This window comes from Rhinolophus hipposideros, assembly GCF_964194185.1.
Source record: "Rhinolophus hipposideros genome assembly, chromosome: 8".
Classification (NCBI taxonomy): domain Eukaryota; kingdom Metazoa; phylum Chordata; class Mammalia; order Chiroptera; family Rhinolophidae; genus Rhinolophus; species Rhinolophus hipposideros.
The window spans coordinates 67,389,608-67,610,704 of NC_138054.1; the positions used below are offsets into that span (position 1 = coordinate 67,389,608).

General features: G+C 42.6%; 5 protein-coding genes and 1 pseudogene across 21 annotated transcripts; 1 reads left to right on the plus strand and 5 right to left on the minus strand.

Moving 5' to 3' along the window:
- The first annotated feature begins 14,981 nt into the window (after positions 1–14,981).
- On the plus strand, positions 14,982–52,807 carry RIMS3 (regulating synaptic membrane exocytosis 3). Its single transcript, XM_081056260.1, has 8 exons — positions 14,982–15,279; positions 30,505–30,681; positions 34,773–35,020; positions 40,432–40,573; positions 42,879–42,991; positions 44,943–45,044; positions 45,404–45,543; positions 47,064–52,807. Exons 3-8 carry the CDS (start codon positions 34,804–34,806, stop codon positions 47,274–47,276), a joined length of 927 nt encoding a protein of 308 aa, XP_080912386.1. The 5' UTR covers positions 14,982–15,279; positions 30,505–30,681; positions 34,773–34,803; the 3' UTR covers positions 47,277–52,807.
- LOC308500821 (exonuclease V-like) lies at positions 52,400–117,202 on the minus strand. 10 transcript variants are annotated; one of them, XM_081056258.1, is made up of 5 exons: positions 107,134–107,477; positions 104,883–104,920; positions 100,352–100,478; positions 100,037–100,132; positions 94,132–95,832 (listed from the first exon to the last, which is right to left on the minus strand). In XM_081056258.1, the coding sequence occupies exons 2-5, from the start codon at positions 104,895–104,897 to the stop codon at positions 94,931–94,933; spliced, it is 1,140 nt and encodes a 379-aa protein (XP_080912384.1). In that variant the 5' UTR covers positions 104,898–104,920; positions 107,134–107,477; the 3' UTR covers positions 94,132–94,930. The 10 variants fall into 10 exon arrangements, 4 of the variants coding, with proteins under 4 accessions (XP_080912384.1, XP_080912385.1, XP_080912383.1 ...); XR_013993788.1 differs by lacking the exons at positions 94,132–95,832; positions 100,037–100,132; positions 100,352–100,478; positions 107,134–107,477 and adding exons at positions 52,400–52,533; positions 58,287–58,376; positions 116,245–117,194; XR_013993789.1 differs by lacking the exons at positions 94,132–95,832; positions 100,037–100,132; positions 100,352–100,478; positions 107,134–107,477 and adding exons at positions 52,714–52,842; positions 58,287–58,376; positions 116,245–117,194.
- A 2,998-nt stretch (positions 117,203–120,200) lies between these two features.
- ZFP69 (ZFP69 zinc finger protein) lies at positions 120,201–132,708 on the minus strand. Of its 2 annotated transcripts, XM_081055457.1 has the most exons (6): positions 132,568–132,708; positions 131,938–132,225; positions 130,279–130,364; positions 126,024–126,150; positions 125,595–125,690; positions 120,201–121,542 (listed from the first exon to the last, which is right to left on the minus strand). In XM_081055457.1, the coding sequence occupies exons 2-6, from the start codon at positions 132,062–132,064 to the stop codon at positions 120,407–120,409; spliced, it is 1,572 nt and encodes a 523-aa protein (XP_080911583.1). In that variant the 5' UTR covers positions 132,065–132,225; positions 132,568–132,708; the 3' UTR covers positions 120,201–120,406. The 2 variants fall into 2 exon arrangements, with proteins under 2 accessions (XP_080911583.1, XP_080911582.1); XM_081055456.1 differs by having other exon boundaries at positions 120,207–121,542; positions 125,595–125,693; positions 131,938–132,671.
- Positions 132,580–152,957, minus strand: ZFP69B (ZFP69 zinc finger protein B). Of its 5 annotated transcripts, XM_081055462.1 has the most exons (8): positions 152,828–152,928; positions 151,933–152,340; positions 149,433–149,518; positions 148,469–148,595; positions 147,672–147,767; positions 135,551–135,613; positions 133,574–133,702; positions 132,580–132,729 (listed from the first exon to the last, which is right to left on the minus strand). In XM_081055462.1, the coding sequence occupies exons 2-8, from the start codon at positions 151,946–151,948 to the stop codon at positions 132,704–132,706; spliced, it is 543 nt and encodes a 180-aa protein (XP_080911588.1). In that variant the 5' UTR covers positions 151,949–152,340; positions 152,828–152,928; the 3' UTR covers positions 132,580–132,703. The 5 variants fall into 5 exon arrangements, with proteins under 5 accessions (XP_080911588.1, XP_080911584.1, XP_080911587.1 ...); XM_081055458.1 differs by lacking the exons at positions 132,580–132,729; positions 133,574–133,702; positions 135,551–135,613 and adding an exon at positions 139,345–143,969 and having other exon boundaries at positions 152,828–152,955; XM_081055461.1 differs by lacking the exons at positions 132,580–132,729; positions 133,574–133,702; positions 135,551–135,613 and adding an exon at positions 139,351–143,969 and having other exon boundaries at positions 151,933–152,362; positions 152,835–152,957.
- Positions 152,958–157,979: 5,022 nt separating this feature from the next.
- SMAP2 (small ArfGAP2) lies at positions 157,980–204,469 on the minus strand. 2 transcript variants are annotated; one of them, XM_081055292.1, is made up of 11 exons: positions 203,930–204,443; positions 197,564–197,668; positions 176,534–176,667; positions 175,225–175,310; positions 174,154–174,232; positions 170,480–170,566; positions 169,370–169,451; positions 168,239–168,348; positions 167,261–167,426; positions 166,511–166,827; positions 157,980–159,351 (listed from the first exon to the last, which is right to left on the minus strand). In XM_081055292.1, exons 4-11 carry the CDS (start codon positions 175,305–175,307, stop codon positions 159,226–159,228), a joined length of 1,050 nt encoding a protein of 349 aa, XP_080911418.1. In that variant the 5' UTR covers positions 175,308–175,310; positions 176,534–176,667; positions 197,564–197,668; positions 203,930–204,443; the 3' UTR covers positions 157,980–159,225. The 2 variants fall into 2 exon arrangements, with proteins under 2 accessions (XP_080911418.1, XP_080911417.1); XM_081055291.1 differs by lacking the exon at positions 197,564–197,668 and having other exon boundaries at positions 203,930–204,469.
- LOC308500438 (small ribosomal subunit protein mS35-like) lies at positions 160,143–161,442 on the minus strand (annotated as a pseudogene). Its single transcript has one exon. The product of its transcript is annotated as a small ribosomal subunit protein mS35-like (transcript).
- Positions 204,470–221,097: the final 16,628 nt, after the last annotated feature.

Consider the following 221,097-nt stretch of genomic DNA (forward strand, 5'->3'; position numbering starts at 1 on the left):
AAAAGCGGGGATTTCGCACCAAAACGGTGAAATGATACACTCCAGACTAAAGAACAGCACTTCCCAAGAATGGTCAGCCGGTAACCTGACGTCCACGTAGACGTTGTTTTCCTCATTTCAGTGCAGAGTTTAACACTTCATGATAGACACTTGGAAACCACAGCTGCAGTGAGCATTACGTCTTTTTCTTACTTTATCTCTTAAATCTCCAGAGCTACTTTGTTCTAGGACATTCGTATTGTTTGTATTTTACAGATGATAAAACAAGCTCAGAAGGGCTAAGTAATTATTAATTCATTAATTACTTTTTTTTTTTCTTAAAGGAGGGCACAGCTCACTCTGGCCCACGCGGGGATGGAGCTGGCAGCCTTGGTGCTACCAGCACCGCGCTCTAACCAACCGAGCTGACCCGCCACCCCCGGGCCTAAGTCACTTGATCGAGGTTTCACAGCTAGTCATGTCCAAGTTCAGTTTGAATAACTCCAAAACCTGTAGGTAAATTCATCAAAAATGTATCGAATGGACCTGTCTACAGTGAGACCGTTAGTGCGTTAGGTGGCAAGCACAGAGAAAAATAAGATTGCTCCTGCTGGTGGTTACCTTAAGTTTTACAAATGACCTTGGAGCCTTTCTGAGACTAGTGTCGCAGGGGTCCTCAACAATAGAATCAACAGACTGTCATTATTTCCTTCCTTTGAGTTCATGACCCTGGTGATAATGTAGTTGAGAATCGTGGAATAAGCCCTTGACTTGATTTCAGGAAAACTGTTTTCAAGTCCAACCTTAATAAATCTTTAGGCATTCAGTAAATATTTGATGAATGAATGAACAAAACCTAACTAGCTATAAGACACCTAACTAGCTATAAGACACCTGAGTCTCAATTTTATCATGTGTAAAATGATCTAATCCCTACCTCCTGGGAATGTTGAGGAGATTGAATGAAATAGTTTAAGGGAAGAGTGCTTTGTAAATTGCAAACGTTATAAAGAAATTAGTGATAATGATGACATTTTCAGACATGAGAAATGACATAAAAAATTAAAAATGGAGACTCAATAAGAGTATGTTGAGATAGAGAAGCTTAGTTAATGGGAAAAAGCTAAAGTCTTTCTACAAATATTTACTGAGCATTTATTGCATATACTGTTTGCAAAAGATGTCAAAATGTGTGGAAAGCACAAATTATTACCATCATTGTTACAATTATGTGAACAGCACATAGGGGCTGCATTCAGTTTCCCTCCAAGAGCCTGGAAATCAGATTGCTCTCAGAATTAAACTAATAAAAATATGCATAGAGGAAATTAGGCAAGGGTGGTTCTAAACATTTATCAGTAACAAGTAGTGCTCAAGCATTGATCTAGCAGATGTGACGTCCTGGAGCTATCCTTACGTGCTAGGTGTTAACCTCTCAGTTGCTAGTTTGTGAATAGTAGGTCCCAGGGGATGAGAAGTTGTCAGGAAGCTTTGAACAGCAGCTATTTACTAGCTAGTATGAAATTTCAATATTTTAATAGTCAACATATATAACTGGTAGTAGTCATATTGATGCACACAGAGACTATTAGTCCTGGCTGTAGACTGTTGATTCTCTCTACCCCTCCCTTTCTTAAGCTCTCCCTATCTGGCCTTTCCCTAGGGAGTTATACTTCTAACCCTAATATCATCAAGCTTGGCCTTGTTATAATCAATGAAAAATGAGTAGAAATAGCATGAGCCACTTCTGAGCAGAAGTATGTGAGCCATCTCATGATTCTACCATACTATTTTTCCTCTGCTCTGAGAGCAGCGTGTCCCAAGAAGAGGCGCTTTGGTCCTAGAATGCAGATGTGCATAGCCACAGCTGACACGTGACACGTAACATGAGTAAGAAAACTTTGCTGTAAGCCACTGAGATTTAGTTGTTTGTTACTGCAGCATAACCTAGCTGGCCTAAACTGACTAACACAGCCCTGAAATTAGCTATCTATGGGGATAAGAAAAGAGCTTCTCTACAAACATCATCAAAAACAAACCAAACGGATCCAGGTCATATGGGAGGAATCTCAAGATGGCAGATGTGATTGTAATTTAACAAAAGGAAACGGAATTGATCTTGTCAACCAATCATTCTGTATCCTGTTTGGAGGGACAGTCTGAACCAAAAGGCCTAGTTAGCCATGACAGCCCAAAACAAGGCAGTCACAGAGACAAACATTGCCACTCAAAGCTTTGTCTCAGTCAAGCTGGACTGAGCATTCAGATTTCCTTGTCCATGTCATCCCTGTAGTGGGTGAGAATATTTCAGGCTGCCTCAACTAAGAAATGCTTCAGTGTGCTTTCCTGGTGTGATTCTATGCTTGCTCAGCAAATGTCTTGCCTGTAGGGACAGAATTTAGTGATCTGCCACCTAGGGGGTTCCAGTTCTTTTGATAACTGCATTTTTCATTTAAATTAGTCTCTTGGATTCTGGTTTATATAACTATCAGTTTCTGTGAACTTAGTGAATACAGTAGCCTTTCTAAGAGATGGTCCTACTTTTTGCTATTAAAATCGGGCTTCTGATTTTGCAAGGCTGAAGACCAGTTTGGGGATGATGGTAAATTCCTTAAAGTGATAGCACTGTAGAGGGACCTGTCTAGAGCGCCTACTGGATGACCTTAAGCTGCACTCCTCACCTCATTGTGATCTAGAAAAAAAGCAGTGAGTGCTACAGAGAGCTGATTCATGTGCTGTGGGAGCCCAAAAAGGGAGAGATGCCTTCCACTTAGTGTGAAATGGGTTTCAGGACAGATTTGCAAGAATGTGACATTTGAACTGGGTCTTGAACAAAGTAGAGTTAGGGGAAGAGCGTCCCTTCTCCCAGCTCTTGGTAACCAGTGTTCTATTTTCTGTCTCTTTGAATTTGACTGTTCTAAGTATCTCACAGAATCAGACAATATTTGTCTTTTTGTATCTGGCTTATTTCACTTAGCATAATGTGTTCAAGGTTCACCCATGTCATAGCATGTATCAAAATTTCAGTTCTTTTAGTGGCTGAATATAGTATTCCATTGTGTGTACGTAGCACATTTTGTTTATTCATCTGATAGCACATTTTGTTTATTCATCCATTGATGGACATTTTAATTATTTCCATCTTTTCACAACTATGCATAATACTGCTGTGAACATTGGTGTACAAATATCTGTTTAACTCCCTGCTTTCAATTCTTTGGGGTGCTGAAATTAGGCCTAGAAGTGAAATTGTGAGATCATATGATAATTCTATGTTTAATTTTTTGAGGAATCACCATACTGTTTCCACAGCAGCTACACCACTTTACATTCCCAGTGATAGTTTTTACAATGGGGGGTGACGTTGTCAAAACTGTGTTTAAAGACAATCTGGCAGACAGGGTAGGATGGAATAGGGTTGCAGAATGACCAGTTGGAGACTTCCACAATAGTTCAGGCAAGATGGAATGAAGGCCTGAACATATCAGTAGCAATGAGAATGGAGGGAAGAGGACACAAAAGCAGAAGTGACATCGCCAAGGACAGGCCGAAAGGACTAGACTATTTTTTGGCTATTGTGGAGTGGGGATGAAGAGGGGTTTAATATGACTCACAGGTTTCACACCTGGGATGATGGTAATGCAGATGAAGACTTCTAGACTTCTCCAGGGCATGGAGACGTCACAAGTTTGGGTTTGGACATGTAGAGCTTGAATTACAAGTGAGACATTGTAAGCTATGGCATGGACATTTGGTGTCTTGTCTGCTCAACAGCCTTGCTTTTCCAACTGATAATAGCACTCTATTTTTCTTTTTTTCTTTTTTAGATTGTAGAATCATCCTTCTTCATCTGTATGTAGTTCTGGGCCAGGAACGTATGTGGCCATGAGAATCGTCTCTCACGTCTCTTACTGGGGGAAGTGTAATTCACCGACAGCCCAGCTGCTAAGTTCTGAAATGCAGCACCCTTCACTCCCAGGCCTCACCTTCCACAGGCTTCTCCTGGCCAATGAGTGAGCACAGCAGGGGTTTTAGGACAGGCTTTTTCCTGGGATAAGTGATGCTCTTCTGATGGATGACGGACTCCTCAAAGGCTTTGCCTGATTGGCTCACGGACTCCTCAAAGGCTTTGCCACACTTTCCTTAGAGCTGCATGGCAGTCTAAGACACTTCCTCCTCGAGTTCCTTCCTTTTCTCTCTCCTTCACTTAGGGTCAGAGCTGCATCTTCCTCTGATGGTTCTCTCTGAGTCTTCCCGACCTCCTGCCCATTTTCTCTCATAGGTGTTTTCCATAATAAATGTCTTACATTTAATGCTGTCTTGGTGTCTAATTTTCTGAGGATCTGAACTGACATGAAGGGAGGAAGGATGGGATACCTCCTATCATAGTATCTCTTTTATAGCACCTCCGCCATAGGGGTAGGCATATGACCCAGTCTGACCAATCATAATGAGCCCCACATTTTGGCCCTGTACCTCCTTGGAGTCTCTCAGTGTCATTTGGCTCCTAGACCTTAAGCTACTTGGCCCACCTCAACCTCACACATGGCTGACCAACTCTGAGTATGGCCTCACAGTCCTGCTGCCTGAGGCCGACTAGTTGCAGATATGGATTCTATGGCTTCTCCTCCAACTTCCAGACCCTGATGACACACCACCTCACAGCGCATGAAATCCAGCTTCCTGAACAGCTGCTGAGGGGCCGATGAAGCAACCTAGAAGTACAGGAGAGTTAACTACCACAGGGCAAACTGACCAATGGGAGACAAGAGACAGGAAGTAGCAGAATAGAAAAACCCTCTCCCTTCCTCTGAGGACTGATTCAAGTTATTTCTCTACACCACCTGTCTAGAGACATGGCCAAGCGTGTACCTGTCAGAAGACTAGCTATGTCTCGTCACAGCTCATTATAAAGAAGTAACCAGCAAACATTTACCTGCATTGCTTCCCATCTTTTCCTTCTTCCTCTTCCCCCTCATTCTCAGTGCCCTAGGATTGTGCATCCCACATAAAGCTTTAGCACGTAATCCCTTCTACAGGTCACAGTTTCTAAACAGTAGGGCACATGACCCAAACTAAGAGCCTTTCTAAAGATGTGAAATATCTTTAGAGAGAGATGACTTTTCTTCTGGCGGTCTTGACTAATAAGATCGGTGGGTGGCCATCATTTCTGCTTCATGGAGAGAGCCTCCCGGAGCATGAAGACGTCACAGAGGAAGGCACAGCTCACAGAAAGAGAGGGCCACAGAGCCATGAAATCCTTTGAGCTCCTAGATCCAACTCTCTCCAATATGTGTAACTCTTTTGTCATTTTTTTATCCTTCTGAAGACCAGTTTTTCCCAATCCAAATCAAAGAAAACTATCACCCATTGATCCCAAAGTCACCTCCATTCAAGAGATCAACCAAGTGACTAGACTTTTAGGCTCAATTTCAAATTCCTTGGAGAAAGAGCTGCTGCATAGGTTTGATTTAGCCAGGTATCCACCCCTGAACCAATCAACATTGTTGTAGAGGGGGCACAGGGTCATGTATGAACATCACTGTATCCGTTGTAATACTGTGAATAAAAGTATGTGGAAGCAAGGTGCACTATAGAGTAACAGTTCCCAGAAAAGTGGGACTAGGAGGCTGCCCCGGTGGCTCAGGCGGTTAGAGTGCCATGCTCCTAATTCCGAAGGCTGCCGGTTCGATTCCCACATGGGCCAGTGGGCTCTCAACCACAAGGTGGCCAGTTCAATTCCTCGAGTCCCGCAAGGGATGGTGGGCAGTGCCCCCTGCAACTAGTAACAGCAACTGGACCTGGAGTTGAGCTGCGCCCTCCACAACTAAGACTGAAAGGACAACAACTTGAAGCTGAATGGCACCCTCCACAACTAAGACTGAAAGGACAACTTGACTTGGAAAACAGTCCTGGAAGTACACACTGTTCCCCAATAAAGTCCTGTCCCCCTTCCCCAATAAAATCTTTGGAGAAAAAAAAAAAGTGGGACTAGGGAGTTGGGCAGACCAAACAATGGCTGCCCACTCCCTGAGAATAAACAAGGGGAGAGAGGGTAAAAAGAAGAGGTCAGAAGACAGAACACTGTCTAACCCAATGCTATCCTATACTTTGATTAAACCAACGCCATTCAACAGAACTTCCTTCAGTGATGGAAAGGTTTTCTATCTGTGCTGTTCAATATAGCGGCCACCAGCCACATGTGGCTATTTAGCACTTGAACAGTGCAACTGAGAAACTGAATTTAACCTGGTTGGTGCGACTGGGAAACTGAATTTTTTATTTCTCTTAATCCTGGTGGCCACATGGGGCCTTTCCATGCTCTGCTTGGAACTGAAGAAGGTTGGGCTCTGAAAAGTCCATTTCCCAGACTCCCCTTGCCAGCTGTCTTCCTGTCAGATTCAGTCAATAGGAAGTACAGGTGGGAAATTATATGGCTGGAGATAGGGTGGCTGGAGGAGAGGCGTAGCCGTTGTTCTCTCTGCATCCACCTGAGACTCTGGCAGCAGCCGGTGGTTACAGGCTCAGAGGCCTTCAGCATTTCCAGCAGTGCTGGGCTACTGCCAAAGGCTCAGTCGTACTGGAGGGGTAGCAATGGGTAGCTGTAGGCTCCAGTGATCTCTGGCAATTCTGCTAGCAGCATCATTTCAAAAACAATGCTCCAGGAGTGTCAGCAGCAAGTGCACTTCTGGGTCTAATGACACACATCCATTGGATCCTCTAGGCCTACGGGTGATAGAAGCTTCCTACAGCTACAATTCTCTAGTTTGCCCACCTTGCCCTTTTGCTCCTTCAAGCCAACATGTTTCTAACCACTTCTCTGAAATAAACTCCCTCTGTCTGAAATTGCAAACACATTTCCTGTTTTCTTGTCTTCACCCTGACTGACACAGTATTGTCCTGGCTATTGGATAGGCTGACTGCCATGGCTAATTTCCCAGTTGTGCTGTCTGCAGATGTTGGACTGGGTGATGCCACAAGAGAAGCATACTAAGCTCTCCGCTGGGGCACTGGGAAAGGAGCAAGAGAGGACCAGGAGAAAGCTCCTTTTCCTTCCTCACCTACCCCTATTAGAACCTAATGATAGAGAACTTACTGCTTGCCTCCCGAGACAATGTGACTCCTTGTGGTGACCGGGAGGGATGGGCTCCAGAATGACTGGGTGGGTGTGCAGCAGTAGGTACAGTTGGCAAGGGGGCCCAAAACGGAGACGCCAGGAAAGGGTATGCAGAGTAAAGTTTAGGAAGGGAGGAGGGGCAGCAACTATTACCTCTGCTTCCTCTTTTTCAGAAGTGCTGATGGAAGGGAAGACTGATGTTTTCCAGCCTTTCCTGTCTTATCTTCTACGAAGAGCCCTGTAATCAAAACAAGAAAACTGACTCTTCCAATGGCATTTATCCTTGCCAATACCTCAGAAAGTCTTACTAAATCCTTCGGTCTAACCTGGCTTACTTCTGTGGGCTCCTGGTGCTACCGAAGCCTTTAGGGGGTAGCCAGGTCTCTGTAGGGACTGAAGGGGTAAGGTTGTGAATGACTCCTGGAGGCCTCAAGGGGGCAGCAGGGCCAGGAATATTAGTGTTTTGCAAGGTGGTCTTAGGCAAGTCCTGCATTAGTGTGATTCATGACTAGATTCCATCTGGATCCAACTTAACCATTAACTTGCTCTGTGGTCTTGAGCAAGTCATTTAATCAAGCTCAGTCTCATTTCTATCTGTTTTTTTAAAAAAAAGCAGAGGGATGGTTCTCTAAATTCATTTAAAATAGTTTTCCCCCTTTTTTCTGCCTACTCCCCCCCCACACTCTGGTTCAAGCCATTGTTTCTCAGTCTAGTTGTGTAGGACACAGCTCCCTGGCCCATGTTGGTATTATGAGCCTTGCGCTCCCCCAGCTGAAACAATTGGTCCCCGGCTGTTGGTCAGCAGCTCACAGCTGCTCTCGCCAGCTGCTGGCCACTCACACTGGCCACCGGCCGCTCATGATAGCCCACGGTAGCCCCCGGCAGCACCCAGCACCCCAGCCGGACATGCCAGGGAGAGCTGTTGTTCATGATCTTAGCTGTAGAGGGCGCAGCTCACTGGCCCATGTGGGAATCAAACCGGTGATCTCAGCGTTAGGAGCAGGGAGCTCCAACCACCTGAGCCACGGGCTGGCCCTAAAACAGTTTTAAGAAGGTGGATGGGATAGAAGAAATCATAAGTATTTTTCTCTATTCCTCTTTCTTGCCCATTTTTCCTCGGTTTCTGTGAGTATCAAGATAATAAGCATTAAAATGCTCTGAAAAGTACAAAGCATTGTACAAAAATGAGGAAGTATTATTATCAACATAGTTGTTAGCTTAGAAGGATGAAGGTAGGGCATAGGCCAAGAGCCAAACGGCTGGAAGGCAGGAGACCTTATCACCAAAGAAGGAAACTTTCTTTGTTCAAATTCTTCCTAGAGTGGCACTTTCTTTGGAGTAGACCTGGCACTGGAATCCTCTGAAATGCTGAAGTGGGTCCAGAAAAGTATTAAGGGGGTAGGTAGGGCATTCAGCAGCGAAAAACCACCGGAGAAACACCAGCCCTGGTTCCTCAGTTCTTTTGTGGTCTGACAAAGGATGCAATAGAAGGGGAAGGCAGGTTGTATCCACAGGACTCAGGTTCAAAGCCAGGTGTATGCTGGATCCTCCCACAGGCTCTTTAACCAGCTACCAAGCTTTTTTGGGAGCCAGGATGTCATGGCATTCTGTAACTTATACTGAATTCAGTTGCCAACAACCTAAAAATCATTCTCTCTACATGGTGTTCAAAGAGAACATTGATCTGGAGAAGACCTTAGAGACAGTCTAGTCAATCTGAGGCCCAGAGAGGGACAGAGACTTGCCAAGTTAACAAGTAGAGTCAGGCTCATCAGGCTGTAAGGAACAGAAACCTACTCAACCTAGCTCAAATATAAAGGAATTTCCTGTAAGGACTGGAATTGAAATGCCAGCAGCAATGAGGCAGGTCTAGGACTCGCTGTTCTCTTCATTCTCCCTCTCCTCACACCCGCCCCATCTCTGTACAGGGTTGCTCCTTTCTCCTCTAGCCACAAATGGGCTTTTTAAAAACTCTTGGTCTCTGCTCCTTCTTATCTCAGCTTGCACATGGCTTTACTGGCCAAGGCTCTGTTGTCTCTGACCTCCCTACTTTAATTCCCTCTGCCATCTTATAATTTTTCTGTTCCTTGGGTCAAGAGAGCCTCTAATTGTCCTGTCTCAGATTGTTGTGCTTAGCCATTAGTTAAAGGTTACCAGCTAACATATGAAATGATAACCTTTGGCTCTGGTGCTGGATCCATCTGCTCAAGTCTAGAGTCTAGAAGGCTCAAGTGGCCCCCGATGGGGTTTGTGGTCTGGGCAGCTTTTCTTCAACGTGGATGTGAATTGGGCAGCCACTGTGCCATCACTGGGACCATGTGACTGGAGTCCAAGACTCCAGATTTCCTGCCCAGAGCTTTCCCCATGGAATTTGTCATTTCTTTCCTTTATTTATGCAGCAGGCATATCTTAATGCCCGTTAAATGTAGTTCACTTCTTCCGTCTCTCCTCTTCCTCCTCCTCCCTGCCCTGAGGAACTTATGGTATGGTGAAGACAAAGGCAGGAAAATAATTAGACTATATGAGTGCTTTAGAAGAAGTATAAACAAAGTAATAATAGCTCCCACTTACTGAGTACCCTTTGCCAATGACTGCTAATCACTTTACATATCTTTCCTCATTTCATCTTTACAGCTCCCCTGTGAAGTCCACGCCACGCTTTACACATATGGAAACAGGCACAGAGAGGGACACACAGATAATAAACAGCACAGCAGGACTCTGATGCCAAAGCCTGCTCTGTTAACCACTGTGCTATGCAGCCTCTCTCGTGAGATTCCAGTATGGAGGACCACCTCGGCCTAAGGAGGAAGCAGGGATAACTAGGGAGAGCAGTAGACTTCCAGAAGGAGGTGGTATCTGAGCTGAATCTTGGAGCAGTGCGAGCTTTCATCAGGCAAATGAGGGTAGTGACGGAACAGCAAGGTATGAGCACAGAGGAGCCCCTGAAAGGCTCGAGTCAGGGAGAGAGCTGGGAGGAGGGCCGGGAGCATATCGCATGCCCCTGAGAGTAAGTGCCTCCCTAAATTTGTGCCCTAGGTATCTCATTTACCCCACCCTTGTCCAAGCCCTGGTGGGTAGTGAGGAGTTGAGGCCAAGAGGAGAAACGAGAACAAGGACATGGAAGAATACACATGCAACAGACCGGAAGAAATTTAACTACTCTCGTCTAGGCCTTTGTTCCTGAAATGGACTCGAGGTGCATACGTGGAGTCCTGAGTGAAAACCTCAAAGGAGATGAAAGTCTTTAAAATACCCAAACGAACAAGAATCACATTAACAACTCCCCCAGGCCCAGATTTTCCACAGCTTTCTTCTACCTGACTTTCAGGTCTCGACTTGGATGTTACTTCCTCTACAAAGCATTCCTTGGTCTCCCGAGCTTGCCTTAGGGCACTTGGTTTTGACAGGCGTGGTTCAGGGGGATTTTTTTTAACACTTATGGAAATTTTATTACATCCCAGGACCTTTATACATATTAACTCATTTAATCCTCACAACTCTAATTATCCCCATTGTATAGATGAGGAAACTGAGATTCAGAAAAGCACCTTCAGAGCTTTTGCATTAGCTCTTACCCATCCTTGACTCTTTGATCTGGTTGACTGCTGAACAAACTTTGGATGGTGGGCTACCTTGGGGAGCACTCTGGGACCTCCCTGACGAGGTCAGGCCTCCTATGGCATGTATCCCAATTTGTAACTAGATATTGTTTTGGTGGGGGGAGTAGTTTAATTGGTGTCTGCCACCCCAATAGATTTTACATTCTATACTTTGCTCATCATGTATCCTCAGTACTCGACATATAACAAATGCTTGCACAATATTTGTTGAATGGGTCAATGAAAAAAGCATTTTTAATAGGAGAGTCGTGCTCAGATTTGCTTTAGAAGGATTTCTCTTGCCGTGAAAGTTTGGGGGTAGCAGCTGGATTCAGGAGTGAGAGGAAGGCAGTCTGCATGAGGGCAGTGGCCATGGTGACAGAGAGCAGTAAATGAACCTGCGGAATACGTAGGAGGTAGATTGGGCAGGCCCTGATAATTAACTAGGATGAGGGTGAGGATGAAGGGGGAGTCCAGGATGACTCCCAGGTTTCTGGCTTAGGCAACTGGTACCTTGAACCCAGGTGGGGAGCATCTGTGAGGAAAGAGGCAGGTTGGGTAGGTAGAGCAGGTGGCCACTAGACCAAGTCAACAAAAACACAGAAAAGTTCTCAGAATCTTTGTACCCAAAGTCCTCTGTGGCCAAACTCTAACTTGGTCCTGGTGGACTTGTCCAGCCTCACCTGCAGCTTAGCCCGGATGGAGGACATGCAGACCACCATTCCTCCCCTAAGACCCGCTCTTCCTCTTCCCAGGCTTGTGAGTGCTATCCTGCTCTTCCACCCCTCCCTCAAACTCCACAAAACTCAGCTTGAAGGACACTGCTGGGGTCCCTTCCCACTGCCCTCACCCCTTCCTGGGGTTAACATATCCTCTGCTGTTTCCAGAATTCACCTTATCAGAAATGTTTCTCTCTGCCTGTCTCCTCTACTGGTTGTTTCTCTAAATTCTGAATCCCCAGAACCTGGGACAAGGCCTGGATCAAGTGAACCTCAAAAAAACCTTGTTTTATTGACTTCCCCCACATGAAGAATGGGGCCAGGAGTCAGACACTGAATTCAGATGCCACCACTTAGAGTTTGGAGAGTTGCTTGTCTCTCAAATCCTGTTTCCTTGTCTGTCAAATGGAGACGATACTACCGACAGTGGAACCACCTAGAAGAGTTGTTTTGAAGATCAAACGAAATACTCTGTTAAGTGTTTATCGCAATGCCTGGAACGTTGTTAGCTCCCTCAGAATTGTTGCTGTTATTTATCCTAAGGAAAAAAAATTCCCGCCTTATCGTCCGGAAAATGCGTGAGCTGGAAACCGAGGATTGCAGTTCCCAGGATGGCCACACGAGAGAAGTGGCGAGCAGCCTCGGGGCGAACTCTGGCTCCGCTGGTGCTAAGGCACCTGCTGTGGACCCAGATGGCCTGGCGGGGATTTCCGGGGCTTCCCGCCCCTGAACAGGTGGGTGAAGGCCAGGGCGCCGTGGGAGGAGCCTCGGCGAGGTGCTCAGCATCAACTCTCACAGCCACCGCCGTCCCTCCTGCTCATCCCCTTCTCAGCTACAGGGAGGGGCTGGCAGGCCAGAAAGTGCAAGAGAAGAGAGCAACTGGGATTTAACCCCTCCCGCTTGTCATTTGTCTTTCAAACTTAAGTATGATCACTTCCTCTCTATAGCAGTTTTTATAGTCAAATTTATTGATGTTTTCCCTTTGGCTTCTAGGTTTCATCGTGCTTAGAATGTCTTCCATCTCCAAGATTACTAAAACATTGCATGTGTTTTCTTCTGGTATGTTATAGCATTATTATTTAAATATGCACTCCACCTGGAATTTATTTTTATGTAGGGAAAGGACACAGCTTTCTTTTATTTTCCCAATGAATTGCTAGTTATTCCACCCATTTGTTGAAAGACCTATACTTCCCCCTATTTACTGGAAGTGCTGTCTTTCTCACACATCGAACTCCCTTGAGTAGTTGTCCATTTCTTTTTCTTTATGTGTTTTGATCCCCCTTACCCTCCTCTCCCTCCTCCCACCCCCCTAATTGTCCATTTCTATACTCCACTTTGTTCCACTGATTCCTCTAAGACTACTTTAATACCTATGCTTTAAATATATTGACTTCATGTTTTAATATCAGGTAAAGTGAATCCCTGTCCATTACTTTTCTTTCTAGATTTTTAATTCCTGCATGTTTATTCTTCTATATGCCCTTAAAAATCAATCCCTACCCCTAGCACCACCTGCATCCATCCAACCATTCTGGAAGCCAAGATGGAGCTTTGAAGTCCCTGAAATTATATAGGAAGTGTACATCTGTGCGTTTCTCCAGAGGGAAAGTCTAAGTTTTCATCAGATGTGCAAAGAGACCATGAGTCCAAACGGAGCCCCTGGTTTCCATGTCTCTGTGACGGGATGCCTCGCATCTTGATTCCTCCCCTGTCCCCTGAATTCACAAGCTCTGTTCACCGCATCCTTCACCTCCACCACTGTCCCAGCTACTTCCCAGGCCTCCATCTTGTTCCCCCAATCTAATCCCTTTTGTTGCTCCAGAGCAATCGTTCTACAATACATACAGGCCTTAGTTCTAGGCCTGATGGAGATTAGATAATAATAAAAGTTTAGTTAATACATTCATAAAATTGTGTGTCCCAGCTCCACCACTGACCAGCCGTAGGACCCAAATTTGGGCTTTCCACACTGTTGGGTCTCAGTATATCCTTCTCATAGACCTGTTGAGAAGGGATGAGATAGGGTGAGGGGTATGTAGTAGATACAGCTAGCTATCCCAAGAGTGTCATTTAATCCCAACCATTTTTCTTTTCCCCACACCTTTTCACTCCCCATTCACATTTTAATCCACGCCCTCACCAGGGAATGCTATTTGTTTTGCCTGCCTCCAGCAAACAATTGGGAAGGCAAATAAATACTAATAATATTGTCTCCTCTGTAAATGAGTGGATTTAAGAACACTGGAGTCCCAGAGCGGAACTGACCACCTAAGCAAGGTTAAACACAGCAAGATGGGGGCAGACATGACCCTCGTAGACACGATACAGCATCCTCCTCAGGTCCCAGGCTGCCAAGGAACCCAGGACTCAGGAACTCACTTGGAATTTCGTTTAGGCTGATGCTAAGTCCTAGAGCCGGGTTTCTCAACCTTGGCACTATTGACATTTGGGGTCTAATAATACTTAGGTGTGGCAATTTTCTGGGCATTGCAGGATGTTTAGCAGCATCTCTCATCTCTTTTCACTAGATGCAAGTAGCAACCCCCAATTATGAAAACCAAAGATGTCTCCAGACATCACCAAATGTCCCCAGGATGTGACTGCAGGGAGACGGGGGCAAAATCACCTCAAGTTGAAAACCACTGTTATAGGGCTGGCCCAGTGACTCAGGTGGTTAGAGCTCCGTGCTCCTAACGCCAAAGGCTGCTGGTTCAATTCCCACATGGGCCAGTACCAGATGGCTCAGTTGGTTGGAGCGCGGGCTCTTCACCACAAGGTTGCCAGTTCAATTCCCACAAGGAATGGTGAGCTGTGCTCCCTGCAACTAACAATGGCAACTGGACCTGGAGCTGAGCTGCACCCTCCACAACTAAGATTGAAAGGACAACAACTTGACTTGGAAAAAACGTCCTGGAAGTACACACTGTTCCCCAATAAAGTCCTGTTCCCCTCCCCCAAATAAAAACAAAAACAAAACAACAACAAAAAAACTGTTACAGCAGAAGAAGAGACGGCAGGGGAGGGAAGTCAACTTGGGTCTCAGGACAGGACACTCTCTACAACCTTATTATATAAAAGGGACATCATAAAGTCTTTTTCTTCATAGCAGACACTTGGTCAAGTCTTTTCTCCTCTCTGGGCTTCAGTTTTTCTACCTGTAAATTTGATTTGGTGTTTGTAAGTCGATTCCCCCTTCTCTCACCATCTAACTAACGTCCTGGTTCTGGTTCAGGGTGGGACAGGGGTACTGCGGTGCCAGTTAGGCGCCCCAAAGAAAAGGAAGAATGAGTATAGAGGATGTGGTGGAGAGAGGGGCCAGGTATGAAGTAGTAGGGTCCTAAGATTGTGGAGAGGCTCAAGGCATCTTCTAGACCCTGCCCCCTTCGAGCCTTATTAGCGTAGGTCGCAACCAACCAGGCAAACCCAGACTCTCCCTATCCCTAGGCCCCGCCCACCACTAAAGGTCCCGCCCAGCTGACCCCGCCCATTCATTGGCCCCTCCCACTAGACATTGGCCCCGCCCCGGCAGGCCCCGCCTCCCTCTTCTCCTCCCGCCAGCCGGGGCTTGGGCTTTGCACCCGGCGGCGGCTGAGAACCGTGGAGGTTGCACAGCCCGTAGCGCAGACGGGCGGAGCGGAGCTGCCCAGCCCGGTGACGGGCGATGCCCCCGTGAGCCTCTCTCGCCGCCCCTCCCCGCCCCGCGCCCCTATCTCCTCGGAGTCCGTCGCCCGCCTGGGACCGGGCCGCGCCTACTGCCGGGTCCGCGGGGCGGGGTCCTGGGGCAACACCTGCCCCGCCTTGCAGAGCCGCCGCGGCCAACCGAGACCCCTGCCTGTCTGGACCCCAGGCCCACCTACGGGTAAGTCCGTAGGCCTTGTTCACCTGGGAGTGGACGTGGGGAGGGGCTGCAGAGGTCTGGGGGAATCACCGGAGGAGGGAATGGGGGCTCCGGCCGGCAGGCGCCACGTAGAGAACTGTGCGTGCAGGGAGGGTCTGGGGGGCGGGGGCCCGGGGGATGAGCGCCTTGTGTGTGATGACTCCGGGGTGGGGGCTCAGGTATGATAGGGGAACATGGGGTTGTTTGGGGAAGCCTGGAAAATGAGTCTTGAGTTGTTTGCTGATGCTCAAAGCATCTGGGGCCCGGTCTTCAACAGCATTGCCTCGCATGGCATTTTTGGAAAGTGCTTAAAATCCCTCCTGGAAAGGGAGCTGGAAGGCAGCCTGCCTTCCTCCCTCCTGCCCGTGCCCTGCTTGAGAAGTGGTCACTGTCCTCCCAATGAGACACCACTGTGGTGCCTAGAGGACCCCTACTCCATGAAGGAAAAGGAGGGGTGCTCACTCCAGCCCTCCGATGGGAAGAGGAGGCTTCGGGGAAGCTGGGAAAGGCAGCGGGCCAATCCACCGTGGAGAGTCCAGGGTTCAAGGAGACTTGGCAAGAAAGACCCTTGGTGAGCAACTTGCACACCCTCTCATTCAGGGGTGTATCTTCACTGGGTGGCTCCAGGCTGCCTGGACCCAGGCCCACATCACCTTCTCTGGACAGCTCAGCCTTGAGGAGTGGGTTTCTTCCCAGTATCCTGAGCCTGGAAACCCAGGGAAGGCCCACAGCTCCTGTGGTCCTAGATGGGGGGAACAATGCCATACCCCAGGCCAGAGAACAGGGGTGCTGGCTGGCACTGCCACCTGGGGGCAGTTTGGATGTGGCCCTATAGGGCTGGGGAGCCTGGATGAATGTGTGTCCAAGCCCAGCTCCAGGGGTGTTGTCTGGGTGTGGAGAGGAAGGCTGCTGCCTCTTTGGTCCTATCCTCTGCCCATGATGACTTCTTAAGTTTAGGGTCCTTGGGTTTGGGGCCTGAAGTTGTGGGGAAAGGGCTCTTCTGGGCTAGGCTTGGTCACCAGGGGGTTAACTAGCCAGCCCCACAGTTGCTGCCAGCCACCAATTAGTCTGCAATCAGGCAGCTGCCAACTGTCCCTGGGGGCATGTGGGCAACCTAATGGGGCATTCTCTTGGGGGGGGGGGTTGGGGCAGGGGCCTGTGAAACCTCTGCTTAAACCAAGCACCCTGCCCTTCAGAGCCTGTTTAGGACCCGCAGACCCTTTCCCTGCCCTCTATGCCAGGCTATCTGGCTTAGGGATTTGTAGCCCTGGGGTTCGACACCTATCTGACCCTCTGTGGGATGTGAATCCCAGAGTTGGGCAAACTTGGCTTCAAACCCAGGTTGTGCCACTTTCTGGCTGTTGCCAGAAATCACTTCCCCTCTCCAAGCCTCCTTCAGTAAAGCAGAACCACCTTTTAGGTCTGCTGCGGGGGAGAGTGAATAAAATGGTGGACTTGAGCTACTTAGCACAGTACGTGGCACTCGGGGAAACGCAGTAAGATAACTCACAGCAACTTCTGTGCCAAGGACTGGACAGAACAGGCAGGCAGGAGTCAGGTGCCGAGGACCCAGCAGGGACCAAGGTCCCTCCCTCTGGGCGTGTGGTCTTGTGGGCCGGGCACTGTCTCTGTCTTATTATCGTTCCCTCCCGTCTTGCTCACAGATACTTCTGGTCTCTGGACGTTAATTGGATTTTCCTCTGTAGAACTCAGGGCTGAGCTGCTCCTTTCTGAGCTCCTGCAACCTCTAACTAGGTGCTAAGCTCTGTGGGGTCTGTCAGGGGTCTGGGGGATGTCTGCAGCTGCAACAGCAGCTGGCCCTTTAAGGAGGGATAAAAACAATTATCCTGCCTGGGCATTGCATCAGCTGGAGCCTGGAGGGTCCCTGGGGATGGAAGGGGCAGGCTGGTGGTTGATTTCATTAATGCCATGTGAGAACTCTCACCCAAGTCTGCCCTACTCCCCAGCCGCAGCCTTCTCCCCTAGGCAGCAGCAGAGCCCCAGATACATTGCCTCCCCCGCCGGAGCACCACCTTGGAGCACTCTGTCTGTGCACCCCCAGACCATGGCATGGGCCCTGGCAGAGGGGGAGATATAGGGAAGTGTCTCTCACACTGGCCTTTGGCCGATTGGGGGTGCAAGGTATGCCTCCTGTACTGGCACTTTGCTGACCATTGGGGTACCTCCCTTATTAGTGTTTGGCTCACCTGGGGGTATTTCTCCCATTGTGGCATTTTGTTGACCCAGAGGAGTGACTTCTACACTGGCCTCTACACTGGTGTTTTGCTGACCCCACAGAGCAGTTGTGCCGCCGGGGGAGTTTGGCAGCTGAGGGCATGGGTGAGAAACAGTTGCTCTCTGGTTGGAGGTGAGCTGGCTGGGAACAGTGAGTCACAGGGGCAGAAAGGACACCAGGTACTTGGTAGCAGACAGACAGACATGGGTTCAAATGCCGCATTCACCACTTCCAGACTCTGTTATCATTCCAGGCAGGTGGTCTCAGACTCCTCTGGAAAACAGGAAGAATGTATACCCGTACTGCCTCACCCCCATTTGGAAGGTGCTCGGGGGATTAAATGTCCTAACAGGATGTACAGCACCCACCCAGGGCTGGCAGGGGGAGGGTGCATACCATGTGATGATTCTCTTCCTTTTGTAAGTTTCAGCTCCTCACACATTATGTTCAAAATGCCTGGGTAAGAAAAGGAGGGCTCGGGAGGAGTAGAGAAAAGGGGAGAAAGAGTGCAGGGCCCCCCTGCCTCTGTTGAGGTGGATGCATTCAGATACCTGATGTGCTCACACGCACAAACTCTGGGAGCCAGGCAGCCCCTGCCTCTGGGAGCCTACATTCTAGCCAGGAGACAGTCCAGAGCAGGTGACGTATGTTGAAAGGAGGGAGTCAGGGAGCCTAGGGTGACAAGGACTTGAGGAGGCAAAGAAGAAGGGATGAGGAGAGGGAACAGTTTGTGCTAAAATAAAGCTTTGATGATGGTGAGAACAGGCCTGGGGTGGTAGGGGGAGGACAGCAGTAGTGGAGGGAGGAGAGAGAGTGGGCAGGCATCAGAACTCCCTGGTCTAGCAGGATACTAAAGATTTGGGAATGATGCTGAGGCCACGGGCAGCCCCTCAAGGGTTTTAAGCAGAGGAGGCAGGGTCTGACTTCCAGAGAGTGCGGGCTGGGGTCTCTGGCCCTCAGGCAGAACCTTCTCAGCAGTGACCTTTTGCCCTGTGTTACCCACTCCCCTATGCAGCAGTCGTGATCCTCTGGGAGCTGGTTGTTTACGCGGCTCATCCCAGGAGGGAGGGTGCCCGTCCCAGTCCCTCCAGTTCCCTCTCTCTGGGTTTTATTGATGAAGTTCATCCCTTGGGGTCAGGTTCTCCCTGCAGAGCCAGAGGGCACGAGGCAGGCCTTTGGCATCAGCTGGCCTATGGTCACATCCCAGGTCTGCAGTTCATGAGGTAGGTGATTTCTGGCAAAGCACACTCGACCTCTGAGCCTCAGTGTCCTTGGCTATAAAATGGGTTGATGTTTTATCTTTCTATGGGAAGGATAAAATGAAATTCCAAATGGAAATCACAAAACCCTATCTCAATGTCAGTTAGCATTTTTACTCTATTGCAAGAGGGCTGACAACTACTCTGGCCAGGCCCAGGGCTGGCTGGGGGTGGGGTCAGGACTGGTTTCATGAATGTGTTTGCACAGGGCCCTGTGCTTAGAAGGACGTCACACTGGGTTTAATGCGCTGCTGTCACCATCTTGAAATTCTTAATAATTTTGAATAAGGGGTCCTGCATTTTCATTTAGCACCGGACCCTGCATGTTATATAGCCCCACAAATTGGGTGGGGGTAGGAAGAGGCAGTGAGGGACACAGACCTGCAAATAGTTCCCAAGTGGAGGAGGTATAAGGTAGAGGATGTGACTAACTGTCCCAAGGTGGGTGGGATGTTAATAATAGTAACATTTATTTAGTGCTTACTGTGTGCTAAGTTCTCTGCTAAGCACTTTACATACTCATCTTCAAACAGCCCTATGAGGTCAGTACTATTGTTATTTCCTTTGTACAGATGAGGAAAGTGAGGTTTCGTTTCTTGACCAAAGGCATACAGCCATCAAGTGGCAGAGCTGGGATTCAAAGCCAGGTTATCTTACTGGAGAACATGTGCCTAGACCAGAGACATGAGGAGGGCGGCCCCCTGAGCTAGGTCAGAAGGATAACCTGGAGTTTTCGAAGGAGGAGGGTGTTGTGGGGAAGGAAGGGTTGTCTCAGCTGGGAAGTGCCTGTGCCAAGGCGTCATACTTGGCCAGGAAAGGTGGAACCAAAGCCAGATGCCTCCCAGGGCTAAGGGAAGTACCCTTTGGATTTCATGGTTCTGATTTTCCAAGCTCAGAGCTCCTGGTCATCTGTTCCCAGGCCCTGCTGCTACCATGATTCCTCAGAGCTGCCCCAGCCCCTTTTTCTTACTCTATTGCACACTCCTCCCCCACTACCAGGTAAACCTCTTGACTTTAAATATCTCTTCTGGGCTCAAGACCTGCAGGTATAACTGCCTCTGGGCTGCATTTAGATGTCTCACGGTCAGCGTCAGGTCCAAACCCAGGTCCCCAGCTCTGCTTGCTGGCACCTGCTCTGCCTCCAATGTCCCCAGCTCATCCTGCCAACACCATCCACCCACTTGTTCAAGCTGGAAAGCTGGAAGTTATCCTGGACACCTCCCTCTTCCTCACCCCCACATCCCACAGCCAGTCCTATTAGTTCTCCTGAATCTCTCTCTTGAATCTGTCATCTCTCTCCCTGCCCACCGCCCCATTCCAGACCACCATTAGCTCTCACCTGGACTGCTGCGACAGCCTCCTAAACTGGTCTCCTATGTTTCTGTTCTTGCCCCACTTCATTTCATTTTTCACAGTGTAGCCAGAATGATCTTCTAAACATAAATGTATCATTTCCCTGCTTAAGACCCTTGCAAAACTTCTTGGAATAAAAGCCAGACTCTGATGTAATCTGCGAGGCCCTGTGTAATCTGGTCCTTGCCCACCGTTTTGTGTCATCTTACACCATTCTCCCGCTCCCTCAGCTGCAGGACTTTCACACATGTGCCCTCGTCCTGGAATGCACTCCTCCTCTTGCTGCCCTGTCTATCTGCCCTCCTTTTCCTGCAGATAGATACCAGCTTGAACCTCATTTCCACAGCAGAGCCTAAAAACTGGAACCTGAATACCGCCCTCCTCTGTAGGACCTTGTACTTCTTCATGGCACTCATCACACTCGAATTGCTTTCTCTTCGTCTCTCTTTCTTGCTAAACTGTGAACTCCGTGGGGTCAGGAATCCCATTTAGCTCTGGCACATAGTAGGTCTGCAGTGAGTTGTTCAGTGAATGAAGGAATAGATGGCTCACTGCTGCCGCATCCTCACTGGCCTCCCTGCCTCCCTCCCGACCTGCCTTCTCTCGTCCTTTCTCATTACCGCCTCAGAGCCATCTTTCTAAAACACAGAACTGACCCTGTCACCCCCTGCTACTTAAAATACTTCAGTAGCTCCCCATTGCTGACAGGAAAGGCCTCAACTTCTTAGCATGGTATTCAAAGCCCTTTGTGATCTGCACCCCGACTGCCTCATCTTCTCTGCTCCCCCACCACACTTTGAACTCCCGGCAGTTCCTCTCACACATCAGCTGTTTTGTGCCTCGGTGCCTCTGCACTTGCTGTTCCCTCTGCCTGCAATGCCTCCCCACCCCTGCTTTGTCTCCCTGGAAAATGTCCTTTGTTCTTCAAAACCAGCTCAGCTGCCACCTTTGCTATGAAGCCTCTGTGGAGCCCTTCTGGCCCCCTCCCCCGGGCAGAGTTAGCCCACCTCCCCTAGCCACATCTGTACAGAGTCTACGTCACTTCCTCCCTGTCTGCCGTTAAACTGAGCTCCTCCAGTGCGGACACAGTGATTATTTTTCTTGAGGATTGTTCATCTTTGTATCCAGCTCCCAGCTTCTCCACTGTCTTAATTAGCTCTTTGCTTGTATACAGAAACCCACTCAAGGCAGCCTCAGCAATACAGAAGGGTTTATTATGAGGACACAAGGGATTCCTAGGAACGGCGGGACAGAAAAGTTGTGAGCTTCTGGGAAAAGGGGCGTGTAGGCCAGGAAAAATTGAAGCAGCTGTTCTCTGCAATTTGCTGCCCTCCTTCACCTTTCTGTCTCCCCAGACTAGGTTTTCTCTGCTTTTCCTGATGCTGGGCCCCCTGTAGTTCCTGTATTGTGTCCCTCCGTTCCAGCTACATTCAGAGGTAGAACCCAGGGCTTGACAGATCCAAGTCCAGATTTCCAGGAGAAGGTCTGATTGGCTCTGAGAGGGTCAGGTGCCCACCCTGGTCCAATCAACTACAGCCTGCTGGGAAGGATCACAAAGTCAGATATGTAAACATGGCTCTTGATCCCCTCAGAGAAAGTGGAGGTCTTTGTTACCAGGCCAAGCACTTCAAAAGACATCTGCTAGAATCCTTAGAGTACCAGGGTGGGCCTGACCCCCAACCTTCCTTCTGGACAGCACGTGGAGGAAATGGACTGGGCGTTGTGTCTTAAAGGGTAGTCTTTTCCTGGGGTGGTATTGCCCAGAGCAAGCTCTGAAGAACCTGTCAGGTGTCATTCAGAGGCCTGAGCAGAGAGATTGGGAACTGAGACCCTGAGTTTTCTCACTTCTCTTTGGAGTGGTGAGAGAGGGAGGATGAGGGCATGAGCAGTCAGAACAGTTCTCCGCACTAAAATCCTATTTATCCTCTAAGACTTAGCTCATTTCCCTTCCTCAGTGAAGAACCATGCTATACCTACTCTCCCTTCCCCCAACCAGTCATTCGTTACCTGCACTAATTCTATTCTTTGTACTTTCCTAGTAATAAACATTTTTGAGCACTTATTTTGTGCCAGACACTGTGCACATACTTATTTAATTTAATCTGCATACCCTATGAGATAGACACTATTATTATTCCCATTTTATAGACCAGGAAAATGAGGTTCCGAGAGGTGACATTACAAGCTAGGGACACACAACAGTGTGACTCCAGAGTAAAAGCTCTTAACCTCATTCACTTGCCTATTTGCCTTTCAGGATTGTGAGGGTCTCAAGGGGAGATAACTGAACACCATCCTCCCTCCACTCCCCACTGCCTAGATGGGCCAGCCCAGAGCAAGGGCTCCTGAGCATGGGGCAGACGGATGCAGCTAGAGTAGAAGAGGCATCTGGGTGGGAGTGGAGGGTCTCCTACTCATGGACCAATCCTGTCTAGCTGCGTAACTGGAAAAGTCCCTTAACCTTCCAGAGCCTCAGTTTTCTCATTTAAAAATGGGGATGATAATTCCTGCTGTAAGTCTAGTATTAGATGGTAGGTGTAAGGACAATTTGTAAATAGGAAAGAATTGAGAAATTTCTAAGGATTGTTATTACCAGAATGGACTGTGGCAATAGAGTGCCAGCTGGCCCAAGCTCCTGCAGGAGGTGGGCAAGCCTAGAGCTTCCCAACGTGGAGAGTGGTACCTTCACTGACCTGAGATGACTTTCAGTGGCTCGTGGACCTGCTATTACATAGCATTGGCTCACAGAGTGAGAAGGTTTGTTCCCTTTTAACTCTTATCAAATCCACCTTTGTCCCAGGGAGAACGTGTCAGTGTTGTGTTAGTGTGTCTTAAAAAACTTTCCAATATTTGCTGCCCTCCCCTTTTTAACAGAGATCTTGACTGACAGGTCCATATAACTAAACTTTAATACTGTGTTTTACTGTCATATATTTTACTGTCATATTCGATTTATTAAAAGTGATACTGGCTTTCTGTTTATAGTAGTAACACAAAGTTTCCACTTAAAGTAAACACATTTAAGTGAAAAGTGTAAATTTCTAAATAAATAAATAATGAGCACCTCAGGAGTATGTAGATTTGGCAGATATCGTCGAGGGGCACACAGTGTTTTGTAGATAATGCAAAACTGGGAGATGGCATGGGGATGGCAGAGCTATGGACCACTGGCCTAGATAATCTTTACTGTCCCTTCCACCTACCTGGAAAATTGGGAGTCTCTCCTTGCTGTGCCATCCTGCTTCCCTCTCCTCACCTTGTGCCCTGGCTTGGCTTTTTTCTGAGAATCCTGCCATGGTTGTCCTGTAGACAGGAGAGTTTGTGCCACTCCCTTCAGCCTGCTTGAGGTGGGGGTTGGCTCTTGGAGTCGGGGTGTCTGGATGGGGGTAGGATGTCCCCTTGTCTATGTGGCAGGGCTTGGGCACTCCTGCAGAAGCAGGAGCTGCAGGCTCCACAGTTCTCCTGGTCTCCATGCACACCACAGGCCTCAGGGCTTCCCAGAGGCTTGGATTCCCAGGGTGCTCTCGGGCTGTGGGTGGTGCGAGACTGTCCCCAGAGCCTCGTGCCCCAGAACTTGGGGCCCAGGGACAGCTAAGCCGGGAGGTGTTTGGGTCTCAAAGGTCCCCTTTCATCTGCTCCCCCCTTTTCCGCCTCTTTGTGTTGCTGACTGCCTGTTCCTAGGAGTTGGACATCAACCCCAAGAGGCCTCAGAGGACCCAGAATTTATCCAAAGGGCCCACGACCTGCCTGCCCCTTCCCCAGTCCCATGTCCACAGTGGGAGGAAAGGCTTTGGCTCCAGGAGGGTGGAGAGCCGGGGTAGTGTGGGACGTGTGCTTGTGTATCCGAGATGCATGTCTGAGGGTCTCTGTGAAGGTATACTGTGTGTGCATGTGCATGTGTGTGAGATTAAGTTAGTGTATATATATGTGTGCGATGTGTGTGTGTCCGTGGTGAATGTAGCTCTGAGTGATTTGTCTGGGTGTCTCTGAGAGCATATGTGTGTGTGCGTGGACATGCGTGCGCATGTGGGGTATGTGATGTGTGTGTCTGGTAAAAGCATCTTCGCGTCATGTCTAAGGAGGGAGTTCTTGTGCAGCGTGTGTGGCAGGGTGTCTCATGTGTCTGTGTGTGATGCGCATGTGGGTCTGTGATGAATGCATCTTTGTGTAATGTGTTTGTGAGGCCTATGGGGTGTGTGTGTGTGTGTGTGTGTGTGTGAGACTAGGTGGCTTGTTTGCTGGGTGTGGGGAGTGCCTGTTGTTTGTGCATGTCGTCGTATTTGTACAGCGCGTGTCTGGCTGTGTGGTGTGTCAGAGTGGCTGCGTGAAGGTGTGTGGTGTGCACGCGGGTCTTTGTGCTCTGGAAAGGGATGGAGGGACAGGGAGAGGGCCGCGAAAGCAGAATGCATTGAGGGCGGTGTCTGTTTGCGCTGGGGCTGCGGGTGAGCCGAGTTCCCGAGGAGGGTCCCCAGGGCTGGTGGCGGGCGTGGGTGGCGCCTTCCGGCTTGGCGCGGAGCTGGTAACCGGAGCCCCTTCCCCCATGAAATATTGATCCGGCCTAGCGGTGGCCCTGGCAAAATAGCTGGGCAGGCCGGGAGCGAGCTGCGGCCGGCCGCTGTCCTTGGTGCTGTTGCGTCTCCCTAGACCGCGGCATCGGCGCTCAGGCTGGGGTGGGGCAGGGAGGAGAAGACTTCTCCATCTACCAGCACCCTCAGCGGAGCCCCTGCCTCTGAGGGTGAGCTAGTCTGTCTCTACCGCCAGTCTGTCAGTTCTGCCACCCCATCTAAAAAGAGGGAACAGGGACCAAATGGATATTTTGTTGAGATCCAGTATTTTCCAGAGCTAGGGTGACCATACAGCTGGGTTTACCTGGGACGGTCCTAATTTACACCTGTGGTCTATGTGTGATTGTTAGTAGTGTCTCTGCTCACTCTCAAAATAGTCCCAGTGGGATGATAAAGTATGTGCTCCCCAGCAATAGAGCTTTGCTTCGAAGACATTTCCCCCCACCTTCTCTGCCCTGGGGGTTCTGCAGCTACGTGGGTGTGCAAGTGCCATGTATATGTTGGGTGGGGGCATTGTCATGCTTATGCTTGGGTTGAGCTTGAGTAAATGGTCGGGAGCCCAGGACTCTTGGGATACTGCTGCAGCTCAGACCCTCCCCGGGGGATCTAGCCCCCTTCTCTACCAGTCCAAATTCTGCTTTCCATTTAAGCTGTGCTCTTTTTCAGGCCTGGGCTTCCCCTGCCCCTCTAGGAGAGAGTCAGGGTGCCCCCCACCCTTGGCCTCCCTCCTGAATCCTGGGCTGGGCAGGTCTCTCCTTGGTCTCGGTGTCAGGGTATGGTAGGGCCTTCAGGCTGTATTTATGGCATGTTCTCTGAGTTCTCTTACTTTCAATCGCTGATTCGCCGCCCTTCAGTGGATTCCATTTTCCTCCTACCCCTAACTGTGAGTATTACCTCTCGCCCTTTCCTCACTCTGTACTCCTCTCTGGGTATTCTCCTTCCTTTCCATATCCCACTTTCCCCTCTGGGGAACATGCCCAAATCCTGCCCACTCACATTGCTCTTCTGAGCTCCAGTGAATCTGCTCACCTGCCCAACAAGTCAATGTGGGAGTTGCAGTATTATCTTAGACTTATCACATCTAAAATGGGGACTCATCTGCCCCTTAAGCCAACTTTTTCCTCTGGGACCATAGGCTCTGCTGATGGCACTTCTCAGCCCCTACCCTTCCTGTAAGTCCCCATGGATTCTATTTTATTTGCTCTCCTCAACCTTGTCCCATCCCTAACTGCAGGCAGCCCTCCCCGGCCTTCTGGTCTGCCTTTCCTCTCCACGGGCACTATCTGCAGCAGTACAGCCCTCTTACCTGCCTCTTGACTGCTCTTCTTGCTGTCAGGCTTTCTTCTAATTCTGTACTCAGTGTCAAATTGATCTCTATAAAATATTACATCTAAGTCATGTCAGATTTCACTCCCTTCAGGATTAAAGCCAAGCCTCTTAGCCCTGCATTCAGAGCCCTTCATTGGCTGTTCCAAGCCTATCTTTTCCAGCCTTCTTTCCACAGTCAACTAACCTCCTGCTCCAACTGTACTGCTCTATTCGCCAGCCTCTGAACATAGACTTTTCTCTCTGGACCGTCCCATCTACCTTTTGAGTTGCTCTGCAGTGCACTTCCTCGTGATGCCTTTTCTGGTGTCCCCATCCTGAAGTGTCCACTGCGCTGCAGAACAACCAGAATGTTTTATCTTTACTTCTCAATGCCTCAGGGTGGTTTGTGGACCAGCAGTATGGGAGATTGTTAGAAATGCCGAATCTCAGCCCTACCTGGGACCCATGGAATCAGAATTTGCATTTCAACAAGATCCCCAGGTAATTTTTGTGCACATTTAAGTTTGAGAAGCACTGGACAGTGCATTCATGGAGGGCAGGGGCTTGCCTTCTGCCAAGGCTGGTCGTGTTCTCAAGTGCCAAGTCTAGCAGACTGTCAGGTGATAGGTGCCACATCTGACCAGATCTCATGAGCTATGACAGGTAGTGGATGGTAGAGATGGCTGAGAAGCATGCACACTCTGCCCGGACCCTTTCCACCTGGAATCTATGTCCCACAGGGCCCCAAAGCTCAAACTCTGTAAATCTGACTCCAGAAAGCACTCTAGCAACACAAGGAGGAATCAATTAATCAATAAAAAAGCAGTTATCAAGCATAGAGAAGAACTTTTCCCTCTTCATAATAGAGTGGTATAATGTCTGTTATTTTCATGTATGTTTTGCAAAGAAAAATATGTATTTTAATTTTTCTTTATGATAACATTAATACAGTTTCTAAAGTGGTGACTTTAGAAAACGCAGTATTTCACATGAAAATAAAAATGACTCACAATTCTACTCTCCAGCTGTAAATGCCAATAATTTTATGTTTGTTTTAGATCACCATTCATTCAATAAATATTCGCAGAGCTTACTCTGTGGCAGACTTGCGCCAGGCCCTGGGGATTCAGGTGAAAAAGGTGGCATGGTTCCTGTTTCCAAGCAGCTCACAGCCGGGGGGGACATCACTTAGAAACAGCCGTGCGTTAAGCTCCCAGGGTTGCTGTAATGTAGCGCCGCAGACTGGATGGCTTCAACAGCAGAAATTTATCTTCTCACAGCCCTAGATGCTAGATGTGCAACATCGAGGTGTTGGCAGGGTTGGCTCCTTCTGAGAGCTCGGAGGGAGACCCCGTTCCCTGGTTCCTTCCTGGGTTCCCGTGACTTCTGGCCGTCCTTCGCTTCCCTTGGCTTGCAGCTGCACCACTCGTCTCTGCCTCCGACGTCGCATGGCCTTCTCCCTGTGCGTCTCTGTCTTCACCAGGCCATCTTCTCGGGACACCAGTCATACTGGATTAAGGACTCCCTCTCCTCCAGTATGACCTCACCTCAGCTAATCACATCTGCCATGACCCAATTCTGAGGTCGTATTCTAAGATGCTAGGGTTAGAACCTCAACGTATCTTTTTGTGTGGGGACATAGCTCAACTCATAACAGGCAGAGACAGTACCGAGTCTGGGGGAGCATGACAGGAGACTAACCTTGTCTGGAAGACTCACCTAGGAAATGACATTCCCACTGGAACGGAGCAATAAGTAGGGGACCAGCCAGGCAAAGATGGCAGATGGATCCAGGGGCCACAGAACGTGAGGGTGGGCTGGAGAAGAGCGTTTCAGGCAGGCAGTTTTGGAGGAATGAAAAGAAGGCCAGTGTGACTGGAATACAGAGGAGAGGCCGGAGCGTGCGGTGAGCTGGGTCACCTGGCTCGTGGGTCCCAGTGAAGGGGTTTTACTTCCTTCCAGAGGCAAAGGGGAGCTACAGGAGGCTGTCATGCAGGAGTGATTCATTCTGCTTTGTGAGCTGTCTCTTCAGAAGACGGAGCTGTCTGAGGGCTGCGTGGTTCCTCTGTGTCCCCAGTTCTGATGGCAGATGCGTGGCCATGTCCTCAGGAGTGCCCTGGCTGAGAGAAGACACATGGCAGCCCTGTCTAAAGAAGGAAGGCATGGCTATGCCCCCAGCAGTTCCTAGTCCGATGGGAGAGGACAAGCTCTGCTCTCAGGAACCTTGTTCTGAACAGGAAAGGGCTCTGGGTCTGACTTACCCTTCGGTGTCCTGAGTCCTTGGAGTCTGGGGGACACAGGTTTGGTCCTGGCCACCCCACTCCTTGAGGGACTATATGAGAATGTGGTCAGGGCAAGTGCATGTCCCATGTGGGTCCGAGGCCAGGGGCGCCAATCCTGGTAGAGACAAGGCACTAGGCCTTGCAGGGGCCATCTCCTCGGCACTCTACTGTCTTCAAGAGATGTCTGGATATTGCCTTCCTATGCAGGACTTCGCCTAGCTAGCGCTTAACCCAGCCCTTACCACACCCTCCCAGGCCCTCTCCGTAACTGTGTGTGATGAGGAGACGGCTCCCCTGCCCAAAGCTGCCTGTCCTCCCATGCCTGGGCTGGGTGGGCCAGACTGGGTGGAGGAGAAGTGGGTCAGCTCGGTAGCCATGGTGACAGCAGCTGCTCCCTGCCAGCCTTCTCATCTCCTCACCACAAACCTCACCGATGAGCTCCTTTGTCCAGCCTTCCGGGATGGGGGCCGGGAGAGTGAGATTGGGGGCTGGAGCATGTATGAGTGTGTGTGTGCACGCTCACACAAGCACCTGCTCAGAGCTGGTGTGTGTGCCTCAGCCAAGGGAACCCACAGATCCAGGTAAGACACTTCCCAGTTCCCTGCGCACTGAAGGGAGGGGACTCTTCCTGCCTCTCTGGGCTTGTCAGGGGCCAAGGGGAGGGTGTGTGTGTGAGTATGATTGTGTGAAGGCCTGAGCCTGTCCGTGTGGCTGCTTCTGTGTGCCTTTGTGGGGATGAGGATCTTGAAGGTGTGTGTGCATATCTGTGTACACATGTGATTGATTATGTCTTGAAGCGTGGATCATCTGTGTGGGTCTGTATGGTGTGATGACACATTTGAAATTCTGTGCCCGGTGTCTCCGTGTGTGTGTGTGAGAGAGCCTGCTCTGGGGGAGATAAAGGTTGAAGAACCAGAAAAGGATCGGGCACAGTGTTCCCCACTGGGTGTGCTCCTTCTTCCCAGCCTACCAGCCTTCCCTGTCACCCATTCGTGTGTCCCTGAGGGGGAAAAGGAAAGGCTCCAAACAAGGGAACCCCTCTCCCCTCCTGTGGATGCAGGCACTGGCCTCTGCCATGGGCACAGAGTGGCATGGGTGACATGATGGACAGCCCTGGTGCTGGATCGGGGGCAGCGCAGGGGTCTCAAATGCCAGGCTCAGCAGCCAGCGAGGGGCCGGGAGATGAGATGCTGGAAAGAAAGAGCACAGCCTCACATGGCAGCTCCCACCCCACTGGAGAGGTGCACAGCCCCGGATCCCACACTCCCACACTTCCCTTGGGCTCTGGGTGGGAGCACCCAGGGCTGGAGTGGAAGGTGGCCCCTTGGATCTCTGAGCCTTCGCACAAAGTGTTTGCACCTGGTATGCAGTCCAGACTAACAAGCACTAACACATGTATCGTCCTTCACTGTTTACAAAGTCACCATTATGAACAGTAATAATGCAATTGCCCAACTGAGCGTGTACCAATCCTTATTTTGTACTATTTCATCTAAGAATCCTAAGGCTGTCATCATTCTTCCCCTTTTAGACACAAGGCATGGTAGGCTTGGTTTGTTAAGGAGATTTCCCTGTCTCCTATAGCTTGTAAGCGGCAGGTCTCGGTTTTGAACTAAGTCTGTCTGCCTCCAAAGCCTGTGTTTTTAATCACTATGCTTTCCTGCTCCTCAGTATCTGACCAGGGAACGCTGGAGAGTCAGGCTGGGTCCAGGTGGCCAGTAGACTCATCTTATAGAAGAGGGATGGAAATTCAGAGAAGCTGAGTGACTTTCTCAGGGTCACATGGCTGGGATGGAGCCAGGAGCCCCCTGCACTCCCCCCACACACACTCCTGACTACTGGGCATGTCACAGAGTGTCTGGAGAGGGACACGGGCTCCTTAGTCAGGGGGAGGACAGAGGAAGGAAGAGTAGGGTCTGGAGCTCCTTAGAATTTGGACCTGGATGAGTAGTCCCTCGTGTTTAAAAGTTGTGGATGGGGCTTCAACACCAGCGACTTGACATCAATGTTCCTAAAGACAGATTAGGGGAGCCAGGAGTTTGGACAATGTTATGAAGGAGGAGACAGCAAAATAGAGTTGAAATGATTTGCTCAAGGTCACACAGTTATCTCCAATTCTATCTTTTTACTTTACAAACTACTGGCAGTCTTGGAGGGCAGACGTCTTCTTTAGCCCCTCTCTAAGCGCCCCCGTTTCCTTCCAGACTCTCGTCACGTCACCTCCTCCTGGGAGCTACCCTGATTGCCTTCACCTCCTTTCTTGAAACCTGGTGTCTCGGCGGAAGTTAACTGAGGCCTCCTGTCAGTGTCCTAGGGGAGTGCTGTCGGGAAGGCACAGCCCCCTGTGATGCGGAACCCCACTCTCAGATTCATCAACCTCGGTGAGTTTGGGTTTTCTTTAAGATGAGATGTGAGGAGGAATCACTGACAGGTGAAGTGGAAGCTGGGAGTTAGGAGACGGGTTGGTGCTCTGGTTTTGTCAGCAACTTCCTGTGTGACACTGGTGTGTCTCTTTCACATGCTGGGCCTTGGGCTCAGGCTAGAATAGGGATGGCAAATCAGTTTTAACTCCTCAGCTGCTTCTCATCAGTTGGTGCTAGAGCACTGTTGAGAGGGATTGTGAGGTTAAATCTCATGGGAAAGAGATGGATTAGTGATGTCTGCTGTGGGTAGAGGATGGGGAGAAGTGGTAAGAATGTATTTGCCATCCCTTCCAGCCTAACAGTCCATCACCCTGTGACAGGTTCCTTGGTCTTCCCTATTGAAAGTGTGGGTGGCTGGGTTCATCTTGAGTTTTTGGATGGTCTCATTGACTCAAAAAAAGCTCATTATCTGGTTAGACACTTAGTCAAAGGGACCCAGGTCCTTAGTGGACTGGCAGAGCTCTGAGACCTGCTGTTATCAGGGTTCAGGAGAGGGTGTGGGGAGCCTTTGAGGTACCAGAGGCCAGATATCGAGGGCAAGAAAGAAAACACTAAGCTTGTTCCTTGGGGAGCGTGGAAGGTATCTGCTGGCATGGAGCTTTGCAGGAGTGGGGGCAGTGGCTTCCTCCCTGGGGGGTAAATCTGAGCTTCAGTCATAGATGCTATTGAGCCATAGAGCGGGATCAGGAGGTCGCTGTGACCCAGTGAAGTCGGGGCAGAGTCCCTTCCTTAGGGTGACCTGAATTGGGCTAGGAAAGGGACATTCCTGCTCAGGGGCAGGAAATTGTTGAAGTGACTTTTGTGGAAAGATGTTCATTTACTAATCTTTTAGAACAACCAGATGTGAGGTGCTGTGTGCTGTGTCCCGCCAGCCTCTTACCACTCTGCCCTCCTCGCTTTCTGCTGCCCCTTTCCTATCCCTGTGGTCTGATGGCTCAGGGGTTGCTGTGCAGTAGGACTTCCCTCCACATGTGGGCCAGGTGGCTGGCTCTATCTGTCTCTCTGTCTTGCCCTTCTTGAGCTAGACTGGCTGCCAGAGAAGCAACTAGAGCCCCACTTCTGAGCCTGCCACTGCAGTCCTTATTCATACTTTCCTAGCCTTTGCTTTCCTAATCAAAAGGACTTACAGAGATCACCTACACTCTTTTGCTTTATATATGGATGAGGAAACAAGGCCCAGAGAAGGTGACACAAGGGATCTGTATGCATTCTAATCCCACCTCCTGAGTCTGAACTCTCCCAGACTGCCTCCCCAGGACTCCTATGCCAGGGGTCAGCCCTAAGACCTGTGGGTACAGGGTTTTGGGTTTGGCTCCTTCTATCTCCTTCAGGTTGGCCAGACAGGCTGGGTGCTCCCAGGCATTCTTCAGCTCTCCAGGCCCCCTGGGTAGTTAGAGATGAGAAAGTAGCTCTGGATGGTGCAGAGTCCTGGATGTCAAACCATCTGCTTGTCAGTTCCATTTATTATTTATGAGGAAACATGAGACCCTGGGTTGGCAGGGTCAGAAATTTTGTCCCTTACCCTCTTCTCTTCTTGTCCCCTGGGAGTGCCGTTCTTGAGCTTCCTATGGGCTGGCTCCTCGAGGGGAGTGCTTGCTGTTCCAGGTGTGTTCTGGGTGGGAGCTGTTTCTCCTCAGATGCTCTCGCCAGCTGTGGGAATGTGGGCCAGAGAAGCTTTCCTCATAATAGATGCTTCCTTATACTTTATCCGAAGAGCCCAGAGACCCAGGGCAAAGCCTAAGCAGGAGGGGTCGGCCTACTTCTTTGGGTGAGTTCTGGGTTGAAGGGGCAAGAGTGGCACAGTGTATTAGTCTCTTTGTGGAAACAGGAGACCTAGGTTTGAGGCCAGGCCTTGCTACTTCTTAGCTGAGTAGGATGGATGAGACCTTGACATCTGTGAGACTCAATTTTCTCATCTGTGACATGGAGATAACTACACACCTAACAGAAATACTTTCAAGAGTAAGTTAGGCTTACACTGTAGCAGATTCAAAGTATCAGATAAGCACTCTCCCACCATCCACCAAAAGACCATACAGATGCCCACCTCCCCCCCCACACACACACACAAACTGGCACTAGAATTGGAAAGTAAAGAGAAGAGATCATCATAGGCCCTAGTCCAGGGGACTTTCCATTAGCTGCAAGGTTGATGGGGGATGGACGGAGAAATACAATCCGGGGCTCTGCACACATCACAGGGTGAACGAGAACAGTCCAGCCAACCACAAAGAAGGCAAAATACAGCTTTGACTCATCCCCACTGTCAGCCCTAATTCACCAGCCCTGCAGGAGCCTCACCGCCCAGGAGACCAGGAGGCTGTTCTCAGCCATCTGGGGACTATCTCCCCCATTAGCTGGAGGGGTGCCTTCCCTTTCCCACACCTTTCTAAGCCCTTTTGAAAAGTTGGATTTCCTCAGGGTGATAGGCCTAAGGGCAGAGGGTCAAACAAAGTGCCCTGAGCCCTGGGATAGAGAGCGGCCCTGGGCAAAGCACTGTGGGCCAGGACAGAGCCAGGAAGGGTCGGGTGCAGACCATGCGGGGTGGCAGTCTCTCCAATACTTGGCCCGAGTATCAGACTTTCAGCCAAGCTGTAGGGCCAATAGCTGGAGATCCCATCTCTTCACAACACAGAGCATAAATTCCTGCTGCCCGACTCTTCCAGAATGGCTACCAACGCCCTCTGTCCACTTCCCTAGCACTCATGGGAACTATCATTAAATATTTAATTGCATAATTAGTTATTTACTATCTGTCTCTCCTCCTGGATTGGAGGCTTTAGGAGGGCAGGATGAACTTGGCCTGGCTCATTGTTGTATCTTTGGCATTCAGTATAGACCTTGGAATTGTAGGGGCTTAAAATATTTGTTGAATGCAGTTAATGGGGGAGAATCAATTTGTATACTTTGGAAAGGAAGTTGGCAATATATTTCAAGCATCAAAAAAATGTTTATGGCCTCGATATCAGGTAGGATGCTTTTGGATGTAACAGAGAATCCTGATTCAAACTGGCTTAAGCAAAGGAAAATACATTGTCTCACATAATGGGAAGGCCAGAGAAAGGCAGGTTTCAGGGTAGCCCAAGGTCCTTTCTGACTTGGTGCTATGCTGCCCTCAGAAACACTGGCTTCATCCTTGGGCTGGACCCTCCCAAGGGGGAGGAGTCTTGAGGGATGGAGGTGGTGGATTGAGAAAGAGACAGAGAGAAGAAAGCTGAACCTGATCTAAGCGGTAACTATTGAAATATTTAAGTCAGTTATGCTACCTCCATACAATGGACCATTATGGTGGCATTAAAACATGTATACAAAGTGTTCATGACATTGGGAAATGCTTGTGATATAATGTTAAGTGAAAAATCCAAGGATATAAAATTGTATTTGTAGTATGAGTTCAATTATTTTAAAAAATGCCTTAAAAAGAGAATAGGAGGAAATAGGTTAGAATGCTTGTCGTGGCTGCCTCTCAGTAGTGCAATTAAGGGTGATTTTTGCCTGCTTCTTTATCCTTTTCTGTACCATCCCTTTGAAGCAGGAGGCCCGCTACCACAATGTGCACAGGCTGGAGCCAGCTTTGTCCTTCCTGTTCTTGTTGGCTATGAAAATAACAGTCGCTAACGCTGATTGAATATTTACTCTATGCCTCACACTGGTCTAGGCACTTTCATATACACTGATTTAATCCCTACAGCAATCCAATGAGGTAAGTGCTTTTATTTCTTGCTTTGCTGAGGCATTCACGGAAACCCCAAGATGTTTGAGCACAAGGTCACACAGCTAGTGTGTAGAGGCGTGTAGAATTCAAGACTGGGCCATATGATTCCTTTGTTTTTACCACCAAACCAGGTCACTTGCCAAGGCGGCCATGTGCCAATAAGAATAGTTCAATTTATTGATCCTCTTGTTATATTTATTTGTTCATTGACTCCTCACAACCTCAGAGAGGCCAAGTGACTTGCCCAAGGCCACATAGCTAGGAAGTGGTGACTGCAGTAGAGTGGCCCCGGGGTCTGATGTGGGACCCCCTTGTCTCTTCGTCTCCCCCACAGAGTTGTCTGAGGCCCTGCTGCTCCTTGGACCATGTTTAACGGGGAGCCGAGTCCGGCCTCAGCCCCAGGCCCCAGGAATGTGGTTCGGAGCTCCAGCATCAGTGGCGAAATCTGCGGATCCCAGCAGGCTGGGAGTGGGACGGGAACCACCACTGCCAAGAAGCGGCGCAGCAGCCTTGGGGCCAAGATGGTGGCCATTGTGGGCCTGACCCAGTGGAGCAAGAGCACGCTCCAGCTCCCCCAGCCTGGTGAGGGCATAGGGGACACCAAGGGGCCGGGCGGAGCCCCTTGCAGTGACAGGGCACCTGCTGACTCCTTATGGGGACACACGCCCACACCCACAAACACTTGTGTAGTGTTTACCATGTACCAGGCTCTGTTCTGGGTGTGTGTTCTGACTCTGAGTCCTCAGGTAACTCTATGAGGCAGATACTAAAGCACAGAGAAGTAAGATGCCTCAAACTACATAGCTAGTAGGTGGTGGATCCTGGATTCAAACCCTAGTGGTTGGGCTTCCAAATTCATTACCATTCCCGAGCTCCTAACCATTGTACTCTGCTGCCTCCATGCACAAACTTACACACTAACCAGCAAGTATTTATTAAACAGCCGTCGTGTTCCTGGCACTGTGCTAAATGACACAACTTCACAGGCACACACATCCACAGGATTCAGTCTCACCTGTAATCTCGGAGTTTCCTAAGTACAAAGAGCCACACAAATGTCATTACACAGTCACACACGTACATTGCAAAGTCACAACAGAGACATACACAGACAAAGACACACACCTTGCACAGTCATGTAGATAGCACGCACCGTTGCTCAGGTAAGCCACTGCCCTCCTACCAGGAAAGGATAATACAGTCCTGCACACCATGGGTGGTCACACATAACGCCAGTTGTACAAAGCACACACACACAGTCCTCAGATACAGACAGACCCAGGTCACAGAAGCGCCATTAAACACGCAGCACCACGGTCCATGGTCACAGAAGCATGTTGCACCTGTGTGTACGTACACACATACCTCATGAAAAACCACATTCACACACCTTAACAGCTACCTCCTGATAAATATATTATACTTTCTCAGATGCCTAGTTATGGAATCCCTGTTATGCTCAGACTGTGGGTGACCAACCTGGTGACACACAGCCACACCCGGATGGACCCCACATCACAGGAGAAGTCAGCCCTCCCCACCAAGACCTCCTTACTTTGTGGCATCAGCCCAGACACCAGCTGGTTGTGTATTAAAATCTCTTCCTGCTTATTTTGTTCAGAGTAACAACTTCCCCAGGAAACCTTCAAATAAGCAGCTGGATGGGGGTGGTGAGGGGGCGGGGGCACCGGAGGATCTGGGGAGAATGCTCATCAAGACTTCCAGTTGGGGCTGGGAGTGGGGGACTTTTCCAGGCCTTAAAATAGATTTTTACAAAGCCCTCCACAGGAGCACGTGGGATGGTCTTTTCTAGCACTCTAGCTAGTGGTTTGTGGCTCAAGGAAGTGCTAAATGGGGAAGGGGCTTGTGGTTATCAGTTTGTCAGCGTGGGCATGGCCTCTGTCAATATGCATTATAGGTCTGACACTAGGGAGTCAGGAAGATGGGGACCTAGAGATCCAGGAGTTATGCTGGGACAGGACCAAGGGGTGGGATTAAGGTTGGGGGATTAAGATCAAAGAGATGTTGGGCTTCAGGAGACCAAGCCCTTCTGATCTCTGGCTGAGTCAGCTTCAGACCCAAAAGCTTCTTCATGCCCAAAGTAATTTGGAGGGACAGGTTCAAGGCCAGGTTCTGCCTGGGGCTGTCCACCTCCCTAGACTCCAATCAGCAGGCAGGGATTGGAGTGGACACTAGGGAGACCTCTGGCCTCCAGGGGAGGTGAGTGATAATGGGGCTTCTGGCTCACTTGTCTCTGTGGTATGCAGGGCGCAGCTGAAGGCCTGGCACCGAGCCAGGGACATTGTCCAGCTGCCCTTCTAATGAAAGGTCTCTATGAATCATCCAAGCACCAAATGTCAGAGCAGTAAGGACCCCTTGAGATCATCTAGTCTGATGTATTCATTTTATCGATGAGGCTGAAGAGAAGGCACTTTCCTGAAGTACAACCCCAAGGTGGCTTTCAGAGTCACACCCTGTCACTTACTAGCTGGTGACTCAGGCAAGTTACTTCACCTCTCTGAGCTTGCCTCCTTGTTTGACACTAAGGACAATAATACATGCCTTGCAGAATTGTTCGGGGAATTAAATGAGACAGGGAATGCAAAGGTACGCAGGCTTGTACAGCCTTCTTATTATTACCCACGGTCACACAGTAGGGCCAAAAAAAACCTGAGTTCTCTGGCCTTCACAGCTCTGCCCCTTGCTTGCAGAAAACTCCTCTCCCATCTATAATTCCTTGTCCCCATTTTTTTTTCTCCTAGGCCTTGAGGTTGCCAGTGTCCCAGCTTGGAGCCCCGTCCTGGGTGGGAGAGGGGTGTATAGGGCTGACTCACCGTGAGCATTGGCCATGGAAATTCTGTTCTGGCAAAAGACCTCAGTAACGTATCTGCTTCTGTCCCCAGGTGCGATGGCTCAGTTCCCTGCAGGCTAGGCTGTATGAAATGGGGAGGCATTCCGCTCCTGGACCCAGTCTTCTGGGCGCTGGATCTGTCTTCCCAGGGGCCTCCTTCCTCCTAGTCTATCCTACCTTACATTAGCCTGAGCTCTGCCCATTCCCTCTTCTTTGTTTCAAAGTCTGCACCAGTCTTTCTAGTTCTCCAGTCTCCTGCCTGCCCCTTCTAGTTTATTCCTCACGTTGCCCTAGAGTGGCTTCCAAAAACTTACCCTGAAACTTTAGAGGACTAGTCCTGGCTCTAAACTCCTCATGGCACCTTGGGAAAGTCACTTTCCCATTGGGTCTGTTTCCTCTGTAAAATAGAGCTAAAAACACTCTCCCAGTTTCCTTCTAGATCTAACATTCTCTAAGTTGTGGGAGCAATAAGGAGGGTGGTCAGGGCATTGGGGTCCCAGGACACAGGTAGCTTCTGGCCTAGCCTTAGGTTGCGTCCACATGAGGCCATCTAGGGCTGTCCCAGGCCCAACCCAAATGGAGCTCCTCTTTTCAGTACCAAGGACAGCATCTCCAACTTCCTGGGCTCTGGGCTCTGGGTCAGAATGGGGAGAGGGCTCAGGATTATTCCAGGAGATGCCATAGGCAGTGCTGTTGGGAGCTGTAACTGCCTCTCCCTTGGATGTGGTGGGATAGATGGGATGGTTCCTGGAGTCTTTTGGTCTGCAGGGACCACAGAATCATTGCAAGCAACTTGGCTTGGTTCCGTAGAGAAAGGGGCTATATAGTTACTTCCCAGATCAACAGTATTTAGAGACATAATAGACATAATAGAGGAAATTTCGCTAAGATTGCAATACATTTCTCCCAACCCAGAAGACATGTAATTTAATCCCTGCTGACTCATTTCTCAAACCAACGTGGAGTTGGTGGACAGGAATAAGAAGTAGCACATCCGTAGATTGGGAGTCAGTGGGCCTGAGGTGTAGCCCCAGATCTATGGATGCCTGCACCTCAGGCTCCACATCTGTGAGATGACAGGAGCAGAGGGCTAGCCAAGATGTCTCTAACATCTCAGGATTCTGTGACTCCTCTACCCACACTGGCCTGGACAGGTCTGATCAAAGAAGGTAAACTTTTCTCCCAAGTGGGTCAAAGCTTTCCCAGGCTCTAGAAGAGTGGGGATTAGGATCCTGTGGTCAGGCTTCAGCTCAGGCTATGTGTTGGGGGGGGGGGTTCGAGTGTAGGGAGGGTACAGTGCAGCTACCACAGACCCATCTGTCTGCTCACTGAGTTAGAGGGGATTGGCAGTGAGGAGCCAGGGACAGGGCAAGTCCCCTGACACCCACTATTACTGCCAGCCCTCTGTGTGTGGTGGGTCACACACCATTTCTGGGTTTGCATCTCTGTGTGTGATTGAGTGATGGGTTCAACTCCAAGGGTTATTGGGTGAAGGTTCACATTTATATGGCAGAGTATGTCGTGTGTGTACATGACTAAAACCTGGTAGGACCACTGGTGACTGTTGTATGAACACACGCATGACCTTGTATGTGAGATCACTATCTTCATACACGTAAATATGATTGTCAGCACTCCTGTGTGTCTTCTCATGCCTGTCCATGTAAAAGACATATGTATGAGCTAATGTGACCATGTGTGTAAGACAGAGAGACAGACAGACATATTGGTGGTCTCATTGATTCCCGGATAACTAGCTATTCCAATATCCTGGACGCTGGGATGGTTTCAAAGAAAGTATTCCTCCTCACCACTTACCACTCCCAGCGGGCCAGCCCATCCACCAATGATGCTAACCCTCTTAGCCTTCCCTCTCTCAGCGGGACTTTCTGAAAGATAAATAGGACAAAGCAGAAAGAATAAAGCCCCCCTTTTCCTGGGCTAAGTTCTTAAACATCCCTTCCCTGACCCACTATTAGAGTTGGGTGGCAGAAAGGGTTGTCAGGGTAACCAGCTCCCCTCTCCCTACTGCTTTGGGTGGGGGGACTGCACTGCCTGCCCCACCTTCAGCCTCTCCCCACTCCTGTAGGCAACTTCACTCTTAATTTGCCTGGGTCTCTAACCAGCGACAGCAAATGGCTCCTTTGGTACAGTCCCTATCTGAGCACCACTTCTCTCCCCATTAAGCTCCTCAGGCAGCCAAGCTTCAGCAGGGGAAGTCTCTGTAAACCCTCAACCCCTCTTCAGCTCCTCTTGCACCCACCTCAGGAGGAGAGTGTGTCTAGAGGGACCACGCTGCAATGCTGAGGAGGTTGCCATGGAAACCCAGGCAGGATGGTGCAGCTGCTAGGAGAGGCAAAGTGCCCCATGTTTCCTGCAAGGCTGAGGAGAGAGGCTGGGGTCAGGGGAGAGGGGCCCTCTGAACAGGAAGCACAGTGACCCAGGGATGAGCTCTCTCCACACAGCTTCTAGGGTTCTTACTCAGACCTGTCTCTCAAAACCAAAGTCAATTCAGGTCAGCCTAGCTGTCCCTCTCTCAGTCTTGCTTCCCTAATGACCTCTCCATGTCCAAATCCACCTTGCGAATGCATGTTAGTTTGAGAGTGGCCAGGCTTCACATGGGGTTTTTATAGGGCCTGTGAAGGTTTCGGAGAGGTGCTTTGTGAGGTCTGTGTGTGATAGGGTACACGAAGGAAAGCAAATCTGGAATCACACAGATGGAAAACTTTCCAGAAAAGAGAGGCAGGAACACAGCCTTTTGGGGCAAGGGCTGAAGTGGAGTGGGAAAACAGCAGTCAGGGGACCCTGGCCAGGACGGGGGTGAGGGCCAAGGACTGCGGGGAGGGGTCTCACTCCCTGGTGACTCCACCCCCCCACCCCCCCCAGCCGCCCACCCCCCCAGCCCCACTATCCCGACGCTGCCCCCAGCCATCGTTCTAGTCTGCTTTGTCTGTGCCACGGCCCTGAACAGAGCCAGGGGTCAGGCTGCAGAAGGGCTCTAGAGGTCATCTCAGCAATGCCCCCTGCCTCCAGCCACAGCCCTGCCCATCATGCCCCTCCCCAGAGGCCACATGGGGCAGCATTCTCAAGCCACATGGGTGATCTGACCGTGTTCCCTTTTTGTGCTTCGGGGGGGTCACAGAAGGGACCACCAAGAAGCTGCGCAGCAACATCCGACGGAGCACGGAGACCGGCATCGCGGTGGAGATGCGCAGTCGGGTCACGCGCCAGGGCAGCCGGGAGTCCACCGACGGGAGCACCAACAGCAACAGCTCTGATGGGACGTGCGTGCAGCCCAGCCCACTGTGGTCCCCACCCTCTTCCTCTGTCCTCTAGTCTCTGAGCCAGGGGCAGGGCAGGAAAACCTCCAATTGGGTTGTTGGCCCAGATGTCTGGGTTTCCCTGTGTCCCTGCTTCCCTGCGTCCTCTCCCGGACAGCCCGTAGCTGGGCCCGTCTTGCTATTGCTCCCACTGCAGTGTCTTATCCAGACACCCTGTGTCGCGGGACAGCTCATCCCTCCTCTATGTTTCGTGCCTGCCACCTCCCAGCACCTACATACTGCCCCACTCCCAAGGGGTGGGCTCAAAAGGAAAATGCGGTTCTGAAATCCTTTCAATCTAAAACCATTGTTATGCCTCAGATAAAGGGAGTTCTCACAGGTAACCTTGCTTGGAATTTAGGGAAGGAGATTGGACTAGATCGGTTTTTCAAACTGTGGGGTGACTCATAGGTAGGAAATAAAACCAATTTAGTGGGGGGGGGGAACCAGCATTAGCAAAAGAAATAGAAATTCAAATGTATGTGTGTCCTATCAAGTAAGGATGAATTACCTTGTGAACTTTTGTTTCAGGTTTTTTAATGTATGGATGCATATAGGTCTATGACATTAACTGTATTTCTTAAATTTGCATCTGGGTTGAGTCAAAAATTGGAAAGTCCCTGTGCTAGATACTCCCTTGGATCTCTTCTAAATTGTGAAACTATGGTTATATGACTAAGATTTTGTGATTTGGCTTCATTAAGGTGCAATGATTTCAGGATTCCCTAGCTCTGTTATTTAAGATTCTCTGATCATGTATCTCGCTACTATGCCTATGTCCATGAATGTAAGTAGCCGCTAGTATTTATTGTGTCTTACCACATGCAGGGAGTCGCTGGGCACTTCAGATCAGTGTTTCTTACTCTGGGATCTACCCAGCCACTATCAGACCAACTATCATTTAACAGTCACAAGAGTCCTGAGGGATGCTGGCACTCCCTGAGAAACAGACACAGGAGCAGGGTGAGGTACCTGCCCCAAGGCCACAGCTATTAAGTGGTGGTGGGCTCAGGATTTGAATTAAGACCATCTGACTTTATAACCTTCGTTCACAATCTCTACACTCTCTATGCCAAGCTCCTGAAATTCTGTGACCTCCACAATTTCTTTCTTTAACCTTCTCAGATTCCACTGTCCTAAGAATGCGATATTAGGGCTATAGGTGACCGAAGCCCCTTGCCGGGGAGTGGGGAAGAGACACACAGGCCCTCTCCAACAGCATATGCTGTCTGTCCACCCCCTGCCTGTCACTGGCAAAGGGGGACTCAAGGCCAAGCTGCCCAACGGGATTCGTTCTGCGACAACTTTTGGTCTTTAGCCAGGAGCCTGAGCTGTTCCGGGAGCTCTTAGGACTTTCCTTGGTCCATTGTAGCCCATGAGTAGAGCAGGGCCAGCCCTCTCTCATCTGTCCTTTCTCTGCTGGCCACACCCAGCACACCTGGGCTTGAGGTCATGGACAAGTAGCACTTTTCCCTTGATGATAACCATGGCAACAATAACTACCATTTATTGTTTCCTGTTTATCTGGAACTTTTCATGCACCCTCTGCCCTACTTCTCACCATAACCCTACGTGAGTTGGGCATCATTCTGTTTTGCAGGCACATCTTACCTCTTGAAGCCTCTGTTTTCTCATCTGTAAAATTGGATAATAGCTCCTGCTATACAGAGTGGTTGTAAGGATTAATCTATAAGAGGCATGTCAAGCATTTAGTGCACTGTTGGCGTCTGGCCCACTTTCAATCACTGCCAGTTTTTCTTGGTACTATTTCCAGGCCGCCCACAACTATGGACCACCTGCCATCACTCATCATCAATCTCAACCCATTTATGATTGTTTTATTTTGGTTTCAGTTGGTGTTCTGGGCACCACCTCATGTTAGTGACTTGATTTCAAACTTAGGGTCAGCTGAACTCAGTTTTTGGAACTTGCTCCAGGCATTGACGTTTCTGGCCTGTGTCTCTGGTTCTTGGCATTCACATGCCCTGGTAAGGACACGGGTCCAGTGAGCGGTCACCTTAGGAATTCTGGAACTTGAGGATTAAATACCATCATTATGTTAGGTGGATTAGTCTCTTTTCTCAAGTGACATCAAAGTATTTTTCTTTAATGTGCAGAGATGAACAGTTCTGTCTGTCCCCAGCCATAGTACTCTCGCTATGTAGGGGGAAAGTGAGGCAAAGAGGGGCGTGCCCAGTGCCCCAGAGGCGGAGCCACTGCATTCCCACCAGCCAGATTCCCTCATGTGCCCCTCTGCCTACTTCCCCAGGTTCATCTTCCCCACTACCCGGCTCGGGGCCGAAAGCCAGTTCAGCGATTTCCTGGATGGGCTGGGACCAGCCCAGATTGTGGGGCGACAGACGCTGGCCACCCCACCAATGGGTGAGTCTTCTTGAAGGCAGGGTGAGTAGGGTGATGGCAGCCATGCAGCGGAAGAGGTGAGCTCAGTGGGGGCCCTATGTGACTGAAGCAGCAGAAAGGAGCCCTCACTCGGTTTTCGTGCCAGTGAGGAGTGAGCACCACCCTCGTGAGCGCCACCCTCCTCAGAGAGCAAGGCCACTCTGCAACAGCTTTTCCAGCACCTTCCCTCCCTTGCTTCTCCACACACTCACACACTGTCCCACCACCGACTATGTGCCCAACAGTGCAAAGTGCTGGATGTAAAATGGTGAATGAGCATCATCACGGCCTTAACTCTTACGGAGTCTGTTCTATCACCAGTTCTCTGTGTGGCCTTTCGCAAGTCCCTTCTTTGAGCCAATTTCCTCATCAGTAAAATGGAAATAATACCTGCCTTAATTCTGCCATCCAACAACCATTTATTGAGTTTTTTTGATGCTTTGCATGAAGTATTTCATTTGCTTCTTAGGAATTGTGTCTTATTTTCTTCTAATCATGCCTTTTAGTAATTTCTCATCCCTCTTCCCTGCAACTAGGAAGTACTTCCTGAGATCTGCACTCGGTCCTCCACGCTGCCATTCTGGCTCCCTCCTTTCTCTCCCTTAGATAGTGGCTATGTTGGCTTCAAGCAGCATCTCCCAGACCCAGCTTCCCCAGACATGCCTCCTGTCTCCATCCCCCTGCCCATCACTCTGACTTCAGCAGCGAGTGTGTGTCTGACCCAGACATCCGCAGACCTCACAGCAAATGAGGAAGCTGAGTGCAGACAGAGCCCTGCCGTGAGCTATGCAGTTGGGCTGGGATTTCATTCCAGGCCAGGACTCTTCCCACTGCACTGCCCTGTCTTCCTCAGATGTGCTCCCACAAGAGCCTCTGTCTGTTGGAAGAAGGTCCCATGGGGATCCTCAGGGAGTGAGCGTCAGCTCTTCTCTGGCACTTGGGTTGGATTTTGCTAATTCCCAGCCCTTGCTTGTTAAGGGCCTGGGGAGTCTGCTTTTCCCAGCCCTAGGCCCAGCCAAGGGCTGGGAGGCAGTGAGAGGAGTCAGCTACGTCCGGAAGGCAAATGTGCCATCACAGCCTAGAACTGTGCACGTGGTGCCCTCTGGTGTCCCAAACTGGGAAGGACAGGTTCGCGTTAGCCCGTTTTGGGGATGTTAGTGAAACCAGGAGGAGATTAATTCCTGAGACATCCCCTTACCCCTTCCCCTGGGAATGTTAGGCATAGCTGGAGGGAGGGGATGAATTCTGAAATGTCTCCTGAAAATAATAAATCCCCATCTTGCTAATTATGGAAATACAAAGAAATCAGTTAACTGATAAGACTCCACACACAGAACTTGCCCCAGCTGGATAACCCGTTTTGTGGGAGCACAGTGAGCTGTTCTCAATTCTCCGCTGCCTGGAAATCTGCCAGCCTTCCCTCTGTCCTCTGGCAAGGGTAGGGGCAGGCCCTCGTTCCCTCCCGTCCTGGGCAGGCTCATCTCTTCAAACTGATACTCTTTAAATATTTGTTTGACATTTGTTTCGGGTTGTGGCCAAGGATTGCTGTGTAGAAGGTGAATAAGAGCCACTGAGCCCACAGCCTCCCTCTGTCTTGGTGACACAGAAAGCTCTGTGCTTAAACTTATGTGTTCTGCTATGTAAAACAGAAGCCCCTCAGTTAACCAGACTAAGATGGGAGTTTGACAGCCATTTGTTGTTCCCCAAGCATATCCCTTGAGGGTCATGCCCCTACCCCACCTCAAGAGACTTAGCAAAGCATTTCCCAGCCTCTTTAAAGTGGTCTCCCAAGGGCAGTTCTTACACATGCAGTTTTCTCCATCTTTGCCCTTTCCAGTACTATGGCACCTCTGCAGTCTGGCGTCCCGCACAGCGCCTGGCTGGCCTACCGCTGGTCTGGCTCTGCCTAACCTATCCTTCTTCTCTCTTGCAGGGGATGTACACATTGCCATCATGGACCGGAGCGGCCAGCTGGAGGTGGAAGTGATTGAGGCTCGGGGCCTGACCCCCAAACCTGGCTCCAAATCCCTCCCAGGTGAGACCGAGCAGCTGAGAGGGGGATTTTGGAAATGGGGTCCTTCCAGTGAAGGGTATGCAGCTGAGCTCTGGGTCTAGCAGGTCCTCAGCTCCCCACTGGCGTAAATCAGTATTCTCAACACTGGAGTCACACGGCTTGCCCAGAAAGCCAGTAAACTGGGGTGGGGGTAGGGGAAGATGAAGGAGCAGCGTTTGAGTCATCTCTTCCGCCTGCTGTCCACTGTCAGCTCACCCTGCTCACCTCCAGGATCACCTGGAGGTTAGGGCTGGGGTAGGTCACAGCAGTCTCTGCTGTACCCCACCTATCACTAAGTCTCTCCTGAACCCCTCCCCATCATGCTTTCTCCTATCCCTCAGCCACATATGTCAAGGTTTACCTGCTTGAAAATGGGACCTGCTTGGCCAAGAAGAAGACAAAGGTGGCCAAGAAGACCTGTGACCCCCTGTACCAGCAGGCTCTGCTGTTTGATGAGGGCCCCCAGGGCAAAGTGCTGCAGGTGAGTGTGACCAGGGTAACTTTCAAAGACTGCAAGTCATAATTTAAAATTTGTTTCACTTATGATTTCTTCTGTTCCAGGCACTCACAAGTGCATTAGTGCACATTGTCTATTTACTTTCATAGCCTGTGAGGTGTTCTTGCCCCCCGTTGATTCATAAGGAGACCAAGGTTCAGTGGGGAGGGGCGGTAACTCATTGTCCCCCAGGTGGTACCACTGGTAGGAAGAAGCAGGATTTGTTTGACCTCCGCTTTCTCCTTCCACCTGGTGCTGGTGTTTATTGTACAGCGGCTCCACCCTGCTCTGTGACAGGTGCTTTCTAATCGTGACCTAGCTTCATCCTTGAGATGGTCGTGTGAAGCACGACCCTATTTGATTCTCCCTATTTGACAAACGAGGTGGCAGCCTCAGAAAGATGAAGTGACTTGTTTGAGGTTTCAGCTAGCGATCTGCAGAGCCCAGTCGAGCCCAGGTCAGGGGGACTCTCACCCCAACGACGTGAGGGTGACAACGCCCTTCACCGTAGTCCTGGGCGGGAGGGATCATCACGCCCATTTCATAGATAAAGCGCCTGAGGCACACAAGATGTTACAGAGCACAGCGACGGTCAGTCTCTGGGTTCAGTCCTGGTTTCAGGGTCTAGCTCGACCACTTACTAGCTATACTAGGCCGTGAAGGTTAAACAAGAGATGCATGTAGAGGGCCTCACGGTGTGTGAGCCTCACGGTGCGTGGCACAGACAGCGACCCCCTAAGTCTTAACGGTGGTGGTGGTGGCGGTTGGCCTCTGAGGACACATAGGTGGCAGAGGAAAGGCTTGAGCCGGGGGCTGTCTGGGCTGCTCCTCTGGGCTGAGATGGTTCCATAGCAAGGGCCCTTGGAGTTGCAAACAGTAAGAACTGAGGAACTCTACAGTTCTGTGGGGGAAAGGCTGGTCTTGGATATACATACACACACACACACACATATATGTGAATTCCATTTGAGAAAAGGATTCACCGATAAAACACAAGTTTGAAAATCCCCGAGCTAGTCTAGTCCCCTCTCCAACTTTGATGGGTGGGAACACTGAGGTCCAGTGAGGGCAAGGGACTCGTGGAAGAGCGGGAACTGTGACCCGGTCCTGGACTCTCAGTGTGTTCCTTCCTGGGGATGGCTGTCATCTGAGATACTGGGAGGCTCTGGAAGTCAGACCCAGGTTCTAATCCATCTCTGCCACCGATTACTGTGTGTCTTTGGGTTAATTAGCCCCTCTGAGTGGCAGTTTTCTCTTTGTGGAAATAATAATACATAGCACCTCTGCCTAGATGGTTGCAACAGTTGAGATGATGAATATAAAGTCTATAGGAGGGAGCCTGGCACTTCTTAAGTGCTCAGTAAGTTGTTGCCTGATATCTGTCTAAATTCCTGTTGTCTCTGTCCCATCTGTGCCCTGGCGAAACCTGTAGGTTACTGGGCCCACTACCCAGCCCTGGAGTCGGGGAGGTGGCTCAGCTCCTCTGCCTTCCTCCCCACTGGCAGGTAATCGTCTGGGGAGACTATGGCCGCATGGATCACAAGTGCTTCATGGGCATGGCCCAGATCATGCTGGACGAGCTGGACCTGAGTGCTGCCATCACCGGCTGGTATAAACTCTTCCCCACCTCCTCTGTGGCAGACTCTACGCTCGGATCCCTCACCAGGCGCCTGTCCCAGTCCTCCCTGGAGAGTGCCACCAGCCCTTCATGCTCCTAAGGACCTCAGGAAGAGGCCGGGAAGGGGTGCCTGCTGGCCCCCCACCTCCTCCCCTGTACATAGTCAGGTCTTTCTGGCCCCCTCACCCTGCTGCATGCCTGTTGGCTACTGGGCCCATCCCAGCTGGCAGTGGAGACTGTAGTGTGTGCGCGTGTGTGATTGTGTGTGTCTGTGTGTCTGTGTGTGACCGTGTTCTATCTGTTCATTTGTCTGGTTATAGTCAGTCTTGGTGACTACGTGGGCTGAAATCCATGTCTGTCTGTGTCTTGTTGGAAAGAAACCCAAAGGACTATTGTGTGGATACGACTCCCTCTCAGTCAGGGGACTGAAGAGCAGGGTGTGGCCATTGGTCCGTCCTGCCTGTTCCCGTGCCAGGAGAGCCCACGTGTCTCCACCTGTACCTCCTCTTGGTGGTGCCTGCTTGGTTTCTGCCCTGTTCTTTGTGCTACCTTTGCCTCTCCTAGCGCTGCTGCTGTTTTCAAGGAATGTAGCGTCCCCTGCAGCTGGCCACACTGAGGCCCCTCTGGGAACCCTGACACCCCTCCTCCTACCCAAGCGTTCTGGCAGCTTTTCCCACCGAATGCATCTGCGACATGTAGCACGCTCGTCTAGTACCCTGACCAGGGCCCTGGGGAGCAAAGATGCCTGGGGAGCTGAGGGCTTGGAGATGGCTTTCTCCCTCGGGCTGGAGCCACCTCCTTCCTACCAGCGAAAGATGAGGAGGTCTTAGTTCCCAGGGTTGTTGGCCAGATCCCTTAGAGGGAATTGCCTTCTGTCTCCCTCCAAGCCACCTCCCCTCCAACATGCCAAAGGAGCCCTCCCAGTGGACCCCAGGTGGTGTGGACTGGAGGGTCTTGACATCCAGGAAGCTGGCCTCAGAGGGGATGTAATCTGCCAAAGCAGGCCGTCCCTAGAGGCACCTGTGTCCTCGCGGATCCGAAGGCTGGGCCTGTTCCCTGCTGGGCTCGTCCTGGTGGGCCTGGCCTGTGAGGAGGTACTGAGGGTATGACTGTTTGCTGGAATAAGGAGAGTGGGGCTAACTTGTTCTGAGCCACTGCTGAGAATACTGCCTGAGCTTTGGGGATCAGCTGCATGACGTCGATCATTTGGGACTCTATTTTTTTCTTCTTTCCTGGCCAGGGTCCCTGTCTGGGAGCTCAGACACACATGGGCTCCGGCCTCCTAGCTCCCTGGACTCTAGACTGTCACAGTCACCAGCTCTGGACAAGCAATACTCACCCCTCTAGCTCCCCTTGCCTTGTTGCGCTCCACTGCTACCCTCTGGAGCGGCCTGGCCTGCTTTAGGCACCAAAGCTGCCTCTGCTTTCTTTCCACCCCTGTATGGTTGGAGCTTCCCAAACCCACTCAGACCCTGACTTGATCTGACAGCTGGGCCTTGTGGGTGGAGATCAGTGCCTGACTGGATCTTATGTCCACTAGGAATCCTGAAGTCTGGCTCAGGAATGCTCAGATTTGTCCCTCTCCCTCCTCAGGTCCAGGGTGAATGGTGAGAGGTTGCCCAGGAGACAGATGTAGCAGCCCTCAGGTCCGTGTCTGGTGCAGAGGAAAGAGGCGGCCGGAAGAGTCATGGTGTGGGCCCGGCTCTCTCTGCCTCTTCCCCAGACATTGCTGCAATGACTCTGACCATGTATGCCAGGGCTGATCACAGATGAGTGTGTCATACAGGCAGTAAAAAAACACAATGACCTCCTGGGCTCCTGTCTCCTGCTGGAGCCTCTGTTCTCGTGTCGCAGACGAGACCGCTGGACGCATGGAGGAGGGGAGGAGGTGGCTGGATCCTGTTTTCTTTCTGCAGAAATTCTCTCCCATTGTCGGGACTGGGGAATGCATGCATTTCTCATGTTTCTAAAATGAGGTAAAGGGCTGTGTAGTATTTGATCCCAGGGTGGGAAGAGGGCAGAAACTTGCTCACATGAGGGTGTTTTATGTCTGGTCTATGATATGTTCACCTCTAGAGAGGTCACCCTCAGGATGGTGTGAAAATACACGTTGGGGTGATGGGATTTTTCATGACAGTGTAGACATTTGCTGAGGTAGCACTGAGTGATGGTCCCCCAGACCAGGCAGTCACCCCCGGGAAAAGGGGTTATCGTTGAGAGATATCACCCTCATTCTTCCAGGGTCCCCGAAAGACCATGAGAGAAGGCGGGAGCTGCCCGCGGAGAGGCTGCCTCTGGGTAGTGGGAAGGGCTGGTGTCCTTTGCCTCTGTGGGAAGGCTGCTTAGCACGGGAAGTTCCAGCCAGAGGTGGGCCCTGACACATGGGTAACTCGGACTAATCTGCCTGCAATCCCCAGCTGCCAAAACTGCCCAGGGCTCGGGCCACTCCACAATTCCACCTCTCTAATGGGAAGTAATTCCCATCCCCAAGTTGACCTTGGGAATTATTCTTTTTAACCCTTTGCACCAAATAAGCAATTAATCCCCACCTGGATTTTTCCCCCATGGGGGTGAAGGCTGATGTTGTGTGATGGTGACTGCTGGATTTAAGGCTCTGTTTCTCAGCATCCCGAATGTAGGGGCTTGCCTGAGAAGCCACTCTGGAGCTAGCCTGGCCCAGGAGAGGAGGGAGTTCAAGTGTGACTCCTGGCCTTCCCTGGGGTGGGGAACACCTGTCCGTTGAAGAGAGGATGGTGGGGAACGAAACAACGTAATCGCCCCCGAGTTCTCCCTAACCTGGGACTAGCTCGCTACCAGGTACCTGGCTCCAAATGCCCCCTTACCCCAGGTGAAACCAAGAGCTGATCGCAGGCTGGTGCTCTCTGACATTCCACCTTCTCTGTTCAGGCAGGATTCATGAAAGAGGTAGCAGAGACAGAAATGGGCCTGCAGCCATGCTGGGCTGTGGGCAGGGACCCTGACGAGTGATTCAGAGCATGTCTTCACACTGCTGCTCTGTTCAATCTGTCCCACTTCCTTCATAGGCTCCTTCCCTCCAGGGAAGTCTGTGATGGGTCTTTGCTATGGGCCCGGTCTTGGTTTGACGAGAGGGAGGTGATCCTTCAGGGATCACAAGCTCTCCAAAACTACTCCCCGCCTAGTCTCTGCCACCGCTCAGCTTTCCTAGGAGAGGAGCACTTAGGAGGCTCTTGGTATGCAGGAAGTCCCAGGCACGGCCAGGACTGGCCGAGGCAGAACCTAGAAGGTCCAGAGAGAGGGCGCCCGTGCAGCTCATCACTCCTGGGATCACTGCCGGTTAGACACGAGATCAAGCCAGTTCTCCCAGGGGCATGACACCACGAGGGCGAGCAGGCCTGAGCTCTTCTTTACTGCCAGCCTCGAGGTGAGCAGAATCCAGCCCCCACCCCCGCCTTTAAAGACAATAGAACCTTCCAAGGGTACTTCTTTGGAAACAAAATGTAGCACAATCTTAGACTGTGTTCCAGGAGCCCTGACACGCATCCAGGGTGCCTGCTCCGCGCCCTCTGCCCAGGAGACCTTTGTTCCTCCCCCTGGGGCTCCAGAGTCCCTAATACCTCCAATCCCCATCTTCCTCGGCCCAGAAAGCAGCAGGGCTTCAGTAAGGCTGCTCTTCTGTGTCTCTGATTGCTTCCTGCACTGTGCAAACTCTGCAAGACATGTCTGCCTTTGCTTGATGTAACGACTTGTCCTCCACCTGGGTGGAGAGAGAGGGCCCATCCTTCAGGGCCAGGGGGGGTGTCCGGCAGCCTTTCTTCAGTGGCTGCAAGGAGATGGAGAAGAGGCCCACTGCCCAGTCGACCCCTACCTTTGTCTTCCTCGCCTCAGCGTTTCCTTCTCCAATATCCTAACATGTAAAGAGGGTCTTTAAAATGCTGCTTCCTGTATGGGATTATCTTTCCCTGGATGATCAGGGAGGACATGGGAATGTGGACATGTCCCCTGCCTCCTCCCTCACGTCTGCTTTCACTCAGGTCAGAAGAGATTGGGGCAAAACAAAACAATCATGACTGAGGAGCAGGGGAGACCCACCTGATCAGGTGAGGCCTGATGGGGCTGGACTGGCCTAGTTTGGCTGGGAAAGGGTTATTTTGAGAGTGCCTGAGCATCTCAGAGCAATGTCAGTGATGCCAAAGAGAGCAACTTGGCCTCCTTGGGCACCAACTCTGTTGGCCTGCCTGATGGGGGGACCTTGTTCTCTGACAAAGGGCTTAATCTTCCCATGTAGCAAAGCAACCCCCTTCCCCCAACCCTGAGCTCGGGCTTTTGTGGGCCCAGCATGGCTGTGCCTGTGAGGGAAACCACACCAGAGAGAGAAACTCGTATTCTCTCAAGGGCCTAGACTGGCTGGGAGCAAGTGCTCGTTGAAAAGCATGAGTGCTTTGGCAAAAACCTTCTAGTGCTCTGGCTGGAAACTTGGCCAGAAAGGACAGGGGCCTTGGGCCCCCCAAGGAGTTCATGCCAATGCCCGGAAGGGTTCTTGGGACTGGGTTCCAAAGATCTTGGCTAAGAGAAATGAGCCCTGGGAACTCCAGAAGCAACCGAACCCACCCCATGGGTCAGGGGCCTACAGAGCATCAAAGGCTGTTACATAAAAGTTGCCAGGAACTGTGACCACAGGCAAGACTCCTCACTTTTCTGGGCCTCAGCTTTCTCATCTGCAAAATCAGAGTGTTTGCCAGTTGCTCCACGGTTCCCTCCAGGTTTTAAAAGTCTGATCTGGAGCTGGTGAGGGTTGCCAGCCTGGTACACGTGACACTTGGTTCCATGAGCTGGTGTCTTCCGGTGCCAGGTGCCCACGCTGGGCGCGGGTCCTCATCCGTCCACACCCAGACACTGCTTCTGACAGGAACTCGGGGATTTCACAGACTGCTTCCACCTCTTCGTGGTTTGTTCTCGCGCTTCTATTCTTGTATAATGATACAAAAAAGAATTAAGGGGTGTCTACAATGGACAATTTTCAAGGTGCTGATGTGATGTCACAACCTCAGCTGCATCCTGTGTAGGTCAGTATCCCCACCAGCCGATGAGGCTGCGTCGGTCCTCATTTCTGCTTCTAGAACGACATCCATGCGAGAGTTGAACATCTGAGAATTTTAAAGGAAATGCTCTCTGATGGGGAGAGGAAATTTATTTCCCTGCAAAGTGTTTTCCTTCTTAAACCACTCCTCTCTCCAGAATATCCTTCACCAGATGACATTGCAGCAGGCAAAGTGGCTGCTTCCTTAGGAAAAAGTTGGCCTGATGGTTCTCTCTACTCCTTTAGAATAAATTCACGGGAGGCAGGAACCCCTTTTTATAGAATTTCCAAATGCATCCTGCAAAGAAAGAGATAGCTGATAGGGACTGACAAGCACACTGTTTAGATAAGAAGCAATTAGCCTTTTATATCTGTGTTCTATACATTTTCTATGTGCAGCATCTTTCCAAACTAGTTGTAGCTCCCGGGTGGCAGGTGGACACCTGGGAAGGACTTGCCAGCTGCTCTGTACAATGTTCTTGCCAATTTCCTTGAGGAGGAAATTCTTCACATGGCTTCTGCATGTACAGTATTAGGGCAGCAAAACATGATTAAAGTTGGTTTGAAAATCGTTTCATGTGTTGCTTTCTGAAGATGGTTCTTAATTCTAGGAGAGAGAGAAAACAGGGTTCCATGTGGCTAAAACAAAGGGGAGGAGGACGCCTTGGCTGAGAGGCAAGACAGAGCCGTACATCTCAGAAAAAGGCCTGAAAAAAATATGACCTGGGTCTCTGACTCTTGTTCGGGAACTCTGTGACCACAATGATAGACCATGGAATCTGACTGGTCCAAGCAACTTCCAGGCTCTGACTCCTTGGGTCCCTGCTTATAGACCCTCACAGCTCCTGTTCCCACAGACTCCACAGGGATGCCCAGAGCCACATAGAGGGAAAGGAAAGATGGAGCAAAAGCCACTGTTCCTTTCTGTCTGAGCTCTTGGGTCTAGCAGCTCTGCTCCGGCATATGGTTGGGGCAGTCTTGCTTATTTGAGCCACACCTGACACAAGCAGGAAACATAGCAGTTGACCTCCAGTACTGTGAACTACATTAATCTTTGACTCCTGGAGCACACCTCCTTCAGGGAGGGACAGAAAGCAATGTTAACATTTAGTCCCTTCTGGTTAGAGCCATTGTCCTCCTAGGGCTGGGTCTAGGGATATAGAAGATGGACAAAGGAAGTGTAGCAGTCAGAGCATTTGATTGCTGGGGAAAGGCTGGTATTTTCCATTTCAAGAACCCTCCAGGTGACCTCCACTGCTTTGGCTCTGGCCCTTGGCTTTGCAGTTGCAGTGGGCACCAATTCTTACGGGAAGGTTCATATGAAGTCTGGTACTCCCCCAGGGTTCTTTCTTTTACTTGTGTTCCACTTTGGCTCTCTCCCTGAGATAGTCCATACACTTTCATGAGTTTAAGAACTATGCTTCTAGCCAGGAAAATTCTTTCCCAAAATGGAAAAAAAGTGGAAACAAAAACTGAGATCCAGAGAAAGAAATTCTGAAGGATGTTCTTTAGACAGAAGAAATAGAGTCCATGCCCTATAGGATTATTGGGGGATTAAAATAAGAATATGTTTCAAGTGCTCAGAAAAGTACCTTGGAACATAGTAAATGCTTTTTGTTATTAATAAGAAAAATGATCCTAGATGGAAGGGCTGAGATGCAAGAAGAAAAAGTGAGCAAAGAAAGAGGTTTTTAAAATCCGTAAATATTAACATACTTATATCGTAAACTATAATGTTTAAGTTGTGAAATTAAAACATATAAGTATGAATTAAATATTGGATAGCAATAGCATGGAAGTTGGTCCTATGAATGATCTTGAGGAAACTGAAGACATTGGACAACCTCATGTATCCATTCTTAAGTATCCATTCTAAAATCTAGAGTAAATACTAAGAAGATAGAATCTAGTAGATGCAAAAATCCTAAATACAAACTGAAATCCAAACGTATATTAAAAAATAATAAAGGATAATCAACTGGTATTTATCCCAGGAATGCAAGGATAGTTCATTATTATCAGAAAAAAATCATCACTGTAATTCACCACCCTAATAGACTAAAGGAGAAAAATCATAATTATCCTAATGCAGAAAAAGCATTTTATAAGGTTTAATCCTATTCATAATAAAAACTCTTAGCAAATACAACATAACCTTATTAATTTGATAAAAGTAATATACCAAAAACCTACAGCAAATATTATGTTGATGGAAACACTTTAGACACATTCTCTTTAAGATTAAGGTCAATACAAGGAGGCCCACTATTACTGCTAACGTTTAACATAGTTCTAGGAATCCTGTACAGTGCCTTAAAGGGCAAAAGAAGAGGTGTAAGCATTGAAAGAGAACAGGTAAACTCATTTACAGATAATTTGATCACTACCTAATTTTTAAAAAACAGAATCAATTATTAGAACTAATAAAAGAATTCAGCAAGATTGCTGGACACAAGGTCACCTTACAAAAATCAATTGCATTTTTCCTATAGCAACTATAACTAATAGACAACAAGCAGATATCCACAACAGCAATTTAAGTTATTAAGTATTTAAGTATTTAAGAACATATAGATCTCTATAGAGAGAATGTTCACATTAATAACAGCGTTGATGATCTGAATAAGTGAAGAGACATTCCCTGTGTTTGGATGGGTTTAATATAAAGATATTAACTCTCCCCATATTAATCTATAAATTCATTGTACTCTAAATAAAAATTTCAATTGGTATGTTAAGAACTACTTACTCTACTACTTATATGCAATAATATAAGTCCACAAATAGTTGAATAAATTTATGTTTAATGAAAAGAAAAGGAAACTCAGACTGACACATATATATCTGAGAAATTAATATATGACAAAGGGGACACTTAAAACAATGGGGGAATGAATTGTTTAAAATATGTACTAGGAAAACTGGTTCACTATCTGGACAAAAAAATAATCCATGCTTAAACCAAGATACAAAGATGGTTTGATAGACCCAAAAATTGAAAGGAAAAATGTAAAATTAATAAAAGGAAATGTAAGAGAACTATTTTTATGAACAAAGGGCAAGGAAGAACTTTTAATATATCAAAAGCACAAATCATACATTAAAAGCTTTGTAATGTGATTACATTAAAGGTAAGGATTTCTATTTAATGAATGACATCATGGACAAAAGCTAACAACAGATTACAGAATAGTAATTTACAATGTCAAAAAATGGCAAAGGATTAATAGCTAGAATATTCACGGAAGTCCTTCAAATCAACAATTAAAAGACAACAACCTCAATGAAAAAGCAAAGGAAATGAACAAGCAAACTCCAAAAACTAATAAGCATACGAAAACCTCAGAATCATTATAATCAGGGAAATGCTAATTAAAACAATAAGTTATCACTTTCCCCCTATAATAGACGGCAAAAATTAGAAAACCGGGTAATGCCGAAGGATGACAGGAACATGGAGATACTGTCGATGCAGCCAGATTGACGGAGACCAATCTCACATTACCTGGCTCAAATTATATGCACTGTTGGTGGGAATGTAATTTGATGCAGCCACTATGGAAAACAGTAGGGAGATTCCTCAAAAAAAAAAAAAGAATTACCATATGATCCAGCATTCCACTTCTAGATATTTATCCAAAGAAAACAATATGAATTCAAAACGATCTATGCACTCCGATGTTCATTGCAGCGTTATTTATAGTAGCCAAGACATGAGAACAACCTAAGTGTTCATCAACAGATGAAGGGATAAAGAAGTTGCAGTATGTGGTATATATAATGGAATACTATTCAGCTATAAATAATAATGGAATCTTGCCATTTGTGACAACATAGATGGAACTTGAGGACATTATGCTCAGTGAAATAAGTCAGACAGAGAAAGATGAATACCATACGCTCTCACTTATATGTAGAATCTAAAAAACAAAAACAAACAACAAAAAACAAGTTCATAGATACAGAGAACAGATTTGTGTCAGAGGTTGGGGATAGTTAGGGAGTAGGGAGCAGGCCAAATGGGTGAAGGGGGTCAAAACTTCCAGTTATAAAATAAATAAGCCATAGAGAAGGAATGTACAGCATGGTGAATGTAGTTAATAATGCTATATTATTAATACAGCTATATTAATAATGCTATATTGCATATTTGAAAGTTGCTAAGAGAGTAAATCTTTAAAAAATCCTCATCACAAGAAAAAAATATTTTTCTAACTGTATGGTGATGGATGGTAACTAGACTTATTGTTGTGATCACTTCACAGTGTATACAAATATCAAATCAAATATTGTACACCTGAAACTAATATAATGTTATATGTCAAGTATACCTCAATAAAAAACACTAACCCTAAAATTTAAAAAAAAAGATAAATTGGACTTCATCAAAATTAAAATGTCTTTTCTTTGAAAGACACTATTAAGACTCCTAAGATGACAACTTAGTAAGACAACCCAAGCAAAAACGGACACAAGATTTGAACAGTCGTGCCACAAAAGGAGATACACAAATTATCAAAAGCGCATGAAAAGATATTCACCACCTGTATTCATCAGGGAAATGCATACCCACTACAATGCCTAAAATTAAAGACTGACAATATCAAGTGCTAGTGGGGATACGGAGCAGCATTTTTGATGGAAATATAAAATGGGACAACCATTCCATTAAATAGTTCGGCAATTATACATTTCTTTCATACTTACCGCATGACCCTGCAATTTCATTCCTAGGTGTTTCTCAGGAAAAATGAAAACTTATGTCCACCCAAAGACAAAAATGCTCATGGCAACGTTATTCACAATTGCCAAAAATTGGAACCAATACAAATGTCTAACGTATCTGTCAGGGTTCAATCACAATACAGAAGCCACACAGAAATTCAAACAAGGAAATTTTAACGTTAAAAAGTATTAACACCAGCAGGGGAGAAACTGCGAAGGTGGCAAGAGGGCTCTAGAGAATATTAAAGGAAGGAACAAACTGGAAAGGGGCCCTCTCCTTCAAGCTGGGATTCAAATTTGCTGGAAAACATGTAATGTGATGTGAAATGTGCTGGGAGCCCAAGCCAGGTTGTGCCCAGGCTCCAGACCAGCAGAAAACAGCCCTCCAGGGAGCCGGTGGGCAGAGGCTGGCAGGTTGGTGCGTAAAGGATTGAGAGCGCCAGGAGCCTGCTCACCAGCAGGGTTGGTGCAAGCCTGAGGTGCTGAATACGTGACAGGAATGAGATGGTCACTAGGCTAGGCCTGGGGCTGTGAGCTCCCAGGCATTGTGTGCTCTGAATGCACAGCGGGGGCAGGACGCTAATGGATGTCCACATGCATGTGCCTTTGGCAGCAGTGCCATGGCAAGAAGAGAAGCAAAACAGAAAAGCGCACCGGACCGGAAAGAGGTTTCTTCACCTGCCGTGTCCCTCCAGCGCCATCTACTGACAAAGCTCAAACGCTGTTCTCACTGCAAAGGAGAAATGCTTGAAGGGGCTATCCCACTACGCAAAGCAGGTAACGAAGCGTATATTTGGAGTTTGAAAGGCAACAAGGTGTTAACTGTCACATCTAGTGACAGACGCAATGGTAAAACAATTTGTGGTATATTAGCATAATGGAATACCACTCAGCATGCTCAATAGAATGAACTACTGATATACTCAACAACATAGATGGATTGCAAAAACAGCATGCCGAATGAAATGCATCTATTTTAAAATAGATGCATTTTATTTTATATAAATTATACCTCAGTAATGCCTATTTTTAAAATATTATCTATAAATCGGATGCCTATGATTATGTAGGATCTACACTACCAGTGTCTTCCAAACCCTGGTCCCTTGTAAATTCCAGGACAAGGGCCATTTGAGAGGGTCACAGGTTTGATAAGAACATTGGAAACATATCTTCCTGCAGGAGGTGGAGTCTCTGAACAGGAAAGCCTTGGTGGTCATAGAGGATTATTCTGGATTATTCCTGGGATACAGATGAGACAGTGCACCTGGAAGAAATGTACTCAGGAAGCTATACTTTTATTTTAAATGCCTATCAGATACTCACCCATGCTCTTCACACAGTTCAATCCTGGAGCAGAATAACTCATCCACAGCCAGTCGTATTAAGTTCCCATGTGGAATTCCTTGGGGAGGGCTACAATTGCAAAATGCTTGTAAGAATCGTTTCAACATTTTACAGGTAAATACATTACTAGGATAACAAAATTTACAGGTCAATTCATTATTAGCAAATCAAAGTATAGCCTCTGTTACCATCTCTGTATTTCTTGTAGATAGTATGGAAACCAGTTGAACTTAATAAACGTTAATGCGTGAAGCTTTCCAAGAAACATTAAATCTTTCTGTAAACTGATCCTGAAATATGCAGTTGTTGTTACTTTAAAATTTTTTCCAGGGTCAGCCCAGTGGCTCAGGCAGTTAGAGCTCCTTGCTCCTAACTCCGAAGGCTGCCGGTTCAATTCCCACATGGGCCGGTGGGCTCTCAACCACAAGGTTGCCAGTTCGATTCCTTGAGTCCCGCAAGGGATGGTGGGCTCTGCCCCCTTCAACTAAGATTGAACATGGCACCTTGAGCTGAGCTGCCCCTGAGCTCCCAGATGGCTCAGTTGGTTGGAGCACATCCTCTCAACCACAAGATTGCTGGTTCAACTCCCCGCAAGGGATGGTGGGCTGCGCCCCCTGCAACTAGCAACGGCAACTGGACCTGGAGCTGAGCTGCGCCCTCCACAACTAAGACTGAAAGGACAACAACTTGAAGCTGAATGGCACCATCCACAACTAAGACTGAAAGGACAACAACTTGACTTGGAAAAAGTCCTGTACACACTGTTCCCCAATAAAGTCCTGTTCCCCTTCCCCAATAAAAAAATCTTAAAAAAAAAAATTTTGCAGAGGATTCAATGGAGGGGATTCTGGTTTAGGGGGAAGAAAGTAGGACACAGAATCAGGATAGCAGCCAATTAGTTACCAGACAAAATGTAAGTGGAAGCCATTGTTGGCCTCAGCTACCTGATTAGTTTTAAAAAGTTTTTTCTATACTTCAAAGGTTGTTTTTAATATAGGATTTTAAAAAATAGGCAAAATCTTTAAAATTTTATAGAGTATGATAAAAATATTAAGGCAGCATAAATATTAATATTACTATAGGGTTATTAATATTTCATTATAGTTTCAAAACATATACAAATTAAAATACTAGTAAAAAAAACAAGACAAATTTCTGAAATGCTTTTGAATCCATGATGATTTAGAGTAACAGCACTTTTTCCCCTGATGGAGACTTCAAAATCAACATCCTCATATCAGCAATGCAGGAAAATGGACAAACTGTATTCCAGAAAAAGAGATATTAATTGCTAGACTCTAAAAAGGATAAAATATCTTCAGCTTTCCGTAAGTAGTATGATATTATATTAAACTAAATATGCTACAAAGAAATGTGAATTTAGTAAGTTCGGGTATGTGATGTACATCCCCCAAAGAGAACACTCTGATTAGGATTTTTTTTCTGGACCATAGGGCCAAATACACTTTCTGACAACAATGTGTTTGGGTCTTTTTGTCCTGTTTTTTTCCCCCCACTAGTAATTATCCCTTTCCCAGCTCGTGCCCCTGGGGAGTTTTAATATTTCAAGTCTCTCACAGGGTAGGTCCCTGTATTTTTTCTCTAGCTCAGCCATCACTAGTCCTGCATCTTCCATGGTTTGGCCATAGGCCCAAGTGGTGTGAGGGGACAATTACAAAGGGAGATGCCATTCAAGACTGGCCAACCAACCAGGCACAGAGGAGCGGTATAGGAGGAAAAGGAACTTGCTAAAGATCCCAACAGCCTCTGAAATTGTGAGGCATTGTGGATTGACATGTAACATTAACAACTGTAATTAGCAATTCGGATAGTTGTAAGAACAAGTTGTAAAGAAGTTGCAGAAGAAGTCTGGGAGGCAGCTCCTTTAGAAATAAAGTGTAACATTGGTCATTGACCCATTAGCTAATGTTTGCTGGGCTGGTGGGTTGAGAAGTCTACAGTCTTGATTCACGTGTCTGTACTTGTCTCAAAGCTCCTGAGATCGGTGAAGAACGTCCACTGAGGTCCAGGAAGATCTGTAAACTATAGGCTGGCTATAAAAGTCTTCACCTCCATGAACTAAAAGATAGCTTGTAGGTTTGATAAAATGATTTCACTTCCTAGGTCTTGGGTATAGCAATAGCCCAGAGGGAGCTTGCCTTATGAATATATATAATGAACAGTTTCTCATCCCAACAAGAACACTTGTATGTGAGTGACGGAAGATTCGACTGAAGTACGCTTTAACTCCGTGCTCCCAGAGCAGGGCATCTATTCCAGAAAACTCTCACATGGTATCAGAAGTGGGCATGTATAAGGAGGGTCTTTACAGAATTGTCCACCATGATAGAGAGTTAGAGGAAATCTAGGTGTCAGTCTGTCACTGGGGAAATGGATGAGTATTATATGGAGGAGACACTTGGCAGGATACGTGAGAAGTTAGAAGCACGGATGACATACACACACATAGACAGATCTTAAAAATAGAGTGCTGGGTGAAAAGTAGTGAGCAGAATTGTCTAGTGCAGAATATATATGAAAATTAAAAATACAGCTCACAAAATAACGTTAACATATTTTGCAAGAATGCATGCACACATGTGTCAAAATATTTTGAGACAATTTTCATGAGGGAAGTAGAAGTCAGAAATGGGCATAGAAGTCAATCACAAAACAAGAGAGGGGTCTTGCACAGGCATATAATAAAGCATGTTATGATCTGAGGCGAAATAGTAACTCAGTCCTCTTCTCCTGAGGTTAAAAAAAAAGGGCGCCCCATACCAAAATAAACATATCCTACAGCCAAATGGACCTCAACTGACCATCACGATACAGAAGCAAACCGAGAGATCCAAAGCAAGTTCACGGCTTGTATGAAAGGGCTGGGAAAACAGGACGTCTCCGAAGCATTCCAGTCACACCACCATCACATCACCTCCTACTTTCAGACTGATACCTGCACGGGTTCATGGTGACGGGAATGCTGGTGCAGGAAGGTGTGTCTAGATGCGCACCTGTGCCCATGACTTCAGTGCTGCGATGAATAGGGATAATCAGGATGCAGAGCCCACTTGCAGTTTGCCCTAAGCTTTGCTCCCTGTGGAGTTTCTTATGTAAAAGTAAGAAGATCTCCATTTATATTTGATATAGGAGTGGAAATGAAGGCATACACTAAACTCAGGCAGCAAGATAACCAAGACATGGGGGTGGTGAGAACCCCATCTTGGGAAAGAGGCCCTTACCTGAAGGCAGTGCCCCTCCAGGTCATATTCCTGCTGGTCATCATCCAGTGTCCCCATGTCCACCGGGTCACCAGGATGCTGGGTACCGCATCCTCAGGAGTTCTGGGAGGGGCCAGGTGCCCCACTGGTAGGGACACGAGGCCCCCACAACGGAGAGTGGGAATCATCAGGCCTGTGAGGGCTGGTTGTGGCAGATGTGCTAACAGGAGCCGGGGAGGCCTATTTGGGCCCAAGGCCCCTGCCGGTGGAGGGTAAAGCAGGGTGAGGAGAAGGGTCAGGCGTGTGGGAGAAGAGGGGAGCAAGTCGGAAGGGGCGGCGAATGGAAGGGAGAGGGAGAGGGAGAGGGCGGGTGGTAGGAGGAGCAGGAGGACAGGCAAGGGTGGAGGTGACCCAGGCAGGGAGGTGGGAAGGAATGAAACTGGTAAGAGGGGGGAGGTGGTCTGGGCATGAGGTTGGCAGAGGACCAGGTTGGTCTGAGTAACTGGTGACTGAGGCTGGCACAGGGCACAGAGACAGAGAAGTTATAGGGACAAGAGGCAGGACAGGAGGAAGGGAAGGAGCTGGAGCCTGAGCCGGGGCTTGGGGAGAAGTACGATGAAGAGGAGCCTGAGCAGGAATGAGACAGGGCAGCTTCTGCTGCATGGCTCTCAGTTGAGAAATGAGGGTCTGTGTGATAGATTCAGTGTTCTGCATTCTTTCTTTGCTTGATTCCATTATGACTCAAATTCCATTACAGGGAGTCCAAGATTCTCTTTTGACTTGGAAGATACCTTGGAGATCCTGAAAGACTGCTTTCTCCAACTTATAAATTGATATTCAGGGGGTTAAAGTAAAGGCAGGCAGTGTCGTGTGGCCTTTCCCCAGCAACAATCGGCTACTTGAGTACAGGACCAGAAAAGTCAGTTAGGGTTGGGGGTTTTGTAGGTTAGTATGATAGGTGGAGAGGGGGGAGAGGGTTAAAGCTGTTTACATAGATCTCTAATGATGAGTCATGGAGTCTATGTTGGGAAAAGGTGGAGATTGGAAACACGTGGATGGAAATGTAGTGGAAAATGGTGGGTGTCATGTCCTGGTAATGCAGGAAAGAAGCATTTTTCAGAAGAAGGAACTAAGAGGTTGGATTCCAAGCCTGCTGCCTCTGTACGTGCTCCAAGTCACAGAACTCAGAAAGACGTTAATTGATCACAGAACAAACTCTCTAGAAGACTAGATTCCATTAGGACCATCCCTGCAGGTGAGCCCACAGAAAGAAAACACAGGTTGTGCTTTACAAGAGTTACAAAGAAACCTGCCCCTAGTCTTCTTGCATCTTACTGAAGTTAAAGAGAAACTTACCATTGTTCTTTCCTCCTTTCCCCCCATACCAGTAAATTTTCCATGGAAGCAGAAAACACATATAAACCCTCACCCGGGGATGGAGGAATCTCTCTTCCGCTAGTGATTAGACACCTTCAGTCTATGGGGTGGCCTTTGTTTTCTTACTTACTCTGTGCTAAGTAAACTTACTTTTTCTTTAAACACATTCGAATTCTTTCCTGTGTGAAACTAAGAATCCTCTTTTCCTGTAATACTGGGAGGCCCCAATGAGGTTGCAGAATTATTGGAGTGTGGGTACCAGAGAAGCCAAATGGGAAAGACAGGAGGTGGTGGTCAGTGATGTTAAGTAACGTGTGAAGTCATACAGCTACCACGAGGGGAAGCCTGACAGGAGTTAGACTGGTAGTCCAGAAATCATGTTCATTGTTCCTGTGCTATTCAAAACCCTTGGAAGAAATCGAACGTCTCCATCTTCATAACATTCTCTCCTAGAAACTATGGAGTCAGGTTGAATGAATATTATATTTTCTACTACCAATTTTCCCCTTGTTTTCTATCATTTGTCTAGGGAAATAGCTCTGAGATTCTCGCATACTCTCCCTTCCCAATGTACACTGCTGAGTTAGGTCTCCATCCCTCCGTGACTGAAATACTAAATGTCTTAATAGCATTTACTGCTGCCACATACTTTCTAAATAATCTTAATGTCTGCCCAAATTTCTGCTTGAAACATCCACTTTTTTTTATTCCATACCTGGTATAAAACCTTGAGTGTTTATTCACTGCATTAAGTCCTGGACCTCTACCTAATTTTCTAGGCCACCCATACTTTATCCTGCTATGAATGAGTGCCTTCCATGAAATCTGAGTTCCAATTATTTATAGAAGATGCTCTAAATGATCTCATTGATGTCCTCCAAAATAACAATTAATATTGAAATTCCAGAATGTTCTAAGTGACATATAGAGCTGGTGCTGGCTAACCTTGGCTAACTTACACAGAAGCCAAGGACCGTGTTTCCAGTCCACACAGAGGGTCACGTGGAGGAGGAACGAGCAGGCCAGCCTTTACACATCAGATTACACATTCTTGCATACTCTTTACACATCAGATTGCCTGGCACAGGGCTGGCACTTGATGAATGCTTTTCAAGTGAATGTTGAATGAATGGCTGAAGGCAGGAACATTTACTAAATGTATCCATCCAATTAGACTGTCAAGGACAATTCATGGTTAAATTGAAGTCAATTTTAAGCAGTAAGTGAAGTTCTGGAAATTTTAAGAGCAAGTGAGTAAAGTGGCTCCAAGGACCTTATGGCTGGAAGGTTAACAATATCTGGCATGAAATGAGTATCAGGTTATACAAATTCATTTGGAGGATTGCAATTCATTTAACTAGAACAATAGGACTAAATTAAGCAAATATTGGCTGTGTCCCAAGTGTAGAGAGGTGCTAAAAATTAGATTCAGAACTGATGGAGAGGGAGATGGGAGGGCTGGGAGAGAGGGCCAGCTCGCTGGTACTACCCAGGCTGCCTTCTGGGTACTATTTTCTTCTACTTAGACCATTTTAAAAAAGAACTTATTCACTGAGAGTCTTTGAAATAAGCCACAGTCATCCTTGATGTTTGAGAGAAAGAATTACAATCAAAATTCTGGATGGTACTAACCAATGTCACCCCCATACATTTAACAAAATTTTTTAAAAAGTTCTGGATGGTGAAGGGACGAAACACAAGAAACTCAACAAGGATCACCAGAAGCTACACCCTTAGGGATGGTTTTGAAGCAGGACAGCCCTGGTCTGAGAGATGTTACTCATTTCCAATTCTGGAGATCAGTATGCAGACAAAGGGCAGATGAGAAATAGATCAAAAGTAAAGATGACAATTTTAGTCACTTGAGGGTAACAGTTCCAAGATTTGGGAAATAGCAACAGTGGGAGAGGAGAGAAGTAAGTCCGTCAGTGAAACCTGACAGCCATTCCAGGGCTTAGGTATTAATCTGACAAGGTTTAACACAAACCAAGATTTCAAAAATAACTATTTAAGAGGAAATTTTAAGTTAGGGAAAAGGCTTGATAAACAAATTGCTTGAGCTGCTTATGGATGAATCTGAATGAATGAGAATGCTTTGTTGTTCCAGATGTCCCAGGTTAGCTGGGAGAATCAGAGGAGGATAACGGAAATGCTATGTCCTTATGCTCTATAACCTACCCATGGGGTCTGATCAAATTAGTTGTGTAATGGTAGAATACTAAAATAAAGGCTTATTTATTGGGGTACAATAGCCCCTCCAAAATAGTGACTCCTCTATCCCCACCGCCACATTTCCCACCTTCAGTCTCAGACAAATGTGCTGGCAAAGCCCTTTGTGACCATGGCTTGTCTCCAGAAGGGACCTCACCCTTAGTTGTTTGCTGGTTTCAGGGAAGCCAAGCTGTCTTAAAGTGTCACCAAAGAAAGATGGACACCACAGTGGCCCTGCCCTTGACAACTGCTCAGTCTTTTTGGTCTCTTCGCCCGTCCTCAGCCTGTTTTCACAAGCAGACCCCTGATCTTTATTGATCTCTATTGAATATCTTTGAAAAACTATCTTAAGATTTCCATAGAGAAGCTGGGAGTGGGTGCTCAGATTCTATTGGTTCACTCATTTCTATGATACCATGTCAAAAAATAAAAAGTGTGCTTATTTACACAGAACAAACAGCTTCTTACTTATAGAGCAAAATGTTCCAGTACCAGAAACATTTTTCAGTGAGGAATTGCTGACAATCCACAATTATTTTTATACTCTTTAAAGAAGACTTGTGGAACATACTCATCAGCCCTAAGGCCGGGCAATCAGAGGTTGCTTTAACAACTCCACTTGTCATTGCATGACCGTATTCCTAAGTAGAATCCCTCTTCTTCTCTGGTTCCTTAACTTCCCTTAACTGCTATACCAGGGAACTCTGTAAGCATTAGTACCTTAACAGGGTGCTCCGGGTCCCATGGTAATTGCCATGACAAAGATTCTGAATTAGCCAGCCTCTGGGAAGCCCAGGGTCTATTTTAAAAAGGTGTGTAAAGCAGCAATTCCTAAACCTGGAACTTAAATGCTTAGTCAGGACTTCTCACAGAAATGCTAAATCACACTTCCTGGGGTGGAACCAGAGATAACTATATTTTTAACAAGCTGTAGAGTTGATTCTGACGTCCAGCCACGTTTTGGAACCACAGATACAGATTCAGATCAGGGCATAAATTGCATGTTTTTGCCATTCCGTGTGACCATTTGCGATAAATAAGCTGATGCTAGAGGTGGCAAAAATTATTTCAGTGACAGATTGAATTTATGCTGATATTTCTGATTTAATCATTGTCGCATTAAGGATAATTTAACTAACTATAATCCTACTGTAATATAGGAATTTCTTAATATGTTTTTATTTTTCATATATAACAGATTCATACCAGACGTTCTTTGCCAATTTGTATATTCTCATGCAAAAGCACATTTAATGCTTGTTTGAAGCTCTGGATATAACATCATTTAAAAGCCCGGTTGTGGCTATTTGTCCCCATTAGTTTTCATTTGTGACCATCATCCATCTCATCCTGGGTGACGTCAGACAGCATTTGTTAATATTTCCTTGGGCCAACTGATGTGCATTTTCAAGTCTCCTGAATTTTACTTCCTACTTTAATCAATTTATTGGTAAAAATATCTTTATTCAGTGGACTCAGCACACTATCAAAAGCGCCACCTAAGATTTTGCTTCTTTTTCTTAACGTTATATAACATTCCATAGAGCAGTAATTCAGCAACTTGAGTATTACACAGTAATCACCTACAAGGGGAGGAGTAGCTTTTACAAATGCAAGTCCTTGGTCCCTGCACTTACAGACATAGCATGAGGCCCAGGAATCTGCATTATTGCAAGTCTCCGGCCCCCCCCCAATAATTATGTACACAGACATTTTTGTACAGTGAATACTAAAGTATTATTTACATTCTAGTACTCACCTTGAGTAATTCTGGTATAGGTGGTTTGCAAACCACACGTTGAGAAACAAAAATATGTATGTAAGAGACGTTAGACACAGTCACACATCTCAAGACAAGGTCTAACACAGAGCATGGAACACCACTGCCCAGGAAAAGTAGCGCTGTGGGCCTACGTCCACAATCACTTATATTCTTGGCAGAATCCTGTACCACTGGAGTCATGGTCTGAACCCAAAACTTTATGAAGTTTTTTAGTCTCATAATGGGTTCAGGATGTCCCACAGTGATCATTCCTTTCAACTCCTTTTATTGTTTCTTCACAAACAGAACCTTAAGGTAGTTCCTACATCCTGTAACATTAAAACACTTGACAAATAATATTTTCACTTAAATTTCATTTAGACTATTTGTATGTTTTATTTCTTATGTGTAATTTTGTTATGGGTTTTAAGGTTCTGTGTAACCTTTTTCTCCCACAGTTAATTGTCACATTTATAGTATCTCTTCTGCATGTCTGTAACTTGCAGTTTTGACATCCTTATTATTAAATTGATTGTAGAAGATTTCTCTTCTAACTGACGTTCATATCACACTCAATAGCAATTTTCCCTTGTGTGGATTCTTTGATGAATGTGAAGTTTTGAAGCCTAAGAGGAACCCTTACTACACTATTCTCATTTATAGGGTCTCTATCCCTTGTGGACTCTCTCATGAATGCCTTTTCGCACTGAGAAAACTCCTTTCCTCACTTGTCACATTGATATGCCTTCTCTCCTGAATAGAGGATATAATGGAGAAGAGTGGAGTGCCCAGTGAAGTCCTTACTATGCTTTGTCTCCTGTGGGGATTCTGATGAACTCAAAGATCTACAGCTCTACAATAACTCTTATCACCTTTTCCTCATTTATAGGGATTCTCTTCCGCATGGATCCTTTCATGATTGCAAATATTTTTGTACTGGCTGATACCCATAACCCACTCATCACATTTCCAAGGCCCTTCTACTGTGTGAACTCCAAGCTGAATTCTGCTGAAGCTCTTAAGACATCCTTCACATATACAATGTTTTGCCTGTGTGGATTGTCTGATGAACTCAGAGATCTATAATCGGGCTGAAGCCGTTACCACACTCACACATGTGAGACACAGTGATATATTGATGATGACTTAGAATGGGTAGAAAAGATATATTTGTATATTGTCTAGTCAATGCACATGAAGATTCTTCATCGTCTTCAGGCACCATCTCTTCCTCTTCAGATTCAGAGACCATCTCTTTGTGCTTTTCACTGTCACATGCACTGTTCCTGGAAAATCTGTACTCACACCCTCTCCTTAGCTCCTAACCCTGGCAACAACTGATCAGTTCTCTGTTTATATATTTTTGCCTTTTCCAGGTGTCATATAACTGGAATCAAACAGTGTGTAACCTTTGGAGACTGAGCACAACGCGTTTGAGATTCATTGCTTTGAGATACATGTTGTTGCGTGTATTAATTGTTCATTTCCTTTTATTGCTGGGTGGTATTCCATTTGGTGGCTACCACAATTTGTCCATTTACCCACTGAAGGACATTTGGGTTGGTCCAGATTTGGGTGATTATGAATAATGCTGCTATGAGTATTTGTGTACACGTTTTTACATGGATATAAGTTTTCATTTTTCTAGGATAAATATCTAGAAGTGGGATTGCTGGGTCAAATGGTGTATGTTCAACTCTTTACAAAACTGCCAGAGTGCCTGTAAGATTTTGCATTCCCACCAGCAATATATTTGCGTTCCTGTTGCTTTGCACCCTTGCTAGCACTTGGTATCATCAGCATTTAAAAATTTTAGATCATCTAACAAGGGTATGTGGTAGGAAGCTTCTAACATGGTATTCATGCCACCCGGTAATCACACCCTTGGATAATCCTCTTGAATTTGGGCTGGTCAAATAACTTGCTTCTAACAAACAGAGTAAGAGATACTAACAATATTAATTTCCCTTTCGTTTTCTTAAACCAAAATGATTATGGCAACAATGATGGGTTGTTATTTCTGTGACCAGATTACAAAAGACTATGACTTCTGTTTAGCTGGTCTTCTCTTTCTGGATCTTCTTACTAGCTTGCAGTGATGGAGGGAACCACCTGACAAGGGACTGAGCATCTCCAGCAAACAGCAAGTAAGGAACTGAGACCCATAGTCCGGTAGCCCTCAAGTAACTGAATCCCGCCAAATGGATCTTCCCTAGTCGAGCCTGCATTTGAGACTTCCACTCCAGCCAACACCTTTTTTATTCTGTTTCATTATTCTATGAGTATGTTATCCTTTTGCCCATATTATGCTGTCTTGAATACTGGAGATTTATAGTATATTGTAAAATCAGGTATAAGTCCTCCAACTTTGTTCTTTCTCAAAATTGTCTTGGCTAGTCTAGTTCCTTTACCTTTATATATAATTTTTTGTTTAGGATTCCATTAAAATCTATAGATCAATTTGGGCAGAGCTGACATCTTAACTCTATTGAGTCTTCCAATCCATAAACATGGTATGTCTCTTAATTTCTTTCACTCTTTTTTCATCTCTTTCATTAGCACTTGTAGTTTTTAACAAATAGAACCTGCATGTATTTTGTTATATTTATACTTAAGTACTTCTCTTTTAGAGCTATTACAAATGGTACTGTTTGTTAAATTTTGGCTTCCAAATGTTCATTGCTAATGTATAAAAATACAGATTTTGTATATTGTTCTTGTATCCTGTAATCTTGCTAAACTTTTTAGTTCTAGGAGTTTAATCAATTTTTTAATAATTTCCTTGGGATTTTCTACATAAACAATCCCCTATGAATACTTTTACATCTTCCCTTTCAACCAGAATGCCCTTTTCTCTAGCCTTATTGCAGTTGCTGAGTCTCCCAGAGAAGTATTCAATAGTAGTGACAGCAGACATTCTTGTCTTAGTTTCCAATTTTAAGAGGAAAGCATTCCATCTTTCACCATTAATATAGTAGCTATAGTTTTTTTGTCAATAATCTTACCAGACTGAAGAAGTTCCCTTCTATTCCTAGTTTGCTGAAATTTTATTCTGAATGTATATTAAATTTTGTCAAATGCTTTTTCTGTACCTATCAATATGATCATGTGATTTTTCTTGTTAAATATGTTAATGTGGAGAATTATCTTGATTTTCAAATGCTGAACCTGCCTTGTATTCCTGGAATAAACACCACTTGGTTGTTATCTTTTTACATATTGCTGAATTTGATTTGCTAATGTTTTGTTGAGAAATTTTTGCATTTAAGTTCAGAGGGGATATTGGTCTGTAGTTTTCCTGTACTCTTTATTTAGTTTTGATATGAGGGTACTGTTGGCTTAATAAAATGAGCTGTAAGAATTGCCTCTTTGCCTTCTGGAAGAGATTGTAAAGAATTGCTATTTTTTTCTTAAGTATTTGATATAATTCACCAGTGAAATTATCTGGACTGAGTTTTCTTTTTTGGAAGTCATGAATTAGATTTTTTTTAATAGGTACAGGAACATGCACTTTATTTTTTCTCGCATAAGTTTGGTAATTTGTGTCTTCCAAGAAATTGTTCCATTTCATTTAAGTTGTTTCATATATGTGCAGAGTTCTTCATAGTATTTCCTTATTATACTTCTAATGTGTATTTCTGTTTTTTTCTTTATCTTCTGATGATATGGGTGTATTTTGCTCTTCTTTTTCTAGGTTATTTAAGGTGAATTACCCCATTTTAGAAGGGGTAATAATCATAATACCAATTTTTAATTAAAATAGTACCAAAAAAAGAAAATAAAACATAGATGCAAAAATTACACATATTTTATTAAAAATAATTAATACAATAGGGAAACCAATATTATAATATCAATAAATGCTAAAAAGCCATTCATCTCATTAGACATTATTTTTAAAATAGGTAGTATGTTCAAATCAAAACTATATTTAAAAATACAAAAAGCAGTAAGTAAAAAGTACAGAAAAGACTCTCTCCCATCCCTGCTCCTCCAGACCATTTTATTAGTCCTTTGTTTATTCTTCCAGTGTGATATTATACAAATATAAGCAAATATGGATATGTAGTCTCATTCTTCTTCTTATATAAAATGCATTATATATTTTTTAAATATATATTAAATTTTGATGCTTTTCTATACATATAAGTGCAACTTGTATTATCTCTGAACAGTCTCTTCAGATTTTTTGTGTTTTCCTTCTTGATATCTAAGAACTCTGGATAAATAGGGAGATGGATCCCTTTGTGATATGGATTGCAAATATTTTCACCAGTTTTTAATCTTTTAGCCAGTTTGTATTCTTCCTCAGAGAACTGATAAGAGAGTCTTCCTCTTTCCTAAAGCTCTACCTCAGGGCCTCTCTTTTCCATTCAATATTCATTCATTCATTCAGAGGGATTCAACAGAATGTGGATGAAGGCAGTGACTGGAAAAAAATAAAACTATTTCATGACCTTATATACCCCACTGAGTTGACACTCCATAATAAACCAGTTATACTTACTTATGCGTCATAATATTTTGATATTTTACAACAGACATACATCATTTTGTAATTAGGAGAATCAATATTATTGTCAATAGGGGTTGGGAAGCATTAGAGACTGCTGACAAAATCCTGAAAAGCATAAAATAGAAAATAAAAATATCCATTGACACTATTAATATATTAGTGTATTTCTTTCCAGTTTTTTTGTCTATGTATGTGTCTTTACATCTGCTATATCATGCAAATTTTCCTGTCATTAAAAATGATCCAAAAACATCATTTTTCTTGCTGAAGAATACTGCATTATATAGATATATTAGGACTTAGAAAACATTTCTGTTATTACAAAGTATCCTTTTCTTCTTTTTAAAAGTTGTAGAAATGACATGGTAATGTATACATTTTATACATATTTCATCTGATTATTTCCTTAACATAGATTCTTAGATGCTAAATTTCTGAGTCAAATGGCATTGACATTTTAAAGGCTTTTGATATATATTGCCAAATTGTTTTTGGAAAGGATGCTGCCAAGTATTCAGGGGAAATTTAATTCAGTGAAATGCATTTATTACAAAACAAGCACGGCTGAAAATAAATAAGCTCTAACCATGTAACTCAAGAAGCTAGAAAAAATATAAATCTAAAAGAAGTAGGATATATTAAAGAATAAAAACTAATAAAACAGAAATTACCATGCAGAAATTGAGTGTGCCCTGATTAGGAAAAATATAAGTAAACCTACACCCAGATACATTTAGTAAAATGGCAGAATACTTGTTAGCTTTTCAGAATTTTGCAAAACCTCTTTAAAGATAAAGAAGTCATCTTAAAAACAACCAAAAACAAAAGACAGACTGTCTGAAAGGGAATAATAAGTAGACTAGTAACAGACTTTTCAATAGCAGCACTAGTGGCTAAGGAACTGCTGAGTAAAACTAAATGTTAGATTGCTATACCCAGCTATAATACAAGAGGGGAAAAATAAAGAAATAAAGAATTTACTACTCTCAGACACACTTGCTGAAAAACTGAGGGATTCTTTTATTTTATTTATATAAGAAACATTTATATAAGGCTTCGTATGTAGCAGGCACTATGTTAGTCATTCTATAAATATTCATTTGACCCTAATAACAACCCCATAAGGTAAATAATAATATCATCCCTATTTTACAGATGGAGAAATTGAAGCACAAAGCAATCAAGTAATCTGCTCAAGGTCATGTAGCTAAAGATCAGCAGATCCGAATATCAAACCCACGGAGTCTGCCTGCAGAATTGGTGCATTCAACCACATCACAAGCTGCCCCTGCTCTGGAAGGCTGAAATGTACTCAGCAGGAAGGAGGAAATGTAAGAACCTGTGGTAAAAAAAAACTGGCAGATGTGCAGGTTAATCTAAACTTTCATTGGTTATTTATAATAATAGTGACAAATTTTGGGGTGTGTTAAAAACACAATGAAAATAAAACCATGTACAACATGTAACATGGGAGAAGGACAAGAAGAGTTCAAGTGTTCTATATTGTTAAGGAATGACATAATACAAATTTTGTTAAGTTATGTATGTTAATATAAAACAAAAAGATATAAAAATTTAACTACTAATCTTGTAGAGAAAAAGAGAGAAAACATCATCCAATGGAAGGAATGAAAGGAGAGAAAAAAGAAAGAGACAAAACCCCCAAAATTCTGAATCCAACAGATTTTTTTCAAGGATTTTAACAAGCTGATACTATAATTATATGAAAGAATAAAGGCCTTTAACTAGCCAAGACAATTTCTATAAAGCTATAATAGTAAAAAGTGTGTTACTGGCACAGGGATATACAAATAATCTATTAAAAAGAATATCTATCTGAGATAGTTTAGAACATGACACAAGTTAAAATCCATCCAGTTAGTTCTAAAACAGCATTAAAAATCTGAAAAATGTAATGTTTGGTGAATAAAGCACATTGCAAAAAGATAATATATATCTACATAAAAAATTAAAATACCATGGACATACAGATCATAAAAAGACAAAAACATACGCAGGAGTAATACACAGTAACTTAGGCATAATGGTTACCTCTGAGCAGAGTTGAGAGAAAAGATAGAGCATGAGGCTTTAGTTGTATTTGTTGCGGTTTTTTCCTTAACAAAAAAAAAAACTGAAGCTAGTATGGCAAAAATGTTAACATCTACTTAATCTCAGAGGAGAGAAAATAATTGTTATACTTTTTAAGCTTTTCTTCGTCTCAAATATTTTATACTTAAAAGGGGATGCTTTGAGAAAGAAAGAAAAAGGGGATGCTTTGAGAAAGAAAAAAAAAGGGGGTGCTTTGAGAAAGAAAAAAAGAAAGAAAAAAATAAAAGGAAAAACAAAGAGGAAGAAGGAAAAGACACTAATATAAAACCTCAGAGTTCAAAATCTTCATCCAATGATATTTGACCGCCTCCCGTCAGTTGCCATGACAGTCCCCAGGGACATAAACCCCCTTTCCCAACTTGGAACGGTGGTGCCTGGACTGCTCAAATGGCGGTCCTCCTAAAGAGTCCTAAGCCTCTCTAATCATGGATATCCTTTCCTCCAAAAAGACTGCTTAGGGGGACATGGCAGAACACATTGCTAGGAGAAGGATTCCGTTGAAATGTTGACAAACTCTCCTTTCCCGACCTCTTCTTCACTGCTACTGCCCCAGGTCTTCCCTCTTCATTGCCAGGCCCCCAGGCTTTGTCTCCCAATTATGCCTCCCAAAGGAAGGCTATTATAGCCTTCGCGTAAGATCCTTCTTTCCATTGGAGGGATAATGGTCTCACCTGACTTGGACCAGGTGGAGAAATGATGGGGCATGGAATTGCCTTCCAAGGCCCCTCCCAGCATTTGAGACCTCTGGTCTCAACTGGCCCTGATGCCAGTGAGGTCCACCTACCTGCCACAGACCACGCTCTGGTCAGCACAGACTTCCAGGGAGAGTCCTGGAAGGGGTCAATACACTTGCTAGAGACTTTGGAGAAGCCCGTGAGATTTCTATCCCCACCATCCCACAACCTAGTGCTGTTCTTTTCTTTTTCTTCCTTCTAACCATTCCCTACCCTCTCAGATTTCCTTTCCTCTCCTTGAACTCGCTTCCATAACCCTGACCCAGTCCCTTTCTTAAGCTACGTCTTCTATAGACATCTACCCTGCAGATGCTTTACCAGGATGAAAGGCATCCAGCAGCCTGGTGACGTGACGGACAGGGAGACACTCATTCAGGGCTGGGAGACTCTCACCCTAGAAGGGCACTTTGCCAGGTGTCCTTCCCAGGTGAGTCACGGGACCTTGGTAACTCACTGGTTATGTCTAATATGTGCCTCTGTGAGATGAAATATAAAAGAATAGCTATGGGTACCAGATTCTGGTGGAGTCAACCTTACCCACGTCGAGACAGTCAGTGCAGAGCTTCACACATATCTCATATCTCATTCACAGGATTTTTCCCCCAAATAATAAATAGACATGTTTTACCCTATGAGTTTTTACTAACGTATTTGTACAATTGACAGTTTTGGAGTGTAGATTCTTATGTTGAAGATAAGAACATAGATACTGCACTGACTTAATAACTTGAATATTTCTCTCTGATTAAGTCCATTAGCATATTCACCAGGCCAACAGAATTTCTCTCCTGCAGGGATGACTCATGATGAAACCCGTGATCTGACTGAAATCTTTACCACACAACATATTTTTAAAAAAGGTTTCAATGTGTGGACCTTGAAGCCCTTACCACATGTATCACACGAATAGGGGTTCTCTTCCACATGGATTTTCATTCAACAAGTATTTACTGAGTGACTACTTGTGCCAGGCACTGCGCTAGGAGCTGGGGACACGATGGCGAGCAAAGCACCCAGAGGTGCACTCTCATTATGCTCACCGTCTTGTGAGAGAAATAGACTGTCTGCTAAAGGCGGAGAGCTACACTCCAGCAGAAGCTCTTACCACAGTCTTCACACTGGAAGGGGTTTCTTCTATGTGGAATCTGACGGGTGTGATAATTTGAGCTCACATATCACATGTACAGGGTTTCTACCATGTGGACTTTCTAATGAACAGGAAGCTTCGCGTTGTAACTGAAGCCCTTACCGCAGGTATCACGTTTACAGTTTTTCTCCTGCATCAACTCTGCTAGAGAAGATCTGTGTTCCAAATGAAACCTTCACCACACTCAGCACATCTGTCACATTTCTCTCCTGTGTAGGCTTGTTGATGGACTCCAGCTCAGTGCCCTTTCCAGAGCCCTTACTACATTTATCACATATAAAAGGTTTTTCTTCTATGTGAATTCTTTGAAAACTTCAGGATATATGCTCTGACTGAAGAAGTCCTTTTCACACATCATTTTTGTGGAGTTTCTCCCCAGTTTCATGCCCTGGAGGACATGAAGATTAGCGCTGTAGTCGAAGTCTTTACCACACTCCTCACACTTACTGGTTTCTCTCCTGTGTGGACTTTCTGATGAGCATAAATGTTTGCGTCTTAAGAGTCCCACATTTAAACAGTTTCCCTTGTGTAGGCTCTCTGATGCACTTGGGGATCTTTGTTCCGACTGAATCCCTTACCACACTTAGCACATTTGTAGTTTCTCTCCAGTGTGGACTCTCTGATGGATGCGGAGATTGGAGCTCTGATGGAAGCCCTTGCCACACTGCTCACACTTAAAAGGTTTCTCTCCTGTGTGGACCCTCTTATGAACGCGAAGATTTGGGTGATAACCGAAGCCTTTACCACATGTGTCACATACGAAAGGTTTCTCTCCAGTGTGGACTCTCTGATGAATACGAAGATTGGAGCTCTGATTGAAGACCTTGCCACACTCCTCACACTTAAAAGGTTTCTCTCCTGTGTGGACCCTCTGATGAACGCGAAGATTTGTGTTATAACTGAAGCCTTTGCCACATGTGTCACATATGAAAGGTTTCTCTCCAGTGTGAATTCTCTGATGATAGCGGAGATCTGTGCTCCGACTAAAGCTCTTGCCACACTCAGCACAGTCATAAAGTTTCTTTCCTGTGTAGAAAGGGGATGCTTTGAGAATGAGAAAATGTTTACAATGATGAAGGATATGATCGTCAAATTAAGAAATCTTAATGGAGGGCCAAGCAATAGAGTATCAGACTGGAGAATGTGGGAAACTATGTTAGTCGATCAAAAGACCAACTTAAAGAGTTCTATCAGGACTCAGAAAAAAAGACTTTACAAAGTGAAATTGTGAAAAAAATGTTAAGTCATGAAGGATACATCTAGAAGGTCTTATATACATATAAGAGATTCAGAAGGAGAGAACAAATAGAAGAAGTAATGAAAATGTATTTAATCTGAAAGAGAATTTGATTCTTTAGATTGGAAGTATTCCCCTAGTACCACGTAGGAGTGCCGAAAAAAATAAAAAAAGACAAACTAACATATACATATATCTGGATGAAATTTCTAAATTTCAAGGATCAAGAAAACATCTTATAAGCATACAAAATAAAAACCAAAACAAGTTACTCCCTCAAAAAAAGAGTAATATTGGCAGAAAACGATTGTATAATGTCTCCAGAGTCCTGAGGGGAAAAGACGATAGTCAAGAATCCTAAACCTGAACTGATGATTCCCCTAGAAGGGCAAAACGAAGATACCAAAAGAAAAAAAACCGCAAAGATGACCACAATTAGTCAAAATAAAAACTCATAAAAAGGGACAACATGAAACATAAAAAATAGAAATGAATAATGTTCCTTCTTTCCCTCAACAAAAATTTCATCAAATATCAAAAGAAAACTTCCCTGAGCTGAAGGATTCAGAGACGAACAGGCTCAATGACTGGCAAACATGATTACTGAAGAAAAGAAAAAGAAAAGAAAAAACCCATATCTAAGCACATCCTAGCAAAATTTCAAAATTCCAAGGAGAAACAGAAAATTCTAAATGTTCAGAAGGGAGGGAAAAGAAAAACAGTTAAAATGAAATAAAATAAAATGACTAAATGAATTAGATTGAAATCAGCATTATCAGAAGCTTATGAACACAGATACAATTACTATTTTGAAACTAAAGGGTTCTACTCTGTCAAACTAGTATTCACAAGTGGGGAGAATATAAACACCTTTTCAAACATGCAGGGACTCGGAAAGATTGTCTGAAAATGGAAAAATAGGGGGAAAAGGAAAGAAACAAGAATTTGTTTGGAACGCCAAATAATAACAGGGGGATTAAACAGAATGCATAAAATATCAGCAATCAAACCAATATGTCAATTATCACAAATGTGAATGGCTAAAAATGTGAATAGGCTAAAGTCTTAGAGATGCCAAGATTAGGTTTAAAAAACCCAGCCATACTCAGCTGTCAAGACACAAAGATATATACTAGGTAAATTCGAACTAAAAGAGAGCAGATGAACAACATAATATCGGACAAAGCAGTGTTTGAAGCAAAATACACTAAATAGGACAAAAGGAATAATCCACTAGAATATAACAATCACAAAGAAATTGTCAAATCTAAAATTACTGTGTATATATATCTTTCTAAAACCCTCAGCAAATATGTCAACAGGAATATTAATTGCAGCATTATAACATTGCCAAACTGAAAATAGCCTAAATGTCCATCAGGAAGAGACTAGTTAAATGAATCATGCTGCTGTAGAATGGTATACAGTCCACCTTTTTAAAAAGGACAGGACTAAGAAAAAAAAAGAGTAAGGTAGATCTGGATACACTGATATGGAATAATGGCCACAATGAACCAATGACTAAAAAATAATGAGGTTACGGAATAGATAGAAAAATAGGTATCTGTGCCTCGGTTTCCTTGTCTACAAAATGGGGATGACGTTAATATCCACCAGTCTCACAGGGTTATTGTGAATAAATCAATTAATTCCAGTGAAGTACTTTGAACAATGGCTGGCCTACAGATACGTCCATCGTGGGGAACAGTGTTTAAAACCTTAAAATGTACATACACTTTTATATAACAATTCTTCTAGAACGTTGTCTTACTGAAATAATCAGACAAATGTACAATAATGTAGACTGAAGCACTGTTTCATAGCAAAATAACTAGAAAGGCATACATTCAATATGCTACAGTCTGAATGTTTCTCCCTCACAAATTCATGATGAAAACCTAATGCTCAAGGTGATGGTATTAGGAGGTGGGGGCTTTGGCAGTGATAGGTCATAAAAGCGAAGGAAGCCCTCCTGAGTGGACTTAGTACCCTTATAAAAGAGGCCCCACAGAGCTCACTAGCCACTTCACCATGTAAGGATACAAATAGAGTGTCACCCTTTAGAAGGCCCTCACCTGACCATGATGGCACCCTTATCTCAGACTTCCAGCCTCTCTCTAGTCCTGAGAGAAACAAATATCTGTTGTTTATAAACCTCCCAGTGCAGTGTGTGGTATTTTGTAAAAGTAGCCCAAATGGACTGAGACACAATAATAGTGGATTGTTTATGGCACGTTCTTCCCCCACATGTCCTCAGTGCTTGCTCCCTCACTGCCTTCAGATTCCCGACCCAGTCACCTTATCAGAGAGGCCTTCCCCATCACACTCCACCCTTCCACTGCCCCCACCTTTCCTTACCCCGCTTCAGAGCACTCATCACCTGATGCATGTACAGACGGTGCCAAAAAATGTATACACATTTTAAGGCAAAAACTGTATTAAATTACGCTGATGGTAACCACTTTGAGCACCTCTTGTAATTGCAGAAGTCAAATGTTATCGGTATATATCGAGTGTTACGATTTTAAGTTTTTTTCCTTTCTTAAAATGTCTATACACAAGGCGGCTGGTTAGCTCAGTTGGTTAGAGTGCAGTGCTCTTAACAAGGTTGCCAGTTTGATCCCCACATGAGCCAGTGTGAGCTGCGCCCTCCACAACTACCCTGTTTCCCCCAAAATAAGACAGGGTCTTATATTAAGGTTTGCTCCAAAAGAAGCATGAGGGCTTATATTCAGGGGATGTCATCTTGAAAAATCATGCTAGTGTTATTTTCCGGTTAGATCTTATTTTCGGGGAAACACAGTAGATTGAAACAACTACTTGACTTGGAATTGATGGGTCCTGGAAAAACACACTTAAAATAAATTTAAAAAGTTAAAAAAAAAACAAAGTTGAATTAAAAAATAAAATGTCAGGGGCGGCCAGATGGCTCAGTTAGTTAGAGCGCAAGCTCTTAACAAGGTTGCTGGTTCAATTCCCGCATGGGATGGTGGACTGCGCCCCCTGCAACTAAGATTGTACACAGCGACTGGACTTGGAGCTGAGCTGCGCCCTCCACAACTAGATTGAAAGACAACGACTTGACTTGGAGATGATGGGCCCTGGAGAAACACACTGTTCCCCAATATTCCCCAATAAAATGTATTTTAAAAAAATATTTATAGATTTTTTGGCACCCTCTGTATATTTGTGTTTATTATCTCGCGCCCCCAATATAAGCACCATATTAGTGGGACTTTGTTTTATTCACTGCTGTATCCCCAGTGTCTAGAATAGTGCCCATTATAAATATTTAATTCAATTAATAAATTTTTGGATAAATCAAGGTATTTTCACACAATGGAATACGATGCAGCTATTAAAATGGAAAGGGGCTCATGGATGGGCTTCAGGGAGTTGATAAAACCCCCAAAATATGTATAAAACTTTGTATGCATGTACTTCTGTTAACTTTTGGGATAAGGGTCTTCTAAAAGAGATTGGTGAGTCAGAAAAAATAAAAAATTAGAAAGATGGTCACAATATATTAAGTGTAAAGTGTAGATTAGAAAAATATGCATTGTAACCCCTTTTGTATAAATATATATTTACATATGTGTATATATTATGTATCAGAAATAATAATGGAAGTGTACACATCAAATCTTACGTTTTTTTCTTGTTTGCAAGTTTGATTTTTTTTAAAATCCCAATGTCTTACTTTGGTTTTTTTGGTTTAGCTGCAGTGTTGTTTTTAATAGACTTTATTTCATAGAGCAATTTGAGGTTCACAGCAAAACTAAGCAGAAAATACAGTTCCCTTATACCCCCACCCATCCCCCATCCCACAAGCTTCCCCCACTATCAACATCTGGTGACAAAGTGGTACATTTGTTATAATCAGTGAACCTATACACATTATCACCCAAAGTCCATGATTTACATTAGGGTTCATTCGTGGTGTTGCACATTCTATGGATTTTGACAAATGTATAATGACATGTATCCCATTGATACCATTCTAGTATCATACAAAATAGTTCCAGTGCCCTAAAAACCCTCTGTGTTCTGCCTATTGATCCCCCCTCCCCTCTAACCCCTGGCACCAACTCATCTTTTTATTGTCTTCAGAGTTTTGCCTTTTCTAGAATGTCATAGATTTGGAATCACACAATATACAGCTTTTTCAGATTGGTGTCTTAGTAATATGCATTTAAGTTTCTTTCATGTCTTTGCATGGCTTGAGAGCCCATTTCTTTTTAGCACTGAATAATATTCCATTTTTAAAGGAATATATTTAAAAATAAAATGTGAAATGGAATTTCATTAATCATCTGTATTCTCTAAGATTTCTACAGAAAATATGTTTTCAAATCCAATTTTTATATACTTTTTTACATTTAAAATGATGAAGTCTACAATTCATAGACCTCATTCAAATTTCACCCATTTTATATGCACTCATCTGTGAGTGTATGTGTACTTAGTTCTATGCAATTTTATTATGAATACATGTGTAGATGTGTAACTACTACAGGCAAGAAACAGAACTGTTTGATTACAAGGCTCCCTTGTGCTATTCTATTACAGCCAGACGGATCTCACTTTCTACTTCCCCCATCCCTAATCCCTGGCAACCACTAATCCGTTCTACATCTCTCTTATTTTGTCATTTCAAGAATGTTATCTAAATTAAATCATACAGTATGTAATCTTTTGAGAATGACTCTTTTTTCACTTAGCACAATTCCCTTCAGAGATCTATCCTAGCTTTTGTGTGAATAAATTGTTTATTCCCTTTTATTGCTGAGTAGTACTGCATAGCATGGATGTACCCCAGTTTAACCATTCACCAACGGAAGGGCATTGGTATGGGAAGGTTTTGATCTGATTTAATGTGTTAAAAAATCAGAGTGATTGCCATATGGAAATAGGCTGGGATGAGGGGAGGAAGGAGGACCAGGTAGGAGGCTATTCAATGAGAGAGAGAAGATGGTTGATTAGACCAGGGTAACAACAGCAGAGGTAGTGAGGAGTGATTAGACTCTGGATATAATTTGAAAGCAGGACTGACAGATTTGCTGATAGATTGATTTGGGGGTAAGAGAAAAGGAGTCAGGGATGACTCCAAGGTTTTTTCGGCCTAAGCAACTTGAAGAGTGGAGTTTCCATTTTACTGCGAGGAAGAGAAGACTAGAGGAAAAGCAGGCCTAGAAGGAAAAGGGGGGAAATCAAATGATGGTAATTGTTACTTTTTAGATAGGCAAACAAACAAAAGATTGGGAGCAGTGAGAGTGTGAAGAATGGGAATTCTCATGAGAATATAAATTGACTCAAACTTCCTAGGAGGCAATTTGACAGTAAAGTAAATGTATAATCTTCTGATCCACCAATTTTTCTTCTAGAAATTTTTTCTATAGAAATACCAGAATCAAAAATATCCAAAAATACAAGCACAGCAATTTCAGCATTATTTGTATTAGAGAAATTGGTATCTTAAATATACATCAATAAAGCAGTGATTAAAAAATTAATTTCATTACATCGATATATCATAGAATATGATACAGCCATGAAAAAGATTGAAATGGCTCTAAATAATGAAAAAAAGGATTGAAACGAGTCTAAATATTTTGACATGTAAAGATATATAACACATATTAACTGAAAGGATGTTGCAGAAGAACTCATTTTTGTAAAATAAATACAAAGATACAAAATAAACACCTCATCTTATTGTACTGCGCTTTATTGCACTTCACAGGTATTGCTTTTTTACAAACTGAAGGCAACACCCTCCACCAACAACTCACTTTATTATGATACTTGTTTTATTACTGTGGTCTGGAACCTAAACTGCAATATCTCCAAGGTATGCCTGTGTGTGTGAGCTTATATACTTTCTCCCTCTTTATATGTGAATATAAACAGAAAAGAATCGGAGAGATACTTTTCACTTTATGTATAATATCCTTTTAATATTTTTTCTAATTAAAAAGTAATCACAGGGAGAAGGAATGGGGAGTGACTGCTTAATGGGTACGGGGTTTTCTTTTGGGGTGATTTTTGGAACTTGACAGAGGAGGTAATTACACAACGTTGTAATGCCACTGAATTGTACACGTTAAAATGGTTAATTTTATGTTATGTGAATAAACAAAAGAGAACTACAAATGGGGGAGGGGAAAGTTTTTTTTATTTAGGTGGCAACATTTTTCTTTCTTCAATAGTGATTTGGACACTCTGATATCTGAATCTCAAGCCCTTGCTTAGTTAAACACTTTTGGAGCCCACAGCTTTTAACGACCAAGGAAACAAAACTTCTCTAAAGAGTAGTTGTCCTCACCCACTAAGACCAGGTTGGCATAGATCTCCAGCATCACCTCTCTGTACAGGGCCCTTTGTGCAGGGTCCAGTTGCCCCCACTCCTCCTCCGTGAAATCCATAGCCACATCCTTGAACGTAACAGGTTCCTAAAATACCAATGAACAGTAATTCCTCTTCAGTTAGCAAGCATCTACACTACCGTTTGTGGTACAAAGGGTAAACTTGGCAACACTGAGAAAGGTAGGCAGAATAAAAGGGACTTCAGAGTTCTGCCCCAAGCCATAAGAGTAATTAAAAGAACAATTTTTAAAAATTACATAATATCTTATGCAGAGGCTCACCCAGACTAATAATATGAAGAGCACTTAAAAATCAATTTAAAAAGATAAAATATGCTGCCTCACAAATTATCAAAGAAATGGACATTCAGATAATGAGACATTGTTTCCCCCTATCCATTGGGCAAAGACTTATAATACCCATTACTAGTTCAAGTGTGAGGAAGCAGGTACCCTCATACACTGTTGGAAGATATATAAACTGGTACAAACTCTTGGGGAGAACTGTTTGGCAGTATTTATCAAACATATCCTTTAATCCAGCAATTCCAATTCTAGACATTCATCCTCATTAAGATAAGTAATGACTTCCTTGCTGATAAATCCAATAGAAAGTTTTTACTCCTTTTTATGCTCGACTCCGTGGCATTATTTGGCCCTGCTGACGACACAATCTTCCTCAAACTCTCTCCTCTTAGAGTCTGGATAGCCTAGTAACTTGGTTTTTGTCTACTTCTCTGATCTCTCTTTCTTAGTCTCCTCTACTCGACTCATCAATGCTGGGGTTCTCTGGGTTGGATCCCATGTCCTCTTGTCATTCCCCTATATGACCTCACCTATTCTGATAGCTTCAAATGCCATCTGAAGGTTGACAACTATCAAATGTACATTGGCAGCCAAGATCTCTAGCTAGAACTAGAGTCCCACATCTAACTCTACTTGATGAATACCCAGTGTGAAGGACTGCCTGACCTACAGTAGGAAATCAATGAAATAAATACCCTCTTGGATGTCTCAAAGGCATCTAAATCAACACACTCAATTCAGACTTCATCTCCCTTTCTAAACCTGCTTATCTCCCAGTTCCCTAAATCAGGAAACCAGACCTCAACCACCCAGATGTTCAAGTCAGAAAAACAGGGGTCATGCTTGATTTCCTCTCTTATCCCTTATGTCTGATCCATCACTAAATTATGGATGACTTTGCAGGGTTTAAGACTTCAGTGGAGGAAGTAACTGCAGAGGTGGTGGAAACAGCAAGAGAACTAGAATTAGAAGTGGAGCCTGCAGAAGTGACGGAATTGCTGCAATCTCATGATAAAATGTTAATGGATGAGGAATTGCTTCTTATGGATGAGAAAAGAAAGTGAGATGGGATCACTACTCATGGTGAAGATGCTATGAAGATTGTTGAAATGGCAACAACGAATTTAGTATGTTACATAAACTTAGTTGGTAAAGCAGCAGCAGGGTGTGAGGATTGACTCCAATTTTGAAAGAAGTTCTACTGTGGGTAAAATGCATCACACACTACAGAGAAATTGTTTATGAAAGGAAGTCAGTCAATCGATGCAGCAAATTTCATTGCTGTTTCATTTTAAGAACTGCCCCAGCCACCCCAACCTTCAGCAACCCTGATCAGTGAGCAGCCACCAACATCGAGGCATGACCCTCCATTGGCTAAAAGATGACAACTCGCTGAAGGCTCACATGATGGTTAGCATTTTTTAGCAATAAAGTATTTTTTAATTAAGGTATGTATATTTTTAAACATAATGCTATTGCACAATTAATAGACTAGACATAAACATAACTTATATGCACTAGCAAACCAATTTCATGTGACACCCTTTATCGTGATACTCGTTTTATTGCAGTGGTCTGGATCAGAACGTGCAGTATCTCTAAGGTCTGCCTAGATCTATTACTCAAAGAGATTCCACACATATTTTCTCAATTACTGACAGGTCAAGCAAACAATAATACATCAGCAAATATACAGAAATTTTGAATAAGTCAGATCTTATGGACACCTACAGAACTTGGCACCTACCTTTAGAGAACATACATCAAGCACACAGGAAACAATGCAAAAACTGACTATACACTAGGCCACAAAGTACTTATCAACAACAAAAAGACTTGAAAGTGGTATAAAAGTTCCCCATACATTCAAATCTTCTCTTTAAGAGATAAAAGCTCACCTCTTTCTAAAGTCTTTCTCGATCACCCCAGTGCACACTGATTTTTCCCCTCCTCAGCACAGACAGGACTGACTGCAGTCCTCAACATGAATATACCAATGAGCATGGAGCAGTCATGACTAAGTGGATAAATGCACGAGCAACTCGTTAGGAAGAGAGCAAACTTAATGGAGGGCACCAGACAAGAAGGGAGCATTCCCTTAGGAGTCTTTCAATTCACAGATTAGGCCCAGCCCTCTAGTTGTGTACAATTTAGGATCAATCTCTGGATGAGGAGATTTGTCCATTGACAACACTTGTACAGCAGAGAAAACAGACCAAGAGAGGAATCCTGGCTCCAACATTTAATAGCTTGGTGAACCAGACAAGCCTCTAAGCCTCACTGAGACAGCTGCTGTATGTGTAAAATGGGAATATCCACTTCTCACAATTGTGAGCTAAAAGTCAACGATGACTGTATGTAGCATGCAGTAAGCGTTCCATAAATGTTGGTTTCCGTCTTTCCTAAGGAAGAAAGAGGAACTTATCGTTTTCCTCAAGAGTAGATACATTGTAGACTGAAACAGGAAAATCGCATCTCACCTGGGAATCAGTCATGTCTTCTTCCTCGTGGGCGGGGGCAGGGTGTTAGGAAGGCCAAGCTGTAGGAGAAAGGAGCCATGAAGCCAAGCCTGACTTGCGGCCCCAGCGTGGCCAGCTGGGACAACTGTTCAGCCTTGCCTGAACCATTCCCTCACCACTCTGCCCTGTGATGCCTTCTCCACACCACAGATCGCCCACCATTTCAGGTAAGTCCTCTTCCCTCTGTCCTGAGCCAAAACCTCCACGGACTCTGTTCCCTGAAAGTGCTCACCCGACCCAAGCCTTGCTAAGTAACCTCTGCAGCTCCAGCAGCTCTGGGACCCCTTCCTCCTCCAGACTCCAGCCTTGGCACGGGTGTTTAAGCGGGAGACCCCAGGTCACAGGTGTGTCCTCTCAAAATAGGTTCCAGCTGCCTGTGGGGGGCCACAGCCTTCATTCTTATGGCTTGTTCCTATGGGCTCTGGAACACTGTTTCCTCGGCTGGCATCTTTGGGCCCCAAGTCTTTGTACCCCCAGCAAGAGGCCTACAGTCGGAAACCCAGCCGGACTCAAAGTTACGCTAAGTATCCCCCTGGGTACAGACCTGGAGGGACTCAGACTGGGGACCTCTGGACACCGGGACTGCCACACTTGCGGGAGAAACCCGAGGCACCAAAGCGTGGAAGCAGCCGGCGCGCACTGCGCTGCGCCGGGAGCCCCGCACCTGACCCCGGCCGCCGCTATCCCGGGATCGCGGCCGGGACCCGAGGCCGCTCACAGCCGGGAGCAGCGGGACACAGGGCTGCCGAGCCAAGGCTGCAGTCGGAAGGCAAAAAGGATCCTGGAGCCACTCGGGAGGCAGGTTCCTAATGCTCTTGTCTGAGGTGAGCAAAGCTGGGTGCAGTGACTGCTTTGGGGAAGTTGGAAGGATTCAACCCTCCGCCGCCAAATCGCAGGCGCTGCTCTTTCTTGGGACCGTAGCTCCTGGGGCCCCAGGTACGGGGCTTCAAGTTGCTCAATCCCACCCCCTCTCTGGCCCTCTGATCTTCATCTTCCCGCTGACCCGTGGTGCCCCTCCGCACCCCAAGCTTGCAGGGAGCAGCTACCGGCATTGCGAAGCGGTACCCAGACTCACCTGCCCCGCACTCGCACGCCGGGCGGAGCCCGCTGCTGGGTCCCACTGCGCCTGCGCTGGGAGCTGGAGGCGCCTCCCACAAGACCCTGCGGCACCTCCCACAAGACCCTGCGGCGCTGCCCCAGTGCCCTGACCCGGTGCCGGGCGCTGCCCCGTCCTTCACGCTGTAGCGTGTGGACTTCCCTCTTTCAGCCTTATCAGGGGCTGGAAAACTCATTTTTTAAATTTTAGTTCCTGGGACCCGACAATGGGAGTGCAGACGGCTTTCCTTTTTGGCGTGAAGCGCGCGCCGCCCCGCGGAGCCCCGGGAGGGTGGGGTGGGCTGAGCCGGGGTGAGCCGCCTTGGGACTAATCCTACTCTGTGCCCTTCGGAGTGTGGCTCCTAAGCGATTTGGGGACTAACAGGAGGGAAAAGAGACTGGTGTCTCCTATCTGGAGTGTCTCCTATTTGGCCAGTGGTCCTCTCTGGAATGTCACCACACTGGCTACCACTGACACCAGCACAGGTGCCACGGGCAGACAGGTGTTATATGGCAAGGTCGCGAGGGGCAGGTGTGCGCGGCCCTCCCTCCTGCACAGATCTCGATGGGGAGCCCCACCCCACTGCGACCTCTTACACCCCTCTGGGTCCGTCCCCGCCCCCAGCTAGCGTACTTAATAGGGTGTCTACTGGGCCTCTCCTTTGTCTGCTTTACTGTTTCTGCACAGGCTTCCAAGGCCCTTCTTGCCTTGGAAGGGCAAGAAGAACCCGTCTCCGTGGGGGAATCTCTTGGAACCATTCTCATTTGAGTTTTAAAGAGAACTCCAGGGATTCTCTCCCAAGGCTGATTCCTGACTGCTGATTCCCATCCCGGCTCTCCAACCTTTTAGTAGTTATATGAAGTTATGGGGGTGCGTAGAGCAGGTCTGGGGAGAAGCGTAAGGGGAGAGAAGTCGTTTTGGTCACTTTTTAATAGGTCCTGGAAGGGTTTGCTTGCCCTCATTACCTCCCTTTACGTCCTTACTCTAAGAGCAGCCAGCTGCTTTGTTGTGGGTGTTCCGTGTAGTACTTGGAGAGGTCTGTGTGGCGAAGAACTTTTGTCTCCCGCCAGGTAGGACCTGGAGCCTGCCAACACCGCTTGAGTAAGTTTGGAAGTGGATCTCCTGAGGCCTGCCAATCACCACATAAGTGAGCTTGGAAGTATGTCCTTCCCTCTGTTGAGCTTTAAGATGACTGTAGCCCCAGCCAACATCCTGATTGCAATCTTAAAGGAGTCTCTTGAGCCAGAGGATCCCGTGAAGCTATGTCCAGACTGTGGCTGTCATCTTCGGCACATTGGTGATAAGGTTGCTCTCGTTAATGCATTCTACCCCAGAGGAAGGAGCATCTCTTTTCCCAACCACCTAGTCCAGAACACCAACATCATCTGTTGTCTGCATTCTGAGGCAATTGCCTCTTCACTGGTCTCCCTATTTGCCCTCTTGCCACCCCTACTACCTGTTGCCCCCCACACATAGCCAGAGAGAACTTTTCAAAAGTAAATCAAGACTATTCTACTCTTCTCAAAATCCTCAACGCCTTCTCACCACATTTGGAATGAACTCACATAACCTGGTACCTGTCTAATGCACAAAACTCATCTCCACTTCTCTGCTCCAGCCAGACTGGACTTCTTACCGATTCTCAATGGGCCAGACTCACTCTTGCCTCAGGACCCTTGCACGATCTTTGCGAGGCTCCCTCCTTCACTTCACTCAGGTCTGTTTAAAAGTCTCCTTTTAGAGGTCTTCCTTGGCCCCTCCACCTTAGTTTCCTGTCACATTCAATCTCCTCACAGGTTTTAAAAAAATATTTTAGTTATCAATATCTGAGAGTATTGTATGTTTGATTATTGGTTTTTGAATTCTTGGAGCACTGGTACCTTGCCTTTTTTACTCACTGCTATATAATCAATATATAATCAGAACAGGGGGTCAGCAGTCTACACCAAAGGGCCAAATCTGGTTTGCTGGCTGTTTTATAAATAGTTTTATTAGACTATAACCACACTCATTCATTTACATGTCTATGGCTGCTTTCATGCTACTGAAGCAGAGTAGTCATAACAGAGACAATTTTCCATAGAACCTAAAATATTTAATATCTGGTCCTTTACAGAAAAAGTTTGCCAACCCGATTTATAGCAATTAATATTAATGCATCAGCTTTCTATTATTTGCTTAGTGGATCTTGTTATTATTTTTCATCCTTTCTGTATAATTTTGCTTCAGTGTTCTTGTATGCAACTTGTTTCTGGTTTTGTTTTCTTTTTAAATCTGATAGTCTCTACTTTGGAAAAATATGGATTTTTAGGTCTCTCTTTTGTTAAGACGAAAAGAAGAAGAATAAAAAGAATCTCCTCCCTCTTGGTTCAAATATAATGAAGACAGAGAACCTTGATACAAGAGAAACAGTCACTTTGACCTTAAAGATATGTTGTACTGCTGCTGTGCTGTGAAAGACCTTGCTCAGATCAGACTAAATAAATTCTTTCTCTGCCCCACAGAAAGCAATCTCATTCTAATTAAACATGTTTACTGCCTTACTAGCTATAATTAACTCCTAGACTTAAAAAAATTATTTCAAGAAAACATTTTTCATAAGAGATAGTATTAGTTCATGAAATAATTTAGTAATATCACCAATTTACCTTCTTTCTTCCTTCCTTTCCCCAAAAAGCTACCAGCTCTTTTGATTTGGGGTTGGGGAGAGCACCTGATTATCTATCTACCTTTTGCAATGCAAATTATAAAGTGCTTCTGACAGATTGAAAAAAAAAAACCCCTAAATATAACACAGAACATCATTATTCCTCAGGAAGATGATTTAATCCATTTGCATTTATTGTGATTAGTGATATACTTTGACAAATTCTGCAGTTTCACTTTTGCTTTCTATTTACCATGCCTTTTCTTTGTTGCTTCAGTTTTCTTTTCCTGTTTTCTATTGGATTTATAGTTCTCATTATTTCCTTTATTCTCTGTAGTGATTTGTGATGTAGTCTATTTTTTTTAATAGTTAGCCCTCAATTTTTAACATGCACATTTAACAAGGTATAAAGTTAATATTTTTATCCGTTTCTAGAACAAGGACTTTATAACACTTTAACGCTGATTCTTCCCACTTTTCCAATCTTACTATCTAGAACATTCATTTCACCTTCGAGCTCTCTTCCAAATCATCATTTAAATCACACCCAACGTAAAGTCAGATTTACCAACATGTTTACAATTTATTTGTTCATCAGTATTTTTTGTATTCTACTCTTCTTGGATGTTTGATGTTAATGATGTTTTTCTCAGGAAAATGAGATTTCAGGTGATATTTTCTTCATCAGCTATTTTTGGTTTTATGTATGTAGGTGTGTGTGTATATATGTACATATACATATAATAAGCATGCATTATATAAGCATAAAAATAAAGTATCTTAGCTGAAACTAAAATAATATTGTATGTCCACTATAATTGAAAAATAAAAACAAAAAAATATATACCTATCTTCATACTAGAAAAAATCAACCTAATGTCTTATTATAAACAGTACAAAGAAAGGTAACATATTTGAGTGTTCCTGTTAAAAGGGGGAAGTAAAAATATCTCAAGGTGTAACATTCTAGAGGGAAGGTGGGTATGAAAAAGGATATTCTGTTTATATTACGCATGGCTATTTCCGAGTGTTTTGACAACTAGACAAAGGCTCAGACTTCAAATAAAGAAAAATAGGCTTCTGGGGAATCTAAGGTCATGTTTGAGCTGAGTGCTAATTAACATTTTGGGATTCTTGCCAAAATCATGTTCTGAGGTTGAGGTTATACAGGAAAAGAATGAAAGCTCCCCACATAGTAATATATGTGTCCAATACTACAATATTAGGAGTTAAAGAAGTCTGGAAATGTGGGGAAATTATTTTTTATTGTCCTTTTTTCAGATTAATGGTCATACCTATAGCTTTAAATATAGAAGTACTTTGTCCACAAACGTGTCTTGAGGTTGAAAGAGAACATATTAAACATATTATTTGAAAATATAAATCATTATTTTAAAATTTACTTGTAGCATTATTTACAATAGCTAAGACATGGAATGACCTAAGTGTCCATCAATGAATGAGGGGATAAAGAAATAGTGGTGAGGGTGTGTGTGTGTGTGTGTGTGTGTGTGTATCTCACACATATATATGTGTGGGTGTGTATGTGTATATATATATCTCACATATATACATATACTTACACATACACACACACACCAGGGGTGCCAAAAAATGTATACAAGTGGACACTTTGGTCAATGCTGCTCAAGCAGTAGTTCACTGTAATTAGAAGTGTCTGGATGCTGATGGTAACCACTTTGAGCACCTCTTGCAGAAGTCAAATGTTACTTGTATTCATCTTTTGTTGTTGGTATATACTGAGTATTACAATTTTAATAGTTTTTTCCTTTCTTAAAATGTGTATACATTTTTTGGCACTCCCAGTATATACAACATATTATTCAGCCATAAAAAAGAAGGAAATCTTGCCATTTGTGACATCATGGGTGAACCTTGAAGGCATTATGCTCAGTGAAATAAATCAGATAAAGACAAATGCCATATGACCTCATGGAATTTTTAAAAATATGAATTCATAGACAGAGAATAGATTAGTAGTTGCCAGAGGCAGGGATACAGCGTGTGCAAAATGGGTGAAGGGGGTCAAAAGGTACAAACTTCCAGTTATAAAAGTAAGTAATAGGGATGTAATGTACAGCATGGTGACTATAGTTCATAATACTGTATTGTATATCTGAAAGTTACTAAGAGAATAATTTTGAAAGTTCTCATCAAAAGCAAAAAACTTTGTAGCTGTGTGGTAATGGGTGTTAACTATAATAGATTTATTGTGGTCAACATTTCACAATACATACAAATATTGACTCACATCTGAAACTAATGTATGACAATTATATCTCAATTTAAAAAGATAAATTTAGGAATACATTTTTAAAAAATATGTTCAAGAATATAAAATACTACAATAACTTGTGATCATAACAATAATTAACAACACAGGGTCTTTGCAAAGATAAGGGTCTTCCAATTATGTGTAAATATCTAGTTCTTGTAACCCTATTTTATTCAATTAAAATGTATGTGATGTTTTATGAAAAGAACTGGATTTTACTTAAAAATAATTTGCATACTTGATCATTAGTAGCCACGATTTTCTTCACACCTCACAGTCTCAGAATGTTGCTGCTGATCTATGCATTTGCATAGTATGTACAACAGTGTGTCCCAGTTTTCCCCTCTCAAATGTGAGCTCTAGACCTAAGAATTGCATTATAACTGTGGCTAACAAACTGATTCTGAAAACAATTCAGAATTGTCTTGCAAAGTTCCCTTTTGGAATTGTCTTCAGAATCAGTTTGCCAATCACATAGGATATTCTTTAGGTATTTATAATCACGGGACTTTCCTTTTTTCAGCTCAACAGAAACTTCTGGAATGACTGCAAAAGTGAAACTAGCATGTAACCTCCTAAATAACTTGGAAAGTGTTAAAGAAAAAGATATTCAATGACACTTGTTAAAGGTGGCAAGGCAGACCTTATTCAGGACTACGGCGTTTCCCGAAAATGAGACCTAGCCAGACCATCAGCTCTAATGAGTCTTTTGGAGCAAAAATTAATATAAGACCTGGTCTTATTTTAATATAAGACTGGGTATAATACTATGTGTCCCAGTAGGGACCACGGCAAAGGGATTTCAGTAGGGGAGGAAAGATTGAGCTCAACTCCGAATACAGAATGGACTAGTGGGAATTTACAGCCAAGGAGAAGGGTGGGGGTGGAAAATTAGTAAAACACCAGGGGTAAGGGGGAGGATTCTTGCTGAAGACAGGGCAGGGTGGTCAGACATCATCCGAAGGATGGAAAAGGCACTGATCAGATATCAAGGGTGGGGCATTTTGGTTAAACTAACTTAGGGTTCTTGCTACAACTGAATTTTACAAAGAAGTGTACAGACGGGCCTAGGAGAAGTTTCAAGAGCCTGACTAAACTTTGGTCAAAGATATTTATCAGTAAGGATTTGTAGTTGCACAACAGCCTAGCCAACTGTCCCTTCATGTCTTTCCTTAACGAAAGAAGAGTTTGTGAGGTTGTGCCTTTCTGGGACTCTGTTCCATCCTTGTGTTTACACCTTATGTCTCTCTGTCTGGTCCCCAAAAGATGGTTTGCAGCCAAAGACGGGACGGGAGATACAACCTAAGCCAGGTGGAACTGAGTGGGGACCCCAAATGAGCTGCCTCAGACAGGTATGGGAAGGGGCCTTGCCTCTCCTTCCCCCTGCTTGGGAAAGTCTGTTGCCGGCTCTGGCTTTCCCCTTGCACCTGTTTCCACTTCTCTCAACAGAGTTGTTACAATGTGAAAGACTTGATCCTGAAAAGGTACATACTTTAGGTACAAAACATCCTGGGACCTTGTGCTTCAGACAAAGGGTGATTGGAATAAACATTTTCTGTTATGAAGTCTAGCCTCACAGACCTTGTAAGAAACAATGTTGCTTTCTTGTAGTTGTAGACCTATCAATAAAAACCTCCAGCCAGCTTTATTCTGGGCTCCAGTCCTCTGAGACTGAAAGACCCCTGGCCTTCAGAGAGATTTAACTGCATTAAGTCCCTGTTTGTTTCTCGCTTAAAAACTTAACCCAAACCGCCCCTTCTCGCATCCTCACTGCCCTTGTTGTGCAGGACGGGACAAAGATTTAATTTAGATCCTTAGGTTCTAAGTATGCTTTTTCAAAAAAGCACTACCATTCATTTAGGATCATTACTCCACATTACTCTTCAAAGAATGGCTAATAAAAGAAACAATGCAACATAGTTGTAACTGAGCTTAAAATTGAAAGAGGCTTGATTTCTGAATTTAGTTTCAAGCTGTTTTAGCACCACCCAAGAAAAGGCATAAAGGTTTTCTGACATTATCAATGGATATTGTGGACAGCAGTAAAAACTTTAGCTTAAATAATGGATACTTCATCCTTTAAGGGATAGTGGGACTTAACAAAATTCACATTCCAAAGCAAAGCTGCTAAGCAGAAAAACTTGCTCTTTTCAACTTAATTAAAGCTGCCTATGCTGTTATATAGAATATTCCAGGCACCCCTAGGAGCTAAACCTGTATCAACTTCTTACAAAAAAATACAAAAATCTTACACAAAAACCACCAAAACTAGCTCCTCGGAAGTTGCAAGGTATCATGACACCCTAATTTATTAAAATTACATACAGATGATATCTTAGTTAAACACTACTTGAACTGGGCTTACATCTTATGTAGATGCACCAATGAAAAAGAACAGGGATATTTGAACGCAAATGTTTTATTTACATATTTATTTAAATACTTCTTTTCAACTGAATACTTGTAATACAGAATACAATTGCTGTTGCCCTCTCAATAGGCATCTTGTTAATTTTTTTGTCTTGGTGTTTACATACATAGGAAAATATCTTTATAACAAATTTTATAATTAAAGAGGAGACTCTGAGATTCAGTAACACTGTCATGCCCTTTAAAAGTGCCAGCAAACAGATGAAAATATTACTGCAGTTCATATTACTTATTAAACCCTTTTTTTCACTTGCATGTTATTGTTAGAAGAAAAAAATGGTGATTTTACTGCAAAAATTTAATATATATAATTTAATGTAATGTATAAACATTTTATGCTCACACTTGCATAATTGTATAACTTGTTATAAAAATAAAAAATCAGGGATGATAAATGTGGTTTTCACTTATTCCCTGTTTAATTTATGCTTACTTTCCAAGCTCTATCCTCTATTATTTATAATTCAAGTTTTCTGTGATCTTTTCTATAGAAACTTTATTATTGCTTCCAAAACATGATTGGCATTACCTTTTTATGGGAATCCACTCTTCCAAATTCATTCAAATTTGTGGATTTCACCTCATCGTGAATTCTCTGCTTAGTAAGATTTATTTAATATCTAAGGCTTTCTCATATTCATAAAGTATTATGTATGAATTTTCTGATGTACAATAAGATGTGACTTCTGCGAAAATGCTTTCCTACATTTGTTACATTCATAGGGCTTTTCTCCTGTATGAGTTATCTGATGTCTAAGGAGATGAGACTTTTTAATGAAGGCTTTGCCACATTTAATACATGCGTAAGGTTTCTCTCCTGTGTGAATTCTTTGATGGGCAACAAGCACAGATGTGTTGCCAAAAGCTTTGCCACATATGATACATCGGTAGGGTTTCTCTCCGGTATGAAATCTAGAATGTTTAGAAAGGGATGAATTATACTTGAAGGTTTTCCCACATTCCTTACATTCAAAAGAGTTCTCCAGTGTATGAGATTTCATATGTTGATTAAAGGAGGAATGCCAAGTGAATGATTTCCCGCACTGACTGCATTCATAAGGTTTCTCTCCGGTGTGAAGTCGCTGGTGGACCACAAGATGTGCTTTATACATAAAAGCTTTCCCACAATCATTGCACACAAAGGGTCTCTCTCCATTATGAATTTTCTGATGAGTTGCAAAGTGTGCCTTACTGCTATAGGCTTTCACACAGTCATTGCATTCAAAGGGTTTTTTTCTTATATGATTTTTTTCATGTCTAATAAAATGAAATTTCTTTTGGAAGGCTTTCCCACATTGCTTGCATTCATAAAGGTTTTCTTTAGTATAACATCTGTTATAATTAAGTAAGTCTAAAGTAGGTTGCAAACTCTTCTCATATGATTTGCATTTATATGATATTTTTCTTGTAGGATTAAGACTTGTGCTTATATTATAACCATGGAGTCTCTCCACAGTCAGAATTTTATTGAACATGAACAAAACTGAATTAAAAAAATTGTCTTTGCTTTCCTGGTGCTTCTCTGTTTCATCAAGTGGGCACTCAGCTTCTAAAAAGGAGTACAATAAAACATTCCTAGTTAATTTTTTCCATCAACAGTTAAAGAGATAAACTTACATGACTTCAAATCTAGTCTCATTTTGAAACAAATACTATATTTTCCTTGCTCCTGAGCTTTAAGAATAAAACTAAAAGAGGAAATGGGAGCAGATAAAATGACAATAATGAGAATAGATGGCTTAGTTTTAACTTATGGAAAGACAGTAATATTGGCACAAGGTACAGTGATTTGGGTACAAAGGAAGTCAAAGATTGCTCATCAAATGTGTGAGGTTAGTTCATAAAATGAGTACATTATGGAGATTAATAGACAGGGTAACTAGCGAAACGAGACACAGGGTTAAGGAAAAATATCCGAGGAAAAACTAGATGAAGAAGGCAGATCAGAATGAGAGTCCTCGTTACCTAATTTCTAGATTACCTTGTGAGGATAGCTCCCTATTTCCCTCATTCATCGATCTTTCTCCTCTTAATCACCTAACACAATGTCAGTTTCCTTCGGGAACTTTCTTGTATCTCCAGTCTTTTAACTCCACCCAAACCACAGCTGAGACATATCTGTAGACAGGGTTTCAATTCTACTACAGCAGGGATTCATTCTTACATATACTTTCTTGTACCCCAGGAACACAAATGTCCAGCAGGTCATTCAAGGGTTAAATCCTTAGTCCAGCCAGATGCTGTCTGCTTACTATCATTTTTATTCTAGCTGGGTTTCTATAGGACAAATATGACAACTATTTGTCCTGTTTGTATTTGACAAGTACTGTTTTTATATCCTCTTTCAATCTGTCTAAGAAACTAATTCCCAGAAAGCTGTCTTGCTCCTGAAGTCAGTTTTTCACATCTGTGCTCAAAACTATAAATGCCATTAAGTGAAATAAGTCAGAAAGAGAAAGACAAGTACCATATGATCTCACTTATATATGGAATCTAAAGAAAAGACTATGTGAATGAACTAATCAGAGTCAGTTTTGGGGACGCAGAGAAAAAACCGAGAGTGGTTAGATGGGTGTGTGGGAGGGGGTTGGGGATAAGGGGAAAGGTGAAGGGATTTGGAAGCAGCTGGTAACCACAAGATGGCCTCAGGGTTTTTCTTTTGAAAATTAATTTGGGGAAGGTATTCTATAATGTTGTAAAGATTTTGTTGGGTATCCGATGGACATGCGTCCTATTTGGGAGACCACCTCAGGGATACTGTGGATACCTGATCATGGCATTGTACATCAGAAGCTAAACATTAATGAATGCCAACTATAATTTTATATATATAATGTGATGGTTCAGTGTGAGATCGGAGGGATAGTGGATGGGGGGAGGGGGGTTCACAGTATGAGGGATATAAATGATGAACGTCTAAGTATTACCTTGTTTTGTACACCTGAAACTAATAAATAAATTAATTAATAAAAAAAAAAACTATAAATGCCAAATACATTGCTCCATTTAAAAAAAGAAAAAAGTAGGAAGAGGTGGTTATAATTCCCTTGAGTTTCCTTCCATGTGGCGTGTTAGCAAAAGCCCATAGCCTCTTGCTCTATACCTTATCTTTCTCTTAGGAGCTAGACTGAGAAGTGGGCTAGAGACAATACACATTTCTTTATAGAGCAGGTATTGGTGGGTAGGAATGGGTGTTTGTGTGCTTTTCTCTCTACTCCAACCAATGGGAAGCAGCATCCTGTGTGTAACCTCAACCAACAATAACTAACTGAAGAATCCAGGGTAATAAGCCTGGTGAACAAACGACGCAATATAATGAATTCCCTCATGGATCCAAGCATGCATTCCCTCTAGTTCTCAACAAATGCCTTCTGTTCGAAGGATTCTAGACTCTAAATAACTGCAATCTTTTGCTCATGCTCCTTCCCCACTGTCACCTGCCCTCCCTCATCCTCTCTCATCCCATTTATGACTTAGCTATCTTTAGGGAGGAGCCATTGTTCCATGAACTCAAAAATTACTCTTCTAATGCTTACGTGCTTTAAACTTTAAGCTCCATTTTCCCTGAATTTCCAAGATAGTCACCACAGCTGCCTAAGCCATGCATTTTGACAATTAACTAGCACAAAACCGCAATGTTATTATGCACTGAACAAACATTCCACACTCGTCAACTCTTAAAATATTGTATGGCTATGTTTTGCCTTTTCAACTATGATTTACACACCTGGAAAAGGGTAATGGGTTGTCTTGCTTTCTCTGACTCCTTCTCAGGAAACAGCAAAAAGCCTTGTTGAGTAAAGAATAAGAAACATCCCCACAATGCTTGACTTTACGACAATGAATTAATGAAATGTTCACTGAATGCCGTTTTCGTGCTCACCAATAATGTAAAGGAAAAAATAATATAGGCCTTTCTCTTCAGGGTATTATCATGAGAAAACATGCCTCAAAAGCCATAGGGTTAAAAAAAAACAGAACTAAGTATTTGTCAAGTTTTTATGATAGAGCTATACTACAACTGGGATGGGAGTTCAAAGAAGGTAGAGATTAATCTAGGCTGGAGTTACCATGAAAGAGGAGAAAACTGAATTCGGATTTACTAGCATGCTGGTTTTAGTTAGGTGGAGCCCACCAGAATCAAAAGAACTGATGCAGAGAAGAAAACTGTGTACAGAAGATGCTAAAGAATCCAAGCGCCATGGAATAGGGAAAAAATGGACAATTCTGGATGAACCAAATGGGATCACATTACAGAGGGCTGCAAAGGCCATTTAAATATAACAAAACAGGTTATAAAGGAATAATTCATGTTTTTTTGTCAGGAGAATAAGAAAAATGAAATAGTTTGAATAATCGTGCGAGAACATCTAAGACAAACCAGAAAATGGAAAAGATTTGGCAATATAGGAATGTAAACAGCCTAGACACCATATCAGGAGTTAAAATTCATTCGGTTTCTGTCGTTAGAAGTTGGAGTCACAAGAAATCTAAAGTACACTTAACTGGTGTCTTAATTATATGAAACATGTTTCTTTTGTGGGCTCTGTGGAAAGGGAAAATTTTATTCTGAATCAGACTTTGATAAGCTAATAGTTGAAATCATAGGCAATAAGTTACAATAGTACTTAAGGAGAAACTCTTGAGAGAAAAAAAACAAATGGTTACCACAGTAATTTTGAGACTGCAAAGCATCAGGCCACTCATTATCCTTTACTGTGCTATAAAGATAATGGTGAAGGTTGCAGAACATTGGCTACTATGAAATAAACAACAGAGAAAATAAGGCCAGGTGGGGTAAAATTAGGGGGATGGAGAGTTGGCAAAGATGCTGAAGATGGCATAAAGCCATCATAAATGACTTTGGTCTTCAGAGTGATGAACTTTCTGAGGGAGTCACTGTGGAGAAAAGTCCAGAAGATGGCAGAGAAGGCAAAAAGCAAAAGGTGAATAAGCAGTAAGAAAGGGTGAGGGCGTCTTAGCAAGGAACCAACTCAAAGCTGGAGGAGAATTTCCACTAGATAATCAGGATTACCACGTGGAGCAGAAAGATGCTCTGGAAGGTAGATACTCCAAGTCGGCACTGAGACTCAGGATGAACAAGGTGGGGTACACAGGTGGGATATATGATGCAAGAAAAGGAATGAGTTATTTAAAAAGGAAAATACTTAGAGCATAATGTAACTGAGAGTTTTGATATAAAAACAACTGACATACGCTGAACACTTACTATCTGCCAACTATTTAAAAGATTTTGTATGTATTACCTCATATTATCTTTACAAAAAAAAACCTGGGGTAAGGATAAATATTATCCCTATTTTATAAATAAAGTTGTGCTACAAAGTAATTAGGTTAGACAGTGATTGGGAAGTGAGACTTCAAATCCACAATCTGACTGCACTCTAAGAACTAATGTATGGAAAAGATGTGAGAACACGTGGGGAGGGAAGGGAAATGAGGATTTTAGGAATGAAGAGAACAAAGCAAGGACCTAGAAGCAGGCCTTGCCAGGAGCCAGAGTAGAGAGGAGAGGGACATTCCTTCATACAAGAGAGGAGCAATGAGCAGCTATGTGGGAAGAGTGAAAGTCAAGGTGTCATTTGGGGACATGTCAAGTGGACCCAGTCACTTCCAAAGGCGTGTGGCTTTTAAGAGATGCTTCCTGGAAAGTATTTCAAAGGTGCCTGTCCCTCACTGCCCAACTGGCATCTCCACTCCAAGGACTCCCCTCTCTCTGCTTCCTCTCTCACCTGTATGGCTCCAATGTGGATTCTCTCCCTCCACCACATGTGGCTCTTGTCCTTGCTGCCCCTTGAAGATCACTTCTGTTTTGGTAACTGGACCCCCTGTTCATGGGAAACAACACAGACTGGGAACAAGGTGCTAAGCACGGTAGGAGCACACGCAGACTATCTGACCCCCAAAAGAGTAAAAATCCTTGGTCATTAAAATTAGCGCCAGACTTACTAAAGCTTCAGAATGCTCACAGCTTTCTTAAGTTTTCAAGAAAGGGCACTACTCACACATTCTGAGTTACACTGAAAAGTTCCACCCACTGTCCTTACCCGCTGAGACGAGGTTTCTCAAGTTCTCCAACATCACATCCCAGTACAAGGTTCTCTCATCACAGCCCAGCAGCCGCCACTCCTCTGGGGTGAAGTCCACAGTCACGTCCTGGACTGTCACTGAGCCCTGTAACAGCACATGGATCTTCACACTACAGTGCGCATCCCTTGGGGACTTGCAAGAGAAGCACGGCAGCCTCTTACGGTGATATGTTTATTGCTCAGTTTTCAGAAAGGTATAACTGCATGTTTGATTCAAAAATGTACTTTGTGATAGAAACACAAATCATATTACAAACATTCAGCAGGTCATGTCCACCCTTGCTCACATTTGTCCCTAGTTCCTGATGCACACACAGTAGGTGCTCCTGTGTGGGGGCGACACTCCCTGTTGGGTAGTGGGAGTTGTGGCGGCATTAGACTTGAGAGGCCCCGTGGGCTGGGGGAGGCCAGTCAGAGCAGCCCGGGCACAGGTGGGGGTTTCCAGTCAGGACAATTCAATGGGGGAAAAGTACAGTCTTTTTAACAAACCGAATATCCACATGCAAAAGAATACCTCACATCATATACAAAAATGAGCTTAAAATGGGTCAGAAACCTAAATGTAAGAACTAAAGCTATAAGATCCTTAGAAGAAAACACAGGAGTAAATCTTTGTGACCTTGGATTAGGCAGTGGTTTCTTAGATGACAGAAAAAGTGTAAGTGACAAAGGGAAAAATAGATAAATTGGAATTCATCAAAAGTTAAAATTTTTGTGCTTCAAAGGACACCATCAAGAAAGTGAAAAGACAACACAGAGAATGGGAAGAAATAGTTGCAAATCATATATCTGGTAAGAGATTTGTATCTAGAATATAAAAAGAACTCATAATATAACAATAAAGAGACAACTCAGTTTAAAAATACGCAAAAGATTTGCACAGACATTTCTCCAAAGACATATATAGTCCATTAATACATGAAAAGATGCTCAACATCATTAGTCATTAGTAAAATGCAAATCAAAACCACAATGAGATTTCACTTCACACCCACGAGGATGGCTAAAATAAAAAACAGACAATGACAAGTATTAGCAAGGATGTGGAGAAACTGGAACCCTTGGACGTTACTGGTACGATTGTAAAATTGTGCAGCCACTGCAGAAAACAGTTCGGCAGGTCCTCAAAATGATACACACAGAGTAAGCATATGACCCAACAATTCTTCATAGGTACATACCCAAAAGAATTGAAAACACATGTTCATAGCAGAAAATAATAATAGCCCAAAAGTGGAACTAATATAGGTATCCATCAACTGATGAACATATAAACAAAACGTGGTACTATACATCCATACGATGCATTATCAGCAATAAAAAGGAATCTACAACATAGATGAAAATATTGTGCTGGGTGAAAGAAGCCAGTCACAAAAGATCCCATAGTGTATGGTTCCATTTGTATAATAGGTTCAGAATAGGTAAATCCATAGAAACACTAAGTAAATTAGGGCTAGGGGGAGGGAAAAACAGGGAGTGGCCGCTAATCGGTATGGGGTTTCTTTTGAGGGTAATAAAAATGTCCTGAAATTAGATAGTGGTGATGGTTTCACAATTCCATAAATATACCAAAACCACTGAAATGTATATACTTTAAACAGGTCAATTTGTAACATGCACATTATATCTCAATAAAAGCATTTTTAAATACTGCTTATATGTTCTTCATTCACTCATAAAATATTTAATGAGGTCCGATCAGATACTATACTAGTGATGCAAAAAAGAATAAAATTATCACTGCCTCAGAGAGCTTACATTCTATAAGACACTACAAAGTACACATGTAAATGCAGTAAGATGTTCTAGGGGCTAGAACGTTAACATACCAGACTCACATAAACATAATAAAATAAGAAGATGTGGAATTTTTTAACACGACAAAATATATCCTCTCAAGCATAAAGCCAAAATCATGTTTAGTTAATTTAAACTGAAATAAAAAAGGCATGTGGCTGCAGGTCCATCACAGAGATAATCAAGACCAAATAGAGCAGGGGTGAGCAAAGTACAACCCATGGGTTGGCCTCCTGTTTTTGTAAATAAAATGTTACTGGAATGTAGTTAGACCCATTCATTTACTTCAGCTACCAGGGCAGAGTTGTATAATTGCTACAGAGGCTGTATGGCCTTCAAGCCTAGAATATTTTACTACCCAGCCCTTTAAAAAGTTAAGAAACTAGGTAGAGTTTATCCCAGGAATGCATAGATAGGTTCAATATTGGGAAATGTTATTAGAAATTCTCTAAACTGCTATATTAAAGAACACAAAATATATGATTCTTATTGACAGGTATTAAAAAAAGGATATGAGAAAAGTTCCCAATTTACAAAATAAATCCTCATAAGCTAAAAATCCTCAGTTTGATGAAAAACAAAAACAACTACCAGAATACAAGACGAAACAGTGAAACACTGGAAGCATTCCCATTAAAAATGGAACAAAAAGATTTGGCTAGCAATTACATTCAAAATTATAAAATAGTTACTAGAAGTCCTGTCCATTGCAATAAGAGAAAAAAAATGGAGACCTACAGATTGGGGAAGGGAAAAACTCCATTTGAAGAGTATATGACTGTCTAACTGGAAAATCTAAGAATCATCTAAAAACCTCTTGGACTTAGTGTTCTGTAAGTTGACATACAGTCATGTGCTGCACAACGATGTTTCAGTCAACAAGTGACAACACAGACAATGGTGACCCCATAAGATGATAATGTAGCTGGAAAATTCCTTTCGCATAGTGACACTGTAGCCGTCATGAAGTCGTACTGCAAGACTACTCATGTTTGTGATGATGCTGATATAAACAAACCACTGTGCTGCTGGTCATACAAAGATACAGCACACCTAATTATGTACAATACATAATACTTGACAATGATAATAAACTAGTATGTTAAAAGTAACATAAAAAAGTACTTTTTAATCGTTATTTTAGAGTGTACTTTCTACTTATTAGGAAAAAAAGTAGCCTCTCATATTTTGTTTACAGCATCTTTTTTTTATTTTTATTAGGGAATATTGGGGAACAGTGTGTTTCTCCAGAGCCCATCAGCTCCAAGTCATTGTCCTTCAATCTAGTTGTGGAGGGCGCAGCTCAGCTCTAAGTCCAGTTGCCGTTTTCAATCTTAGTTGCAGGGGGCGCAGCCCACCATCCCACTCGGGAATTGAACCGGCAGCCTTGTTGTTGAGAGCTCGCTCTCTTACCAACTGAGCCATCTGGCTGCCCCTTCAGAGGCTCAGTGGCAGCTCGTTTTCAATCTAGTTGTGCAGGGTGCAGCTCACTGGCCCAGGTGGGAATCAAACCAGCAACACTGTTATTCAGAGCTCCCGCTCTAACCAACTGAGCCATCTGGCTGCCCGTTTATAGCACCTCTTGATTAAACCATTTTCTCTTGTGCTTGGTTTAATCTCGTGTTGTTTTATACAGTAACGTGCTGTACAGACTTGTAGCCTAGGACCATAGGTTATACCATCTAGCGAGGTGTGTGGTGGGCTGTACCATGTAGGTTTGTGTAAGTGCTCTCTATGATGTTCACACAGTGACAAAAGCACCTAATGATGCATTTCTCAGTTGTAAAGCGACGCATGACTGTTAGGTCAAATAGATTAATCCATACTTTCTTATATACCAGAATAGCCAATTAAAAAAAAAGAAAAAATATCCATACCATCCTCAATAGCAACTTTAACCATATGTAAGAATAAACGCTACCAAAAATATATAAGAATTACAATAATAAAACTATAAAACAGTACTGAAGGACCTATATGAAAAATTAAATACGTGGAGGACTCCTTACTGAAAAATTAATTCTCTCCAAATTAATCTAAAAGTGTAATGCAATCACAATAAAAAAAATACCCATCACACACTCCTTTATGGACCTTGACAACCTGATTATAAAATGTACATGGAAGAGTAAATGCTCAAGAATAGCTGCACACTCTGGAAAAGGTACAAAGTTTACTTTTGGATCCAGATGAACATTAAAAAGGCTACGGGCCTGGACTTACAAATTGAGTTCATACCATGCTGCTTGGCACTGTGTTGTCTGTTCTAGGGAACACGCTAAGAAAGTCGTAGGGACTCTGATGTTATGTTTATCACAGGGTCCTTGCTGTGAGTGCTATTCTTAACATTATCTCTATGAAAACCCATTATAAGATATTTTCTTCAGAGAATACTGCCAGGAAAAACTTTAGTTGTCTGGGAACTGTTTTGCTTTATCCTCAGACAGTGCCAATACTTCCACTGGTTAGCTATCCACTTTCTATAATCGTTGGAAAGATCAGGTACACATATACAACTCAAATTTATTTCAACTATGTGTACACCCTGTAACATGAATATTAACATATCAATTTTCCAAATTTCCTTTTGGACCTAATGTAGTCAATCTACATTCACCACATAATACATTTCTTTTTTATATGGATTTTTTCTCAAAAATTTAAATGATTGAATAAATAGATCCCTTACCTGGAAGTTGATCATTTCTGCAACTCTTGCACGGAGATCTATGAAAGTAGAAATGGGAAGAGAACAGAAAGACATGAAAACCCAGGCAGGACTGCAATGTAGAACCCTGCTCTATCAGAACAGACGTACCCACACTGCAGCCTCAGAGAATTCCATCTAATGGAAGAATGTTTCTAGCACGTCAGAAAAGCCCCTATTTATAAGCACAGATCTCTCTTGTGATTCTGTTATGAATATATGGATGTTGTATATTTCTGTCCTGATATAACAGCAAGTTGTTAACCTCTGAACCTGAAACATTTTTTTTCTCCCAGAAATTTATCCTAAGAAAATAATAAATTATTTAAAAGACTAATTAAAAGCCTGGTCTCTGAAGCTCGGGATCTCTGGCAGTCATTCCTTCCTGATTTTCTGGTCTCTGCTCTGAAGCTGGGGTAAGAGATCTCAAATCAAGTTGGACTTGCTTGAGAAGGCTAGATCCAGAGACCTGGGAACAATTTATTTTTTTTTAAACTGGAACTTTCAGTTTAGACTCCCGTGTTCTCTCTCTGTCTCTCTCTGTCCCTCTGTCTCTTTTTTTCTCTCCCTCCCTCCTTCCCTCTCTCCCTCTCAACTCACCATCTCCTAAGAGCGCAAAATCTGGCTTTTTCAAATTCCAGCCAGCAGTGCCTGGGCCCTAGAAAGGCTAAAATGTACAAGAGAGACTCACAGCTTTACTTACAGTCTTCACTGGAAGATCTGCAGATTCACTTAGAGACACTTAAAAAATGCCAACAAACCGAAATTTACACAGTATTCATTGCTCAAATATTTCAAAAGGAGAAAAAAATCCAACTTTTTGTTTTTTACTATGTTGCAAAAAGAATGAAATTTGGAGACTATTTCTAGATTTCAATCTCAGCTCTTCCACTTCCAAAGCTGTGCGTCTAGGCAAGTAACTTCGCCTCTCTCAGCTTCAGGTAATTCATATACAAAATGAAAATAAGTTAACTTCAGGTGATTGTTGTGAGAATACCTTAAGAAGACAGCATAGCAGTTTCTCTAGAAACACTTTCTTCCTAGGTTCTTTGCAATATTTAACGTTTCCTGTTGCAGGCTCTGGTAGGGTTAACGGTACTCTTGTTGGGACGGAGGGATTGTGATGGTGGCACTAAATCTATTTTTGAGATTTAGATCTCTGGTATAACTCAAATTAATAAGTGTAATTTAGCTTGGGACTTTTTGAAAGCTTTCTTTTCTTCGCCTCTTAATGATTCTACTACCTACATATTTACTATGCAGTTTCAGTGTTTCTGTGTACTTAGGCCCAGTGCTAGCCCAGTGACTACGGAGAGGTTTTGCATCTGTATGGTGTTGTGCGGGGGACCCTGCAGGGTCTCAGCTCCCACTCCCCACACAAGAACACAGGATATGGTGAGGCCAAAAAGGAACACCCACGGAGCCATAGGTAGGGGAGTCATACCACTATAGTCTGATTGGAGGCTGGATTCACACGAGGTGCGACCTGCTGTCCGCTTTTCTGCCAACCGACCCACTCCCCAACGTAGCCGCTGCAGTTATATTAGTGGCCAATGGCTCAATGGTTACAGCTGACGGCCAACTAGCCACAGCTGACCGCCATCTACCACCCCAGCCAGCACCTCTCCACGTGAGGCCGAGAGCCTGGAAACTGCTCTCTGGGGCTGTCCCCACAATGGGATCCGCACTCCAGCTCTAACTTAAATCTACATAACCTATGCAAAGGTTGCGATAAGCAGCTTGACCGCACCTTCCCCCACCCCCAACTTCAGGAAAACATAAAACTTGAGACCAAACAAAGACTGATGCAGTAGCTGGCAGTAGTTTTTCCAGGAGACTGCACAGCTGACTCAACTCTTACGTTAATAAATCTTCTACATTTCTGACTCGTGAGTTCTTTCACGCCCGCGAGCGAGCAGACAACACTGTAACCAGGAAAAGTGCAGTTTGATGCACAGACTCCTACACACTGACCTTTACCAACAAGGGCAGGAGTGCAAAGCGAGCCTGCCCCAGCCCCGCGGGGATATGGGAACCCACTGAGTGGCAGTCGGAGCCCTGCGCTTACTTTCTCTAAACTAGTGCAGAAATGGACAAGACCCACACACCCAAACACAAAGTCACCGCACGCGCGGGTTGTTTTATCTTCGGGTGAGTAAGCCAATAACCCTGTCCGTCTTTCTCCCCGCCCTTCCCGAACGTCCCCCAAGTCCCCCAAGTCCCGCAGTCATACCTGCCAGCCGTTCACCGCCACGCTCCCAGCGCCAGCTGTAAGTCCTAGATCAGTCTCCAGTGCTCTCTGAGAGACTGGGAACAACACCCACTCTCACTTCAAGCGGCACTGGTTCGAAGTCTAACAGAATACCGGCTACCACTCCACTGCGCGTGTGCGGAAGTAACTTCCCACCTGGAGTTCCAGGCTCCCCCGCGGTGCAGGCCTTTCATCAGAGACTACATTTCCCATAAGGCCCATGGAGCCGTTTCCGGAATGTGTCAGACGCTTCTGCCTCTTTTGGGAGAGATTCCTGGGTTGGTATCTCTGGGGCTACCCTGAGAGCCATGTTCATTCAAAAAACGCAGGTGTACATATCATCTTCGCTTAAAAAGATAGACATTAGATATAATGCAAGTACTCAGCTCCCGCTCCCCGTACAAGAATGCACGATATGGTGAGGCCAAAAAGGAGCAACGGAGCTATAAATAGGGTAGTCATACCACTATATTCTCCATGGTGCTGGTTGAGACACAAAGGCAAACATCCGCCAGTACCCCAACGAGGGGTCTTCCTGCACGCCTGTCTCGCTGGTGGCCAGGTGAGACACAGGAAGCAGGATCAACACGATAGGCAAATGTAATCCACTTGCTAACTTCACTTGCTAGCTGCAATCCACGCTTGCTAGCATTACCATGGACAGTTATTATTAGTGACTAATGGCTAACCAGTAACAGCTGATGGCCAACTAGTTACAGCTGATGGACATTTAATAACCCATCCAGCACCTTTCCAGTAAGGCTGAGAGCCTGGAAACTGCTCTCCTGGCTCTGTCCCCACATCAGATTTTTAAATACTGGGAAATCTAAATCAGCAGTATGCTAAAAGAATAAATTACCCTTACTCAGTTCGGTTTCTTCTACGGTAGCAATACAGTAGTTTAGATCTGGGAGATGAAGAGGACCCAACAAAGAAAACTGAGAAGGAATTATCTGTGAGGTAGATGGAAAAGTAGGAGAGTTTGGATCTGCAAAATCAAGGGAATAAAATGTTTCAAGGAGGTGATCCACTGTGTTAAATACTGCTAAGTAGGATGAGAACCAATAAATGCCCATTGAATTTAGCAACGTGGAAGTTGTTGAAACATGGCATTTTGGTATAGTGGTTGAAGTCTGATAAAATCTGGTAAGAGTTTGGTAAGAGTGGGATGGAAAAATGGGTGGAGATAAGTGGAGAAAGCAAATATAGACAGTTACGCTTTTTTAGGCTGAAAAATATAGCTGTCTTTGCATATGAATTATGGGTCCAAAATTTTTTTTAAGATAGAAGAAATTATGGTATGTTTCTTTCCTAATAAAAATGATACTGTAGAGAGGGAGAAATGGACAATACAGGACAGACAGGACAGTTGCAGGAGGAAAGTCCTTGAAGAGAGAAGTGATGGAATCCAGTATGCAATCAGAAGGATCGGTTATAAGAGTATGGACAATTCATCCATTGAAATAAAAGGGGAAGCAGAGTTCGTAGGTATAGATGCAGATAGGCAGACAGATTTGGCAGTGGGAGAATGAGGACATCCTTTTCTGAGTGCTTCTATTTTCTCAGTGAACTAGGAAGCTGAAAGTGAAGATAAGAAGGTATTGGAGGTTTGAGGAGAGAAATGATAATACTGTATCACACTGATTCTAATACACACTTTTTCATATGTCAACATCTGTGAAACTGCTATCTTACAAATGATGGTAAGCCATAGTTTAATTGGCAGCATTTTTTTTCTCTCTTAGTAGTACATAAAGTAATGATGCATCTTATATCCATAACATCTGAAATTCTAATGTTATTTAGGAATGTGGAAGAGTGAATGGATTAAGAAAATGTAGTAAGTACTATTGCCTGGCAATATTAACAGCCCACTTGATATTAGTAGCCATCGACTTTATTGGCATTTTCAAAGTCATAAAGACACACTTTTATCTCTTTCTCTTCTCCCCAAGGGTTTAGGGCCCTTGATGAGGCAAAAATTGTCAGCTCTGTTCCTGAAAATCTCAATGGGGCAGAGATTGCAAGCTGTCACTCAATATCCATTCTCCCTTTTTTGCAGTTGTCCATAGAATCTCGTTTTTGTCTGGGTATATGCAGTCCCAGAATAAAAATTACATATCCCAGCTTCCCCTGCAGGTAGCTATGACCAGGTGATCAAGTTTTGGCCAGTGGGATGGAAGTGGAAGCAGTTATGCAAATTTAGGAGCGTCCTTAAAATGATGCCCTTTTCCAAGTCAGCTCCATGCTGAATGTGTAATAGGTGACTGGAGCTTGGGCAGCCATTTTGGACTATGAAGTAGGAAGATACCTGTTTGCTCTTAGAGAAGAAAGAGAGAAGGAACTTGGGCTCCTGACACCAAGGGGTGCCACATCAGACCTAGACTAACTATATTTTGGGTTTTTTCATGAGAGAAATAAATTTCTATTTTGCTTAAGCTCGATTGTTTTGGAAATTTCTATTACGAACAGTTGAACCTAATCCTAATAAAGGTATTCAACCCATTCTCTGGCCCAGGAAGCAAGTTTTAAAACATCAAGAAATAGCTTTGTTGTGACGTCTCTTTTCGTTTACACACTCACTGAAAAACATGCAAGAGGTCCCTAATTTGGGGTTCAGACACCTTGGGCAGAATTCACAGAGAAGAGATGCAAAGGCTGCAAACCAGGGAAGTATTTGTTGTAGGAAAAAATCTGTGATCCTGAGGTGATCCCAACTACAGAGGCCTCAACTATTTTGTGAGAAACCATAAGCTGATAACTAGAAGATGTTTACTTAAAATAAGGATTTTAAGAGAGCTCAGGGAATTACTGATTTACAGAATTGCTGCATTCTGACAGGGTAACTAAAACCAACTGATTTTTCACATTTTCCTTTTCTTAAAGCTTCTTGTATAAATAAGATGATGCTACAGAAAACTGGGTGTGGGACAGAGCCAGGAGTGCAGTTTCCCGGCTCTCGCCCTCACATGGAAAAGTGCTCACTCGGGTAGTAAATGGCCATCAACTGTGATTGGATGGCCATCAGCTGTGGCTAGTTGGCCATCAGCTGTAACCAGTGAGCCACTGGCCACTAATATAACTGCTGTGGCTACGCTAGAAGAAAAATGGGGGCTAGCAAGAAGATGGTGGCTGAGCTAGCAAGAGCGAATTGCAGTTAGCACGACAGATTGCAGTTAGCGAGACTGGTACAGGAAGAACCCTTGTTGGGGTGCTGGCAAACGTTTGCTTCCTGTGTCTCCAACCCAGCCACGAGCGAGACTATAGTGGTATGACTCCCCTATCTATGGCTCCGTGGGTGTTCCTTTTTGGCCTCACCATGTGCTGCGTTCTTATGTGGGAGGTGGGACCAGAGCCCCGTGTGACACCCTGCACGACACTGAGCAAGTTTTCTTGAAGACTATTAATTAGCTTGATACTGTTTATCCTGTAAGATCTAATTTACTATGCCCCAAATTTGATTTCAAACTTCCTAGGACCTAGAATAATATACAGTGCATGTTGCTGAACAGCAGCAAGAAAAATTTACAGCATAATGGTTAACAGCATAAGCACTGCAGACGTATCTAGACTGGATGGAGTCTACCACTTTCACACTGTGAGATCTCGGGCAAGTTTTATAACCCTTCTAAGTCTCTGTTCCCTCATCGGCGATAATGTATGCAGATTTAATTATAAAAGTGCTTAGCACAGTACCTGGCACATAACATTCACTCAATAAATGGGAAGAGTTATTATCACAAGATTCCCATTGTCCCTAAGAAAGAAGTATGTGTAGCTCAGAGGGCCTCCAGAGGTAATCTACTATTATCTCCAGAAGTGTCCAGGTTTCACCAGTTCATGTGTAACATGGAGTCACATTAATATTCACCATGGTCTGCTGGCTCTTGGCCTTCAGTTAATAAACTCCACCCCTGCCAACTCCTCTCCCCCTCCATCTACTTCTGCCAATTCTCCAGTAGTGTCTCCATAAACAAGCCTTTACCCTCCAGATGATGCTGCATCATTCTTTCCTCAGGCCTCTTGGTGGTGTTTACAGATAAGGGCTCCACTGCCTTCTAAGATGCACTGAGATTCCTCTTAACTATCTTTACATTTTCCTTAAAGTATGTTTGTTTTTCACTTTATAAAAAGGGTATCATGATATATAACCTTTGGGGATTTACTTTTCACTTCATATTATGCAGTTAAGATTCATCGACATTGCTGCCTCTCAGCGTAGCTCATTTGTGTTGTCTGCAATACCACCTTGTCCACTCTTCCCAGGATGGAAGCCTGGGTAGTTTCTAGGTTTAGGTTTCACTATTGTGAAAGGGCTACAAAGTATATTCATACCTTGGAGTGGCAATGCTGGATTGTACAAAGTAAATGTTACTTCATGTATTATATTTTTCATACCTAATATTTTCATTTTTTATGACTTCTTGTTCCTGCTTCATTTCCCTTATTTCTTTAAGCATATTTATTATGCCTATTTAAAATTCTTGGTCTGCTCATTCTACTAATTCTGCTTCAGAAATATGTTTATGTATGTACTTAAAGGCTTGGAATAACATACACACAACTATTTATAGTGGTCATCCTAGAAGGGCTGATTATGAAAAAAAATCAGTTTAACCGATCTGCACAGTGTTTCATTTTATTAGATAAAATGTACAAAAGGCTTGACTTGGAAAAACCACGGAGACTTAACAGAAATTGAAGACTCTTCTTGGGGAGCAATGATTGCTGAAGCATACCTTTGCTCCAGCCGTGATGAGCATCCGTCTTCTTGGCAACCGAGAGCAAAGCTGCGGGTGCAGCATAACCCTAGATCTCTCCCACTTACCCCTGAGCCTTGGTCCTGGATTTGGGTGGTTAGAAGTTGAGGAAATAGGAAAAGAATCAAAATAAGTACACTTGCCATGAAAGCCAAGATCCGTGACTGATCCTCTTTTACTCTGTTGAGTACATCAGGAGCAGAAAGGATCAAAGTTCCTGAAAGCATACCTTGTGTTTATTTGGCTTTTTTGGCTTGTGGCTCCAGTGTGGCACTGTGCACGCTCCCGTCCTTCCTCCACTCACAAATATCTGCATAGTTGCACATCCGGCATTTCCAAGCCTCCTCGATGTCAACCCCTTGAGGCTCTCGGTGGCCCATCCAGTAGGCCAGATAGTGCTGCACTTTGCTTCTCAGTTCCTTCTCTTCAAAGGCCACAATCTCTGTTCCCAGCACAGTGGCAGTCTCTTGGTGGATATACTCAATCTTCAGAATATCAATAACTGGAAGATCAGACAGTGTCAGAGACAAGAAGACCAGCTCCATGAGGTCACCCAAGGACTTCACAGAGAAGCCTCCCTGCTGGGCATGCCTCAGCACTGAAGGTCCCAGTGGCTGTTCTGGATGCAATTTTACATGGTGGAGTAGGCTAGCAGTGGTCATTTTCCCTTGGACCATGGCATCAAAGATATATTTGTATAGGCTGACTTGAAAACAATCTTTTTTCTTCTGAGCTTCCAGAGGGAGCACAGGGCGTCTGCGTGTCTTGAGTTCAACCAGTTCCAGTTCCCCCTTGGCTGTATAGTGCAGCTCATCGATCACTCCGACAAGAAGCACACTCTCCACTTCTCCAAACACTGGAAACTCTCTGATACGCCCTTCTGACTGCAGGGTAGGAATCATCGATAATATGTTCAGAAACTTAACTGCCCAAGCATCTTCTTTAGTGGTGATGGGGATAGTCACGAGATCATGAACTTCTAGTTCTCTAGCTAAGTGGATGCTGGCACCAGTGTCCAAAACGGCTGCCTTCTCAGGAGACAAGAAACCAGGAAGCTCCTTCCCATATACCATTTGCTGTTCACACCAGTTCTGACTGGACAGGTCAGTGACATTCAGATAGTTAAGATGGAATCGTTCCATGGGTGGTAAGACATGCAATCCTCTTTTCCACTTCGGTAAGCTTATAAGCACGCCATCCTTCTCAGGGAGTTCAGAAGAAGGGCCAGGCTTCCTAAGTGAAGCACTTGACTCTTGGGTATCTTCAAGATCCAGAAACTCCGAGTCACTAAAGTCTGAGAACCCTGAGGCCTCTGCTGGCATCGTCTCCTCTTCCCCAGTCTCTGCCATGGCAAAGGTCTGGATTGGGCTAGACGCTGCACGTCACGTTAAATAAATACATTATGCAAATAAAACATTTCTAAAAAACACTCTTAAATTCCAATGATGTAAAAAGAATCATGAGCACACAATGTGATATACAAATGATGTATTACAGAATTGTACACTTGAATCTTACGTAATTTTACTAACCATTGTCACCCCAATAAATTTAATTTTAAAAAAAAGAATCATGACTATTGCATATGACTTTAAGCAAATCCCCTTCTTTGGCCTCAATTTCTTCATATAAAAGATTTGAGATTTGCTTTTCTACTTCAAAAGTCTACTGACTTGGGACATTATTTCATTATTTTAAGTGAATACAGGTCTTTGTAAATGTTGGAGCAAGGTTTGGCAGTTTACCATGGGCCATTTCTACAATTCCTTTGATACAAAGTCCTGGTCTAGGAAAATAAATCTCAGTTCCAAACTGTTCCTTGAGAGAAATCATCTCTACAATGACTGTTTTTAAAAGTAGTTTTCAGGAACATAGTATGGAAAAATTTAAAGACTAACTATAGATAAATACAAATTGGTCCATCAAACACCAAGTTATAGCTTGAAATAACTATATGAGAGAATATATACAGAATATATATAATGAGAGAATGTTTACAGTAACATATGGAAAGCAGTTGCTTTTTATACTTTAGATATGTTAAGGAAGTGGCAAGGAGAAAAAAGGTCTTAATGAATTAGTTGCACCTTAGCCTTACTGATTATAAATTATCCTTCTAACGTTATAAAAACCAGTGTTTCCCACTAAGTTTATTTTCTCCCTCCACAAGACATTAGCTTACGATGGAAAATATGTCAATAAGCACTATTAAATATCACTGTATTTGCTATAAATAATAGTCAATATTTATTGTGCAGTTATTGTGTGTTAGACACTGACACAAGTGCTTCACTACTTCAACACCGCACTACTCTACCACGGGATGGGTACTTTCTAAAATTTTTTACTATGAAAAATTCCACACATACAGAAAAATAAAAAGAATAGAACACCCATATATACACACCATCTAGATAAACTGTTAACATGTTACTGTATTTCCTTCTTTGATGTGTTTGTTTGTTTTTGCTAAACTATTTTAAAGTAAATTACAGGCATCATAACACTTCAAACATAAATGCTTCAGCATGTATTTCCAAATAAGTACATTCTCCTACATTAACTACAATGCTATTATCATATCTTACAAAATTAACAATTCCTTAATACTCTGATATGTATTCAAATTTCTCCAACTGCCCTTAAACATCTTAGAAAGCTCTTCTTTAAACCAGGAAACAGAGACCACACATTATGTTTGACTGTTTGTGTCTCAAGTATTTTTAATCTTAAGAAACCAGGCAAATTATCTTGTGAAGATACTCTTGTAAAGCCTTCCTCCTAAACTCACATATCTAACCTTGCATACAGAGAAAACAAAGTATGATCAGTCGAGTAGTATTTGACTTAGGGTGCCAGGAAAAGAAATAATTTGACACAGAATTTAAGCTGATTGAGGTAACTATGAGCCAAGTTTCTCCTTGCTTTTCTAATAAGCAATGAATTAGCTGAATGCACCAACTCCCATGTTAAAAGCTTAAGAACAGATGCCTTGAAATGGTATACTTCAATAGTAAATAAACACAGGCGCTGCACATTTGCAAATGTGCCTTAAACGATGATAGTTTCAAAATGAGTAATGTTATTTGGACTATGTAGTCCCTGAAGATTAGAGAGAATCTTTACCCTCCACCAAGAAATTAAAAGTTAAATGGCAGTGAACATGTATACTTTGGGTTTTTTTTTCCTTTCCGGGGGAGGGCACTAAATCCAAATCACTTGACCTTGAAAATATTTTATTTCAAATATCTAGATCTGGGCTGTTCAAGATATAGCCACCAGCCACAGGTGGTTAAATTTAATTAAAATTAAGTAAAATGTAAAACTCATTTTCTCAGTTACATTAGGCACATTTCAAGTGCTCCAGGAGCTACATGTGGCTAGTGGGTACCACGTTATAAGGTACAGATACAGAACATTTCCCTGATCACAGAAAGCTCTATTGGATAATACTGATTTAGATTATTTCATGTGTATGTATTAATTCCCCAAAGAGAGAATAAGCTCTTTAAAAGTATGGACTTTTTATTTGTTTTGTATACAACATTAAGAACAGAGAAGCCCTAAACAAGTGCAATGTGTTGCTGAGAAGACACAAAGGGGGAAGGGTGTGTGCAAATTGTGGAATTATTCATTTAAAAGAAAACAACACCCTTGGGATGGACAATTTAGACTGAGCTGTATTGCCTGGACTTTCCTTTGCAGAAAAAATCCAGGCGAGAGCATAACACAGTGCATTGTGTCCCAAAATGCAGTATGGATCTTTTAGACACGAGATGATTTTACATGGTACATTGATCAACATGTTTAGATATACCTTAGAATAAACATAAAGCTATTAGAGCATCCATCAAATGCGTAATTTCATAGATGGCGTTTCTTAGAGGACAAGTTTGATTTTTAAATAAATGTAAGTAAAAAATTAAAAATATCAGAATAACAACACAAGTAGTAGTACATAAGTATGACAAAAATCATTAGGTGGTAAGTGAATGAGAAGTTGGGGAAACACCAGTATAATGTCACAGCGTCTGGGGGTCGTACAGATCTGGGTTCTGAATCTGATCCTAAGTCAATATTTAGTAATATTCTACTTGCTTTAGGAGTACTCTTGGGCAAGTGTTTAGTTTGCCTGAGGCTACTGACACATCTTTAAAATTAGAGTATTCCTTCCAAATGTACTCAGCTACCCAAACGACTGAGTGATCAAACAGTGTACGTATTAGCACTCAGCTAACGTGGATCTCCTTCCCCTTCCCAAGCAAGAGATGAGATTTTATCAGTTCCCTCTGACAAATGAGATTAAGCCTTAGGAGTGAGGAAAACTACTTACCTGGGACTTGGCTGACCTTCCTCCTCACTTGGCAAGGCTGAAATGACAACACTGAGAGAAGAGAAAGAAGCTCTGAAAGACTAGGTCTGCATCGAAAAAACCAGATTAGCAACTCTGGGCTTTGCTGTGGTAGAACTGGGATTTGTGGTCCTTTCTCACCGGACCAGTCCCTCGCATTGTGGTGGTTCCTCCTCTCTGATCCCCATCGCACCTAGATAACACTTGCCTCCCTCCAGCGGCACATCTTCCATGACTTCATTCCCCTGGATGAAGTTACTTGATCCAATCCCTGCTCCCTGCGAGCAAAAGAATCAAAAATAACCAAGGTCCCACAGGAGCTCCGCGGCCAGCTCCCTCGTCCAGCCCCAATCTCAATACAGAAGCTCGGGCAGAAATCTCAGGTCAGACAGAGGCTTTTCTTTTTTGATGCGTTCCTGCTGCTTGCGTAACTGCCACTGCTTTCACACTCAGTATCCTGGCTTGTTCGGGGCAGCCTGGACTCCGAAAACGTTTGCCGTCCGCGAGGACCTTTCCACTGGACCCAAACCACTGTCTCCCCAGGAGTTCCATGCATGCCCTAAAGTTTATTGCGCGCTTCCTACAATGTCCTGGAGGAGCTGAGAGTGACGGCAAGGGGTCGCTAGCCTGAGGAAGAGGCCCCAGCCGACCGTAGGGCCTTCCGAGGGCGAAGGGTCCACAACCTACAGGAGCCTGGCCTGCGCTGGTAGATTAGACAAGCCGCTGCTCGGGAACCGCCGCCACCGGGGAGGGGGAGGTCACGGCAACCGCAGCGACAGACCCCTGGGCTCCAAAACGCCACCCCTATTTGCCGGCCTTCCCCTAACCTCGGATACTTCTGCGAATCCCGGATAACACCCGGTTCCGCCTCGGATCTGCTCCCGGACTCCACCCTCGACCAGCAGGAGCAGCTTGGGGAGCAGCCCTTTCTTTCCCAGACTCACGCAAAGATGCCGGGAGATCAGGCCCAGAATGCCCAGCGGCTGCCCAAGGACCGCCCCCTCCCAGAGGCCTCAGCGGCGCTGCCTAGTACTGGGGAGGCGGAGGCTGGAGCGGAATCCGAGCGGCGAGGCGGCGGGGAGTCCTAAGGCGGCATCCGCCTCCGGGCAGGGCCTCCCTGTTCGCCGCTGGCTGTGGGTGTGATTTAATTCGGAGGAGAACCGCGCTGTCACTTGATCTAGAAGCGCCCACCTGGCGGGGTCCCCTGGCTACTGCCACGCCAGTGTCCGAGAAAGGTCTGAGCATGTCCCTTTCTCTGGGGCACCTGGGGCCCGTTAAGTGTGGCGTCTGCGCTTAGCCACCTTTGGATTCTGTGTCCCCTTCTTTCCCAGTTGAGAGAACAACCACGAACTCCTTTTTCACAGATGGTAATGCTCGTCTCATCAATGTATTTTTTCTATTTACTTTTTAATTAAACTTTTTAATTAGGAAACATAACAATTATATTTTGAAATATAAAATAAATGTAAGTGTAATAATCATGGAACAGACATGTTATCTACTGTTACAGCAAAAATCGAAAAAGGTCAGGCCCTTCCCAGACACACTCCCACGCCAACTTCCTGAGGAAACCACTAGCCTGACTTTATGACAATCACTTATTTGCTTTCCTTTAGTTTTCTCACGTTTGGAAATTTGATTTATGACAAAGGTGGCATCGCATAGCAATGGAGAAAAGATGGGCTTTTCAATGAAGTTTCTGTGACAACAGGGTAACCTTATTTTTAAAATATAAAAGGAGACCTCATTCTGATTTCATCACAAAAACCAATTCCAGAAGAATTAAATACCTAAAGGTGAAAAGCTGAACTATAAAGCGTTTAGAATATACCACAATACCTCTTGGGCTTCAGAATAGAGAAAAATAATTCTTAAATAAAAATACAAAACTGTTAACTACAAAGGACATTTTGGGTCAATTGGGGAAATTTAAATGTGACTTGTATATTAGACAATAGTATCAATTATAAATATCCTGAGCATGGTAATGACTTTGTGATTGTGTAGGAAAACACCTTTGTTCTTGGAAATATCAAAGTTGAACAAAGTCTTTTAATCAAGTGAAATATGAGTAGGCATTGCTGGATTGAGGCTAGAGAAAGTTTCTGCGTCCTCAACAGTATAACCTTCCTTCACCAGGATATAACTCCCAATGCCAGGAAAATCGCTACTCAACACTTTCACACACTGACCTATCTTCAAATGTCATTGTGGGACTGGAGGTAATGCTATTGGCTATAGTCCCCGTTGATTTCTGTTACTTGCAACCTAAAGAGTCCCAACTAATATACCGAGTTTAGTCGGGGCCCATGTGGGAAGGAGAAAAGTAAAATTTTAATAAAACTTTACCAGATAGAAAACTGAACACATACAAAATCACTGTGGTCCTGACCTTGGTGCTGTTTTCACAACATAATACACAACGTTAATTAATGGTCTCATTCATTGTTTATTAAAGTCGTGTTCTACTTCTTTTCTGTCTCTCTCCATGTGCTATAACTCGCTACAGGATGGTTATCCTGTAAAAGGCTCCATATGGTCAGTTGATCATGGCAGACCCTGCCATCTCAAGTACCCCGACTCACTTGTCAGTTTTTCTCCATTCCAATCAAAGTGGTTGCAGCCAAGATTATATTTGCAGCCAAGATAATATTTTATATTAAATATTATTTAATATTTTATATATTATCTACCTACCTAAGGCAGGTAGATCAGTCTCTTGAAAGGGATTCTCATTCGTCAGTCTCAGCCTCAAAAGTCAAGGACTACCGTTTCCCCGAAAGTAAGACCTAGCCAGACCATCAGCTCTAACGCGTCTTTTTGGAGCAAAAGTTAATGTAAGACCCGGTCTTATTTTACTATCTTATATAAGACAGGGTCTTATATTAATTTTTGCTCCAAAAAGACTCATTAGAGCTGATGGTCTGGCCAGGTCTTATTTTGGGGGAAACAGGGTACGTAGAGTAGTTGGTGGAGAAATATCTTCTTGTGCAGCTGAGACTTTGATGAGCTTAACTGCTAGTAGGTAAGATGCAGATTCCAGTCTGGCTCCAGGGATGGGAAGTGCTGATCTTTCTGGGGATGAAGCTCAGCTGGTACTTCTAGGCTGTTAGACAAGCTGCTACTTCTTGTCTAACATGGCTGATGTTGATAGGCTGATAGGGCTATTGGTCTAAGAGATGCTTCAGCACCAGATATGGAGTTTTATATCTTGCCAGTGAGAAAATAAATTGGTCCAACCTCTAGGAAGGTCAACTTGGCAATATTCATCATCCAAATGCACATACTCTCCAGCACCAAAATTCTAGTTCTAGGAATTTACCCTACATATATACTTACATGTGTGAGAAATGAAAATGTATAAGACTATTCACTGCAACATTATATAAACAAAAAATTGGAAATCCAAGTCTATCCACAATGGACTGGCTAAATAAAAAGTATAATACATTCAAACCATGGATTCTGCAGCTGTAAAAAAGAATGAGTAGGCACTTTATCTACTGATGTGGAATGACCTCCATGATACGTAGTTAAGTAATAAAAAAAAGTGCAGGTGTGTTTTGTATAGGAGGTTGCCATTTATGCTTAAAAAGAAAAACTATATATTTGTCGTCTCTTCGATGTAAATAGAAAAATCTCTGGAAGGGTGCACAAAATTTTAGTTATAAAATAATGGTTGCCTCTAGATATAATTCGATGATGGGGTATGGAAGAAGGAAACTTGTCCTTACACAACTGTCTGTGCCTTTTGAACTTTGTACCATTAAAAGTGTTCCCCATTAAAAAAAATTTTTTTAATTTAAAATATGGGGGGAGGTGACATTTTAAACAGTAGTTTCCAAATGCTGGTCTGTAAATCAGTGAATGCCCATGAATAACTTATTAATCCACCATGAAATCAGAAGAATAATAATGTGCTAAGTTTCCATGTTGCTGAATTTAACTGGAAGGATCATCCTTTATTCTTAAGTACTTTGTATGGAGATATTTTATTAGTAGATTGTAGTTATTGTAGTGTTTACTTACACAATGGGCAAAATTAAAAGTTGGCAGCATTATATCCATAACTCAAGAGTCCTAAAATTTAAAAGTATAGAATCACTGATTTAGATTTGGCTTTTGTTCTCATGTTAATCAGTTTTTACACATTATTTTGGAAGGTATTCCTCCTGTGTATTTCATGGTGTCGAGTTAGCGATGAATTATAGCTGAAGGCTTTTCCACACTCATTACATTCATAAGGTTTTTCTCCAGTGTGATGTCTCTGATGTTTCTTAAAGGATGAATCATGCCTATAGGCTTTTCCACAGCGATTGCATTCGTATGCTTTCACTCCTGTATGAACAGTTTTATGGTTGCTAAGGTGTATCCTCTGCCTAAAGGCTTTACCACATTCCTTACATTTGTATGGTCTCTCCCCAGTATGAATTCTCTGGTGATGCGTTAGATAAGCTCTGTGACTGAAGGTTTTACAGCATGCACTGCATGCATAGGGCTTCTCCCCAGTATGAATTCTTACATGTTCACTAAGGTGTCTAATCTGTCGAAAGGTTTTCCCACATTCATTGCACGTGAAGGGCTTCTCTCCAGAATGAGTTCTCAAATGTTGGATCAAGCTAATGTTCTGGCTGAAAGCTTTCTGACATTTATCACATACATAGGGTTTCTCCCCGGTGTGAGTTCTGTGATGCTGATTAAGAGATGAGCGATGTCTGAAGGCTTTGCCACATTCTTCACATTCAAAGGGCTTCTCACCAGTATGGATTCTCTGGTGGGTATTAAGGGACGCACTTTGACTAAAGGCCCTTCCACATTCCTTACATCTGAAAGGTTTCTCACCAGTATGAATTCTCATGTGTTCAGTAAGATGAATAGGTTGTTTGAAGATTTTTTCACATATATTACATTCATAGGTTTTTGTTCTTATGTAAGTCATTGGGTCATTAATCAAATCTAATTTGTATTTGTTCCTCTTTCTAAGTGTGTCATATTTATGGTGCCTCTGTTCTATAATAACATTTGAACTCACAATATTTTCCCCAACTTTTTTACTTTCTTGGCCTCTCTTCTTGTGGGTCAATGTGGCTTCTCTTACATCTCTTCCATGGATATCCTGATGCCTTTCTAACTCATCATCATATTTGGTGACTTTTTTCAATCTGGAATAAATGACATCATCCCTCATGAACCTTTCCATCATAATACCATGATATAACTCTTCCTGTAAAATGACATTCTTTGCAGTTGATTTATTGGTTTCTGTTTTACTCTTCAAGTCTGAAAAAAATGGAAAAAATACAAATAATTCACATTCTTTATGCTTTGAAAACTCAATTATTGTAGTGGGTATGGAATAGAGACTTAGATAACAATACATATAAACTTAGATACTTAGATAACATACATATATGAGATTTTGATTATATTTAAATATGGTTCTGCAGTCTTAATTTAATTTTAAGAAACAGTAAACAGAGGGGGCTGGTCCAGTGGCTCAGGCGGTTGGAGCTCCATGCTCCTAACTCCGAAGGCTGCCGGTTCGATTCCCACATGGGCCAGTGGGCTCTCAACCACAAGGTTGCCAGTTCAACTCCTCGACTCCCTCAAGGGATGGTGGGCTGCACATCTGCAACTAGCGGCAGCAACTGGACCTGGAGCTGAGCTGCGCCCTCCACAACTAAGATTAGCACACTGTTCTCCAATAAGGTCCTGTTCCCCATCCCCAATAAAATCTTAAAAAAAAAAAAGAAAGAAAGAAACAGTAAACAGAGTCAAAGTGTTATTTTATATATAGAGAGTAAAATTTGAACAATTTAGTCCTGCTCTTTCTAAAATACTAAATAATGACATTTCAGAGCTGTTTCTTAATAATACATCATTTTGGAAAATAATACGTCTTTGGAAAATCATCTCAGAAAGATAAAAATGTCCCTTTCCCCACTCCAGCAATAGTCTGAGACACTATTCAAAAAATAAGGATGGAACTAAGAATAGTCACAAGAACATTAAACTGTCTTTTATTGAAACTTGTGTTAATATTTACACACGTTCTGTTTCCTATGCTTATTAATCTGTCGCTGGAAGCGTTATTTATACAAAAAAGACTTGTAAGAAACCCAGACTATGTTGCTATTATTGCTATGTTCTATGAAAATATCCTTTAACCTTTCAAATTCTAACAGGTTTTCTTACTTGATAAGTTGTACCCGTGACTAATATTTCTACTGACAGTTCTGTATTCCTGAAAGGTATAACTTCTTGTAGGATTTTTGGTCCACAAAAAATGATCATTAGTACTTCCAAATGCTAAATGAATAGAAGCAAGAATAAAGTCTATGTTCTGCAGGCCCCTGACTCTGATCCTAAATAGCGGAGGAGTAAGAAAAGAAGACAGGGAAAGACAGAAGCCATGTATGTCCCAGTCCCCCCATTCAGTGTCCATGCCTGCAAGAGGCCCAAGCTAGGGGAGAAGAGAACATTTAACTTTGAATGAAGATGTGAATTTTTCTTATTGCAGTGAACTAAACATTTTACTAAAATCAGACTGTTTCTATTATTTAAAGGGAATGGACCATCTACGAGACGTCTTTGAGATTTCATCCAGAGGCAGGGAAAGAACACGACTGAAGGTTTTATTATTGTTTTCGTTATTATAAGTTGAAAAAGAAAAAACCCAAGAGAATGTTCAAATTACTGGAATGAATAACAGTGAAACAGGTAGCCGGTTATAAGGTCAATGCACAAAACCAGCTGTGTTATCACATACCAGCGACAAACAGAAAACATCATTTTAAAAGTATATCATCTACAAAAGCAATAAAATACAGGGTCTTCAAGATGAATCTGAAAAAAGAAATGCAAAATGTATAAGAGCTTTATGGGGAAAATCCTGAAACTTTATTGAAAAAATTAGGAAATATCAACAAACAGAGCAATATACCATGTTCCTGGATAGAAGGACTCAAAATCATAATATCAATCCCCCCAAATTGATCTATAAATTCAATTACATTCCAGTCAAAATATTACCAGATGATTTGTAAGTGTGTGTGTATGTGTGTGCACTCATTATTTAATTTTGATGAATTATATATATTTGATGCATTCATTATATAATTTGTATGGAAAAGCAAAGGGCTAAGAATAGTCAGGACAATTTTGAAGAACAACATAGGAGAACTACTTATACCAGATATTAAGTTTCAGATGAAATATATTAGGTTGGTGCAAAAGTAATCGCCGTTTTTGCAATTATTTTTAAGCTTTTAAACCACAATTACTTTTGCACCAACCTAATAGTAATTAACACAGCCTGGCATTAGAGTAGGGATAGAAAAACAGAAAAATGGAACAGAATAGGGAGAGCCCAGAAACAGATGCAAGCATATAAAGGAACTTGACAGGTGACAGAGTGCCATTAACTATGAATAAATCTTTATTAATAACTATAATAAACTATTATAAATGATCCCTAAACTGATTATCCATGGGGAAAAATACTACACTACTCACCTCACACTACATGTAAAATAAATCCCAGGTAAATTGAACTTAATCAAACCTAAACATGAAAAGCAAAAATTTTTAAATATAGGATAACATGTATTTTTTCTATAAATCAATAAAAAAAGATAATAATAGGACAATTGGCAAAGAATATAAATAAGTAATTAACAGAAGAGGAATCCTGGGTGGATGGTCAATAAACATGAAAAATATGCTCCCTCTCATTAGTTATCAGGAAAATGAAAGAAACAACAAGATCTTCTACTCACCCATTTACAAAATTTTTTAAGTCTGATAGTGCCAAATGTTGAGAAAGATGCTGAGTTCTGGAAACTCTTAAAACCTGCTGACGGGAGTACAAATAGGGGCAACTGAGTGCAATTTGGTAATACCTATCAAAATGAAGGAGCACACACTCCATGACCATTTTTGCTTCTACCAAATATCTCAGAGAAGCACTGGTATATGTAGTGCAAGAAGAAAGAAGAAGAAACATACATGAAGATTTACTGCAGCATCTTTGTAACCCCAAATTTAGAAACAGTATAAATGTCTATAAATAGGCAAATGGATAAATAGTGGTTTATTAATTCAATGGAAATGAAAGAACTAGAACTACATGAAGGGCCGGCCCGGTGGCTCAGGCGGTTAGAGCTCCATGCTCCTAACTCCGAAGTCTGCCGGTTCGGTTCCCACATGGGCCAGTGGGCTCTCAACCACAAGGTTGCCAGGTCAATTCCTCGACTCCCTCAAGGGATGGTGGGCTGTGCCCCCTGCAACTAGCAATGGCAACTGGACCTGGAGCTGAGCTGTGCCCTCCACAACTAAGACTGAAAGGACAACAACTTGAAGCTGAATGGCACCCTCCACAACTAAGATTGAAAGGACGACAACTTGACTTGGAAAGAAGTACACACTGTTCCCCAATAAAGTCCTGTTCCCTTTCCCCAATAAAATCTTTAAAAAAAAAAAAAAAAAAGGATAGAACTACATGAATAGGAAGAGTGTTGAATGAGAAAAGCAAGTAGAAGTTTATATACCATTTATTTAAAGAATAAAAATATACAAAACAATGCTATATATTGTTGAGGCATATATACATATAATAAAATTATGACAGACATATGGGAATGGTAATATTTAGACTTAGAAGAGTTGGTTATTTCAAAAGGTAGGAGGGCAACAATGAGGCTTCAACTCTGTTTTATTTCTTAATCTAGGTGGAAACTACGGAGAAATTTGCTATAATTTTCTCTATGCCTTTTTGAACATCACAAATATTTCATAATGTGGCAAAGTTTAAGGAGATTGTTGAAGATCACTGAATTTGGTGAGAAGGAATCCTACGATAATTTCTCTTGCAGAAATTTTCATAAAGTAGTTGTTAAAAAAAATTAAGATACGTGAGTTAAAAAGAGTGAGAATTGAAGGTGGAATTAAAAAATGAGAGGTGGTAAAAGTGGAAATAGAACGCAGGAGAGAAAATTAAGATTTGTAGAATGCAGTGAGAGTCCTGAAAAGAGATCTGTTTTCTGTGAGGAGAGACCACATACTTGTACATCTGACGGAAAAGAGAAAGAAGCTTTTTGTTGGAAGACTTTAGAATACTGAAGAAAGAGGGAGAATTATGTTTAACCTTAATGAAGATAAGACATGTCTTCCCTCCTACTCTAGGGAGATTTTTGCCATGTCAAGTGAAGGAAAGGGGTGGTAGAGGGAGGGGTGAAACTGGGTTTAGTGCAGGTCTCAGCCTTCCGCACAGCCTGGAAGACTTTGGGCCCTCAGGCTGACGTATGAAAAGGCACCACCTGCCTTGCTCTCACCTGAACTGGGATGTCCTGGGCCTTCTTTCTCTGTTATCCATGGATCTTCTCCTTTCTCCAACTGGGAAATCACCCTAGGTTTGGAAAGTTGATATCCTGCTTATGGAATGAAAAAATAAAAAGGATATGAATGTTTATGTTGAGGTGTAAGAACCACCCCCAGAATTTAGTTCCAGTCCTGTGGTATTTAGAGACCCTGAAAATGGAAAAAGGCACCACAGCATGTCTTTCTATTCTAGCTCTACAAAGTAAAGTTGTTCCCCTAAGGAAGGAGAATCAGATATGCCCTGGCTTGATTTTCAAAGGAATGAGACATCTCTAATGCAGAACCCGAGGCCAAGATCCAGGGAAGCCATAACATTTAATAATTTAGAAATCATGGTTCTCCTGTAAGGGGCAGGTTTAGGTCTATGTTTAGCCCATCCTTACCCACTGCGACCAGGTTCCCATAGTTCTCCAGCATCACCTCCCGGTACAGATTCCGGTGAGCAGGGGCCAGCTGCCCCCACTCCTCCTGGGTGAAGTCCACAGACACGTCCCTGAAGGTCAACTGTTCCTAGAACAGCAAATATGTCCCTTTTCAGCCAGAGGCTACCTCCATCAGGATCCAAGGCGTTCTGACAGTATTCTAAGTTCTGAGAGATTCTGAACTAGTTTTACTGGGAGCCTCCTCTAGATCTGTTTTGAAATTCTCCAGAGATTACCATAAATAATTTAATACATAGAAGGACAGATGCTCATACATGCCTTAGAAAAAAATTAAACAGGATAAGGGGAATAGGGAGAGCCACAGCAAGGGTAGGGATGATCTTCTATGTAGGGTAGCTGGGGACAGCTTGTCTAAAAGGGTGATATTTGACCAGAGATATGAATCCAATGAGGAAGAGACATATGGAAATCTAAGGGCAGAGAATTCCAGGCAGGTATAAGGAACTAAGGGGAGAATGTCCTTGGCTTGTTTGAAGAACAGCAGAGTGAGCAGCATCGCTGGAGGCAGGTTAGTAAAAGGGAAAGCGGAAGAAGATGAGAGGAGAGGACTGGGGAGGAGAGGGAGAGAGAAGAGAGGCTGTTAGCACTTATTGTCACAAAGACCAATGCATTACTGCTAAGCTTAAATTCTGGAGCCCTGCTGGAGTGTGATGCAAAAAACTGTCTAGAACTGTAGTCTAACCCCTTCCTAGCTCAAATACTGAAGAGATAAAAAAAATCAGCCCCTCTGCAGTGGCAGTGTGGGGCATTGGTAGCTGGGTTTATCAGAAGTGAACTCAATCAAAGCTGTATCTCAGCTAGAGCTCAGTCACAGCTCTAGTAATCAGTCCCTTACCTTGACCATCAGAGGAAAGGGCTTAGTCTCTTAGAAATAAACAGAACAAAACAAACCATATATATAGTTAATCCTCCATTGTTCTTTTACACACAATATCTAAGCTACAATAAAAAATTGTTATATGTGTGAATAGGGAGGAAAATCTGATATATAATCAAGAAAATAAAAATCAAAAGAAACACACTTATAGGTGACCAAGTCATTGAAATTATTAGACAAAAAGTTTAAAACAATTATGAAAATATGTTAAAGAATTTACAATATGGATAGAACCGGTGAAAACAAGGGGGTAATTTAGGGGAGAGATTGAAATGCTAAAAAAAGAACTAAAAAAATTCTACAACTGAAAAATACAATGTCTGAAAAATTCATTGGATGGACTTAATGGCAGACTGGACCCTGATAAGACAAGATCAGTGAAACTTAAGACAGGTCAATAGATATTAAAACTAAAGCACTAAGAGAAAAAAAATCTGGGATAATATGAAGTGGTTTAAGATACCTGCATTTAGAATCTCAGAAGGAGATGAGAGAATGAGCAGAAAAAAATATTTGAAGAGATAAAGGCTGAAAATTTTCCAAATAAACCCACAGATCCAAGAAGCTCAGCAAGCCTCCAAAGAATGAATTTTACAAAAACCATGCCCATGCACATCACAGTAAAATTGCTGAAGAGCAAAGTTAAAAGGAAAGATCATAAAAGTAGCCAAAAGAAAGTAAGAAAGGAGGAACAAAAAACAAGAAAAGTTGGCATTGAAAAAAAAAAGGCAGAAAGACACGCAACATATAGAGAAATGATAAGAACAACAGCTGACTTCTCATCCCAAACAATACAAGATAAAAGATCATGGAACATCTTTAAAGTGCTTAAAAAAAAGAACAGCAAACCTAGAATTCTGTACCCAGTAAAAGATCCTTAAATAGGAAAACAATGTAAAGGCATTTTTAGATCAACAAAAGCCGTGAGAATTTATCATCAGGACACCCATGCTACAAGAAATGTTAAACGACATTCTGTAGGCTGGAAGGAAATGATGCCAGGTAGAAACTAAGAACTAAAGGAAGAAATTAAGAGTGCCAGAATTGGTAAATATGTGGATACATATGAAAGACGCATTCTCTTTTCCATTTCTTAATTTTCCTATGACACAATTTACTGTTAAAAGCAAAAATAAGAACAATGTATTGTGGGGTCCATAACATGTAAAGTGAAATGTACGATGACAGTACATAAAGTACATAAAGAATGGGCAAGAGTAAATGGAAATATAACATAAAGCTTTCATATTATATGTGAAACAGTACAATATTAATTCAAAGCAACTGTGATAAGTTTAAAAAGTGCATATTGTAATGGCTAGAGCAGCCACTAAAAACAAATTTAAAAAGTATAGCTAAAGTCATTAGGGACATAAAATGGAATACTAAAAAACTATTCATCAAATATATGGTGATGGAAGCAGAACTGACTCTGGGTGGTGAACACACAATGGGATTTATAGATGATGTAATACAGAATTATACACCTGAAATCTATGTAATTTCACTAACAATTGTCACCCCAATAAACTTTAATTAAAGACAAACAAACAAACAAAAAACTATTCAATCCAAATGATGGCAGGAGAGGAGGAACAAAGAATAGATGGGACAAAGTACAAGAATATACACTTAAATCCCACCATATCAATAATTATGCTAAGTACAAATGGACTAACAAAGCAAGACCCAGTTATATTTAAGAAGGTCACTTTAAATATAAAGACACAGATATGTCAAAAGTAAAGAAATAGAAAAGGCTATACCATACAAACAATAACTAAATGAACACTGGAGGAGATATATTAAGTTAGACAAAGTGGACTTCAGGAAAAGGAATATTACTAGGCATAAAAAGAGATATTTCATCATGATAAAAGTTCATCAAGAAGAAAACAATAGTATGTGTTTATGCATCTGATAACAGAATCCAAAATAAAGCAGAGTTGACAGAACCAAAGGGAAATAGAGAAGACCACAATAATTAGAGATTTTAACATCTCTCTCTCAGTAATTGACACAAGTAGACAAAAATTTATCAACCTATCAACCAACTTAACCTAATTGACCTTTATATAACACTATACCTAACAACTACGGAATATGCATTCTTGTTTAAACTTTTTATTTTGAGATAACTACATGTAAATCTACTTACATGCAGTTATAAGAAATAATATAGAGATCCCATGTACTCTACTGGGGGTGAAGCAGAGTTTTTATGGGAAAAGGGCATGAGGGAAATTTCTGTGATGGTGAAAATGTTCTTTATCTTGATTTGAATATATGGTATATATATATGTCAAAATAGAACTATATGCTTTAAGTGGTTTTTCCTATATGTAAATTATACCTCAATTTTTAAAAAATAATTTTCCCAGAGCCAAGAAACCCATCAGTTTTTGATAAATATCAGGAAAGTGGAATGCAGAAATAAAGTAACTTTAAATAACTAGACTATTATCACTTCTTCCATATTTCTGTAAATAACTCGGGAATACCTTTCAATCCTAGAAGGTATTAGCATCTGAATTAGCTGAGGAAACAGGGATTGTAAAGAACTGGGGGAAAAAAAAATTGCCCCAGATCACCAACAAAGTAAATATAAGAGATAAGTTCAAATCCTATACCATCTAATTTTAGAACCCAAGTTCTTTTCACTTAAAACTCTCTGTCCTCGAAAAACATCTCTTCTTTAATAGTCTTCCTTTAACTCTTCTTCAACAATTGTCCTTCTTTTTCACCTATTCTTCCACCAGATAGTGAGGACACCCATTTCTGACACCCTGTGGCATCTGTCCAGCCTAATGTGTGCACTATGTAGCCAGACCATTCCTCCTCTACTCACTTCTTTGGCTGCAATTTAATCTCTGCTTCCAAAACTATGCTAAGAGTCAACTCATGAAGTTTACAAGCAATATGTGTATATCACTAAGAATATCAACACTTTCTTCTCACAAAGTTTTTGAATATGAAATACCAAAAAAATAAAATAAATCAGGCTTATCTTAGATCCCAGGTGGTATCTTATTGCTTCTAGGGGCTAGAATGATATCATTCATTTTTCTTTCTTTACAGAAATTAGCACAATGATAGATCAAGGGGTTGGTTAGAAACAAGAGTCATGGAGGGAGGCCATTATGAACACGTAAATTGCTACCACCATGGCTCAGTTTTCTGTACAAGAGCAACTTGCTCTGAGCTCCTTAAGTTGAATTCATTAGCCTCAACAGTCCCCTCACTCCCCCGGAAAGGGGCAAGTTATAGCCTTAAAAGCTGAGAAGCATTTCAAGAAAATGAAAGGAAACTCCAACTCACCTGGGATTCTGCTCTCGGTGCCCCATAGGTCACTTCATCCTTTAAACGTTCTCCCTGGGTCTCACCAGCATCCTGAGACAGCAGAGCTGGGGAAGGAAAAGAGCCTTTGCATCTCCCCAAATCCCCCAAATCAAAAAACTGCCTGCAGACCTGTTGAATGTGGCTCCTCCCGCAGTATATTCACCAACAGGGACATTCAGGGCGACTCAAGAGCAGACTGGAATCTCCTGAGGATGTGCCGAGCACCACTCTGGGCGTTAGTATTTCCCAAGTGTCAATAGTGATCCAAAAGCACAGATCTACCAGACCACTCCTTGGTTCAGAGGTTTCCAGCAGCAAAGAAAAAACCAGACACTTCCCATGGACTTCTAGGCACTTTACAATCCATGTGAAATATTTTCCCAGCATTAGTTTCCTCTAACCACCATCCTTTACCTGTCGGACACATAAACCTACCACATTCTTAACCCTCAGTTAGACTACAATATTCTCCATTCTCCGAACCACTCTTCAAAGTACCCACTTTTGTATCCTTGCCCCAAATCTTCTATAAAAAAACTTATGCATCTTTCAAGGCCCAATTCAATGCTAACTGCTTTGTGAAACTTTCTCAAATAAGCACAATTGGAAGAATGTTTCCTATCTCTTGTCTTCCCAAAGAACTTTATCATAGCATTTTCCTAGGCTACCTTCTATTATTTTGATTTGGGTATGTGTCTATCTCCATCAATTAATAATTAGCAATAAAGGGGGCAACTGGATAGCTCAGTTGGTTAGAGCGCAGTGCTCTTAACAACAAGGTTGCTGGTTTGATCCCCGTATGGGCCACTGTGAGCTGCGCCCTCCACAACTAGATTGAAACAACTACTTGACTTTGACTGATGGGTCCTGGAAAAATACAGTTAAATACATTTTATAAATAAATAAATAAATAAATAAATAAATAAAATAAAATAAAATAATTAGCATTAAAGATCATTATTAATTTTACCATCTGTCAAAATGCTTGGCAAAGTCCCTGCTTGACACATCTAGAATACAATAAATATGAGCTGAATTTGAAGTGTTATAGATATGAATTAAGAGACCATATGAATTCCTCTGTCCATCTATCTGTCCTGACCACTAAATATTGTGTAATCTTGGACATATTTCCCACCCAACCCATACATTTCAAGGTAAAATGAGAATAATCAAGCATGTCAGTCCTTCCTCTCAGCAGCAGATGAAAAGAAAGAACTGATACTTGTGAAAAATACTGGTTTGGGGCTAAAATTACTGAAACTTGTGAAGGATAACCACTGGAGGGCTTAAAGGTGCCCAAACTTTTGACCTGGCTATCCATGAATCACATTTCCACACTTGGGAGCAGCTGGTGGGAAATATCTCGTGTTCTGTCTTCTGGTCATGTATTGTATTTGAGGACAGGAGATGGTAGCAGCATGGAGCACAGGTCGCAAGGAACCTCTGCTGAGAGCACAGTATTTTCTCTCACAGCTATCCCTTTCCTGAAAGCCAGCAGCATGAACCCCAGAGATCTGCTTTCTCCTAACTTTCTTCCCAAGAGACCAGAACAATGAAGCGTGTACTTGTCTTTTCACACACAAACGAGACCTCCTTCGTCCCCTTCCATCGCCCCACCCATCAGTCTATTCTCACCTTCTCCTTCAAACATCTTAGTCACATCCTCCCATAGAGGCGCCCCCTCCTTGGCCTTCCTCGGATGGTGCAACTTGACCCAGGTGCTGGCCTCAGTGGGCAGGGTGATCATGAGCCGCTGCAGCATGACGATATCCACCCGACTGGGCTTGTCCACTTCTGATGAGGAAACTTCCAGAACTTCCGCTGAGAGACTTCACAGTTGTATGGTCCTCCTCTGATCACAATCTCCTGTCTTCAAGGCTGTAGCATGTCCCTGAGGCGCCAGAACCAGGGGGCTCCTAGAGGCTGATAATGAGTTTAACAACACTAAAAAACTTGACTTCTCTCTTAAATTAAGTACTGCCTTCTAGGGAGGCAGCGGTTGTGTAGGTTTGAGTGCATGCCTCCATCTTTTCCTAGAGGAGCAGAAGGCAGGAGCTGAGGGATCTCAAAGCATGGCTCATACAGCCAGAGCTCCAGAATTTGCATGAAATATATTTAAAACTGCAAAACATCCAAAAACAAAGGTTTGGCATGCATGTGGGAATAAATATAATCAAGGTTCTTGGATGTGGCTCTATTCCCAGTTCCATACACACAAACAGACAAAGATACACAAACACCACCAATATACAAACACACACAGACCCTGCCTTGACTTCCCTCCTTGCGAGCTGCGTGCATCTTCAGCCTGGATAAGACTTGAAAGTGAAGAGGACAGGCATTGAAATCAGACAAGCTGCATTAGAATCCTGACACTTGCACGTCAAAGCTCTAAGGCACTTCAACTTTCTGAGCTTCTTTCTTCACCTATAAAACAGGAATAATTGTACGTCATAGGGTTGTAATGTTGATTAATTGAGACAATGTCGGGCATACAGTAAACGGTTAATAAACATTATAAATCTTTTGCTTTAGTGCTGCATCATAGCATTGTCTTTTTAAGGTATTTTTTTTAACAATTAGCGATCTCAATTTAAAGCTCATATCAAGTATCTCAACTGATGGAATAATCATATAGCTGCAGTTTTCACGTGGGCAAGCAGTGACAGACGCATCACCACCCACGCGTTTGCCCAGCAACGGGCAAGTCCTTTTACCCTCTCTGTTAAGATGCATCCTGGTTTTAAAAATGTTAAAATTGGGGGAGAGGAGTATGTCTTCAAATGGAGGAAATATAGTACTTCGAGTATCATGAGGATGACTGCCTAACTGTAACAGGCAAATTTGGAAAAAACTCAAATGCATCAGCTATCTCATTCAACCCCCAGCATCTGAGCAGATAGGTCGCTCCACAGCAACGAGGTCCAGTGTATCTGGGCCCCCAGGAATAGTCCTAGCTCTGTGGAAAGGAGGCTCACCCAACTTTTTGAAGTTTGTGGGGAAGGATATGTTGTTGACTGGTGTCTCTTTTTTTTTTTTTTTTTCCATCTGTGACTGATGGAAAGGAGCTGCATCCTAAGAATTGGAGCATGTGAGAAATATGCTGCCTCTGAATAGATAAAAAGTAAATGTCTTGTTACCAAAGTGGAGTAACTTATGAACCGGTTTGACAGAGAAGCTCCCCTTCGAAGATGCCCGTCCCCACCGCCCCCAGACGTGCCTCCCTCGGACTTAGAGACAGCAGACACAGGCGGTGTAGCCCCCTACTCACCAGATCGGCCTTGGACGCTGGTAGGACCAGAGGTGGCGACATGAGAGCACTCGCTCTTGAGGCTTTCAGCTCCAGAGGGTGTCTCTTTAGAGGAGGACTGGGTGGTAACAGATTTGGTTCTTGCCCAGCCTGTTAGAGGCAGACCACATCCCCATTCGACACGATCATTCTTCAGAAAAACGCCCAGCGTTCGCGTCGGCCTCCGGACTGGAAGTGGGTCTTCACCAAATTCCCAACGAGAGGCGGCCTAGGGCGGGTGTTGCTGCTTCACATCAACCCACCGCCCATCCAAGGTCGCCTTTCCCAGCTGCACCCCAGGAGCGGGGCTTTGAGGCCCGTAGTGGGAGGGGTGCCCTGAACCCGCTTCCCGCAGAGCCGGGCGAGGATACACCTCGCCGCCTGCGGCTTCCCCGCCGGGGCGGCGGCAGCGGCCAAGTGCAGCACAGTGCCGATTCTCGGGGCGCAGCCCTGCGTCTCCTGGAGCCTCTGCCTCCCGACGCGCCCCCGCGGTGGCCGGCGCCGCGCGACGCCCTCGCGCTGGCCCCAGTGGGCTCCCGGGTGCGGCCCACCCACGCGGCCGCTCCGCCACCCGGCCCAGCGCCCGCGCGTCTTCCAGCGGGCTCCGCCCGCGCCGCTGCCGGCTCCTCCCACGAGGGCCGCCACGGAGCCCGCCCGCTCTAGGGATGCGCGGAGCGCCCGAAAACCCGGAACCTGGATGAAGCGGAGCGCGCCCGCGAGGGCTGCCCAGACCCAGGGGCAGCGGCCACCCAGCCAGGCCTACAGCCCCGCTTTTCCTGTCGGTGGTGGGTAGAGGCCATGTGGCTGGCCAGCATTTCCTGTGGGGAAGCCCCTTCTCTGTCAGTCATTCACTGAACAACCGTCCTCATAGCGCCTACCATCTACTCATTGTTACAGGCTCTGAGGATACAGCATTTATCAAAACGCAATCTGCTTTCTTAGATCTTAATTCCAGTGAGATTAAGTAGATAAATAGGAAAATAAATAGATAACATCCCAGGTGATAAGGGCTACCCAGGAGGAAAAGGGAAGCAGTGTGTAGAGTGGGGGATAGAGGATAACTGGTGTTCCTCTTTCTAGTAAGAGTAGGGTAGCATATTCATATCGACCCAACTCAAAAAACAAGAATAAGATGAAAAAGTAAAAGCCTGATAGATTGTATATGTATGTATGTATGTATGTATGTATATATATATGTGTATGTGTGTGTGTGGATATATATGTTCTTAAAGATGTGCGTTACTTAGCTATGGCTGCCATAAAATACGACTGGCTGGGTGGCTTAAATTATATCAATGTATTTTCTCACAGTAATGGAGGCTAAAAGTCCAGGATCCAAGCCTCAGCAGGGTTGATTTCTACTGAGACCTTTCTCCTTGGATTGCAAATGGCTGCCTTCTCCCTGGGTCCTCACCTGGTCTTCCCTCCCAGTATTTTCATGCCCCTGGTGAATCTCTGTGTGTCCAAATTTCCTCTTCTTATAAGGACACCCGTCAGATTGGTTTAGAGCACACCTAAATGCCTCATTTTAACTCAATTGTCTTTTTAAAGTGATTAAGTTTAATCACTGAAATAGGTCATTAAATACGGTCACGTTCTGAGGTACTTGGGGATTAGGTTTTCAATGTATGAATTTGGGGAGTACAGAATTCAGCCCATAACAAGGTGTCGAAGAAATGGCAAGATAGAATTACCAGACTGTAAACTAGAAAGCCAGGATCCAGGGACATAATCTAACTGGGAACACTGACAGATGCTTTTGGCCTGAGGCATTTACCTAGCTGGAAAATGACCTTCCTTTTGCACTTCAAAGAAGAAAAAGAAACCCACAATATGTGAGGAGTTAAAAATAAGACCCTCCGTACAATAACTGGGATCCCAAAAGGCTACACCCTCTCGATGCGGAAGAATTGGAAGTGGAATAGCTGAAGAGGAATTTACAGGCTGAGGTCAAATTACCTGTCTCAAGTCTTGATCTTGTGGTCAGGTAGTCAGGTAGTCTCTGACTGGGACGCCACCAGCCTGGCAAAAGCAAATACAAATCCTCTCTGGAGAAAAGCATTATAATTGTAGGCCTTAAATCGTTCCTACACATCAGTTTTCATAGAAATGTTATGTACAGAATTAAAGATAAACAAGTACACAAGGAAACTAGACTCTTTTTGGTATTTCAGCAGAAACACAAACAACAGAAATAGACATGCAAAAACAACTTCTTGTGAAATTGTCAGATGCAAACTATAAAATAATTTATATTTTCTTTGTTCAAAGAAATAAAAGATAACTCAGACAGGTATGATAGGTACCTGGAAATAATAAAAAGTGATAGAACAGGTATAAAGAAAAAAACTAAATAGAAATTCTATGACTGAGAAATACAATAACAAATTAAGAATTCAGTGAATGCATCTAACAGCAGATTAGACATAGCTGAATAGAGAATAAATGAAATGGAATGTAGCTCAGAAGAGATTATCTAGAATGAAGCATTAAGAAACAAAAGGCTAGGATATATAGAAGAGAGGATAAAAGACATAGATAATACAGTGAAAGATCTAGCATAAGTTTAAGAAGCTAGGGCAGAGACAGTATTTGAAGAGATAATGGCTGAATGTTTTTCAGTACCTATGAAAGCAACCAAATCACAGATATAAGAACTCAATAACTCCCTAACAAGATAAATGAAAAGAAATCCACATCTAGACACATTATAATAAAACTGCAAAAAACCGAAGACAAAGAGAAAATCTTAAAAGTGGCTGTGGTGGTTTTAAAGTATGTTCACACCTCCCTCCAACAGGTGACTAATTCCTCTCTTCTTGAATGTGAGGCAGACTTACTTCTAAAGAATAGAATGTAGTAGAAGTGATAGTGTGTGATTTTACAAAGTAAGTCATAAAAGACATTGCTACTTCTACCTTGCACATTCCTTGATTGCTTACTCTGAGGAAAGCCAGATGAATAACCAGCATCGAGTTTCCAGCCATATGAGTGAGCCATCTTGGAAGTGTATCCTCTAGCCCCAGTCAAGCCTTCAGTGACTCCAACCTCAGCCAACATCTTTGCATATTTAATGCATCCTGAGCCAGAACCTCCCATCTAAGCAGCTTCTGAATTATTGACCCCTGAAAAATGTGAGATTAAAAAACTTCTTTGAGGCCATTAAGTTTTAGAGTTGTTATGCAGCAATTGCTAACTAATACAGAGGCAAAACTTGATAACTAAAATAAGTGGCATTATGAGAGCAAACTCAGCAAAGAAAGCCAGAAGACAGTGCAAGGAAATCTTCAATGTTTTGTGAGAAAATAATTGACAAATCAGAGTTAGTCAATGCAGAGAAAAACAATCCTTTAAGAATAAAGGTGAAATAAAGACATTTTCAGACAAACGAAAACAAACTTTGCCACCAGCTGACTATATTGAAGGCAATTCTCAAAGTTGAACTTCACGCAGAAATAAAATGATTCCAGATGAAAGGACAAAGATGTAAAAAGAAAAGAAAAACAAAGAAAGCAGAACGTGACTAAATCTAAATGAGCATTAATGATATACACTGAAAAAAATCTTAATAATTTGTGAGGTTTTAAAAAATATAATTAAAATACCCAAGAATAATAGCATATAGGTCAGGACGGGGAGCGAATGGAGTTAAAGTATTCTAATTTAAAATATAACACTTTAACTAAGTGTTAACTAAGTTAAACTAAGTTAAAGTACTCTAAGGACTATCTTTGAAGAGAGTAGAGGTATTCATTAACATTAAATTTATAACAATAAATAAGTAAAAAATGTACATTGTTAGCTGGGATACTTATATTATTGAATATGAAAACCTATTATAAAGTTACAGTAATTAAGACAATGAGGTAGGTATTGCTGCAAGAATAGGTAAACTAAAAAATGGAACAGGTTGATGAGTTCCGATTCAGACAAACACATCAACCATCACCTGATTTATGACAAGGGTGGGGGAAAAGAAGTTCTTTCTAATAAATTGGTACTGGGTCAATTGCATATTCATACTGACTCCTACTTTATAACACAAAAACCAGTCCGGATGGTTTGCAGAGCTAAATGTGACAGGTAAAACAATAAAACTTTAGATGCTAGTAGGAGAATATTTTTACAACTTGGGAATAGGCATAGATTTATTACATGGAGTAAAAAATGATAAACATAAAAAAACTCTGAAAAATTAACCTGATAAAAATTAAGGACCAGACATTTCAGATACTCCTAGTGAAAGTATAAATTGGTACAACTTTTTTTGAAAAGTATTTGGCAGTAAAGCCGAAGGTTATGACCCAGCAATCCCATCCCTGATATATACCTAACAGAAATGCATACACACATTCATCAAAAGATACATACTAGAATGTTCATAGCACACTCTTTATATTAGCCCCAAACTGGACACTACTACTCAAATGCCTATCAACAGTGGAATGGGTAAATAAATATTTCACTATCACAAAATGGAGTATGCACAGCAATGAAAATAAACATACTACAATTACACACAATGAATCTCACACAGTGTTGAGCAAAGACACAAAAGAATACACATCATGTGATTCCATTTATATAAAGTACACAAATTCAAGTATGGTGTTAGATACTACCCTTTGGAGGATAATGACTTGAAGAGGGCAGAGGGATGCTTCTGGAATGCTATAATTTCTGTTTCTTAATCTATGAGCTGGTTATATCGATATATTTAATTTTGAAGATTCATCAAGATATTTATATGTATGCACTTTTCTGGATGATTATAATTTAACGCATGCTAAAACTTTCAGGGCAACCACTAAAAGAACAGGAGTAACTTCAAATTAATAAAGAGGGTGAAAAAATACTAAAATATAATCAATCCAAAAGAGAATAGCTATAAGAAAGGAGGAGCTGTTTTATAGAGGGTAATCAAGGAATGTCCCTCTGATGAGATGCTATTTGAATCAAAACCTGACGGAAGTCAGGAAGTGAACCGTGATGATATCTAGAGAAAGAGCATTCAGCAAGCCAAAGGCCCGGAAGGGGGAGCGTTTGTGGGCATGTGCATGGACCAGCAAGGAATCCACAGAATTTTTTGATGGATTGAATGTAGAGTTAAAGAGGAGTCAAGGATGATTCTGACTGAGCAATTAGATGTTCTATTTACGGAGGTAAGAAATACTGGAGGTAGAGCACTTCAGAAATGGACTTGTTAAATTTCAGATGCCTCATACACATCCAAGAGTCAAGCATGTACTTGGAATTAAGAATCTGATGTGCAGACAGAGTTTGGAGTTGGAAATACAAATTTGGGTGTGTTATGGTCTGAAAGATTGTGTCCCCTCAAAATTCATATGCTGAAATCCTAATGCCCAATGTGATGGTAGTTAGGAGGTGGGGCCTTTGGGAGGTGCTTAGGTCATAAGGGTAGAACCTTCATGAATGGATTAATGCTCTTCAAAAAGAGACCCCAGAGGACTCCCTAGCCCCTTCCACATGTGAGGCCCTATCCAGAAAATGGCAGTCTGGAACCCAGAAGAAGACCTTCACCAGAACCCAACCACGCTGATGTCCTGATCTTGAATTTCCAGCTCCAAAACTGCAAGCAGTATATTTCTACTGTTTATAAGCCACCGAGCCTATATTTGTTATAGCAACTAGAATGAACTAAGGTAGGGTGTTAAAAACATACACATATGGAGTTGAGGGTGTTTGCAAAGGCATGACTAAAAGCTGGGTGGGGAGAGAAAGGAAGACACTTGGTATTTCTAAACGTGTTTATTTTACCCTCACCCTTCTTTGGTAATTGGTTGGGCAAAGATTTTTAGGCTGAAGGTCATTTTTTTTCCTCAAAATTTTGAAGATGTTGTTTGATTATTATTGTGGGAAGTCTAAGGCTTTTCTGATTCCCATATACCATGTTTCCCCGAAAATAAGACCTAGCCGGACCATCAGCTCTAACGCATCTTTTGGAGCAAAAATTAATATAAGACCCGGTATTATATTATATATTATATTAAAGACTCGGTCTTATATTATAGTGAAATAAGACTGGGTATTGTTAGGTTTCTGAATGTTAGGTCTCAGGGACCTTGACTTACAGACAGAGCCATGTCTGCAAGGAAACAACAAAGTGTCTGTTGGCCTGCACCTGCAGACAGAGCCAAACAATACTACCCTGTCAACACAGCCACTATAAAACCCTCCTCACCCCCTCCTTTGGGGTTGCATCTCCTTTAGGCGTGCAGCCCAGACTGTAGCAGTCTTTGCTCAGTCTGATATACTTTTCTGTCTTACAATAAAAACTTTAATTTGCCTGACCACATGCAGAGGGAGGAATGTGTGTGTAGCAGCCTGCTGTAGGGGGCTGGTGAGGGGACCTTGGGAATCTATAGAATTCCAACCAATCCCAATTTTCAGCCTGTCATCTTCTATGATGTCCAGTGTCTCCAAGGCCTCAGCCTTCCCAGGGACCTCCTATTGCCTGTATACTTTGCTGTAGGCCCTGCTAAATCAGCAACCACTCTTATTACCAAAAATGTGTTGACATCTCCTGTCTGCTACTGTATTCTTCCCTGCTGCTGTATTCTTTCATCCATCCTGTTTTTTATTAACTCATACTTACATAACAAAGATAGCTCATGTCATTAATCAGCCATATTTAACTGCATTTCTGACAAATTAACTTAAAAATACCCTTCCATATTATGTTGGTTATAATTCACAGTTCTTAGAAGTCTATAAATTCTATTCATTTGCAAAGCAATAAATAAATAAACAAATAAATAAATGGAAAGAAAAGGCTCTTACCTATAAAATCTAGGTAGGAAAGTATACGGTATACACAATTCAATTCAGTTCAAATAAAAACAATTGAACAAATAGTTGAGTCCCTACTGTGTGCCAGGCAGTTGTAGGTACTTGTGATACATCAGTGAGAATAACAGAGCCTTGCCCTCATGGAGCTTACATACTACTATGGAAAGACAATAGTAAACAATAAGCACAACAAATATGTAAAAATATCTAGTATTTTAGGTAATATATGATGGAAAAATAAAAAGTAGAGCAAGTTAAGGGGTTTGGGAAATGTTGGAGTCGGGGAGTAAGGAACAGGTTGCAATATGAAGTACCATGGTCAGGACAGGCTTCAATGAAAAGGCAACATTTGAGCAATGATGAGAAGGGTGCAGGATAGCTAAAGGAACAGGCCTGATGTCAGGAACAAGGCTGGAGTTCATGAGGGAAGTCTGGGCTGGAGACATGAGCTTGGAAGTTAAATAGAGACGGCATTTTGTGCTGTAGGACGATGAGGTCACTAAGGGACCCTGGAGAAAAGTGACAGTCATGCCTTTCACTGAAAGAAGCCATCAGAGAAACCCAAACTCTTAGGAAATGTAAGAGCACAGAAACATGGTGAACATACGTAAGGAACAGTGTGTATCCCCTCTGTCCTTTGGCCCATCAAAGTTATACAAGGCCTTCAGAACTAGAGGCCAGTTCAATAAAAAAAGTAAATGTAGTAAAAGAAAAAAAAATCAAGAGATAGTATCTATTCTGGATTTATACTTTTACTTTTGATAGTTCACACTTATAAATCTCAGGCAATTGAATTGTTCTGCCATTTAAGAATAAGAAGTTGAACTTGACCTACCTCCAATTATTTTTGGAAGGATGTGGTATCTACTAAGCGTAGTGAAGTACTATGAGTCAATTGCTCCACTTCTTCTCTCACACTGCCCTGCCTCAAAATAGCCCCTGCAGTCACCTCCTTTGCTGTCTTTAATGGGCCCCTAGATACGTTGTTCTGAGGGCTATCTCCCAGTTCCTCTCAATCAACCAAAAGCACACTTTCAATCTAATACTGTATCCTTATCAAAGGGAAAGTTAAAAAAATTAAAATAGTAACCATCAATCTCAATATATCCATCTTAAAAAAGTCATCAATATATATTAAGGAATTATGGCCTAATCTTTTTATGTGTAATAGTGGCATGTGGTTATGTTTTAAGAGTGCTTATCTTTCAGAGATACATCCCAAAGTACTTATGAATGGACAAAATAAGTATCGTTATACATTAAAGTCTTCATAAATATCTCCAAAAATAATTCATAGGCTTCCACAACAGCATTACAAATGTAGTTTTTTAAATTCTTGCAACAAAATATCAAAGAAATTGATAAGGGGATAAGACTTATGGCACAGATATACACAAACATACTAATTTGACATTAAATGAGTTTCTTGCCATTAGTCATTATGCTATAGCAGAAATGGCAAACTACAGCTCTTGGACTAAAGGCAATCCAACACCTGTTTCTTAAATAAAATTTATTGGAACACACCTACATCCATTAATTTATGTCAGTTCTCAAGTAGGCACAATCTCGACCCCTAGGGAACATCTAGTAACGTCTGGAAACATTTTTGGTTGTCACTATGGGTGGGGGAATAGCTGGCATCTACTATGGGCATCTTGTGACCAGAGATATTGCTAAACAGTGCATAGGACAGCTGCCCATAACAAAGTATCCAGCCCAAAATATCAGCAATGGCAAGGTTGAGATACCCTGGTTTACGTGTGGTAGAGTTGAGTATTTCTGACAGATGCCTCATGACCCACAACACCTAACATATTTACTATCTGGCCTTTTATGGAAAAGGTTTGCCAATTCTTCTCTATAAGAAACCATAAAATATATACAAGTACCTCATGGATAGTAGGTTATCTATCAGTTCTAGAAAGCTTCTTTTAACATTATTTCTTCCAGAAATGAGCCAACCAATATTTTTATTTATACCTCTTTTAGCCATACAAAGCGCTATAGTAAAAGTTGTTTTGATACATTAAAGGCATATTTAAAACAGTGATTCTCAAAAGCCAGTCCACAGATCACTGACCTGCCATGATGTTTTCACTGGCCCACAGTAAAATGAGAAAAATAAAGACAAATTTAGGAGATTTTCATAAAGCTGACTTAATTCAATGTAAAGGGCTATTCTTTATGATTATATCCCTCCTGTATTTTAAATGCCCTTGCTTTTCTGAAACAATGCTGATAATAGGTGTTTTTTTTTAAAATATGGCAAAATAATATTTGTAACATTTGGTTAAACCAATAAAAAATATTATTGGTTCTTAAAATCCATAAGTCAGAAAACTACTAATTTAGAGGCTTTTGTTCCAATATGAGGATTTTTTGATGTTGAACATATTTCACATATTGTTGCTGAAGGTATTTCTTAAATGTGTTTTGCAATGTCTAAGAAGTGATGAACTACAGCTGAAGGCTTTTCCACATTCATTACAATCATAAGGTTTTTCTCCAGTATGAATTCTCTGATGTTTAGCAAAGGATGAATCATGCCTAAAGGCTTTCCCACAATGGTTGCACTCATAAGGTTTCACTCCAGTGTGTACTCTCTGATGAATAGAAAGATGTATTCTCTGGCTAAAGGCTTTCCCACATTCCTTACATTTATATGGTCTTTCTCCAGTATGAGTTCTCTGGTGTTGAGTTAGGTATGTGCTGTGGCTGAAGGTTTTACTGCATACATTACAAATATAGGGTTTCACACCAGTATGAATAATCTCATGTTGCCTGAGGTGTCTAATCTGAAAGAATGCTTTTCCACAGTCTTTGCATGTAAAAGGTTTCTCTCTAACATGAGTTCTCACATGCTGGATCAGCCCAATGCTCTGGCTGAATGCTTTCTCACACACACCACATTCATAGGGCTTCTCCCCAGTATGAATTCTCACATGCTGAGTAAGAGATGAAGGGTGTCTGAAGGTTTTCCCACATTCCTTACATTCATAGGGTTTCTCACCAGTATGGATTCTCTGATGTGGAATAAGGGATGAACTTTGGCTAAAGGCTTTTCCACATTCTTTACATCTGAAAGGTTTCTCTCCAGTATGAATTCTCATGTGTTCTGTAAGGTGAATGAGCTGTTTGAAGATTTTTTCACAAATACTACATTCAAAGGTTTTCATTCTTGTATAACTCCTTGAATGATTAATCAAATCTAAATTGTATCTACTTCTCCTTCTACGTTTGTCATATTTATGGTCTCTTTTTCTTGGAGGACCTACTGGGCCTGGAATAACTTTTGCGCTCACATTAATACTTTTCTCAAATCTGTTAGATTCTTGGCCTCTCCCCTGAGTGAGCATTTTCTTGTGGATCAAGGGAATTTGCCCCTCACTCATTCCTTGGTTTTCCTGGTGGCTTTCAAACTTATCACATCTGGAGACTCTTCCAAATGTGGAATACAAGGTCCTTTTTCTTGTGGACCTTTCCATCATCAGGCCATGGTGTAATTCTTTCCACAAAATATCACTCTTTAAGGTTGACTCTCTGCATTCTGTTTTACTCTCCAAGTCTGAAAGAAATCCAAAAATATAAATAACCCATATTCACTGCATTTTAAAAAATAAATGGACATAGTGAGAATGGGAGGGAAAAACAACAACATATATTAAAGTACAGGAAGCTTGGACTGTCTTCAAATGTGATATTGCCATCTAGAAAACTAATATGAAAGGAAGTGAAGAGTGGTCAAAGGAAGCAATTATAAGTATGTGAGGTGACTTTAAGAAATTGGGAGGGTCCATCCATGTGAACTGCAAGAGGAAATGGAGTAAGAAGAGAGCATTGCTATAAGGGCAAATATCAAGAGATAAGGTTAAGGGAGACAGGCTTCTAATACTATATCATCTCAAGCCCATATTTCTGTGACAAAATTTTATTTTCTTTATTAAAAATTTTTTTAAGTATTTATCTCATACTTTTTACACTTTAAAATAAAACAAATAATATAGGAATGTGTTCACTAAAAAGGGGTAGACTCTCTCAATCTCATCCCCATTCCCTCGAGTCTCTTAGGATTTTGCAACAACATCTGTTCAGAGACTTCCCAACAATATGTTCATGTGAATGTTTGCATTTATGTATCTATGGTCATAAATATACATTTGCTCAAAAACGGGATCATGGTGTGTGTGTGTGTGTGTGTGTGTGTGTATTTTTGCATCTGTTTTATTATTTTTTAACTCAGCTATATCTTTTAGGCCCCCTTCCACCATTTCTGTACATTTAGATTGATCTTATTCTTTGTAACAACTGCACAGCATTCCACTGTATGGACATATCATAATTTTCCCTACTGAAAAATATTTACTATTTTAGTATCCAATTTTTTACCTTCTCATTACACATACATTTGTGTACACTCCTGTCAGTATTTCATAGGATTTACTAAAGAGGAATTATTGGGTCGTGGGTATGTGTGCTCTTAGTGAATGTGAGTGCCTTTCCCTGCAAACTCGAGGTTTTTATCAATCTTTGTAATTTTTGCCTATGTAAGAGGTGAAAAATGGTCTCAATTTGTGCCAAAATATTAACTACATTGTAAAATCTTAAAGGATAGAGAATGTGTATTCTATCCATAGTACATATGGCACACATTTTTGGATGAGGGGTTTCCCTGATTTTTACTCTGTATTTCTATCCTTCCCTTCTGGACCCTGCCCTAAAATATGAATATTTCCTATTTACAGTGAAATCTTATTCTCCAGGATGTCTAACTTCACTTTAGTTATAGCACATACAAAGTGTTCAGTAGTAGCTGGATAGACTTTGGGATGGATTTAAAAAGCAAGTAGAGATGTTTAGATTACTCACTACAGGGAATAGGGAGTCACTTAACTTTCTTTGTAGGAAAAGAACAAGATAAATGTATATTTCAAGTGGCCAAATCTGGCAGTAACACTCAAAATGATTCAGAGAAAGAAAATAAGACTTAACAAATGCAACTAGAAAATCACAGGAATAGGCATAAGATGATGGGAACGTGGCTTAGCACTTCATCAACACACATGAAGAGTAGGAACAGATCTAACAGGTTATATCAAAGAAGAAACCATTGGGAATGAGGGGGAAACTGAGAGTCGAAAGCATGATACATTCTTGTTGATACCATGATTTCTAGTCTCAGAGACTGAAAGAACAGGAGTCATGCAGGATGAGAAACTTGTTTGGGAGAGAAGATAGCTTCTGTTTTTGGATGCACTGGGTTGAAAATGACAACAGTGCATCTATATAGAGATGTCTTAAATATGAGGGATGTGTGGGGATAGAGTCCATGTGGATGTATAAGACCAAGATAAAAATAAGGCAAATACAGGTGTCAAAGGGATAGTTGAAACCACCAAATGCATTGGAGGGAGTTTATGAGGAAACAGAATTGCAATGTAAAAGAGAGGCGTCTCAGGGATTGTGGCAGAGGCTGCTTGCTATTCACTGAAATCTGTTCTCCCCATTTTTGAATACCCAACTACACCATAGGCCCCATGCTTCCTTGAATTTGATTGAGTGAAGTGACAAAGGTCTCCCCTGTTAAGTGAATGAGAGTGGAAGTGATGTGAACCACCCCGGGTTGGCCCATAAAGTGAGTTCCTCTTTGCACTTATATGACCGCTGGCTAAATTCAGATGATGAGAAGGCCCTGAGAGGATTATGGAGCCACCATCTGGAAGAAATCCTGGTCCCAGAGTTGCCAGGTGGAAAAGAACTGTCCATTGAACTAAACAGTTCCCCCAGACCAGTATATAAGCAAGAAATTCCTACTCTGTTTGAGCCAAATTTTACAGTCTATTTACTACAGTAGTTTAGCCTATCCTAACAAAGGTGTAAATGATACATCTGTATTAAAAAGGATGTTGAGGGCCGACCTGGGGACTCAGGCTATAGGAGCTCTGTGCTCCTAACTCCGAAGGCTGCCGGTTTGATTCCCACATGGGCCAGTGGGCTCTCAACCACAAGGCTGCCAGTTCAACCCTTCAAGTTCCGCAAGGGATGATGGGCGCCTCCCCCTGCAACTAAGATTGAACACGGCACCTTGAGCTGAGCTGCCACTGAACTCCTGGATGGCTCAGTTGGTTGGAGCGTGTCCTCTCAACCACAAGGTTGCCGGTTCGACTCCCGCAAGGGATGGTGAGCTGCGCCCCCTGCAACTAGAAAATGGCAACTGGACCTGGAGCTGAGCTGCGCCCTCCACAACTAAGACTGAAAGGACAACAACTTGACTTAGAAAAAAAAATGTCTTGGAAGGACACACTGTTCCCCAATAAAGTCCTGTTCCCCTTCCCCAATAAAATCTTTAAGAAAAAAAAAAAGAATATTGATGAGAAGTACCAAAAAAACAACAACAACAGAGAGAGGAGACAAAAATTATTAAACTAGCTGTTGAAGGAAAGGATACCAAGAAGGTGATGAGGTCTAGATAATCTAATACTGCCTTGTGGAATAGCACCATAAGAAAACAAAATGCAGACTTGGAGTCAGAATGATTAGAATTCAAATACCGACTCCAAGTTGTAGGTAAGCGACCTGTACAAATTTCTTAACCTATGAGGCTTCTTTTCCTCATTTGTAAGATGAGGCTAAAGTCGGCACAGAACTCACAGAGGCCAGCTTGGTAAGTAACTGTCATTATTACTGCTCTTAGAAGTTGAAGAAGACTGTGAAAAGCCACCAGATTTGGTAAGAAGGAATTATGTGGTGATTTCCCAGAGTCATAAATTACCTGAAATAAAAAGTTTACACAAGTTAAAAAGAGAATCAGAATTAAAGCTATGATCACAGAGCAAGATTTAGGGAAAAATTTTAAAAGGAATCATGAGAGAAAGTGATATCCACGATAAAATGACATGAGAACCCAGTAAAGGATGCTGTATTTCATGAGGAGAGATCCATGGAAATCTGAATGTATAAGAGAAAGAAACTATGCTCAGAGTAAGATTTAGAATGCTAGAGAAAGCAAAAAAAGAAATAATGAAAGTCAGGTCAGGAGACATAAAAGTCAGGTCAGGTGAAGACTAACCCTGATGAGGAAGGCCTCTCTTCCTCTGACTCCGGAGAAACTAATGAGAAGAGGCAAGTGCAGAAAAGGGATAACCGAGTAGTAATCAGGTTTCCTGTGGGTTCCATCCAAATGGACTCAGTCTTTCCCCACAGCCTGGAAAAGCCCTTGAGTGGAACTCTCTAGCAAACGTAATGAAGGCCCCATCTGCCTTACTCTTACCTGAACTTGGACCTCCTGAAATATCCCTCTCCATCAGCCAGGGTTCTTCTCCTTTCTCCAACTGGGAAATCACACCAGGTTTGGAAAGCTGGTACCCTGTTCATAGAGAAGAAAAAAACTGTATGTGCTGAGGTCAAAAAGCCATCGCAAGGGGCAGTTGGATGGCTCAGTTGATTAGAGCGCAAGTTCTGAATGACAGGGTTGCTGGTTCGATTCCCACATGGGCCAGTGAGCTGCGCCCTCCACAACTAGATTGAAGACAATGAGCTGCTGCTGAGCTGCTGGAGGGGCGGCCAGATGGCTCAGTTGGTTAGAGCGCAAGCTCTCAACAACAAGGTTACCAGTTCAATTCCCGCATGGGATGGTGGGCTGTGTCCCCTGAAACTAAAGATTGAAAACGGTGACTGGACTTGGAGCTGAGCTGCGCCCTCCACAACTAGATTAAAAGACAACGACTTGGAGCTGATGGGCCCTGGAGAGACACACTGGAGAGACCAATATTCCACAATAAAAAACAAAAAACAAAAAAACAAAACTGATGTGGCTATTCACATGGCTTGAAAAAAAAAAAAAAAAGCCAGCGCAAGAAGTTAAAGAGAGTTCTTTGGTATTCAGATCTTCTGAAAGGTGGAGTAGAAAGACCAGGGCCTAAAAGACCACAGCAATCCTGACTTGGTATTCAGAATGAACTAGAAACATTTAATAGGGGGTCCAAAGCTCAAGCATAGCACTTAACTTAGAAATAAAATTTTTCTTCCAATAGGCACGTTCTAATTCCAAGGGGAGCCCATCCTTACCCACTGCGACCAGGTTCCCATAGTTCTCCAGCATCACCTCCCGGTACAGATTCCGGTGAGCAGGGGCCAGCTGCCCCCACTCCTCCTGGGTGAAGTCCACAGACACGTCCCTGAAGGTCAACTGTTCCTAGAACATCAAATATGTCCCTTTTCAGCCAGAGTTCAGGAAGTTGTCCTGACCTTATCTAATGATAAGAGATTTTAGTCAAGTTTTCCTGGACACCCTCTTGAAAATTGTTGTGCTGATTCTCTGCTGGAAGTTATGAAACAATGCTGAGAGCATGTAAGCTGTCTTTTGCAACTTACAATTTGGCAGAAGGCAAAATACTCATGAATTATTAAAGAAGGTCACAGTAATTTAGATTAAAGACAATAAAGATCAGGAATATTTGAGAAAGAAGGGAGTTCAAAAGGGGCAAAGGCCACAGAGAAGACAGGAACCACTGTTGGGCTGAAAGAATTGGTGAAAATGAGAACATTTCAGCTGGGGTAAAATACCATTAGCTGGGTATTTGTTAGAAAGAAAAGTATGTGAGAATAGCATGTTTCTGGAGGGAGCAAGAATTCCACCTAGTAAGGAAAATTCCTTGATGGAAGCAGACACTCTGTGCTGTAAAGTATAAATGCAGCTTAAAATGTTTTACGTTTTTCCTTCCTCCAGATGCCATCACGGAAGTTTAAGGGTAAGGACTACATTACTTATTTTTACACACACACACACACACACACACACACACCCCACGCACAAGTTTTAAATTTGTTGGACAGAGGTTTGCTAGAAACAAGAGGGCTTCCTGAGGAAGGTTACTACCTATGGGGAAATTACCTGTGAATGAGGATGCAGCCTCATTTCAAACAGGCTAAGAAAATCCAAGTGAAGAAGTCAAAGTCAAAGAAAATCCAGTCCAGGGCTCCTAAAATCTGAGAAACAATTTCAAGAAAGTGACAGGAAACTCCAACCCACCTGGGATTCTGCTATCGGGAGCGCAGGGATCACTTCATTCTCAAAACTTTCTCCCTGGGTCTCATCAGCATCCTGAGAGAGCAGAGCTGGGAAAGAAAAGAGTCATGAGGTTTGCATCTCCCCAATCCCCCAAATCTAAAAACTGCCTGCAGACCTGCTGCATGTGGCTCTTCCCTCAGTACATTCGCAAACAGGGACATTCAGGGCGACTCAAGGGCCTCATGAGGAGGATCAGCAATGCACTGTTTTGGGGATTAAAGTTTCCCAATGTCAGTGCTCATCCAAAAGTACAGATCTGCCAAGCACAACTCTATTCAAAAATTCTTAGAGCTTACCCACTGACAAGAAAGAAAAATCCAAACACTTCACCATGGCCTTCAAGACCCTCCGCAACCAGCACAAAGTTGCTTCTCCACGTACTGTCTCCCCGGAACACCATCCTTCATCTACTGGACACATTCCACCACACTACCCCGTTCACCATTCTTTGAACACACCTGGAGAGCACCCCCCTCAATACTCTCCTCCAAGTCTTACTGGGCGAAAAACTGAGGTATCCTTCTGGACCAGTTCAGGTCAAGTTTTCTGACACCTTTAATAAGAAGCTTCCTCTCCCCTGTATTCCACCAAAGCTTGGTTTTTATCTCTGGTGTCTATCTCAGGCTGCCTATTATATTTATTTTTATAATTCTCTCCCTCAATTGAGTACTATTATGAGTATATGCGTAGAAACTATATCCAGTTCATTTATTCCCCATCTTAAAAGTGTTAAACATAACACCTGCCAAGTTGCTAGAATTCAAGAAACAGTGGCTCTGAATTTGAGGTATTAAAAATATGAATTAGATGGGGTGGGCAGTTAGCTCAGTCGGTTAGAGCATGGTGCTAATAACACCAAGGTTGTCAGTTCCATCCCCACATGGGCCACTGTGACCTGCGCCCTCTTTAAAAAAAAGAATTAGGAATGAAGGCACATGAATTACTGTCCTTGTATTTTTTCCCAACTTTTTATCATGAATATCAAACACCCATGTAGCCACCACGTACATTCAATGACTGTTCACAAACATTTGTCATATTGGCTTCATCTACCTGTATTTTTTTCTAAATCATTTCAAAGTTACAGACATCATGATACTTCATCCAAAAATACTTCAAATAAGGATCTTCTCCTGTATCATCACAATACCAATTGTCACACTTAATAAATTTAACAATAACACCATAGTATCATCTAAATAGTCCATATTCAGATTTCCTCAATTGTTCCCAAACTGTCTTTTGTTCTGGATTTTTTTTTTCCTAACCAGGAGCCAATCAAGGCTCACACATTCAAAGTGGTTGTTATCTCTAGTCTCTTTTACTCTAGAATAGTATTTCCCTTTTTTCCAAGACATTAGTTTTCTAAAGACCAGAAGTCTCACTGTATCCTCATGGTGGGTTTTACCTTATTTCTCCATCCCTTGTGTTTTCTTTAAACCAGAAGTTCAGCCTTTAAGCTTAATTTAGGATCAGGTTAAACATTTTGGCAGGAATACTTCATGGGTGATACCATGTGTTTTACAGTACATTACCCAGAAGGTACCAAATGTCAGGTTATTCCATTATTGGGATACTTGGTTAAGATCTGACTACCAGATCTCACCACTGGAAAAGTACGTTCTTTCCTTGGCATTTAGCAAATAAAGTGTTGGGGAGATACTTTGACATCATGTGAATAACCTGTTTCCCATCAACCTTTCAATTATTTCATTTACGGTAAAATATTCTATCATTTCTTCTACATTTATTATTGTCAGGTATTTTCCGTAAACAGCTTTCCCTCAACAACTGGAAATGATCTAAAAATCAAGATAAACGCATCCTTCATTTCCAGAATAACCTATTTTCAAAGTAAGAAATCAGTGTGTTCATCACCACCAACGTTGGCAAATGAGTTTTTCTCCCCTTCTTTCTCTACTTTAAATGTCATCATGAACTTGGGGAGTTTTATTTATTCAAGATGTTACAATGAATTTGGACACATTTGTCCAGTGGAAGCCCCTTGAAGCTGGCTACTGCATCCGTCTGATAAGTGTCCATCAGTCCTTGAGCTCCTCCTTGCTTTCTGGCACAAGATACCCCAGGCTCACCTGCTACTCTCCCTGCTGCCTTCTACTTATGACCTAGCCACCAACCACCGTGTCAGGTCTCTCATTTGATTCACAATTCCTCACTGTAAAGTCAGGAAAACCAGCCGAGCCCTCCCTGCCCCACACGCCCATGGGGAAGACGAAAAGAAAGAACATATAAAGCCATGGCACTGAAATATTGGTTATAGGTTGAATTGACCATAACTACTCAGGGAAACCCCAGACCGGGAACCATAATCAAGGCTCCAAAAACCTCTTGTCCAGTGGTCTCCCCGAGAGATGCTCCTGCTGAGCTGTCCACCTGCCTTCCCCCCCCAGGGGCTGTCGTTGCTTTTCCTCCCCCCCCCCCATCCCTCAGTGGTTCTCACCTTCTCCTCCAAACATCTTAGTCACGTCCTCCCACAGGGGCGCCCCCTCTTCGGCCTTCCTGGGCTGGCGCAACTTGCCCCAGGTGCTGGCCTTGGCGGGCAGGGTGACGAGCGGCCGCGGCAGCACGACGACCTCGGCTCTCCTTTCTGGGGGACGCCACAGGGCGGACACTGCTGATTGGGCTTGTCCACTACTGACGAGGAAACTCTACATGTCGGCTCCCCGGGAGCACAAGTGTCCTCCCTCTCGGGAATCCAGGGCACGTACAGCACCACAGGCCGCGTCTGGACCTTTCAGTGCCAAGGCTCTCCAGGAACACTTCCTGCCCATCGTGAGCTCCCTCCGTCTCCTCCACAAGCAGCTGCAGGCGCCAGGCATTTATCCTGCGCGGCCCCCTCCGCAGCGTCCTGGTGATGCCGGACAGAAAACCTTAGAGTCAGCAGAAGGAGCGGGAAGACTCGGTTACGTGATCAGAATTCTAGACCTTGCGCGAATCCCCGAACAATTTTCACACCAGATACACGGAGACCGTGGATATGCACAGCCCTCGTGGTCCAAACCACTGCTGGAGCCATGCCGCCTACGGCGCTGAGTAAAACCCAATGCTCTGTTTTTAGGCACTGTTATGTCTAAGATAGACTGAGATGTGCGATCGTAGCGGACCTCGGTTTGAATCCCCGCTCCTTCTATGGTGGGTGTGGCAAATCACGTAACCGCTTTAATCCCGTTTCCTCCCCCTCAATAGACAGGATTTGCCAGAGCTGGACGGGCCCGGCCCTGCCCTCGCAGCCTTTGTCTGAGGCCGATTCCCGGGCTTCGGGCTCAGCGCGCGCGGGGCGGAACCGGCGCATCCCCGCCCGTCCTCTCCCCAAGCCCGGCAGAGGCCCTGCTCACCCCTCACCGGCTCGGATCGCACGCCCCGGGCCTACAGCCACGGCCGGACGGCGTCCGCGCAACGCGAAGCTGCGCCCACGCAGCGAGGCCCCGGCCGCTGCGCCTGCGCGAGGTTCCCAGCGTCCTCCGCGGCAGCTCCCTGTCGGCGGCCGCCCCCGGGGGTGCGCGCCCCGCGCTCCCGTCGCTCTCCGCGGCCTTACGGACCGGAACCCGGGTTCCTCCACACACACCCTCCCCCCCACACAGAGACACTGACTAGAACCAGCTCGCCTCTGCCGAGACTACGCATGTGAATGATTTTTTCCTGTGGAGGTTTGAAACACTTGACAATAGGGAAGGAAACACCTGTAGCGCATCTTTGTCTAAACAACGTTGGTATAAAAGAATCCATACCACTGTCACTTCATAATAAACACGTGGAAAAGGATGAAAATGGAATGGAATCCAGTATTTTATTGAAAGATCCGGTAGGGTTTTTTTGTTCTAGTATTCAATAAGTTCTTAAGTCAATCGCTTTCCTTATATTTCTGAAATGTCAGAAAATGCACAAGAGCAAAATAATTATAATCTTATCAAGCAGAGATAACCATCGCTAACATTTGGTACACACACCTACACCCTACACCCTATACACACACACACCAGTGATGTATTTCATGCATTTTTATGTTTTTTGTTTTTTGGGTGTTTGTGTGTGTGTGTGTGTGCAGAAAAATGATCATACTGTAAATGCTGTTTTATTCCTGGGTTTTGTCTCAACGATATAGGAGTACATAATTCCAAGTATATACTTCTACTTCAACAGTTTACAAAATTTACAATTTAGAAAATAGAATAAAACTTTGTAGTTGCTAGCTGTTACGGACTGAATGCTTGTGTCTTCCTCACCTACTCCCCCAAATTCATGTTGAAGCCCTAACCCCCAGTGTAGCTGTATTTGGAGAAAGGAAGTAATTAAGATTAAATGAGATCATAAAGATGGGGCCCTAATCCAATAGGATTGGTATCCTTGTAAGAAAAGACACCAGAGGGCTCTCTTCCTCTCTGTCTTCCTTCCCTCCCAACCTCCTTCACTCCCTCCCTTCCTCTTGAGGATTTAGCAAGAAGGCACCATTTATAAGCCAAGAAGAGAGCTCTCACCAAAAACTGACCCTGTCAGACCTTGATCTGGGATTTCTAGCCTTCAGAACTGTGAGAAAATAAATTTCTATTGTTTAAGCCACCCAGACTAGGATACCTGGTTATAGCAACCCAAGCAGACTAAGTCACTAGCATATAGTATTTACAGAGTATGAGGCTTTGTTCTAAGTGTATTACATATTTTAACTGATTTAGTCCTCGTAACAACCTCTTAAGGTAAGTACCATTATTATTCTCATTTTGCAGATAAGAAAACTGAGGTTTGGAGAAGTTAAGTAACTGGCACTGCATCATGTAGCTTGCAAGTGGTGAATCCACACAGTCTACGCCTCTTCTGCTACTCAACAAAAACACAGCATAAAATACATTATAGTAAAATGTTAATGGTGGAGTCTGGGGGTAGTACACGATTGCGCACTGTAAAATTCTTTCAACTTTTCTGTGTTTGAATATTTTCATAATAAAAATATTAGAAAAATATAGCTAAGGATAAACAACAAGAATGTGGGACATTATAAATAAAACTATAAAAATTACTGATTTAAATGGAGAGAATAGTGACATATACCATATTCATGGATTGGAATAGGACATTCTAAATCCATTACGTTTCTTCCACTTTAATGGAAGAAATCAAAATCTCCCAATCAAAATCTCAACTTTTCTTTTTACTAAATTAAATGATTCTAAAATTTACCTGGAATGGTAAGTGTTCCAGAATGGCCAATAAAAATTTTCAATAATGAAGTCAGACTTGCCTTACCAATATAATTGATATAAACTGCCCTACCAATATAATAGAAGATATTATTTTGTATTATTGAGGCACAATAATCAAACTAAGATAAAACTAATGCCAAAATACTCATAAATTAGTTGAAATGAAGTTGGAAGCCCAGAAACAGACTTGATAATTTATTTAAATTTAATGTTATAAAAGTAACATTTTAAATTAGTGGGGTAATGATGGATTATTCAATAAGTGTCATTAGGACAACTAGGTAGCTATTTGGGACCTGAACAGATCCCTCACCAAAGAAGATACTCAGATGACAAGTAAACATATGAAAAGATGTTCAACATTATGTATTAGGGAATTGAAAATTAAAACAACAAGATACTGCTACACATCTATTAGAATGGCCAAAATCCAGAACACTGACACTATCAAATGCTAGTGAAGACGTACAGCAACAAGAACTCTCATTCATTGCTGGTGGGAATGCAAAATGAAACAGGCTCTCTGGAAAACAGTTTGGCAATTTCTTACCAAACTAAACATACTGAAGGGTATGATAAAGTACCCTTATCACACAACCCAGTAATCACACTCCTTGGTAATTACCCAAATGAATTGGAAACATATCCACACAAAAACCTGCACACAAATGTTTATAGCAATGATAAAAGTGAACTGGCATCTTAAGATACTAACCATAGAACTGGGAAGTCTATGGGCGGAACTGGGCTCCCTGTTTCTCTCTAGTCCTGACTTCCTGTTAAAACTTCATGGTTCCAACTTCCAAGAGAGGGATTTATTTATATAGGGGGCCATCTTGGGAAGAGGTAACTTTTTGCACATGGGTGGCCAGCTGGTGGTATGTGGCTAATGTGTGTCTTCACACTGCCCCGGTGGTTTTGTTTCTTTTTCTTTTCCCGAATAAAATCTCTTTTGGTGGACTACCTCGAGAATTATTTTGTCCAGTCAACAGCAAATTTATAATAATTGCCAAAACTTGGAAGCAACAAAGATTCCTTTATAAGTGAATAGATAAATTAACTGTAGTACATCCAGACAACGGAATGTTATTCAGCACTAAAAAGAAATGAGCTGTCAAACCATGTAAAGACATGGAGGAAACTTAAAAGCATATTACTAAATGAAAGAAGCCAATCTGAAAAGGCTATGTATTGTATGATTCCAACTATATGACATGCTGGGAAAGGCAAAACGAGACTGTGAAAAAATAAATCAGTGGCTGCCAGGAGTTAGGGAGAAGGAAGGGATGAATAGAAAGACCACACAGGATTTTTAGGACAGTGAAAATATTCTGTATGATGCTATAATGTTGAATTCATGTTTAGGTCATTATAGGTTTGTCAAAATCCATAGAATGTACAATAAATACCAAGAGTGAACCTAATGTAAATTATGGATTTGGGGTGAGAATGATGTGTCAATGTAGGTTCATCAATTGTAACAAATGTACCACTTTGGTGCCAGGTATTTGGGGAGTCTCTGTACTTCCTGATCAGTTTTGTTGTGAATCTAAAACTGCTCTAAAAAAAATAAATTCTAATATAAAAAAAGTCTTTACCACAGGACTTTTCAGAACCATTACTATTTGGATATTATATTCCAGATGTACAAGAGCTGATATTCGTATAACATGCAGTCTTTTCCAAACTTATTTTAGTGTTGTTGTGGAATACCTTTGAGCATCTCACATCCTTATAACCAGTTCATGAATTGCTGCTCTAAGCCATCCCATTCTCCCCTACCCTGCTATCAGCTCTTGCCCTCTCTCTGGTCCTCTAGATCTGGTTTTGTTCCCTCGAATGCACTGTTCTCAACAGCCTAAAACTCAAATCTGACCATATCACTCCACTGTTTACAACACTTCAGGCTGAACTCCTTCCTAGGGTATAGGAAGACCCCGCAATCCAGCCCAACCCCACCTGTCTCACCTCTCACCACACCCCGACTCACATCAGACGTTAGGAACATTGAACTGTTGTGCGTCCCCGAATGTTCTGTGTTCTAGTAGGCTCTGCATCTCATTCACATGGTACTATCTGTCTGGAATACTTTTCTCCCCACCCCACCCCACCCACTGGCAACCTCTCTACGCGCCACTTCCTTAGGAAGGCTTCCCTGACAGGGCGAGGTGCCCCTCTAGCTCCCATAAAACCCGGATAAGAGAATCTACGTCTGTTTTCGCGTGATACTGTGAGCTTCTCAAGAGCCAGGACTATGTCAGATTCGGTTTTTATCTGTTCTTCCAAAATTCTAAAAGCTGATGCGCCACAAGGCTCCGTCCTCTTTTCATTATGCTTTCTGAGGTGACACCATCCAGTCTCAGAGCTTTACATACCACCAATTCCTTGATAGCTCCCAAACCAATACCTCCAGCCAAACCATTTCCAGTGCAGACATTCACCCTTGTTCTGCTTTTTCCAGATCCCCACACAACTGGCTGGTTACTTAGATCTCAGGTCAAATGTAACCTCCTTCTGACTACTCCATTCAAATGGTCCCATACCCACACATTTTCCTTGTGTTACCTTGTATTAATACTGTCTGAAATTAAATAATTTATTTACTTGTTTATCGTCCACCTCTCCTACCACACTGTCCTATGAGATTGGGGGATTTTGATTTATTGCTTTATTCCAGAGCCCGACAGTGTTTGGCACATTGTAAACACTTACTAAACATTTGTTGAATGCATTAATGCCTAACACAGGTCTGGCAGGTAATGCTTGCTAACATTTGCCTGCTAAGTATCCAATACTGTGCTACACGCACCACAGAAGTTGTGTCACTTTACCTGAGGTATTACAATGTACCCTGTTTTACAGACACCGGGTTCAGTAGCTTACGCTGGTCACAGAGTAAGAAGGGATATGACTACTGGCAGCCCGATCCAGACTCATTTGCTTATCCTCTTGTATCTGTGTGCTATCCTCCCACATCTGAAACTATTCAAAAGGTATACTCAGAGGAAGGGAGGGAGGGTCTCAGCTTCCCTATCTGGAGGGGTTCAAAAGTGCTTCTAGTTCCGATGTTGCGACTCTAGCAGGTGCGGATCTCCACAGTTCCCTCTGGTCACAACTCTAGTGGACAAAGGACCCTTTCTGGATGCCTGCGCCGGGGCCTGGCCCTTGGGTGTGCCCCATACAGAATGTTTTAAAACACAGGAAGTGAGGGAACCGACCCGGAGAGCACAAAACCTGGGTGGAACTCCCCCTCCTCCAAGAGTGACACAGAGTAACAGCAAGCACACAGTCCTTCCCTGCAATATTTATTAAGGAATTTACACATACATAGGAGAAAGGCAACCAGGAATTGTGGTTCCCACAGATGAAATCTTTTAAGCAAAGTTTTCTTAATTTTCAAGTAGGGTGAACAATGACTGAGCAGAAAGCTGTCCAGGCTCTCTGCCTCATACACCTGGAACAGGTGGGGAAACAGAGCAGCTTGGGATACACAGGCATGAAAGAGTGATTGGCAGGTTGGGAGATGGGAAAGGAGGAAGAGAGCCATCAATGAAATTGCAATTTTTTTTAAACTATAAGAAAAATCGGCAACAGTTTTAGGCTGTTGATAAATTAACTCCTCTCTGTTGTAAACCTAAAATTGAAAAAACAAAACCAAAACTACCCAGAGCAGATGGGGAGGGTGTGGGGGGTAGAACAAGCACACACACACACACACACACACACACACAGAGCAATACACATGTTAAGCTCTGCATTCTCACTGGAGGGAATGGTCTTCCAGCCGTGGAGCCAGATCCTACTGCAGGCAGGATGGAGGCAGGGAAAGGGGGGGGTGTTTTTGTGTGGGACTTTCCGAGTCTTTGGTGCTAATAAAGGCTGACTAAAGCAGCAAGTTCTGAAGTCTCAGATCCAGAAAGCAATTCAGGGCACAGTAAATATTTTTGTTCACCCCACAGATGAGGGTTTGCTCACCCCAGGGCTAGGGCCAACCTGATCTAAGACCCAAGGAGTAGTTAATTTGATTTCAGTACTTTCTTCATTCCCATAAATCATGGGACCATGATGGCTCCCTTTTCAACCAATAATTTAAACATATAAAAATAACTTAACTCACATGTAAGTACCTCTAAACCCTCCCCTTTGCCTAAAACACATCACCTGTAGACCCTTCTGAGAGTCTGAGAGGAGGTTTAACTTGTGCGAAAGGTACTCAAAGGCGTGCACATTTCTCCCACAGCTTAAGTGCTGTCTGCCAACAATTCCTAAGGTGCTGGTGCAGGAGAGGACTGGGGCTGAGGCTGGGGAGGAGTCAGGATGGCTAGGGAACATGGACAACATAAAGCAACAGAGAGGTCTGCGTGTTTGGGAAGTGGCGGGACTGGGCAGAATGCCAAACCCCAAATGACAGATTGAGCAATTTCTAAACCAAACAGAGAGAGGTAGGAAAAGGGGATGGGGTGAAAGGGCTGGGGAAAGAGGAAAAAGGGGGACAGAGAGGGCGGAGGAGAGTGGCAGCCATACAGGTGTTTTGTTTTTTATTTCCACATCTGAGGGCTGAGAGTCTGGTTTGCTGCCTGTCCATTTCCGCCGCTCATCGACTGTCCATAGCTCAGCATGCCATTGGCTCCACAGAAGTTCATCCCAGCCATCTGCTGGGTCATCTGAAAGGGAGAGAGGAGACTTTCAGACCAGGATGTGGGCATGCAGCCAATTAGTGCAAAAGGCAGAGGAGGAATCCTTCTGCCTGCGGGAAGCGGGAGAGTGAGACAAAGGGGAACTCTGTTATGGTACATAATTGCCCTGAACCTTAAGAGAGCGTTTCAAGGACACCAGACCACGTAAATGAAGAACTTTTCAGAAGAGAGATGTTGACAGAGCCTAATGCTCAGAGAAGGAAAGAAAGGATCTTGGAGCCTGAGAAGTTAGCCTCTTTTTCCTTTCCAGGATCTCATTCTAAATGAGAAGGGGCCTATTGTTAACTTGCTGTAGCCAACCCTCAGAGTATGGAGAAACCCCCACGCCAGCGCCCCTGTCTTATCTCCACCAGGGAGTTATTACTGTCAGGGAAAGTGCTGTGAACATTCAAGTAGAGAGAAAAAGGAAGAAAAAGAAACTGAACTGTTCAGAATGAACAAATGAAAGCAAAAAACAAAACAAAAAACACCAATGTCTCTTCAGTGCATGAGAAGGGAAGATGTTGGGAGAAAAGAGTCAGTAGAGTAAGGCCCGACTGGAGTTAGTGTAGGGCCTCTATGAATTAGGCTGAAAGACTAGCCTCTGGCAGTGAACAGAAGAAACAACTTATCAAAGAAATGTGCCTTAAATTTCCTAAGCCTAGTACATTTTCGATATAAGTTCTTTTTCCTTAGGATGCCTATTTTTCTTCTACCAACTTTTAAATAAAATTTCAAGTTTACAGAAAAGTTGAAAGAATACTACAATGGAACCCAAATATCCCCGCCCTTTTTTTTTTAACATCTTCAACTTTATATCAAGTTAGATAACAATTACAAATAGATTATAAACTTAATAAATCAAGCAGATTTTTCTACATAATTCACATCAGACTTAATAGCCTCTTCACTGATTCTTTGTATGAAGAAAGGGTATTTTCATTGCCCCCCTCATTCTTAAGACTGACTACACTTTTTGTAATCTTCAACTTCTTTAGTATCAAGGAGCTTTTCTTTATTTACTTCCAGATTTTTCTCTGCAGCTTTAAATTCGCAAGTGTTTCTAGGATATTTTTTTCTGAGGAGCTATTTTTCCACATATACTCTTCCAGGTGTGCTTCTGTCTTATTTTTCTCCCATTCTTCAGTTTTCCAAGACTCATGGTATAAAACTGTTAGCAGATACGTTGCATAATCATAACTCTGTCTCTTTAAAGGGCACCTATTGGTCTTGAGGTAAGCACATCTATGCTATGGGCTTGCAGTATTGCTCTCCTACAAGTTTATTAAGTTTCTTCTTTGCATGATCATCTGAATTCAAACAGGAAAGTTTTTTTTTTTTTTTTTTCAAACAGGAAAGTTTAACCCTCAATGTTACTACTTCTGCGTTGGGGTTTCAAATGGATGGTCCTGATGAAACACAAGCAGCTGTGTCAATTTCAATTGGAAAATGCTTCACACAGTTCTCATCACTGTCTCGTGCCGCTGGCCACTCAGGGCAGATGATCTCTAAGAGCCTCACAGGAGTCAAACGCAGAAAATCGGGGATCTTTAAAGTCCTAGATTTCTCTCCCTTGCCATGGGCACTGGATCACCAATTTGATCAGGAAGAGCTACTGCCGAGGGTTTAAATGATGCTGCAACAGGGTAAAACGAGGCCAGTGCCAGTCAACAGCCCTTTTCTCGGTCCTAGGAGGTAGTGCCTCTCTTCTCAGGGGCCTTGCAGATTTGGATCTCTTTCTATCGTACACAGGCTTGGTTTCTGGGCAAGAGCAGCTAGACACACTGTGGTGAAGAAAGCATGCAGGGTCCTGGCTCCTGGCTGCAGAGCCAGCTGCACGGGGAACACAGCCGCCTTGGTGGCTGCGAAGACGACAAGCCGTAGAGGACAAGCGCAGTCCCGCATCAAGGGAGGGGTCCCGTAAGTCCCTTTTTTAAATTCAACAATGGTTAGCATTTTGCTATATTTTCTCTCTGGGATTTATGTATTATAAACTTTTAAAAATTTCGATGAGCACTAAAAATTGCAGAGATTGCAACATTTCGCCGGTTAAGTCAGAATGCATCTCATAAGAACACTTTTCCTGGAACCACAATCAACTAACAGGCTCAAGAAAATTAAGATCAATACAACATTCTAGTATGCATTTCATTTTCATATCTCTTTTATCTAGAACAGTTCTCCCACCACATTTTTCTTTTTTTCCCTGGCATTGTTTTAAGAATCCAGGCCACTTACATATATTTTGCAGAAAATCCTTCAATTTGAATTTATCTCACGTTCTCTTGTGATTGGATCAAGGTTAAATATTTTTGGCAAGAATTCCATGGAGGTGATATTGTGCCCTTCTTAAGTCTTAGTACAAGATACTAGGAATCACATGACATTAATTTGTCCCATTGTTGGTAATTTCACTTGGATAAGGTACTAGCCTGTAGGGAAGATGTTAAGTTAAAAATTTTGCCTTCATTGGTTGATGTGAGCTTTTGTCTATTGGCTTTTATCTGTTCCTGTATGTGAGGTGATTTCTGTGCTGTGATCAGGGATTGAGTAAATTCCCCCTTTGGTCTCATTCTCCCGAGCAGGGTAGATGTGAGATGAGGCTACTGTTCTGTGTTATGAGGTGATGGTTAGTTTAGGGTTAAAAGGAATTCTGGATCAGGGGTTGAGAGAATCGCCTCTTTGTTCTGTCTGTTTCGCCCCGCTTCAGCAGAAGAAGTGAAGAAGTAGCTAAGTTATATCAGGACGACGTGACCGGCATGTTGCCAGGCTTTGGAAGGCCTTGGGATGATGGTCCCAAGCAGGAACAGTAGATGTTGCTTGTCTGGATGAACTAGCCCTTCAGCTGGATAAACAACATTTTTATCACAGTAACTGCCGGACCCTCCCGGAACTGGCCATTCCCGGAGGGGGAGGCAGGAACAAGGAGCTTGGCTCTGAGGTACATTTTTAAAAGGATAGATAAGACAAACCTCAGTTTGCAGCATAATTTTTGTCATTTGGTCATTTGTCATTGGTGATTCTTCATCATTTTAACATTCTGGAAACTTCCAGCAACATGCAGCTTACAACACCCAGAGATGTCCTGACTTTCAGCCGCAGACCTGGTGAGGTCTGGCTGGTTGCTGACCTCTCCAGTGTTGTTCCTCACGGATAGCCTTCTTGAAAACTGTTAACATTTTAGAAGCTTGTATGTACCTTGCAGCTTACAGCATCTGAAGGCGCCGTAACTTCCAAGCAACAACAACCACAACAACAACGGCAGCAACAACAACATTCTAGAGAACTTGTTAGCATCTTAAAAACTTATATGCAGCTTGCAGCTTATAACATGAGATGACGCCTTGACTTCTACCAAACAACAGCAACAACAACAACGCCAACAGCAGCAGCAGCAGCAGCATTCTCGGGAACTGACAAGCAGCGGTGTGGGAGACGCCTGAGTTTCTCTCCGCTACAGACCTGGCAAGGTTTTGATTTATGACTTTTCCAGTGCTGTTGTCCCGTGGTTTGGTGAGCTTTTGGCATCTACTGTAACAGTTACTATCCTATAAAGCTTATTACCGCTTTTGAATATGCCTTATTGTTATTTGTGTATTTAGCCAAGTGATTTTTGATCAACAGTAAACATGCTGAGGTCTCTTAAACTTATATATATGTATACTCCTTTGACATGACATTGTTATCAATGTTTATAGTTTAGTCTTAACCACCTTTATTTTCTGTCATTACCACATTCTATTGATTGCCTTTGTATTTTGCTATTGCATATTGCTAAATAAATTGATTAGATATTGCTAAATAAATAAATTCATTAGCCCCTCTCTAGCATGTCCTCCTCCTTCTTTCTTCCCGATTGTCATTACATAGCCATCATGTTTTTTCATTGTAATGAATACATAATCTGAAGGGTATTTCTTTAAGAATGTGTGAATACTTTGTTCTTTCTACAATTATAAGTTGTCATTTTCTGTAAAGAAGGCTTTCCCTCTCTTTATCCCACACACATTTAAAAAAAAAAAAAAAACTATGGACTCATGAATCTTTTTTCCTTCAATGTTTTATAATCCACTAGTGTCATTCTTTTTGATGTTAAAATTGTTGCATATTTGGCCAGTGGAAGCCTCTAAAAGTTGGCTCATGTGTCTTTTTGACATGTTCCAATCCATTTTGCAACACTTCAATACTTATATAAATAAAAAAGAATGAAAATAAATGAATTAAAATCCCGTCTATGAAAGCAAAAAAAAGAAGAGCAAAGTAAATCAAACGAAAACATATAGAAGAAAATAGTAAAGACAAACCATAAATTGAGGTAGAAAATAGAAAAATGTAGAACTAAGAAATAAACCAAAAATCTTATTAAAAAAAAATAGTTAACAAAATAGATGGACCACTAGTTAACCTAACTGAAAAAAGGATAAGCGGGAAGAAGTGCATAAACATACAAAATAAGAAATGACGAAACAGAAATAACCATTGAAACAGGAAACTGAAAAATCATGAGACTACTTGGCATAACTTTTGATAAATGAATTTGAAAACCTAGATGAAATGGATAATCTAGGTAAATACAGTTTTCCAAAAATGAATTCCACAGAAGAAACAGAGAAAGCAATCAAATAATTTCTATACAAAAAAGCCAAGACCCATACAATTTCACATGGGAATTAAAGCAAACCTTCAAAGACCAAAAAATTATTCTAGGCTACAGAAAAAGGCACATATGACAATACTTTTATAAAACAAGCATCACAGATACCTACGCCTGATAAAGACAGCATGCGCATGCACGCATGTGGCATTCGTTCCTTTGCCCATCTCTTTATATTCAGACTTTGAATCATTTTGTTTCACCTGCATTTTTTGTATCTAGTATAAAATAGGTAATTGCTTTGCGAGCCAATCTGAACATCTTTTTCTTTTAAGAGAAGAGCTGCCTATTGATAAGACTGATATGTTTGGTCTCAATTCTATTATTTTTACTGTGTTTCTATTAGCTGTACTTTGTAGCCTATGTATTCTATTTTGTTGCAAAAAAAATTCCTTTGTTTTTTAGAAAGTCTCATTTTTTTGTTCTAGTAATTACTTTCATGCTAACACTTTTTATACTATCTTTGGTCACCTTTATTCTGTATTCAGACTTCCACTATTTGGTTTGTTACATCTTTTGACTTCCACATAATTTCCAATGCAACAATCAATTTATTCTACTTTCCCCCTTTTTCTCCTCTACCTTCCTATTATTTTCAGTTGTGTTGTTTGTCAGAATACAACATATATTCTTCCACCCTTGTCATCACCTTTGTTTTAGTCTTAGATTCACAATTAAACCTTCAACCAACCATCAGTCCTTCTCCCAAAATGTCCCCAGTCACCTCTTAGTTGGACGAAGCTTATCTTCTGGTAAATTCCTCAGGAAAGACTTGTATGATATTCCCTGATTTCTTGTATATTTGTGTGTTTTTTTTGTAATAGCCTTGATACCTGAAGAATAGTTTGGTTGGCTATAAAACATTTGTTTTACATGTACTTAAGTGTCTTAAAAATACTACTCACATTGTCTTTCTGTATGTTGCTATTAAGAAGTCCAATATCAACCTGGGTGTTCTTTTCTCTTTGTAAACAACAGATTTTGAGGGGTGGGAGGTAAGGAGAGGGTTGGAACCCTGAGAATTCTTCTTGTCTATAAAGTCTAAAAGTTTACTGGGGTATGCATTAGAGTTGACCATTCTAGTCAATTTTTCCAGATACACACTGGACATTTTCAACATTACATGTTTTTATTTCTAGAAAGTTTTCTTATATTATAGTTTTTAATATACTAATTCTGTTCCACTATTTCACTTTTCTCCTTTGGGAGTCTCCAAATACATGTCAGGCTCTTGGCCTAATTTCCATATTATTTTCTCTCTGATTCTTTTTACTACTATCTATATTTAATTTTCATTCTCTTAGCTCTTTCATGCCTTTCTTCAATACCAAATATATTTTCAGCTAAATCTGGTCTCTCCTGGCTAATTTGTAATTCAGTCTTTATTTCTGAGTTCAGTACATTTTCATAACTTCCAGGTTTTTGCCCATTTTGATTCTAAGTTTTTGAATTTCTGATTCAAGCTGTTTTGTCTTATCTGTAAGTGTTTGTCAAAGGACATTTAATTCAGGTTGGTGGACTGCGTAAGTTTTCTTCTGCTTCATGACTATTTTTGGGGGGAGAATTTTTATTTCCTAAAATGTTTTTATCTTCATTTTCTATTTTCTTCTCGTAGTAGTTTTGTATGAATGTCATCTGCCATTTTCTGTTTATTGTGTAGTGCCTTATTTTTTCTGAATCAGCACTAATACAGATAGGTGTGAGGGTTTGGAGAGGCTTACTAGATTTCTTACTTCAAGAGCACCTTCTTTTGTAAGTACAGTGAAATGACTATGGCGGGAGGAGAATGGTGTATTTCTGATTTTGTGATTCCCATTTCCATCTCTCATTTCTTATTTTCCCTTCACCACCAGGTCTCCAAACAGCACATTCTCCTTATAAGTCATCCCCATCTCCCCTAGAAGCAATGCTTTTCCAAGGCTACCATCTATAATCCTATATATTTCAATCCCTTATTTTTGATTCTCCAAGTAACCAGAGTTCTAATCTACCAGGTCTCAGACCTGTTCTTAACATGTCTCCAATCAGAGTAGGTCTTTCTCTTTTTCTAGGGGGTGATTTTATCTATGTTCTGTCACTGCTAGCTTCCTGCTTCCTCTCTTTTCACAGTTTCCTCTATGATGTTGGCCCTGATTTAGATGTTTACATGCTTAAATCTGAAGTCTGTAATATTTTATCTACTAGATGAGGTAGTCATGGGTAATGGGTGGTTTTATTTGTGTTCCTTGTTTATCTGTATAGGTTGTTTTTGTTTTGATAGATATGTGAAGAGATTTAGAGTTAGGCAGTTATTACCCTTATTCTATAGGAGCCCAGAACTCCTCAAAAAGTCTGACTGTGACAGACCTTCTAGGGGGAACAAAAGGAAACCTAAGAATGTCTCTTGTGTTATCCCATCTACTTTAGGATTCAAAGGATAAAGGAGAAACACCAAGTGAGGGGGCCTTGAGGAAGCCTCAAAACTCTTGTTCCGAGTTCAATGGGGCAGCTTACCTGAGTAAGGTTCCATTGAAGCTGCTGAGCTGGCTGAACCCCATACATAGTCTGGGGCATAGCTGCCATGCCTGCCATGTAGCCAGCCTGCTGGGTAGTCATCATTCCATTTGGCACACCCATCATTGATGCCTGCATGCCACCCATATAGCCTGTAGGCATGGCCATGGGGGCAACCATCCCAGAAGCTCCTGGCTGAGCTACCACGCCTACTGGTGAGGGCATCATGCTCCCCATTATGCTGTTAGGAGGTGCAACCCCCGGGAAGCTGGGGTAGGCTGTGGGATATGCCATCTGAGCGGGAGCCATGAACATTGCTGCCAAGAAAACATATGTATACATCTGTTACAAGGAAAGCGTAAAATTCAGTCCAAAATCTCACTGGCTACTCCTTTCCAGCCTGAACTTCTCAGGACTACTCAACTCAGAATGCTCTTTTACACAGCAAAACAGACAGACTCCCTACAAGACTTGCTATGGCCCACCTGTGGGTGACTGGCCTCGCCACTTCCCTTTCTGGTCTAGGCCCAGACCTTGAGTCAGACTTCATTCATAGAGTCGTGACATCACTCTCTACAGAAGTATCTACTGATATTCTGTGGCTTCACAAGAATTGTCACTCGTCTTCAGGTTTGTGTGGAGCATGATGTCCCAGCCCCCAAAGCAACTACCCTGTCACAACAAACAATCCCTGCATGTAAGTCTTCATGGCTCTATCTGGCATTTTGCCATGACGCCCATGAAACCTACCTTGGGCAGGCATTTGAGGTGTCTGGGATCCATACAGTGAAAGGATAGAGTCTTTAGAGAGCTGTTTCTTGCCTGTTTCTTCTGATTTGTTCCCTGGCTCTGGAAACAGGTTCAGGTTTTCAGGAACAGAGCCGGCACTCCCTGCAGTTGGCATGGAACCTACAACCTTCGAACAAAGAGGGCAGGGGGAGAATTGGAATGGTCCTCATGAGGGTCTCTGGAAGGACCTCCCTCATCTCTCTGCTGCTTCTAACACTTGCAGTAAGAATTCATGGCTCAAGTTAATAGCCATAACTTTTTTACCCTACAAATATCTGAAAATACCTGACAGTTAAGCTCTAGCATAATTTTTTGTTCTTTAGCAAAACAATGGGATTTGGTAAAAAAAAATTAAAAATGAACAATAAATAAATAAAAACAACCTACAAATGATGCCGCCACAAAGAAATGAGTTTAGATCCCAGTGTAGCCATTTACTAGTTGTATATCGAAAGGCTAGTTACATAACTTTTCTGAACTAATGTTTCCTCAGCTATAAAATATCCACTTTGCAGGACTGCAATGAAGAGTTTAAATCATAAATGAAATATACAAAATGATACACAAACACTGTGCCTGGTGCGTAGCAGGTATTCCACAAACAGTAGCCACAAATGTTTTAAGTCTCTCATTATCTACAAACTCTTTGGCAATAACTCAGGCTGAGGAGTTGACCTAAAGTATCAATCAGCCTTTACAATCTGATATCCCCAGATAGAAACCCACTCAAAGGGCCCACCCTTGCTGGGCAGGAGACAAAATGGAATGAATAGCAATCTTAGGCTGTAACAGAGACAACACAGTGTCAAGGGAAGAATCAGGAATCCAGAAAATCAAAGTCCAGTTCCACCAAGGAAGCATGACTTGGCTCTATGATTAAGTTATCAAAATCCCTCTTTTCAGAATATTCTGGAATCCTAAGGGGCCCATAAGACTCACCTTTCTAGGAACCGAAGAAGACGGGGACGAAACAGAGGCCAAAAGATCTAAATCCTTCTCTAGGGTATTGCTGGTCTTACTATTAGTAATGGAGCAGGCCACAGGAGCATCTGGAAAGAGAGGTCAAAGTTAAAATGTAGCACTGCTCATTAAGCCCACGCCTTCCTTCTGTTCTAGACACAAAGCTGACAGATCAGGCCCATATACTCCTCTGTCGACCTGGAAATCTGTGCTTCTGGAACCATTTAGCTTGGATGGGGCATCTCAGAAGAGGCCTCACCCCACACTTCCAAGAGCACTCTGGAGAAGCCAGCAGCCCAGCTGTTAGGCACAGGGCAGGAGAAACCCAGGCCTGAAGGCTGCATCAGCACCACAGCAAGGGGGCTGGCTGGCTTTCTTCTGGCCATCTGAGGGGCAAAGCTGTGTAGGACCCATTTTCAGAGAAAAATGAAAGATATAGAAATGAGAAGTCTAAGGAGCCATTAACCTAAATCAGTAGAAATGGACTGAAATAAAGTACAACCACCAGTCCTGTGAAAGGTAAAGAATAGGCTCTATTTCTGAAAGGGGCAGAATCACTAGTTCAGGGTTTCAAAGGTTTAGACAAAAATGACCACATGGTAACTGGCCATCTCAGAAACAGGTGGCACCTAAAAACTGAGCGGGATGGGGGTGTGGCCACAGGTGCTGCTTTCGGAAAATTGCTAACATTTACTGAGTGCATACGATGTGCCGGGCAAGGGGCTAAGAGCTTTAGAGGCATTGTCTCATCTCATTCTTCCAACAACACCTTTGAAGTAGAGACTCTTATCATCGTCACTGCACAGACACAAAAGTAACGTTCAAAGATTAAGTGAACTACCCAAGGTCACATAACAGTAAGTCGCAGAGTTGGGACTCTGGCTCCCAAGGCCATGCTTTTAACCACTACACTGTACTGTCACTCTGAAAACAGCACAGTAAACACTTCCTTAGCACAATGCTCAGCTGTCAAACAACAGGAAGAACGTGAGAGAACAATCTGAGTGACAAAGACACAAACTGAAGACTCCCATCTCTACGTATCTTCCCAGGATGAGAGAATTCATCAAAACTTGTAAGATTATGGGAGTGGAAAAGTCTAACTCTTACCAAGGCCCAACAAATCCATGACAGGTGCTGTGGATTTCGGGGAGCTTTTCCGAGGTAGCTGTGGGTCTTCTTTTTTCTGTGGCTAAGGTGAAAATATGTTACAGGAAGAAATAAGCAGGTGTTTTGAACCCTTTTTTCCCCTCTCTACTGTAAAGCCACAGATATTCTTGTGGTATGATTGCTGTTATTCAAAGAGAGTTATCAAAGAAACAAAACTCAGGAAGTGTCAGGTGAAAGAATCAAGTCAGGAGGCACGAGGGCATAAATTAAACCTAAAGTGAAAAACAAAGAGATCATCTGTGCTTGTTTGGCTTTCTGAAGAGACAGATCTTTCTGAAACCAAGACAACCACAGATCAGGGGATCCAACAGAAGTAGCAGTTTTTGGTTCCAGGAAAAAACAAGAATAAAGGTAGGTGTCTGATGGTGCAAGAGCTGAGAGCCAACAAATCTCCCAGTGATTAGAAGACCTTTAATATCGAAAGGGAGATTGGTTTAAAGATTACCTGATTCATTCTGCCAATGTCACTAGTTCTGCAGACAGTGTGATTCGGAATGATGATATAAGACTCTTCCTTAAGCAAATAGTACAAAGTCCCCTCTCCCAAGATTCCAAGTTCTTATATTACTGTATCTACTACTATAGCCACAATATGTCCTGTGGAAAGAGAAAGGTGTCTACTTCAATGTGACAGAGGAAGAATATAAGAAGTGATTGTTTAAAATGGATTAATATGGCCTGGCTTTTGGACTGTTCTTGACTGCCACAGGAAATGAGGTACAGAAGGTCTAACAAGAGAAGGACTAATGTGGAGATAGTATCTGCTCAGAAGGTGTCACATGGCCTTGGCATTCTGGCATGGAACGTGCCTTTTGCTCAAATGGGACAGATGCAATTCCCAAGCTCCGATCTGGCCCCAAAGAGAAGTGTTACAGAGCAGATTAGGCAACAATAAGAATGGAAAAGAAGCAGAAATGGCAGCAGGTGATCTAATCTAAATGTGGAACCCTTTAGCCCCAGGTGCAATGGTGCAGTATGCTATCAACCCACCACACACATACACAAACACACCTGAGGCCATCCACACAATGCAAATACTTTCCCACTTACCATTTTCACTTTCTCAAAAACAACAGGTTCCATTTTTTTCTCTGGTGCTGGTTCACTCCCTCTTTTCCACTTGTCATCTTTTTCTTTCTATAATGATTTTATAAACAAGACAAAGAACACAGGCCCAATGGTAACTAACAGTTTGATAAATTATCATTCCAAGTGTCCAAAAAGGATACAGAAAATCCCTATTGAATCTGATGCTATAGTCTGACAAGCTTGGTGGTTTCTAGGTGTGGGCATGAGAGCTGGCACGCATGAGAGCTGACCTCAATACTCTCTAAAAGGCATCCTTCAAATACCTAAAGACCTGCCCTCCTTGTTCTGTCTTATGACTCTTGACATGTACAGTTTAGGCGATTTATAGAGGATAACACATTTCACTAGTTTGCTGCCCCTTTTTTACTCACGTTTAACTTGCTCATGCTTTGAGGGGTCCCCCCTCTTCTTGGTATACCAGTGAATAAGTTCACGTTCATCTAACTCTGCATATATCCTTTGTGATTTTATCAATTCAATCATCTCTTTTGTTAAAAATCAGAAAATAAACTGTAATTTCAAGCTTAAAGATGAGAAAAACTAAAATCAAGGAAATAAGGCAAACAAGAGTAAAAAGATTAAAGTATCCCTTTGAGGGTGTCCTGAATGAGTTGCCTATCAACCAAAAAGCACATCAAAATAAAATATTAGAAAGTCTCTCGGTTTTTGTTACTTTTGGGGGCAGTTTCATAATGCGTTCATAGATTATAATATTACTGGTCACATTTTTAATATCAAATAAACATCTAAATGTAAAACAGAGGCACAAAGTAAACTAAAAAACACAGGCACATGGAGGCTCATACAGCATACATGTGAAAATATTTGACCTTGCTAAGGATCAAAAAGTGCAATTTAAAATGCATTTTTCTGGGGAAATCTTAATAATACCTAAAGCTGGTAGACATGAAGTAAAACTAGTACTCTTATACAATGCTGAGAAAACAGTATAAAATAATAGTATAACTTCTGGAAAGTATATTGACAAAAGTATGAAAGACAAATACTGAAACCCTTTGACCTAGATAATACCATATATTATATCTTAAGGAAATACTACAAAATATGGAAGAGGTTATATGCACCAATAAACATAACCCAGAATTATTTATGCTGAAGAAAAACTTAAATCACAACCTTTATGACATAGAAGGAGAACAGTAAAATAAATTGTAATCTAGTTACTCATTGAACAATGATGCAACAATTAAACATTATGAAAACTACATAAGTAACATAAAAAGGCATGCTAAGTTAAGTTGAATGAAAATAGGAGACTTTCCATGTAACTGTATTACAACTGTGCTGCCAAAAATGTAACAACAAAGAAAAAGAGGGACCATACCAAGATGACAATCATTACTAAAGAGAAGAGTAGGCATGGATTTTCCATTTTAATTTTCCTATTTTCTGTAAAATATTGTAATCACAAAGATGCAGCTATGTCTCTTTCACAGATAGTAAATAACACATTAATATGGGACACTTTATTTCTTGAAGTTAAAAATGTTTCGGGGGCTAGCCCAGTGGCTCAGGCGGTTGGAGCTCCATGCTCCTAACTCAGAAGGCTGCCGGTTCAATTCCCACATGGGCCAGTGGGCTCTCAACCACAAGGTTGCCGGTTCAATTACTCGAGTCTGCAAGGGATGGTGGGCAGCACCCCCTGCAACTAAAATTGAACACGGCACAACACGGCACCTTGAGCTGAGCTGCCCCTGCCCAGATGGCTCAGTTGGTTGGAGCACGTCCTCTCAACCACAAGGTTGCTGGTTTCGACTCCTGCAAGGGATGGTAGGCTGCGCCCCCTGCAACTAGCAACGGCAACTTGACCTGGAACTGAACTGTGCCCTCCACAACTAAGACTGAAAAGACAACAACTTGAAGCTTAACGGCACCCTCCACAACTAAGATTGAAAGGACAACAACTTGACTTGGAAAAAAGTCCTGGAAGTACACACTGTTCCCCGATAAAGTCCTGTTAACCTACCCCAATAAAATCTTTAAAAAAAAAAAAAGTTTCATCTGTCCATTAAAAAAGAATACTCTTTAATTAACAAAACTAGTTTCTTTTCAATTTGATATTAAATGTCTTGACTTAGCAAATATTAATTCTTGGCATATAAATATTCACAAGGATATTTTTAAAAATCTAAGCACATCAAATTTAAAAAAGAATTGAAATAGCTATTTGGTAAACAGGAAATATTTCCTTCCTAAATGAGAACAGCCAGTGAGTAAAATAGGCTGTTTTCATGGGCACAACACACAAGAAACAATTATAAACGAGCACTGTCTTCATACAGCAACACTTCCCATCTCCTCCATGTTCGGGATTACCTCAGATACCCTTTAATCATCTCATCTAATTTCCTATCTTCAGGTACAATGACCACAGTTTTCCACAAATAAAAAGAAATGTATGTGTTTGGGTTTCAAACCCTTTTTGATGATACCATCCAAGCTATAGCTATACACTGGGTTAACCTTTCTTGGCATAGTTATGATAATTTCCATGTCCATTTTCTGGATGACTATGAGGTAAGAGTCCTTCATAGTAAGTTGAGAAGGAATTATTTTTACCTAACTACATGTATTACCTTGCACTTACTTGCCTGTATTGAAATTCACCTACCAGTTAATGCCTTTTCGCACAACCTCAAAAGATCAATTTGGAGCTGATTCCAACCAGCTTAATATTAAATTATCTGGAAAGGTTTAGAGCCCCATGTAAACTTAGTGATTTCACTAGCTAGTACATCTGCCATTAAAATAAATAACTAGATAGATGATAGATAGATAGATAGATAGATAGATAGATAGATATGGATGGACAGAAAGACAGGACCCATGCTAGAACTGGAGAAACCCGTACTCTATATACTTTTGTGGCTCAAGAAACAGTCAAGTATTCCTAAATAAATTTACTGTAGAATCTTGTCAAAGCCTTTTTAAAGGTCTAAATAGTCATATTTACGGGTTCTCCTTTAGTTGTCACTAGTCAGGCTTAATATTCTTCTTCCAGAAACCATGTTGTATTTCCTCCTGTATGTTATACTTGTCCTAGTTATCATACATTGTATTTCAGATTCTAACCTCATGCCTAGGATGAAAAGGGTACTTAGCAACTGGTAGTCTCCTCCTAAAACCCTTCTCAGGAATAAGGGTGCCATTGGCGATCCATCCATCGACACACAGGAAATACACACTGGTCAAACTGAAGGAAACTTTGGTGATTTAATTACACCTAATTTTGTTGACTTCATATTTACAGAAAAAAATTCATACGTGTGTGTGTGTGTGTGTATGTGTGTACACACACACACGCACAATATTATTTGATCTGATAGGCCCAACATGTCCATTTGAAGAAATAATTTCAAACTGGGAATCACTAACATCCCAATACAGCTCAAGACAAAGAACTCACTGATGGTTTGCCCTGTCCACTCCTGAGACCAAAGTTTGCTCTCCATCATACCTCATGGCCTTGACTCAGTTAACGGCTTTTTTCTATTTCTGTGTGTTTTTAAATGATAGTTTTTGAGCATGTTGGTAGCTGTTCTCCAAATTCTCCCCTGGCCTGGTTAATAAGCAAATTACTTATTATGAACAAAACTTGAAAGAGTTACACCAACCCTAAAGGCATTGATGTCCAGACTTCGGTCCATGTATTTCTTCTTCTCGTATTTATCTCGAATAAACCCCTCGACAGCTCTGCAAAAAGCTTATTAAGGATAAATCGAACAAATCTTTCCCAGTATGGCTATAAAAGGTCAATCTGTATCCCACAGAACCTTGTTCTCCTCTCTCCTTCCTGCCTGTTTGCCCCATATGGCTCCTGTCTCTTCACATGCAACCTCCCTGACAAAACCTTGAAATGCCTCTTTCACAGTTGTTGCAGGGAATCCTACCTCCTCTGATTTGCCTTCAGAGTAATGATAGCAACAAAGGGAGTCAATCTTCCTATTGACATTAGAGGAGCCTGTGGCTGTTCTAGAATACAGCAGCAGTCAATTATCTATTTTAAAGCCCTTAGATCAACAGGCCTTAAACAAAGGCAACTGAGTATCCCTAAAAACTATAAACTCTTGCACCCCACTACCAGATTCTGACCAGTGGGTCTTCTGCAGGGCCCCAAATCTACATTTTAACAGGTTGTACCTGCACTAACCAAAAAGCAAACTCTAACAAGATAACATCGTGGACAAACCACATTTTGAGAAGCACTGCCTTCAAGGGGTTTGGTTTGTGAGCTAGATGCTATCCCATGTTGAGGGAGTGTGGGGAGAAAGTTATTCACCGGTCAACCACAGTTAATTCTTTCACACAGGACATAAAAAGACATTAAAAATGAATGGTAGTTTTGCTGATTCAATATAACACAGTTAACTACTTTTATCAAACAATAGTTTCAGAGATCCAAAAACTATTGAAGATGTCACTTTACGGAAGAAGTCACAGTAAACCATCGCAGTCTTATTTCCTAAATGAGTCTTCCCCATGTGACACAACCATTCTGACACTGAAAGTATACATATGCTGTTCGTCTGTCTTGGCTGCAGGAGAGAGAGAAAGCAAGACTTTGACTAATCTACATAGATTAGATCTGACCCTGCCCAGTGAGATCATAGGTCTTGAGTCTTACGTGACTCTCCCCAAAACACCAAAATACCACTCAGCCTTCTAAGTCGCTCCAGAAAAGATACGGGTCTATTTGAGGTCGCCGAAAGGTCTCAGGAAGGTAAGCTTCATAAAGTCGGTTTGCCTTTCCATTCCCCATCTCTTGCATGCACTGCAATCAGAGAGATGTGGAGACATGGAACGTCAGAACAGGAAAGAACTGAAAAACTTCCCACCCCACGGTAGCATTTTACAATTGAAGAACCAACCCAGAGTGGCAGAACCAAGATTTAAACCTGTGTATTCTGATTTCCAATCCATGATTCTCTCCACTGCACTCCCAAACATTGACCCCCACAGTTGTCTTTCCCACCCCACCCCCCATGAGTTGCCTTTATTGAAAGATCTGACAAGATACATTTAATTCAGTAAACATTCAAGATCCCATTTGAAAGTCCAAGACACACAGCTAACAATCAAAATGTCTACATGGCAGGTAATCATCAGTGTCTAATCAAGCAGGCACTAAGCAGGCAAGAACTATATTCAGAGTTTACACTATTAATTAACCTATTTAGCTTTATTACCAATAAATGTGTTTCACACTAGGCTTTTGGAATAGACTCCTTAACACTTGAGGGATAAATCCCAAGATCTTTTTAAATCTCCAAATTCTCAAATACCTCCATGGCATATAATTTCCTTCATAAGATACACAGCGAGGTGAAACTGAAAAATATAACTAACTTTTAATGAATCCATAAAAACAGTCTAAAGTATTCCTAAAGCCATGTCCTGGTTAAGAATAACCTCTTATTTCCACCATCAACTTTAGTAACTGGTTTGCTTTGGAGCTACTCTCTGCCCTCCCTTGCCCTAATTTTTTTTTTAAATTACTTTACAAAGTTTCAATGCAGGAAGAGAATAGAGAACAATGAAGCCACTTAGGGGTGCTGGACTCACTAACTTCAGTGTCTCACTCCCTGCCCACCAACCCAATAGCAAGCAAGATTCACATATGCACTTTAGCAATAAAATATTATAAGTCTTATAAGGTTTTTTGTTTGTTTGTTTTTAGAGAATATCTAAAAACTACAGATGTTAGATCTGCAAATGCCAAGGGTCTTAGAAAATAATCCAAAAATCCCCCTTTACCCTTTCCTGGGGCACTAGACCACAGACTGTGTTTTAAAGTAGGTAAAATATAGGTAGAATAAACTGTATTTCAAATAGAAAGATTAAAAATGTCTCTATTAAGGTATGAGAATTTGATATAAGTGTTTGACAATTAAACTTTTCTTCGTCTTCACCTTTGTGCCGGTTTGAATTTCCCCTGGAGCTACTTTACCACGGGAATATGGGAGCAGCTGAGTCATGGTTGGGCTGCGGGAATACCTGAATCTGTTCCTGAGTCCACTGGTCGAGGTTAACGGACTTGACCCTGGATATGTGCACCCCCAGATTCCGGTGGATGCCAGCACAGCGGATGCAGATGAACACTCCAATGTTCCAGGAGGCCCACCGTGGCCCTGTGGAGTCAGGCACGGGCAATAAGGGACAGATTAACGCAACAGTCAAGGCCCACCCTATATATTTAGATTATCAGACACTTGTGCGAGAACGTACGTGAAAGAATTGTTACCACAGTCACCTTTTTATGGGTTTTGTTCATTCCTCCATGGATCAGCTTTTTTTTTATAAGTGTACAATACAGTGGTTTTTAGTGTATTCACACGGTTGTGCAACCATCACCACTATCTAATTCCAGAATATTTTCATCACCCCAAAAAGAAATCTCAAACCCATTAGCAGTCACTCCCCATTTCCTCCCAACTCCTCTCCCCCAGCCCCACCCCTACTCCCTGGCAACCACGAATCTACTTTTTGTCTCTATAGATTTATCAATTCTGGATATTTCATATAAATGGAATTATACAATACTTGGGCATGTGTGTATGAAGCAGCTTTTTACAGCATCTGATAATCAGTGTTGAAATACAGATATAATACTGTTACTTATATAAAGAAAAAAATCCCAGGAGAATAGTGCGAAGTTATATCACATTCTATTTAGTATCGTACATGAACAGCCCTCCCTCAAGAAATTCTTCAATGGTGGTGGGGCCTGGATTCACATTTCCTATTAGGAAACAAGATATAGACACGCCATGTCAGCCCAAGGCTCGACCTGAAATTTAAAACTCTGTTTTTCCTCCCCTCCCTACCGGGCCTATAAAATATGCATCCAGATTAACTTAATAGGATCCTTTCCCTTTGGGCTGATGTCCCTACTTTACCCAACTACAGAATCACCTAGATTCGAGATTGTCAAATAATAAAAAGATGACTATTGACATCTAAAAGAAATCTCAGGTATATATTTTAATAAAAAACTATTACATAATCTCTCATCCCCTGCCAACTTTGCTCACTCTAATAGTCACTCTGGAAAATTATAAAACTCCTCTTCCTAGTTTTTACGCAGGAAAAAAGCAACTTACTTTTATATGACACTTGCCAAAGACTTACTGAAAAGTCACTAATATTTCCTTTTCCGTCATTCCACTAGGCAGCAATTTACCACATAAAGTAAGCATGATATCTAAGTTAGAGGTTGCAATAAAGAGGTGAAAAGACATGAACTGATTTTCTACAGAGGTAAACAGGACCTGTGTTTGGAACAACTAAGGGCACAAGACTTCAATTCTGAGGGACGCAGACAACTTTTTGGTTGGTCTGCAGGTGTTTGACAGCAGTTTTAATGAAGGAATGCTGGAATTGTATGGCAGATTATTCTTAGAAATTTGAATCCGCAATTATTATAAATAAGAATGCAATTTTTTGACAAAGACATCATTCAGATACTTTGGCAAATACTACAAATACAGAAGGCTCAAATCCTCCTTATAACCACCAGGTGGTGATCTCTGCCTGAAATTTTATCCCAGTACCTTCTTATCGTTATTGTCTCGATAAGCTCAGATTTATCTTCTAAAACGACCTTCATTCCCTTCAGATTTGCACAGTAGGCCTACCATATAGATAATAAACACACAAATGATTCACATACTTCTTTTGGTGGTGGGGAGTTACGTAAACACAAAGAAAAACCTAAACAGATGTGAATGAGGTCTCATAAGCGGGGGCTGCATGTCTCTTTTAGGTGATGGTTTTCATAAAGGAATTCAGATAAGATCTAAGTTATATAGGATTAAAAACGGGACCAAAAGTTAATATCTCATGTTTCTTTACCATTTTCCCTTTGTTCTATATTCTAGAACTCATGATAAGCTGGTTAAAATATATTTGTTCGCCAACAAACTCAGAAGGCAAAAACACTAAAAGTTAGTGTGGAGCATGGAGAATAATCAATAATATTGTAATAAGTATGGATAGTGCCAGGTGGGTACTAGACTAGTCAGGGGATCACTTCTTAAATTATATAAATGTCCAACCACTACGCTGTACACCTAAAGCTAATGTAATTTTGAATGTCAACTGTAACTGAAAAATTTTTAGAAAAGAGTTTTTAAGAATTTCAAAAAAAGTTGGCTATGGAATATCATGCTGTTTGCTTCTTGGACGTCCTTCTGGAGATGATTCCCAATCACGTGAGCCACTGTCACAACTGTGGAATTTCTCACAATCAAGATGCTGCCTCTGAGGAACACAAGACTAAGACCTGAAGATCTGGAGCTGGTAACAAGGCCCAGTACAGAAACAGGCAGCAATATTTTCATGAACAGTCGGAGGAGAGGCTCCTTTGCCCCCCCTCCCACATCCTTCCTACAACCTTTTCCCAGTGAAATTGTGACGGTTCTAGCCCAGACATTCAGCCTCCCTTAGTTGGAAGCCACTAGATTTATCCGTCAATAGCGGCATGCTCCATGAAAGATTCTGAAATTGGAGAAAAGGAAAACACAAGAGAAAAAAGTTACTTATATGGTTGACAATGTGGGAAAATGGTGTCATTATTAAAAGTACAATCTTTGCAGCCAGAAAAAAAATTTAGATCTCTATGTCACTTCCATCAATGATTAGCTGTGTCACCCTCAGAGAGATACTTCACTTTCCTAAGTCTCAGTTACCTCATTTATAAAAAGTGTACAACAATATCTATCTTACACTGCTTAGAATGTAGAAGGATAACAATAAAAGAGAGCTACATATAAGAAAGAACATGTTATAGAATGAGGTTTCCAGAACCCATTTACGATTCATCTTCTTCATTGATAAGGGCTGGTTAACTCATTCATATACACATACCAACACTATGGAACACTAGAGAATGCTTCTTTTTAGACAGGAATGAGTTCCAGCCCTTAAGTGTCAGCACCAAAGTTGACTGAATACCAGAAAGAAGAAATTTATCCTGGATCTAATTTCAAAGTCTTCTAGAAAACATGAAATTTTAAGCAGCTTCCTTTATCTCCCTCAAGATATTCCTTGAAAATATACTCTCTGAACCCCCTCCTGTTCTCCTTCTCTGCTACACACCCCGCCCCTGCCCTCGTGCCCACACATGCCTCCACTGCACATACAAAGGAAGGCCCACAGCTGCCAACCTGACAAGCTTGGATTCCACAGCGCCTGGTATTGCTGCTACAAGGCCAGACTACTTAAATCTGGGGATACACTTGCAAATAGAAATAAATCAATTGTTCAATACACATTGGTCACGGCAACCAAGGAGGAAATATAAAAGATACGACTTTGAAGTTGAAAATGGAAAGAGACTCGGAGAGGAGATATTCCGAACCATTCTGAAAGCAAAGAGGATAGACAAGTGATAGAAACTGGTCGTGATGAGCACAACACAAGAACAAGGTCATGGCTAAGTGAACATACTCAACAGGAGCCTAAGAGCAGGCGCAGGAAGCAGGAAGCAATATTCAAATTAACATCTAAACACTCGACAATAAAGAATCGGTGAAAATGAAGAAAGTATGTATATGGAAGTGGTTGATGAGGCAAGAAATCGACTGTAGTGAGCAGTGGCCCAGTATCAGGGAAATCTGGGCTTACACTGACAAGTTGCTTGCATTTTGATAGGTCTCTCTGGGCTTATGCCTCCATTTGTAAAATGAAAGGCATATAAGTAATATCCAATTTACATTCAAATTCTGAACAGCTTCTACTGTCCAGTAACTAAGAGTAACCACTGCTGCTCTGCTGCCAATCCCCTTTCTGCTAGAACTTCCCCTAACTCCAGAGCTGCTAGGCTTAGACGGGTTCTGAACTTGAGAAGTCAGCAGAGAAGAAAACTGGAGTTACTTACAGATAGAGCTTGGCGCTACTACTACAATAATTATAGCTCGTTGGCCTCTAATCTATGGAGTTCCAAACAAGTAAGTGTTGAGGAAAAAAACTGATAAATCAATGGCTGTCCATACGTAGACTTGCTGGCATCATGGAGCTGTTGAAAAGCTCTTCAACAGAAGGGCCAAGGAAGGGAGAGAAAATCTCTTCCATCTTATATCCAAGCCCTGTTGAATCTACCTTGGAACCTTTCCCAAAATCTATCCATCTCTACCTAGACCTTCTCATCTCTCACCTATAAGCATTCATTCTTTTAACGTTATTTGTTGAGTACCTACTATGGGCCAATCACTCTGCATGGTAGGTACCAGGGATACAAAAGCAGAGAAAATAAAGATGATATTCCTGATTCAAAGAGCTCACAGACAACTAACTGGTCTCCAGACTCTCATCAGAATAATCTTTCTAAAACACAAATCTGTACAGATCTGACCTCTGAATATAAACCTTTCCTGTAGTCTTATATAGAGAAGTAAAAATGTAAACTGATGCAAATTTTCTAAATGGCATATTAGAAAAAGCTCTCAATCTTTTGCCACAAAACGTGTTCTTCCTCCATTTTTCTCCATCTTAGTCAATTACACCTCCAACCATTCAAATGCATCAGAAATTTACCCATCATCTTTGGATACCTCTCTCCTTCAACCCTCCTATCTATACCATCACAAAGACCAAAATATCTCTCAAATCAGTATCTCTTCTCTCCATATGCCACACTATTTCTCTAATCCAAAATCATCATATCTCTTGGATTAGTACAATAATCACCTAATGTCTCCCCCCTTTACTTTTACATTTCCTTCTTCCTCCAATTCCGAACCAAAGCCATTCTCCACAAAACAGTCAACTTGAGCTCTTAAAAAAGCAAATGTGACCCTGTCATTCAGCTGCTTAAAACCCTTCTATGGAAGGCTTCCTTCTGTCATTGTTGGATTGAAAAATAAAATCCTTAACATGGTCTCCACCGTCTTATATGATCTGGCCCATGTCTACTTCCCCGGCCTCTCAACTCTGATGATACCAGCCTTCTTTCATTTCCTCAAAGCACCATCATATTCTTTACTTAGAGCTTTAGGACTGTTGTTCCTAGACATTTTTTTTTCTGTGCATACATACACACTTATTCACATTCTTAAACAAAATGGAATTGTTCTGTGTGTACCGTTTTAAAACGATTTTAAAATTAATATACATGGAGATTTTTTTTTTTTTTTTTTTTTTTAGACTGACTGTTCCCACTACCTAAAAAGCGGTTCCCCAATCATCATCTACCACATGTAGCCTGGTCAGCCCCTATATATCACAAAGGTCTCAGCTGAAAAGTTTCTTCCTAAAAGGAGCTTTTCTTGGCACCTCCCCCAATTTAGACCAGATTATAATCTCTCTTCCATCTTCACATTTTATTATGGAAAATTTCAAACACAAAAGCAGTGTATAATTAACCACCAGCTTCAGATTATCAACCTCTGGTCAATCTTGTTTCAGCTATACTCCCACCCACTTTCCCTCACCCCCAACCTTGAAATATTTTGAAACAAATCCCAAATATCATATCATTTCTTCTGTATGTATATATATATATATAAGAACTTTTTAAAGATTATAAACTTTTATTTGCCTTTCAATTTTTCTAAGTCGTACCACATGTTATACTACCATATATTTGTCTGATTGTTTAATATGTCTTTTCCACTAAACCATAAGTGCCATAAGAGCAGACATCACATCTGTGACATTCACTGTCATATTCACAGGACGTAGCACACTTCCTCACACATAGCAATGAGTCAAAATTTATTTAAAAAGTAATTAAAAGTAAGTAAATCCTTTGACTCCCCTCCCCCCCACCAACTGTAAGAATTCATCAAGGAAACAACAGGTCAAGTACTCAAAGAAATATATTAAGAATGTTCATTAATATACTATATTAAGAATGTTCTAATAAAAATTATAAAACATCAACAGATTACATAAAGGAATTAGGTGTCACTATGCAATAGAGGCAATACTTTGTAGCTCTCTATTTCATACAGTAATACCTCGATGTTAGCTTATTGGAAATACAAATTCCTGGGCTCCACTCCAGACCTACTAAGTCAGAAACTCTAGGGGGGAGGCCCAACAATCTGTGTTTTAACAAGTTCTCATAATTCTGATGCATACTCAAAAAAAACAAATCTCCATGTATATTGATTTTAAAATCATTTTAAAACGGCACACACAGAACAATTCCATTTTTGTTTAAGAATGTGAATAAGTGTGTACGTATGCACAGAAAAAAATGTCTAGAATGATACATGTAAAATATTAAAAGCTGTTATTTCTGAGTAGTGGCGTTACGAAATTCCGTATCTATTTTATTTTCTGTATTTTTATCCACTCTCTGAATTGTTGGCAATGAAGTTGTATTACTTTTGGAATGAGAACAGGGCACTAAAGGTCTTTTAAAAACAAAACAACACCAGTGTCCATGGCTCCTTACTGGCTGCAGAGTTAGGTGACAGTCTGTCATTACATATAAAGTCCTTTAAGGGCCTGTGCTTTACATGTGCTGAGAAGGTCATCACTGTGAAATATTCCATGAACTCATCCCACTTTGCCTACACCATTCTTTTTGCCTGGAAGGCATTCTCCCCCAATTACCTGCTTGACAGACTCAAAATCTAGTCCACCGTCACCTCTTCTGTGAGTTCCTCCAATGGAATAAATCTTGACCTTCTCTATGGCTAAAAGTCCACTGTATGCTTTGCTCTACTAAAACTTAATATCGTATTATAGTTAGTTACTTACAGGTCTCTCCTGCCCTAAAAGACTGTGAGCTCTAGAAGGCAAGGATGACGCCCCTTCATCATTTATCCCAAGCAGTACTTGCAAACACTATATACAAAACAAATATCTGTTAAACGAATTCAATAATAAGATTAAAGTATATATTGTTTTCCTGTTTTGGAAAATGAAGGGAGAAGGAGTTTTTAAACACCTTGAAGTGAGGCTATCACACAGAAAAGGGATTAGGTTACTCTGGTGAGGTTTCAAAGGCAGAAGTAGCATCAGTGAGTGGAAGCTGGTTTTAGCACACTCTGGGGAAGAATTTTCTAACAATTAAGGTTGTGTGAAAAAAAATGTAGCATATCCAGAACTGACAGAAGCCCAGAAAGCACAGGTGTTCAAGGAGAAGCTGGAAGAGCAACTCTCTGGGATAGTAGCAAAAGGATCCCTGCACAGCCCATGGGCAAACCATGAGCCCTGAGGCCCACCCTCTACTACGGCAGTTCTACCAGCTGATTTGTAGGGGGTTTTAGGTCCCTTCCTGCTTGACAGTCCATGGTTCTGAAAAACCAACCTGTGAAATGTTAGGTCTTGATGAACCTAAAAAACTGTATCAAATTCAGTTCATGGAGCCTGTGACTGGCACTGAAAACAGGTTTAAATGTGATAGACTCACAAAGAAGAACCTAACTCGACAATCTCTGGTGTGAAAACAGAGGTTAATTCTCTTTGACTTGGCCTGTCATTAACTCTAACATGAAAATAAGGAGTCAAAGTGAAGAAAAAACAGCATTTGTTTTAAGAACAACTCTAATGCCAGTTCCCTTGGTTCCACTCAGTTCTCTCCAGCCTGATTCATTACAAAGAATACACAGAAAAACCAGTGCCATCTTGGAGAAACTAAGTAGGGCTGAGAGGTACATTTACTGGTCTATTTTCATCTACACAAAACAAAATTCACCTAGTCCCCTATTCCAAAAATAACAATAAGCAGTAACCTTGAACTTCTGTAAGTACAAGCATTTTAAGGAACATGATACCAAAATAAGGACTTACTCAATCAACCTTTGCTTTCAGAATGTTCTGCAAGAGAAGTCCCTTTCCATCCGGTCCATCTTGCAAGAATGTTGTTTCCTTTTGTCAAAAAGAGACACTGTCCACAAACACTGACTGAACTATATCAAGAATATACAAGGAAACTTTGCAGAAAATTAATCAAGAAGGGAATTTACTGCTTAGAAATAAAGAAGAAACTGCCCAAAGTGTACAAAACCATCAGCAGTATACACCAGAAGTGCGACTCCTGTGGGAAGACGGCCAAAGACCTAGAGAGAAACCTGGAAAGAAACACTTCCTTCTATCAAAGATGGATCATGTCCCATACGTAAAAGAGCTCAATGAAGTTGGTTGGCACCTCAGTGGACTGAGAGAAAGCTAAATGAGTTCAGGAAATGGTCACAGCAGACAAAAATTGACTAACACAGAGTTTAAATCCCAGCTTTCCCCAAGTGGCGCCGAGGCCTGGATCCGTAAGTCCTTCCCATTCAGGTTCCCGGGGGGGAGGGTTAAATGGTGAGGGCTGGGGGGCCAGGGTCACACTCAGGCTTGAGATTCCACAGCAGCAGCTCCCTGCACACTCACAACCACAGGAAAACATCTGCCTGTTTTCTCTCTTTGAAAGTAACTTTCATTTATCTGTTTTCAGTCAATGGCTGTTATTTAACTAAAGCTACATTAGCTCTTATTATGATTCCTAAGATAGTGTTTCATGTGACGCTTATGGGCATACTATTTCTACTTCATTGGACTCCCTAGAATGAGACAGTGCAACTATTGTACTTTGACTGAAGTAAAAGATCCACTCTCACTTAAACCATTCATTGAAGTTTGACATGACCAACTGGAGACATTTGAAGCCACAGAGGAAATGCAATGAGCTGTTATTAAAAATCTATAGAAGTAACTTAACATCCATCTCAATACATTTTGATTGATTTTTTTTTTTTTTTTTTTAGTTCTCTCAGATAACCGCCGTTACCAGTCTATTTATTTATTTTTTTGTTGAGAGCCTGCTGGCCCATGTGGGAATCGAACCGGCAGCCTTCGGAGTTAGGAGCACGGAGCTCTAACCATCTGCGCCACCGGGCCAGCCCCTTGATTGATTTTTTTAAAATGCAAAACAAACAAAAACTAAACATCAACAACACCCCCGGCTAAACTTAATCATATTTTTATGAGTTTAGTCCTAAATTCATAGATTAATTTAGGGGACTTGCCATCTTGCAATTCCTTGTTTTTTATTAAACAAATGCTCCCACAAGCCCAATATAAAAACTGTGGCACATATTGCTGGACCTCCAAATGCGAAGGCCCATTCTTTCGGAGAATCTTGACCTCCACCTGGATGATGTCTCTTATTATGCCAGTAACCTCAGGAAGGGGACTGAATGCCTATCTACTGAGAAATGAGTAAAAGAGCCCCAAGTGGGCAGCAGCACAAAAAGGCTAGTTTGGCTTTTACCTCTAAGTCAAGTTCTCTCAAGAGTAAATACTGGGACCCACTATCTAAGGGAGTGGGTCCTTAGATAGCACGTTATACATGGCAGAGGGCCTGGTGCTGAGAAAGAAGAAATCAAGCAAAGTAATTAAGAACCTACGCTGGTCCTATAAAGATAAGGCACAAAGATCTGGAAACAAACCAAGGTAGGATCAGCAATTAAATCTTAAAAGGGTGACTATGTTTTAGTTTCGTATATTTTGTGATAAATTCCCTTTTTTGTTCCCCCTTTGTATCAAAGTTCTAAATAGTCCTAACAAGGCTAAAGGGAAAGAATCAAAGGAAGTGATTTGTGTCTAAATGTGAACCAGAGCTTTAGAGCAGAGGTGGCAGTGAGATGAAAGCATGACAATCCAGAAGAAACAACCCAAAGTGGGAGAGAGAAGCAGGACACATGGGGGCCACCTGGGCAACTTTTCTTCTCTACTTGTGGATTCTCCTTCCTGAATTCATATTTTGGAAGTTCTCCATTTTGACCAATAAGGAAAACTAGACGACTTACAACTTCTGGTATCAAATTAAGATCTGAAACAAATAGCTTTCCAGGGGCAAAACATCATTTTGTGAAAATTTTGCTCCATCCACTTTCTCCATCAGAACTTTTCTTCTTCCTGACTCACACAGCACTCTGTTGTTCTCCTGCGACACTCAGCTATGATTGTTCTGTTGTTGGGTTTTATTTTTGTTTATTTTTGTGAGGCCCTTTGGGTGACAGCTGCCTAATTTAGCATGTTAAAAAAAAAAAAAACTAGTGTATTTTTCTTATGTGGGCTTCAGGTTCCAGAGTTGCTTATTACTCAGAAAAACCATACAAAAGTAACTGATACATCCCACACAAAAAGGTGGAGGAAAGGGTGTCCTTAATGCTGTCTCCGGTTAGCCCATGATATTTTGGCTCTCTCCAATTTCCTCTGCACGAAGACCCTGCTTAAAGCATTCATGAATAAGCTAGAAGAGTAGTGGCTGAGACATGGCTTCTCTGAAAAGGGGAGGGAGGAAATGAAAAATAGCTGCTTTCTTTAGGGGCAGGAAGGAGATTATTTCGTTAGGTGCTAAACGGCAAAACTATCTCAGTACAAACAACTGTTTGGCTTGAAGGCTCTATGTGACCAATTACTCCAGCAAAGGCTCAGCTGGAATGGAACCCAGAGCTTGCCGGGACCAAGGGCTAGGAACTGACACATGCTCATGTGTCAGCTTCATCATGGTTTCGGGGTCCCAGAACACCTCCGCAAGGATGTTCACAGAAAACACTCTACCCCAATCAGTCAACAGCATCACTCTGCACCCAACCCAGGGCAGCCTGATGGCTCAGTCAGTTAGAGTGCAAGCTCTGAACAACAGGGTTGCCGGTTCAATTCCCGCATGGGCCAATGAGCTGTGCCCTCCACAACTAGATTGAAGACAATGACTTGGAGCTGATGAGCCCTTGAGAAACACATTGTTCCCCAATTTTAAAATAAAAAAGTGGGTTAAAAGAGGTTGGGTCAAATGCAAAGTTAACCAATCTAAAACTGACATTTTATAGCAAACATAACAAGTATTAATATAAAAATTAGATCTCATAAGAGAGCTAATACATTTCAGTCACTCTCAGCGGCTAACAGCAGGATAGGGAGAGGATTGCTGAGCTAACAGCTAGGCAATCATTTCAAAGTCTGCTAGGTGGACCTGGTATTTCCCAACTTGACATTACAACTGAACTAATTTCCCATTTTTCATAACCTCACTTTAGATAACAGGTGCCAACTTGTTTGACTAGAAGTCACCTTCTTTTCTTTTTTTTTCTGAACTGGGAACATTTATTTTAAAAATTATTCACATTATTAAACACATAACTCCATCTCATTTAACAAATAACTGAATCTCTTACACCAATCATGTAGGGGATGTGCGTTTTCAAGGCGTGATAAAAGACCGAATTTAGGGCGGAAGGGAATTAGTTCCAGGGGGAGGTGATTTGAAAATGAGCGGTTCCGCTGCACTTTCTAGAGACCCTAGCGCGCGTCAGGTAACCGTTGTGGCTTAACTGCCCCAACCCACAGTCCAATTCGTTTAGCGGGAAAATGAGTCTTTTCATCTCCCCGCCACTTTCCAGCGGTCCCGCGTAAACCCCGCCCCGGGATATGGCCATTGTTATTCTGCCTTCTATGGGGACTTGGCCCAATTCTCGCCTCACCCCTCCCCTCGCTCTCAAGGCGGGGCTCTGAACGTGCTGCAGCCAATCAGCACCCTGAGACCGGTCCCCGCCTTCTCAAGCCTCGCTCCTGTCCTTAATCTCGGGCTTAGAGCCACGGGGCGCTCTTCTGAGGGTACCTCTGTGTAACAGCGGCTACCTTCCTGGGTCCTGGACCACGGCCTTCCGCATCCAGAGACCTGGACCTCCCCTCCCGAACCCAAGGGTCTGGTTCCCCTCTTCCTGGGGCTCTGTCTCCTGGCCCCCAGACTCAGGCTCCCGAGCTCTCTGTTTTCTGGACCCAGGCACCCCGGGTCCCCGCCTCCCGGATCCAAGCATCCCGGATCTGCGCCACCGGGATCCCACTCTTGATGTCTTTTGGTTTCTCCTGTCCATTATCCCCACCTGACAGTTTTATTTGTTCACTTGGTTAGTGTCTTCTCCACCACGAGAATGTAAAGCGGTGGAGGATGGGATGCTTGTTTTCTTCAATGCTGTATCCCTGATGACTGAAAGAGTGCCCGGCACATATTAAGCACTCAATAAATATGTTCAATAAATGAATGAATAAAAAGGTTTCTCAGAAGGCCCTGAAGTTAAGGGTACCTATGTCACTCTAGTTGAGTGAGAACTGAGGCAACAAGAAAGGGGTCAGCCTTCCCTAGAGACCCAAGCGATCACCTCCTGGCTCCGTAGGCCCAGCCCACGGCCATGTTTTCAAGTGTGAGAATGATGATCACGGGAAGGATCACCCAGTGGTCATTCAGCAGTTTGACGTAGTAGAAGCCTGAAGGTTGAATGACGAAGAGGCCGCACAGGAACATGAGCAAAAAGGCAACCGCTGGAGGAAACATTGAATCTGGATCAAGGTTGGAGGTCTGCAGGGTGAAAGGGGCTAAGCAGAGGTTATAGACCAGGGCTGGACTGGAGTCTCAGTGAAATCAGGGTAATTGATGGGAGCAGGTACCTGTGAGCAGTTTTGTATGTTTCCTGAAGGAAGAAAAGGTGTCCTGGAGAGGAGTAATGACGCCCTGCCGGAGCCCTATCTTGAGGTTCAGCCCTAAGCAGACACACATCAGGAAGACGAGTTGGACCACAGGACAGACCCAGGAATGAACGACATGGCTTCAGTGAAGGACAGGAATGCCAAGGCTTCACCCTTTCCAATCTTGAAAAACTGCTTCTGTAAGCTGCACTCAGGCTCGTGGCTAAGGACCATCCTCTTGATGGACTGGGGAAAACTTTAGAAGTCACTTTCTTTCCTCCCTGGGGACACTTAGTTCTTTACATTTTTAACACTGCTTCAAGTTAAAGCTTTAACTTCCTCTTTGCAACCACCAGTATCTATTCTGAAGAAGAAAAAAACCTGAAGATGCAAAGTGAGCCTGCCCAGTTGGGGAATGCACATCGTTAGAAGAAACTACTAAAGAAGGGGGACATGGCCACGAACCAATAAGACTTGGTCCTCCAAGCCTAACATAGGCAATAAGCAGAAGAGGAACAATATAAAAATGGATATTAAAAATAGCCCACCTTGAAACAGTACCACTCTTTTCCCTTTAGAGCAGTGGTTTCAACTGAAGCAATTTTCCCAAGGGGCAATGTCAATGTCTGGAGCCATTTTAGTTGTCACAACTGGCAGGAGGTGGGGAGTGCTAGGCATCTAGTGGGCAGCGACCAGGACTGCTGCTAAACATCCTGCAATGCACAGGACTGCCCCCACAACAAAGAAGTATCCAAAATGTCAAGCGTGCTGAGGTTGGGAAGCCCTGATCTACAGGAACCATTTTTAAGACATTTAGTTTGGAGCATGTGAGATATAAGAATAAACCAATTCTGTGGGAAAGTCTCCTCTTGTTCTGTAACAATTTAGAGTACAGGATTCCAAAATTGGAAAGAATCTTAAGGATTATCTAGATCAAGCACAGTTGGAGAAACTAAGGCCCAGAGGGGTCAGGGTCATTTACCCTAGGTCATAGAAGAAATCATCAGCTGGACTGGAATTAGAATCATCTTTATAACCCGCAATGTGTATTATACGTGGTATTAATAGATCTCAAAAATGGTCGCTGAATTGATACCCTGTTCTTTCGGTGCTCTTTTCTATTACAACATCCAATTCACTCTCTGCTGCTGGGAAGCCCCACACTGAAGATTGTACGCGAAGGCTCACACATCACTTCCAGTCAACATCCCTCTTCCTCAAAGGAAACCCAGAAGTGGAGAAGGGTGTCACACACTAGAACTCAAGAGCAAGTGGCCAGGCAGAAAATGCTTTTCAATTATTTCAGGGGAAGTTCATGCCCTTCACTCAGGCTTTACAGCAAATAAGTCAGCAAACGAACCCTTGTGCAAGACCATGGACGTGTGAACTTCCCTCCACACAGCGGGCGTGCAGCAGCTTTCCTCATACATCAGAGGAGCCCCAACCACTGGCAAACACGGAAAATCAGTGCCAGGTTAACTGAATCACAACCGTATCCAAACAAGCCAGAGAACTTTCATTTCTAAACAAACAGCATAACAGAAATGAATTCTGGGATCAAAGTACAGATGGTTAGTCCAGTGGCATGTTGAATATTAGTCATCAAAACAGTCCTGGCTTAAGGGAGGAGAGCAAAAGGTGGAGGTTTGCCCTTTCAAAGAGAAAACATTCCCTGCAGTGTTTCAAAACTAGGTGTTTCAAAATTGGGTAAAATGAAGTCTAGGTCAGAAAGTATGGTGCAAGGGGGTGGGGCAACGATGCCAGCCACATGACTAGAAAGATCCTGCAAAGGGAACATTGTGTAGGTAAATGCAGGGCAGGTCTCTAGGAAAAAAATTGCAGCTTCAAAAGAGCCAAAGCAAGGTTCTTCAAATTAAATAAACCTATTCCAATGGGAATAAGGACAGCTTCTAATGTGGCTGCAAGGTTATTATTCATTTCTACGGCACCTGAGAACAGTGTCTAAATATTTAGTCCCATCCCACAAAAAGCCTAAAGGATTGCTATTTCAGCCTCCTGTATAACAGCCCATGCTACATTTTCCCCAGATGATGTGTCACACTAAAACCTCCTACTGACAGGGCAGAGTACTAGCTTTGTGACTGGCTCCAGTTTGCAATGCGGCACAGATGCGAGAGGCACACAAAAGAAATGGCGCAAAGAATCAAGTACTGCAAAGCCACCACGAGATTTACCTGCTCAGCTTCCTGGACTCGTCACAGATCTTCAAATATCTGAGTTAACAGCATGAAGGTGACTCAAAAAGCAAAACAAAAAAGAATATGATCTGAACACACGTTAATAGAACAATAGCATTTATGATGGAGATGTTAGATACTGTGTGCCAGACACCGTGCATTCGGGATACAGATATTAACAGGACAGTCTTCACGGAATTTCCAATCTAAAGAAAGCCCTTGAAAAAATGCAGTAGCTATTATCCCCTTTCTCCCAACGGAGGGCCTCTAATCTACCTTCCCAGTGAACTGGATTTCAGTGCAGGAGGGCTGTACGAACAACATAAGATGCTGATCGATGGCACAACAATACTTCCACGTACCAAGTATATAATGTGGCAGATTGGGCATGAGATTTAAGAATGTATTTTGGCCCCTCTTGCTGCGATCATGTCCCATAAAACTGTTCCTATGGTCAAGCCAGGATTCTCTGCAGCTCTCTACTCCTTGCCTCAGCAGATGTCCACTGCCGAGAAGCAGTTCCGAATGACTGCCCCACAGCGAGACCATCTCTGCATGGGCTCAACCTGGAGGGCTCCCTGACAACATTTTCCTATTAGAGGACCCACACGACTACTCAACTTTGAACACCCAGCAGTCGAACAGCAACACAAAATTTACACTGCACTATTATTTACAATACTGAAAAACTACAAACCCAAAATATCCAACAACTGGGCAAGAGTTAAGTATGACATATTGAAATGATGGAATATATTAAAGGTGTTTAAATGTTTTTAATGTTATAAGAAAGCTTATGATAAATGTTAAGCAAAATAACAATGATAAAAAAAATATTATGCTATAAGCTCAAGTAAAAAATGGGTGGTTTGCATAAAATATCTTGAAGAAAATATAGGAAGAAACTTCATGGACATTACCCGGAGTAAGATTTTCACTGATATATCCCCTCACTCGAGGGAAGTAAGAGAAAAAATAAACATGTGGGATTACATCAAACTAAAAAGTTTTTTCACAGCAAAGGAAACCATCAATAAAACAAAAAGGGATCCTACTGAATGGGAAAAGATATTTGCCAATGATATATCTGATAAGGGATTAATATCACAAATCTATAAAAAACTTACTCAACTCCAAAAAAACAAACAACCCAATTAAAAAATGGGCAGAGGACTTGAGGAGACATTTTTCTAAAAAGGACATACAGAAGGCAAGAAGACATATGAAGAAATACTCAACCTCACTAACCATCAGAGAAATGCAAATAAAAACCACAATGAGATACCACCTCACCCCAGTCAAAATGGCTATCATCAATAAATCAACAAACAACAAATGCTGGCTCGGATGTGGAGAAAAGGGAAGGCTAGTGCACTGTTGGTGGGATTGGAGATTAGTGCAGCCACTATGGAAAACAGTATGGAGGTATCTCAGGAATCTGAAGATAGAACTACCCTATGATCCAGTAATTCCACTCCTAGGCATCTACCCGGAGAAATCCAAAATTCCAATTCAAAAATCTGTATGCACTCCTATGTTTATTGCAGCACTTTACACAATAGCCAAGACATGGAAACAACCGAAATGCCCATCGGTAGATGACTGGATTAAGAAGCTGTGGTACATTTATACAATGGAGAATTATGCAGCCATAAAGAAGAAAGAAATCTTATCATTTGCAACAACATGGATGGATCTAGAGAACATTATGTTAAGTGAAATAAGTCAGAAAGAGAAAGACAAGTACCATATGATCTCACTTATATGCAGAATCTAAAGAAAAGAATATGTGTATGAACTAATCAGAAACAGTTTTGGGGACACAAAAAACCGAGAGTTGTTAGATGGGCGGGGGGGAGGGGGTTGGGGATGGGGGGAAGGGTGAAGGGATTGGGGGGCGGCTGGTGACCACAGGATGGCCTCAGGGTTTTTTGAGAATTACTTTGGGGAACTTATTCAATAGTGTTTGGGGATTTTGTTAAGTGTCTGATGGACATGTGTCCTGTTTGGGAGAACACCTCAGGGATGCTGTGGATGCCTGGTCATGGCATTGTACACCAGAGGCTGGACATTAATGAATGCCAACTATAATTTTATGTGTATAATGTGATGGCTCGGTGTGAGGTCGGGGTGGTGGTGGATGGGGGGAGGGGGGTTCACGGTGTGAGGGATGTAAAAATAAAATAAAATAAAATAAAACTATAAAAAAAAAACATTCAAAAAAAAATGGGTGGTTTGGATTCTGGGCAGTATCTTCTGCATCATTATACTTCATTCTTCCCAATGATTTTTATCACAGACATGAATAATTTTCATAATCAGAAAAAATAAAGTTTTTGCTTTTTAAAGAAATCACATTTAACGATGTTTAGCTCATAAGCACACGGACTTTCCAGCTTCCCCACCCCCCAAAATTCCACAAGACAAAAAACTGGTCTGGGAGTCTGTTCCTATGGTAACAAATCTTTTTTCCCCATAAATACATATGAAGTCTAATGAAACTGAGCCCTATTTTTACTCTGCCCACAATATGGACCCTTGATTTGAGTCACTTGTGTCAAGCTGCTTCTATTCACGGACTAAGCTTAGAACCAAGTCCGAATGCTCAGAGGAGCTGGTCTGGAGTCTTCCTGATTCTATTGCTGCATTTAGTGACACTTTCTCTCACATACAAGCTGGGAACAATATAGCATTCCCTCTACAGGAAAGGCCTTTCTCAAAATTCTCCTTGCTCTAAAATAGTTCTTGTAACCAAATTCCACGTGACCACCTTCAGAGAGACAAAATCCCCAGTTCTGAACAGCTATTCTTTCAGTGAAAATGCTTTCAACATAGCAGAAGAGCTGAATCTTTTAATTCCTTCTCAAATTAGCTATCACACTTAAATTGGTTTCCATTAGCTCTGCTGTTTACAGCTATTTTGAACAAAAGCCTCGTGGTAAAAACAGGGAGTTTCCTTCCTATTTCTCATAGGAGGGCTTGTGTCAGTGATAACCCTAGTGGTAAAGTATCAACAAGAAAAAGACAGTAACATCCCCTCCCTCACGAGCTTTATACTATAGCAAAAGATGTTCCCAGCTCACATAGAAAATTCTGTAAGAATTTATTTTTTGAAGGCATAAGAACCAGAACAACCATCTAAACAATATGAAGACACTCTTCAACTCAAGGCTTGAAACACTAGAGAACTTATTTCTAAATTCACACACTGGGGACTTCCAGCGAGACAAGAAAAGAGGAAGAAGTTAAATAACAAAATTTACTTCGTGTGCACTTGAGGAAGTAACGTCGTATGAGTAATGTGTAAACCCACATTTAAGATGTTAACTGCGGTAGAGGCTTGGAGATTTATGGTCTTTCCATCACTAAATCTATCGCAAAAGACTACATGGCTATTTGGAAGAAAAGAAAAGAAAAGGTGTTCTTTTCTCTCAAATCACTACGCTAGGGCAGGCTTCTCAGCTACAGCTGAGAATAGGTCTCTCTTTCTCCTATATTTGCTTTACTCTTTTCAAAAAATGAGACTGTTGCACATTTGTGTTTTGGGTGAGGAGAAATGACAGGAAGCCTGAGGAATCCAGTTCTCACTGCTTTGGATTAAGAAATTTCTTTATGAAAGTTCTGACTTGAATTAAAAAACAAACAAAAAAATCAACAAAGCATTTTTCAAAACGGGCTTATGAAATCCAGTATTCCCTCAATAAACCATATTTACAAACCATATTTACAACCATATTTACATATTACATTTACTTAAAAGCAAACCAGAATACCCATAGGAAATATACAAATTGGGGGGGAAATGAAAAGAAGCAACAATAATAAAACCCTATTACAAAGGTGGGATTCTAGGGCAAGTTTCAGCCACACATGAGGGAGGACGGGGGAGAGGGGGATAACAGGAATGCTGGACAAACTGAAGACAGGCACCAGGGCAACCTTCCCCTGATGGATGGCCACTGCTGAAGGCAGATTTGGCTCATCTCTGGGGTTTTCCAGTGGGGAGGGACCTGCAGTGCAGCCATCAACACAGCCTGTGGGGAAATACAGGATCCAGAAGAGTGGGGTGGGGAAGGAGAAAGTTTAGAAATGGAAGAGTCAACTACAATGTGAAATATTGTACTTATTAAACACGAGGCTTCAAAAATGCATAGATTGACCTCTTAAGTTGAAATGGACTGGCTGAAAAGAACTGGTATTCTGGAAAGCAGTTTGATACACTTTTTAGAATACCAAATTGCTTTTTAATTACATCTGGAATTATAGTAATACCTGCCAAAAGGAAATTAACTTTTGGAGAAAAGAGAAAAACAATGAAACCTATGCAATTTTTACAGTTGGTAACTTTACTCAAACAACGAGGATCCCTTATCCGTGGCCTCTGTGGAAAAGAACAGCCTAAAAGCAAATATACTCACACTCCACTGAAAACTTTTGCTGGCCTAGTTCCACCAATTCCATTAACGTGGCAGGGGCCCGAAGGCAGGTGACCTGATTGACAAAAAAAGCACTTCTAGAAAGTGCTGAACTTATATCCTGTAACTCATTAAATACTTTATAATCAAGAAGAAAACTAGTAGCAATAATTTGAGAAGCTTTGCCTTTAAACTGAGCAGCAGCAACCTTCCTTACAAGACAAAATACTTTTCAGGTCCAGGATAGAAGAAAGTAGAGCCAGTGACCTGACCTCCCTTCCCCAGTGCTAACCTATCTGAAGTTGGCGGGGAGGGGGAACAAACAAACCAATTAAGACTAGTTAAAATGACATGTGGCACAAGGCGAATCTGCTCCACTGCATTACCTTAACTATTAAGGAAAAACTAATCTGTACCATGTTTTAAGGCTGTAATCCTCAGAACTCTTCTCGTACGTCTGTGTTACTAATGCAAGTCTTCCAAGTGGTAGATGGGACAAGCTTGATGAATATACATCCTACCTAAGGCTTCCCAGAATTGACAAAGAGAAAACGTATTTTCTGAGTAACAAAATGATAAATCGCTCCTGGCAGCAACCAACAGTCAAATACAGATTCCACAGAAGCCAATTTTCCTAGTCACACGTCCTAATTATATAGGCAATGACTAAGTTGTTTCATTACTTCCTGGGAGTAATTATTGTTTTAGCAACTGTTGAGATCCTTTTTAGAAGCACCCAAGTTTGTATCTGCCTGAAAATCCTTCTTATCTTTTGTGGGGACAGAGCCCCAAAAAGCAGTTTCCAGGCTCTCGGCCTCACATAGAAAGGTGCTGGCTTGGGTAGTAAATGGCCATCAACTGTGATCAGATGGCCATCAGCTGTGGCTAGTTGGCCGTCAGCTGTAACCGGTAAGCCATTGGCCACTAATATAACTGCCGTGGCTGCGCTAGCAGAAAAAGAAATGGGGGCTAGCAAGAGCGGATTGCAGAGAGGCGGATGCCGCCGGTGAGAATATAGTGACATGACTCCCCTACTTATGGCTCTGTGAGTGTTCCTGTTTGGCCTCACCATGTCCTGCGTTCTTATGTGGGGAGCGGGAGCTGAGACCCCACCTGACACCCCGCCGGACGCCCCGCGCGACATCTCTTGTCCAAAATAACTCAACTATTTACTTATAAGGAGAAAGAATTACATCTTGGAGATTTTTTAAAAATGCTTTGCCAGTTTCCACTTGGATCCACTCTATCACAGGGAACTACATCTCCCAGGCTCCCTTGCCAACTGATTTCTGGGTAAGTTCCATCAATGGGAGGAACTGATAAGAGGCAGGAGGGGGAAGCCAGGATTCATGCTCTCTCTCTTACTTGGTCTGAGTTCCAGCTGCCACCAGACAGCTCTTCTTTCCATGCTTCTAGCTTACACCAGATGGCTCAGGCTTCTGGCCTTTGGTAACACCAGCACCTTCTAATTTCCTTAGGGGCATAGTAGCTCCCAGGTGTTGCTACTCCCTGGGTTGTCTCACCAGCCCCTTTACCTTCTCGGCTCTTGTATCATCTGTGTAACCGATTCTGTATACTAAATTCACCCTGTTTGTACTACCTACCGTGGTTTCTGTTTCCCTGATAGGTCCTTGACTTTAAAATATATTTTAAAATTTAGCTTTCCTAAGAATTAAGCAAATATTCAGGTAACCTGTAAAAGATTTCTTCTAATAAGAAACAAAAGATTTATAGATGACAAAATCCATTCATTCATTCAAACAAATATTTACTGAAAGCCTAATCTGTGTCAAGCACTGTTCTAGGTGCTGAAAATACTATAGTGAATAAAACAGGCACAAAACCCCTGCCCTCATGGAGCTTACATTCTGGTTGGACATGTTAACTGTGACGAATTACAATTTAAAAAAATTAACCAATATGGAAATATTTCTTTAACAATAAAGGAATCTGCAAAAGTGAATTCACTTTCAGGGTGTTCTACGCTACACAGACTTGGTTCCTACCTTTGCAACGTGGTATGCTGAACTGTCATTCCAGAAGCCAATACAGAACTTCTTCAAAGTTAGTATCTACTTAAACTGGCCACTTGTGCTCAAACAGAAGTACAACTGTGATGAGGATTTAAGCAGACATAATAACAAAAGTTAGGCACTGTATGCTTAGGATGTAAAACACGTGTGTTTTATACAGATTCTTGCGTGGCATCTTTTTCATGGGAGGGCATCATTTGGAGGAATTGAGTCTGAGTCCATGTACTAAGTCACTTTATCCCTTGTCTACGGCACAGGTAGATTCCATCAACATAACCTACAAAGCCAGCTGCAGTGAACATGAGTAAAGTGCTGCGGTCACCCATTGCATGACATTATTTCCAACATGGAATGTTCACGCAGAAGAATAGAAACACAATGACTCATGTGGTTGAACAGTTATATACACAACTGTGCCCAAGAAAGCTGCCACCTACATACCACAATGACATCAGATGAAAAATGCAGAAAGAAAGCAGTTTTCTGATTTACTTGAAAGCATAGACTTGCGGGGAAGTGTACTGAGAGATCAGGCTGCAGCCCCCTGTTTACACATCCTAAGCACTGCGGAACCACAAGCACACATCAAATATGCAGTACTTAGACTACTTGAGTATGAAAGCATGTTCAGCCTCCAAATCAACGTCAACTCCAGGAATGACATAACATCTATTGCTGCCATTCCACTAGGCTTTTCTAAGATAATTAAAGTACTCATGAAGGTCTACTTCCATGGAGATCTTGTGGGCACAATACTCAGATCTTTCCTACTACTCAACAATTAGAAAATGTTTCACATCTGCAATACTTGTGATTCCATCGGAGTAGCAGGTGGACTTCCAATACTGTGTATGGGCTTCTTACACGACAGGGAGGCTAAAGCATATTCATAATCTCAATATCACACAGCAAATCATCTACAGAGCTTGGATTTTAACCTTATTGGTTCCTGCCTACCTTATTTATCCTTCCCCACTCCCGAACATGTAGTCAAAATATACTACAGAATACACACACACACACACACACACAATGCAGCACATCTGGCAGCTTCTGCACGTTTTTTCTTCTGCCCAGAAAGCAAAGTTCCCTAAATTCACCTGGCAAAGTCATACTTATTATTCAAGATACAGCCTACTTGTCTCTTTGAAGCCACAACTTCCTGAGGCAGACTTGTTTGCTCTCTTCAATGCTTTCTTTTGTCCTGTACACAATGCCATAATGCTAATTACTACATTGCATCATTTATCTGTTTACACAACTGCTTCCCCATTAGACTGTAAAATCCTTGAGACCAAGAACCCTATTTTTTAATCTACATACCCTGGTACAGTGTCTGACACAAAGTAGGTGCTTAAGAAATATCTTCTCAACGAACACATGTAGTGCGAGGTTGCAGGCTTGCAAAGAGTTCCCCCTAAAAGTTATGGCATTTTTGTACTCTCTGTCCCACTGCCACTGGATATTTAAAGTACAGGGAGAACGAATAGGAAAGTATCTCCCAGGGAACAGGTTTAACAAGTTGATATTAAAAGATAATTAATAGGGACTTTGATAAATTGCTTTCAGTAAAACTGTGTCAGGCTAACGACGACTGTCAGAGTTAAGGTGCCTTAGCTGTAAAAACCCAGAAAGTTATTTGATCTTGGCTGGAGAAGGGTGTTGGATTAGAGATGGTAGCAAAACTCCTTCTGTTGTCTAGAACTGATGGAATGTAACTTCTCAAAAAGTGCCACAGACACAGCTAAAATAATTAAAATTTGCTAGGAAAGTTCATATTCTAAGGACTGATGTTTAATAAGCAACGATTTAGCTATCAACAGAAAACAAATGTTAAGCAAAGCTAGAGCTTAATTTATCAGAGTTAAAATTTAGGACCACTATTGAAAAATTTCCATACAAAGATTCCCTCTTTTAATCTTTCATACAAGTTTGAAGAGTCACGAAACATCCAGAGACCATCCTCAAGGATAAAGTATACAAAAATGCCAGAACCCCCACATATAGGAAATAGTTTTGGCTTAAAGATTAGGGAATAATTGGGTGAGTCATTCTAACTGTGGCTTCCAGTAACCAGAGTATTTAAGGGAATAAAGTCAGGAAGTGTAAAGGAAAAAAAAAATCAAGATAAAATAAATAAGATCAGCAATAATAATAATAAATAATGCTGACATTTGTGTAACATTTTAGTTTATGAGGCACTTTCATTTTTCAAAGGAGGGAAATTAAACTGAGAACATTCGGTGGCTTGCTGAAAGTCACAAAGCTAAAATAAGCAGAGCAAAGGAGTGAAACTGGATTTTTCAACATCCAGTCTACAGCCCCTTCCACTACTCTGCTTCTTTGCCACCTGAAAGGGGGGCTTCTATGTGCTGTGGATGGGCCCAGAACATTTTCTAAGATGCCTTCAATGAGAGCTGATATTTCCAAATCACTTAAGCATATCTTTCAATTTAAACAAGATAGCCTAGGTAGAGCCTTAGAAAATATCTCGAAAGAATGAAGAAACTCCTCAGTGTGCAGGAACAGAAAATCTTCATGTTCTCCATGTTATACTATTGATTAAAAAATGTAAGGTGCCATGAATTGTGGGTAATACTCTACTGTTTGCACAAAAGCACTGCAAAGGAAAATATTTAAATGTAGTTATTTGTCTATGCATATGTTATCTCTTAAAAGCCACATAAGAAATTGCTGGGGCGGGCTGTTAGCACAGTTGATTAGAAAGCAGTGCTCTTAACAAGGCTGCCAGTTCGATCCCCACATGGGCCACTCTGAGCTGCACCCTCCACAGCTAGATTGAAACAACTACTTGACTTGGAGCTGATGGGTCCTGGAAAAACACTTAAAAAAAAAAAAAAAAAGAAAGAAAAGAAATTGCCAACAGTGGTTACTTCTAGGAAAGGACAGAAACACAACTTTTCACTGTACACATTCCCTTTTGAACCTTTTGAATTTTGAACGACATGAAACTGCTACTTTTCAAAATATAAGTTTAAATATAAGAATATATTAGGTTGGTGCAAAAGTAATTGCGTTTTTGCCATTTTTAACCTTTTAAACCGCAATTACTTTTGCACCAACCTTATACAAAGGGAACTGGAACAGAGGCAATGGGTAGGTGATTCAAGGTGAAACATTTCAGAGGCAGGATGTAGCAGAAGGGAAAAGAAAAAAACTATTGCAAAGTTTCTGTCAGACTCCAGAATTCCATGTGTTATTTCACAGTCTGAAGTAAATATTCCTCAAGACCATCAAATTCCTTTCGTTTTAATTCTTTTCTCATTATACAGCTCTCAATTCTTTACGAACCTTGATACTAAGAAAGGAGTGTCCCAATAGAGGGCACAAGTATTCAGGTCATCAGAAAGGTATATCCTTTCATGGTAAATAAGATAGTGTCTAGTTTAAACCAGTCTGTGAGGACATTGATAAGGAGTTATTTCAGGCACACTGATAAAATATGGAAGTGCAGAGCTAAAGACTAAACCTTGGAAGAGTAAACCCCACCCAGGGTCTATCCCAAAATGGGACCTGCCCTCAACTAAGTAGAGTTACCATCAACATATCTGGAATTTTTTATGTTTGTCCTCTGTTCTATCACTACTATTATTTAAATCAGTCCAAAAATCTACCCTAAAGGTCACAATAACTTGAGAAATTGGGGTGGTGATGAAACCACATCCTTGGGCCTACAGCGAACCATAGCATGTTTTTTGTTGGTTTTTTTTTGTGTGTGTTTTTTTTAAGGCAGTGTCAAATTAGCTTTGCTTCCCACACAGAAATCATTCCATGCCTTACAGGTCCCAGAAACTGGTGAGTCTTGTGCTCAAGAGTTAAAAACCCAGGACCAACAAAACTTGTACTATATAAAGAGTACATTCTTATTTTCTATTCTGATGTTTAAATTGTGTATCTAAAGATAATAACATTCTTAAATAAGTGTAAGTTTTTAAAGAGTCATTGCCAAAGAGTTATTTTGGAACATTACAAAAATACCTGCTCCTAAGTCTGCAGTCCAGGGCTACATGATCTGATTTAATATTAAAGGGTTAGTAATCACTCAGCAGGTCCTATACAATTAGCTCTCAATTTTCTAAGTAAGAATGGACATAAGACATAGAGATAAATAAACTCAAATCCAAGTCTCATTTTAGCCAAAAGTTTTTAAATTCGTCGTGCCAATAAATATATTTTTTACCACAGCTAACAGGCAACTTTATTGATGCAAGTGTCTCTTCCTTCCATAATATGACAGTTGTCTACATGATCATTATGACAACCAAAATCAGGAAAAAGGAGGAGGAAAATGAGTGAGAGGGGTTGAAAGAGTAGAAGGGGCTATATAATTCACAAACCGGATAAACTGAGGCCTCAACAAATGAACAATTAACTGAATTGAAAGATGAGTGACACACTGTCATCTCATTTTTAATAGTATGGCCACGTGTGACTGAAGCCACCAAGTCAAAATGTAAAACTAATTTGAGAAAAGAAATTGTTTCAGGAACCAGGATTCTACCATCAACAGTAATTAATAAGGTTTACCAGCCAGCAGTTACTACTTGTCACTAAGAATTAACTAATGTTTTACTACCTCATCCCCAGTAATGCTATTGATAAAGAGCAATGGAAAATTTGGAGAAAGAAGTGATGAATCAACCTCTCTCTTCCATATGCCATATTTTATTAGACTATGAGTAACTATAAGACGAGTATGAGAAATGGGGATGGGGGTGGTATTAATCATCAAAATGGCATCTGACTCCCCAAATGTAACATGGCTCTCTCCAGCTAGCTGCTTCACTGTGACTCAAGATCTGTCAACTGAGGACACAAGGGAATTAGAGTAAAGCCAAGAGATACACTACTAAATTTTAAAACAAATCTTCCAATAGATCTAGGACAAGATCTAACAAGAATCAACTATAAGAAATTAACCTACTCAACCGAAGTTGATTCTAACGTACTTTTGAAAATGCATTCTTTCTAATGCAAAATTTCAGGAAAGAAGTCTGGGGACCTGCTTTCCTAATGACACATGCCATTTATCTATTGGTAGAGGGCACGAAAATATACTATTAGGTGTCTAAATCAATGTATCATCCCCCTAGTCTCCTCACATAACCTTGTTTTTTCTAAAATAAAAGGTAATTGGTGAAAGCATCAATTATGCAGGTACTTCCTTTCTCAATGTTGATAAATACAAATACATTTCAATCCTTGTTGTATACTGTGTGCCCAATATGCTATATGGCAAACAACTCTGGCAAATCCACTGTATTATGAACAGAAGTAAACTAATAGCTCCCAAAATATAACTATCCCTGTCTCCCCAACCAAAGGAAAAAGAATTTTCTCAACTCCTCCAATGACGTTCCCAAGAATTTGGGAAATGAAAATTAGAAAACAAAATATTTATAGATGCTTGTATCTATAAATTTTGAGTGCAAACATTTCCGTAATAACCATGCTTTCCTACCGTACTGATTTTTAATTGGATCAAATCATGAATCCTTGAGGGCACAGAAAACAAAGACTAAATGACTCTGCCAATTTATAATGATCATATTTCACCTTTAGAAGGGTAATTACCATGGAAGCAACAAATTGGATGCATCTCTTGCTTCCTTCTCTCCAGTGATTAAACGCATACTACTCTACAGCCACAATATGCTAGTCTCTACCACCACACACACATTAGGCCTCAAACGCACTCCCTAGCCAGAGCTAGGCTGTTTAGAAATCCGCACTGTGTCACTGCATAAGGCGGTTTCCCGCGGTACATATCCAGGAAGAAGAAAGCCACCTAAGCACTCTGTCAGATGTCAGCAAGCCTGTAAAATGACCTAAGAGGCTGCTAACCAAAAGGCAGGCAGCAACAATCACCACCTTTAAAAATCATTTAAGCCCTTTTCCTCCCCATCGTCTTCTCACGTCCCCCCTCCTTCTCCTTCTCTTCTCTCTCCTTCTCTCTGTCACAGTCACACACACACACACACACACACACACACACACACACACACTCTCTGCAGTTCATCCCCAGCGTTGCATGAGGAAGGCTGTGAGCGCTGGGCTGCCGCTGACAGCCCAGAACTCATTCAGAGCCCTGAAATACAGACACACTCACCTGCACATACCATGCCACCCCCACCCCCACACACACTCGCCCTCGCAACCTGTCCCCACACCAATCCCTGCACCAATGGGCGCTGCAGAACACCCGGCAGGCTCAGCAGCAAGAGTAGTACGCGGTGACCATTTAGGGCGGCCTAAGCTCCAGAAACCCCCTCCCCACACAGGCCACCTCGCCCGCCGGGGCGGGGGAGGATGCGCTACCTTTAGACTGGCAGTCCGCACAAAACTTGTTATCCTCCTCCAGCAGCAGGTTGGCCAGCACTGCCTGGTACCGATCCACGTCCTTCACCGACTTGCCCGTCATGGCCAGGGTGCCGGCGGGGGCAGAGGGCAGCGCGCCCTCCTCACCCCCAGAAACTGCTGCCTCAGTCCGGAGGTGAGGACTCCTGGTCCCCCGCCCAGGTGCACCTCCTGAGCGGGGGAGAGCCCTCTCCTCTGGCCCGGCGCCCCTTCTTCGGTCAGCGGCGCCCGCCCCCCACTCTGCAACCCCTCAGTGCGGCGCCCCCTGGCGGGCTTAGGGAAAGGCCGGAGTGCAGGGGAAGTTGCCGGACCAGGGACCTTCAGTCCCGGAAAAGGGGACTCTCGGGTCTCCTGGGTGCCGGGCTCATAGACGACCGCTTGGCCTGCTTGTCTGCGGACAGTGAGTCTCACGCCTCGGTTTCCCAGGCAGCTGCCGCCTGCTCTGCCACCACCTCTGCCGCCTACTTCCGGCAGCTCTTCCTCTCCACCTCCACCCAGCCCAGCCCGCGCATGCGCCCCGCCCCCACCGCTTCACACTGGGCTTTTCCCTGGGCTTCGCGTCTAAGGAACCAATCGGGGCAGAAGTGAGGGGCGGGGCTTGGAGTGGGCGGAGGGAAGGGTGGACACGCCCCCTGCATGCCCTTGGAAAAGAATGAATGGGAACTTGGCAGCAAGGGAGTACAGGGAGTGGAAGAAAGTGAAGAAAAACAATGAACATTTATTGAGCTCTTACTATGTACCAGGCACTGTGCTAAGCTCTTTACATGAATTATCGTAATATAATCCTTAATCTGAGTTAAGCACTTTTCACCCTTATGTAACCTGTGGGTTGTGGATATACCAAAGACCTCCGGCTTATTCTTTCCTTCAACAGCCAAAGAAAAGGGCCCAAGCTTCTAATCCAGGATAAGAGGGACATCACATCTTCCCCAAATTTTCAGAGGATTCTGCTCACTTCTCACTTGGAATGCCCAGGTCCACTGAATTCTTGGTCCCCTGTTCATTAGCTTTCCTCTTTTATTTACTGCCATCTTTGGACATTGTTTTGCCTGGTGTCCAGACACCTTCTTTTATTCCTTAAATTCTTCCCAAATACTGCAGTTTTGTGCAGCAGGCTTTACTGAAGGTTATTTGGAGGGGTAGTGTGGGGAGAAGGGCTGATCACAGCATATCACAAAATAAACAACCACTTAAAAATGATTATTAAACATTGTTCAAAGCCACCCTTGCTAGAGAATTTCTCGTTGACCGTCCTTTTCTTTCGTGAGGGACCCCCTGCCATCTGGCAAATTTTTTCATTCATTCATTCATTCACTCAGCAAATTGTTACTGACCAACTTCTAAGTATCAGACACTTACTGGGGGAGAGGAAACATCCTGATCCAATCTGTGGTTTTAAAATATAACTGGCTGTCATGGGAAGAATGGATCAGGGAAACTGGTAAGACCAGATTGTCAATTACCTTATTTCTAATGAAACCCTTTCCTCCATCTCTTTACTTTCTCCATCTCTTTACTTTCTCTCAAAACTTTCATCTCATCAGAGGAAAACTAAAATTTTCTATTCCTTTAAACAATTTAATTCCCTTCAAAACTTCTTACCTTCTAGCCATGCCTAGGATACTTGACTTTAATAAACACACAAGTTCATTAACATATTTTTCCTCAACAAAACCTCAGTTCTTTCTCTAGAAGGAATTCTGCCTTCCTCCTAAGCTAGTTTTCTCAACCTACCACCAGTTTGCAATAATTTTTCTTACTTTAACTTATTTAACTTTTCTTACTTTAACAGCTATTTTATAAATTAGAAACCTAAGACTTAGAATAATAAACTCCATCTAGTGAATAGTAGAGCTAGGATTTTTAACCTAGATCTCTGATTCCAGCCTGAGTATGGTCAGAGTTTTTGCCTATGTTATCTTTTATAACCCTCAGAAAAATCCATGAAGATAGATCTTAACATAACTGTTTTTCAAGAAATGAAACAGAAGCTCAAGATTACCCAGCTAATTTTGGTAATTGTGTCTTCATTCAAGTCCTCTATTTCTTCTTTCCTTTACTATGCAAATAGCCTTCCTACCTTACTCTAACTCTAGTTAAATTGATCCTTCATCCCACTCTTTGGAGAGCAATGACAAGTCTGATTAAATCATAGTCTCCTGCTTAAAAATCCTTTAGCGACTTTCCATCATTTATGGCAGTACATCTCTACTTTCCCATCCAGTAAAGTCTGGTGGTTAAGCACAGACTATGGGACCAGAATGACTGGGTTTAAATCCTCAGCTTCACCACTTACTATCTGTGTGACTTTGATCAGGTTACTTAACTTCTCTGTGCCTCAGTTATTTTATCTATAAAATGTAAATTATGATGATATTAATAGTACCTATGTCATGCGATTTTTGTGAAGCTTAACTGAGATAGTGCTTATATTTAAAACAGCTCTTGGCACATAGTGATTGACAGACACTTAATGCTCTTCACTAAATACGAGTATTTCTGGCTTGCTGCCTTCTAGGTACACGGTAGGATTTTAATTCCTGGCCTTCTTATAGTTGAGTATGGCCAGTGAGTTTGAGCTGAAAGGATATGTGTCACTTCACAACTGAAGCATTTATTTGCTGCCTTGAGACTCTTCTGATTCTCTTTCCCTCTGGCATGTTAACCATCAGTGTTCAAGATGGTGGCTATTTTAGTTTGGCTTATTGTAGAATAGGTGGCTTAAGAACAACAGAAATTTATTTCTTACAGTTCTGGAGACTGAGAAGTCCAAGATCCAGGTGCCAACGGATTTCAGTATGTGACATGGAGTGAAGGATATAGAAAAAGAAATCTAAAGTCTCATCTTCCACAGGGGAAAGTGAATAGGCAAAGCTGAAAAAGTAAACAATGATGATAGTATAAACATGTCATTAGGTAAATTTGTAAATTTCACAAGAAACAACTACAAGAGTTGAAAATGGTTGCCTCAGAGTAGTAGTTATCAGGGTGGGCAGAGGTGGGTCCACGCAGGGCATTACATTTGTCACTAGAAGCCTTATGTAACTAGACTTCTTAAGTTATATACATGTTTTACTTTGATAAAAAAATTTAATTAGGGCCGGCCCGGTGGCGCAGGCGGTTAGAGCTCCGTGCTCCTAACTCCGAGGGCTGCGGGTTCGATTCCCACATGGGCCAGTGGGCTCTCAACAAAAAAAAAAAAAAAAAAAAAAAAATTTAATTAGCCTAATATTAAAAACCCCTTACTATGATCAACGCCATGGACTCATGGACTCTAAGAGATGTTTCTTTTTTTAAATATTTTCATTTACAGTTCACATTCAATATTATTTTATATTAGCTTCAAGTTAAGAGATGTTTCAAAACATTTCTTGTCAAGGCATTTTTTAAAATTAATTTATTTTCAACTACAGTTGACATTCAATATTATTTTATATTTGTTTTAGGTGCACAGCATAGTGGTTAGACATTTATATAACTTACGAAGTGGTCCCCCTGACTAGTCTAGTACACACCTGGCGCTATGCATAGTTATTACCTGTCAAGGTAGTTTTTAGTACATGATAAGTGAGCACATTGTTATTTGGTTCTTCCAATCAATTCTTGAGTTTAAGAAGCCCTTGAGGCTCCTAGTACTGTAGGTACCACACACTTGAAATATTCATCAGGTAGACTCAACAGTTCTCCAGGTAACTTTGTTAATACCCTCAATTAAGGTGGGAACTTCCTTTGATCCAGCTAGTGAGGCCCTACTTACCCAAATATATTACACAACTAATAGGCCTGAACAGGAAGTGGCCCAGATTTGCAAATTGCCACACAAATTCAGTGTTGTACCAATAATACAGTCTTCCTCTTGGTTTTGTTTCTTACCAGAAAACAGAAGTGTCACCCATACTTGCCATCCCACCTTCCTCCGTTTGTGAAGTCCTCACTGATTCCTGGACCTCTTCTGGTCATGCTGCTTTGGTCTCATGGGCTAAGGACCTCAGGTTTGCACACTGCCCTCTGCACCCTTTGCTGGTCTCCTGTAGTGGGTCTGATCTGATTCCTATGCATCTTGTGCTGGTGTACCCTGAGTTACAAAGGGTTCTGTTTCGATGGCTAGGGAAACCAGGGACTTCTCTGCTGGATGCCCTGGCTGGGTTACTGGTCCTAATGATGTGCAGCTCTTGGCTTCAGTGAGTTCGGAGCACCCAGCTGGGCAGCCAGTTCGTGGCTTCTTGAGGCTGGGATCCCATGGCCACACACCTGCTCCTCCTCACTGGTCGGTGACTCACTCCCCACATTCTCTGAGAGACAACCTTTGCCTTCTATCTGACTCACCAGCCCTCTGCCATTTCCAACAACTGCCTATGAGATACCATCGTGGACAAAGAGCTCCTGTAAGTGACCTTAGAAAGGATGGAAAATTGATGCTTGGACTGCAGAGAAAATAACACCATACAAATTGTCATGAGGATTAGAAATAATAAAGAGCATTTTTAAGAGGAGAAAGTCTGGATGATATTTCTGTTTTGTTTTCTACAAACAACAAAAGACAAAAGCAAATAAATATTAACCTTTAGAGTTGAGGAGTCTCCTTTCCATCAGAGGACTAACCTGGGGTATGACAGTTGTGGCTCCAAGTGTTTGTTGCCTTGCAGCTGGGAATCAGCTGAAACCACCATAGTCATTAGCGAGGCAACAGTCTGGCCCCTCAGTGCTCTCACTTCTGCCACAGCCATTTACAGCTCAGCATGACTCCCACTAGCACGATGATTGCTTGGGACACCTCTGCCAAAATCCTCCAGCAACTCCTGGATTGAGAGCTCACAGAACAGAATGCGTGAGCTGGAAAGAATCGTGTCCCTTATTTCTCAAAGCAAACACTCATGAAGAGCCTATTTCACAGTAGAACTTTGCTTGGCACAGAGGACACAGCAATGAGGCAGACACAGTCCCTGTCCTCACGGAGTTTACAATCTAGTAATCTAGTAGAGGAGATTGACAAGGTCACTCCAGTGCCATATGATACAGCCCTGACTTGTGAAAAGTGCTGGAGCACATTGGAGGGGGACATGACCCAGGGAAGGCTTCCAGAAGAGGATGATACCTAAACTAGACCCAAAGAACGAGTAAGCATGAATTTGATGAATAATGACCTTGATGTCAGCTTGGAAACTGACATCAAGGATGCCAACAGAGCAATATGGCTGCATTGCAGGGTGCTCGTGGCAGGAGGGAGGGGAAAGGTGAGAGAGTGCTCAGCAGGTAAGAATGGCCAGATACACAAAGTTCCTATATAACAGCCATGATAGAAATTTGGTCTGCATGTTGAAGTATGTAGGAAGCCATTGAAGAGGGTGTTTTGTTTTGTTTTTTATTTAATTGAGGTATAATTGACATATAATATTATATAGGTTCAGGTGGACAACATAAAGATTGGATATGTGTATGTAGTGCGAAATGATCACCACAGTAAGCCTAGTAAATATCCATCATCATACATAGTTACATAATTGTTTTTTGTGATGAGAACTTTTAAGATCTACTCTCTGAGCAAGTTTCAAATATGCAGTACAGTACAATTCACTATAGTCACCATGCTGTACATTATGTCCCCATGACTAATTTATTTTATAACTGGAAGTTTGTACCTTTGACCCCCTTCACCCATTTTGCCCATCCTCCAGCCCCCACCTCTGGCAATATCAATCTGTTCTCTGTATCTATGAGCTTGGGTTTTTCTTAGATTCCACATGTAAGTGAGATCAGGCTGTATTTGTCTTTCAGGGACTTATTTCCCTCAGCACAGACTAGCATGACTGAGTTTGTTTGGAAAGACTATACTGGCTAAAATTGGGGGAGGGGAGTAGAATAATGGCCCTTGAAGATATCTACATTCTAATCCCTGGAATTTGTGACTATGTTACATTGCATGGCCAAAGGGATTGTGCTGGTGTGATTAAATCAAGGCTCATGAGATGAGGCGGTTATCCTAGATTAACCAGATGGGTTCAGTGTAATGGAAAGCATCCTTCAAAGTGGAAGGGCAGGGGCGAGCCAGAAGACAGAGGCAGAGGAGGTTTTGCTGTGGAAGAATGATTAGAAAGATGCACAGCTGCTGGCTTTGGAAATGAAACGAGGGGGCCACAAGCCAAGGAATGTGGGGAGCCTTTAGAAGGTAGAAAAGGAAAGGTAATAGGCTCTGCCCTAGAGTCTCCAGAAAGGAACGCAGCCCGGCTCACATCTTAGCTCAGTGCTGGAGTTCTGGCCTACAGAACTCTAACATAACACACTTGTATCATTGTAAGCCACTAAGTTTGTGGTAATGTATGACAGCAGTGATAGAAAACTCATATAGATTTTGGTACGGCTGTAACAAATACCTAAACACGTGGAGGTAACTTTGGAATTGGGCAGAGGCAGGAAAACCTTTGAAAAGTGTAATAGAAAAAGCCTAGATTGCCTTCAACAGACTTAGTAGAAATATGGCTGTTACTGAGTCTGCCGGTGAGGACTCAGAAGTGAGGCGCATGGTATAGAAAACATAAGTCAATTTAGAAAATACCTAAGTCATTGTTAACAGACTTGGTAGAAATATGGATGTAAAAGTTGCCTGTGATGTCTCAGAAGGAAATGAGGGACGTGTTATTAGAAACTGGAGGTAAGGGGAACCTTGTTACACAGTGGCAAAAAGGTTAAATCCTGTGTCCTGCAGTGATGTGACTAGCAGAACTCAGAACCAATGAACTTTCATATTTAGCTGAGGAGATTCCCAAGCCAAGTGTTGAAGCGTGTGGACTGGTTTCTTCTTGTTGCTTAGAGAAAAATTAGAGGGGGAATTGATAAATCGAGAGAATTGTCAAACAAAAATAAACTAGGACTTGATGATTTGGGGAAATCTCAGCCTGTCTAGATTGCAAATGATATTAAAATGAAAAGATTCACTGTCGGGAAAGGGTGCTTTCGAAGGAAAAGCTGAGGATGTGGCTGGACAACTTTTTGATAATATCTCTGAAAGATGAAAAGCTCTAAGTATTCAGTCACATAAAAGGCTTTTGGAAGCAATTTAGTATGTGACTCATAGATCCTCTCGGCTAGCTCAACAGAAGCCAAAATATCGAAATGGATTTACTTTGGGAAGACCATGAAGGAGCCTCTTGTCTAACGGAGTGAATCCCTGAAACACACATGAGAGACCCCCAGGTTCTTGAGAATTTTATACTAAGAGGAACAGAGGAACTTGGACTGAAAGGGACAGTGAGAGTATGAAATAAAAGAAGGCTGCAGGACAGACCCCCACAATTCTACGGGCAGGAAACAGGATGATAAAATTACCCAGCTGTGGGCCCACAGGGCAGAACCTTGAGCCACAAGAGTATTCTATTCCTAGGCTTTGAAACCTAATGAAGTTGGTCCAATTTCGTTTTGAAATTACTTGGGACTGATGACTCCTTTATTTCTCCCACTTTTTTCTCTTTTTGCACGAGAATGTCTGTTCTCCTATGCCAGTCCCACCCTTCTATTTTGGGGGCAGAGAACTTGTTTTCTAGTTTTACAGGTCACAGATGGACAGGAACTTCATCCCAGGAGAGATTACTCTAAATCTCATTTAATACCTAATACCATCAGGCGTTATGAGCTGGTGGGATTCAGATGAGATTTTGGACTTTGAGTTGATACTTTAATGGGCTGGGACTTTGGGGGGACTTTTTGGAATGAGGTGACTATTTCACATGTAGGACAGGCACGAATATTTGGGGGCAGAGAGAGGACCGTGATAAGCAGAATAATAGCCCTCTAAAGATGTTTGTGTCCTAATCCCCAGAAGCTGTGAATATGTTACATTACAAGGCAATGTTACATTACATGGCAAGAGGGTCTTTGTAGACACAATTAAGTTAAGGATCTTGAGATGGAGAAATTATACTGGAGTATCCGAGTGGGTCCAACGCAATCACAAGGATCCTTGAAAGTAGAAGAGGAAAATGAGAGAAGCAGAGGGAGCTTTGACTATGGAAGAATTGTCAGAGCAATGGAACTTCTCTGGCTCTGAAAATGGAGCAAGGGGCTCATGAACCAAGAAAGTAGGAAGCCTCTGGAAGGTGGAAAAGGCTAGGAAATAGACTGTTCTTTAGAGCCCCCAGAAGGGAACACAAGAGGCAAACGGGCAAAACTAAGGCAGAGTCAAATTCAGAGGTGGCTGTAATAATCCAAGCAAAAGTGGATGGTGGATAAAGTTGCAACAGGGATAAAGAAGGTGGGTGGATTAGATAAACATATGTGCGGCATGGTGACTGAAACATGGTGATAATATTGCTGACGGAGGAGAGAGGAAAGAGTCAAGGCTGACACCCATGTTTTTGGCTTAAGCAATAGGGCAGAGGGTGGAAGCATTGGCTGTGTAGGCTACACAAGAAGAACAGGTTTGGAGGCAAGCTGATAATTTCATTTTACACATATCAAGTTGGTGATGCCTGTGGAATATCCAAGAGGTAGTTAGATACGCAGCTCTGGGGAAAATATACAGGTGTTAATTAAAGTCAGTGGAGTGGTTTGGATGAGCCAAGAAGAACATGGGAAGTAAGAAGAGAAGGGCTAAGAAGAGAAGGACAGGACAGGCCCCTTTGGAGTCATAAGGGTGTGCAGAGAAAAGAAACCCACAAAGGAGCAGGAGAAGGATCAGCTGGAGAGGTAGGAGGAACATCAGAAGAATGTAGCTCACGGAAGCCAACACTGTAGTTTATCAATGTTGTATCAGAATTGGGAAAGAAACAGATGGAACAAATAGGAAGTCAGATGGAACCAGGGTCAGGATTGAGCAGTTCCAAGGAATTTAGAAGAACTCTGCTCTAGCTTGAGAAGGAAGCCTAGAGGTTGGCATTTTCTGCCTAGGCATGTGAGGGCAGCCAGAGACCAGGTGAGCAAACCTACTTAGGACTGGGTCTCAGCCCAGATTGGGCAGCTGGTTCCAGGAAGGGGTTCCAGCTCCTCTCATTGTGCTATGGTTGAGACTCATGCTCCCCTACCCCCACCTTTCTCCATGGGACTGACCTTCTTCCCAGTAGGGAAGAGGGAGCATGTTACCTATCCTGTATTCTGAACATTTGCCATGTTCCCTGCCTTTGCTTGCAAAGTTCCTTCTACCTAAAATATCCAAAGCTTGCTGGGCACTGTGCTGAACACTTCATGGACATCAAGAGGCATACTCCAAGAGGTGACGTGGCTTGCCCAAGGTCGCACAGTTAGTATGTGGTAGAATCAGGATCCAAGTCTAGCTAAACACAAATTATGGGCTCTAGTTCACCAGAATCCATGATCTCTCCCTTCTTGAGTTCCCACAGAGCTTTGTCTTCTCTCCCCATTTCATCTCCCTAAAAGTTAGCTCGCTGAGAAAAGGGCTTTTATTCCACTTGGCAGCATGGTGCGCTGCGGCAGAAGACCACTAGGTGGCCCCAGAGCACTAGAGAGACTGATTTACTCCTGGCCAGGAGTTGGACTGTCCCAGGAACAAAGGAAAGCGTGGGAACCGGAGGAAATGGTGGGACTGTCTTTTCTTCTAGCCCTCCACGTCCCCTCCTCCTTCCAGAGTTGGAGAGAAAGAATCAGGAGATTGGAAGGTTAGAGACTAGAGGTCTGAGGTTGGTAAACTGGAGTGATCTAGGCCTCAAGTCAAAAGAAGATTCTAAGAATTCTTCTCTAAGGAGGGCTGGGACCAGCAAAACAAAAGCTTGTGGCCAGCTTGTGCTCAAGCTGGATTTCAGCCCCACTCCCCACTCTGTCATCCATTTTTTGTGCAGAGCCCAAACTGCATAACCTTATGCTGTGGTCTTAGTGGAAAGGGGAGGAAATGCACAGGTACCTACCTTGAGCCAGAAACTGGAAATGCAGCTGAGTATCCCCGGGGAAAGTATTTCATTCCTTTAAGCCTCAGTCTTCTTGTATGTAAAATGGAAATAACCACGGGACATACCTCATTGAATGATAGAGGACTTCATGACAAAATGTACGTAACACACTACTACAACATCTGTCATACAGCAAATGCTCAATAAGTATTGTTACAAATATATAATAATTATAATAATATAAATGATAAATGTTATTGTTAATAAATGGTGGTTCCTAGCTACACGTTTTATGAATGTCATTTAATTATTTCCTCACACTACATGCCTGACACATAACAGTAGGTCCTCAGGATATATTAGTGGAATGAAAAAAGTTTTAATGAATTTCAGTCATGTTCTCTGGGCTAATCCAGCTTATAGAGTCTGGAAAGACTATTTGGAGGTGAAGTCTTTAAGGACCAGCTAAGAATAAGCACTCCCTCTGTAGCATACAGAACAGGGCCTGGCTGTAGAGAAAATGCTCAGTAAATATTTTAGAAAGAAGGAAAGGAAGGAAGGAAATGAGGGAGGAAGAGAGAAAAGAAAGGTCAAGGAGGTTTTTTCCTTGAACTAAGGATCTCTGAGACAAGGGCTAGCTGCAGATAGGATCCCCAGCAAAACGCTTATTAGAGTTGATATCAACATACCCTCGGTCCCTGGAGTCCCCCAAATTTCCCCTAATATAGTCCTCAGCATACTTATCTGAAAGTTCAGGACCAAGTGTGAGCTCTGTGAAGGCAAGAATTGCATCTATGTTATGCAAAGTTATACAGACCTGGTATAAAGCAGATGTTCTCTAAATAGTTGTTAAATTCTTAAATTGGGCTGAGTTTCAGTTCTACTAATGACAGAGTAAATTGTCAAAATATTTTACAAAAAAACTGAATTAAGGCACAGGAAAGTGACCGAAAGCAGGCATAAATTATTCAGCCATAAAAAAAAAAAAAGGAAATCACGATGAGACATTACCACATATCTAAAAATAACAAAACAGCTAAAATAAAAATAGTAACAACCCCAAATGCTGGCAAGGATGTGAAGAAACTGGATCTTTTATACATTATTGGTGGGACTATAAAATAGTACACGCAGTTTGGAAAACATTTTGGCAGTTAAAAAAAAACTTAACATACACTTACCATAAAACTGAACAATTTCATTTCTGGGCATATATTCCAGAAAAATGAAAACTTGTGTCCTCACAAAAACATGTATGGGCATATTCATAACAGCTTTATTCTTAATAGATGAAAATTGGAAACGTAAATATCCTTCAATGGATGAATGGCTAAACAAACTGTGGCACATCCATAACATGGACTGGAATACTACTCAGCAGTGAAAAGGAAACAAACTGTTGATATACTCAACAACTTAGATGGAGCTCAAGGAAATTACGTTGAGTGAAAACCAATCTCAAAAGGATCCGTCCTGTATGGTTCCATTTATATAACATTCTCAAAACGGACAAAATCATGGAGATGGAAACAGATTAGGGGTTACCAGGGTCTAAGTGGGAAAGGGGAGAGAAAAGGGTGTCACTATACAGAGGTAGCAGGAGGGATCGTTGTGGTGATGGAATAGTTCTATATCGTGATTGTGGTTGTCGTTACGTGAATCTACACACGTGATAAAATTGCTTAAAACTATATTCGAGTGCCCCCACACACATACCCAGGAATGCGTGTAAAACAGGTGAAATCTGAATAAGGTCTGTGGATGTGCTGTCAGGTTCCTAATTGTGTTATTGCTCTATGGTTATGTAAGACATTATCGTTGAGATAAATTGGGTAAAGGGTACCTGGGACCTTTCTGTACTATTTTTGAAACTTCCTGTAAATGTGCGATTAATTTAAAATGTAAAAGTTAAAAAACGTTTGTTTTAATCTCACGATTTTGTGGATAAAGAATTCAGGCAAGACTTAGCTGGGAGATTCTTCTGCTCCACGTGGTTTTTCCACAGGCCCTCCATGGTGATTACTAGGTTGTCTGGAAGGTTCCAAATGGTTTCAGTCATATGCCTGGCGCGTTGGGGTGGACAGTTGGAAGGCTGGGCTTCACTGGACTCCTCTCTATCTCCAGGTAGTCTCCCAGCAGCATGGTCAGACTTCTTACATGGTGGGTCAGGGTTGTTTGATTTTAATATTTCAGAGGTGGGGCACTTCTGGATGAGACCAAAGCCCTGGGTATGGCCTTGAGAATATAGCTGAAGTGGTATTACAGAGACAGCCATCAAAAATGAGGTTGTTGAGAATCCAAACTGTTCAATGAGTCAGTTAAGATGTAGAAGTGCGCCCAGATGGCAGGGCTCTGAGAGGAGGGGAAGATAAGACTCAGGGGCCCAAATCACCAGTGAGTGAGGAAAAGTGACCCAGGGCAAAGAGGAAAAGGGGTTACAGAACCAGTTGGCATGTGCCTAAAGGAACAGAGGTTTCTATTAGCATGTGTCTGGAAAAACACTTAAAGAGACAATGTGGACACTGGTTTCACTGACAGGGTAGTTAGACAGATAGAAATAAACAGGAGAAGGTGAGACCTACCCCCAGTTAGAAAGCCCCTTGCTGCAGCTCCTACTTAGGTCAAGACCGCTTGCAGCTGCCCTCACTTAGGGCACCAATGCCTTATTAACCCAGCAGGATTTCGGGCTCACATGTGCCCCTAAATCAAAGGAGTGTATTGTTAGAAACTCGAGAGAGAAAGAAACCATCCTGCTTATCGGAATGTACACCCTGCTTCTCAGGGGCATTGTAATGAGCGCAGGCAACCTTGGGAGCAAGAAGGGAGTATGAGGCAAGCCAGCTAGGAAAATGAGAGGTACTGGGGGGTGGGGAGACAATTCTACCATAGAAATCAAAACTCTCACACAATGTAAGGAGAGGCTGCTTCCCTCTCTTGGGTCAGCCCTCTCCAGGTCTCCGAGTATACTTGCTTTTACTAATAAACTTCTTGCTGTTCTGTGCTGCACACACTCTGTCCCTTGACTGAATTCTTTTCTTCAAGAAGATAAAGAGCCAAGGTACAGTGTCGTTCCTGGTAACACCACCTCCTGACTGAGGAATTCAGGGCCTTCTTCTGAGACAGCTGCAGGAAATTAGTGTTGTCAGGGAGGTCCAGGCTTAGGGATGGAGGATGTGGTCTGAGGAATTGAAAACAGGCAGGAAGGTTGCTGATCATTGAACCAATATTTCAGAGGACACAGTGAAAACGTTGGGATGGGAGATTGGCTGAGATCTTGGATGCTGGCTCAAGGAGGGGGAAACACAGAGCAACAAAGCGGTAAGTGTTTTGGAGAATGACCGAGGAGATAGGGGTGTAAGCCTGGTGGTTTGGGCCATGTGTAAGACAACTTAGTTCATTCTGAACTTAACCCTGAGAACCTGCCCCCGAGTGAAAGGGCACGGTAGGGAAGGTCCTGAGGGAAGTCTCAGTCCACGAATTCAAGGAGAGCTTGGGAGTTGATTTATTGATGTCACTTGCTCACTCAAAACTCTGTGGTTATCTGCTTTTTGGGGAGTACAGAGGATGAATCAGATTCAGTCTCTGCTCAAACACAAAATATCTTTATGCTTAAGATTTAAATTTTTATTGAAAGAAAGGAAAGAAATCTTGAGTTAATTTGGATGAAAAGGAAGCATAATGGAAGGAACATTTCCCTTCTTCCTATTTTTTGCTCTCATCCACAGGGAGGATGTTTCCAGGTTCTGTGCATTCTTCAGGAGAGTAGAGCTGGTAAGGTGTGGTGTCAGTCCTCATTCTGGCCCAGGACCTGGCTTCTTGGGCCCCCTTTTTCAGGTTTGTTCTTGCAGGGAAATTATTATGGTAGGTGAAAAGACAAGAACAGACATTTGAGTATCTTTTTTTCTTTTCTTTTCTCTCTCTATATATTTTTGTGTCCTTGAGATAATCTTAAACTTTTCTTCTTAAAAATGTGGTGAATTACATTAACAGATTTTCTCATTTTAAACCATCCTATTTTCCTAGTATAAAACCAACTTGGTCACGATGTATCTTTTAATAGATTGCTGTATTCAAGATGCTGATATTTGAAATAGACTTTTTTCATCTGTGTTCATAAAACAGATTGGCCTCTCATATTCCTTTCTCTTACTGCCCATCACTGGTTTGGATATCAAGGTTATATTAGCCCCATAAAAATGAGTTTAGGAGTGTTCTTTTTTTTATTTTCTAAAAAATTTGTTGATGATTCAAGTTAGATGTTATTTTAAATGTTTGATAGACTTGCCTTATTGATTTATAAAAGCTCTTTGTATGTTATCCATATTAAGTTTTTTGGCCTGGTAATGTGTATTGTGATTATTTCTTTTTTCTCTTTTAATTTTATTTACATATTCTTATTATAAACAGACATTTTGATAAGTGTTATGAAGTCAAATTTAAACATCTTTTCATGGCTTGTGTATTGCTGAGCAAAGTTTTCCTTACCACAAAATTATAAAACAATTTTCCTTTAGGTTTTCGTAGTTCGTTATTTTTATTTATAGGTCCTCAATTCATTTGTCGGGGAATATAATTATTGTATGCTGATGTAGAAATCTAACTTGAATTTTTTCTGACTATATATCCAAATGCCTCAACATTCATTAACTACCCTACCCTTTCCTCATTGATCTTAAATTTAACATTTATCATAAACTAAATATACAGACCTTTATCATAGAGTAAATATGTGTGATGTGTGTGGGTGAGTGTGTGTGAATATGTTTCTTGTCTCTCTCTTTAACCTATCCTTGGGCTGATAAAACAGTATTTGAATAACTTGTTCTATCATATATTTTGATCTCTGGTAGAGAAAGACCTTTGTAATTTTTTTCCCCAAAATGTCTTGGCTATTTTCATGCCGTTTCTCTTCTAGAATCTCTTTAGAATCAGTTCGTCAAGTTTCATGAAAACTTCATTGATTTTTATTGGGATTGCATGGAGTTTACAGATTAATTTGACATCTTTGCAACACTGAGTCTTCCTATCCAGGAATGTGGATAGATGACCCTCAATTTATTCAGGGTCTCCTGCTCCTTAAGAGCTATATGCAATTGGTTGGAACCTCTTGTGGATCCAAAGCCTTCCCAAAAACCTCTCTTAGTCGGCCCCAGCTTTGAGCTTCAGCCTGGATTGGAACCAACTGGATTGGTTCAGTTTATAATCCCAAAAGTGGTAGGTTGTATTTTCCAAAGATATCTGCATCAATATATGTCCCATCCTCCATGCTCTTCTTGAAATGTCACATCGATATTCATCCAACAAGAGCAGGGCCTCTGTTCCTTCCCTTTGAGCCTGGGCAGACTTTTGTGATTGCTTGGACAAAAAGAATGTAGTGATACTGACATTGTGTGACCTCCGAGGTTAGGTCTTCAGAAGCAATTCTGCTTCCGTCTGGTTCTCTCTCTCTCTCTCTCTCTCTCTCTCTCTCTCTCTCTCTCTCTCTCTCTCTCTCTCAGCTTCCATGTGAGAAGTTGAGATACCTTGAAGCCACCATGCTGGTGAGACTTCATGGAAAGCCCACAAAGAGATAAAGGACAGAGAGGGAGAAATTCCAGCAGTTCCAGCCCCAACTGTCAGAGGCTTCCCAGTATAGACACCACACGTGTGTGAAGAAGGCTTCTAGATGATGCCAGCCCCAGCCACTATATGCCAGCACTCTCCTAACAGACCTCCAGTCAGAACCAACCAGCAGAGCGATTCCTGAATTCCTGATCCAAGAAATTGTTGTTTTAAGCCACTCAGTTTTACGTGATTTGCTATGCTATAATAGACAACTAATATACCGCAACGCCAAAAAAATGTATACACATGACTTGTGTTCATCTTTTGTTGTCACTATATACTGAGTATTACAATTTTAATAGTTTTTTTCCTTTCTTAAAATATATATACATTTTTTTGGCACCCTCTGTATAAATGTATGCTGTCCAAATGTGCAGCTCATCACTTTTCCATAATTTCCACACAAAAAAAAGAAAACTTGTTCACACAAGGCCTTTGTGTGTTTAGCCCACAAAGACAGGAAGAAATGAACAACATAAAGCCAACAACTTTGGACATCCTTTTCTTAGAAGTCCTTTGCACATATTACCCTACCCACCCGAGGCAATGCCCATCATCCATCTCTGACCAATTCCTGCCCTCATCTTACTTTCTACAAACTCCAAATTCTTCCCCACTCTGTAAGGCAGACCAATTAAATTCTCTCAAGACCAATTAAATTCCCATTTTCCCAAACTCAGTTCTAGGAACACCCTTCAAAACCCAGGGCCCTTTGCCAAAATGCCCAGTGGAGTTGGACTTTTCTAAATTCCAGAGGGTAATCTCCTTGACTATTTTGACTGATCCCCACCTTGGGTGCAGGCATGGTAAACTGAAGATCCTGAATAAATCATAATGAAAGTTAAAGTGTATCAAGCAACTACTATGTGCTAGTGCTAGGTGAAGCACTGCGCATACATTATCTCATTCAATCTTCACACAAATTCTGTAAGATCGGGATGCTTATTATTCCCTTTTACAAATGAAGAAACTGAGACTTCACATAGTTTTAGATGGTTATACTTAAAGTTAGTGACAGAGTCAGATTTCTAAGCACTTTATCAATATTGCTTAAGTGAATGAAAGGAAAGGGAAGGGACTCTGGAGAGGCTATGCTGGATAGGTGGGGTTTGGAAACTCTGGTATATAAGATGGTGGTTGTTTCCATGAGCATGGAGGAAATCACTCCGAGGGAGTGAGAAAACCCAATCCTAGAGACTCCAGTGCTTAAGTGAGGTGCAGAGAAGAAAAGGCAATAGAAGAAGGGTTTGGATGGTGGAAGCCCGGACAGGGCAGACTTCAAGAATAGAATGGCCAAGGGCAGGCCCAGGTGCCAACAGCCTGTCCTGGCGACTGGAAAAGGGTTGGACCTCACTGGTCACCTTCAGGAGACTGAGCTATCTCCTAGCTGAGGAAGAGGTAAGGAGGTGAGAGGGAGAAGAAGTTTGGCGGTGGGGTGCAGACAACTCTGCTACAGGATTAGCAGTGAACAAGAAGGAGGAAGGAGATGGGGGTATTCCCGGGATGGCTGATGCAGGAAGGGCTTGGGTATGTTTTAATGTGGAAGAAGCCTGTTCGTGTGTGGAGAGGTGGAAGGGGGCTGGGCAGAGCCTGCTGAGAGGTTTGCAGAACCTGAGTCCAGCTCGGCCCGGCGAGGGGACTGACCTGGACTCACAGGCAGAAGTGGGGAGGACGGAGGGCAAGTGATGGAGC

What these genes read in the sequence shown, in the direction of transcription:
- LOC308500821 (XM_081056256.1), bottom strand. Translation starts at nt 116,495, where the DNA reads ATGGAAGATGTGCCGCTGGAGGGAGGCAAGTGTTATCTAG. An exon ending in GGGAGGCAAGTGTTATCTAG is followed by an intron (nt 116,296 to 116,455) that starts GTGCGATGGGGA and finishes CTCTTCTCTCAG; the next exon opens with TGTTGTCATTTCAGCCTTGC. An exon ending in GAAGGTCAGCCAAGTCCCAG is followed by an intron (nt 113,287 to 116,244) that starts GTAAGTAGTTTT and finishes CGTGACGTGCAG; the next exon opens with CGTCTAGCCCAATCCAGACC.
- ZFP69B (XM_081055458.1), bottom strand. An exon ending in TCCCGATAGCAGAATCCCAG is followed by an intron (nt 148,596 to 149,432) that starts GTGGGTTGGAGT and finishes TTGATGTTCTAG; the next exon opens with GAACAGTTGACCTTCAGGGA. An exon ending in TGGGAACCTGGTCGCAGTGG is followed by an intron (nt 147,768 to 148,468) that starts GTAAGGATGGGC and finishes CTCTATGAACAG; the next exon opens with GGTACCAGCTTTCCAAACCT.
- RIMS3 (XM_081056260.1), top strand. Translation starts at nt 34,804, where the DNA reads ATGTTTAACGGGGAGCCGAGTCCGGCCTCAGCCCCAGGCCCCAGGAAT. An exon ending in GCTGGCCACCCCACCAATGG is followed by an intron (nt 42,992 to 44,942) that starts GTGAGTCTTCTT and finishes TCTCTCTTGCAG; the next exon opens with GGGATGTACACATTGCCATC. An exon ending in TGGCTCCAAATCCCTCCCAG is followed by an intron (nt 45,045 to 45,403) that starts GTGAGACCGAGC and finishes CCTATCCCTCAG; the next exon opens with CCACATATGTCAAGGTTTAC.
- ZFP69 (XM_081055456.1), bottom strand. Translation starts at nt 132,064, where the DNA reads ATGCTGCAGCGGCTCATGATCACCCTGCCCACTGAGGCCAGCACCTGG. An exon ending in TGGGAACCTGGTCGCAGTGG is followed by an intron (nt 125,694 to 126,023) that starts GTAAGGATGGGC and finishes TCATTCCATAAG; the next exon opens with CAGGATATCAACTTTCCAAA. An exon ending in CCCAGGACATCCCAGTTCAG is followed by an intron (nt 121,543 to 125,594) that starts GTGAGAGCAAGG and finishes CATTTTTTTCAG; the next exon opens with ACTTGAAGAGTAAAACAGAA.
- SMAP2 (XM_081055291.1), bottom strand. Translation starts at nt 204,032, where the DNA reads ATGACGGGCAAGTCGGTGAAGGACGTGGATCGGTACCAGGCAGTGCTG. An exon ending in CTTCTTCGGTTCCTAGAAAG is followed by an intron (nt 167,427 to 168,238) that starts GTGAGTCTTATG and finishes CTTTGTTCGAAG; the next exon opens with GTTGTAGGTTCCATGCCAAC. An exon ending in ACCTCAAATGCCTGCCCAAG is followed by an intron (nt 166,828 to 167,260) that starts GTAGGTTTCATG and finishes TTTTCTTGGCAG; the next exon opens with CAATGTTCATGGCTCCCGCT.